General features: G+C 44.8%; 4 protein-coding genes across 4 annotated transcripts; 3 read left to right on the forward strand and 1 right to left on the reverse strand.

Annotated features, from left to right (window-relative positions):
- The first annotated feature begins 35,904 nt into the window (after window positions 1–35,904).
- On the forward strand, window positions 35,905–39,182 carry LOC147890341 (G-type lectin S-receptor-like serine/threonine-protein kinase SD2-5). Its single transcript, XM_087390824.1, has one exon. It carries the CDS (start codon window positions 36,021–36,023, stop codon window positions 38,790–38,792), a length of 2,772 nt encoding a protein of 923 aa, XP_087246950.1. The 5' UTR covers window positions 35,905–36,020; the 3' UTR covers window positions 38,793–39,182.
- Window positions 39,183–96,417: 57,235 nt separating this feature from the next.
- LOC147890342 (defensin-like protein) lies at window positions 96,418–219,771 on the forward strand. Its single transcript, XM_087390963.1, has 5 exons — window positions 96,418–96,678; window positions 142,523–142,576; window positions 147,354–147,457; window positions 188,339–188,377; window positions 219,234–219,771. The coding sequence occupies exons 1-5, from the start codon at window positions 96,612–96,614 to the stop codon at window positions 219,357–219,359; spliced, it is 390 nt and encodes a 129-aa protein (XP_087247089.1). The 5' UTR covers window positions 96,418–96,611; the 3' UTR covers window positions 219,360–219,771.
- LOC147890343 (uncharacterized) lies at window positions 163,534–165,053 on the reverse strand. Its single transcript, XM_087391082.1, has 3 exons — window positions 164,994–165,053; window positions 164,699–164,878; window positions 163,534–164,125 (listed from the first exon to the last, which is right to left on the reverse strand). Exons 1-3 carry the CDS (start codon window positions 165,044–165,046, stop codon window positions 163,591–163,593), a joined length of 768 nt encoding a protein of 255 aa, XP_087247208.1. The 5' UTR covers window positions 165,047–165,053; the 3' UTR covers window positions 163,534–163,590.
- A 54,419-nt stretch (window positions 219,772–274,190) lies between the features above and the next one.
- Window positions 274,191–276,398, forward strand: LOC147890344 (G-type lectin S-receptor-like serine/threonine-protein kinase SD2-5). The gene has a single exon (XM_087390264.1). The coding sequence runs from the start codon at window positions 274,206–274,208 to the stop codon at window positions 276,396–276,398; it is 2,193 nt and encodes a 730-aa protein (XP_087246390.1). The 5' UTR covers window positions 274,191–274,205.
- Window positions 276,399–288,358: the final 11,960 nt, after the last annotated feature.

Genomic DNA, 288,358 nt, shown 5'->3' on the forward strand with positions numbered 1-288,358 from the left:
GATGATCCGTCTGCACTACACATTTCCCTACTCACGTGGGACAATCCTAGGCACATTATTAACATGACGGTCCCTACTACACTAACGCATCTCTAACCCCCCTAACACATCTACATCACCATAAGCACTTGCAGAAGAGGCACCCGTTCCACCTCTCACCAAAATCTGCATGCAACTACGCTTCGACCAACACCTCCAACAACCATCTACCCTGAATTTCCCACCTGAAATTCATCCAATTCCTTTAACTGCTCCACGACACGACACGGCGGATCGCCATTGCAATGATGGTGACCTTGAACTCGAAGCAGATGGGAACAATTTCTTTAAACCTCGCAACAATTTTGGCTGCAACAATAATATACTGTATGCCCAGCTAGAGGAGATCAATCCAATGAAACCAAGGTCGCATGGTTCCCCATGGCCTTAACCGATGAAGCCTCAAAATGGTACCTAGACCTCCTAGTGGAAGAAAGAGCCACATGGGTGAGAGTGCTCTCAATGGAAGTGGAACGAAAGAGGGAGAGAGAAAACCAGAGAGCCACACAACTTTTTAGTGGGTGCAGAACACCCTAATCTTCTTTTTCATTCATTTATATATGTGTTTGAGTATTGTACATAACTGGGGTAAAGGCACAGTGACCTTTAACCCCCACAACCTCCCACTTAAAGGACAATGTGCCTTTAAGGGAGAACAACTTGTGAGCAAACTATCCAATGCCCATCAATACATGACAATACTCAAACCACTGACTAGGTAGACTCTTCGTCAGCATATCTACAAGGTTATCATCTGTATGAACCTTGACAAGCTCTATGCGCTTGTCCTCAAGTACCTCCCTGATGAAATGGTACCTGACCTCAATGTGTTTGGTCTTTGCATAAAAGACCAGATTTTGTGCTAGCTGAATAGCACTCATGGAATCACTATGCAATGTAGGTACACTTGTATGAATCCCCAAATCTCCCACTAGCCGATCAAGACATATAGCCTCCTTGCAACCCTCTGTGGCTGCAACATACTCAGCCTCTGTGGTAGACAAAGCAATGCACTTCTATGCACGAGTTATCCACGACACTGCACCACCTACAAAGGTGAATACATAACCAAAAGTGGATCTCCTACTATCCACATGCCCTGCATAGTCTTAATCTGTGTACCCAAGTACAAGCATGTCTCCTCTACCAAAGCAGATGCACATCTCCTTGGTACCCTTCATGTACCTCATGATGCACTTAACTACCTCCCAATGCCTTTTTCCTATAGATTAGCCATATATCGGCTAATAACTCCCACTGCAAATGCAATGTCTGGTCTAGTAGCTATCATAGCATACATAAGACTCCCAACTGCTGATGCATAAGGAACTTTGGCCATCATGGCCCTCTCCTCATCTGATTTGGGACTATCTGTATGACTCAGTTTCACATATGGAGGCAATGGAGTACTCACTGCCTTCCCCCCCTCCATATTGAAATGCTGCAATACTTTTGTAACATACTCCTTCTATGAAAGCCAAAGGAGTTTCCTACTCTGATCACGCGTGATGCGCATACCAAGAATATGACCTGCAAGTCCCAAATCCTTCATATCAAAGGCCTCATGCAACTTGGCCTTTAATGCATCTAGCTCATAAGTTTTCTTGGTAGTCAATAGCATATCATCCACATATAGTGCCAGGATTATCAAGCTATTATTCTTACCCTTTTAGTGTAGAGGCAGTAATCAATTTCACTCCTTCTAAAACCCTAGGACTGAATGAAAGCATCAAACTTTTGATACCATTCTCTAGGCACTTGCTTAAGACCATAGAGACTCTTCTTCAGCTTGCAAACTAAATGCTCTTTGCCCTTTCTTCAAAGCCTTCCAGCTGCACCATGTAAATTTCCTCATGTAGATCCCCATGCAAGAAAGCTGTCTTGACATCCATCTGCATAAGCTCCATATCTTCCGCTGCCACTAGTCCAAGCATGCATCTAAGTGTGGTCATCTTCACAACCGAAGAGAATATCTCATCAAAGTCCACACCCTTCTCTTGCTTGAACCCTTTAGCGACCAAATAGGCCTTGTACCTAGGCACATCATCACCTGTGACCTTGAGCTTGTAGACCCATTTACATGGCAATGCTTTCTTTCCATGTGGCAAAGAAACCAAGTCCCAAGTCTTATTCTTCATAAGTGAACTCATCTCTGATTGCATAGCATACTCCCACTTGTGTTGATCCTCATGCATCATAGCCTCTCTGTAGCAAGAAGGCTCCCCACAATCAGTAAGCATCACATAGTCTACCCCTAGAACAAACCTATCAGGCGGTCTAGACACTCTAAATGATCTTCTCAAGGGCATTTTAGCTTGCTGTCCATCAACATATGCAGGTGGATTCACATCTTTATTGTTGATGATGACCACTTCTCTTATATGGTCTACCTTTGCCTCTGCTTCTATCTAAAGCTGTGAATGCTTGATCATTAGAATGACATTTGCATGCTTGGATGGCTTGAGTCCTGAGTTCTTCATCAAGGAGGACTGGCTAAAGTTCTTCCAGTGTCGAAATTTGCCGTTGGATGGCAATACTCTTGACTAGATTCTCGTATCCCTCTCCTAGTCCATTCAGGATGACTTGAACCATTTCTGTGGGGTTCATAGTCTCTCCTGCTACTGCAAGTTGATTGTTGTAGCCTTTTATGTGGAGTACATAAGCATGACTAGTTTCACTGCTATTGTGGAAACTCTGGTTGATTTGGTTTCTCAGGGTGAGAATCCTGGAGGTGTTCTTGGACTCGTAGAGAGTTGCAAACATATCCCATGTTTCTTTCGATGTCTTCACTATGTTGAGCTGTCCTAGCATGACATCTTGCACATTCTACTTGATTAGATGATAGGCATATTTGTCTTTCTTATCCCATTCTGCCTAAGCTCAGGCAATGGCAGGATCTGCTACTTGTGCGAAAACTACTTATGTAGCTGTAGATGCTGTTGTAGATCCCACTGCTAGTGCTATGATAATAGATGGAGTAGAGCTACTGGTGGCTGGATCATCCAATGGTCTAGGTGTAGACCCATTGACATACTCCCATTTGTCCTGAAGTGCAAGAATGGTCTCCATTCGGTATTTCCATGTACCGTAATTGGAGTTGTCTAACTTAGCAGATGCCTCCAGATTGAGGTTTCTAGTCATAGACATGGTGCAAGAAATGTACTCAAAAGTGTCGTGAAAATTTATGTATGAATCAACTGCAAAAAACACTATGACTGTGCCAAGTAAAATATCTGAACCGTCGGTGAAGATAGAACTGCAATATATAAAATTTGATCTACTTTCAATGCTGGTGCAATGTGTTTGCCAGTTGTGAGCTCTATGGATCATTGTGCTAGTGAGAGGAGGTTTGAGGAGCCATTTCATCAGAGGCACTGCTCGTTGGCGGCTACTCATTGATAGTTGAGCCCTTGGAGACGTTGGCATAGTGAGGCTCGCTACATGAGTTGAGTTGTGCTGGCTGTTGGAGGCACTTGGGGCTATCATTGAGATGGAGGAGCTATCGTGAGCTCGTAGTCAGAGGTGGGTCACTGGAGTGCTAGCAGAAGGTCTACTACCCATATCTTTAGAGTAGCAAGTCGTGGTAAGCATAGCACTGGGCATTGTTGGAGAGGCGACCTTTGGGCGCTGCTCGTTTGGTTGAGTTCGTGGCTATTGAAGGATAGTTGTAGGAGGCTTAGGTGTTGTAGGTCATTGAGAGCATGAAGGCAATGGCTACGCCTTTGCCCGTGGATGCTGGAGCACCTTTGATGCTGGAGCGATGGTGCAGAGCCGCCTTTGATGCTGGAGCAGCCATTGAAGGGACTCCTCCTAGTCGCTCGAGAGACTAGTTTGAAGAAGCACTAGCTCCAAAGTAGAAGATGGTCATTGCAAAAGCATTCAGGAGCTTAGTTGCTGTAGATAGGTCGTAGTAGTGTTGTTGGCTCTCTCTCTCTCAAACCTTAGAAAGAAACTGATCTCTCTCTCTCACTCAATGGAATGAACTTCTCTCACTTGCAACTGAGATCTTTGAAAGGAATGGTCTCTCAATGAACAGAAGTCTCTCTCTCTCAACCGGAATTCTATCAAGGATTTCAAAGAAAACATTCAATAAATCTAAAGAGATTAACGGAAACCTCTCTATCACTCAATGAACGGAACTTTCTTTTAAAGGACGGAAATCTTTCATCAATGGAATGAAATATAGAAACCTCTCAATCTCTCAATCTCTCTCACTCTCACAAGAAGGATGATGCCTCAGCAGAAGGCAGAACCATGCTCTGATACCATGACAAAATATGAAGAGGGGAGAGGAGAAGAGTGGAGATGAGGAGAGAGGGCACAGCTAGAGAGCACACCACAAATTACTAACTATACACTAGATTTAGTTGAAAAAATAGAATATATACAAACCCATTTAGGGTTAGGGTTAGGGGATCTAACCCTTTCCTTTATAGCACTCTATAAGGTTAGTGCTATGCACATATGATCACATGATGGTGCTATGCACACGTGATCACATGATGTTGAGCGTGAACTCTCAACACTACATAGTATAGGTTTTTGTTGCATTTGAATGTCTTTCCCATGGGTTTTTAAGAGATTGTTTACATATTTGTAATGTATTTGGTAATACTCCCTTATGTTTCTAACATTGCATCCTCTTAACTATAATTTAACAAGAAACATAGTCATTAATGTGAGAAAAATATAAAAAGTTCACGCATGTTTTTTGTGGAACACAAAATGCTCACATAAGACATTCTATGTCAAGTCGACACACCATATATTTTTGTTTCATATAAAGAAGTGAATTCCCAATCACTTTTTGCTTCATGAATCTATGGAATTTCAAGACATGAATTTTAATTATGCCACACCTTAAATGGTCAAATATAAGTTCTTGCACTCTCTATAGGGATACAAGGTTGATTGTAACCAAGTTTCTATTCTCTTAGCATTGCTTTCATTTTAGTCATAAAACTTATCGACCATATTATCTTTAATGTATCTATAGTTTCACTAGGGGGTTGTCTTTTTTGGGTATGCATATTTTCTTATTTCCCATCACGTCTCATACCTAAGTATAAAAAAATATGAATCAACATGCTCCTATTGCATGTGCCTTTATATGATGGGCGCCCATCCAATACCATTTTCATGGTTTGCCATGCATGTTTGTATTTTTTACAATGTCTCATACCTGAGTATCAAGAAATATGCATCAGCTTGCTCTTATCATATCTACCTCTGTCTAATGGGTGTCATACTTTGTAAATACCTTAATATTATTCACTTTTAAGGGCTGAGCAAAGTATCATGCATATCAAACACCGTTTGTATCATTGGGCATGCATCTTATCTTGTTTCCCACCACATCTCATATATGAGTATCAAAAAATACGCATCGATGCACTCCCATTGTATGTCTCTTTGTCTAATGGGTATGATACTTTGTACACACCTTCACTTATTCACTTTAATGCCCATGAAAAGTATCATTCCCATCAAGCATCGTTTCCATCATTAGGCATGCATATTTTCTTTTCTCCACCACATCTCATACCTGAGTATCAAAAAATATGCATCGGTGTGCTCCTATTACATGTGCCTTTGTTTGATGGGTACAATAATTTGCACACACCTTATCCTTATTTAATGTAGGGCCCATGAGAATTATCATGCCTATCACACACCATTTTCATCATTGGGCATGTGTCTTTTCTTGTTTTCCACCATGTTTCATACATGAGTATCAAAAAATACACATTGGCATGCTCCTACAGTATGTGCCTTTTTCTTATGGGTAATATATTTTGCATATGCATTAATTTTATTCACTATAAGTCATGTGCAAAGTATCCCACCCATCCAATACCATTTGCACCGTTAAGCATGCTTTTTTTTTTCCACCAAGTCTCATACATGAGTATAAAAAATTATGCATCGGCATGTTTCTATCATATGTGCCTATGTCCAATGGATATGATACTTTGCACATGCCTTAATCTTACTTACTTTAAGTCTTGTTCAAAGTATTATGCCTATCCCAATACCATTTTCATCATTGGGCATGGATATTTTCTTGTTTTCCACCACGTCTCATACTTGAGTATCAGAAAATATGAATTGGCATGCCCCTATCACACTTTCTTTGTCTGATGGGTACAATAAACAACAAAGGAAGCCCGTAGTAATCCTCATATTTTTCTAAGGTGTGATAATGTTTGGTGTGGAATACGGTATAGAAAATCACCCCATAGACGATTGTCCAATACCGCTTGCATCATTGGCATGTATATTTCCTTATTTTCCACCACGTCTCATACCTGAGTATTACAAAATACAAATTGGTATGTTCCTATCGCAACTTCCTTTTTTGAATGGGTACAATAACAACAAAGGAATCCCCCTAGTAATTCTCATCTATTTCTAATGTGTGATAATGTTTGGTGTGGAATTTGTATGGAAAATCTCCACATTAACGATTGCCCCTACCTTACAGTAAGGGCAGTGAGAGGGCAACACTCTATTGTGACCATTTTGCACGATGGGGGAATCATTAGACATCACAATGTTCATATCCTAAGACCATCCTTGCACCAACATGTACCAACCAAGGCCACCACTAACATTGTCAGTGCCTTCAAAATCAATCCAACTAGGGACAATTAGCAATAGGTTAGCAATACAAGGAGCCACTCTTGCCAACCAAGGGTAGTTGAGGGCTCCAAATATCTTGTTATTATTGCAACCTATATTGGGACTCAACCACCTCCATTGTAAATCACTCTATGAACCAAATATTAGTGGAGGAATTGCCTAGTGATTGGATCACATACTTAGTAGGAGTGATTATGCTCAATACGATAATACTATGAGTCAATCCAACTATATACGTCATTATGCTATGTAGGACGATATCCCCATCTACCAAATTGCTCCTATCTCCCAAACGGCAAGAGACATGATCACCTTGACAAGGAGACCACCGATTCAATGCTATATTGTATCAAGGTGCTCATAGGGCCAATGAGTGTCCATACAATCGCATGTTTTAAAATCTTGTCTAGGGTAGAGCCACAATGCCACCCTAAGGAATCAAGATGAATTTGATTTTGCAAGGTGAATCTAACAACACCAAGGAATCTAGGGTAGAGCCACAATGCCACCCCAAGGAATCAAGATGAATTCGATTTTCCAAGGTGAATCTGATGACACCAAAATGGATCTTAATGTGTTTCTTCTGATCCTCAAATCCTTTTTCCATCTTCTTTTACTAGCACCATCATCCATTAGCTAACTCCATATCTTTCTCTTCTTTTTATTTTTCTTATTGTCTTTCTTTTTACTAATTAACACTAGTACCCACTTAACCATTTGAGCATCCCAATGTAGCATCAGTTTTAACTTAAAGGACTTTCCTAGAATCCAAGATGCTATAACCTCTCAACCATAGTACTCATTTTATGAGTTTGTATCATGTATTATCAGACTCCTTTGAATTCGATGACTTTGACAAATAGAGCTGTAGATCATGCCTCAACATTTTTAGGCTAAAAGAAACTTAAAAGAAATGCCCTAGATGAACTGGAAAGAAGCTCTATGCAGAAAATCAAAAGGGAATGTCATGCACAACTCCAAACTTACAAACATGCCATCCCAACAGGTAGTCTAATGAGAATACAATATAAGTCCCACTTAAATCAAATATGAGACTTAAGGAGGAGCGTGATGATACATTGGTACTTACTTTGCTAGCACTAACACCATTATGATCTTACATCAACCACCACTAACATCTTCTTCCTACTAACTTACACCTTAGATTTTTCTTTTTCTTCTTCTTTATTTGAAAGGTCATCTCCAATCCATCCACCCAATGCATAGTCATTGCAAGTGTTGATGCCATGCAGTGCCAATTATAGTGGAATCAGATGCTAGAATCAACACATCACCAAACAAAATATCCATCCTACTAGCAACTATTCCACACAAAGGGTCAATTAAAGCCATATGAAGTAATGTAGCCACTGAAGGGTCACAACAAGGGCACAAAATGTTAACCACATTGTTTGGAAATATCATTTGATGGATGATGTCAAGTTTATAGAGTAGAATTGTGCCTTGGAGCCAAATGGGCCGAAGATGATTATGAAGAATGAAGAAAGAGAATGGTAGAGACAAAATAGGGTTGACCCTCCTTTCAAAAGGTGGCATGTATAAAAGGTCAAGTAGTTGATTTTTGCCCCCACTTGTTGTGTGCTCACATTGGAATACAAGCTTTCTTCTTCTCTTAAAGTCGCCCAATGCCTTCGTGAATATGTCAGCTACTTGATCATCTGTGCTGACATAAACTAGATCAATAAGACCTATTAAAGCCTTCTCCTGCACATAGTGATAATGCACCTCAATGTGCTTTGTTCTAGCATGATAGACTGGGCTATTTGCCAAGTGTATACTGCTCATGTTGTCACAATAAATGACAACTGGCCCATCTATAGACTAATGCATATCATAAAGTAGCTTATGCAACCAAGCTACCTTACATGCAGCCATTGCTACACCCTTATACTCAGCCTCTGTGCTCGACAAGGCCACTGTAGGCTATTTCTTACTGCTCCAAGTGACTGCAGCACTCCCAAAAGAGAACACATATCCACTGGTAGATCGTCTATCAGAAATACTACTAGCCCAATCAGCATCAGTGTATCCATGCAACTGTATCTGAACCCCAGTCTCATAAAATAGTCCATACTGCAATGTGGACTTCACATACCTGAGTATGCATCTAGCCGCATCCAAATGCGGTTTCCTTGGAGCGTGCATAAACTGACTTACCAATCCAACATCATAGCTCAAATCTGGCCTGGTAATAGTCATATAAATCAAACTTCCTACTATGCGCCTGTACATAGTAGGGTCTTTCAGAAGCTCACCTGCATCTGCGCTCAGCTTCACATTCTACTCCAAAGGAATTGAAATAGGCTTACATCCTGTCATCCCATATTTGGACATCATGTCCAATCCATACTACCTTTGCAAGAGCCGTATCCCACTTGGTGATCTAATCACCTCAATGCCCAAGAAATAATGCAGCTCTCCCAAATCCTTCATCTCAAACTTCTTATTTAATAGCATTTTCACATGAAGGATATCTTCATCACTATCACTTGTGATGATCAAATCATCAACATAAATGACAAGCAACATAATACCTTTCTCTGTTTTTCTCACATAAAGTGAGAAATCTGCCTTGGAAATCTGAAAGCCAATAGTGACAAGATACTATCCTATCTTGTCATACCATGCTCTAGGTGCTTGCTTCAAGCCATACAAGGCTTTCTTCAACCTGCAAACAAACTCAGGATGAACATCATGAACATAACCTGGTGGTTGCTCCATAAAGACCTCTTGTTGCAAATCACCATGCAAGAAGGCATTCTTTACATCCATCTGATGTAAAGACCATCCCTTTGATGCAGCCATAGCAATGACTACTCTTACGGTTGCCATCCTTGCAACTGAACTGAATGTTTCTTCATAATCAATGCCATATGTCTGTGCATACCCTTTGACAACTAATCTTGCCTTGTATCTGTTCACAGAACCATCTGCATTGTGCTTCACCTTATAAGCCCACTTACAGCCAATTGCATTCTTGTCTTTAGGCAAAGGCACCAATTACCATGTAGCATTTGCTTCCAAAGCATCCATTTCTTCATCCATGGCTTTCTCCCATTTTTCTTTTCCAATGGCTTGCTCAAAAGAAGTGGGTTCTGGTTCCTGTATCACTTTGACCATATAGGCATAGTGAATGGTTGTAAATCCATCATATTTCAGCCTATCCACTGGATAGCTAGCTCTAGTAGACCTGCACAAAATAGGCTCACTTCCAGGTGCTCTCAAAACATCCCTGGTCTTCCTTACTCCAGGTGTAGCAATAGAAGGAATACCAAACTCATCATCAATGCTCTGTTTTGAGCCACTGGATTCACCATCCACATAAGAGTGACCTGCATTCACATCAAACATGGGCTGATCTACCTTTGCTTTTCCTTTTCATGATACCTACATACCACTATCTGCATTGCTTTGAAGAGATTCTCTTGATCTCAATCTGCCTGTCCAAGGCGAAGTATGTGAACCACTGCTAGAGGACACTACAGGTCCACTAATATTTTGTGATTGCTGCTGTGAATTCTGTGTAGCATTACCATTTTGTGCATCTACATCATCAATCACATTTACTGGTTTACACCAGCTACTCATCTTATCAAAAACAACATCTCTACTCACTGTAAACTTACGAGTGCATGATGTATAGGACTTTATACATAGTGCACCCCCCAAGCTATATATTACAACTTTGTTTTCATTGTTTATGCAACTTTCTTGTGATTTTTGTTGTTTAGCTACATTCTTAAACTTGATTTTTGTGTATAATCTAACTTTATCTAAATTTATCCAAATGTATTATGTCTATAATATATTTAGCTATGTGTTTTGCATTTAAAAATTTTTCTATGCTTTTTCCATTTGCACAGTGGGATGCAATTGCTTCTTTTTAACTTTAATATTGATGCATCTATTATCAAGTGTAAATATTGTGTGTGTGTGTGTGTGTGGTAGTGACTCATGTATCATGGGGAACTAGCCTAAACAAAGATGAGGTACTCCCTCCAAGAGACTATGGGTCAAGAGCAATGCATGCAAATTTTGTTCGCTAGTGTCGCTCTAGCGGCTCCTAACTTGTTGCAATCATGAATCCATAAGAGAGGAAGAGGGACAGGTGAGGGGAATGGAGAAGGGAGAGGGAGTATGCAAGGAGATGGAGAACGGAGAGGGAGTATGCAAGGAGAAGGAGAAGGGGGAAAGAGAACATGGCATTCATGAAAGGCATGACTCAGGAAACAAGGGCTGGGGTTGGTGGGCACAAAATCCAAAAAATTAACTGCCTGTCAACTGGATGTAACTATTTGTTTTGGGGAGTTTTGGAAATTCTAAATTTAAAAAAGCAACGATTTTTAAAATGAACTCTTTACAAAGAAGTAGATAAAGCTATGCAAGTTCAGAGACATGCTTGGTGTGTAGGAATTGGGATTGAGCTCGAGGGGGAGTGTTGAGATATTGAGCTCCACTTGTTTTATGCCAGGGTGACCGTTGTGCATTTATGTCACCGACTTGTTAGCTGCAGATGCAGTTGGTACACCGCCCATGAATAATAGCTGGATGACAACTATCCTTATGTACTCTTGTTCGTGGCTCAGTTAGTATGCCACCTTAGTTAGCTGAGTTTGGTTTGAGACCCACATATAGGGTTCTTCTATTTCTTTGTACTAGAGTTCTTTTGGCTTTCACAACTGAGAAGAGGAAAATTGTTTTCACCCTCCACATTTGTGTGTATTCCCCCATTGTGTATGTGGGAAAGCCGCAAGTGAGACTCCTTCCTTCTCTCCCACTATCTTCATAGCCACATGTGTGGATGAAGCTCGATCAAGAGACTTCAGAAAAAGAAAGTCAAAAAGATCCTAACAATGTGGTAAATGAAACTATGCCACCTAGTACACATGGCATATGTCAGGCTAGTTCAATACCATTAGAGGCTGATCTTTGAGAAGTGCCATAGTACTTCAAGAATAACACAAGTGGTAGTGTCCCCATAGCAATTCCAAGACCACTAAGAGAATCTGAATTTCAAGAAACCGATAGCATTGGAGAAACTCCAATCTATGAGGGAACTTGCACAATAAACTTGCACAATAAACCTTGCCCTTGAAGGGGAGGAAGAAAAACTACATTTCATTGGGAAACAGCTTCGACAAGAAGATAAAACCAAACTCAAAGCACTCCTAATGTAATACCATGACTACCTAGTATCGTCATACAAGGAGATGAAAGGAATTTCACCAGACGTGGTAGTACACATTATACCTATAAGGGAAGGTGCCCACCCTAAGGTATGTGGACCTTATCACACAAATCCTAAGTATGGCACCATGGTTTATGTGATGAGTTGGGAAAACTCTTAGATGCCAGATTCATCTATGAGATAGAGCACACTGATTGGGTTTCACCCATTGTCATTGTGCCCAAATGCAACAAGAAGCTCAGAATATGTGTAAACTTAAAGACTGTGAATGCCGCCACAATTAGGGATCACTATTCCCTACCCTTAATAGAAAAATTGTTGGAAAAGGTGGCAGGTTCCAAAATATATAGCTTCTTGGATGGCTTTAGTGGCTATAACCAAGTGCAAATTGCTCCTTAAAACCAATCAAAAACAACATTTTCTATAGAATGGGGTATTTTGCATATAGAGTCATGCCATTCGGCCTTTGTAATGCCCTAGCCACATTCCAGCGAGTCATGTTCATAGCTTTCAAATCATTTCTGAATAAGTTTTTACATGTGTTCTTGGATGATTTGTGCATCCACTCGAACAAAAAAGACCACTTCAAATGTCTTGAAGCAGTACTAATCAAATGCAGGGAGTATGGCATCTCCCTAAATCCAATTGCTTTAATGAAAATTTATTTCTCGCATGTTGGATGAACAGATAGAGTTCTATCTTAATTTTATGGCTCAAAATTACCTTTTGATTGGGCAAATATATGCTAGCATATGGGCACAAGCCATGCTTAGTTCATGGTTACCCACAGAGTTGTTTTGGGACACATCGTTTCTCAACATGGGATTGCAATTGACATGGACAAAATCAAAATCATCATGGAATTTCCTCCTCGTACAAATTCCAAAGGTGTACACGTTTTTATGGGACATGTTGGCTATTATAGAAGATTTATATTGCGGTATGCCATGATAGCTAGACCACTTTATAAATTATTAGTGGAATTCTTATGGACAGAAGAGTGCGACCAAGCGTTTGAGCTTTTAAAGTGGCACCTAATCACAGCTCCCATCCTTATATCTCCCAATTGGGATATTGATTTTCATGTTCATACTAATGGATCCAAGTATGCAATTGGAAGTGTGCTTTGTCAACCTGGTGAACATAAGAAAGACTGCCCATTCTACTTCACCACCAGTCGACAACTCAATGATGCAGAGATCAACTATACCACCACAGAAAGAGAAGCCCTAGCAATGGTGTATAGTGTTAAGAAATTTCGGCACTATCTACTGGAAAACGATTTTATCTTCTACACCGACCATCAAGCGTTGCTTTATCTTGTGAACCATCCATGTACAACAAGAAGAATAACCACATGGCTCCTCTCGCTTCAAGAATTCAACTTCAAAATAGTGGTCCGCAAAGGTGCCCAACACTACATTGCCGATCGCATGTCTCGTGTCAAGTTGGGAGAAGAAGCCACTGGAATAGAAGACTACTTGCCAGATGCCACAATATTTCAAATAGATGCTATTCTAGAGTGGTGTGGAGATATCATTGGGTACTTAATGGTAGGAATACCACTCCCTGAAATGAAAGCAGTAGATGCCAGAAAACTAATTTTAAAGGCTACACCCTATCAACTCGTTGTAGGAGAATTGTACAAGATGGCAGGTATTAAGAAGATGTGTAATGCCTCATGAGATCATTCCAATCCTTAGTGAAGTCCATGAAGGCATTGCAGGAGGACACTTCCAAGGGGAAGTTACAGCAAGAAAAGTCCTCCTCGCAGGCTATTGGTGGCCAACACTTTGGGCAGATGCCTATGAATATGTAAAAGGTTGTGATGTATGCCAACGGACTACTAAACCACAACACAAAGACTTCAATCCCCTAACAACAACTGTTGCACAAAAACCATTTGAAAAATTGGGGATTGACTATGTGGGTCGCATCCATCCACCAGCAAAGGGAACATAGGCACGCTACATCATTGTAGCCATTGATTACTTTCCAAAATGGGCTGAAGCTAAAGCAATCAAAAAGGCAGATGCCAGAAGCATAGCAAGATTCTTATACGAGAATGTGATCACCCGGATTCGGATGCCCCATTGAAATTGTGTCGAATAGAGACACACATTTTGTCAATGAGGTAATCCAAGAACTCTTGTCTGGCTTTATGGTAATCCATAGAAAAAGCATACCCTGCTACCCCCAAGGGAATGGACAGGTTGAATCCACCAACAAAATGTTATGCACTATCCTCACCAAGGTAGTAGAACCACAATGTTCAGATTGGGCAGAAAAACTAAATGTAGCCTTATGGGCATATCGAACCACACTCAAGGACAGTATAGGGAACACACCTTGTTCAATTGGAGTATGGCCTTGAAGCTATGGTCCCACTAGAATTTGTAATACCAAGCCTATGCATAGCAGTACAGGAATGCATGGGAGATCATGAATCCTTGAAAGAAAGACTCTATTAGTTGGAGAAGCATACAGAGACAAGACTAGTTGCCTACCATGCCATGACAACATAAAAACACAGAAGAAAGGCATGCTTTGATAGAAATCTTAAATCTAAAGACATCAAGGAAGCTGACTTGGTCTTTTTATACAATGCCAAAGTACACAAGGGAAAACTGAAGTATCTAGGTCAAGGACCCCACTGAGTAAGAAAGATGAATCCCATCGGAGCTGTGCTGCTAGAAACATTGGATGGAGTCCAATTCAACACAACAATAAACGGGAGCCGACTGAAGCACTACTACTTCAACACGTAGGCCATCCCTGACAAAATCAAAGATTTGGGAAACCCAAGTCTTCCTTAGTTCAGATTAGATTGTATCACAAGCACTCACTTGCATATGTACATCATCGCACATATGGGTAGCATTAATTGATTTCAACCTAGGTCTCACAAGTCATGCATGAGTTCTAGCGACCCTATGAAATCCCAGCAACAAAAGAAAGCATATAGTTAGTCCCTACCTAGCTACTCTACTAGGTCATGTGCACTCACACATTAGGGGAGAATTGGGGTCTCCAAAGGGCCCCCAATTAGTGTTTCCTAATTTCAAGGGATTAGTGAGGTATTTGAGGTGTACCAATGGGAGTGCTCCTTTTTGTGGGGCAATGCCATGTTGAGGTGGAGGGGGGGCAGACCTGCAAATAGCCCCTATTGGCTACTCCTCTTACACTGGGGACCACTCAAACCATCCCCCCCCCTCAACCCATGTTTGACCCTTCTCCCATATGCACCTCCCCCAAACAAACCTACAAGTCATTCAAGAGGTGGTGGGCCCTTCTGGGCAAATTTTTCCCCCCTCTCAGCTTGTTACAAGCCTGTCCCCTCCTCTTCTCTAGTCCAGCTCCATTATCCCTCCATTTTTCAAATGTGGGAACTCATTTGGCATCTTCTATGTCCCCTCCTGCTCTGGTCCACTGTGTTTCTCCCTCTTCAGCACCTCCTGTAGCAACTACTCATTCTCTTTCCATTCCTAGCTATAGCACCTCCTACAGCAGTAGCTCCTCTGCTCTTTGTTCCTACATTCCTAGCTATAGTACCTCTTGTAGTGGTTGCTCATCCCCCTTTGCTCTTTCTCCCTCTATTCCTAGCTACAACACCTCCTGGAGTAGCTGCTCATCCCCCTCTACTCTTTCTCCCTCCATTCCTAGTTACAACACCTCTTGGAGCTTCTCTCAACCTTCAATTTTACCCTTTATACCTTCTCCCTCTCTCTCCCTCTATCGGAGCTTCTCTCTCCCTCCAAGCTGCACTTTCTAGTCCACTATTGCTGTTGTGACCTCTGTACAAGCATGGTGTGGAGACCATGCATGTACTTTGTGTCCCATAGGAGCAAAAATGCACTGGGTGAATGGGTGCATTGCACCTACAGCTTGAATGATTGGATAGTCATGAGAGGATCTGCCAAGGGTCCACATAAGCTTCCCAAGAGCAAAAGAGGTGATCTTTTGCATGAATGGAAGGGCTGCATCATGAAGTTCAAGCTTGGGAAGAAAGGATTGCTTGCAAAGGTGCAACACATCTACATGGGGAAGGACATGCGCCTTCCTCCGTCAAGCAATCAATCGACAGTACCATCGCATTGTAAGTCTGCATTTTGTGTAATATTTTGAAGTGTAATGAGTCAGCTTGAAATTGTATTTTGAAATAGAACCAGTGTAATGAGTCAGTTTGAAATTGTATCTTGAAATAGCACTTGTGCATAGCAGATGTATTTCCTTTAGACTTTGAGGAGTGGGAACCAATCGAGTGCTTCTTAGGTAAGTGTACTGCCATTCACGAGGATTTAGGAAGGCAAATGCATGCTAGAGAGAAGTCCTCTGCTTTGAAAGAGAGAAATATCTATTGGTATAATGCCAAGTACATTACTCCAAGGACGGCATCAGGCTATGGCCATCTTCAATGCATTGCAACACCACAACTTGAAGACATGGATTGCAGCATGGTGGACACAAGAACAATGCAATCATACAAGGAAAAGATTGCAAAGGATGTGGCATGGCCATGAAGTTTACATTTGGCTCTAAATGTGTAAGGTTGTCTTGGTTTATGCCTCTGCACATTTTTGCTTCTTGGTTTCAGAATATCCAGATGCACGGAACAAAAACCATGTGGTCATGCAAGTGCCTAGATGAGAATGCCCTTGAGGAATTGCTTGGGGTGAATTGGGGAAGCAGGTTAGGTGAACAAAAGGTGATCTGTTTCAATGCCATGTATGTAAGGACAATGTGGTTGTCAAGTACCACATCTCCTGCCAAATGTTATATTTTGCTTTCCAATATAGGCGTTGGAAGAAAACAGGTGGCAATTGGCTCCCCCTTGACTCTAACGATGATGATAATGCAGGGGTAAGTTTATATATTGGTTCTCATTTAGGAGATGTCGAGAATGTGACTATCACGTCACAGTGGACTCTTAGGGACTTGCAGGAATACCTATTGGTCATGGAGGATGGCATGTCTGAGTCCTTTCACTTTACCTTAAATGGTGAAAAGGTAGGAAAGCGTGCAGAGAAGCTCGTGCATAGTGCCACTTTTATCCCTCTTGCAATATTGAAGATTGTAAACAATGTGGGGTGGAACAACTGTGGATTTTGACATTTTCCAATTAATAGTGGTGCAATTAATTTTGATGTTTTGAATGGTTTTGTTTCATATCAATGTCAAGTCTTTCCCAAAAAATTTATAATTCTTTTTATTTGTTATATTTAAAACATTTGGGTATATATGTTAGATATCAATGCTCCACTCTCGTGTAACTATGCGGGAACCAGCTAACTCTACTTGTAAGCCCCCCATATGAGGAGAAGGCATTTGAGTAGCTCGATTATCTGGTAGGTCTTGGTTTGGACACCAGATGGGGGCCATGTGTGGCCTGATGGCTGGATGGCTTCAGATAGAGTTGGCACACTGCCAACTAGGCTACATGCAAGTGCGGGAAGGCATCCCTTGACTGATCGCACTGAGTGTAGATAGAGCATTTCTCAGGGCAACCCACTCTCGGGTTGCAGGGCCCGTTTGGAGCCTTAAATGATCCCGGATGGCTCTGGGCCGAACGGAGTCTATAGGTTAGTTGCTTTGTTTTGCACACCGGTTCTATCGTATGGTCGGTGGTCTATTTTACTGACCCCCAGTTGACTGTTTTGGGTGGACTGGGTCGGTCACCCAATTGAGCCTAACTGACTACGACTGGTGGCTATATAAGAGCAAGCTTGTGAAGCCCATTTCATCACTAGCTACAGCAACCCTGATTCCCTAGCATCCAGCCTCCGCCTTCTACGGTTTCCAGCATGCCATCGAAGCTTCTTTCATAGGAGCGCATGGTTGGGAGGTAGTGCCATCTATTGTATCAGTTCTACAGTAATCCAATTTTTGATTCTCCATACTATCTTGTTTTCTCTCTTGCGTACAAGATCCTATTATCTGTTGAGCACAGATGTATTATTTTCTTAAAATATATAGGTTATAAAGTTACTTTAGTTTCAAAGTTTCACTATCATAGCCATAGTTCTCCTAACTACCAAACTACCATGGATTCTACTAGGTCTGCCTTCCACGATTTCATCTCCTGTACTCCATTAATTGATAGAGAGGAGGAGTTATTTCCAATCTTTGATAAGAGCATAGATGTCCTAGGCACCTGCTTGGGAGCCCGAGATGATTTTGAAGACCTCATCAAGTACATGCAAGACTACATCGCGAGTTTTGCATATCAAGAACCCAGGTTCGTGAAGCATTTAGATCGCTTTCGAGCCTAGCTCACACCCCTAGGGTTTAGGGAGGTGGACACTGATGACCTCCTAGCATGTGGAGTCATCGAAAATACAGGAAATAGGTTCCTATCCTGGGAAATGACCTTTATTTTCCTTCTCCAGGAGGGACAAATGGAAGAGGAGGCCTCAACCTCAAGCCCTGACCCTGTCCCTACCCTTTCTGATCCTCTTATTTCTATAGATGAGCCCAACATCTACAATGAAGAGCCCATAGATGAAGAAGTTGAGGAGCGGGAAGCTGCATTGGCCCTGGTAGTGCTCCAGCGACCTCTTGAGCCCCACTCTACTTCTCAAATTCCATCTACCTCGGGCACCACCTCTGTTGACCCTGCAACAATGATGTGGTTTCTTGCTCTGCTTCTTGTCGATGGAGAATAATACCTCTTTCTACATGACATAGAGGTTATGTTTGGTCTCTAGGAGGATGAAGCACTTGGTGTCTTGTGGAGATATGAGGTGGACACGACTATGCAAGAACCTAGGTTTTTGGGAGCAGATGATTCAATAGAAGAGGTTCTTGCTTTAACACTGGCCCAAGTCAAAGATGCAGAGACATCAATCTACTCCGACCTACCTGATGTTCCAGAAGAAGCCTCCACATCTCACTCCAGATAGCAGGAGGCCTCTAGATTCATCCGGAGATTCGGTTTGATTTCCAACCGATGTGTCAACCGCCAAATCCATGCTATGATTCCTTGTCCTAATTAATGGAATTCTAATGTAATGTTGGACTGTTGCATGAGGCATTTGAGGTCGACCTATTCTCATCTTAGCAATGCCTTGTTCGCAGTAGCTTCAGCCGAGAGCACTCATTGGCACATTACCTTGGCCAAGCAAAAGGGTGCTTTGTGGTTATTTTACAAAAAGTTTTCTCCACATGGCACTAATGACCTCCTGAAGTGTAAGGCCTTATCAAGAGTGATTGGTCATGCTGACATCAATCGCAATGCTGACAAGGTTATTTTGGTGAACTGCATGGCTGCCCTCAATGCTTTTGGAACCAATTTTCAAGGTATGGCATTGACGGCAGCAGCCATGTCCCTGGCCAGCAACGACAATAGCATTAACTCTCTATCGACTAGGTTTAGAGCTAGGAGTGTATTTGGGAATTCAAAGCCCAATATTCTCAGTATTTTTGAGAAGAGAGAAAGGCTCTGAAGCCTTATTGTATAGAAAATTTATTTTATATGAATACAAATATACTTTTTATACAGTGCCCCATTTTGTGTTCTTTTACAAAATTTATTTTATACTATCATTGTATTTTGTAACTTTAATTATTGTTGGCATTATTATTTTCATTCACTATTCTGTTCAAAAGCATGCTATCAGATAAATATTTGTGCTATAATGGTCATTTCTAAGCAATCCAGTAAGAATCTCACCGCGCGGCAGAAGGCAAATGTGTTCGGCATCGCGCGAGGAGCCCAAAAATGCTAAAACTCGCTATGGCATGTATGGGGCCTATTTGACCCAACTGTGTTCGGCATCGCGCAGGGAGCCCAAAAATGCTAAAACCCTCTATGGTGCATATGGGGCCTATTTGATCGGGGCCTGTTTGACCAAACAGGCCCCATACGTGCCATAGTGGGTTTTAGCATTTTTGGGCTCCCCGCGCGATGCCGAACACATTTGCCTTTTGCACCATGGTGAAAAAAAATCATTTGGCCACTCAAATTCACACTGAACTTGCATAAACTGATGGAAAGCATCACGTAACATGTATAATAACATGGGAACAGTAATAGAACATAAAAATATCTTTTATTCATTGGCCTCAAAGGGTAGAAATTTAAAAAATGATTCAGGTTACACCAAATGAACCTAAACAACATCTAGGGCCTAAGGGAGGGATCGGAGTGGATGCACTTGGCGAGTGCAAGGTCCTTGTCCATCACTATTACTCTTTTAGCATGGATAGCACATAAGTTTGCATCTTCAAAAAGACCTACTATCATCTACTCCGTTGCCTCCTGAATTGCTCCCATAATGCCTGAAGTGAAATGCACATCACTCTTGTAATGCTGTGCTATTTCACATACAACATGCTAGAAGGGTGCACGGGGAATGAGATTGTCCACAGTGGTTTCGAACTTGTGGATCTCCTGAAGTGCCTTCACGCCTGATTTTTTGTGCCTCTTAATCTTTAGGGGACCCTACACTGGCCTTTGGACATGGCTCCATGGCCGCTTGTCGGCTTTGAACTTCTTTCACCTCTCCTCGCAACCACCTCTTCAGACTCCTCTTCCTGTGTTTGGTGGGTCCTTTGAGGTGGCTTGTTGCACCTAGGGGTCTGCTTTGTCCTTGGTCTCTCTTCCTTTTCATGAGGTTGTGAAACAGTAGGCTAAGGCTCTTTCTTAACTCGTACTAGAGGCTCCCCATATCTGATAATATCGAGGCACAGAGGGTTGATGCTCTTCCGTGCGGTCTGCTTGGTTGGAGGATTGGGGCCAAGGTTCATTATATCTACAAGCCCACCAAATACTTCCTCTTGTTGTGGCCCGTGTAATCTCTCCATCTCCTCTCTTTGCCTTTCTTGCTCCCCTTGTTGGTCTAGATGCTCCACGCCAGGACCCCACGGAGGAGGGAGGGGTAGTTGATCAGGATTGACTAGACTAATTTGCCCCTCTTGGGAGACCTCTCTACTTTCACAGTTAGTTGTGTGGAAGGACTGAGAGGACCCCTGATCGTGCTTGGATCCTTCATCGTGCTGGGATTCCTCATGGTGCTAAGATCCCTGGGATCCCCCATGAGAGTCGGATGGTGGGGACTCGCATTGCTTGGACTCCTGATAATGAGAACCGCCTTAAGATCCCTGCTGGTCATTGCCCTCTTGGCCACTAGGGCTTGCAGTGTGTTCGGAGGCCATGGCATTGTGAGGAGGACAATGGGTAGCATCTAAATGGCATCCAGTGGGTCTAGTAGTTTATTTAACTCGTGCCATAGAAATGAGGGATTTTAGGGTTTTGAAGTGCTTTATATAGTCTTTTTTAAAGCACTTTAGGGTTTTTCTTTTAAATTAGGGTTTTTTGAGTGCACCTCCTCCCCCCCAGTCTTTTGTCGCCAGTTCGATAATACATAATCTTCACCACCCTCCCTCCCAACCCACTCACCCCTCCGCCCTGCCATGTCGCACATGCAATTCTACAATTTCCAAACAAATTTATGAATTTTGAAATCTATAATTGACTCAAAATAGTGTTAACTTTATTCATCAAACATTTTACATTTGGGGCTCTCTTAGGAATCAATGCCTCCCCTGTCTGACTCTATGTTGCAACCAAAGCGCAACCCTTGGCTCCCTGTTGAGGACTTCCAAGCAGCACATCTCCTTGTCTTCTTGACATGTTGAACCGCTTTTGCGAGAGTTGAGACCTCTACCTTATCACGCTTGAGAGTCCTAGCCTCTAGACATCTATAAAACCAATCGAACATTTCATGTAGTGCATTGCTTTGTGCGATACTGCCCCCATGCCTTGTATTCTTGAAGTATGTTATCTTTGCTTTGTAGTGTGATTTCTCCATTCCTTGAGTATTCCAAATGGACAGAGGGCCCATTGCTCCACAAACCATGGTGCATGTGTGTAAAGAATATGCTGTAAAGAAAAACATTGTATTAGAAACATAAACTGACTCAAGTTTAAAGCACAAAATTTCAACCTAAGGAGGATTACCATGTAATGTGTAATATGTGACTCCCCCCATGCTTCTACCATCAATGATATGAATTCTCCCAATGCTGTCCTAAATCTCTCATAATAAAGCTCATCTGTTTGACCTTGTCTAAGCAACTTTATAAATGCATCAAGCTTTGTTCACAGTTTTGCTCTCAAAGTAGCAATTCGTGGATGTGAAGCTTGATTTGTGGTGCACTCACACAAATCTTTCCAGTACTCCCAACCTAGGGTGCTTTGAGCCAATGTATGTTTTTGTTTATTAGCATTGTGGTTGGACAAGAACCTCCTTGCCTTTCCTCCACCCATGGACACTTTAACAGGAAGATTTTGTGTCTTTCCTGATTATTTCTTGTCCTGCTTAAGCTTCACATTGCCTCCGTGAAGTCCCATTAGTGAGAGTAGTTCTTCAGCTTTTGCAATGCATTGTGCGAATACTTGCTGTGGCCTCAAATTCCAAGCATAAACTAGATAGAGATAGAGTAACTTATCAAGTATACACAGTTTATCATGCAAAGTACACACATGTAACCACTCCAATGGAATTGGTAGAATGGGGTCCCACTTAGAATCCTTTTTGTGATGATCAGGGGCTGCACTTTGGTTGCAAGAAAGGATGCCATTTTCCCACTGTAGGCTTCCCTTTTGCATCTTCTGAGAGTGGGTGCAATACAAGCATGTCCATTTTGCATCTGCACCTGTATCACAACCATACAAGCACTTGAGGGTCTTCAAATCACCAGCTAGATGCCATTCAACTTGAAATGTTCCATGCCCATCCACAATGGACGAGGCCCTTGAAATCCTTCATTACCTCTCTAGCAACTTGTTTACGCAGCCCTTTTTGTCTAGGGTCCTTCAACACTTCCATGACATCACTTGGCTTTATTAAACTTCTTAGAAGATATGAAGGATCGATATCATCCATTTCCATTGTTCCCATCACATCCTCCATGAAATTCCTAAAGTAGAGTACAAATGAGTCTTAGTGGAAAAAATGCAACACCACAAATATTTTGGAGTAAGAAATTTCATTGAAAATTTGGGGAACTAACCTTGCAGCCCATATTCTCCTCTTTCGGGCACCACTATTGGTTGACAATGCATCCATAGATTGCAATTGTCTTTTCCTCTCCTTCAGTCCCAAAGGTTTTCCCTTCAACTTTTGTACTCATTCTATCGACTTCTCTTGTTCCTTCTCCATAGCACGTTGAACTTGGCCATAGATAGACCTTTCCAAATCTTGTTTGCTTTCAACAAGCTTTTGGATTGATTCTTCCAATTCATGTCGCTCCAAGTCTAGTGCATGTGCTTTGTCACTAAGTTCTTTGTTTTGCAATTGGAGATCCTGCATACTATTATGCATTGCCACAATAGTAATATTTCCCAAATGTGCAAGTTCTTCTGCTTGGGCTCTCTGCACCTCACTTACTTGCATAGCCAATGTCTGAGAATGGTTCAATCGATTGCAATAACCAAGCAATCCAGCATGTCCCTTGCTAACAAACCAAACAACATCATGCACTGTATGAAAAGGAGGACTCTTTTGGGTGGCAGGGTCTAAAGGATACAAGTTTCCATCCACCCAAAGGTCAAGATGCTTCTTCCCTTGCAATCGAAGATTGTGGAGCACACTTTGAGGAGTTCCACTATATCCCAAAGAGCGTGTGCTTGCATATTCTACCTCTAGTTGTAGGTTCACATGGTACTTGTTGGATATTGGTGCCATGAGTACTCAAAGAGAGGTATCAGTGATGCAGGCTAAAATGTAGGGGAGAGCTGGCAAAGATGGAGCAGTGAGAGGGAGAGAGTAGCAAGGAAGAGGGAGGAGGAGAAGCAGATGAGGGCAAGAGGAAGAGGAGGAGGAGAGTAGGGCGACATGTGTAGAAGGGAGGGAAGGAGCTATTGTAGAAGGGAGGAGGAGGGGAGAGATGCTACAGGAGGGAGGAGGAGGGGAGAGATTTTGCAGGAGGGAGGAGCTGAGGAGGGGGATCTTGGGTGGCTGGAGAGGAAGGGGAGAGGAAGGAGGGAGGAGGAGCCAGGAGGAGGAGGAGGGGAGAGGGAGGAGGGAGGAGGAGGAGCAAGACAGAGGAGGGGAGAGGAGGAGGGAGGGGGAGGGAGGGAGAGGGAGAGGGAGGAGGAGGAGGGAGGGAGGGAGGGAGGGAGGGAGGGAGGGAGAGAGAGGGAGGGAGGGAGAGAGAGAAAGAGGGAGGGAGGGAGATTCGAAATTTGAAATTCAAATGTCAAAAAGTGGCCCCCTCCCCTCATTGATGGGGGGGAGAGGGGGCTCAAATGTGGCTTAACCCACCTAGGTTGGGCTGGTTAGGCCTCTTTGGGACCCTCCAAGCCCCTTGCATTAGCCCACTAAGCATTCCCTAATCCATTCCTTATGAGGCCCTTTTGAGACCCCAATTCTCCCCTAATACACTTTCGCTTAGACACATAGATGATTGCATGAATAATTGTGCCACACACTTTCATTCCACACTTTCAAAGCATGTATAAAAATAAGATCTCTCACAAACACACACAAAGGTCATCCTTGCATGCCAACTAGTCTAATGATCAATGGTACACCACATACACATGGATGCAAGTTCAGAAAAAATGCCGCCATGAAAGAGGATGCACATAAAGAGCCCACCGCCTCAACCACGAGACCCTCTCCAGAGTTCACAGCCATCTACATTCTCTCAACCACAGGCATTTGTGGTCCAAAGTGATAGCTCTGAGGAGGATTTAGTGCATGACCAAGAAGAGCAAATGCCACTCAAGTCACCACTGGCCTACACAACCATTAACGGGGCCCAATCATTGGAACTTGTGTGGCCACCTACATCGACTTATGCTCTTTCCAAAGAAACATCTTACTTAGAGCAAAGGGGTCTGGGCAGTTTGTATGAGAGCCTAAAATCCTTGGAGGAAAGTCCTACAATGACCACATACAGCAGGGAATTTCTCCATTCTTACCACTCCAGCAATGCACAGGTTGGCAAGTACAGTACCATCACTGTACATCAAAGCCCACTCGGCATTATCCTCAATAGTATAGTCATTCAAAGGGATTTCTCACTCCCAACACAAGGTGCCAAATACCCTACACAGCCTGTCGATGCTAAATTTCTCAAAGTACAGCCTCTCCTCACCAAGGGCACACTGATCCATAGGGATGGCATATTACTTCACACCATCCTTAACCCTCGCCTCAAGGAAGCAGCACATTTCCTATCCACAATCTTGGGGGTTAAGTGTGGCAAGAATAGATCCCTTCCACTCTGCACATTTGTTTTGCTGAGTAGGAAACTAAAGCAAGACTAGATCCATCACTTAGTCATCTTCTTCACAAAAAAACTAGATGGCTCATCAGGGCAAAAGTGTAAAATTCCACACTTATTGGCTATAATCATCAAAAAAGAGCTACAGGAATGAGAAATGACTCTACCCCAGTCACCAAAACCAATTGAGGAGTTGGACATTCCCTTCTCACTAGTATGGGAGCTGTTACCAACTTCTCCTACTATCACATTAGCAAATGCAGATACCTAAGAAGAAAAGCCTATTCTAGAGATCAGAATCCAGGAATTGCCCCACGAGATGCTATAGCTTGGTGCACAACTACAACCAATATATCTCCAATTATAGCAGCAACCAGAGCCTGAGGCAAGATCAACACCAGAGCTTGAGGAAATATCGGCACGTGAACCTGAGAACCTGAGGCTACATCAGCACCAGAACTGCCCATCGATGCCATGCCAATTTATGAGCCACAAGGGGAGCTAGTGCCAGATCAACAGTATGACTATTGTGCACAAGTGACTGAAATACCATTGGAACAACCTCCCACAAGTACTACAGAATCATTAGGATGGCTACATGGGCACCACTTGTATCAGTAGTATCACCAATCCTCATCACATTGTCTATCATTCTCCAACATCAAGCTAGCCAAATGATCCAAATGTCTGAACTATTCACTAGCTTGGCCAAGGAAGAATATGCAAGAGAATTGGACAGACAGACTGCAACAAAAATCAAAGACCAATTCCAGGCAATCACCATAGAGATCAAGGCACTTCAGGTGCATATAGATGAGAAGGACGTAGAAGAAGTGCACATGAACCAAGCTCTCCAAGCTCAAGAGAACGTAGTGAGGGATGTGAACTCCAACCTCCACCAAAGCCAAACACAGCTGATAGCAGTAGTACAAGCAATAGCAATCCTACAGACCCACTATAACTCCTTGACCTCCACACATGCTCAACAGACGGTGGCACTGGCACAAGCTTGAAGACATGAAACATTCTTTGGCAGTATGTGCATTCAGCACTGACAAGCTTACAAGGGAATACATAATCTTAAAGGACCAACTTGCTACCACTAAAAAGGCCAGCACTTCATAAGCACAAGTCTCAGACCAATGGTCTAATACCACTGAAGACATTCCTCAATAGGCGAAGGTCACCTTGCAAATGAGAAAGCTTAAGGAGGCATATACATCCATCTACAATAAATACAAATAAAAAATGGATGAGATGCAATCCCAAAAGATAATCATCTCCAAGCTTGAACTCTAATTGCTAGTGCACAACAATGAGGCAATGGAAGACAACACCAATGAAGCCCCACTATAATGCACAATGGTGGTGTACCAAGAGCTTGTGGCTACTCTACAAGTGGAAGATCACCTCAACGCACGAGTGCTTATCCAAAAGAAGCAACTTCAAATCAGGATCATATCTGCTCATCCGAAAATCAAATGAGAACGTTCCATAGAAACCAAAACTCTTCTCATAATTTGCCAAGACTTGTCCAAAGATGAGAAGAATGTCTTCTGCCTGCCTACACATGCCGTGTTTATAGCACTCAGGATGGATGCTTTCATTGCATATGTATGCCTCATGGGTAGTCCTCCCCTCAGGGTTATTGCTGATTTGTTGCCATTGCTACAAAGGCCATCACTATTATTTGCAAGGCATGACAAAACTTGCATCCCACCCATGCAGCTGATGATCCCATCGCACCAGCAAAAAGAAGCGTCGGAAGATGACAGGGCATATCTCACATCCAACTTTCCATATCTAACCACTCTCTCTGCCAACCTCATAATTTCACTACCCTTGTTGCTACCACCCTCTTAACCTTCCCTAAGCTCCATCCTAACATCTATTCCCTCCATTGTCTCTTTGCTCATGCCTCTCACCATTTTCAACTAACCCAACAGTCATAAACTTATGAGCCTCTCACACCTAGCTTCTTCCCTTCCCTTACTAATCCTACCCTCGAGGATTACCAAGCTGCTCAAACCATTTGCCTAGTTCTTCCCCCCCTCCCTTTGCTCCCCCTTCCATAACTAATACTCTTCCATATTTCTCCCCCATGTCCCCAGATTCTCTCCCTACCCTGTCATCACCTCTGATACTACTTGTGCTACCATCAGTAGAAAATGACATAGTATTTGATTTTGAATATCAGGATTCGGATAATCCAATTCATACTCCTATGCCAAGTTCTAATGATGGGTATGATTTTGATGAGATACCACTTCCCAGTAACCCCATCAAAGAAATTTGGAGCAAATATCCTGATATGAAAACTTGAGGTGGATGGACCCTAGACAACTTCCCTATATCCTTATATGAAAACTTGACGTGGATGTCAGCATCAAATTAGTGAAGATTGGATAAGCAAGTTGGATCCACAACCTGATTGGCACTGTCTGAAGCTCTTTGATGTAATCTTCTTGAAAGATTACCTACATGCAGCTCCATGTCTGAGAACCCATCCCAAGTTCTATGCAGTTCCACGATGTAAAAAATGGTAATCCAACATACACACTTTGGACGAAGATCGCACCATTAATTGGCCAATGATTGAACCATACTCTAGTGTAGAATGGAATATCCAAGGCACAATAATCCAAGCACTTCAATAGCATGAGCAAATAATGTGCGGCAACATTGATCGCTTCCTTCGCCTAAGTGATATCTTCTGCAAAACATTGGAATACCTTCTGGAGGTCCCATGTTACCTCGATAGCCATTTGCCTCCACTCAGTTTCAATCCCAATGAATGGGTCGATGCTCAAATTATAAGCCGACTCTATCAAAGAGTCATCGTCTTAGAAGCACACCATGTATCTCTGTTTGAACAAATGGTGGATACAGGCTACCTGGAAACTGAGAAAAAATTGTATGGTGCCAAGGCTTTATAGTAGGATTGACTGGCACAACACAAGTTCCACAACCACTGGACTACACGCATGGCAACCCAGCTACATGCTCACAATAAGCCATAACCCGAGACAAGTAATAAAATGGATCCGGGAGTATGTTGTCTCTATGCCAACATGGACTTAGGTAGTACAGAATGTGTGTGTAGAGTAGCGGCAAAGCTCCGCTTGTACTTGCATAAGGCTAGGAATAATCTCTCTTAGGAATCCTCAACATGCAAGTTCTACTTGCGATTCCATTCGTACATGCATGCTCTACTTGCAACTTCTACTTGCAACTCCTACATGCAAGTTCTACTTGCGATTTCTACATGCGAGTTCTACATGCAACTTCTACATGCAAGTCCTACATGCAATTCCTACATGCATGTTCTACTTGCAACTCCTGCATGCAAGCCCTACATGCAATTCCTACATGCATGTTCTACATGCGAGTTCTACATGCAACTCCTACATGCAACATGCAACATGCGAGTTCTACATGCAACATGGCAACTCCTACATGCAACTTCTATATGCAAGTTCTACATGTAGAAAGAGAATATCTTACAATTCCTACATGCAGAGAGAGAAGCTCTCCAACTTGGAGGCAGTCAATAGAGCGAGCAAGAAAAAGCGAGCAAGCCCAAAAAAGCGAGCGACAATTAGTTGAAGTGATTGGAAAATCAAGCAAGCAAAGAAAGAATCTAAGTTTTTTATAAAATAATTAATTGAAGTATAAAGTATTCAAAAGAGTGGTTATGTGTCGCATTTCTTGAAATTGAGTAGTCTAAAGTTAAGGACTATTGTAACATGACCCCATTTGGGTTTGGCAATTATCCTAGGGGGTCACTCATAAACATGTAACATGCCACTTTTGTGCATTGAGGGGTATTTTTTAGTGGGGGGACTTACATGTTGTTTGTGTGCATGAGGGGATTTATAAAATTGCAACTTAATGTAATTTATATATGTAGATATTTAAAAATGTAAACACATACATGGGTTCAACCATTTACATGACAAAATGTAAATTGCAAGAATAGGGGTAATTTTTAATACATGCTTGCTTGCACATGCTTTATGGGTTTATGAAGAGTGATCCCCAGAGTAGTGCAATTAAAAGGTAGAGGATTTTAACTTTTGGATTTTTTTTCCAAAATAGACAGTGTCTTCTCGCTCCCCATTATGGGAAACCTTGCTAATTTAAACTTGGTGCAAAAAATTGGACAGAATTTCACAAAATTCATATTCTGATGCACACAATTTTTTTAGATGGTGCGAAAAGGCATGACATTGATCTAAATTATGCCTTGTCATTTGATTTGATATGTAACATTATGCCATTTATATTTAACAATAAAAAGATGTAGGGATGTTAAAAACTCATCTTTTGGGCCAAAAAAATCATATGTTGACATCTTGCAAAAATACAGGGATGTGAAAATGTCCTCTTTTAGGCCAAAACAAGGAGCGCGTTAAGTAGGGATGTTAAAAACTCATCTTTTGGGCCAAAAAAATCATATGTTGACATCTTGCAAAAATACAGGGATGTGAAAATGTTCTCTTTTGGGCCAAAATAGGGAGCGTGTTAACGCGCTCCTTGTTTTGGCCCAAAAGAGGACATTTTCACATCCTTGTATCTTTTGATTTACAAGTCCAAATAGGGTCATGTTACATATCAAATCAAATGGCAAGGTGTACTTTAGATTATCATCATGTCTTTGTGCACCATCTAGTAAAATTTAATGCACCAACATATGAATTTGTGGTTAATTTGTTGCATTGGTTAGATTAGTGGGAGGTAAGAATAAATCATTAGGGAAGGATATTTTTCCAGTAACAAAGAAACATGGGTTTCATTCCAAGAGTGAATAGAGTTAAAAAAGCTAAGCATTTACATATGCATGGAATCTAGACTAATCCATGCAAGGAGTCCTTGGAAACACCCCACCTGTGTGGAAGGTTGCGCAAATTGATGATCTCAATTACTCTAGTGGAAAGAGAGAACTTGATTGCAGTTACTGTAGGGTTTGTCTTTAATACAAACAATGAATTGGAAATTGAACATACAAACTATCTCATGAATGATGTGAAATAAATGTTAGTGGCTCAGAAAGTTATATGCATATTTAACCTTCTAGCATTGAGGAAACATATGGACTTTTAAATAAGTTATTATTTTTTGCTACTAAAATGGGGGATTTATAAATCTTTTATTGTTTTTTATTGCTCGCTTTTTTTGGCTCGAGCGCTTTTTGTCGCTCACCTTTTGGTAATCCTCTCCAACTTGTATAGATACCCCATAATGGAATGAAGCCCGGACTCTTTGGGCCATTGTGTTGAGTTCTACTTTAGTATTCCAAACTTCTACTCTCGTCCTCCTCTGTCCTCCTCCTCCTCCTCCTCCTCCTCCCTCCTCCTCTGTTCTCCTCCTCCCTCCTCCTCTCCCTCTCCTCCTCCTCCTCCTCCTCCTCCTCCTGTCTTCTCCTCCCTCCTCCTCCTCCCTCCTCCCTCTTCTTTCCCCCCATGCTCTTACACCTTCTTCCTCTCCCACTTCTATGCTCCCCCTAAACCCTTAGTTCCTCAACCCTTAACAGCCTTCATGATCTACTAGGGAGACGAGTTCTCCACCGTGTACTCTACCCTGAACCTTAGATCCTTCTTCTAACCCTTGAACCTCTTCTAAACTCTGAAACCTCTTTCTAAACCTTGGAACCTCCTTCTAAACCCTGAACCTCCCTCTAACCCTTAAACTCCTCCTAAACCCTTCAACCCCCAATGAAGGCGAAAGCCTTCATTACCCCAACCATGATGATGCATGCCCCTTTCACACATGCATGCACTATGTTTGCTTGCCACACTTAAGCCTACGTCTCTCACCAAAATACGACTCAAGGTTCTAAGCTACACACATACTACAAATGACAACCTCGATATCTCTATAGGTGACAAAAAGCCTCGAAACCCTACATGCTGAGAATACCATGCTCTTCGTGCGAAAGTCATGGGAAAGAGCCAATAGTGATTAGACATGGTAATGAGAATTACTGCTCGGTGGTGGTGGCTCTCATTAGCCATGCCTGTCGTGGCTAAGATTCCACCGAGCTGGTAGTTAATTACTAGCCACCAGAGTGGCACCATATGGCACCTTCTTCATGATTACCAGCCCGTCTGGGGGATTCCACTGCGGTGGCGTGCAATTAATATGGATGGAACCCCGGGCTCGAACCACCGCGGTGGCTCAAACTTTATAATATATATAAGATCTGTGGCATTTGGCATTTTACTACATTGCTCTGATCCGCCCATGCTCTGCCTAACTCTACCTCTTTTCCATCCCTGCTCTACTTTGCTCCACACTCCCTCCTCCACCTCTTGTCACTGCATCTGCTCCCCTGCTTATCTTCTGCTCACCCACTCATCTTCAGCATGCCTAGTACCACCCCCCGTCGATGCTCTGTGATCCCAATAATATCTACCTTCTCATATAAGGTGATTGTGTTGCACTCACCTGCTAGGACTAGTGGAGACCCTTCATTCCCACAAGCAACTCCCCACACATCTGAATGTCATCACATTAGATAACATGCTCACAGAGGGCCTCTTTATGGGTGTGTTGTATGGGTTCCCCCTAGATGTCCACGAAGGCCTCAATATTTTCAGAGTAGAGTACTCTCGACTTGTTGGGGGGCCATAATCTGAGTCCTAGCAATGTGCATGTTCCATGGCCTCTCCATCGTATCCTCCTTTGGCTCCCTAAAACATTTTATTGTAACAAGCTAGATTGGTGGAAAACTGAGTTGTACAAATTCCCTCTTGCTTAAACGAGCCTCTCAGCAATGGCTGGATGTAATCCTTTGGGCTCTCAATGATCTTTTGGCTCACTGGATGCAATGTTTTGGTCTTTAAGGCATTTATGTAATCTCTTTTTGTTCAATTTGAGGCCCTCAATATGCACTATTGTTAACTTTTATATTTGTATTTGAATGCTTATGGTTGCTACCTATAATCTTTTCTTTAAGGCTCTTAGCAATTGCCGAGTTTTTATAAATGTAAGATCCTTTATTCAATTTTTGCTCAGTATAAGTTGATAGTTTTTATATAACCTATTATTGGATGTAAATGTACATTGTAATCTCTTTTTCTCAATTTTCACTCAATAAATTATACTTTTGCCATCATTTATATTTACTGCAACAAGGACTAAAATACCAGGAAAGGACTACAATTTCCTTGGTTTATGACCAAAATAGTGCTAAAATAACTCCAACGACCCCACTATTGTGGTTGCATGGAGATACATCTAGAAAAATATAATTAAATTTCAGAAAATGAAATTGACGATATGGCCCTTGAGGGGTTCCCTCTAGGGGCAAGGGCCATATCTACATGCATTATACAATATCCAGGATGCCACTGGACAGAAATTGCATGTTGATATGACCCTTGTCCCTAAAGGGGACCCCTCCAGGGCCATATCGTCAATTGCATTTTACTTGGTCGCACAGTGTAATAGATTTTCTTTGGTACACAAATATATAACTCCAAGAACCAGCGCAGTGGCTTTGATAAATCTCCTCTTGTAATACGTAAAAATAGGTAATGGAGCTATAACTCCAAGAACCAACGTAGTGGTCTCTCCAAGACAACCTTGAATTTTGGGCGATGACAAGTGGTTAGGCTAGAGACTGCACTAAGGCGATGCTCAGAATGATTGATTGCATCTCATTATTACACCAAAAACTAGTGCAGTGGTCTCTCTAAGCCAACCTAGGCTACAAGCAAAGAAGTGACAAAAGGTTGCATGATGACAGGTGGTTAGGCCAGAGACTCTATACTGCGGCGGTGTTCAGAAAGATAGATTGCGTCTAATTATTACGCAGCAAGAACCAGTGCAGTGGTCTCTCCAAGCCAGCATTCAATTTTAATTATCTGCATGGGTGTGTGCTTAGTGACAGGTGGCAAAGCTGTAGAGCAAAAGGCTGCGCGATGATAAGTGATCATGTGGCGTAGGCTAGAGACTGCACTACGCGAAGCAATGTAGAGATGCCACGTGTTGAGCTATGCGGTGTTCTAAACAAATAGATTGCATCTCATTATTACGCCAGTGCGCCTTCATGAAGATGGAACAATTTTCGACGAGAGCCCGGGTCTGCATAAAATTCAAATATTCACCCAGAAGCGCATCACGTCGCGGCTCCAAAATGGCCCCGAAAATAGTTTCGCAATTGGCTACACCCAAGCTAACGTTGACCCGATTAGGATTGCAAAAGATGCCACATAAGTACTAGAGGAAAAATCTCCAAGAAGGGCCCCACAAGCTAGAAACATGAGGCATGCTTGTTTTGGACAAATTTCTAGAAGCACCAATGACCCAAGTCAAGATGAGGCTTTTCATGGATGCCCACATGGCCTGGTGTGGATTAATGAAAGCTAAGGGTTGCAAATGATTCCACATAGTGAACTAGGACCCAAGAGATGTCTCTCATACTAGAAATATGAGGCGTGCTTGGTTGCAACAACTTTTAAGAAGCATAAATGATCAAGCTAAGTCAAGGTACGGCTTTTCTTGGATGTGCCCCATGTGACCAAAGAGCTCAAGATGGGAAAGGATTCCACATAGCTTAGGTGGGGGGGGTAGGAAATTCCTAAGAAGGTCCCACAAGCTTGAAGTATGACGTTTACAGAAGCAAAACCAAGTCACTTAACTCTTGTCGCTAATGTTGTACAAAGCATTATTGATGACTAGCTCATGTTGTACATTCGCTTATTCTCCCTAGCCAAACCTCTCTCTCTCTCTCTCAATTAATATGGCTGCCTCTCTCAACATACATACACATACATACTAGAATTTACAGATGAAGCGCCATGGCCCATAATGCAAAAGTGGCAACGTAAATGATGCATACAATGTGAAGGAAAGCAAGCTCAATTTGTAATATCCAAGTTCATATCTTGAGCCATGTGCTTGTGTTGAACACATATCTTGAGTCCTTTTTTTGTATTTAAAAACCCAAGAATGCAACCCTTCCAATGCTTCTCTTTCATTGCTCTGTCCTTTCTTGAAAATTTGAATTGAATGGACCTATAATAGAAGGGTGCATTGTAACCCATTACATTAGCATAAACTCTTGAGCAATCCAAGCATCATTGTTGGTCCATGGGAAGGGGAGTGCTTCACCATTGTAGAAAGAATGGGAGCAAGCAAAGAGAGAGGTCGAGAGGAGGGAGAGGTTGAGAGGAGGAGCGTGAGAGGAGGTTGAGAGGAAGGTCATGATAGTTTGGGGAGGACTCTTGATAGGCATTTGTGGTGGGGGCAATTTTGGAAAATTTTGACTTTTTGGAAGAGAAAAAGAATCCATGAGATTTGAGGCCCACCAAGAGAGGGAGGAGGGTAGGGGGGACGAGTAAATGCCCAAAGTAGTGGTGGGGTCAAGAAGGAGCCAAAAGTCAAGGGGTGAGTAAATGCCCAAAGTAGTGGTGGGGTCAAGAAGGAGGCAGGTGGGAGGGAGTGGAAACTACTCCACCAATGAGAGGCCAATATGGAATAATGCCCCATTGGCTAGTTTGCTAGTCTTGAGATTAGAGAAATCTTAAGGGCTAATGCAAGAGGTCCTTTATGAGTCTGAAATTCCCCCAATGTAAGATGGGGCTTTTCATTGATGTGCAAGTGGCCCAACGTGGACGAATGAGAGCCTCAAGATATGAATTTCTTGTGTTAGAAATATGAGGCTTGCTTGGTTTCCAGAACTATTAAGAAGCACAATCCTCAAAACCAAGTCAAGATAGGACTCTTTCATGGACACCTAACATGGATTAGTGAGAGCCAAGGATTGCAAAGCATTCCACATCGCTAACTGATCCTACAAGCTAGAGATAAGATGTGTGCTTGGTTTTGAACATTCAAATTAAAGCATCGATGATCAAAGCAAGTCAAGATGGGGCTTTTCTTGGATGCTATGCACCCAATTCCATGCGAAGCTGAGAGTTCAAGATGGGAAAAGATTCCACAAAGCTAATTGCTACGGGAGGGAATCTCCATGAAGGTAGTGGAAGCTTGAAATATGAGGCATAGAAGAACTTTTATTTATTTATTTGTTTGTTTGTTTGTTTACATTTTATTTTATTTATATATTTATATATTTATATATATATTTGCAATGCCCCTTAGCTGTCCATATATATGGCTACGCTAGCCAAGACTTACCGACGTTAGGCCAAGTCTTGGGTGATCGAGAACTAATGACTAGAACTCACCTACGAGAGTAGGATGGCCCTCGATAATAACTAACATGGAGTCTTCATCTCGCACGACTCCAAGTATCACTTCACAAATTGGCGCCTTTGAAAGCATGAAATCACGTGGGCATGAGATAAGCATGCGGACTAAGGCTGTCATGGACAAAAACATTATTGTCCATGGCTGAAAGGTCACTCAACTCTTGTCCTATATATTAAGTTTCGACGAACCATTTGAATCTTTGATCAGCTAATGTTACTGCTTGTCACATTTGATATAACTACTCTGTAGGCCATTAATCTAACGTGAGATAATTGTATCAGGTCATGTGTAGCTTGCAAGACAGCAAATTATCAGTGACAGGCTCAATGACGAATCACGATAGTATCGTCGTCTATTTTAGTCCTTGCATGATGATGATTCATTCAATTACGTCAATTACCTGACCTTTCCGGCAGGCCAATCCATCGTGGTCCGTCATCAGCGTGATTATTAATTCAGGATTCTGCGTGCACTCCCGACGATTAAACAACAGCATGAGCAGCCAATGGCTACAATGCTGTCTTGCCTGCACGACACTGTTCGTCTTTCGTACACAGCCATTTAGGTGCCAACCCTTCTCAACATGGCATAACTGATACAAATTTCCGATTGAGCGGCTGCAAGGCTTAATTGCATGACTCAATTTCGTTTATGATGTGCAATAGAATCTAACAGAATCATGCCCAACCCTTCCTCCATTTTGTCGCTGGTATGTTTGCGACTCACTATCATCCTGTTCTTTGGATTCATCGTTGCATCTTCGGCCCAGGACATGTTCCTCCCCGGCTCTGATGGATCGTTCGTCCGCTCCTCTCTCCCTCCTAATTACTCCACTGTCAACGATGACTCGTCCGGGTTTTATATCACCGACCTCAATGTCGCCAGTAAATTGTTCGGCCGATCGGCCGGCATCGACAGTAACCATAGTACCACCATTGTTTTCGGACTCTTTTTCGTCACAGCATTAGAGCAGCTCGACGAGGACAATCCTGTTTTCTGGCTCTCTCTTCTGGCTTACGATAACCGCAAGACCAGGCCCTACGGGGGCGAGGTGATTTGGACTGCCAATCCCCATAATCCAGTGCACTCTAATGCATCGCTTGAATTTACCCTCGACGGAGATCTACAGCTGAAAGAGGCCAACGGTACTGTGGTTTGGCACACAGATACGTCCAACCAGAACATCGCCGCATTGCAAATACTCTACGAGGGTGATGTTGCTCTCGTAGACAGTGGCGGTGAAATCAAATGGCACTCTTACCAGCATCCTACAAACACGATGATGGTTCTTCAGATTCTCCGACCCAATCAGACACTGTTCAACTGGGACTGGCGGACCAATTCTTCGACAGGCAATTATTCCATGGTCATGGAGCCAGGCGGCCTTGTGCTGTATTCTACGTCCGGGCTAGCTCGTGTTCCCTCGCCATACTGGGTGTGGGGCTTCTCCAAATCGACTGACTATGAGTCCGTCATCCGCAACGATTCGGCTCAACAAGCCCCCTTCTCCGTTCTGTGCTGGGATTCGAGTGGAACTCTTAGCTTTGATCTTCGATCAAACGTATCTGCCATTCCTTCGTATCAGCAGGTCTTAGTGTCTGAATGCGCTGACGGAAAGTCGGTTTCTCGCAATGTCATCGTTAACCCTAAAGTTCAACCAATGAACCTCACATATGCAACTTTTATCAGGCTGGAAGGGGACGGAGATCTTCATGTTTACACTGTCGATGACACGAACTGGGATACCGGCACCAGTTGGTCTCTTACATACACCCTCTTCCAGGAAAATCGCTGTGCCTTGCCAAGTTATTGTGGCTCTTACGGTACCTGTAACGCCACACACAATTGCACGGGATGTATTAAAGTTCCGTATATTGAACCTGTGAATTCCTCACATCCCGAACAGGGTTGCCAGTTAGCGGACTCAGAGACACTGACTTGCTCTGCAACAATCGACACCGTTATGTCTTCAATGATCTCCGAGGTTGGGTACTTCTCCAACAAGTTCTTGCCTGCTGACCGTGTTAATACAACGTCCGATGAATGTCAAGCATTGTGTATGCATAACTGCTCTTGTGCTGCGGCATTTTTCCAAAACGAAGATAATTCCTGCTTTCTAATCACAGAACCTGTAGGCACCCTCCAGGTTGGTTTCAACAAGAGCAGTATCGGTTTCTTCAAGACCTTAACGATAACGAAAGCAGCCTCCCGTACAAGAATTGCAGTTGGTGCAACCTTTGGCGTCTTGGCAGTGTTATTAATTTTGGGGTTGATCTTCTTCATGTCGAGGAAACGGAAAATGACAGACGACGAGATCGAAAATGAGCTTTTGGCGAGTTCCTTAGCTGGTGTCAATCCCAGACGCTTTTCATGGAAAGAACTGCACGATTACACGGAGGGTTTCAGTGATTCTCTTGGAAGCGGGGGCTTCGGCACGGTGTTTAGGGGAGCCTTACCCGATGGAACAGAGCTTGCTGTCAAGCAGCTACTGCAGGAATCTCATCAGGGTAAAAAGGAGTTTTATGCCGAGGTCTCAATTCTCAGCAGAATCCACCACATGAACCTCGTTCAGCTGCTAGGATTTTGTGTGGAAGGAACTCACAGGCTTCTGGTGTATGAGTACATGATCAACGGATCTCTAGACGCGTGGCTATTCGGGGATCCAAAGGAGAAGGCAAAGCAAGTCTTGCCGTGGCAAGTGAGATTCGACATCGCTGTGGGAACAGCCCGAGGTTTGGCATACTTGCACGAAGAATGCAAAGATCGGGTGATCCACATGGATCTCAAGCCCCCGAACATCCTTGTGGATATCAACTTCACTCCAAAGATCGCTGACTTTGGGATGTCTAGGCTGATGAACAGAGATCAAAGCTTCGTAATGACGACAATGAGGGGCACGCCGGGATATCTAGCACCGGAGTGGCTGGTAGATGCAGCTATCACAGAGAAGAGCGACGTGTACAGCTTCGGCGTAGTGCTACTGGAGATAGTAAGTGGGCGAAAAGTGAAGGATATGAGGAAATGGAAGCTGGAAAGCAGGAAAGTGAGGGGCAATAACAGCTATGATGATGTGATGAGCTTGGTGGATGCACAGCTGGATAGGGATAGAGTGAACAAAGAGGAAGCAAGGAGGATGATAATGGTGGCAATGCTGTGTGTGCAGAGAGAGCCCGAAGCGAGGCCGAGGATGACAGGGGTGGTAAAGATGCTGGAAGGGGAGGTGAAAGTGTCGGAGGTAGTGGAGGATGAACAGGGTGATAGCACGATGCAACCTCTAGAGATGAGTGGGTCGATGATGAGCAGTATAAGGGAGATGGAGTTGGTAAGCTCTTCATTTTCGTCAGGGGTGAGCAATTTGTGGCCGTCGACAGATGAGCCTTCATCATCCTCATTCAGCAACGTATACAGTTCAAGTGCCATCGGCAGCGGCTTTGGAAGACGGAAATATTAACATTACTTTTATAGAGGAGATGGAGCTAATAAGTTCTTCACTATCTTCCCTGTACTATAGTTTTGCTGAGTGTTTTCTCTTTCACATTAACTTCCCTCTGCTATAGTTTCGCTAGAGGAGCTGGAGGTGATATGTTCTTCGTTATCGTTAGGGATGAGGAGTTTGTGGCCTTCCGCAGATGGGCCTTCATCATCCTCATCCAGCAATGCAGTCAGCAGCAGCTTTGGAGGACGGAAATATTAAGATTAACGTCCTTGTACACACACACACTCTCTCTCCTGTACTATAGTTTACTCAATGTCCGTGTATTATAATTTTTCTGGGGTTCTCTCTCTCTCTCTCACACACACACACACACAATGACACACACACGATAAAATGTGGGCAGCTCTTGTAAGTGAGATAGATAGATTGGCAGTAATTTTGGATGATTGGTTCTACATTCACTCTCATGTTCATTGTCCTCATACAAGCGACATCCTGAGCAGCATGGCGAACCACAACAAAACTATCATCACATAACGTAATTTTCCCAAAAATTTTATTTAAGACATCCATGCAAGCACAATGTCATGTTATACATACTTTTATTACCGCAGGCAATCTATAAGGGGGAACTCGGGTTTTATTGAGCCATGTGGCATGGAATACCATGTGTACCTAATTTTTCGTTTTGATAATACTTAGCATTTCTCTTCTTTGTCTTGTACGTGGCATGTAGAGGCACATGTTGAGAGGCCTTGTGTTTGATTACATTGTCTGGCATCAAATGTGGCTCACAAAAACACTATCTTTTACTTGTTGTATTCTTATTTGTATAGAATGTATGTCTCCTTGGATCTTGGAATTTGGTTCATTCTTTGTCGAGAGCAATGCTTGTAGGAAAATAAGATGTGGTTATCGATGATGAGGCTTAGAACTTGCATGTAAAGTGAATTTTTGGTATTGATCATGTCAATACCAATTTGCATTAATATTATATGCTGTGCTCATATTAACTTCCTATTGTCATCTAAGGACTGTGAAAGTGCATGCTTGAAGCTTGTCGGGTGTCTTATGCTACCTAAAGCAAATATTCAATATGAACACCTAGTCACCTAAGAACTCTTGAGTATTGGGCCTTGATTTTTGAGATTTAGTGCTTGACATTTTGGTGTCCCTCCTATTCAATGGGGTTTTATTTGTGCATCTACTGTGTCTAAAGTGAAAAAGCTTTTGTATGTGTTTGTGGACCCAACCTATGTGCCTCGACGTTCAAACTAAGAAAGTTGTAGGATTTCAAGGAATCAACTTTGCAATTTTAGACACTAGAGAACACGGTTGTGAAACCATGTTGTTATTTGTGGTTTGGTACCCAAATGGAGATTTACCACATGCCACTTCTTTATTTATTTTATCCTTGTTTTTTTTAAAGACCAAGATCACCAATCTTTCATAGAGAATGTTCTTTCATACCCAAATGGAGATTTACCACATGCCACTTCTTTATTTATTTTATCCTTGTTTTTTTTAAAGACCAATTAGATCACCAATCTTTCATAGAGAAAGTTCTTTCATGTTATCCTCTAGATTTTGTTGAAGTTTTTCTAGTCTATACTTGAGTCGATAGGCATCTTGGCGAGCTGGACTAGTATAGAGAGTTGACGCTTGAGTTCATATGTGGATATGCATCTTGCAAAAGTGAAACCGCTTCATTTTGTATGATGGATGGATGGATTGTATTCCGTCCTTTGATGATGCATGCCTCTGTTGATTTATCTATCTTTGTTGATGCATGTAGCCCTGTATCTTTTGTACTTTGGATCTCGTGGGCTTGATTCTTTTCTTGCATTAAAAGTATTCCATTGTTGATCGAGATGATATGTAGCTCTTTTTGTTGAGAAATGTGTAATTGATGACTTCATGCTTGATGTGTATTCCATTTTTAAGGACACAGAGTCAATCTTTGTAGGCTTTGCACACTGTCATCAAGGTACCCATATTTCTTGTATCCCATAGCATGGTCTATTAATAATTGCAAGTTTTGTTGGAACATGGGGATCCTTGGCTTTCTTGATGCATATTCTAGGGATCCATGCCCATCTTAATTATCTTCTATCCAAGTGTTGATGTTTATTCGGTACAAAGAAAGTGCACATCTTTCTTTTGTATCTAGAGAGATTTTGTCCATGGTTGTTGCCATTGCACCCACTTATATGGAATGGAATGCTCGGTGTGGCTGAATGACTCCTTCCTTTTTCATTGATGGGTCCATGTTGACATCTTCTTGTTTTGCAATCTTTCTGTGTGATTTTCTTTGGAATCATCTTTGATCTTTATTGTGGAGCATATATTGAAGTGAGATTCTTGTTGTTGTCTTGATATTGTTGGCTCCTCCTTTTGAATTTTGATAATTGGTGTAGATATTCGATAGGGGCCGGTGTCAATTGCCAACATTTGTTGGAGTTGAGTGAGGTCCTCTTTCAAGTCTTGGATCTCCTTGTTTTGCTTTGCGCGGCATATTGAAGCAAGTTCTTTCTTTTGGTCTTGTTCCTCTTGTAGTTATTGCTTGAGTTGTGTCAACCATTGTTGACAAGTATTCTAAAATTCATGCATTATTTAAACATGCTCTTGGAAAACAATCTTGAGTTGTTACAGATCTTGTGGTACTGGGCCTATTCCCTCTTGTTCTCCCCTCTTGAATGTGTCAAGAATAGGTCTTCGATGGTTTTGATAAGAGAGTGGATCTGACTGTTGTACCTTTATAGTTGTCTTTGGGGAATTCTCTGCTGCATGGCCAACATCTAATTCTTCTTCCTTGGTTGGCCTCCATAACTGAGATTCATCACAGAGGATGCTTTGTACGCTCTTTTCATGCAGAAGTGTTGCACTCACAACAACACAAAGCAACTATAGATGTGCTTGATAGACGCGCAAAATAGCGGGTGCGTCTATAGGCATTGCTTGAATAGAGAAATTACGGGCGCATCTAATAGTGCGTCTAACAACTCGTCTATTTGCGCATGTATTGACACATCTATTAGCGCATCTACACTGAGAAAATACGAGCCCGTCTAACACTGCATCTCTCAGTGCGTCTATTTGCACGTGTATTAGCGCATCTACACTGAGAATTAGACGCGTATTTAGACGCAAAACAGAGAATACAAAAAGTGAGATTTTGGTGTACATCACTGCTTTCCAAACATTGCCCATGATTACCAAAGCACATAATTTTAACAAAAACATCAATCCTTTTTTGCTAGCCCACATATACAAGAATTAAGTGAGGTGAGGAGAATGAGACAATATGTAAAATAGTTTTGCCAATATCAATGATGGGCTACAGTTCAATCTCATCCTCAATGAGATCAACCTTTGCCAAACTATCTACTTCAAAATCCAAACAAGTGTTTAGATCTACAAATACATTCAACCCACTACTACTTGTGCTACTCATGTGCTCATCGAAATCAGCATCACCAATGGTAGGCTCGTCCTCACGGGTAATGGCCTCAATATCTGTATCTCCTATCTCATGATCATCCTCTTCTCTCGTATCACGGTCATCATCACCTCCATGGCCATGATTATCCTCCATACGCTCCATATTAGTAAATGTACTATACATCGCTTTGGAACATGGCATAATAGGTATGACATGCCACCATCTATTATAATCCACCATTGGTTGATAGACAACCTAATTCAAACAAAAATACAATCATGTTATTTTCCTTGCATCGAAGGTATCAAATATTTAAAAGCGAGTATTTTTATATGTGTGCACAGTACCTGTTCACATTGTTGCGGTAGTACTAGTGTGTCCTTCCTACTTTGCCAAAACTTTGTGGAGTCAATAGTTACTAAGCCACTTGCATGGCATTTGATTGTTGCATTAGGGCCTCTTTCCACCACGTCCTTAAACCACTTTACATCCAAAACATACACAAAGAAGCGTCGAAAGTCAAGCTTAATAATATCTTGAATTATGCCACAATAATCATCCATGGCTCCATTGGCTCCCTCAAAGCTAGCAATGATGCCGCAATCTTATGTGTTTCTCTTATCATCAATCCGTTGTGTTTGAAAATGCTTGCCCTCACACCATATAGCATTGAACATAGTGCACTACACCAATAAAAAATCAATTAAATAAGCAATCTAAATTATTGAAAGCTCCTAACTTATGCATAACATTCTATATACCGACCTTGCTCATGCATCCCCTAGCATACTCCCATTCTTCCATTGTGATATGCATCCCCTCGTCTTTCTCTGCTTTCTCCATTTCGTCAAGTAGCCAATCCACATGTATATCCTTTGGAAGTGCTCTTAGATACTGAGGGTATGGCACACGAGATCCGTGGTGTGTACGAAAGAGGGCCCTTTCTTCTTGTCTTCTTGCCTTTGCATCCTCGTATCTTGTCACCCATCTTTTCATCACATCACTATTAAGCACGCAATAGAGGTTGATATTATTAAGCAACTGTGTGTCTATTACTTTGTTGCGTCCATTCCCTTGAGGCACAATAGAGGTCATCCTTAGGTCTTCATCATCTCTCCATAGTCGTGGGAGAGAGCTATCCACATCAACAAGAAACTCAGAAATATATACAAGTGACTCTTGTACCAACCAACCCTTGGCCATGCTACCTTCGGGTCTTGCATTTTGCCTCACGAAGCCCTTCAAGGTCTTCATGAAGCGCTCGAGGAAGAACAACCATCGTGCATGTATAGTACTGCATATAGCAATCTCATCCACCAAATGCACTATGAGATGTAGTTGGCTTGTGAGAATAGAACGTGGAAATGTCTCCTCCACTAAACAAACCACCTCCACTGACATAACTCAAGCATTCTCAAGCATGGTGGGATCTATTTCCTTTGAGCTCACATATCTAGAATTAGAAGGGATAACATAACATGTCCTTTCTTAATCGCCATAGAGGGTGGAAGATTATAATTCACCAATATCACTGGCCATACATTGTAAGAGGTGCTTTTGAGACCAAATGGGCTCACACTGTCCATACCCAATCCAAGTCTCAAGCTCCTAGGTTCTTCCTTGAAGCTTGGCCATGTGTCTTCAATATGCTTCCGTGCAGGAGTGTCTGCGGGAGTTCTCCACTTGCCATCAGTTGATCGATGGGAGGAATGCCATGACATGAGCTCTGCAATGGATTTGCACTTGAACATATGTTGGATGTGAGGGATTATGGGAAAATGTCACAGAATCTTATGAGGCACGTCCAAAGTTTTGAAATCTGCTCTATATATTGCCTCTCCACAAGTAGGACACTCTCTTGCATCCTTATGTAGTCCACGAAACAAAATGCAATCGTTGACGCATGCATGGATGCGCTTGTAATCTACTCCTCCAAGCGAGGTCACATGCTGCCTTGCCATATCTCTTGAGGTCAGTAATTTATTCTCCCTTGGAAGCATTTTACACAATAGCCTACACGTGAAGACCATAAATGAGGAAAAGCATTCGAGTAATTGACCCACTAGCATAATTCACCATGTTTGCGAAATAGACTTTAAAGCTTACTTGAGTAATGCATTCAAACTTGCATTGCTCCATCCATAGATGGTTTGCAAGTTTAGTAACTCAAGGGAGGAACGTAGAACAGAGAATGTGCACCCCTCAAACACTGGAGTCGATGCTGCGGTAAAAAGATCGTCCTGCTCCATGCTATCATCCCTCCCTTTGGATTGATGGACATATAAATCCCGCACCATATCATCAAACACCTCCTCCTCCATGGCTTCATAAGGTAATGGTGGAGGGCTACTATCACCATCACTCCATGCATCCGTAACGGTCCCTCCTAAAGATCCCACCTCATATCGTCGACGCTTCGCCTCCTCACGACGAGCATAGGGCAACATATGCGGGTGTGGCACTGCATCCTGTATCAAATTAAAATAGGATCATAACTCTAACATATGAACACCCATAGGTATCTCAATCAACCTTATTTCTTTAACACTTATCATGTTTACGGTCGCATCCCATTCTCCATACTTTGAGATGTGACTGAGTGTAATCCTACGTGCACGATACATGTTTCCTCGACATCGATCACACATGCATTTGATTTTTTGCTCCAACCACATTTCACGATGGTGGATACGGAGGGATTCATCCTCACTGGAGCTACTTGTTGAAGATGAAGACATCCTACAAATAAACAATCCAAAAAATTTGCTCTTGTATCAAATATTTAATCTTAAAACTCTATAGCATGTCTAATGCCACGTCTAAAACCGCATCTATCTGTTCTGTGGTGCGCATCTATAGGCACATCTAAAACCACGTTTGCTTTGTGTAATAGACGCGCAATTACACGCGTGTATAGGCGTGCAATTAGGCACACGTATAGATGCAGTTTTCAAATCTACTTTTAGCGTGCTTGCTTTGCTTTTCTTCACATACTTTAAGCTTCGCGTGGCTTGCTTTGCTTTTCTTCACATACTTTAAGCTTCGCGTGGCTTGCTTTGCTATTAACAAACACAGTTCCGAGCACCCACACTTATCTCCAGGCACCCACACTTACTTCCAGGCTTACACAATCATCTCCAAGCACAAAGAGAAGAGGGTGAACAAGGAAGAGAAGAAAGAGAAGCAAAGGGTGAACAAGGAAGAGAAGGAAGAGAAGCAACTTTGAAAAAGGACAAGAAGCTTTCATACCTCTATCCAAGGTAAGTCTCTTTATGGTTAATCTTCTTTAAAAGTTGCTCTCTTTGGATTCATCCTTTGTTGTATCCAAGAAACAAATGTTTTTGGTACTAGTGTTATGCTTTTGTGTCGGTTGCATGTCCTTTTTGAGTTTTTAGAATAGTCTGTCTGTCGGAGCACGTCTATAGACGCATCTGAGAGTGCGTCTAAAACCGCATCTAAGAGCACATCTATAGATGCGTCTACTATGTTTTTAGAAACATATAGCCGCATCTATAGACGCGCTGTCATACGCAAAAATAGACGTGCTTCTCAGACGCGTCTATAGACGCGCTCCGATAGTTTTAGACCCTTCCCTTTTCTTCCCTTCCCTTCTCTTCCCTTCCCTTTCCTTTCCTTTCTCTTTCCTCTTTCCTTTCCCTTTCCACTTCCACTTCTAAGAAAAGGATTGCATATTGAATGATGGAAATAAGGATTCCTCTTTCGTCTCTCTTTTTCTCTCTTATCTCCTCTCTTTTTCTCTCTTTTTTTCTCCTCTCTTTTCCTATATTTGCCTTTCTTTTCTTCTCTCTTTTATCCTCTCTTTCCCTCTCTTTTCGTGGTAATTTTTCTCTTTTATCTCCTCTCTTTTTTTCTCCTCTCTTTTCCTCTCCTTTCTCCTCTCTTTTATCCCACTTTTTCTCTCTTTTTCTCCTCTCTTTTCCTCTCCTTTCTCCTCTCTTTTCCTCTCCTTTCTCCTCTCTTTTCCTCTCTTTTCTACTCTCTTTCCTTCTCTCTTTTTCTCTCTTTTTCTCTTCTTTTTCTCTTCTCAGCTCATCAGTAATCTTCTTTTTTTCTTTTTTCCAGTTCATCATGTGGCCAGGAAGCTCTTCAGGCTCACTTGATCTTCGGGAGACCATCTTTCGGGAGTTATATAACCTTTTGGGGCACCCTCCTAGTCCTAGGGAGTTATACGGCTACATGATGGGTACTCTAAACACCCCCCAAGAGTCGGCACTTTGTAATGTATACTTAAGATGGTGAGCATCTTTGGATGCCTAACGTTAGGACTGTAATATTAAGATTAAAAAATAGAGCCCGAAGTTGAAAGCTTCAAGAAGATGTATGTAGCGGTGGGGGATGCATGGCACAGTGCTTTGGGAGGGGTGGTGGTGGGGACGAGGATGATTCAGATGAAATAGACGTGCCTCCGGGTGATGGTACGATCTTCTATGACATCACTCAGATAGGAGGCATCTTGATGGATGCACGGGGGAAGGACATCATGGCCTTCATGCACTTTGTAATTGCTAATAATTATAGAGATTGATTTATCAACTACAAAGACCATCCAAAGAGGTTGGCTAATGAGACCCTCGCTGTTGTTCGCTCTAGGTATCCTAACCCCCCCAATGTTCAGTTCACAAATAAATGGGCCAAGTCAAAGTTTGTTACGATACTTGGCAATAAAAGATTTTCGCTTAAGAGGCAGGCACTAGCGGAGCTTGCCATGCTCGAGGGAGGTCAACCACCAAGGGGCCCGCCCCACACCGCTCACAAGAGTGAGTGGAAGAAAGCAATGAAGTCAGCAAGGGAGGAACCCAGTCTGCAGCATGTGGAGGCACGAAGGATCCAAAAGGAGCAATATGGAAGCAAGCATTTTGGAGCAGGGGGTGTTAAATCATGGGAGGCCCAATTTGTAAGTATCGATCTCAAATTATATTATTTATGTAGTTTATTAGGAGGTTGTTTCTTTGTACTAACCCCTCCACAAATTGTGTCATCTTGCAGCTTGATATCATGGGCAGGTACCCTACTCCTGTCGAGACAGCCTACCATCGCCACCATCACAGAGGAGATACATGGAAGCACTTCTATAATGATGGGTTGATTACTGAGGAGCAGTATATCCGGGCTACTGGAGTGCCCCTCGAGGTATTTGAAAGTAATTAAATAATGTCAATATTATAAGTAAAGATTTGATTTTGCATACATTGATATATGTTGTCCCTTGTTTACAGGCCCCTACACAAGAAGACGAGGAAGAAGACGAGGAAGGAGGCAAAGAAGGGAGCACAGAAGGGAGCGTAGAAGGAAGCGAGGACGTGGAGAACTTAGATTAGTCGTGGAAGTAGTGCTAGCTACTCTTTTTTGTACTTAAAGCCACTGGCTTGGCTTCGTGCCTCTCGTATATACAGTCATCTTATTTTTGGTACTTGAAGGCACAGGACGTGGCTTAGCTTCGTGCTATATGTACATACAAGCACTTTTTCAGCTATGAATTTATATACTCTTTTTATTTTTTTGGCTTTCAATTTTCTTGTGCAACGTTTTATCAATTAATGCCTTATGAACTAAACGTTTTGGAGTTGTAATGTTTTATTTGGAATTGTAATTATCAGCTATAGACATGCTTGCAAGAGTGCTAATTAAAATGCGGTTGGTTGTAAGAATTGAATCACACAATGTGGAAATGGGATTCCTGTAACTACATAGCATACACAACATACGCAGCATTCTGTTCAAGCACACAAAATTTAAAAAATATTATGTAGCGCGTCTATCAACGCATCTATATATGCATCTATCTGTTCGAGGGACATCTATTTGCGCGTCTATAAATGCATCTATAAGACCGTCTATAAATGTGTCTATAAACACGTTTAAGGATGCGTCTGTCTGTTTTTTAAATTTTCTAGCAGAGCATCTATTTACGCGTCTATATGCATGTCTATAGATGCGCCTGTCTGCTATATAGACATGCCTTTAGACGCGGGTCTCTAGACGTGCAAATAGACATGCCCGTAAGTTTTTTTTTAGTTGAGTAAATGCGTCTGTGTGCACGTCTGTAGGTGCTTTGTCTTGTTGTGACTTGAAGAGCCTTGGTGATTGAGATGTTCTAGAATGCCACATTGGGTTTGCGATGTGCATCACCTGAGAGACATGCGGTACAACCTTCCCGTGCAATGCTTTAAATTTCTTCCTCTTTTAGGCAATCTTCTTTTGTGAGGGTTGATTCTGAGTCATTAGTTGATTGCACATTCACATTACATTTTTTCAATCCTTTCTTCTTTTGCTTGTTGATTGACTTTTCATTTTCCACCTATTAGTGGTAGTGTTGAGAGAAGCAAACTTTGGTTGGGTCGTTTAGCATAGGTTGAGTCAAGTAGGTAGAGCTAGACACATGGCCACTTGCATGCATGGAATAGGGGGGCTATGAGAGAAAAAAATCCATTAATTTGTTGTGAGAAAATGAGAAGGGTGGAAAAGAATGGCTCATATCCTAAGGTACAATCAAAGAATTAAAGAGGTTTCTAGATGGAGGTTGAGAACTCCTTAAAATCCAAAACTCCCACTCCTTTTGATGCTGCCATCGATGCAAGCTCCTGCTCCTCGCATGTGCTGAGCTTCTACCTCTCGAACTCCCTCTTGCCATTGCCATAGGCATTCCCTCCTCCTATTGTTGCTTCCCTCCCTCTGCCATGCATGCCTCGACCACGCATCCACCTGCCCAAAACGAAAGTCCACTGCACATATCTACCCGCCCAAAATATCTTCTTAAGGTCACTGTCGAGGTTGCGGAAGAGGACGGAGGGGGGGCTCTCCATCAGGAGAGCTTAGGCTGTATAGAAAAAGAGGGGCGATTCACATCTTGCCGTTGATCAGCTGGTGGATTGCTGGAGGATTCTCAGATTAACAATTCCCTCAAAGAAGCAGGTGTTAGCACAGCCAGGGTGAAGACCGAGATAGAGAAAATGAGAGGCGAAGGAAAGAAGGTCGACAGCGCGAGCAGGGATACCAATTTTCAAGCTCTGAAGACATATGGATCGACCTGGTGGAACAAGCTGAGAACTTTGATCTCATCATTGGAAGGGACGATGAATTTTTACAAGTACTCTGTTCTTGCAATAGCCTTTCCGATGTAATATTGGTAGCATTGGGCATGGGAGCATTGATGGCAAGTGCGAAATACTGTGACGATTTGAACGACTGACGGCCGTTTTGAAGGAAGTGGAGAAGGGCGAAGGGAGAGGCATTCTGTTCATCGACGAGATTCATCTTGTGCTCAGAGCAGGCAAGTTGGGCATCCGTAATCGATATTGGTATTGTTTAATTCAAGAAGAGTCTGTTCAGACTCACATTGTGATGTGTTTGCACTTTTATGTTCGCATTGCCACAAGGCACATAGAAGGGTCTATGGATGTAGCCAACCTGCTTCTACAGGTGTGCATGAGCTCTAGGAAGTGTATGAGTTACGCTAACTATGTGGATGAGTAGATGTACTCGCGCTAACTTTCCTCTACCTTCTGGCATACAATTGCCATTTGCAGGTTGCAACAACTTTGTGTGTTCATGGCCGGGCGATGCAAGGGGGAGGGCATTGAGCGTGGGCTTGAGAGACGCAATGAGGCAGAGGGGAGCGAGTCAGAGAGGGCCTAGGCAAGGCATAGGGACAGGGGTGGGAGAGGGGCAGGGGAAGGTTGGAGGTTAATTAGGTTAGATTGATTTAAATTAATTTAGATTAGGGGATTTAGCTTAGGTTAATATTTTAATTAAATCACCAAAGAATTTTTTCAATGAATCATGCAAATTTCCCAACTTTTGTTCATCCAATCCAAATTCTGAATGCGATCACAATTATAATAGAAAATTACAAACGCAATGCAAACAGTTTAACTCAAATCTGATGCTTGAGCAAAAAGTTAGAGAATTTTTAGAGTTAGTAGACCCAAAAGCAAGTTAGAGAATTTTTAGAGTTAGTAGACCCAATAGTTGGTGGACGTCAACTATAAGGGTGATGGATGATCTCTGCTATAATCACGACTTGATTTGTTGAATTCCTCTCTCGGTTGCTCTTGGTCATTTGTGGCGACAATTGCTATATCTACTCATGGCGAGATGTAATGGAGTGTATTGCTTATTCAAGATGTAGTGTTCTACTTTATGAGCAATACAGTTGTCTCTGTCTTTGTTATTTCATGCAACTCGCAATTCTTTGTCTTTTGAGAATAGTTTCTCTATTTCATGCATAGTTAGCTACTCCTATTCCTTCAATTGATATGAGAGCATTCATTCAGGATTTGTGGAGAGAAAGTCGATTGCATGCCATATTTTCTACTGATATTTGCTAGGCATCCACGTAGAGGTCAGGAAATGGAATCGAAGGCAAAAGCCATGAAACTCGTCACTTTTATAGGCACCAATCTCCCTTCATGGCAACTCATGGTAAACTCCATCTTATGGAGAAGGGGCTATGGCCCATGGTTTCTAGAGAAGAGAAGGAAGAATCGAATAGCAGCAACTTGCAATTGAAAGTCGTAATAAAAAAGCTCTTGGAATCATCAGTAGGGCAGTGGGTGCTCGATATGACCACAACCTCAACTTGCTAGCAACTAGTGTGGCAGAGAATTGGATAGACATAGAGACACTATTCGATGCACGATTGAGAATCTTTAAGGTATTACTAAAGCAAGAATTTTTTGGTGGAATAGAACATGACTTGCGGAGAACACATGAGTAGGATGATAGCCATCTTGAGGCAATTGCTTGACCTTTGTGTTAAAGTCAAAGATGATGATATAAAAGCAGTGCTCTTATCTAGTCTTCCCTCTTCCTATGATGGTATCATAGAGATCCTTTGTATGAACGGTGCAATGATAGTGAATGAGATCATCATAGCTACCCTTTTGGACGGTGAGCGACACTAAGGTTTGGAGAGAGCACATATATGGATGAGAAAGCAAAGGCAATGAAGAATGTGTACTTGAAATGCAGCTACTGTGGGAAACCAAGGCACAAGGAGCAGTTCTGCTTCAAAAAGCAAGACGACATGGAGAAAAAGAACAAGGAAGCTTCCCATGTTGTGACAGAGGAATTTGAAGGGGTGTTCATCATTGATGATGTAGAGTACAAGGAGTATGCTTTCTAAAAGCACATGCTACTCTAGCAACCAATAAACTAGCTAAATAAAACAAGTTTGTATTGCTAAAAATACCCTGTAGGGTTGAGGAAAAATGTCGTTTGTTATTTTTTGGTGTCGCTATTCTAGTTTGTTTGTTCCTATTTGATTAGCTGTGAACATTTTGAGCAAGATGTCCTGTCGATTGGTATCCTCTCAGTTCAATTATGCATTTAGTATCCTCTCGGTTCAATTTTGCATCAACTTTCGACCAAGGCTCTTTGTTTAGGGCACTTGTTAGTTTGTTGATAGCCCAATCTTCTCATAGCTGATCACCATCCTCAGTTTGAGTGGGGTTTTGAGAGGAGCAAACTTCGGTTGGGTCGTTTAGCATAGGTTGAGTCAAGTACGTGAAACTAGACATGTGGCCACATGTATGCATGGAATAGTTGGTGGACATCCACTATGAGGATGATAATGATCTCTGCTATGATCATGCCTTGATTTGTTGAATTCATCTCTCAGCTGCTCCTGGTTCTTTGGGGCGACACTTGCTATATCTACTCATGGTGAGATGTAATGGGATGTACTGCTTATTCAAGATGTAGTGTTCTACTTTATGAACAATACAATTGTCTTTGTCTTTTTATTTCATGCAACTCGTAATTCTTCATCTTCTTACAATAGTTTCTCTATTTCATGCATAGTTAGCTACTCCTATTCCTTCAGGTAGGGGTTTCACTTGAAACCATTGTTAAATTGCCCTCATTAATTATTGAATAGTGAGTTTGATGATTCTATAGGCTTGGTGCTATGTGTATCAGTGGAGTTAGAAACAACTTCACTTGCATCATTATTCAATTTGGAAACCTGTCTTTCTAATATTGCTTCAATCATTTCTCGATCCTGCTCAATTGATTCTTCGATCATCATTGCAGCATCATGTACTTCTATTATAGTTGTGCAGTTATAGTGATCTAATTGCTCTTTAATTTTCTCATGCAAACCCTTGAGAAAATTTTGAATAATTGGTGCTCTGTTAGTGACAAATTTCTCTCAGTGATAGTGTTCTTTAGCTTGAAGAAATAATCCATCACAATATCCTGATTTTTTGAACTACCCTGGGCAATGCCACTTTCTAAATTCTGTTATCTGATCTTTTATGATTGCCCAAATTTGTGGATGATGCATTTTGATGGAGATCCAGCATTACTCCATCAATGATTGTAGATTGTAGCATAAAATATTGTCGCAGTGTGGACCATGAGCTTTGTATCTCCACATTCAATTTGAGGTACCAATCATATGGTCCTTTGATGGGATCTTCATGTGGGAACACATTTAAATAATATTCCTCATGCCTTGAGGTGCCTCCTATCCATTTTTTCTCAAATAAAGCAATGAATTCTTTGGGGTTACCTCTACATGAGAACATAGGCATGTAAGCAAATGGATCATTTTGCATGTCAAGATCTTGTGGGATTGAATCCAATTGATCCATTGTATTATCAATACACATGTTGAGGTATCAGGGTTTGTCCTTTGGAAGCTGATCCCATATAGGTTCCATTGTGGGATATTGAAATCCTTTTAGTGATGATGCCCTTTCTGAACAGTAGTAGTTTGTTGATCAAGTGGTGACCCTTGAGTTTTACCTTGAAAATTTTGCCCAATAATCTTCAAAATCACTATAGGAATGTTGCATTTGAATGGCTAAACCTATTGGTGAAGACCGCAAACAATTCTGGTGTGGTTTACTGAAGTTATGGTGATGTTTTCTTCAAAAGGAACCTTAAGTTGGTGCAACAATTGTCCTTTGAAATTATGTCCAAAATCAAGTCAAATATAGTCAAAATCCACACAAAAAGTACTCTTTCAATGTGTGAAATTTGGGCTTGAACAGGGTCGAATTTGGCCTTCAAATGACCAAGAAAAAGGGCCTTAAATTAAAGAAAAAATTGGTCAATTTATTAATAAGGGCCTCTCTTTTTTTTAGAGCCCTAACCAAACCTCATGTACTATGGTTAGTTTGACTCACAAAAGGGTTAGTTAGTCCTACCCTAATCTCTTCTCTCTTCCTCTCTCTCTATCTCACTCTCTCTCTCTCCCCCCTCTCTTTACCTCTTACCTCTCTCTTTTCTCTCTCTACCTCTCCTCTCTCTTTTCTCTCTCTACCTCTCTCCACTCTCTTCTCTCTCTACCTCTCCTCTGTTCTCTCTCTATCTCTCTCCTCCTCTCCTCTCTCTTTACTCTCTCCCTCTCCCCCTACACACACTCTCTCTACCTCTCTTCACTCTCTAGAAAAGGGCCGGGTAGGCGGCAAAATTCAAGGGGCAACGGGATGAAAATTGAGAAATGGGGGGTGCATTTTTCATGTGCAGAGCGGGCACAAAGGCACGTGTGGTGGGTATGCAGTCATGATGGGTGGAGCATTGATGAAGGCAGTTTCAAACGAGCAGCAATGGGTTCGGACAAAGGCAAAAGCACCCTAGGGCGTTGAGCGTACGGACGCACATACGATGGGCACGAATGCACCATCTCACGAGCGCATGCGCCTCGAGCATGTTGTGCCTTGGGTAGTATGTCACCGTGATAGGCATGCCTCAGGCGCTATTGGGCCTTGGGCATGGCAGCATCGACAAGTTGCACTATGCTTGGGGGCAGTGAGAGGGGAGTGAATGGGGGAAGGGGAGTGATAGGGGTTTAGAGAGAGTTTTCTAGAAAGAGAAAGATCTGAAGGGGGAGAGCAAGATTGAAGAGACTTAGAGAGAGTGTGTGTGTGTGGAGTGACGGGTCATGGGGTGGTGGAGAGAGAATGGAGGAGGAGGGGGAATGGAAGAGGGGTGGTGGAGAGGGGATGGAATGGGGGAAATTGGTGAGGGGTGAGGAAAGGGGGTGGGGGGGTGGAGAGATGAGAGGAGAGAGAGGTGTGTGGTGGGGGGAGTAGAGAGAGGTGAGGAAGTAGAGAGGTGGGTATTGGTGGTGGAGAGGGGGGGAATGGAAGAGGAATGGTGAAGTAGGGAAGCAGTTGTAGAGAGAGGAAGGGGAGGTGGGGTGGAGAGAGATGGTGGAGGGGTAGAGAGAAAGCTGGGTTGGAGAGAGGTAGGGGGATGGTGGGGTGGAGAGAGAAAGAGGGTGTACAGAGAGATAGGGGGATGGTGGAGGTGTAGAGAGAGGAAAGAGGTGGTGGGGTGGAGAGAGGTAGGGGGATTACCTTAAGTGGTGGAGGTGGAAGTGATGGAGATGGGGGGTGGGGGAGTTTTGATGAAAAAGTGTGGTGGAGGGGATGGATGACGGAAAGTGGTGGTGGAGGAACGGATTGGATGGAAAAAGTGGAGGTGGTGGGGAGAGAGATGATGGGAGGTGAAGATGGAGGTGGTGGAGGTGGAAGGGGGGACCTTGATGGAAAAAGTGGTGGTGGTGGTGGTGATGGAGATGGTGGGAGATGGAGGGGGTGGAGATGGAGATGGAGGGGGGGACCTTGACAGAAAAAGTGGTGGTTGGAGATGGTGGACGGAAGGTGGAGGATGAAAAATGGAGGTAGATAGAAAATATGGACGCTTGACAGAACTTGGAGATGGAGGAGAGATGGAAGTGGCTTGCAAAAGTAAGGGGAAAGAAGTGAGGAGGGGGGCTGGTGTTGCTTTTATAGGATGTGGGGTGTTTAAGTGTTCATTTTTTAAATTAGTGTATTAATGTGCTTATGTAAGTCAACCTTGTTAAGGATGTAAGTCTCATTCTTTTGCACCAATTCACTCCTTTGCCTTGAGGGATGTGTCTTGAATGGTTTTTCGAAGGGGGTTCTTTTTCACACATGTAAACACATGCTCTGCTTTCACTTAAGGCACCAACCTCCTTGACAACGGCCCCAAAATGTTGTCACTCTCTCTCCCAAGTCCAGGTTCATCAATGCATGTTGCTCACCTACAATTGTGTTGTTGCTCATTGCAACATAGAGCTTCACAAGTGTAGCATAGGTCCTCGGTTTATATTCAAGTGAGGGGTGTAGGCTAAAGCATGGAAAGCAATCTCATGCATGCATGGGTGAGAAAGAACACCCTTGGTTGTTACAGAGTGAACAAATTTAAAAAAAGATCAACACATCTACAAAAAGCTGAAACTGGTTTTTTGGACTAGAAAACCATGATGTTTAAAACCAAATTAGGGTTACTAGTTTATGGATATGTATTCCATCATATAGCAAATTATCACCCAAGATTTCAAATTTTTTTGTAGTATAATGTTTCACTATATACTATTTTGCCTTCTTGCATGATAATTGATCTTAAAGTCCATACATATGTCAATGATGATTTTAATTAGAACATAACATTTTCCCTACATTGCATGCTTCTTTTTAAAGTTTGATTTTTAAAGTTTGCATATATTCTCAAATAAATTTGAAAGATACGTAATTTGCACATGCAACATGAATTAATGAATTAGTAATTTTTTGGAAGCATGTGATATTAGATTTTCTTTGTGTATTTTATGGTAATGCCCCAAGCTATTGTACCCATCTAGCTAGTAGGAGGAGTGGTACGAGAACTTAGCCCAACGAGTCTCCATTGAGCCTATAAGTCAAGTTGTGCACCCTTGTACCTGTTGCTGAGTGACTGGGAACCTAGGTCCTGCTCTCTAAGCCTCTCAATGGATGCCAAATCCCTTCACAATCCTCTCTCCCTCTTCTATGGAGAGCATGCCTCTGCTATTGAAGGACCTAGGATTGCAACTCTTGCCTACTCCGTGGAGTGTATCAGCTACCCATGATGCCCAACCCTCTCTAAGGCCCCCCTCTGGCTACCTCCAAATCTCAGCTACTACTTGCTAAACCTTTGCCTCTTGTAAGAGATCGTTTGGAATGTGAAGCCACTTTTGGGGGAGTCCTCGACAAGGCTGCTCTATGGGGAGTATAATCGAAGAGCGATTTGACATAGTAGTGCTTGCTAAGATGCTCGTGGAGCCTCCCCTATGCAACGCCGAGTCCCCAACATAAAATCTATCGTTGTACTCCAACAAGTTGTCATGTCTCCTTTGTCTAAAAGAAAATTGAAGGCTGCTAGGAAGTCTAGTAAAATCTGCCTCCCTACAGAGTTCTCTGCCATTGACCGCACTAAATTGCTCTCAAATGCTCCTCTCAGCTGCCTGCATCTCAGCAAAGAAGGCTCCACCTTGCTTGTCCTCTATAAAAATGAACTACTCCCAAGTGCTCCTCTCTATTGCTTGCATCTCATAAAAGGAGGCTCCACCATTCTTATCCTCCGTAAGGAGTCAACATCTAGAAGACATTCCATCAGCCGTCTCCAAAAAGTAGGCACATATACATCCAAGATCCCGACACTACTCGAAGACCCATCCAAACTACCGGCCTGCTATTAGCTCACCCTAATCATAGACCTCTGGAGCTACTGCCTAAGAGACTAAAATGCAAAAACCACCACTTCTACCTACAGTTGGGGACTAAATCTCTGGCCCCCTCCCTAGGAGGTGGATGGTGACATACAATGTCTGCTACTGAGAACATTTGCTCCTGAATTAGAAGAAAATCCACTGCCCATCCAACCACTACTCTTTGCAACTCTTGTCAAACTATCAGATACTGCGGCGGCTCAGTACATGCATGATCATGAAGCCATTGGACATTCCAACTAACCATAGTCCAACTCATGAGGAGCGATAGTGGAGAACAAGGCTCCCTTGTGGCTGGGAGCATGCTCTTGAGAGACAGATCTCTATGATTTCAAAGGGGGTTTGGAAGGAGAGTAATCTCTTTATGTGCACCTATGTAGCAAGATCGCGACCGACTCTATGTCAACCTTCTGTGCCCATTACAACATGAAAGAGATATCTAGCCCAAAAGCTCATTGCACTACTGCAGTGTCCAGTAATGTAGTTTTGTGCACACTACCTGGGGTGACAGGGGAATCACTCCAAGTGCCAAACCAAATCCTGGTCTCTTTGGAGTAAAGTTGAGCTATAAGTGAGCAGAAGTCCCATACTTGATCCATAAATCCACCCCATATGGGGCCCATCCAAACATCCATCATCCGACATAGCTGATCATCCAGCATGGCATCAAAAATCATCAGTATCCACTTCTCATACCTGTGGAGGCAAACAGATGAACCAAAAAGGATGTGTACAGGAGCCAACCACACTAATTGAGCACCCCTTGCGAGGCTATAGTATCAAGACCATCAACTCTAGAAGCATGGAATATAGGTCTAGAACATCAAGGTAGTTCCATGGCCCAAGCCTTTAGACGTCCCTCAGCAGAGGGAGGCCAACAGATGGACTCGAAGAAGAAGACGGAGAGGATGGATCTCCTTCCTCTGACCCTCGTGAAGAGGTTGACTCCTGCAAAGGAGGGAAAGGAGGATGCTAAATTAAGGAAGAATTAGGGGGGAGATGGTATGGCCTTGGGGGCTGGGAACTATGTTTGGGGCCAGTAGTACGAGAGGTGTGAAGAACGGGTAAGCCTACTTTGGTGGATGGGGTGGGGGCACTCGGGGAGTGGGGATGGGTGACTAGGGTGATGAGACAGGGGGAGGGGAGAGGGGGGGCAGAGGAGAGACTAGAGGAGGAGCGAGAGGTGGGAAGGACTAGGGGGAGGAGGGGTCCGACAAGGACAAGGAGGATGTCCACCAGTCACACCACTAATGAGGAGGAGGCTTGATGTTGCATGGGTGCCTGGGAACTCTGGGCCTTCTCCTCTCCAATGGTGGAAGGAAGGATGGGAGAAGCGGTAGCCTCAAAGTCCTCAACCACTCCTGTGAAATGCTACTGTGATGGGGGGATCTGGATGCTCGGGCCCCCTACTCTAAAGGGAGCTATTGGTGGGGCAGACGTTGCACCCTTCAGGGAAGATGGGCCACATTCTCTAAAGGGATTCTTATCTACTGCTCGTGGGAGCAAAAGGCTGAGGCTGTGCTATCCTCTTATGGTGGGCTCGCTGCCTATGGCTCTTTGTGGACAAACAGCTCAGTTTCTTTTTTGTATTTTCCACCTTAGTCCATCTTCCCTCTAATCCACCCAAGGGGTGTGGGACTCCTGCTACTACTACTATCGGTATGGGCACTGGGTGCTATCTAGCTAAGGCTACCTCTGCTATCTCTGCCCATCCTACTAAGGGAGAGGAGGGGCCTAACCATGACTCTGACCTCTGGTGCAATCTTTGGCTAGGTGGCCCATCTGCCTGCAATGTAGACACTGTCCTGGTATCCCAAATATATCTAGTGTTTGTTGAAGCATTTCCCCTTCAAGGGTCTTAAGGAGAATCACCTCCAAAAGAGACTACAGGCCCTCTACAACCATCTTGAGCAAGGGGACACCATCATCTGCCACTACTAAATCTGTAGTCTCCATGGTGGGGGACTCCAACACTATACCAAAGGCCCGATCGATGGAGGGAAGGATGGCTTTGTACTATTGTGGAGGCCTAGGAATCAAATCATCACTGGAAAATGAGGGATATGATGGATCGAGTCCATGTCCTCCACCATGAAACCATGGTACCAAGAAAATACCTATACCAATGGGGACCAAATAGGAGGGGACTCCACTCCACAAGTGCCAAGGTGGTGGATGGGAGCTGAGCTAGAGGAGGAAGACACCTCTCCCATAGATGGTGACCTCTTGTATGTGGTCCCCTTCTAGTGCCATGCTCACTTGAATCAAGTCATGCACCTGTCTCCTCATGGGTGGTGTGATGCTGACTCTTCTACCCACTATCGCCCTATCTTGGAGTGACTGCACTACTTGCTTCACATGTTTTTTATCATCTAGAGTGAGGAAAACCTTAAGGGTTGGAGGATTCAAGGGTGCTACCATCTGGAGTGAGGAAAACCTTAAGGGTTGGGGGATTCAAGCCCCTCTCAGTAGACCAAAGGTCACCACCAAAGTTCTCTTCCCCCAAAGTTCTCTTACCCCAAGACAAGCAAAAAAATGCACCCACAACTAGGTTGGTGACATGAAGAGTTCCCTTAATTTTCCAACATCCAAGAAGCTAACTCTTAGAGGAGGATATGCATCAAAACAATCCCCAAAAGACCATTATTTGCCATTTCTTTCAAGCAACAAAGTAAGAGATCCCCAAATATCAAAATGTATCTACCCAATGCAAGTGCAATAGCCTCAAGGCTATGTCTGCAAAAACCATTGCACCAAATGCAAGTGTGACAACCTCAAGGCTATGTTTGCATAAATCACTACACCAAATGCATTTATGCCCATTGTGTATGATTGAATGTACTTGAAATAAAAATCCCCATAGGCACAAGGACCAAATGCAAGCAAGAGCCCCAAGTTTGCAAGGGGGAAATTTGCTAAAACAAAGGGAAAATAGAATTCAAGTCTTACTAAAGATATCTCACATCAAGTTGTGCAAGAAATACACTTGGATGCTTTCTAAACCAAAAGTGGCGATGAACTTGATGTAGCAGGTTGACCAAGTTTGCAAAGCACAGGCATCTAACATTCCACTGACAAGATTATGAATTTGTGATGTTTAAAGGTGTCTTCTTGAAGTGCCATTGAGAAATCATTCCCATATTTGTCACTACTCCAAACTAGAATCTGACTTCAAAACATTGTAGATTACATATATCATATACATATCTTTTTTTATTACACTAGCATCAAGCACTCCAATCAAATGTTATGGCATCTCGACCAAATTACATTTAACCTTTGAAATTGTAGATACGAGTGCCTTACAGCCCTTTTTTTAATTACCACGTGTCAAAACCAAAATATGTCTATTTTTGGGACTACCATGTGCCTATCTATGGAACTACCATGTGTCAAGGAAGAAGCTAGCCACATGATAGAGGGCACCACATGAACTTTCATGGCACTACCACATGTCAAAATTTGAAGGGTGGATAGGGAAGATAAAATGAGATCTAAGGGAAAGGCTACTTACCCTTACCCAAGGTTTATTCATATGATGAGAAATAAAAGTAGTACATTGCACTATTGTTGCTACAAGAGAAACCCACAAGTGGGAGTAGAATCCCTTGGCAATCTATGAATTGTTCACCTATCCTTGAGTGGCTGGACCTATGTATGCTGTCCGTGAGACCAATATGATTGGATGACTAAGGAGAGATAAGAGAAGCTAGTCTTACAATAGCATAGAATCTAGTGAGGACTAGAATGGAGAGAGAAAATCAATGATAGAACGTTGTTGCCACTCAGCCTATCTAGGTCCATCCCTCATCCTCCAGTATCTATGACATGCCTCATTGATTGTCTGACAAGTGCTATCATCACACTAGTGGTCTATCTCCCCACGTTGAAAAGAGAGGATATGTCTATAGCCCTCATGTGAGTGTCCACTTGAGGGTCAAATCTTATTGAAAGCTTATTGATCCTCTATCTCAATCTCCTACATATCACATAAGTGCAAATGCATCCCTCATGTGGATGAGACCTCTGCTCATCCTATCTCAACCTATAGCTTGTTTTAAGTACTCAAAATTGACCCATCAACATCCTTAATGTGTGTGGGATGTTCCATCCCCCTTTTTCACCTACACCTATTGCATATGCAACAAAATTAAGGGAGGAAGAGAAAGGGGATGGGGAATAGAAAAAGTGGGGAGGTGGGGTAGTGGAAGTGAGGGGGAAGAGGTTTGCTCCTCCCCACCACCTCCCCCTCCCAACCCATTCATGAGCAACATGGGCAAGGGAGAATGGGTTAGAGAAGGGCAGGAGGAGAGAGGAAGAGGGGAAGGTTTGGGGCATGCGGGGGGGAGTTCTCTTCCATAAATTGTTTCATATGCTAGGCTAGGGGAGGGGGAGAGACAAAGAGGCCCCACCCTCCTCTACTTGCCCTTGCTACTGAGAGGAGGTTGGAGTCTCATTCTTATCGATCCTTTGGATCTTTTGGAGGTTAATTGAGCTTACAGAGCTTGCAGGCTTGTGGCCTTGAGTTTCAATGAAGCTAGACCTTCTTCAAGATCTAGGTTAATGTCATCTACATGTACTGTCAAGATGTTAAGAAGCTAGCAGTAAAGGACCATGCCCAAGGAGACACGTGATATAATAAATATGAGCATTCATATCCTCCATGTATCAAGTGCATCCATGAGTGGGGGACGATTGGTAGAGTAAAGAAGGCACAACGTATTGAGGAAAAAAAACCACTAGGAGTTTAGGAAGACCTATGTGGAAATCAATAGAGGGAATTCCATGGATGTCATTGGAAGGGGGAGGGAAGGAGGTCTCTCCCATAATTTGTTTCATGTGCTAGCCTAGGGGAGGGGGAGAGACAAAGAGGCCCCACCCTCCTCTACTTGCCCTTGCTACCAAGACGAGGTTGAAGTCCCACTCTTATAGATCCTTTGAATCTTTTGGAGGATAATTGATCTTATGGATCTTGACATAGGCTTGTGACCTTGAATTCCAATGTGGCTAGACCTTCTTCAAGATCCAGGCTAGTGTCATCAACATGTAACATCAAGATGCCAAGAAGCTAGTAGTAAGACCATGTCCAAGGAGACACATGTGGTCAGAATACATATTCATAGCCTCCATGCATCAAGTGAATCTACGAGTGGGGAATGATTGGTGGAGCAAAGAAGGCACAACTCATTGAGGAAAAAACTCCGATAGGAGTTTAGGAAAACCTAGGTGGAAATCAATAGAGGGGGTGCTAAGGATGTGATGGAGGCAATGTGGCTTGGATATAGGACAAGGTGGATGGAATGAGGGTGAAAAACACGTAAGCATGGAGTTTACTACTACACAACCTGAAGGATACTATAAGAACGGCCTTCCATTGACAAAGGATGGAAGTTTTTGGCTACCATAGCATAGCTTTGCAAGGAGACAAAGCACCTACAGTGGGAGCATAAGCTAGAGGGTGGATATGCAAATTGGGAAGATGCTTGGTGGTGTTTGGGCCTTAGAGGAGGTAGGCATGTGGTAGGTAGTAGGGATGAGGAGGAAAAGGGATTGAGGAAGCTTCTCTAAAGGGCAAACTTTCTCTATACATGAGGGATAACTTTGGTGAAGAGCAACAAACAATGAGTGCATGGTGGAAGGTTTCAAAGGGATGCCCACCTTGTGAAAAATTGCTACCTTTGTGAGCATTAGATTACAGGAGGCTTGGTAGGTAGGCAACATAGTAGGTCATGTGGAAGGAAGTTATGGGAGCCCCTTGCCCTTCATGTTTGGATGTACATCCTACTAACCATATTTAATGTCCTCACATATATGTCTATGGTGCATGGAAGGTGCATGGAGAGCTGCATACATCTCTATAGCCCTCAAGGATGATTCTCTTTTCCATAAAGTATGGACTATAAATTATTCTTTCACTCCTAAATTAAATAGTCTTGCCTCTTGGTGATAATATGTCAAGTGAGTGACAACATTGGGAGTGAAATCTAGTGAAAGTGGCCTAACAAGTGTGAATATGTTAAAATAATATCTATATAAATATGAATAGACAAGCACAATATAATGAGGATGCAACACTTGCAATTTTAGATCATACTACCTTGATCAAGGAGAAACCTTTAAGCACCACCACTCCACTATCTCCTCTTCTTAGACCAATGGATCTTCACTAAGAGGATCCTTGCTCATCTTGCTCACTCTCCCACTGGCCTCCCCCTTAAAAGATGATGAGGATGAGGATAAGTGTTAAGGTCGCCAGAGTCCATCACTGCATGCATTGATTCTCCCATAGTTCTTTACTAATAGCTATCTAGTATCTTCCAGACTAGGGCTGTGGGGGTTAAAGGTCACTGTGCCTTTACCCCGGTTATGTACAATACTCAAACACATATATAAATGAATGAAAAAGAAGATTAGGGTGGTTCTGCACCCACCAAAACTTGTGTGGCTCTCTGTCTCTCTCTCTCCTTCTTCCTTCTTGCTTCTATTAAGAGCACTCTCAACTGGTATCAGAGCCTGGGTGATCTAGCTGAGCATGCATGAATGCTTGAAGCTCAGCAGCTCTGTGGAAGGAAGGAGAAGCTCTGTGGGAAGCTTTGTGGGTGACTTTACTTGCATTCGAGTGTGTAGAGACCTTGGAGGAACCTTTGGAAAAGTCACTTTGGTTTTGCGAAGTGGTTTTGAGAGCCTGTTAAGTGTTTTCAAAGAAAAAGTCCTTTTTTGAGCTTTTCCATGTTCCGTTCGATGACAGAGACTTCGTATTGACTTGTAGAGGCAACTATTGCTTGCTTTTGGTGTCCACTTCACTTCAGGAGCTTGGAAACACCTTCATTCTTGAATCTGGGATCATTTCATTGGATTTCTGACTCACTGTGTCAGTTTCTGCGTTTTTTGCCCGAGTGTTGGAACTCAAGTTTGGAGCAACCATTTGCAGATCTGTCAGTTCCGGTGGACTCAAGAGGTCCTAAAACTTCTATGTTACTCATCATTCGCACTCCGGTGGAGTTTACAAACAGCTCTGTTTCCAAAAACGTTTTTCAATCCGTGTGTTGGACCTAGTGATTGAGACCACGGTTTCCAAAACTGTCTATCCCATTGCGTTTCGGACGCCCAAAAACCCCTACCTGTTAGTTCTTGCGCAATTCGGTGGAGGATTTTCAGAGTTATAGATCTTTGTGTATTCGATTTTGTCTCTCTGTTATGCATTTTTCATTCTAAGGTTTTGAAACCTTAGTTTTATACCACATGGTAGTGGATAAGTGTTAAGTCCCATTTCTGACTCATCACTTGGGATTTTGGAGTTCCGACAGAAGAGAGATATTTGCAGATTTTCTTGCTGAGTCCGATTATGCAGTGGCACCCATGTTTTGAGGCATCTCAGGTTCTATTTTCAGTAGCGGTCATTACCGTGGGACTATGATTTCTTGAGCATACCTTATGCAAATCACTCTGGTCATGAAATAAATACTATCGGCTGCTGCTCCCCGCTCCCCTCTCCTCGCTCCTTGCTGCTCCCCCGTTCCCCTCCTCGCTGCCCCCTCCCTGCTGCTGCTGCTTCTCTCTTCGCTCCCTGCTGCCTCTCCTACCTGCCCTCTCACTGCCCCTCCGACCTGCCCTTTCCCCCGCACTGCCCCTTCCCTCGCACTGCCCTCCCCCGCACTACAGCCTCCCCCCTCCCCCGCACTGCAGCCTCCCCCCCTGCGCTGCAGCCTCTTCTCCTCGCTGCCCCTCCTTCCCCTGTGCTGCAGCCTCAGCTACTGCTCCCCCCCTTCCCCGCGCTGTAGCCTCCCCCCCTGCGGTGCAGCCCCTTCCCCTGCGCTGCCCCCTCCCCTGCGCTACTGCTCCCCCCCCGCACCCGCTGCTGCTCTCCCCCAGCTGCAGCCTGCTGCTCCCCCCCCGCTCCTGCTGCTGCTTTCCCCCCCCTCTCCTTCCCCTCTCCTCTACTCCTCTTCTCCCCTTCTCCTACACTCCTCCTCTCTCTTCCCCTCCTCTTCCCTCCTTCCTTCTTCTTCACCCTATCCTTATTCTGGATTACCCCTATAGGGGTCTCCTGGGGTTTAGGAAAGCGGACGGAGCTTTAATTTTTGTGTTTGAATCGGCCAACACACCTCGATTGACGAATGGGTTCCCATTCAATCAATCCGTCTCCGCTTACACCGGCCGCGAGAACCGTCACTTTCTCAAAAGACGAGCTACAGCAGTTGCAAAAGGATTTCGAACATGAGTGTTCCACGACTCTCTTCCCACGCATTCATGGCTCACACCCCTCTAGGTTACAAGCTAGAGATTGGATGCTGTCGGCGCTTCCACAGGACCTCGCCCCCCACCTCAAGGATGTTCGTTTGTTGGGACGGGGTTTCTTTCAGGTGTGCCTAGATTTCCCAGACGTCACGAGAGACTTGTTACAGGTTGGGTTTCTACTTCTAGGCTACAGGAGGATCTTTTTATTTCCTTTCCAACTGGGATTTGACTCAATTGAAGAGGACAAGCAGGGAGTCTCTGTTTTTATCAGGTTCCCTGGTCTTCCCTCAGTTTATCACCGGCTTCTTTCAGTTATTGGCGAGAGGTTTGGCGTGGTGGCAGAGATCCCCCCTCTCCCTGGCGAGCCCTCCTCGGCTGCCGAGGCGGTCAGGATGGACGGGGTTCCCAGGGTTAGGGTCATTGTCCAGGACCCCAATATTTCAGATGACCACATCATGCTACAGCGACCCGATGGGTCTTTCTTCTGCCAAAGATTTGAGGTTGCAGGTCGGCAGGACCAGTGCAGGATTTGGAGATCCTCGGGGCATTTCGCCAGAGATTGCCCAAAGAAGAAAAAGAGGCCCTCAAAGCAACCAGCTCGTACTAGCCTACGACAGAGAGCTGGAGCAGGACATAACGCTCCACAGACACGACCTCAGACACGGGCTCCCCCCTCTCCTAGGGCTACTCGAGTCCCTTCGGCACCTCGAGCTACCTCTGGCCCACGGTGGGCTCCGGTCATGGCTAGGCCCTCTACTCTAGTTCACTCCTCCACCTCTTCGGAGGCTACCCCCTTGGAGCCTCAAAAGGAGACTACTGTTTAGGAGCCTTGTTCGTCTCCACCTTTGGATCAGGCTGTACCTTCCTTAGCAGCGCAGGTTGTTGGCACCTCGTCTGCTCCACCTTTTGATCAGGATCCAGTACAGGTGCCTCCCTCTTTGGACAGAGGGAAGGGGGTTTTACATTCTCTTCCTACTTCGGTAGGAATCCTTCGTACCCCCTCCCTAGGACTGGCTCAGCGGAACTCTTTTTCCGCTTTGGAGGACCTCTCTAGCCTCCCAGATGGTGATTTTGTACCCTCTACTTTTGGAGAGCCAGTTATCGGCTTCCCTCTTGAGAGATCCTTCTCTCTCTCACCTATGGACTTTCCTCCCCTCGGACCTCGTGTGTATGGCAGGAGGTCTGCTCCGGAAGGGGCTTCTGTTTTCGCCACCAGGTCGGGTAAGGTATTCCAACCCACTTCCTCCCACCGATGAGGATAGCCAGTTGGAATATATAGGGATTGGGCGGCATCCCTCATCGCCATCGCAGACAGCTGATCAGGAATCACAGCTCCATCCAGGTGTTTCAGGTGGTTCCCTAGACATTCTTTTTCTTCAGGAACACAAATTGGATTTCAGAGATTGCTCCAAGTCAGGTAAGCTGCTCTCAGGCAGAACTTTTTGGCTTCCTGCCTTGGGAACCAGAGGAGGTACATGCATTTCAGTTTCAGACTCTGTTCTCCCTCTGGTCATTGGACACGGTACCATAACCCCCTCCAGGGCCCAGTGGGTTTTACTTCTGATTGATGGACGTAAGGTTGGTTTCCTCAACCTTTATGCTCCGAACAACAGAGGAGACCGTGTTTTGTTTTGGAAAGAGTTGCTCTCGTGGGCTGACATTGCGGATTCATGGATTATTGGAGGTGACTTCAACATGGTTGAGGCACCTTCTGATAAGAAAGGAGGTAGAGAAGGTGGTATCCACTCCCTTGAGAGAGCACCTTGGGATGCCTTCTTGTTCAGGTTCAGTGGCAGAGATGTTTGGTCAGATGATGCATTTCTTGTTCAGTCTCAATCACTTTTGTTTTCATGGTCGAACCATAGGGTGCAGATGCCTATCCATGCTCGGATTGATAGATTCTATGTGGGTGATTGGGCTCTTGATAGAGGGGGGACAGTTTGCATTGCACCCGGTGTTTCCACTTCAGACCATTTTCCGGTAATTTTGTCCATTTCAGAGCCTCATTTGAGAGGACGGTCTCACAGTATCAGGATCCCAGACGCATTATACAGGGATGAGACTCTCACAGAGGCAGTGTTGGAGATATGGGTTTCTCATATGCAGGGGGGGTGGCCAGTCCTTCACATGTGGCCACAGCACTTGACAGTATCAGCAACTTCTATCACTCAGTTGCTAGTGCTTGGCGAGGTGAGGTACTCAGGCGAGAGATCGGTATCCGCCGGCAGTTGGCAGCCCTTCAGAGGGAGGAGCAGAAATGACCTTCAGACGCCTGGATACAGGAGCGCTTAGCTGCGGCAAGGGTTCACTTGCAGACATTGCTAGATTAGAGAGCAGAGTATGGCTTCCATGCACGGGAGTCTTTTTGGGTACAGATGGGAGGGAGAGTCAATAAACACTTTTTCTCTACACTTGGCCCCAGACATAGTAGAGAGAGTGTCAGGCAGCTTATTGACTCCGACGGCGTTTTGCAGTCCCATGCATTTAGCGACAGATTTTTATACCTCCCTTCTTTCTGTAGATCCGAACTCACAGGCCAGAGAGGTGGCTAGAGATGAAGTTTGGCAAATTTTACCTGTGTTGGTCACTCCAGAGATGTTATTCTCACTTGATGCACGCTTTACCAACACAGAATTCAAGACTGCTCTTTCTGCCCTTCATAAGGGCAAGTGCCCTGGTTCCGATGGTCTTACCCCCTCTTTTTTCATAGCCTTTTGGGATATGATAGGTGATCATATTACTTCAGCCCTGCAGGGCATTTGGGACTCAGGCGAGATGCCTGACTCACTGACCGAGGGACTCATTCACCTTATCCCGAAAGGTGGCAGTAGGAATTTTGTATCCCATTGGAGACCCATCACTCTTTTGGGCACTCTTTACAAAATCCTTGCCAAGGCGATCAGCATTCGACTATAGCCTCTTCTTCCAGATCTCATCCATGATACTCAGACAGGCTTTGTGCATGGCAGGAGCATTTTTGATAATATCTTTTCCTTTTGGGAAGCCACAGAGTGGGCTATGCAGAGTGGATAGAGGCTAGCAGTCTTACTCTTGGATTTCGAGAAAGCCTATGACAGAGTAGATTGGGGTTTTCTTGAGGGCACTCTTCTACGGTTTGGATTTTCAGATGCCTGGATCAGAGGGGTGGCCTCCCTTTACAGATCAGCCCACAACCAGGTTTTGATTGGAGGGGTAACGGGTGATAGGTTTCAGATTTCCAGATCAGTTCGTCAGGGATGCTCTATATCCCCCTTCCTCTTTCTTTTTGTGGCAGAAGCTATGAGTATCTTCCTTAGATCTCAGGCTGAGCTTTTTGGGCTGAGACTTCCCTTGAGACAGGAGCAAGAGCTTTTTGACTGTGAGTTGGCTAATGACACTGCTATTTTTATTCAGGCCTGCTTGCAGTCACTTGATTCTTTCCGGACAGCCTTGGATATTTTTTGCTCAGCTGTAGGGGCACTCATTAACTGGCATAAATCCTTTGGCTTTTGGATCAGTGATGAGGACACTCTAGGCTGGGGAATTGACATTGGTTCTTCCTGTATTCAGAGGGGTGTTCCTATCAGGTATTTGGGATGCTAGGTAGGATTGGACATCTCTCTAGCACAGCAGTTTGCCCCAGTACTAGAAAGTATAAGGAAAAAGCTCCTTTTCTGGAGCTCTGCCAAACTCGACCTTGCATCTAGAGTTGTGGTAGTGAACCAGGTTCTCTTGGCCACCTCCTGGTTCGTGTGTTCTTGCTAATGCCGGTCTAGGGATTGCATCACTCAGCTCATCAGACCAGTCAGGAATTTTTTATGGAGTGGACTTGATGGCACAGCAGATGTTGCAGCAAGGGTGGCCTGGGAGACTATTATTCTCCCTACTTGTGAAGGGGGCCTTAATGTCATTGACCCGGACTTGCAGTGTAGGGCATTTCTTTGTAAGGTGGTGGTGAGGGGACTCATGCTTGGGCAGGAACCTTGGAAAGATTTCTTTTTTGGATGCATTCAGGCTTGCACACCAACCTTGGAAGATGATTGGGTGGACAGCCCGCGATGGATTTTCACATCAGCCCCTCTCAGATCTCCTGCCTCTCCTCTCATGACTGCCATCCTAAAAGCTTGGGGGAGCTTCAGGAACACTCTTCGAAGGATTCCACCTTCTACCCTCGAAGAGATTGATAGGCAGCCGATCATTTGGAATGATAGTATTCATGATGAGCATGCCAGACCACTGGGCACTTCCCATTACATGCAGTGGTCTAAATGGGAGAGAGGCCCCGCCTACACCAGTAGGCACTTGGAAATCTTTTATCAGGCTACCTGTGGATCAGAGACTGCAGTCCGTGAGTCACCTCAGAGGGGTAGCACACAGGATTCAGCATATAGATGCAGCCATCCCGACGGAATGGACAGTTGAGCTGCCTATTACTTCCACCACTTGGATGGGGGCTTTTTCGAGGACATTAGTTCCTTTACAGGTGATCGCTCTCTGAGGTCTCGGGGAAGACACACTGGTCTTTGATGTTAGGGATGGAGGTTTACTTTCTACATCCAGGGATGGCATTCTTCTTGAGGTTGCCTTTCAGCCTGTCAGGATTGCTGGTTTTGCGGACCTAGCAGTGGTACTTAGACCCCGACCCTCTGCTCTTGGCCTTGGGATCTTGGAGGTTGTGGTTATATGGAGGTGCACCTATCAGGTGCTTGCAGTGGGACCCAGGAGAGTGGGAATGGATAGATCATGGGCATCGAGAGAGGGGGATTCCCTTCTTTCGTTTCACGGTTTGTAATGCCAGGAGGTTTCAGCTGAACAGTAGGGGTTGGATTCCCTCCAGAGCCCCCCATTGGGAAAGCTTCTTCATCACCGCAAACTTGCGTAGAAATTTCTGGAGGAGGCTCTGGAAATCCCTCAGAAATAGAAAGATTACTCTTTTCTTTTGGCTTTCTATTCATGGAGGGATTGCAGTGAACCTATGGAGATCACGATTTGGGGCTGATCCCACTTGTCCTCGATGCCATTCTACAGAGGAGTCAGTGCAACATTGCCTTTGGGACTGCAGTCAGGCGAGGACTGTTTGGAAAGGGGTTGCTCGGATACTCAGCATCTTTCACACTTCCCCTTTCTTCATGACTTGGGGCTCGGTCGCTTGGTTATCTCTTACCGGGCCCCAAGTGTTTTATGAGAGTGAGCCTTCTTCTTGGGCACTCTCAGTCCGCCGGCAGGTGATAGAGCCCTGCTCTTTACAGGATGTACCATTTACTCCCTTCAGAGCTTCTCATGTTTCAGTGGACACCTCTTGGGAGATTTTGGCTAGCATTTCCTCTTGGCACATTTGGAGAGCCAGATGTACTGAGGCCTTGGATGGCACCCAGATACACCCATTACAGGTGTTCACGGGTATTTGGTCTGACATGGTTCACACTCTGATAGCCATATGGGCTAGCATGCAGGGCCCTTCACGGGCAGCCTCTTCTAGAAGGACTATATTTCTTCGAGTTTGGAAAGGTTCTCCCTTTTTCTCAGAGGTTTCTATAGGATTGAGATGGCACTATCAGCCTCAATCCTTTCTTTTTGGCTCTTGAGCTTTTCGTGCATTGCATGATGTATCCCGTATGGAGCTTGCTCTAACGGTTTTTCTTTAATACTTAATAGAAGTCACTTTTTGCAAAAAAAAAAAAAAAAATCCACTCTGGTTGCAGTTTGAGCAGTGTGCGCTCATTGGTGGTGTGCATTGGGTTGCAGTGGATGATTTATAGGCCATTTGGATGCATTGCAGTCCTTATTGGATGCATTGCGGTCCTTATTGGATGCACTGATAGGCCCAAATTGCCTTGTGGGATGCTATTTTTATGAACGCTTTGCACATGGATGCTATTTTATGCTGAGGGACAGCTTTGACACATTGCAGGTGATGCACTGATAGTGCTATGCTCTCTTGGATGAGATATTATTAATGCATATGCCAGTGGACGGTGTTTATGCTTGAGTCATTTGGCACTTATTGGCATTTTGGATTGCCATTGCACTTGGCATTTTCTTTTGGGCCAGATTTGCTCATATGGATGCATAGTATATGCACATGAGTCAGATGCTTTGAGCCTTGAGTTTTGGTGATATTTCAGTCTATTGTGGCATACACATTTGGGTGCACCTGGTATTTGGTGTGATTCTCTCTTGAGGCACTAGCATTTGGGATTTTGCTTTATTTGCATCATGGCATCCTCTTCCATGTCTGAAAAGGAGTATTTTAGCATTAAAAAGTTTGATGGGACAAACTTTTCTTTGTGGAAAGAACAAATAAGGGATGTGCTTATTCAAAAGAAGCAGATTAAACCCTTGGCAGGGATTGAAGCTAAGCCTGCAAATATGTCTGAGGATGATTGGAATGAGTTGGATGCATTAGCAAAGTCTACTATTAGACTTCATCTTGCAGAGTTAGTTTATTTCACAGTAGTAAATGAGCAGACTACAGAAGATTTGTGGAAGAAACTGTGTGCCACTTATGAAAAGGAAACTGCCTCTAATAAAGTTTACCTCATGAAGAGGTTGTTTGAGCTGCAGATGAAGGAAGGGGTCTCCATTGCTTCTCACTTGAATGAATTCAATATTATTTTCAGCTAGCTTCAGGCTCAGAAGATGAATTTTGATGTGGAGACTAAGGCAATATTTCTCTTATGTTCATTGCCATCCTCATGGGATACCTTCCGTACAGCTGTCAGTAACTCTGCACCTGGTGAAGTACTAAAATTTGATGATGTTGTGGGTAGCTTGTTGGCCGAGGAGATTAGACAGAAGTCTATGGATGGCAACAAGTAGGATGCAGCCTTAAATGTGCAAAGGGGCAGATCACAGTTCAGGGGGAAGTCCCAAGAAAGAGGGAAGTCTCGTAGCAAATCCAGGGCACGGAACATTGAGTGTTACCACTGTGGCAAGAAGGGCCATATGAAAAAGGATTGCTACAAGCTGAAAAGAGAGCAAAAGGATAAGAAAAAGAATGCAAATTGGGGTGCAAATCAAAAGGAAGAGAGTCCAAGGGAGGACAAAGGAAAAGTGAAGATCGAGGAGATCAATGCAGTCACACATGATAGTGACAATGACATTCTCTTCATGTCTAGTTTATCTGTAGAGTTGCTTACCACTTCAGATGATGCATATTCCCAGAATTGGATTTTGGATTCTGGTGCTTCATTCCATGTTACTCCCCATAGGGAATGGTTCTCCACTTATGACAGTGGAAAGACAGGTTGTGTGCATCTTGGAAATGACTATGCATGTGACATAGTGGGAGCAGGTGACATAAATTTTTCTTTTGCAAATGGGTCTACATTTGTGTTGAAACATGTGAGACATGTGCCTGAGCTGACCAAGAGTCTTATTTCAGTGGGTCAGCTAGATGATGCTAGTTTTCACACCACTTTTGGCTTTCAGAGTTGGAAAATTCAGAAGGGCTCTACGCTTTTGGCCAGGGGTGCCAAGTGTGGGACTTTGTATCCCTTACATGTATCAGGGGTATTTGATCGTGTTGTTGCAATAACCGAGCAGCCAAGCACTTCTTTGTGGCATTGCAGGTTGGGGCACATGAGCCAGAATGGAATGAAACTCTTATGCCATTTGGGTTATGTACTACATTTGAGTTTCTCTGATTTTGAATTTTGTGAGCACTGTCTCTATGGGAAGCAGACTAAATCAGCCCATAAAAGAAGGGGAAAGAAAGAGTTTGAAAAGCTTGATTTGGTGCATTCAGACGTATGTGGTCCCATGCCTACACGGTCATTAGGTAGGGCTGAATACTATGTGACATTCATTGATGATGCAACTAGGAAAGTGTGGGCTTATGCTATAGCTCGGAAGAGTGATATGTTCCAGGTATTTCAAAAATGGCTGGCCTTGGTTGAGAATCAGTCAGGTAGAACGCTTAAATGCCTACAGACTGACAATGGTGGAGAGTATCTCTCTCATGACTTTCAGCATTTCTGTGATACACGTGGGATTAAGAGGGAGCTCACATCCCCTCGTACTCCAGAGCAAAATCTAGTTGCAGAAAAGATGAACCACACCATTCAAGAAAGGTTGCAATGCATGCTTTCCAACGCAAGTCTTTCTGGTGGTTTTTGGGCTGAGGCAATGAAGACTGCAGTACATATGATCAATAGATCACCTAGTAAGAGTTTGGATGGTGGTATTCCTGAAGAGGCATGGACAGGCAAGAAGCCCTCTTACTCTCATTTGCGTATATTTGGGTGTGAGGCATATGCACATGTTCCAAAAGAGCTTCGAAAGAAGCTAGATCCTAAGTCTAGGAAATGCATCTTTCTGGGTTATGGTGAAAGTGGAGAGATGGGCTATCATCTCTGGGATCCAGAAGCAAAGAAGATCATACGCAGCCATGATGTGGTCTTCAATGAGAAGAAGATGCATAAGGCACCCATGAGGGATGTGGAAATGAGGAGAATCACTTTCCCAGATGTGAATCCACCTGCATATGTTGATAGACAGCAAGCTGTCCATGCACCAAATGTGCAAGAAATGGTACCACCAAGTACTCCCACAGGTATACAATCAAGGGTAGATGATGGATCATCTATTGGTGGAAATGATGAGCCAAATGTGGATGATATGCAGGTGGGACAGCAAGCTGAAATGCCCTTGAGAAGATCTTCTAGAGTGTCTAGACCGCCTGATAAGTTTATTCCATGGGTAGACTATGTGATGCTTACTGATTGCGGGGAGCCTTCTTGCTACAGAGAGGCTATGATGCGTGAGGATCAACGCAAGTGGGAGTATGCTATGCAATCAGAGATGAGTTCACTTATGAAGAATAAGACTTGGGACTTGGTTTCTTTGCCACATGGAAAGAAAGCATTGCCATGTAAATGGGTCTACAAAATGAAGGTCACAGGTGATGATGTGCCTAGGTACAAGGCCCGTTTGGTTGCTAAAGGGTTCAAGCAAGAGAAGGGTGTGGACTTTGATGAGATATTCTCTCCAGTTGTGAAGATGACTACACTTAGATGCATGCTTGGACTAGTGGCATCAGAGGATATGGAGCTTATGTAGATGGATGTCAAGACAGCTTTCTTGCATGGGGATTTGCATGAGGAAATTTACATGGTGCAGCCGGAAGGCTTTGAAGAAAAGGGCAAAGAGAATTTAGTTTGCAAGCTGAAGAAGAGTCTCTATGGTCTTAAGCAAGCGCCTAGAGAATGGTATCAGAAGTTTGATGCTTTCATTCGGTCTGAGGGTTTTAGAAGGAGTGAAACTGATCACTGCCTCTACACTAAAAGGGCTAAGGATAATAGCCTGATAATCTTGGCACTATATGTGGATGATATGCTATTGGCTAGCAAGAATACTTATGAGCTAGATGCATTAAAGGCCAAGTTGCATCAGGCCTTTGATATGAAGGATTTGGGACTTGCAGATCATATTCTTGGTATGCGCATCACACGTGATCGGAGTAGGAAACTCCTTTGGCTTTCACAGAAGGAGTATGTTACAAAAGTATTACAGCGTTTCAATATGGAGGGGGGGAAGGCAGTGAGTACTCCATTGCCTCCATATGTGAAACTGAGTCACACAGATAGTCCCAAATCAGATGAGGAGAGGGCCATGATGGCCAAGGTTCCTTATGCATCAGCGGTTGGGAGTCTTATGTATGCTATGATAGCTACTAGACCAGACATTGCATTTGCAGTGGGAGTTGTTAGCCGGTATATGGCTAATCCAGGAAAGAGGCATTGGGAGGCAGTTAAGTGCATCATGAGGTACATGAAGGGTACTAAGGAGATGTGCATCTGCTTTGGTAGAGGAGACATGCGTGTACTTGGGTACACAGATTCAGACTATGCAGGGCATGTGGATAGTAGGAGATCCACTTTTGGTTATGTGTTCACCTTTGCAGGTGGTGCAGTGTCGTGGATGTCTCGCGCACAGAAGTGCATTGCTTTGTCTACCACAGAGGCTGAGTATGTTGCAGCCACAGAGGGTTGCAAGGAGGCTATATGGCTTGATCGACTAGTGGGAGATTTGGGGAATCATACAGGTGTACCGACATTGCATAGTGATTCCATGAGTGCTATTCTACTAGCACGGAATCCGGTCTTTCATGCAAAGACCAAACACATTGAGGTCAGGTACCATTTCATCAGGGAGGTACTTGAGGACAAGTGCATAGAGCTTGTCAAGGTTCATACAGATGATAACCCTACAGATATGCTGACGAAGAGTCTACGTAGTCAGCGGTTTGAGTATTGTCGTGTATTGATGGGCATTGGATAGTATGCTCACTGGTTGTTCTCCCTTAAAGGCACATTGTCCTTTAAGTGGGAGGTTATGGGGGTTAAAGGTCACTATGCCTTTACCCCGGTTATGTACAATACTCAAACACATATATAAATGAATGAAAAAGAAGATTAGGGTGGTTCTGCACCCACCAAAACTTGTGTGGCTCTTTGTCTCTCTCTCTCCTTCTTCCGTTCTTGCTTCCGTTGAGAGCACTCTCAAGGGTCCCTAATCTATGTCTATGCAATGCTCACCAAGGTCAGTTCCCTACAACTTCCAATAATGTGACGGTCACTACGATTTCAATACTCAATTGGTCTTGTTATTTGTGCTACTAATTGAAGGAGTTTTATGGTTTCTTGGGTTGCTTAAAGATAGATCTAGCTATTTCTGTAAAGTTAACAATAGTGAGAAAGCTTATGTTCTTGAAAAAAGTAGCATTCTCCTACATGGTGTCTAACACTCCTTATCGTACACTCCTTATCATCATCATGGTAGTGGGTAGGGGGTGCTACCTAGGAGGTCTTTAGAAAAGGGGAAATGGGGTGAGAGAAGGGATGCTCTAGAGGAGGGAAAGAGGGCACTGATGATGAGGTTGTAGGCTCACATGTGCCATGCTACTCCTAAAACAATATTTTGAACACTACGGAGCCTCTAGGGCTCACTCCATGTGTTAGGATTCCATGTAGGGAGTGTGAGTCAAGGTATCCTCCAAGTAGGCACAAAATCTCCTTCATAAACTTGTTAAGGATTAACATATCCCTTCGTTGCAAGGAGAGAAGAGGTGTCAAGCTAGATAAAGGGCATAGGTGTAGGACCCAAGGCAATGTGGTGGCAAATAGTATTCTAAGGTATAAGAGATAGTTTGCCAAAACATCTAGGGAAATAAAAAGGGAAGTAGGATGGTACAAAAGAATTAGGGGGAGGAAGAAATCCAAAGAGAGGACTCTAAGAGACACATGGGAGGACCGATTCAGACTATCAACCCCCATAACAATGTCTAAATTGGTCCTCCAATTTAGACTATCAACCCCCATAACAATGTCTTGGAGTGTACCATGCACAGATTGGCTTTCTTGGATCAACGTACCATGCACAGATTGGCCTTATTGGATCAACCTATCTAAGTGACATGGACATTGTTATGGGGGTAAGAGTAGAGCCATTAGTCCAATACTTTGGCTAAGGCCTTGTGTTTAGTGTCTAGTAGCACAATCAAGGGAGGAAACAAGGACGAAGCAGTACATGTAGGAGAGGGGGAGAGCAAGGAGTGGGATGGGAACTAGGGAGGAGTTGATTAGGGAGAGGATGGATGTACATGGGAGGGAGGAGGAGAGAATAGGAAGAAAGGAGGAGAATGTGCAAAAGGACAAGCATAAGAAGAAGAAGGAGGAGAACATGAGAAAGGACAAGATTAGGAGGAAGAATGAGCTAAAAAAGGTAGGCCTACTTTGAAATGAGCCTCATTTTATTTAAGAAAAGAATGGAAGCTTCTTACTACTTTGAAAGCCTATATCTTCCAAATGAATCTCCATCTTGTAAACCCCCATAAGCTAACTTTTTCTCATTTTGAAAGATCTACAAAGCTTTTCCTCATGTCTTTGGACCAAATCCCCATCATCTTCATTGTGAAAAATGTGCTACAATGAGAAGTCCAGGATTGGGAATTAATCACGTATCTCATCCCTAATATATTGAAGGAGAAAATCACCCGATCCATCAGGGAACCTTGATACCCCTACCTCCTTGCTTTCCTCCTCCTGATTCACATTCTAGCCCCTAGCCCCCTGCTCACCCTCGACATTCTAACCATTGCCTCTCTGCCCTTCCCCACCATTCCTACCTCCATTATCTACCTAGGTACTCACTAACCCTATAATTCTCTACTGCCTCAACTTGTTTCTTATCATTGACTCTGCCTGCTCTACCCCCTTATCTTGCTTTTTGGACCCTTGTTTGATTTTGTCCCACAAACCTCGTCATTTACCTCTTTTCCCACACCTCCTACCTGGAACTTAGATTTTGTCCCTCCCTACTCACCACTCTAGCAAACCTTGTTCCCCCACTTCCCTTCTGACCTATTTTCCCCCACTCGTCACTCTACCCAACCTTGTTCCCCCACCTATTTTCCACCCTTTCAACCCTTGATCTAAGCCACATGCACACATGTGCACAGTCACACACTCACACACCCAAGCCTATCCCCCTCACCCGTTAACCTCAATAAGAGTCAAAAACAATTTGGTTGGATCTTTTTTTCTGTGTGTTGTTCTTTGAAGCTCACCTTTGGCATTGAACTTGCCTTTAGGAACTGTACTAGAGATTGTGTATGCACTGCTACCTTGTGTAAAACTGGTGGCCTAATATAGTATCATTGTAATTTGTGGAAATAAGTTGCAACCCTTAGAAGTGGTTGTTGGTTGTATTCTTTGAGGTCATTCTTTGCTGTTTTTGCTGAAGCAACATTGTATGTTGCCTGAGCCCTGATATTTCAATGGCTGGAGTAAGGTTGTCTGTAGCAGAGTCGGACTTCTGTCTGAGTCTGTTGTACACAAATCCTTCAACCTGAATTGCTGAAACACAAACATCATCTTGATTGATGTCAATAGAGAGCTGCAGAGAGATTGTATTTATCTTTGCTTGAGTGGGGTCAGACCCATTATAAGGTTTTAGGCTGAAACCATTCACTGCTCTGTCAAATGCATTGCCATGAAGGTCAGCCAATTGGAAGGTGCCTTGATCAATAGCCTCAAGTACCTTGAATGGGCCATCATATCTCAACTTAAACTTCCTTGGCATTTTTTCCAACTTTGTGTTGAACATCAAGACTAAATCACCCTTATTGGACAACTTGAACTTTATGTTTCTATTAATCCATGCTGCCCTCCTTTTCTGAATAATATCAGCAGTATATGAGCTTGTGATCCTGTCCTCATCCAATTGTAGAAGTTGTTCTAATCTGGCATTGATGGAATCTTCTTGGGATATTCTATTATCTATTGCCACTCTCAAGCTACCTGCAAGAAATTCCATAGGCGATATTGCCTCACAACCATACACTAATGTGAATTGTTGATGAAATGGTTCCCTTTGTTAGACACTATTTCAATAGGTACATCAAATCTAGTGACAATGTTATGATAAAGGAAATGTGCCACAGTCCTAGCCTTGCATGTTTTGAGTGCTACAGCTTCAACCCATTTTGTACAATAGTCAGTAGCACCCAAAATATATTGATTACCTAAAAACTTTGCTGGAGGTTTGATGGGTCCAATAAAATCTAGTCCCCATTTTTGGAATGGTCCCAAAGGGAGAATTGGTTGATGGGGCATCCTATCACTATCAAGTGGCCTATCATCTCTCTAACATGCTTTGGCCCAATTATGAGCATCTTTTAAAATTGTAGGCCACTGCAAACTAGCTTGCAAAATATTTTTACCTATAATATCTCCAGAGAAATGTCCTCCTACTGGTCCTCCATGGGCTTTAGCTAGGACAGCCTTCTGCTCATGATCTTGCACACATCTTCTGATCACCTAGTCAATTCCTCTTCTATACAAAACACTAGCAATTACTAGGAAAGGTCTGTTCTATAAAACAAGTTTCTTTCTCTCATCCCTAGTTAATGTTTTAGGGATCAAACCATCAGTAAGAAAGAACTGCATTTTATCATACCAATTTGGTGGTTCTTCAATTCTTACCATAGAAATGCCTGCATTAGGAAGTTCATCTGGTATACCTATATAAACTTCCCCTGATTGTAGCCTGCTCAAGTAATTAGCGATGCCATGCTGCTTTCCAGGCCTATGCACAATGCTATAGTCAAACTCCTGCAACAAGAGCATCCATTTGGCCAATCTTCCTGTTAATTGTTGTTTATTCACCAAGTAAATGAGATCTTGATAGTGGTCTACATGAAAATTCACTTTGTTACCCAACAAATGATGCCTAAATTTGTGCAATTCAAGATCATTCCAAGTGCTTCCCTCTCTGTGAGACTGTATAGTTCTTTTCATGCTTTGTTAAGATTTAGCTGGCATAGTAAACTAGTCTGAACCACTTAGGTGTTTTTTGCTGCATAAGCACTGCACCTACTGCTGCATCAGAAGCGTCAACAAAAACCTCAAATGGAAGAGTCTAGTCAGGGGGTTGTAGTATAGGTGCTACCATCAACATTTTCTTTAGGATATTAAAAGCATATTGTTGTGGATCACCCCAGATGTATGGCTCAGTCTCCCTTATGAGTTTTGTGAGTGGATAGCATATATCAGCAAGGTATCTAAGAAATCTGCAGTGCCATTTAATCTAGCCTATAAATCTGTGAAGTTGCTTTATGTTTTTGGGTGGTTTGGCATGTTCTATGGCTGACACTTTGTTGGTATCTTTCTCCATTCCCTCTTGTGAGATAATATGCCCTAGGAGAATTCCTCTACTCACAGCAAATGCACATTTGGCTGGGTTTCAACCACTCTACATTTTGCAAAACATAAACCCAAATGTTGCAGATGTTCCATTCTTTTCCCAAATGCTGAAAAATCATCAAGGAAGACTTTCATAAAAGATGTAAGATACTCAGCAAATACCTCCTAGATGTACTTTTGAAAGGTTGGCGGAGCATTCTTAAGACCAAAGGTCATGACATTACAAGCAAATACTCCCCACTCAGTGACAAATGTTGTAGATATCATCCCAAGTGGCTTGCTGCCAGACTATTGTTGTTCAATGATCCTACAAAAGAAAAGCCATGTAACATGGGTGAGAGGATATATAAAACCAACTCTCAACAAATTATCATTCTCTTCTTTGACTTGCTTTGCATAGTTGGGATTCATTCTATATCTTCCTTGCACCACTGGGATAGCATCTTGCTTTAAATTGATGCTGTGTTGACATAACTTAGGGTCTACTCCCTTCATATCAGTATAATGCCAAGCAAATATGTCTTTATACTTTATCAATAAGTCCTTTTTTGAAAGGTGGAGGAAGACCTGTACTTAGCAAAATTGTCTTGGGGTTGGCATGGTCTCCAAGGTTCATCTCTTCCAAGTCATCCTGTCGGACTCCGACACTCTTTTGCATATGCTCCTCAAATTGAGTTTCAGCTTCTAGGATGGCCTATGCGGCTGATTTTTTATTGTTCTCTTGTAGGGCGTCATCTGTGTCTGCATGATTGTCATTTCTCATTTTGTGGTTGGTAGAATCTACCTCTGACTGCTTTCTGATAGCGTTCTGTTCTGCAATGGCCGGCTATAGGTCAGGCTATTGTATTTGTTGATTTGAGCATGTATACTAATCAATGATTTTGATTACATCAATTTCAAATATGGGGAAAACAATAGAATTTCTCCTAATGAAAATCTCGTCCTCATCTTCCTCAAATTCTGCTATCATGTTGATGCCCTCTACTTGTAGTGGATGAACTTGTCTTGGGAAACTTCTCTTTGAAGAGAGATTGATCTTAAACTTCTTGTTGCCTTACCTAATGGTTATTCTTTATGATCCTCAGTCTTGTTTCACTTTGGCAGCTCTTAGCCATGGCCTACCCAATAACATGGATAGGCACAATCTCTTTCCTCCATTCTGAGTACCACAAATGTGACTGTAAAGGATAATCCCATTATGCTAATTTCATGTCCTCTTAGTATGCCAAGAGGTTGCATTCTTCTTTGATCAGCCATTCTGACCTAAAATGGGGCTGGTGCAAGTTCATTGCAACAAAATTATGGCTACTAGTGCCTGTATGTTCCTTTGATTTCTTTGATTTTGTTGATTGTAATCCTCATTGATAGGAACCAAGTACACCATATGAACGCCTGGTGGTGGTTGCTACTGCTGATTTTGGTGACCTCTTGCATTATAATTGATTATAGGTATTCCTCTTTCTCCTCTGTGTTTGCACCAAAGCTCACATTGAGGTCCTTGTCTGTGGCCTTCCATGCCACAGTTTGTGCATGCTTGATCTTGGTTTTGTCCTTGTTGATTTCCCCAATTTTGTTAATTGGGTCTTCTTAGTGCTGCATTGTGGAATCTTTGTTGTACTTGCCTGCCTACTACAACTTGATTAGCTGCCACGGGTGGGGCTTGATTGTTTGAATTTTGAACATGAGGAGGAACTCTCCCCCTAAAACTTGGATTATACCAGCATCTCTCTTTCTCATGATTGTCCTTCCCACAAAATGCACAACCAACTTTAGGGTGGGGTGGGGATGTTTTTAAAGTTTCCAATTGCCCTTTAATCATTTTCTCTAACTTAGAAAGCTTGTCTGTCTTCTTCTTGGCTTTTGAATTCTCTTTGTTCTTTGTCTATTTTTTCTTTTTCTTTGATTGCTCTTCTTCTTCATTCTCTTCATCTAATGTATCATCTTCTATATCATCACCATCCTCGTCTTCTACATCAGTGTTTGTCTCTGTTTCAGCGTCTGTATCAGAGTCGAAATGCCTTTTCTTCTTTTGTTTTTTAGACCTTGACTTTGTGCCTAGTCTTCTTTTTGCTCTTTGTGCTACATCAACCTTGACTTTGTGCCTAGTCTTCTTTCTGCTCTTTGTGCTGCATCAACTATGTTGTTGAAGTCATTTACTCCTCCAAGCTGGTCTCTACCAGCTACTGCTATCCTCAACTCCTTGTTTAGTCCTTTATAGAAATAATCTCCCAACTGCTCATTAGTGGGTTGTTGATTGGTTGTCAGTTTTCTATTCAGATTTTTGAACATTTGAGCATAGTCTTCAACTAAGAGATGCTTATGCTTCATATTTCGAAGCTTCTTGAGTATGTCTTCTAGAGTTTTTTCTTTATGAAAATGGCTTTAAAATGCAGTTTTCAATTCATCATAAGTTGCAAAATGAGCTACACCATATTGCATAAGCCAAGGCATTGCCTTACCATTAAAAGTTGCTGCAAACTACTCTTTCTTGGTGATGTTTGGAAGTTGTCCGAATACGCTTGCAGCCCACCTTGTTCTCACCTTGTTTCAAATTGTCCAACATGACTGTCTGGATCTTGCCCTTTCTTGCCTGTGAATTTGGCTGACTTTACCAAAGGTTTCTGCATTCTTGGCCGGCGTTGTAGTTGTCTTTGAGCTTGAGCTTGTAATTTCTTTTTTGGAGGTGGAGGCAATGGATTGAAGTCAAGTTTTCTTTGAGTTTGAACAGATAGGCATGCTGTGAAATTTGTTGCGATACTCCTTTTGAGCAATTCTTCAATAGGTGATTGCACCATCAATTTGCTAAGTTCAATTTGAACCTTGCTTATTTCTGTGCTATGCACTAAATTATCAAAAGAGCTTGCTCCACTGGGTGTCAGGGTCATTGAAAATGTCATCTTGATCTTCTATTTGTGTGCTTGCTTCCAATCTAGCACGATTTCTTGTAAAATAGGCATAGCCAATTCGATGAGGTGACGTTTTCTCCTTAAAGTTATTTGACATGGACCAAGATACTCGCCATGTAAGAAAGGAATGGAGAATTGCGGTCACTGGCTATTGTCAGGTTGCTTGTAGTGCAGTTTGATGAGTAATCTGGCTTGCAATTTGCTAGGGCTTGTTGCCTTGAATATTTTATAGTGTTGTTGCTATCAATATATTTGTGGTCGAAATGGAGTTTGATTATAATCCACTTCCTGCTGAATGCTCAATCTGAGACACAGCTTTGTAGACACCTCACTCATCGTCGTAGTATGTTCACTTGTCCAGAGTGTTATGGCAGCTATCCAACTAGTTCTTGTCATGAGGAAGTCGCTTACAGAAGTCGTGAAGGATTTTCGAAAGTGGTCTGCCTTCAAGCGATCTCCGAATGATGTCACTCATTGAATTGGCTTGTATGCCATCTTGTGCTTTGCTAGAAGTCGCGTCTTTGCGACAATACGTTGTTATTTTAATTTTCTTGCGAGCTGTTGCCTCTGCTGGTCGATTTGTGTTGTAGTCGTTGTAGATCATATGGTTTTCACTCTTGTATAGAATTGCTATGTAGCAGCAACCGCGGCTGGGAGTTGGAACAGAGTAGAGGATCACCAATAGTGTTAGTGCTTTCTCCAAAAGACTAATAAACACCTACACACATCCACTCCTGGCAATGGGAATGCCAAGGTCGGCTGATTAATCTGATTAATGCCAAAAAAAAAGAGACAATACAAAGCATACAAATAGCCGATATATATTGTATAGTTTGTATTACAACTGACAGCAATAACTCTCCATGTAAGAGGTGATGACCAGCTTATAACAACATCCGATGGTATTCTGACCTCAGTCAGATAACAGTCAAAAAATAGAAATAGTCCTAGAAATGATGTGGTGGATAAGGTTCCATATAACAGTCGGATAATAGTAAAAAAACAGACATAGTCCCATAAATGATGTGGTGGATAAGGCCACTACTACATGCTGTTAGGGACAGTCATAACTGTCCCTATAGTTACAAAAGTATCTACTACTTGCTATTGTAACCCCCTCTTACTAGAGGTGTACTAACCCTCCTCGGTTCAGGTCCACGTGTGTGGAGGAGTCAACCTCAACATCTGGGTTGTGGGAGACGAATTGGCTTTGTTGAAGAATGCATGTTGCTCATCAATAATTTATTGATGGTGTATGTACATGTCTTTCCAAGTGTGAAATTTTTCGTTGAGGTTGTGTTCTTCAAAATGGAAGGGTAGGTATAACAAACACATTTCCCTATAATGGTTTTATGGTTCTTTTTGTCTGCTGTAGTTGTTAAATCGTATTATTCTTCCTTGTTTTCTTTTCTTTGTTGTCCCTACTTTGATAGTGAAGTTTGCTATGAAGGATGCAAGGCAATGGGTTTGCAACTCTTGTTGTCTGCGAGTGTACTTTGCGATTATGTCATCAAAGAAGATGTCAGTGCTTTTTGGATGGAGTTCCTCAAGTTGCGCTCTCCATTTCAAAAGCAATGTTCTTTGTTCAGAAGGGCTTGTGTTTATGTAAATGAATTCCCTTGTTGCCTTTGTGAGGGGTAGTGAAAGGCATAGGTAGATAGCTTGTTGTGCATTGATGTGCTGTGTATTGAGTATTGCATTGCCTACCGCGCTCATCTCCTGGTGCATTTTGTTGGAAGGTTTGGATAATTGCATCCTTCACGGCATTGTTAGTCTCTTTGTCTATTTTTATGTATGACATGTAGTAAGAGGCCACACCTTGAGGGTTGAGGATGAATTGGATGTCAGTGTTTGCTCCCCAAAGTTCCATCAAGGTTGCATTGAAGTTGGTGGTGTAAATGTCCTTCAAGTCTCTTCTCATGAAGATTTTTGGTTGCGATATGCTACTTCTCAATGCGAGCTTGTACTCGTCATTAGTCATAGAGATCATATCAAGGAATGCTTGGAATGAGGAAGTTGAAATGTCTTTGTCCCACATTGTCTCTGTTACTTTGTTGTAGTTCTCTTGATGTTTTTTTGTGTTGACATCGTCTGTAAGTGGTGTCAGAATGCATGTGGCTCGTAGGTAGCCTGGGGAATCCAAATCGGCATTGTTTCTTTTGTCTCCTACATGTTTGTCTGTGCCTGTGGCTCTGCAAATCTTCTTTGCTATGGCATAGCTTTGTGCTATCAATTGTCATGTACTTGTCAATGAATTTTTCAATGGAATTGTCGCATGGGGTATTGTAAATAGGTGCTTCATTTATCCAAATCAGGCCATGATCGTGTTGGCTTCCTCTGTTTTGAAATTCAGTGGTAGAGAAAAAGTCTTTGACCATGCTGAGAATAGTTTCATCTTATCGTAGGAAGGTTTTCAGGGCTATGAACTTGTGGACATAGTATTGAGCCGTAGTTACACGGTCTGATCTGATGAGTTCTTGGATAGCAGATTGACTCTGTTCATCATTCTCGTTTGCACCTTTTTTTAAAAGCCTACAAAGGCATGTGACCAATGGCTCCCATCTTTTCTCTGCTGCAGATAACGTGATGAAGAATGTCGGGGGGCCAAGTTGTCTGGTCATTGCGAATATGTTTCTTTTCAAACGCGCTACTTGTAATCTACTGATGTTTGTAGGCAAACGAAGTCACAAAATTCAATTTTGGATTGCAAAAGTTTTTCAATGTTGGTGTCCAAAGTCACTGTTTTTGTTACAAGGGTTGTCCTTGTTGAGAGATATGGTGCCATGAGCACATAGATTAAAGGCTAAGGTATGGTATAGGAAAGAATTAAAGTAGCCACCCTAGGATGTGGACTACATGATGTGGAGATGTGGATTGAGGATATCCACAAGGAGAGATGTGGATGAGAGGATCCCACATGGTTTGACTATTCAAAGGGCACTCTCTATATAAGAGGCCTATCATGTATTGTTGATATCACACATTGCAATAGATTGAGTATCGCCTACCATTATGTCTCTCATGGAGTTTCTTCTATGGTTTGATCCCCCTTGATCTTTTGCTAATTTCACGTTGCACTAGGAGAGCACGATTCGCACTTTCACATGGTATCAGAGCTTAGGTCTAGCTCTCCTTGATTAGTTATAGACATGTTTTCTCATGCTTTCTCTTGAGTGATATTCTTGACATTTTCATCTCCTCATTCACTTTCTCTTACGATAATAGAGAGATTTTCATTGTTATATACTTGTGTATGAGAGAGCTTCTTATAAGGGAAAGAGGGAGATTTGAGTGACTTCTTCAAGAGAGAGGAGATCTATTTGTAGATGAGGAGTAAGGAAAGATGAAGTTGAAGGTTTCAATCACGACAACAGCAACCTCAATTGACTCAGCCACAAAGCTATAGCCAAGGGCGCCTCGAGTCTCTGCTTCAAGCTGCCTTCACGTAGAGACCTCTTGCATCGATCATAAGCTCACGGATTTCAAGATTTCAATTGTTGAAATAGAGATTGCACAAGAGCGGACAGCAAGCTCACGGATCGTTCCTGGTCCTTCATATAAGTGCAGTCTTCCTCACAAACCTTGTTGGGAGAAGAAGAATTCCTAGTGTCTGCAGTAACAAGGTTCGCTCGCATCTTTGCATCTACAACTGCAAACATCTTGATTAGTCATCGTTGTCAACCCTCCACCCTCAGAACCTGCTCCAAACAACCCAGTCGGTGAACCAGAATGCCAAACTGTGAGGCCCAGCAATGCTCAGCCGGCCAACAACACCAGCCGACAACATCTATAGGCAACTAATTTGGGAGCCTCCTCCATTGGCGCTACTCCTCCAAGTTCCAAGCTTCAATCTTCAGTGCTCCTGGATGACAGCCACGCCTCCAAAGAGTGCAAGCTGCCATAGTAGCAGTCGCCTTCATCAACTGAATCCTCTCTCGAAGCGCAATGCTCAGACCCCTCCAAGGACCTCCCATCAAAATGACGCATTATCCTTGATCGTTACTCCCAAGGGCTCCTCCAATGACTAGTAATAGACGACGGTTCAGCCTGCTGAGCAAAATTGTGGCAAACACAAAAATCATCCCTTCCTCAATTCTTCTTCTTCTGCTGCTCCATTCCTTCCTTGCATCCATCTAAGCAACTAACAGAAGTCTACGCCTTGTGCTTCTTGACTCGCAATTGCGCTGAACGGCGGGCCTGATATGTCAATTCTGCTGGGAAGGCTAGATGACTTTCGAGCCAATTCATCTACATCTGATGCAAGTTTGCCACCTGCGAGCACTGCTCCTTCACTCCAAAGCCTTAGCCCAAAGCTCCTCACACTTCATGCCAAGCCTCTTCGTTGAGCCAGCGACCACTTCATTCAGGACAGAAATTCGAACAAGCATACCTCAGAAATCCTAAGGTTTCTCATTGCTTGACACATGGCAGATAAGCCACTCAAGCTAAGCCTAGGTGACCTTAGGTTAGCCTATGGTTAGGAGTTTGACATGTGTCAAGATTAAAAATTGATCATGGTTAGGTTTGTTTAAACATTTGGTTAAAAGGTTGCCACATGGCATAGTGCCACCCAAGCACAGTCCCTTTCTAAGCACAGTCTTGCAAGCAGCATGTGAACAGCCAAGCCACATCATGAAGGCCCCCTCTTCTTCAAAAAATTTCAACAAGCCGTAACTTGCAATCCAAGAAGAATTTGTACATGCTCCAAAAGGGAAAAGTGATTGTCTTTTCGAGCTCTATGTGCCTGTCAAGTCATAATCATTGTATGCAATTAGACATAGCCAATATTGAAAGAAATCAATTGGTAAGACCTTTGCAACAAATGGAAAAGCAAAGCATGAATGCACACATCATTGTCATAAGCATGCCAAAAGCACAAGTGCATGAGATGACCATAGCATGAAGCATGGCATCCACACATAAAGCATCAAGGCACATGGAGGAACAAAGCATCATGCATGAAGCTACACAAGGAAGAAGATTGCAGATTGAAGAACCTGCAGGTCAACTACATAGCATCATCAATAAGCCATGAGCCAAAAGGTGACATCAATGAAATGTATTGAGAAACAAAAACCTTGCCAACCTTGCCTATATTTTATAAATCAAGCCTGACCACCTGAGAATAGCTATGAAAGCACCCAGGGGAGGTATTGACATGTAAACCACACTTTACCACATTAAGTAGCAATGCAAGCACTAAGGGGAGGTGATGGAATGTAACTCACATGTGACCACCTGGTAGTAGCCAAAGGATTATGGCACCAAGGGGAGGTGCTGAGAGATATGGTGCCATGAGCACATAGATTAAAGGCTAAGGTATGGTATAGGAAAGAATTAAAGTAGCCACCCTAGGATGTGGACTACATGATGTGGAGATGTGGATTTAGGATATCCACAAGGAGAGATGTGGATGAGAGGATCACACATGGTTTGACTATTCAAAGGGCACTCTCTATATAAGAGGCCTATCATGTATTGTTGATATCACACATTGCAATAGATTGAGTATTGCCTACCGTTTGTCTCTCATGGAGTTTCTTCTATGGTTTGATCCCCCTTGATCTTTTGCTAATTCCACGTTGCACTAGGAGAGCACGATTCGCACTTTCAAAGTCCTTGCAGTTTGCCTTTCCGCATGCTCACCCAAGTTGACGACAGTACTTGGCATACCAAGATTTTCATTGTTTTGAAGAATAAATTATCCATGGAAAATGCAAATCTTCGGTCTTCATTTCATAGTTTCCATTTCACAATCTCTTGGTAGCTAGAATGATTTGGGAGTCAGTACATGCAAGCATGGCCATAAAATAAGGTTGGGAATGCCAGCTCTTTGCATTGTTTATCTTTGAAAAGACCGAGGGGTAAAAAAACCTTTGGAAGGTGCAACGACTATGGGATTACTCTCAAAATCTACCATTTGTTGGCTTGTGTAAAGACCATGAACCAATATGTCTGTGTCAAGGTCATTTTGAGGTTGATTTTGTTCTGGTGTTGTCAATGTTCGCTGTGGCTCTTGCTCGTCGTGAAGCAGTCCACAGATGTGTTGGTGCCAATCATGGTTTATCTTGATGTGGTTATCTAGGTAAAGAGGTGTGCTCAATAGTTCGTGCAGTGCATGCATTGTCAAAGTGGGACGAACCAACCACTGATGTAATTGTGGTTATATTGCATTCATCTCTTAATTGCAACCATGATGGTTGCACTGTCATTGATAAATCTTGGAAGTAATTGTTGTGCTCCGTCAAGGTCTGCAAAAACATTGATCACGCTACCATGGAGTCCAAGTTGTCCTTGGTATGTTAATTGTATGCTTTGTGCAAAGGGGATTCTTATTGAAACCAGGCGTTCTTCAATTCTGTTGAGGGCGGATGTGTTTTCCAAGGTTTTGGACATCTTCATGTGTGTCTTAGAGAACCTCGGTATTTTGTTGGCTCAAATTTGGGCATGGCACAATGTGCAAACATAGGTCTTGTGTTCTGCTTCAGTTGCAGTCATGGTTGCATCTATCTCTAGATCGTGCGAGCTAGCATCTACTCGGGGAGTTCACCTCCACAAATTTTAGTGTACCACATGCATTCAAGAGGAGGGGTATCTTAATCCCAGTTTTGGGAAAATTTTAACAGGATTACAATAATAGGAGGGGTTTTTAAATTCAACTTTAGGAGAAAATCCGTTAGTTCATAAGTAAATAGGGGTGGTTTTATTGGGGGAAATTTTTAGTTGAGGGGTTTTTTAAATACCCCTTGATTGCATGTGATACCTAGGATTTCTTACTAGTGCACCCCCCGAGAGCATCTACTTTTTTTAGTTTTGATTTGAACATGAGGCACCCGCAAGAAGAGCAAGCATAGTTTGGCACTTCTTTGATTTTTGCTAGGTAGATATCCCTTGTTTTCACTTTAAGTGGTTCTCGCTAACGACGACTCATGTTGTTGTGTTTGCTCTATGGTGTTACAGTCATGGAGACAATGTTCCCTTGTTGAAGTAATTTCAGGTTGGGTTGTATTTGAATTCTTTGGCCGGTAGCTTGCCAATCACATTTTGTAAATTTTATTGCATATTGTTGCGAGAGTGTGGTTATTGGCTCTATATTTATTATGATAGGCCTTGGCTATAGCTCTCACTGGGAATTCTAAGTTCTGTTGTGAGACTTCTCTCAGTTGTGCTTCGTCTTGTCCTGCCCAAACATTATGTGTCCTTTTCTTTTTTTTGGGGAGGAGTGGCCAAATTGTTGCAGGACAAGGTTGTTTGATTTATCAAGAGCACGTTTTTTTGTTTTTCCGACATGTTCCCGACTTCCATTACTTGCAATACTGAGTGCCCATCATTTAACAAGATGGAGAAGGGGGCATGTAGGGCGTTGTGGATGGCTTTGACACAATCAAAGACAAGTGGTGGGCATTCGACGGAATGTTGGATTGCCCGCAAAAAGTGAAGATCTGTCATTGCCTCCTTGTTGGTTCTTTCTTGCCTTTCCATGGTTGTGATGGGCAAACCTTCGCAAATTGAAATCGAAGGTTGTTGTTGCATTTGGAGTAAACTGAAGATCATGTTGTAATTATATGTTGGATAGAGAGAAAGCAAGCAAGGGATCAAGTCAGTGTTTTGTGGGTTTGCCCTACTGAATGCATCATTCCATGAGGCATGAAAGGGCTCCAAATCAATTCTTAGGTCCATTTATATTCAAATAAAATTTCTTTGTTGCTTCGTGATATATTTAAAGAGTTTCATATAATGGCAATTTGTTGTTGATATCCACAATGTATTGGGCGCAAATGTTTTTTGTTTTGTGCAAGAAAGTGTTGAACTTGATATAATGATGTTTGAAGCCTGGCCTCTATGGTTTATAGGCGAGTTGTTGTATGCATGAGCAAGTAATGGTGTGCAAAAGGTGTGTTGAGGAAATGAGAACTTGTGAACGCAAACACGTTCTTTGGACTTGCTAAATATGGACAAAGCCACTATACTCAAAGCCAATGTACGGGGATGAAAGTACACGCAACAACCAGTGTGGCATAAAATGTATAAGCTAAATGTTTTCAAAGATGGTATTTCTAACAACGGATGGAAGAATGTAGAACTATACCTTTTTGTATAATGTGTTCGTCAAGATGAGGACAATCACATAGTGTATTGACAAAATGCTTTCAAACATGGAATGTTTTACAATGGATGGAAATATGTAGGACTATACATTTGAAGCCAATGTACGGGAATGAAAGTGCATGCAACAACCAATGTGGAACAGAATGTATCGAGAAAATACTTTCAAAGATGGACCATCCTTGTCTATACAATGTGTTTGTTTGGATGAAGACATTCACAAAATGTATCGACAAAAAACTTTCAAATATGGAATTGTTTACAATGGGCAAAAGTATGTAGGACTATCCCTGTCTGTATAGTGTGTCAGTGAGGACAAGGACATACATATGAAAATGAGGGAACAAAGCATGAACTGAAGGCAAGAGAAACACAATGAAAAAAGCGGTATAGGCGAAGACCAGAGCGCATATTTACAGTCATCGATAATGAACTAGAAGCATCACCTCTAGACACTCTCAGTGAAGTTTGTCACAAATTGTTCACTAGTAAAATCCCCTGTGGGCCTTTTCTCTAGCAACATTGAACATGTTGCAGCAATGCTCCAATAGTGAAACTCCAGGAAAGGACAACGTAGCCCTAGAACCTCATCAACATGGGCACCGTGAACTTGCACAGCAACTTGATTAGCATTGTGTAAAATGACACAGCCTTTAAGAGAAGGGATCTGAGAAATGATCTAAACACCATCACAAGTGTAACAATATGGATGCAAAGGATCTCTGATGACTCGAGAGCTACCACATGTGTCACAATGGAATTCAATGAGGGGGTTGTTGAGATTGATGCAGTGCAAGACACCAACTACCTGCGAAGCAAATTGTGGTCAAATTGATGTAAAAAAACATTTTGAGCAGGAATGCAAACAAGCCCCCAATGGTTGCATACCTTCTTCCCGTAGCTCAATTGGGATACTTGCTGTATGAAAGCCTGATGTAGTGTTGTTCCAAGGCTTCCTTCGGGGACTGCACTAAGAATAGTGAAGTCCAAAACCCCAATTGCATGCCTTGCGCATGTAAGAAATGTTCTTCGCAATGTACATGACAATTCCTTCATCTACAAATTCCTCCACCAAACGCACAAGTGTTTTTCTCCTATCTGCAACAAAGGAAAGCTATTAGCAAAGAAGAGAAAATAGTCAAGGGATAGGTTTATAGGAAAAAAAGCATGAAGCACAAAGGAAAAAGTGGGTGGTTTGTTGGTCTTCTGGATTGGGTCCATCGGCAATAGTGATCTGGTCAGTTGGTGGGCCATCTAGATTCACTTTGACAATCACAAAGGCAACTGTGTCGATAAAATAGACATGAAGGACGCTCGCCGGTTCTCCATCTGTTTGGCCGCCCGTGGTGCGTAATTACGTATGATATTATCTGAAACAAAAGAAAAATTGCCCTCAAAAGGTTTAGCTTTCAAAGCTATCGTGGTTGAATCCACACGCAGGGAGAAAGAGGACGTGCCTCCCTCACCAGAGCCTCTTTTGATAATTGTTGGACCCTCAACCCGAAAAAACTCGTCAACTTGAGAGACATCTTTGAAGTCCAAAACATAGGCGTGCGGAATAGGTAAAGTGATTGTTTTTGAACACGCATGATCTGTCAAGTCGATACGCATGTAGACAAGGTAAGGCACATCCTTTGCTTTGAATGTTTTGTATTTTGCCGGTGCTTTCCCCTCGAAAGCGAAGCGGTATAGGACAAACTCTGATAGTGTGCTAATTGGTAATATGGGAAGAGTGTTTGTATTTGATGTGGTTATGTTTGTACCTACATTTACTCCACTAGGTCCACTCCCGTCATTCATTCCAGTTGGAATGTGTGCTTCATGCAGGTAGCTCAAATTTTCATCAGGAATACTCTTTGGAGGATGTACTCCAACGCTTGAGCTTGCTGGGAAAAAAAGCGTGTGGACATTATGAGTGAGATTGGTTTTCAATAAGTAATGAAAATATTTACATTATTTGCCAGCAAGTCAATGTATATGTTTCAAAGTATCCAATTTGATTGAGTTCGTGTTTGATATTTACATATCACCTCCCCCCAAAAAAGAGAGGAATGTTGCTATGTTTGATTTTGAATACATTCCAATGGACTTATTCTTCATTTATATGTTTTTTTAATTAGCTAAAATCCACGTAGAAAATATGTACGGAATTAGGACTTCTCCAAAACATGAAAGCAAGAAAGAAGATTATACTCTATTTTGATAATTACTTCCTTCATAAACCCAATGGCTTACATACATATTCCAATCCGATATGTTTAGAAACAATCTAATTATCCACATTAACAATTTGTTACTACATACAGTCTTTTGCAAATAAACAGAGTAGGCCATCCCATTTTCTTGCATGTGAATGATTGAACTAAATGCATGGCCATTTACTAAATATGTAACTAGTTTGAAGGAGACGACCAAAAGTGAGTATGTTTGATGTTTATTGTAATGAAATAAAAAGCAAGAACCATATACTTTGGTTGGAATTATATATATATATATATATATATATATAATAAATAAGGTCTAAATATGTTTGTAAACATCAAAGAAGTCATTTGAAAGGCATATTCGAAGACATAAGCCAATAAAAAAATAACAAAACAAATTCTAAGCGTCTAGTACTTCCGAAGCACTTTCTTCCTCAGGGATCGGAGGCCTTACATCAATAACTATTAGGCACTTTAATTTAATCTCACAGCCTTTGTTGCGTAAGATTTGTCAAACTGAACAACAAACACCAATTGTAAAGATCTTTGTATTAGAAAAGCAAAAGATTAAAAAATGGAGTCTTCAATGTCGGCTTCGTGTTTTTCCGGATACCAGCTTCCTTCCTTAGAGCCAGAACCAAAGGCAAACTTGTAATCGATGATGGTTTTGGAAGAGAAGTCTTTATCAAGCACGTGCCCGAAGCAAAGACCACACCGTGATGCGTAAGAGCTCGTACTGCATCTCTCATTGCAAGAGGTAGTCCTACATAGAATATGAAAATGAAAACAAACCCTTGCAGAGAAGGAGATCTCATACTACGAGAAATTATGCAAAAGGTACAAAGATTTCGTTGTACCTTCCATTGGATTAAAAGGCTCATTTAAGTGCGTTGGATTTCCAATGGAGGTTTTGAACACTTTGGTGTGTATAAAATCCTCTATCATATTGTTCCATAACATTATAATCAAAATAAAATGAATGGGGAGGACTTAAGAAAAGCACTTAAATTAGTTATTGATGAATATAGATTTTGCACATAACGTTATAACAATCCGTGTAAGTAAATACGAAGAAAGGCATTGTTGCAAGACTATGGTATTGGGTTAAGGAGGCGGGAAGTAATAATGCAAAGACGCAAGTGATAGGAGCGAGCTTGGATGAGAAGATGGAGAGAGAAGCCATGGAAAAGATGGTGGACAACAGAGGTGGGTGGACTTATTACAAAGTGCGGGTAAGGAAAGACAAAGTGGTTTCTTTGACACTCTGAAAGTGTTAGTTTGTAAATTATGACTGGTTCGTGAAGATGCATTCGAAATTCCATACATTGTGACCGGTTCATGAAGATGCTTCTCTATCAAATCTTTCCTAGCGTCAAGAAGCCGAACGATATTTAATTGCACGTCTTAACTGCCATCAAAGAATACGTTGTAGCAAACACAAAAGGCATACCTTCATTTGATTGTATGTCTTTAGGATATTGTTCTACTGTCGCAGACATGCGCTTCTTCTAATCCGGACGCATATCAAAATAGTCTTGCTCCTCTGGCGCACATAGAGGTTGATGTTTTTCATCGTTTGATTCATTTAGGTTCTCTACGATGGAACAACGACATCATAGAAATTTATGTCACGCCCAAGACGCTTCTTTGAAAACACATAATCCAACCAAATACAAATGATAGAGCCTTCGGATTGGTTCGAATGCTTACCTCCACCTTGCATGGTTTCTTTGATTCTGCCATGTTCATAAGGCCTACAAAGGTAATCAAAGTTTTACAATGGAATCACAAGCTCGTTGGAAAATTAGAAAAGAATCTAGAAAACAAAACCAATCGATGCCACTTTCAAACTCGCCACTGCTAGTATCCATTGAGTCTCCCAATCCCTGCGATTCGTTTTTAGAAGCTGACTTTTGTGTACTTGACATGACGAACAATTACTACTTGGAGGCCCAAAAAGAAAGGCACGGATAGAGACAGCAAGCAGGAAAGAACAGAGAGACGCGGAGAAACAAGGAAAAACGGCAAAGCACGTATAATGACGGTCCATCAAATGATAGTTTTATAAGACAATCTCATGATTACTGTTTTAGAAATGAAATGGGGTGCCCATCAACATGATCTAGTGCCTGCCTTATTGAGCAACCAACACTCTATCGTCCACGAAAATCTCCGACGAGTAACTCAGACAATTTTCAATGCATGAAGGTAAGAAAACCTACCAAAAATGTCGAATCCAAAACAGAGACTTGGTCCACAAACAAAACCAGGTCCTTCCTCTTCCTTTGAAACCAACATTGACTACGGAGTTCGAACCATTATTTGAAGGACCCTTTATTTGCTCAACATTCAGTCAAACCTTCCACCTCGTACCTTACACAATACCAAACAAATATACAACCCTTCACCTTTTTGGCCTAACGCATCCTCAACGATATAGCTTCCTGAACTTGTCGGCCACTAGTTGTCTCCAAGTCATCAAAACAACGAAAACAATTTAGGAGGCAAGATTCTGAAGTAAACGAAGGTGATGCGGAAGCATCCAGAGGATAGAACTTTGGTGAGGGGCATGCAGTTGTTGATGTGGGCGAGGCCAGGGCCAGGAACAAAAAAGGAATACGATAAACAAGCCCATGCGACTCTAGTGCCTTTTGTGCAATGAAAACTATTCAATCCATGTGCATGGGTTGCCCCTTGTATTCTCACGTTATTCCTTTCTTGCATAGCGCCACAGCATCAGTCTCATCATTGCGCATAAGTGCTCTCCCCAAAAGGATTTCATTGCTCAAGCTCCACCGTCAATGTTTGTAGTGAATGCATGGCACAAATGAAGCATCTAGAGAGCAAAACTTTGCTGACGAGCAGTGCCACAGTATCAGTCCCAGCATCGCACAAGAGTGCTCTCCCTGGATGGGATTTCATTGCTAAAGCTCCACCATCAACGTTTGCAGTGAATGCAGCAAAGAACGGCGACCCAATGCACGTGGAAAACCAAAGGCAATGTGCCACGTGCAAGCATACTAAACAACCACGACTAAATTGGCCAAACGTTATCAAAAATTACAAATAAATTATTTTTCGCTTTCACTGGTCTCATCTTCACTTAAGCCTCCCCGTGGCAGGCCAATAATGTAGACCTGGTTGTTTTTGGCCTGCCACTTTTAAAGTGGAAGCCTAAGTAATGGTGTTTCACCTCATGAAAGCGAAAATGGTTGTTTTATTCATTTCATGAAAATTAAAATTGCACGTGTTGTCCCTTCTATGTAGTCCAGGTGCCACCCACGTGTCTTCTCGTTCTCTCTCTCTCTCAACTTGAAGCTAAAATTTCTATTTATGCCCCCATCATTTTCTCCCCCTTTCTCTCTTTGTTGTTCTTCTTCTTCTTCTTCTGCTTCTTCTTCTTCTCACCTTCCCCCGCAGGCCTCTTGAATGTATTCAACTTGTTTATTAAAGAAACATCATATTTAAAATTTAGATTATTTACATAAAGAAGCTTTCTACTAAATAAAAAGATATTACGAAAGTGCAGTGTGAACTTTCTACGAAATTCTGATAAATCTAAGAAAGACAGATTGAAGTAACGGACATGAATTCGAAAATTTCAGGAGTTACTCTCACAGCTCCCAATTCTAAACGACTCGATCTGCGTTGCTAAATTGCATTCCGAGAGCTACCCACCTTGCTCTTCCGCCTACTTTGTTGGAGGCATTGGTAGTCTCATGCTGGGACGATGCAGAGCTCTCTTAAACCCTGCAACGAGCTCTGCAATGACCGCTACGGCGTTTTTGATATTCCTTGTACGTGGCTGTACCATTTGCATCTTTTGCTGTACCTTAAAATCCTCGTCCTAGCAAGCTATGCAAATTAGAATATACCGGTTGGCAAAAACAAACCACCGAGGTGGTTTGGATAATAAATTAACTTTATTTAGTCGCTTTGAGTGCTTGCTGCCGTTGACTGTCGTTTTCATGCTTTATGGGTCGAAAATATGACATGCATATATGAAATAGGTACCGTCCTTATTTTGTGCATTCTCTTTGGCCTGATTGCAACATGTTTTGAGGATCTGTGCTGCCTTGCTGGGTACATGTTTTAATTATCTGCATTCTCTTTGGCCTGATTGCCACAATTTTTGAGGATCTGTGCTCCTCGAACTGCTTTGCTGGGCATCCCTTGATCGTAGTTCTACCACTCTCTAAAGCAAATTGCTTCACTATAGATACTGGTATGCCAATGCTGTTGGGTTCCGTCTCCTACGCTTGAGCCACAAAATAGTGCCTGTAAAGACATTTATCATGCCTATGAGGGATCAATATTCAGTCCCTTGCATAAACAGCAGCTAGCTTCATCTAGATAAGCTCAGTGGTTTTCTGGTTTATACAGTATATTAATCCAGGCTTCAAAATAGTAAAGGAGATTTCGGAAACCAAACCAAAGATATCTTCGAAGGTCAGGTAAGTAGACTTGGAGCAATAGGTTATGAAGTGGATTTGTGCAAGACCAACACGAAAGAAGAAGAATGAATAGTCTCCTCAATTGCTAGCCTTTTGTCATGGAGCCCTCCAGAATTCTCAGAGAAACTATATGAAGATCTTTGTAGAAATGGATGCTCTTGTCTGTGGGGATGTGTAGAACTGTGTGCATGTGTTAGAGCATATGCATATAATGATATCCACCCAACATTCAGCGCTCATGATGTGGGGGGGATGTCAAAGGTGCTGGTTCGTGCTAGAGGTGTGATTTCAACATTGTGGGTGACTAGCAGGAGGTCAAACTGGCCCTGTATGTTTTAGCATGTTCCCTGACTCATCTAGATATGCGTATTTCGGCTCAATTTCTAAAAACGGACCGCACACTACTTAATGCAGGCTGCCAAGATTATCATCTTTCAATTATGTTATATGGCAACTCGTGAGGTTTACTGTAAATTTTATTTCCCCACAAGCACCAATGGCACCAGGTAACATGAGTCTAAAGAGGGGGACCTCCACATGAATTTGTACTGTTTGGGACCTCATAGACTGTTTATTTGGTCTTTTGGTTTTTGTGAGATGGATCATTTCTCTGCATTTTGCACTGAGTCTTAAGCATCTGGCTTATCAAGACCTCAGAGGAATTCTGTGTTTGATCTCAAGGCGGTCGGGCCTTTGAGGGACCCAGGCTGCCAATGATTATGCAATGTATTATTACACATTGCACAGCTTCACAATAGGAAGTCGCAGGACTGTGTAGGCATAGGCACAAATTTCAAAGCACTTCGTTGCCTGAACCTGCAGCCCAGTTTTTGAAGCAGCTCAAACAGGCTTGATGACCTTCTCATAGAAAATATGCATTTGCACCTGCTTCACAGCTGTTTGTGTAGGGACAAGTACTCTTTTAGTAAATCCCAAGCTGTTTTACCCATGTTAAGTTATTAATGCTCCTCTGTCTGTATCTGCAGAGTTACAGTTTATAGTGGGCTCATGTGAGAGTTGCTGAGTTGTGCAAACAGCTTTTGCAGCAGTTTGGGCTGGTGGATCCGCTATTCTGGGTACTACGGCCATATTTCAACGTTCACACCTGCTTGGAAGCTGTTCTTGCAGGGGCAAAAAATATTCTAGCAAGTTTAAGGCTGTGCAAGGGTACTAAAGTATACAGATCTCAATTTCAATATTTACACGTGCTTTGAAGCTGTTCCTGCAGAGGGCGAAACCATTCCAGCAAATTTAAGGCTGTTCAGGATGCATAAAGCACATTTAAGCTGGCTTTATGCCTGTGTGCAGAGTCAACAGCATTACCAGCTTGAAGCTGATTTTACAATGGAACTGCATTATTCAAGTTTGATGTGTCAGAATTTCAAGTGCTAAAGCGTGCACCTGTGCACAGCGGATAATATAGACCAACTCTTTCCAAGACACACTCAACAATACCCTGAATATGAACTGACATATAACAATAAATTGCAGTAGAGAGAACAGCAGGTAAGAACCTCAAAAAAGAAGTCTGTATTGTCATCCACAGATGTGGGTAGGTAGAGCTTCAAACAGAACTCAGAACCCTATCGAAGGGCTGGGCAAAACAGCAGCAAGGAAGGCTGCACCAAAACAGACAGGGAGAGGGGCTGATGCTACTCACTGTTCACTCCTGGGTGCCTCTGTGAAGGAGGTCTTCAGTTGGACAGGAAATGTGACGAATGGCCTCACCCCCAAATCTGCGGCCGGATTGGCCTACCAGCCGACCTGATCTAGCTGACCAGATCAGCCACGGAGGACCCAGCCAACCTGGTCAGCTGGTTGATCCGACCATCATGTCACTCTTTCATGGGATTTACTGGCCTTTGTCTGTGCCTGTCCAGGCACCTTTATCTGGAGCAAAACTGCTCCTACTTTTGGTTGCAGACGACAGCTACCCCGAACATCCTCAATGCGAGGTCGGTAACAGCTCTAACCTACTCTGCCTACCCTGCCCCATCCTATAGATCTACTGCCCGTATGTCCTCATATGGTGGCTCACACATCAGTGATCTTTAACTGGTCTACCTTCCATGTGACTCATGAGACTCTTGCAGCACACTCAACTATATTCTGCATTTCTGCAGCAACATACAACTGCAACAAATGCCAGACTACCCAATATTTTGTAGAAATAATTGCACATATTGATGTTCAAGTACAGTCGCAGTGTTACAAAGTTACAGTGGGCTGAAGGTGTGCCATTAGCAAATTTGCGACTTGCATGAGTGTTATGTGACTACATAGAAAACACATCCGGAGTAAAACATTAGAAGTTGTGAAGTCAATTGGAAATTCTTAAGTTGGACCCGTTTTTTTAATTTGCTTTTTTGAATGCTTGGAAAGTAGCTTCAGGTGAGGAATGGGCATTTTCACAATGCACACATACATTTTTGCCCTTGCTTGCTTGTATGTGTGACGCGCTTTCCAACCATTTGGGACCCTTAAATGACAATGTAAAAATTATAGATATTTGGGCTTGCAGGATATGAATGTCCTATTGAACTTCGAGGATCTGCCAAGAGTTTGGAGGAAATTATTGTCTGTTGGCTTCTGAGACTGCCTAGTTTGTATTGGTATGACATTTTGAGAAGATAGTGGCACTGTGTCGTGATGAGAGAAATTTGTCCTACCTATGAGAAATTTAACCTACCAAATGGGCGCGATGGACATGATGAATGGAATAGATGAGCACAAGCATCGAACACACAATCAAAATCAAAACTGAAGAAATAATACAACATAATTTCCACAAAGTTATTAATTAATTTATTCATGTTGCATGTGCTAATTACCTACCTTTTTAAATTTATGATGAGAGTGTTTGCTCTGTAGTTTACTTGGTTTGGTATGCTATATAACCTAAGGGCACTAGAACAAAATGCCGTGTCTGTGGAGTGGGCATGATGTACGAGTTGTGCTTATGTGGAATTGTGGTGTCCAACGATGCCCTTTATTAATACTTTAAAATAGTTAAATAGCCATCATCTGGATTAGCTTAAAGAAGAAAAATTGTAAACTTTTCAGTAGGGTATAAGCAGATGGAGTAAAGAAACAGCAACACCCATCGGGTGTGAATGAGGACCACTCCTTGTAGAGGTAAACCTGGTTTGAAATACAACTAAGAAACTGGAGCAATCTTTCCATGTAGGCACTGCCGCAGTCACCTCAAGCTGCATATTGAGATAGCATATCAGCTAGGAGCAAGTTTCAATAACCAATATCCAAAACTAAAGTCCTATCAACCAAAAATCCTCCAAATTCCAAAGCATTGATAAAGATCTACCAGATGAAGAAGAGTGCCCGCTGAATTAAAATATAGTTCCTTCTTCTACCTAAACTGAGGCTTATCTTCCATACCAGTAACCAGACCAATCTCCAGCATTCCTCTTCTTCCCAATCCTTAAAAGCCAATGGAATCAAATTTTCTAGATCCTTAATTTTGAAACATCTAATCTCAGCCTGAATACTCCAAAATAAACAACCCAAAGATTTCCATAAACTATTCTTCACAACTCAGTGTGGCCCCAAAGGCGACTGGTGTTTTCTCAAACCGACTCTCTTGTAACTGGTCTAATGCCATCCCATTCCACAGGGACCTATGTTTCAAACTAAAATATAGTTCCTTCTTCCACCTAAACTCAGGCCATCTCTTTTTGTACTAGACCGATCTCCAGCATTCCTCTTCTTTCTAATGCGTAAAAGCCAATGGAATCAATTTTTTTCAATCTTTAACTTTGAAACATCTAACCTCAGCCTGAATACTCTAAAACAAACTTGGACTTTCTTCACAACCCTTGGAAGAAAAAGTCTATATGTTCAGAAGTGTGGCCCAAAAGTCATCAGTGTGAAATTCCTCATTCGAACGCTCTTGTAACCGGTTTAAATGTATAATTCTAGGTTCCATTTTAACAAGGAAAATCCATGTTGTGTCTTCTACTGGTAGGGAATTAAAAATAGGGTTTAGGATCTAGGAAGCAAAACCCAACAAATTTTTTTAATGTTAAACCTAGGTTATCTTGCAGGTATACCTGATAGGTATATGCACTATCAGCCCAAAATATGCCCTGTAAGCCCTAAATCTGACATCATGCAACTAGGGCCTAGTTTTGCAAAAAGTAGACCTTGGTCGCACAATGTCAGATATCATGCTTCCATGTCACATTTTGGGCTGAAAATTCATACACGTACCTGGTACAACTGCAGGATAACCTGGGTTTAAAACGAAAAAAATTTGTTCGGTTTTGCTTCCTAGATCCTAAATCCTATTTTTTATTCCCTACCAATTGAAATTGAATGTCTTTGGACCTTGAAAAAAAATAAAATTAAGCCACATCATTCATTCAGGATAGATTATAAACGCAGATTGGGAGTGGTTTACAAGGACAAGTTAATCTCTTCATACGGCAGAAATATGACTAGGGAGCTTTCTATACCTGTTAAATTTTGTTGTGGTATATGTTAGTTTATTTGCCCTTGGTATTTGAGGTTTTTGAGATTGTAGGAGTTTCCCTAGTATAGGGAAAAGTGGTTTTGCTTGCAGTTGATATATGCCTGGTTAGCTTTAAATTTGGGAGTTGGGCTTTCGATTCTGGATACAATTTAGGTGTGTTATTAAAAAAAAAAACACACACACACACACACCCATTGACCTAAGAAGCTTCTAGGGTGGATCCTGTAGAGTCGGGAGTCCGGCTGACCCCGCAGGTATCGCGCCCAGCAGGCCATACACTGTCTGATAGAATTGCCTTATTGGAGGATGCCTTGCAACAGATTTTAGCGCAGCAGCTACAAGCAAATGTAGGGCAATCGGAGCTCAGGAAAATGGTTCATAGTATGTCTGCTAGACCATCTCGTGAAGAGAAAGGTAAATCTCCAATGGAACGTGAAACCAGTGTTCATACGATCGAGCCTAGGAGGACTAAGGTGCTTAATATTGCCAATTATAGGCCAGAAAAGTATTCTGGTTGGATGTTTTGACTGTAGTTCTGATATCATAGAGACTTGGTTACACAAATGGGAAGAGGCTTTCGCCATTTGTGAAATCAGGAATGATATGAAGAAAATCCGTGAGGCCACCCATATGTTTAACCCCATATGTTTAATGAGGCAGCGGATAGGTGGTGGATAAAACAGCAGAAAGATGGAGTGGCATCCACTACTTGGGAGGGGTTTAAAAAAGAATTTAGAAAACACTTCTTACCTCCTGACGAAGCATCCCGAGCTTGGGATCAGTATCGAAACCTTCGTCAGAGAAATTTATCAGTGGCGGAATACACTGATAAGTTCAGAGAAAGTGTAATGAAAGATATGAACCCCTACCTCAGTCAATCCAGGTAAAAGATTTTATCTTTGGACCGAATGATCGAATCAAGATGGAAGCTCGGGCTAAGTATGCGAACACGCTAGATGAAGCAATTGCCATAGCCCTGAACTATGAAGATGCCAAAGGGAACAGACCAAGTGGGTTTGTGCAGGTTGGGACTCGGTATGAGTACCCGAAGAAAACTGGGTTTAAGAAGAAGTGGATTAGCAAAGGGTGTGCCTCACAGCCTAGTGGTCAAGCCAAGCAGGCGAAGCTAGTTGAGACTCCTAAACCAAGTACCACCATTGAAATGAAAAGAAAAGTAACACCAATGGCAGCCCGGGCTTGATCGAAGTCTTCTTTGAACCTAGAACAAAGAGAAAAAGCGAGGAGAGAAGGCTTGTGTTTTGGATGCCTTCAGCCTCATTAGTGGAAAGATTGTCCACGAAACAAGGATTGTCGGATGGTTGAGATGGTGATCTCAGAATGCGACGTGGAAATGGAGGGAAGTCCCAGAGCAGAACAAATGCAGATTCAGCTAGCGGGATCTTCTCAAAGGTCAGGTCCTGTTTTGTTATGTGTGTCTGTTGCTAAGTTAGTAACTAGTGCACCTGATAATGTCTTGTCAAAGCCCGCAGCAACGGGGTATACAGCCTTTAACGATACGGAGTTAATTAAGATGAAAGGACAAGTAGCCAATCATGATGTCATTGTGTTGTTTGACTCAGCGTCAACGCACATGTAATTAACTCCAAGCTTGTAAAGAGGCTGAAATTAAAGACTAGTCCATCTTACTATGCATATACAGTCAGAATGACACGGAAGTTCAACTGAATAGGTGGGCAGAACTCATGCAGGATTTTAACTTGACGATTCGGTACCGAAGAGGGAAGGATAATAAAGTTGCTGATGTGTATTATATTTGTTTGGTATTCAGCATGAAGGTACTTCTTACGTGAGAGAGTGTGACGAGCTTGCTGAACAAGAGAATGGCTGGGTGGTTATTCATTGTGCCATCACCTGTTAATTTGTATCCGTCCAATTAGTGGTCTTGATTGAGCTGTAGTTTTTAGTCATTATACTTCATCTACATTGTCATCTTCCTCATCCTTCTCCTCTCGAGCATCTCCTTTGTTCTTGGGCTGGATGGTTTCCATCTTCCTGTAGGCTTCTCTTTCCGCTTCATCCTCTCCTTTCTTCTCAGCTAGCTTCTTCTTGGCTTTATTCCGAACTGGTTGTTCCCAAGCATTCTAAGGGATTGTGTACATGCAGTCAATCAAAGAGATGCTCCATCAGCTCCTGTTTAGAAGCTCTTCAAGCATCTTCTAACATGGTCCATGAATTTGCTTCTCTAGATCCTCGTGGTACAGATCCTTATAGAGATATAGTATTTAAATGGCTAGGTTGTAGGGATAATCCTAGGCCTAGGTAGTGTGTGTGGTGGCCATGCAGTGGGCCGGAATGAGGGATTTGCATTTCAGTTTCCCAGGCAATGGCCTCAGAGGTCTTTTGATTAGCGCGAGCTCAATTGCAAGATGGGCAGTTTGGATGGGTTTCCTCATGTGTGAGTCCGAGATTGGGGTTCTGAACTTGTATGCATTTGTAGACAACACCGCCGTGCTTTTTAGAGGAAGTTGATAGAGTGCCTCCTTGACGTTGACTCTTGGATTGTTGGAGGTGACTTCAACAACCTAGACTTTATGGAGGACAAGCAAGGTGATGTTCTTTCTCTGAGATGCCGGCAGTGGAGAGGAGTACCTGGGAGTAGTTCATTTTCGCGAGCCTAGTGTCTTTGCAAGAAAGCTGAGTTGGTAGACAGTTGAAGCACCATAGTTGAGCCACAAGTTTATCCCTTGCGGGCCATAGTTGCCAGCCGAAACAAAAATGGGAGAAACAGAAACGAAAACGTTGGAAACAGAGTTTCCGGCCCGGAGCCAAAATGGCGAAACGAGAAACGGCAATATAGTACAATTTATGTGTAAAAATATTTTTTTAATACATAGTACAATTATAAATATAGCACTTAAAGTGACAAATTATACTACAAAGTGAGGAGAGTGTGAGAGTAGAGGACTCAAGGAGGGAGTAGGAGGAGGAGGAGAGTGGAGAGGAGGTAGAGGAGAGGAGAGTGGAGGGTAGAGGAGAGTTGGAGAGTGGAGGGTAGAGGCGAGTAGGAGAGTGGAGGATAGAGGAGAGTAGGGGAGAGTAGGAGAGTGGAGGGTAGAGGCAACAGGCGGCGAAAACAGGAACATCGCGGGTAGCAGGCCTGAGGCAATTGAAAAGACCCTAGTTAAGGTTTTGAAAAAAACAGGGAAACAAAAACAACATTTCGATCGTTTCCATTTCTTTTGTGTTTCCGGATGTTTCTTGCCACCATGCTACGGGCCCCTCCAACATGCGGTACAACTGCTCTCCCATCATACAATCAAACAGAGACAAGGTTCACTGCACTCTCCCGTGGAGACAAAATGGAAACCATGAAAAGAATGAGCGTTAGAACCAACCACACTGATGGAACCCCTTTTTTGGGGCTGCAAAATCAACACTGTCACCTCTAGAGCCAAAGGATGTGCATCTGGGATCTCAAAATAGGTCTAGGGTCCCAGCCTTCAAAACTCGCTCGGGAGGGGTTGCCTTGGGCAGGGTGTTGGACCTGGAAGCTGGGAGAACAATCCACCTAACCTTGGCGCCTTCAAGGAGGATGTGTCCTGGGGGAAACTGGGCTATGGGTGAGAGGAGGAGGCCGCGGTCTAGGTGGGAGAAGGCTCGGTCACCCCCTTCTCTGAAGATTAGGGAACCGGGTCAGGCTGGGGGACAAACGAGGGACAAAGGGAATGGAAGAAACCTTCAAACCTAGTGGGAGAGGGAGATGGCGGAGAGGAGGGCAGGGGACGTGTAGTGATGGTGGCTAAAGCATGGGGGGAGGGGGGAGGAGGCGGGGAGTGGGGGGGAGGGAAATTGGACACTGCAGTAGCGGAAGGCTCTAGACCTTTGTCCCAGAGACTGAGAGAGTGTGATAGTGGGGCCAGCAGTTTCTTGATCAGTCGGGATCTCCTGCCACTTGCTTGCTAAGCAGGTGCCTGTGAATGTTGGGCCCGTGTCATTGAGGGATTTGTCGGAAGATCAAAGAAGGTCTCATCCTTCGATGTCTGAGGGCGACCTAAGGGGGTGCTCCTTGATTGCTCTCCATGAGTTCAGGAAGCTGCCTCATGTTGTGCTCGCACCTTCTCTTTGAGCCTGGCGTGCCTCCTGCGATTCTTCGCCGCTTGCTTGCTTGGTTTTTTTATTTTTTTCCAACCTTGGTCCACTTCCCCTCGGAGGGCTCTACCCAAGGGGTCTTGGACTCTTGCCTCTTTGCTATTGCTGCCTGTGGAGACCTATCTGCCTGAGGCTCTCTCTATTGTCTCGATCGAGCCTGTCGAGGGGAAGGGGCCCTCCTTTGTCCCTTAGGGTAGTCAAGTGCTAGGTGACCCATTTGTCTACACTGAAGGCACTGTTGTGGGAGACCTAAGACATCAATCCTTTGACAGAGCTTTCCCCCATCCAATGTCTCAAGGTGCATCTCCTCAGGGAGGGACTCCGGACTCTCCACAAGCAACTTGAGTCTAGGAACCCCGTCGTCCACCACAACCAAAGCTGTTGTGCCTAGTGGAGACCCTAGCATTGTGCCAAAAGTGCGACCAATGGATGGAAGGATCCTTGGGCAAAGAAGGGGCTCCAGGGAGCAACCGTTCTAGTAGAGGGCCTAAAGTCCCCAGCTCGTCCGAGTAGAAAAGCCGCCCAAGACTCTTGCACGACGTTGCTTGGTCTCCTTGTGGAATGCTAGAGAGATATACCTTGACTAGAATACATCCAATCGTACAAATTCAGAAATTCTTTTCTAAAGTTTTTAGCTGTTGGGGCTTCTGCACTCGTGTAAGATATTTCGATTTAGTTGAACAACTGATCACCGCTTGGATGTTGGAGAGAGGCTTGAAGACTGCGAATTGGAGATGTGAGGTGGGCTGAAGGGGCTAACCAAACCAGCAGAGGTAGATAGGGGCCAAGCGCAGTCGCTGTCGCAAAAGATGCAAAAGAGAGGCCTCATGTAAAGAAGGGGCTCCAGGGAGCAGTTCGAGCTGCAAAGCGGCTTGCCACCAAGGGACCCAAAACTGGCGTGAAGTGCTTGCAGGGTGCATGAGCTTGAGTGGTGCTGCAATGAACTTGCACGATTAGGTAGCCGGCTGAAGGGAGCTGATAGGGAAGCACATTCTCCATGAGCTACTCTAAGGGGCCAGGAAGCACTTGACTTGCTTGACGTGTTGCTGGAGGCAAGCTACTGGCGCACAAAAGCAAGCTGGAAACACCTAGCGAAAAAGGAAAGGGGCAAAGGCACAAGGGAAGGTGAAGAGGGGGAGAGGTGGAAGCAAGGTGGAAGGGAAGGAATCGAGGAAGGAAAGCACAACGCGCGGGAGGGAACTAGGGAGCTGCTTAGTTTGCTCTTTTCAACCGCTGCATTCTTTGTGACTTATGTCTCACTAAGAGAGACAATCTTCTATTGAGGATCGGTTGACCAAATGTCTCAATTTATTCCAACCAATGGTAAAACTTCCTAATTAGCAAAGCTAATTGTGAAGCATATTACCGGTTATATGAGCTACCAGCCGGTATTATTAGTGAATGAGATAGCAAATTTAAGTTATTTTTTGAGAGTTGTTTTGGAAAGTACCTTGAATATGAGCATTGCAGATCATTCACAAAGTCATGGTCAAACTGAAAAGGTCAATTAGGTCATTGAGGATATGTTTTGGGCATATGTAAGTAAGAGGAAAGCTAATTGGGAGAGTATTTATTAGAAATTTCATACAAAAGTGCCAAACATTCAACAACATGTTTGAGTCCACCCATGATGATGTATGGATTTCAATCTACAGCCCCAGTTGCAGTGGGACTCGAAAAAGAGAAGATTTAAGGAGCCAAAGACTTTCTTGAAGATATGAATCAAATGCTTAAGTTGTATGAATAGCATTAGAAAGGCTCAAGGTAGAACAAAAACTTATGCAAACCCCCACTGTAAAAAGTCGGAGTTTGAAGAAAAAAAGAAAGTCTACCTTAGGGTACTAGAATCTTTAGAAACCCTAAAAATAGATAAACGTCCAAAGTTATCTCCACAATCACCTCCTAATACTTAAGAGAATTGGAGAACTTGGTTACAAATTTGCTTTACAAGAAGGAGGCAGAGTACATTAAGTTCTTCATGTAAGTAAGCTCAAAAGGAATTAGGAAGTGAAATACTAGACTATCCACTATCTCGGAAAGCCCATCCTGGTCTAGAGTCCCCTCAAGAAACTCCCAGTCCACCTATCATAAGCCTTCTCAAAATCAAGAAGCAAGGCTGATAAATCCTCTTGGTGGAGCCGTAACCAACGCCGTGGCCTCTCAAAACGTAAAAATGGTATCTAAAAGGCTCAGTCCTTCAGAAAGCCTATCTGGGTTGGCTGAATAATGTCCAGTAAGAAAGGGGCAGTTCTTAGGCGTATGGCCTTTAGCTAGGATCTTGTAAGCAGATCCCAGCAAGGTAATTGCCTTCCTTTTGAAATCTCGACCTTGTCTCTGTTTACCCTTAGGAATATATAGATCAGCCCCTCTGAAAGTCTGTCAAGCGTATCCTTGGTCTCCATGACTTCTTGAAAAGTTGTGAGAGAATGGGTGAACACCCGGTTCCACCCTCGGCTACCCTAGTTGCCATCTGGTAGGATATCATATACACTCTACGGTCCACCTGGGAGCGTGGGACTCCAGGCTCTAGGGCGACTATCGAGAGGCGTGCTGGTTTCTGCAAGGCTTGGCCTGCAGGAGTTTTCTACATCTACACCCCGTGAGGGATTCACTGGCTGCATAGTCTCCCCACTTGGCTGTTAGCTCTAATTCCAGAGATCCCCTAGGCAGTGAGCTGGGTTTCTCTAGAACAGGCCGGTTCTTTCTTTCAGCCTTTTCCGGGTTTTTCCATACTCAGCACCTTCGGGGCTGCTGTCTTGTATGAAATCTTTCAAGCATTAATAGAAGGTTCCTTTCTTTGGGGAAAAAAAAAAAAGGTGTGAGAATGCTAGAGCTCGTAAAAGGATTGGCGGTAAACCATCCTCTCTTGGACACTTGCCTTTCGGCAAAGCTATAATCGCTCTCTCGAGCTTATTGGTAGTGAGCCTCGTAAGATTAGTACTCATCTCCTCCGTGAGCACTCTCCTCATGCTGTTCCATAACTCCTATCTGGCTGCAAGGTATCTTGGAGGTCGTGTCAAGCAATGGCCTATAAAAGTCCATAGCCACGTGTCCCACATCCTATAGGCTAGCTGCAATGGAGTCATCTGGCCTCCTTAATCTCTTGATGCCCTCTGGGGCTTGTAGTTTGAAAGACATCTCTGGTAATTTGATCTCCGCTCTGCCAAAAGGCAGCCCTAGCTTGAAACTTGTACTCTGATCTGGCCTCTTGCATTGCCTATATCTCTGCTCTAGCAATTTGCATCCTCTCTGCCACCCAAGGACTCCTGGCATGCTCTCCTCCAATCTCTGTAGAGCTACCAAGCTCGTCCGTGAGGCCCTCTCTTTGCCCATAATTGTTCCTCTCCTGGCCTCAGCCTTCCGGCGGAGGATTGCACTGATCTCTTGTAAGTAATGGTCTAGGCCCTGAGTTGCTGATCTCCTGCAAGTAATGGTCTAGGTCTTGAGCTGCTGATCCCCTCTGAAAGGACCTCGATCTCCATATCTCGGCAATGGGTTTGTTTACTGAGAGAGAAACCTCTTGCAATAAGTGGTCAGGAATTATGCTAGCTGAAGGCTCCCCTCTTGCTGATCCAAAAGAGTGATCTGTGTGCGAGTGATCAAAAAGAGTAGTACCCAAAACAATGCTGGTCATCCATCCTCTGTCCCACTCATCCACATTGAACCGATCTAGCCTCGACAATGATATGAAAAAGTAGTACTCGGAACAATGCCAGTCATCCCTCATACAACCAGTTTAGCCTCAAGAACCTACGGGAATCCACCTGTTTGTCCCATCTAAAGAAGAGGATAGTTCCTGGTGAGTTTCCAAGCTCAGCTAGGTGACAGGATCTTGTCCTTTGACATGGAAAATGAGCTGCTCCCAAGCTACCCGCTCCTCCTCTAAGAATGTCTACCTTTCCTCCTCCACTCATGTCGCCTGGAGTCTGTAGCATATTGAAGTTGCCTCCAATATGAATGTCTACCTTTCCTCCTCCACTCATGTCGCCTGGAGTTTGTAGCATATTGAAGTCGCCTCCAATATACTAGTGATAAGTGTCTGGAAGAGTTTGTTGGATGGTGGTCCAAAAGTCCATCCTACTTCTTGCCCCATTAAGGGCATAAATGGACAAAAGTCCTATTGTAACCTTAGCAATTGTCACTGTAACCCATAGTGCTCTGCCTGGCACAAGTGCCCCAGTCCTGCATGGCATGTGTCCAAGGCTCCGCAACACAGATGCAAACTCCTCCCTGCCGTGTTTATTCTCCTACTGCGGGAGCCCAGAAGGCCCTACTCTATCCTTGAAGAATCCTCCCCCACCTAGCTATATGGGACTACGAAAGACTGTGCTCCTACATGAATAGGAATCAATGTCCCTGCCAACCAAAACTCTGTGAAGCTCTTGTTTGATGATGCTCCTCCCCTGGCAAAAAATGAGCACCACTTAGGCCACGAACATTTCAAGAGACAATCCTTGTGGATAGGGAGTGAGTCTAATAGATCTATATGGCTCAAGGGTGACCAGAGAAGGCCTCTCTCTCTCTCTCTCTCTCCATTTGACGTGCCATGGTCCTCACTGTTGCAAAGCTAGGAGTGTAAACTGAGTCCCTCTCGGCATTTGGGCTTTGATCACATGCCTCCTCATTATCCCACTCCTCCTTATGAGCACCTTGCTAGGGGATTTTCCAACAAAAGAATCTAGTTGAGCCGACAACGATCCCTCTTCTTGAATGTGTGCATGGCTCCTTGTGCCGTGGGCTCTCTCTTGCAAGTCTAAGCCTCTCTCTCCTGCTGTTGTGGCTGCCCAACCATCTTTTGGACTTGTGCCTCAATAGTCTACTATACATGGTGCCACTTTATTCTAACACTCCTATGCTAAGCCTTGCAACATCTCCTCTTTGCATCTCTCCTCTTGGCCTTCTCTCTCTCTGTGACCTCCTGTGTGCGTTCTCCCATCCCCCTCCCTCATATGGGGTCTCTGGTCCCTAGCCTACTACTATTAGATCCTTTGTTGTGCTGTCCCCTTTGCTGAGGGCCCTCCTAAGGAGCACCTTCTTGTCTCTTCTGCTGTATTTGTGCAAGACAAGTCTGTCTACTCGTAGGGCCATTGCTACAAGATGTCTCAATTGTCTACAAGCAAAGCATTGGCCAGGCGACCAAGATATTGCACTTGGAGTAGGATCCCTCCACCACAGATGTGGAGAAGCAAAATGAAGCGTACTAGGTCCTCTACTTTAGTAACATATGTGACTACTTGGAGGGAAGGAACAAGGGGATTGTAAACTACTCGGTGCTTTCTATCAATTCAGACAACGGATTTCGCAGAGGCGTTTAAATGAGATGATTGCGAGTTGCCAAACACATATACTTGAACTTAAGAATTTGCAATTAAGCTGGAATTAAGACTTATACAGCTTAAACACAAAGTGACATCATTGGAAAATGCAATATCATTGAGGGGCCAAGACGGCCCCCCCCCCTTATCCAGGCTCACTTTATTCTTGAAAATGGAGATACAAGACCAAGGTGCAATGCACCTTCCAAACTGATGAACTCAGTGAAAACCTAGGACCTAGATACAAGACTCAAGAGCATATGTGCAACGTAGACAACAAAAAGGAGGACTTCAAGCTCAGGTTTCAACTCTTGGCTTGCCCAATCCACAAGGAAGAAGCCTGCAACAATCACCACTTACATCCAACATTAGAGACAAGCACTAGTTTTTAGAAAGATAGTAGAAACAACATGAAATAGTGCTGTAAATGAGATAAACTTGACAATACAGGCTCCCTTCGTGACTTGACCCTTTGTAGATGAAGTCCTTGATGCCTCTGAAGCTACCTTGGGTGAGGAGAGTGTGGAAATGGGGCTGGAATGAGAACAGCTTAGAAAAACAGCCGGTAGGCTAGAGAGAGAAAGCTTTTATGGAGTGATAGCTGTAGAGAGAGAGTGCCAATGCTGATCCCAAGGGAGGGGATGTAAGAGAGGAGCTGCTGCTGTTCCAGAGGTGCACAGAAAGGCAGATTTCTGCAAGGGGAATGGGCTGGAACAGTAGAGAGAGAGATTCTGCAGTAGAGAGAGAAAGACTGCAGCAGGAGAGAGAAAGGGGCTGTGGCTGCTCCAAGCTAGGAGAAGGAGAGAGGATGCTGCTGTTGTTCCAGAAGAGCTGAGAGGGGGCGGATTTCTGGAGAGGAGGGGCTGGAACTGTAGAGAGAGAATGTGCTGTTGTAGAGAGAGAAAGTTTTGCTGAGGTGAGAGAATGACCTGGGGAGAAGCTGGCTGCACCCAAGGAGCTGGAGAGGTTCTGCTGCATCATCCAAAAAGGAGGGAGAAGAAAAGTGACGAATTTTTCATGTGAGGAATGAAGGGGAGAGGCCTTCTTTTATAGGCTCAGCCCCCCCCCCCCCAGGCCTAGAGTGGAAGGTGGACACTTGTCCCAGATTTTTGGTGGGCTGCAGTCCCAAAGAGGACAGCCCACAACTTGCCCCAAATCTACTAGATTTGGGAGCCAGACACTTGGCCTGCATGCCCTGCCACTTGCCATGCATGCTGCCACATGTGTGGGATAGGTGAACTGACCTGCCAGCTAAGATTCCATGTGGCAGTCTGCCACGTGTCAGCTGCCATGTGTCACTCCCAAAAACCCTAGAATTTCGAAGTTGTCAGAATGATCGTTGGAGGAGCTCCCTAGCTACTGCTGCCCGCCATTGCCATCGCCCAGCCCTTGTTCCCTAGCGCTTGGCCGCTCAGGCCCCCCCTTGGCAGCCCCGCTCCCTAGCAGACTGGTCGCGCAGACCCCCTAGGCAGCCCCGCTCCTTACCTGCCGGCCGCGCAGGCTCCCTGGCAGCCCCGCTCCCAATCAGTCTGGCCGTGCAGGCCCCCTGGCAGCCTCTCGCTCTCTAGCTGCCAGGCCGTGCAGGCCCCTTGGCAGCGCACAGGCCACAGGTAGCCTTGCGCCCTGCTGCCTCGGTCGCGCTCCATCTTCAGCCTGCTTCTTCAGCCTGCTGTCCCTCTTCAGCCTGCTGTCTTGGCCCTCTCCCTTGCTGATTGCCCGCTCTCCCTTGCTTCAGGTTAGGCAGTTTCAGGGCCCTCTCCGGGACTGTTTGACTCGTGTTCCGGGGAGCTGAGATCCTGGGCTGTTTCCATGCATTGGCGGAGCTGTCTGCTTCAGCACTGAGCGACCTGTTTGCATCTCACGCAGGCTGAAGATCGAAGCATTCTTTTTACAGGTTTCTTTGGGGTTTTACTTGTGGTTGGTTGCGAGTTCTTGGTGGGTATTTTCAGCAGAGGTAGCTCCTCCCTTCAGGACAGCGTAAGTTGAGACAATGGAGGACACTAATGCCACTCCCGTCGCCGAACCTGAGGAGATTGAAGTCACAGTTTCTTTTCCTCCCGACATTGTGCAGATGATTGAGGTAGCAGAGGAGGGTTTTCGTTCGACACACATCATTGGCTTTCTACCCGGTAGAGGCCAACAGTTACGTGACTGGGTGTACACCAGCATGGCTTCTTTGGGTGTCTCAGTTACGGTTTTCCGATTGCTTGGCAGAGGGTACTTTTCTTTTGGCCTTCAGTCTGCAGAGCAGGCTCAAAGAGTACTTATGAGCTCACCGATTCAGTTTCAGTGCAGAGTCATCCATTTGTGGCCTTGGCGGAAGCACTTCAGTTCTACTTCTCCTGGACCGCGACAGGTCTCCTTTTGGATCCTTTTCCCTGGACTTCCTGATGAGGTCAGCTCTTGTCGCAGAGCTGTGGAGCATATGGCTAGTGTGGCAGGTACAGTTATCTCTTCAGGTGCTAGACTTTCCTATGCTCAGTCACTTAACTGGCACAGGTGTTACGAGGGTCAGACTCATTTCAGATTTCCCCCCTCCTCGACCTTTGCCTACTTAGATTTCGTACTCCACTGGAGATGGGGTCCAGATGCAGTAGAGGGTTTTGTACGAGGGTCTTCCTGATCAATGTCTTTTCTGTTGGAAGAGAGGTCACTTTATTAGGGATTGCCCCAGTCGTCGGCATCGATCAGAGACTCCGGATACATCTCATCCTCCGAGTGACCGAAAACCTACAGCTCAGCCTCCAGGGGTCTCTGAGCCTGCTCCGACTCATTCAGCAGAGCGAGAGGAGATTCCTTTGGGGGAGCCTCCAGTGAACTCAGAGGATTTGGAGGTGCCTCCAGCGGAACAAATTTCAAGGAGAGCTCGGAGGAGACGGAGACAGAGGGAGAGTCAGCAGTACGAGCAGCCTCCAAGGGTCTCTGAGCCTACTTCGACTCATTCAGCAGAGCGAGAGGAGACTTTTTTGGGGGAGCCTCCACTGAACTCAGAGGACTTGGAGATGCGTCCAGCACGGAGAGCTCGGAGGAGACGGAGACAGAGGGAGAGTCAGCAGTACAAGCAGCCCCAGGTACGAGCTCACAGTTGGCAGAGAGTTCAGACACATGTGCAGGAGACCCTTGAAAAGGGAAATACAGAGGACCATCCGCAGGCAGGTCTTGACACTATGTAGGAGATGGTAGCTCAGGGAGTTGAGACACACGTGCAGGAGACCCCGGAAAGGGGAGATACGGAGGACTATCCGCAGGCAGGTCTTGACACTGTGTAGGAGATGGTAGCTCAGGGAGTTGAGACACACGTGCAGGAGACCCCAGAAAGGGGAGATGGAGAGGACCATCTGCAGGCAGGGCCTCACACTGTGCAGGAGACAGTAGCTCAGGATTTGATGACTCTTGACACTTCTACCCCGGAGGTTCATATATTGGTTTCTGAGATAGTTATCCAGCTGGAGGCTGCTCAGGCTGCGGACACGGTGATGGATGCCTCTTCACAGCAGTCCAGTGAGAGAGAGGTATTTCATGACACAGGTCAGAGCCAGAGCCCGTCCTAGGATCTCATGCGCCTGTTGAGGTTCCCTCGAGACCTCTCTCTCTTCCCTGTCGCACAATACCTTCTTTTGTTGCTATGCGGAGCGTCCTCTCAGACACCCCTCCCAGTACAGCCTCGTCCTCACAACTTTTCACTCCTGGCTTATCCAGATCTTTTGCGAGTGCGGTCACAGATTTCGCTCAGTACCCAGACAGGCGTGAGGGTTGGGAGATCCTAGCAGATGAGATTGAGCGAGATTTTCAGTCACCCTTGCGTACAGGCACCTCGTCGCAAATTCTTCCTCTCCCTCTCACCTATTCCAGGTGTAGAGTTAGGATGGCTCAGCCTTTTTCAGCTCTTCTGACTCCTAGACCTGACCCCAGGATGGTTGACATAGATCTGCCCGTTGAGTTTTGGTCCTTTTTGGCTCGAGGGGTCTCCACAGACTCCCTCACTAGATTGGAACTTGTCCCGGTATTTTGTCGATGGTCAGAGGAGGTAGAGGAATACTTGGGATCTGTTACTCTATCCAGAGAGGGGCACATTCTTCGTTTCTCCGTAGGCAGCTTTCGTTCTCGGGGGAGCGAATGCTGGTCAGCTGAGTTACTCGACAGCAAGATTGATAGACAGCTTTTGAGCATGACTCAGTTTTCATCGGTTCACCGTATTGTCGGCTCGCAGATTCATTCTTGCCCTAGGACTCTTCGACCTGGCTTCGGTGGCAGGGCCTTTCTGTTTCTGTTCTTTGAGGTTCAGGGAGACTTCGATTTGCCCAGGAGTGCCGGTTGGTTTGACTTTCAGCTCCTCAGTTCGCGACAGAGTATTATTCCATTGGATGGAGCCATTTTACATGAGTTGGGGCAGATTTGGAGCTTGATCAGAGATCGACTTTGGATAGTGCCGTCAGAGAGAGTCATTTGTGCCGTTGCCACTGGCATCCCATCACTTCCATCCGATGTCTAGGCTGTCCATCATTTCTTGGAGTGTGAGAGGACTGAACGGCCGCAAATTTATTTCAGATGCAGATGGTCGTAGATCCGGAGTTCCTAGATTGCAATTGCTTAGGGACTCCCTTCGATTTATTTTCTCAAGGTCCCCTCCAGACATTGTACTTATCCAAGAGCATAAGCTCTCCCAGGACATGATTGACAGATGCAGATCCTTACTCAGAGGACAGAGCCGGACTTATTGGAGCCCAACGGATGGTACGAGGGGTGGAGTCTGCATTTCAGTTTCAGCCAAGTGGGCCCCAGAGATCACCCAAGAGGGTACACTAGTGGAGAGCAGGGCTTGCTATGTTATTCTTCAGATTGAGAGCACAGCAGTTGGTGTTCTCAATGTGTACGCTCCCACGGATCCAACCCACAGATGTGCATTTTGGAGACAGCTCAGAGAGTCCCTTCCTCAGGCAGACACCTGGATTGTCGGAGGAGATTTCAACATGGTTGAATTCTCTGAAGACAAGTCGGGCCAGACAGAGAGTGGACTTTCTGATAGGGAGAGAGTGGAGTGGGATAGTTTTGTTTTGCATGCTGGACTTCATGATGCAGCTCGATTGGATGACTTTCGTCACTTGGCTGATAGTCTTCAGTTCTCTTGGTCTGGGGTTTGCCATGGCTCCCTCTCTTTGGCTAGGCTTGACAGGTTTTATATTGGCCATTGGGGCCAGGCCAGAGGAGGACAGAGATTGGGATCCGCCCGGGTTATGTTTTATCTAACCATGCTCCAGTCCTATTACAGATTCTCCCTACCTCTCGATTGGAGAGCACAGGCTTTGTGAGAGTTCCGGACTTTGTTTTTCAGGGCACAGAGTTCGTGGAACAGCTGAGAGAGGCTTGGTTGACAGAGGACACTCCTGAGGATCAGGGCTGGTTGATGTGGGTAGAAGGGGCTTTGGCTAGAGTCAGTATGGCCTGCCAATTGAGGGCAAAAGAGGAGAAGGAAAAGCTCAGAATCAGAGATCGGAACGCTAGAGCGGAGGTATCCAGACTTCAGAGATTGATTCAGAGCTTTCCTCATTCTCTTTTCATCAGAGGGCAGCTTTCAGAGGCTCAGGAGAGACTAGAGGAGATTCAGGGCAGGAGGGCCCAGTTCAGGTTTTACTCCCAGTAGACCTTCTGGATCCAGAAGGGGGATAGATGCTCTAGAGAGTTCTTCAGGGCAGTGGGTCAGAGATACTCTTCGGACAGCCTTCGCAGATTTGTGGATGAGGCCGGGTATCTTCAAACGGATCCTCATCGTCTTGTTGAGATCACTTCTAATTTCTATTCCACTCTTTACACCGCAGATCCAGTCACCGAGGAGATGATCAGAGCCAGAGAGGAGATTTGGAGTCATGTCCCCCAGATGGTCTCAGACAAGATGAGTCATATTTTGGATAGCCCGCTATCACTCCTGGAGATCACAGATGCGTTACATGAGCTGCCCAGAGACAGATGCCCGGGGGAGGATGGTCTGTCGCCTCTTCTTTTTAGAGCTCTCTAGGATACGATTGGGCCTCATCTACTTTCTGCGTTTTCAGAGGCTCTTGATACAGGATCTTTGGGCGAGGCTTTATGCACCGGTATGATTTGTCTCATCCCGAAAGGGGGAGACAAGACAGTCCTACATAATTGGAGACCCATTACACTTTTAGGGACAGCCTATAAGATCCTAGCAAAGACCTTGGCCCTTCGTTTAAAGCCTATGCTGCTAGATATCATCAGAGCTACTCAGACAGGATTTGTCCAAGATAGGAGTATCTTGGACAATATCTTCACTTTTTGGGAGGCCACTCACTGGGCGAAGGAGAGTCAGCAGGAGATTGCAGTTCTCCTTCTCGATTTTGAGAAGGCCTATGACAGGGTGGACTGGGGTTTCTTGGAGGGCACTATGAGGAGGCTAGGCTTCAGTGATAGATGGATTTTATGGGTCTCCTCACTTTACTCTCACTCTTCTAGTAGGATGGTGGTCTGTGGAGGCAGAGGACCAGCTTTTCAGCTATCCAGATCGGTACGACAGGGATGCCCGCTTGCACCTTACCTTTTCCTTTTCGTAGCCGAAGCTATGGGATACTTTATGCAGGCTACCAGTCATGGCACTTTGGGCCTTCATCTACCTATCCGGCAGGAGCTTCTGGACACTGAGTTTGCTGATGATACGGCACTGACAGTCAGAGGAGATGCATATAGTCTTGCTACTGCTATGGATGCAATTGACAAGTTCTGCCTAGCCTCAGGGGGACTTGTCAATTGGAACAAATCAAAAGGCATCTGGACTGGAGCTCAGCAGGATACACCAGCATGGGGAGGAGAGAGAGGCTTTGTATGGATACCCAGAGGCACCTCCACGAGATATCTAGGCTTCCAGGTTGGCATTGAGGTGTCCCCGATGCAACAGTTTGCCCCAGTTCTTGAGAGTATCCGGAGAAAGCTAGCCTACTGGAGTACAGCTAGACTCTCTTTGGCCGGAAGAGCGCTGGTACTCAACGAGGTTCTACTAGCGACTATGTGGTACGTTGCGTCATGTTGGTGCTTTCATGCTGACTCGATCCGTTAGGTGAGGAGATTGCTCCGGAACTTCCTGTGGAGTGGTGGTGATGGTTCTGAGGACACTAGGGCCAGGGTTTCATGGGATACTATCATTTTACCCGCCTCGCAGGGAGGACTTGGAGTTCTTGATCCTGAGATGCAGAGCAGAACCCTTTTAGTCAAACTTCTTGTTAGAGGTTTGACTCCAGGAGATTAGCCGTGGAAGCAGTTCCTACTGCATGGGATTCACCAGTGCACCCCCAGAGCAGCAGGCCAGTGGGCAGGTAGAGTCAGTTGGATCTTCCTGACGGACCAGCATTCTCAGCCTTCCTCACCACTAGTGAAGAGGCTTATTCAGATATGGGATCATTTTCGACAACACCTTATCAGAGCAGTTCCCTCCTCCAGAGAGGAAATTGCCCGACAGCCACTATATCATAACCCCCTAGTTCGGTATCAGGGATCTTCCCCTGGTACAGAACTTAGGACTCCTTTGGCCAGATGGCATGCTCAGGGGGTTGTGACAGTCAGAGATTGGTTTAGGGGAGGTGTGGAGATGTCAGAGGAGGTGATCAGAGATAGACACGGGCCACTTGGACAGATTGCTGCCACCAGATTATTGATCATGAGAGCTATTCCTCAGAGGTGGAGGAATATGCTTATAGATCTAGACTATGTTCATCCCATCTCTACTTGGTCAGGTTGTTTTAGTGAGTCTGGGCTATGCATTGGAGTTCGTTTAGGACCAACACCGTTTACTTATTTTGAGACGGATTCCTCTCACAGATTGTATCCCACTCAGCCCCTGGATCGACAGGAGCTCCTTTGGCAGAGAGTCAGGGTCATTGGCTGCCTGGGTAAGGAATGGGCCACAGATCCGTCCAGGTTGACCATTGCAGAGGATCCTAGATGGAGACTTTGGATTTTTCAGGGTCAACCTCTTGCGGAGCTTGACTGGGACCCAGGTGAGTGGGCGTGGCCTGCTGCGGTGGCAGGCGCTCGTCCTCTTCCTTTTTTCCAGTACTCGACGAGGGTAGGTTACAGGCTTCAGCAGAGAGACTCTCATCACCTACCATCTGCCTCACAGCATTGGCACGCACAGGGACTTACTGCAAAGCTCTTGCAGAGCTACTGGACTCGCTTTTGGGGCATCAGTAGAGCCAGGAAAGTCTCCTACTTTCTTTGGCTCACTATTCATAGGGGTATACCTGTGGGTACTTGGCTTCAGCAGATGGGTAGACCCTCCTTGTGTATGCGTTGTCAGCTTGCAGAGGAATCTAGTAAGCATTGTTTATGGAGCTGCCCCAGCTCTAGATTGGTATGGACAGGTATCTTCAGGTTGTTCTCATATGTTACATCCGAGTCCTTTTTAATGACATGGGGTGCTGCCCTTTGGGGGAGAGGATCTGGAGCCTTTGCCCTCTATGAGTGAGAGCCAGGAGACCATGGTTTCTTCATGCAGTGTCGCCAGAGACGGGGTCCCACAGATGTTAGCATCATGGAGCCGCAGGACTTACTTTTGGTACCAGTACCAGCTCAGGATTCTAGGCCTACTCCACCTGCAGGTTCAGCCTGGGAGGTGATTTCTAGCATTACCCTATGGCGGATATGGTGTTCGCGATGTTCTTTTGTCCTTGGCGGTCATTTATGTACGGAGGCTGACATTCTTGCTTCCATTTGGGCGGAGATTATCTTCACTCTCAAGAGTCAGTGGGAGCGGTGTATAGGCATCTCTTTGGCAGCTCGTGGGAGACTTTTATCCTTCATGAGGACATGGAACTGCTCATTATTTTTTCATTTGACCCCTTTTGGGATGTTGTGGCATTTTAGACCACCACCATGGCTTTTTTGCCACATTATTGAGGCTAGGGATAGAGTACTTTCTCTCCCACCTGTTGTATGATTCGTTTTGAATGGAATATATCACTTTCTTGTTTAAAAAGTTGTCAGAATTCAATTTTGATCGCACCCACGGGTTCCTAACAGCTTAGACTATCTATTGACGTACTCTAAGGTCATAATTGAGCCATACTGAGCTCATTTGTTTGTCGTCTTATCTTGTATCTCCATTACTCTTGGCATGCTGCCAGGCCCACACCCAAAGCTCAGGGAACATTCTCTTGAATGGTTCCTAGGTCGGTATGCAATCTGTGCATTTGATTGGTCCCATGTTTGGGTACTCAGGTGGGGTGTGGTTTCCAGATTTCCCTCTCAAAGAGAGGCCATCACTCTTGTGGGTCACTAATGCCCATAACCCCAAGCAAGGGGGTCCACCCTCAAATGCTAGACCTAGTCCCCATTGTTCGTAACTGAACAGTAGGAAAACATTTCATTTCTTAATAAGCATACTATTGAAAAACAAAAAGAAATAGTACCAAGCAAGTGGATACATGTTGAAGCAGGATGACAGGGATGGTCGAGACTCTAATTGCATGTGCAAAAGATTTGTCCCTCTCGACCACACGACCGAAGCTCCACCCTATCTCATGGATGTGTGGTAAATATATGAAGCCTAGGAAAGGATAGTGGCCACTAGGCTGGCCCTCGAAGTTCAGAAGTCGTATCCCTCTATCCACTTGGGAAAAAGCCCAATCGCCGTGTGTAGGTCAATAGGGCTCTGTATAAAAACCTCCTTTGAATGCTCTGGTTTGCCAAACAAAATGCGATAGCATCTTTCCCAAGGGGATCTCCTTAGGTACTGTGGGCAGTGGAGCCTGTCAAAGCTGCTTGAGTATCATTCTTCAAAAGATTAAGAGCCTTTCGATCATCGACCAGCTACATGCCAATAAAGAAGCCTCCATGGAAGATCCTATGCCCCCAATGGATAAAAGGGTGGCAGGGAAAGAAGAATACCAAGAACCGAATTGGCTGGGTAAGGCTGAGTGAAATGCTCTCGTTAGAAGGCCATCTTGGTTGCGAGTGCTGCAAGGAAGAGATCCATGTCCAATGGATCTTCCATAGATTTTCCCAATCTCTCTCTCTCTCTCTCTCGCTCTCTCTCTCCCCCCTCCCCCTGTGTGTGTGTGTGTGTGTGTGTGTCTCTCTCTCTCTCACCCGCCTGCCCCCCCTCACCCGCTCAGCCCCCCCCTCTCACCCGCCTGCCCCTCTCTCTCTCTCTCTCACCCGCTCAGCCCCCCCCTCACCCGCTCAGCCCCTCCGCTCAGCCCCCCCCTCACCCGCTCAGCCCCTCCGCTCAGCCTCCCGCTCAGCCCCCCCCCTCACCCGCTCAGCCCCTCCCTCACGCGCTCAGCCCCCTCCGCTCAGCCTCTCCGCCCCCCCCTGCCCCTCCCTCTCCCGCTCAGCCCCTCCCTCACCCGCTCAGCCCCCCGCTCAGCCCCCCTCCCTCACCCGCTCAGCCCCCCCCTCTCACCCGCTCACCCCCTCCGCTCAGCCTCCTCCCTCTCTCTCTCTCTCTCTCTCTCTCTCTCTCTCTCTCTCTCTCATCGCGCATTGGCAGCGCTCGCCATCTCCCGCTTTTCAATGTTGCCGGTTTCCCGTAACTAAACATGGCCGACACCGTCGAGCATGTTACAGAAGCAGCAACATCAATGGCCGCCACGACCGATATGCTGCACTATAGTAGAAGAGGACTTGCATCTTCTTCAAGGGACAGCGCAGTGCCCGCACTTGCCGCACTCCCAGTCGCAGGTACACCGGTCTCAGCTCCATTATATCATCTTCCGCCCAGCGCAGTGCCCGCACTTGCCGCACTCCCAGTCGCAGGTACACCGGTTTCAGCTCCATTATCTCATCTTCCGCCCATAGCTACTTTGTACCCGCAGTTTTTTTCACCCCTCCCCTCTCAGGTTCCTTCTTCTCCTACCCCTTCTCCACCCTTTTTGCTCTCCCTCTCACAGCCCTCTGTCACCTCTTCCCCTTTGTTGCCTATTTTATCTACTTTGCCAGAGGCTCCCTCCTCCTCATCCTCTCTACAGACTTTACCCATCCCCTCCTCTCCATCCCCGATACCCGCTTTCTCTCCCCCTTTCCAGCCTTCTCCTTCATCCCCGCTACCCACCTTACCGGTTTCCCCCCTTTCTCCCTCTCTTTCTCCTTCCATGCCTTGCACTGTTTGTCCTTGCCGCCACATCCTACCAGAGCTTCAGCACTTTGAGACCCACCTCCAAGCTGCCCTTCAGATGCTTCACAGGAAGGACGAGACCATTGCTCTACTTACAGCTCAGGTTGCATCTCTTGCTGATCGAGTGACACAGCAGGATCGGGAGATCTTGTCTATTAGGACAGATCTTCAGGTCTTACAAGCGACTCATAGGACTCTTGCTGGAGAGATTCATGGACACACAGAGCGAGTGCAGCAGATCGAGACTCGCGTTCAGCACATAGACACATCTCCCACTACAGCAATAGCAGCGGTTGAGGAGCGTTTGACCTCCCTTCAGACAGAGGTCTAGAGAGCCACAGAGTGGGTGGATGTCGTCCGCCGTCAGCCATCACAGCCTCAGAGATCGACTGTATCAGCTACATTGGCCGAGTCACAGCAGAGGGCCACAAAGGCCCTCAACATTCGCATTCGTGGTATCTTGCCCTCGGAGACAGAGTCCACGATGATAGAGGCTGTGACCTTTGTCTCTCAGACATTGGGAGTACAGGATCATGGCATAGTAGGAGCATATAGAGTCGGGAGGGATCGTACTAGAGAGCAGCCCCTCATTATCAGATTCAGAGATGCCCAGGCACGTCTAGCTGCCCTCAGGAGGAGAGGGACACTCAGAGACCACCCACAGATTTCCATGGACGAGGATCTGACTCAGATACAGGTTGAGGAGCGCAAGGCGCTCATGCCTCAGAGAGATGCAGCCAGAGCTCAGGGCAAGTGGGCAGTGATCAAGGATGGCAGACTCATCACAGGCACCTTGAGGCGTGCTCCCACAGTGCTTAGAGATGGCAGACCAGCAGATATAGCCCCACCTTCACCTCCTGCTCCGACCGCTTGACGGGACAGGGCCCATGGGACACACCACCCGTCAGATAGTCTACGCATCGCTGTATGGAACTGCAATGGTTCTTTTACAGCACAACCAGGCAATCTACGGGGGGCATTCTTTGGGAGAGATATCATCTTTTTCACGGAGACACACGAGAGTCCAGAGAGACCTTTACCACGAGTGACAGGGTATACATGGAGATCTACCTTCAGGCAGCACACTCGGACATTTGGAGTGAGAGGATCTGGAGGAGTGGCCATTTTGTACAGAGAGCATCTCGATCGGATCATTACAGTGGAGAGAGCGGATTCACATGCCCGATTCTTGTGGGTACGCATTCGCCGCAGAGCCCCTCAGCGAGATCTTTTTATTGCAGTTTGCTACTTCCCCCCGGCGCAGTCGATCTATTCTTCCACTGGACCAGGCCAGTCCATATTTGAGGATCTCTCAGCGGACATTGCAGATTTTTCACATCGCGGAGAAGTCATGCTTTTAGGAGACTTCAACGCGAGTACCTCAGACAGACAGGCCCTCACTTATGACTTCATGGAGGATCCGGTCATACTCCCAGCATTTCACGATGATAGCCTCTGTCGGACTTCATCAGACTGCACAGTACAGCCCACAGATCAGGGACGTCAGTTACTGGAGCTCCTCACCTCGCACAGTATGGTCATTTATAACGGCTTGTCCAGGTGGCCACAGTTTTCCATGCCTACATTCTCTTCTGCTTCTGGGCGTGGTACTAGCGTGATCGACTACATCATAGGTCCCCCGACTCTAGTCCCTTCCATCCATAGCCTTACTGTTAGCCCCTTCATGCCCTCTGCCGACCATGCACTCATCCACTTTACTTTGACTCATGTCTCCCATGACCCACCCACCCCTCGTTATCACGACCGCCAACCCTACTATGAGGTTCATTTCGACCACCAGTTCGATGATGTATATAGCCAGAACCTCAGCCGCCTACTCCGTCCTCATCTATTAGATGCTCTACCATCCACGCAGGACCGGTGGGAACTTGTACATACTTCACTCGTTTCTGCCGCTCACATGTCGTTCCCTGCCACATGTCATTCGTCTAATCCCCCACCGGTTAGTCTTGTTCCTTGCAACGGTTGGTACGACGAGGAGTGTAAGGAACTCCGCAGGAAACTTCACCTTGAGTCTCCCCTCCCTGCCGAAACCAAGAGAGACTACAAGTGGTTGGTTAGGCGCAAGAAACGCCAATTTCTAGCCTGGAATGAGGAGGAGCTGAGAAGCTTGCTTTTCAGCTGTGACTCCAAGGAATTCTGGAGAAAATTCCTCCGCTCGAAGTCTCAGAGCCCCCTCACAGATCCACGTGTCTGGTCTGCATATACTTCAGCTCTATACGATGTTCCAGATCAGCCAGCCATCGATTTATCCCATTCCCCTAGGCCAGCTTCATCTAGTCTCTTCACACCAGAGAGTGTCCGGGCAGCAGTCCACCGATTGAAGAACGGGAGAGCTAAGGATCATGATGGATTGCAAGCGGAGTATGTAATCCATGGGATTGATGCCTTAGATTTTGTTCTTTCCCGTCTCTTCAATGAGTCTGTTTGTACAGGCCTACCACAGTCCTGGTTAGGCAATATCATAGTACCTATCCACAAGTCGGGGGACCCTATGGAGCCGTCGAATTACAGGACCATCATGATTGGCCACGTTATGGCCAAGATCTATGCATCAGTTTTGGAAAGCCGTATAAATGACCATGCCGAGACGACAGGACTCAGAGCCAAAGGACAGGCTGGATTTCGCAGGGATCATTCGACACTTGACCACATCCTCACACTCAGGGCACTGGTAGAGGAGGCGAAGTCACGAAGGCAATGGCTTTATTGTTGCTTCGTGGACTTCAGGAAGGCATTTTACACAGTTCCGCGATTCAGATTGTTTCAGAGGATTCGCCAGATGGGCTTCAGTGGAGAGATACAGTGGGCTATCATGGCTTTGTATGAGAGGGTCACTGGTCGGGTTCGGACACGTGAGGGGCTCTCAGAGGAGGTATGCAGCACGATTGGGGTGAAGCAGGGTTACCCGCTCTCTCCTACTCTCTTTGGATTATATATTGATGAGCTAGAGATGTTTGTGCAGACGACAGGCGGTGTGGGCTCTACTCTCTCAGGATCCTCCATTCCTATCCTCCTATATGCGGACGATGTGGTTCTCATTTCCTCTACTGCTCAGGGCCTCCAAGCACATATTGAGGCACTCCACAGGTTTTGCCAGGACAGGGGGTTGACCGTAAACCTTGGCAAGACCAAGGTTATGGTTTTCAACACCTCTGATCGTATTTACAACACGGATGAGTTTTGCTTCACTTATGACGGACAGCCCATTGAGCTTGTTAGAGAGTTACACTTATTTGGGGGCAGTTTTCAAGGGACCGGTCTTCACCATGACATATGCAGCACGAGATAGGATTAGTAAAGGGTATGCTTCGTTGGCTCATCTTGAGCGTCAGTGTTTTCAGTCCCACTTTCAGCATCCCGATACGAAATCCTTGCTTTTTGATACATTGGTGAGACCAGCTGCTATGTATGCAGCTCCTTTCTGGGCAGGAGACCTCGGCGCTGCAGATTGGGGACGAGTAGAGAGGTTACAGATCATCATGTTCTCTCGGCTCATTAGGGCCAAGGCTACAGTTCCGCACGAGATCATGCTAGCAGAGTTTGGAGCTACTCCCCTTGCATTGGATGCAGCGTTTCAGTCGGTCATGTATTTGCACAGGGTTAGGGAGTTTTGAGACTCAGCACAGCAGGCAGAGCTCGGTTGCCATGGTTAGCACTTGCATCTTCTATGGAGTTGGCACGATCTGGGGCCCGATACTGCTGGTACTTCAGACTCACTAGGTGGCTCACATCTCTTGGACTAGACATGGATAGACTGCCTCCCTTCCGATACAGCATAGATGCCCCTCATCTCGAGTTGACTCACCACGAGCTTAGCCAGGTCACGAGAGCAGACTTGCTGCAGCTTCATACGTATCGCACTTGGATTTATCCCACGCAGCTTCCGACGAAGATGGCCACATATCGTGACCACTTCCTTCGGATCTCAGAGGATGGATTTGTCATTCCACCAGGCTATACAGGTATCCACATGTCCCACTCACTGAGGATTGCCCTTGGCCAGCTTAGAGTCTCTTCGCATCAGCTCGAGATAGAGGCTGGTAGGATGCGACGCATGGAGGATGGACGGCGACCAGGCCGAGAGACCAGGATCTGCCCTTGTTGCACCATGGGAGAGGTGGAGTCAGAGGAGCACTTCATTTGCAGATGCCCGCTATATTATGAGCTCAGAGGTAGATTCCACTGTCTCTTCACGGATGGCTTTGGACCTCTCTCACGAGTGATGGACTACGAGGATCAGCATTGCCTAGCTCTTTATGTCAGGGAGGCCACTATGCTTCGACGAGACTACCTCAGAGACCATCAGCACAGACCGGAGCGTGATAGAGCCCAGCCTGATAGAGCTCAGGCACACGCTATACCAGAGGACAGAGACCAGGAGGAGCACGAGGAGGTCAGAGCTCACACACAGGACACATGCCTCCACCCTGTGGATGTACATATGAGATGGTTTGTAGACGCCGCAGGATCTTGTTACATAGGGGACGTACTCGCCGCTTCATCTCCAAACGATCCAGGATGATGGCAGCTTTTCGGAGGAGACTTAGTCATGGAGATCTCGCCCCACCAGCCGCTCAACTCACCTTTGCTCAGATTTGTACTCTCATAGCAGGAGGCAGAGTCGATGGACAGGATTTCCAGTATTATTTTGGTTCCCAGACTCCGTGACACCTGGACTTGTATCTTTGCATTGGCATATTGTACTCATCCCCCCACCAGGGGCGGTTTCCTTGCATCTAGTTTACTTTGTATTTAGGCTCAGATTCGACATTATGTACTTTCACTTGCATTGTATTGCGTAGCACTTAGATGATATTCGACGATGCCTCTTCCTTGTGGCACGTTGATTTTGTGCTATCTTGTATGCAGAGTTCTTGATGTCCCATGGGCCCATTCTGGCCTTTAGTGGACAATAATACACTTTCTTTCTCTCTCTCTCTCTCTCTCTCTCTCTCTCTCTCCGCCCTCACCCGCTCGTTGCTTCACCCTCACCTGCTCTGCTCTGCCCTCACCCGCTCCGCCCTCACCCGCTCGCTGCTCCGCCCTCACCCGCTCTGCTGCTCCGCCCTCACCCGCTCGCTCCCTTCCTACCCGCCTAGCCTCCCTCCCTACCTGAAGCCCATGCCGCTCACCACAGCCTCGACCACTATGATTACCACCACCACTTCGCCACCATCATCCGCATCCGCCTCATCATCTACGTCACCTCTCCCCTCCCCCTCTCCTGCATCATCATCACAAGCCTCCTGGCACAGATAGCCATGATACAGTCGGCTATAGCAGAGACGACTAGATGGGTGGACGTGGCAAAACGGGAGCCCGTAAAGGCAACCGTTTCAGCCGCCATACAGGAGCAGCAGCAGAGGGCTTCGAAGGCCCTCAACATCCGGATACGAGGGATCACACGAGACAGCACCAGCACCATGACGACGCCCATGGAGGTGGCAATCGCCTTTGTGACCACCACCATGGGGGTCCTCGACCACGGCATAAATGGAGCATGGCGTGTTGGGAGAGACCCCAACTGAGAGCAGCCCCTAGTCATCTGCTTCAGAGATTCACATGCTCGACTAGTGACACTCCGACATCGAGTCGCTCTACAAGAGCATCCCACCCTGTGCATGGATGAGGATTTGACACCACTATAGATTGAGGAGCGACGAGTTCTTCTCCAGCAACGGGATGTTGCCCGCAAGGAGGGGAAATGGGCCATGGTCCGAGATGGTAGGTTGTTGACCGGCACCCGTCGCGCTCCCACCTGTGCCCCTTAGAGGGACAGGGCCTATGAGACTCAGGTTTTCGAGACCCTAGCCTGCACCATTTGGAACTGTAATAGTATCTTATGGTCAGACCCATGGAACTTCTCGGAATCTTACACAGGACGAGACATAGTCTTTTACACGGAGACACACCAGAGCCTAGAGTGTCCACTACCGATAGTAAGTGGCTACACATCGGAGTCAGCCTTCAGGGATGAGACGAGGGATACAAGAGGAGTTTGAGGAACAGGCGGGGTCGCAGTATTGTACAGGTCTTCCCTCGTTGGAGCCATCTCCGTTGAGAGGAAGGATGCACACTCCCGATTCATGTGGATCCGGATTCGAGACGCACGGCCACTCGTGACCTTTTCATTGCAGTATGCTACTTCCCGCCAGACACATCCCACTTCACCAGAGTTGCGCGAGAGGAGGGTGAGACATGGCCATATGCACCCTTACATCCAGATATCCTAGACCTTTCAGCTTGCGGGGAAGTTCTCCTTGTTGGGGACTTCAACGCCAGGACGAGCACGCCCCAGGCACCACTCCTGGACTTCCGAGACGACTCTATCATGCTCTACCAGACATGGACCTAGACGGAGCAGGTATGACCAGGATCTCATCGGACCAGCACGGGCCTGTTACACCATATGGACACGTGCTCCTTGACCTGGGCAGGATGCATGATCTCATCATCTACAACGGGCTTGACCTATGGCCCTCCTCAGGTGGTTTTACTTGCTTCCCACATGGGGGAGGCACTAGTGTAGTAGATTACATCATGGGATCCCCTACCTTCACCTCACGTATCATCGACTTCATCGTAGCACCACTCCCTCCAGGAGCTGATCACACATACCTATTCTTCACTATCACCTCCTCACGCTTAGCCACACCACACACACCACATATGACGCACGACACCTACCACGACATACACTTTGATCACAGCCTCTCCCTTGCCTACTCTGGATGCCTAAATAGACTCCTAACCTACATCGATCACATACCACTCATAGAGGACCGTGCTGCCCTGATTAGTCGCAGACTCCACGAGGTTGCCCTCCAAGTCTTTCCCCACACCACACGGTCCACTAGACCACCACCTCTTGGTTCTGTACCATGCAACAACTGGTACGATGCGGAGTGCAAGGCTTCTCGCCGACAACTCCAACTTGAAACCAGGTGTCACCTCCCAAACACACCAGACACGGTACGCAAGTACCGACGTCTTGTTCGCCGGAAGAAGCAGGCATTTCTTCATCAAAATGAGGAGGAGCTGCTGAACGTTTTGTACATCAGCAACTCTAAGGAATTTTGGCGGAGATTCCTTGAGCGTAGGTCTCCATCACCCCTCACCGACCCGAGAGTTTGGCACACATGCACGCCATCTTTATGATGTCCCACACTAGCCTACTCCAGATCTCATACACACACCTCGCCCCACCACTTGCACGTTGTTCACCAGAGGGGGAGTCAAGGACACAACATTGAAACTGCACAATGGCCGAGCTAAGGACCACGAGGGGCTATGCACTGAGTTTATTGCATATGGGACCGACACGTTAGCCCCGATCCTAGGAAAGCTATTCAATGACGCTGTTTGCCTTGGCTTCCCCTGCACGTGGACACTCAACACCATCACCCCCATCCACAAGGCAGGGGATCCCATGGATCCGAGTAACTACAGGACTATCATGATTGGACATGTGATGTCCAAGATCTATGCAGCAGTATTGGATGTGTCGGTCAGCCTGTCCGCAGAGATGAGAGGGCTCAGAGCAGAGGGTCAGGCCGGTTTCAGGTGAGACCATGGGACTATGGATCACATACTCACACTCAGGAGTATCATAGAGGAGGCTAGATCACGGAAGGAGAGGGTATATTGCTGCTTTGTGGATTTTCACAAAGCCTTTGACACAGTACCTCGAGCTCGACTCATCACATGCCTACAGGCACTGGGATTTGACCAAGAGATCATCTGGGCAGTCATGGCACTTTATGAGAGCTCAGGCCGAGTTTGGACAGGCGCAGGTTGGACAGATGAGATCTTGAGCACCATAGGGGTCAAACAGGGTTGTCCCTTATCACCAACCCTGTTTGGCCTCTACATCGACGAGCTTGAGACTTTCATGGGGGCTTCTGGAGGGACCGGTTGCTCATTTGCCGGGATCATCATCAAGATTCTTCTTTATGCAGATGACGTGGCACTCTTGTCATCCACACCCGAGGGGCTCCAACGACACCTGGATGCACTGCAGGCTTTTTGTTTATCCCATGATTTGGAGGTCAAACTTGGCAAGACCAAGGTCATGATCTTTAACACCTCTCGAGCAAACATGCACTGGAAGCAATTCACTTTCGGTGGGTCACCAGTTGAGATCGTATCCTCATACACTTACTTGGGGGTCATCTTCTCCGGCCCAATCTTCACAATGAGAACAGTGATGCAAGCCAGACTGAGCAGGGGATACGCCTCACTGGCTCGGCTAGAGAGACAATGCTTCCACTCCCACTTCCAAGACCCTCGGACTAAGGCTCTTCTCTTCGACTCCTTGGTCCGACGAGCCGGTATGTATGGCAGCCCTTGTTGGGGACCTGACATGTCAGATATAGAGTGGACACGGCTGGAGCGCTTGCAAATCCTTATGCTCTCACGGATGATCCAGGGGAAACCATCTGCACCACATCATATCATTCAGGCCAAGTTTGGTGCCTCTCCACTCCAGCTAGATGCAGCCTTTCAGACCATCACATATCTACACCGGGTTAGATCATATGGGGACTGCACATCAGGGAGACAGAGGTTGCCATGGTTGTCTCTCGATTCCTCCATGACGTTGGCAGCAGAGGGAGATGAGCGAGGTTGGTATGCACGGACTCACAGATGGTTTGTGAGACTAGGGTTTCACATCGATAGGATACCTCCTTTTCAGTACAGTTTGGATGCCCCCCTGGTACTCCCATCCACCATCCCGATCGGGCCACACACCAACCAGGTCATTCGAGAGGATCTCCTACAGCTACACACCTTTAGGACCTGGTTGGAGCCGAGGGAGCTTCCAGTGAAGCTGAGCTTCTACAGAGATCACTGTCTTCATATTTTGGAGGAGGATTCATCACACCACCGGGGTACATTGAGCTACACATGCCTCACTCACTACGGCGGATCGGACAGTTTCGGGTACTACGAGATTTGAGGTCACTACCACTATCTCTTCAGAGACGGCCTCGGGTCCCTTTCCAGATTCCTCGCCTACCCAGATCAGAGATGCCTCGCGGCCTTCATTCACGAGGGGGTCTGACACAGAGAGTACTTACTCAGGCGACGGGGCTTGGCGACACCACTAGACACCTCTTAGAGCAGGATCACAGAGTTCTTCCCATCGAGTGATATTGATCGACCAGTCTCTAGCTGCAAACGTGACAGAGACCCTGACCTGATGACTGCAGCACAACACATGAGGCATCAAGGGGTCACACAGATCACCTTTTTTTTTTTTTTCAAAAAATAGATTTCTATTAAGAAAGAAAGAAACTCGCTAGAGCAAGCTCTGAGCGAAAATACAACATCATGAAATCATGAGGATAAATAAAACCCCCTCAAAGTGAGGTGGAAAACAACCAAGGCTGAGGCTGAAAGTGCCACCTCAACCTTGTAGGAGTCTCAGAGAAGAAAGGAGAGTCCTTCCATTCCCTGAAGAAAGAAGCCCTCCTAGCTGAGGCTGCACGGGAGTCTCCCTGTATACTCATCCATACGGCCATCAAAGTATGTACAGTGTCTGTCCAGATACTAGCCAAAGTGTGCAAGGGATGAACCTAAGTACCCTCCATGGCCTCTGTACATCTGGCCCTCCAAATATGCCAGGATGCTATGCTCTCTAAAATCTCTCAAGAAGTATCCACCGAGGCATGTACATCTGTAAAAGGAAGGTGTGGTACCACATCCAACGAACAGGACTCAATCTGATGACGTCGAACCAAAATGGCTTGAGAGGAGTCAAGTCTCTCATAGAATACCTGAGGCCGTGTAAGAGAAAGCCAAGCCACTGAGCCCCATGTCATAAAGAATGGGGAGTGGGCAAAGTGACTGAAAATCCTGGCTACCCCCATCCAAATCATCCTCGCCTGTCTGCAGTCCCATAAACAATGCTGAATAGTCTCTGAAGCAGAGAGGCAACGAGGGTCGGCTCCGAACCTGGATCTCCAAAGGTTCAGTGCAATCCCACCATGGATAGAAAGCCAAAAGAAAAGAGTGATCTTTCTATTCCTGTGGGATTTTGAGAGTCTTCTCCAAAAGCACGTTTGTAGATCCGCAGTGATATCAAATGTCTCCCAATGAGGAACTCTGGAAGGTCTCCAACCTCTACCACTGAGCTGAAATCTCCTGGCATTACTGACCGTGTAACGAAAGAAGGGATGCTCTTCTCTCGATGCCCTACGTCAATCCACTCCCACTCTCCAGGGTCCCACTGCAAATACCTAATGGGAACTCCCTCGTAAAGCCAAAGCCTCCAAGACCCGGTGGAGAGAAGCCGGGGGTCTGGGTCGAGGAACCACTCTGAATCTGATCCCTGCACCAAAAGACCTACAACCCTGATAGGCTGAAAAGCAGACTCAAGCAAGATGTCCTCTGTGGATCTGAGCAATCTGCCACCATCTTGCACAGTAAAAACTAAAGCATCCTCCTGTGCATCTCGAAAGGCCAAAACCTGAAGCGGAACACTGCCTCTCGTAAAAGTACTTGCCCAAGTGGAGCAAGTGAGTGGCATATCATTTGTGTCTACTCACTCCTCTGGAAGGGCTGCCTCAATCTTCAAGATCCTCCCTGCACTCCCTCTGAGATGTCCTGTCAACTGAGACTTGGTCTCCTCTGGAAGCCTCTGGAAAGCTTTCCAAGACCCCAAAGATGATGCAGGTCCCCTCTGCCACCTGGACCACTGCATGTAGAGTGAGGCACCAAGTGGTCTGCCATGATCATCTAAAATACTGTCATTCCACATGATGGGTTGCCTATCAATCTCTTCACGAGAGGAAGGAGGAATCCTCCGAAGAGTGCTCCTAAAACTGGCCCATGCTTTCAGAATGGCAACCATGAGAGGGGACGAAGGTGATCTAAGGTGTGCTGTGGTGAAGATCCACCTAATACTGCTCATCCAGTCTCCTCTTGAAGAAGGTGTGCACCTCTGTATGTTGCTAATAAGAAAGGCCTTCCACGGTTCTTGCCCTGGCATAAGTCCCCGCACCACCATCTTGCAAAGTAAAGCTCTGCACTGCAAATCTGGATCAATAATATTGAGACCCCTGTAGGGAGGATGAGGGTCTCCCAAGCCACCCTGGCTAAGGTATCTGCTGTGCCATCAAGCCCACTCCAAAGAAAATTTCTGATCGGTCTCCTGAGCTAAGTGATGCAGTCCCTAGAATAGCACCAGCAAGAACAAACAAACCAGGCCTTGGCCAAGAGGACCTGGTTGACCACCACAACTCTAGAGGCAAGATCCAGCTTGGCTGAGCTTCAAAAAAGGAGCTTCCTCCTGATGCTCTCCAACACGGGAGCAAACTGCCGCGTGGAAGAAATATTAAAGCCGACCTGGCAGCCCAATGGATTTATGCCAATTTATTTGCGCCCCCGCCACCAAGCAAAATAAATCCAATGCTGTCCTGAAAGAAGTGAGCGTCTGTGGAGTGGCATCCAGGTAAACTGCTGTGTCATCTGCCAACTCACTGTCAAGTAACTCCTCTTCCCTTCTAATGGGAAGTCTCAGCCCAAAGATGTCAGATTGAGATCGAACATAGATACTCATAGCTTCGGCCACGAACAAAAAAAAGGAAAGGAGCAAGGGGGCATCCGTGATGGACTGATCTGGAAATCTGAAATCTCTCACCCTTTACCCCACCAATAAGTACCTGGCTGTGGGCTGATCTGTACAAGGAGGAAACACCTTTGATCCAAGCATCAGTAAAGCCAAAACGTAGAAGGGTGCCCTCCAAAAAACTCCAATCTACTCTGTGATAAGCTTTCTCAAAATCCAAAAGTAGAATGGCTAGATTCTGGCCGCTCTACATGGCCTACTCTGAAGCTTCCCAGAAAGAGAAAATGTTATAAAAAATGCTTCCGCCATGCACAAATCCTGTCTGAGTGTCATGAATAAGATTTGGGAGAAGGGGCTGCAATCGGAGGCTGATTGCCTTGACCAGAATCTTGTAACAAGTCCCCAGAAGTGTGATAGGCCTCCACTGGGACACTAGATTTCGGCAACCTCCTTTTGGGATAAGGTGGATGAGACCTTCTGTAAGTGACCCGGGCATCTCACCAGAGTCCCAAATGCCCTGCAGGGCTGAAGTAATGTAGTTTCCAATCAAATCCCAAAATGCAATGAAAAAAGAGGAGGTAAGGCCATCCGAACCTGGGCACTTGCCCTTGTGAAGGGCTGAAAGTGCAGTCCAAAACTCTGTGTTGGTGAAAGGTACATCAAGCAAAACATGCATATCCGCCGGTTTCACCAACAAAGGGATGCTCTGCTAAATAACCTGTCTAGCATCCTCTCTATCCTGTGTCTTAGGATCAGCAGTAAGAAGGGCGGCATAGAAATCTGAAGCTATGCGCAAGACATCATCAGGATCTGTCTGTAAAACCCCATGTGAGTCAATAAGTTGGGATACACTCTCTCTACTATGTCTAGGGCCAAGAGTAGAGAAAAAGTGTTTCTTGACTCTACCACCCATCTGAATATAGAAGGACTCTCGTGCATGAAAGGCATACTCTGCTCTCTGATCAAGCAATACCTGCTGATGAGCCCCTGCTGCAGCAAGGCGCTCCTGAATCCAAGCATCTGAAGGCCATTTTTGCTCTTCCCTCTGCAAAGCTGCCAACTCACGTATGAGAATATCTCGTCTCTTGGTACGACCAACTGAGAGGTAGAAGTCGCTAATACCAGAAAGGGCAGCAGCTACTTGTGATGGCAATGGTTGCCCACCCTGGACATGAGAAATCCATATCTGCAGGGCTGCCTCTGTAAGGTCCTCCTCTGTGTACAAGGCATCTGGAATCCTGATGCTGGCAGATCGGCCTCTCAAGTGAGGCTCTGAGATAGCCAGCACAACAGGAAAGTGGTCTGAAGTGAAAACCCCAGCAGCAATGCATACCAATCCACCTCTGTCAAGTGCCCAATCATCTAGATAGAATCTGTCAATACGTGCATGAATAGGCATTTGCTGCCTCGTGTTCGACCAAGAGAACAGGAGGGACTGTGGCTGAATAAGAAAGGCATCGTCCAACCAAGTATCTCTGCCACAATAGTGAAAAAGGAAGGCATCCCAAGTTGCTCTCTCCAAAGAGTGAAGTTCTCCTTCTCTACCCCCTTTTTTGTCTGAAGGTAACTCAACCATATTAAAGTCACCTCCAATCACCCATGAATCCGCAATGGGGGCCCAGGAGAGCAAATCCTTCCACATAAAGACACGTTCCCCTCTAATGTTGGAGGCATATAGGTTAAGGAAACTAACCTTGCACCCTCCAATCAAGAGAATAATCCACTGAGCTCTAGAGGGAATAATGACTCCGTGCCCAACAACCAAGGGGAGAACCGACTACGAAACTGAAATAAAAGTGCCCCCTCTGGTGCCCAAGGCCGGGGACCAAAAAGTATGACTAGAAAGCAGTTTGCCAGACTCAGAGCAATCACTGGCGTGCAATTTGTGTTCCTAGATAAAAAGGATATCAATAGCGCCTCCAGTGACACCTGGATGAAGCTGATTCCGGATCAGCTGCCCACGGCGACGGTGTGGAACTCCGCCTAGGCCCTGTATGTTCTAGCTGACTATCCTCATCGACAGGAGGATGCTGGATGGAAAGGCTTACCCGACCTAGTAGAGGAGACCAGCTTTCCCTGGGCCGAAACACTCCTACTGAGGGCAGGAAACTCAACAGGTGAAAGGATCCCTACACCTGCTGAGGGGGAGGCCTTGTCAAAAGGAATCCCAATGACCGGGACCCCTAAGGTGGAGGGCACAAACTCCTCATCATCCATGAAAGTCGCCGACTCAGCCAGTGTCAAAAAAGAGTTCCTCAGAAGCAAGTCTGGCCGAGGAGTGCGAAAAAGACCTGCACTCGTGGAGGAAGGAGGAGAGGGACCTGCCAGGCCTCTATCAGCAAATCTGGAACTAGGAGCTGAGGAGGCCTGTAGCTAGGCTGAAGAAGGATCTGTAGTCCTCATCTGTGCACACACTCCCTCAGCTGTGACATGAACAGTCTGAGGGGGAGAAGTATCGGTAGCCCCCTCGTGATCAGAAACGAAAATGGTTGGGGCTGGTGCATCTGAAGGCCCCTCTTGATGAGGAACTGTAGTATCTGGGGCTGCAGCAGCATCCACCTCTGGAGTCTGGATGGCATTTGTATGAACCGGACCAAGGGTCTCCTCCTGAGGTAAAAGAGCCACTCTGACCGCTCTCTAGCGTGGTATTGGGAGTGCTGCAGGCTTTGGGCGCCCTGCTGCCCCTGGTGGTCCTAGGGTGCGCGAAGCAGGGCGCCCTGTTGCTCCTGGTAGTCCTGGAGTGCGTGGTACAGGCCGCAGGGGAGGTGCAGACGGGGTAGTACGTGGAGGAGCCGCACCAGAAGACCTCTTGGATCTTTTTCTCTTCCTTGGGCAATCTCTAGCAAAGTGCCCAAGGGTTCTGCAGATCCTGCACTGATCCTGTCTTCCTGCAATCTTGATTCTCTATCGAAAGAGAGAGCCATCTGGACACTGAATCATGATGTGGTCATCTGAGATGTTAGGGTCAGAGACAATGACCCTAACTCGAGGCACCCCATCCGCTTTGATTGCCTCTGCCGAGGAAGAAGGCATGCCAGGAAGGGGGGGAATCTCAGTGACCACTCCAAAAGTGGCTCCGATAGTAGCAAGAAGTCGATGGTAAACCTGAGGAAGACCAGGAAACCTAATGAACAGTGATGTGACCTGACTGTCCTCCTCGACCAGATCGAAGCCCAGGGTGTAGGGCAAAAGAAAAATCCTCCTCGAACCCAAAGCCAGGGGGTTAGCTTTGAGAACAAGGACTATGGACTTGTGGGAGTCGAAAATCACTTGGAGGAATCCACGTCCCAGAAGTCGAATATCCCTGAGGTGTGGGGCGAGATCTCCTGGTAACGCCGCCAGCATCCAGTCTCTAGCCTGTGATCTGGAAGGATGTGACCCAAAGATGCGGGCGAAAAGTGATGTGGAGCCCTCTAATTCCACATCTTTCTTGAGCTGCTGCAACTCGTCTTTTGAAAAAATGACGGTTCTCGCGGCCGGTGGAAGTGGACGGAGATTGGCTGAATGGGGATCCATTCACCAATCGAAGTGAAAAGGCCAATTCCAACATTGTTAAAGCTCCGTCCGTGAAACTACTACCCAGGACGCCCTGAAACGGGCGTAGGAAGGAGGAGAAATGAGAGGGTAGGAGAGAGGGGAAGAGACGGAGAGAAGAAGCGGAGGGGAGCTGAGATAGGAAAGAAGGGAGAGGGCTGACGGGGAAGGAGAGGGTAGGCAACAGAGAGGAAAAGAGGGGGGTTAGGAGGGAGGGAGGGGGCAGGCTAGGAGGGAGGAAGGGGGCTGAAGGGGGGGGAGGGAGAAGGTGGGCGGGGGAGAGGAAGGGAGGGGGCAGGTTAGGAAGGGAGGGGGCAGGGGGGTTAGAGAAAGGGTGGGGGAAGGGGCGGGGGAGGGAGGGGGCGAGGGAGGGGAAAGAGGGGGCGGGGGGGGAGAGGGAGGGCGGGGGAGGGAAAGGGGAGGAAAGGGGCGGGGGAGGAGTAGGGGGCGGGGGGGCAGCGGGAGAGGGAGGGTGGGGGAGAAAGGGGGCGGGAGAGGGAGGGGGCGGGGGGGCAGCGGGTGGGGGAGAGGGGACGGGGGAGGGGGAGGGTGCGGGGGAGGTGGGCAGCAGGTGGGGAGAGGGAGAGCGAGGAGGGAGAGGGAGGGGGCGGGTGGGCTGGCAGGGGGGGAGAGGGAGAGCGGGGAGGAGGAAGGGAAAGAGGAGGGAGAAGGGAGGGGGCTGGCGAAGGGGAGGGAGAGGAGGAGTAGCGAGGGGAGGGAGAGGGCAGGGGAGAGAGAGGGAGAGGGGGCTGGCTGAGAGGGAGAGGGGGGAGGGGGCAGCAGCTCACGGGGAGGAGCAGCAGCAGATCACATAGATCACTTTGGGGGACCTCTCGTCTCATTATTTAGACCCGGGACACGTCCCATGGGAGTCACGGTGGCTCTGGTCTTGCGTGAGCCTCCTCCAAGAGACCGAGATGCACGGCACCCCATGACAGACGCCAGCGTCCCATCACTGGCTATGCACCAGCCAAGGCGACATGACATACGGAGGATTCCGCTCCACTCTAGTCTTTTTCCTTTTCATTCACACCTAGATGTATTTAACTATGCATGATCAAACTTAGACTCAGCACGGGTGATGATGCTCGTTTAGTAGCTCCACCCTTACTGTGGTTTGTATCAGGTTTTCTTTCAGTCTCATAGACCCATCGGTCTTCCGAAGACTCTAATAAAATTTCTTTCTTTCTTTCTTTCTTTCTTTCTTTCTTTCTTTCTAGAGAGGCAGTGCTTCCGCTCGCACTTTCAGGATCCATGGACCAAGGGGTTGCTTTTTGACTCCTTGGTCCGTCTAACGGGGATGTACGGCAGCCCATGTTGGGAGCCAGACTTGTCGGATACAGAGTGGGCCCGTGTGGAGCGGCTATAGGTTCTCATGTTATCATGGATGATTTGTGGTAAGCCATCCGTTCCTCACCAGATCATTCAGGCTGAGTTTGGGTCACCCCCATTGGAGCTAGATGCTGCATTTCAGGTCATCATGTATCTGTACCGAGTTAGGGAGTATGGGGATTACACCTTTGGGCGTAGTAGGCTACCATGGCTAGCATTGTCCTCTTCTATGGCACTTGCAGCAGGAGGGGACTAGAGGTGCTGGTATGCACTCACAGAGAGATGGTTTGAGTGACAGGGGCTCCACATGGATAGACTACCTCCCTTCTAGTACAGCATGGATGCTCCTTTTTCTCCCCTCCTATCACATGAGGTCAACCAGGTTATCCATGAGGATCTCTTACATCTACATACATTTCAGACCTGGTTGGGACCGAGTGAACTCCCAGCTTAGCTTCTACAGAGCTCACTCATTACATATCACAGAGGAGGGTTTCATTGACCCCCAAGGATACACACAGATCTACTTACCCCACTCACTGAGGATCTCTATTGGGCAGTTTTGGGTCTCTTCACATAGACTTCATATCGAGAGCGGCAGAGCAGAGCGACTACCCAGGGAGAGGCGCATATGCACATTATGTGACATGCAGGAGGTTGAGACAGAGGAGAACTTTATCTTCAGGTGTCTTATTTACTATATGAGATCCAAGGGCGTTTCTATTGCCTCTTTAAAGATAGCTCTGGGATTTTGGCCCAATTCCTCTCCTACCCAGACCAGCAATGTTTGGCAAGTTTCATTCATGAGGTACTCAGACATCACGAGAGGATACTTCGAGTACGGAGACAGGAGCAGACTTTTTCCTTGGTTGATCCCTCTCAGAGCTCTTCAGTCAGATTACATGGACCCTCATGAGACGAGGCCTCGACATGACTGTGACCCGGAGCCAATGACCCGATAGTTCAGACAGAGGGTTGACACACAGATCACACTTGGGGACATCCCCTCCCGGTTTAGAGTCGGAGCCCGACTGACAGGGGTCACGGGAGCCCTAGTTAGACGCAAAGCTATGACCAGGAGATGGGCCAGGGCTGCACCCGTGAGTGGCCGACAACACTCTATCGCCGATTTCATGCCTCCATTGCCTCATCCACCCTGATGTCCTGATGATGATGATGAGATTGATATATAGTCGACCACCGACATGACTATGTTGTACTTAGGACTTAGTCCTACCATTCTGCAGTTTTGGCATTTTGCATCGGTGTGGATGCTCGTTTAGTAGCTCTACCACCACAGGTCGTTTGTACCAGGTTTTCATAGTCTCATAGACCCATCGGTCTTCCGAAGACTTTAATAAACTTTCTTTCTTTCTTTCTTTCTTCCACTCTCGCTCTCTCTTTTTCTCTCTCTCTCTCTCTCTCTCCCTCTCTCCCTCTCCATACATGTGTCTCTCTATAATATTTATCTATACTTACTCTCTCCCTCTCTCTCTCTCTCTCACTCCCCCCCCTCTCCATACATGTGTGTGTGTTGAGTCATTGCTATATCATTAACGCAACGACTGACAACTCAGTGAATTCCTAAGTCGCTGCTTTATGGTTAACGCTACGACGAAGTCTTCGGGCTGATGTAGACTTGGGTTGGGATGGTTCTCTCTCTCCTACAAACTGCCGGTACGTACTAGAGGTGTAGTTGAAGAAGAGGGAAGGCTGACATGACAGGATCTGCAGTGCGAGTAGTCGTCACCTTCTTTGGAAGACACCAGCAAACTTGAGACACTGTGCGATAGCTAAAATATGCCTGGACGTCTTTTTGTCCCTTTTTTTCCCAATAGATAGATGTTGACAAGCGGAAGGGGTTGAATGGGTCTATTGTGGACCAGCCAACATCCCTTCGTAAGAGTCAACTGAGCACCCTACTTGGTCGAGCTAGATAAGCTGGTGACTGAGCATCCTACCTTGCCGATCTAGATAGGTTGGCCAGGCCTAGTTGCCCCTTTCTGCTAGTTTTTTACCGTTTGGGCAACATCATGTCAGCCCCACGTGGACGAATCTGCTGTGCAGGCTGGGTCTAATCAACCCTAAGAAGGATATATGCGACTCACTATCGTGTGCCATCTCTTGTCACTGTCTACGGTCATCCCGAATAGTCACTAAAAGACTGCCATAGGTTCTGAGCTGTCCATCTAAGGGACAAGGAAAGTTCTTTTTTGTTCTTGCACTCTAGAACTGATCAAGAATTTTTGGAGTTGTGCGTCTTTGCAAACAGGGGAAATCCTTCTTCCTATTCTTCCATTATCTTGACATACTGGTGCTTTTTATATTTTCATTGCTTGATTAGTGGATGCATGGCTGGAACTTTGTAGGAGGATACCTAAAACTAGCCTATGTCTTGGGTGCGCTAGCATCTATAGAAACTTCCTTAGAAAATATGCAGTGCAAGTAAAAGATGCATGGCATCCTTCCGAACAAGGGTCCTGAGATTGTCAAAGTATCTAGGGACTTATGTTTGATCATAGAGGCTTCTCATTGCTGGTATGACTAGCCTTGCCTCTTTTTAGAGAATCTTAGGCTAGGCTACTATCTTGAAAGGCTCCTTGGTCCTTGACTTCAGGATGGCATGGAATTACAGCTTGTGCTTGTGGATCTGTGGCTTTGGTAGATGAAGTGCTTCCTCATTCAGCTTTGTGGCCATTGGGGGTGGCTGATCTATCGCAATGCTGCTTTGCAGAGGGGTTGAGTGTCATGAAGTTGAGACACCCAAGCACTTTCTGGTTGGTCAATATACGAAAACTCAATTGCTCTTGCTGGTAGAGCACCTAGCTGGAGTGCAGTGATAGAAAACTGCATTGGCTATTGTTTGTAAAAAACCTTGTGGCAGGAGAGGTCTTTGTGGGCTGCCATCTCCTACGTCACATACTATTTGCTAAAATATCAGGACTGGGAGGGTGCATAGATACTTGCATGACCTGCTGCTGTCTGGTATGTCATATACTATTTGCTAAAATATGGGAACCGGGAGGGAATATAGATGCTTTCATGACCTGCTGCTCTAGAGATTAGGAAGTTTGGGAGTTTTGTGGGCGTTGTCTATTATCAGAACACAGTCAGGAAGGCATGCTCATTGTAGTCAAATGACTTGATTAAATGTACACATTAAAGCGTTAGCAGTTCTCACTGCTGTTTGAGTTGTTACTAAAATCAAACATGTTCTAGACTGGGAGACATGAGTATTTCAAAGAGATTTCTTGACAGATGGACCTGATCTTGTTCATTATGAAGCTTGCTATGTCCAAATATGGACATCATCTTGTACATTATGAAGCTTGTTATGTCCAAATATGGCCTGTGTCGACAGATCCATAGTCATCACACTAGCTGCACGAGCAAGCCAATAAGTCAGTTCATTGATAAAAGTTTGCAAAATAAGTAACTTCATTATGCGTTTTTATGTTGAAATAAGATGAGCATTCACTGTCATGTAAAAAGACCCCATATTTGACTTCATATGGAAGATTTTCCTGGAGGTGCTGTTTGGGACAGCAAATATTAATGGTTTTTTCATCATTGAATTGTAATCTCTGTACTTTTCTTCTCTTTTGGTCCATGCTATCCTGAGACTTTATTAGAGTTGTAGTTGTGAGACTCCTTTGTTAAAGAAACAAGCTAATTTGCAATTTCTTTCCCAGGGAGGGTATATTGTAAAAAAGCTTGCAACAACGACAGCGACAGCTGGGATGACTGTGAGTATTTCTTGTAAGAAAAGCAGTCTTCCAGTAATGACAGCTTTGTCAGCAAAAAAGCGCTGCTGGGTTCTACGATTTATGTATTTTTTGGGCTGCTAACATTTTCAGAAGATAATTTTATGAGGGAATCTTTCCTCTTCGCTTGTTTTTGTGTTCTCCTGGATAAATGATCAATTTCTGTGAAAATCATGATGACACATATTTTATAGTGTATCTACCTTGATGGAAACACATTGTCTACATGCTGAGAATGATCCTGTCGGACTACATACTTGTTGTCTAGAGCTTCCTGTTGAGCTTGATTTGTATTCAAAGCTACTCAAAAGCAAGGACTGGACTGCAAAGGTGGTGTACCTGAAATTTCTTGCAAATGAAGGGTGTATGCATCCATGCTGTCTTTTTTCTTTCTACTGCTTAATTTCGGTAGAGATTTGAGGCACATCTCTAATTTGTGAAACGTAGTAGACAAGGAAATGACAAAGCTTTGGCATAGAAGCCAAAGGAGACCAGATCTCTTTTGTGGGAACCTTTTTTTATTTGTGAAAGAAAAGTAGACAAGGACTACAAAACCTTGGCATAGAATCCAAAGGATTCTAAAGATGATTACTGGAGATATCATTCTTTGCTTGCACAAAATTTGGCCATATAAGATTTACCAACCTAAAGAGTTGGGGAAAGATAGTCCAGATGAAGATTTAAACTGGGACAGAAGTGTTGACTTGAAGAGAAGTTTTCTGGATTTCTTTTCAAGGAGGTAAATATCTGAAGGGGAGAAGAATGTTGCATCCCTCCTCATCCATGGCACTGGCGGCCGAGGGTGACTAGAGTTGTTGGTATGCACATACATGCAAATGGTTTGAGAGCTTGGGGCTCCACACAGATAGGGTACCTCCCTTCCAATACAATGTTGAGGCCCCCTCCATCTTGCTCACATATCACAAGGTGAACCAGGTCATGCGAAAGGATCTATTACACATTCAGGACTTGGTTTGCACCTCATGAGCTCCTTGTGAAGCTCAGCTTCTACAGGGACCTTTGCCTACAGATTTCAGCAGAGGACTTTATCGATCCGCCAGGATACACACGGATCCACCTCCTGGCGCACTTCGCTTTTAGATGCCCTATGTACTATGAGATCAGAGATCGCTATCACTGCCTCTTCAAGGATGGTTTCGGACCTCTATTTGGTTTCTTGTCCTTCCCATATCAGAGATGCTTGGCCCTTCATCCATGAGGCTGTCCGACATAGGGAGCGGGTGCTCAGGCCACGTAAGGTATATAGCCAGACTCCACTCAGAGCTTGATTACTGAGTTCTTCTAGCCAGAAAACACCGATTAATAGGACTCACGGAGACGACAACTACAAGGACCTGAGCCAGAGATACGTTAGACTCGCTATCGGATGAGGCACATATCACATTAGTGAACCTGCCCTCCATGCTCATCGGATTGAAGACATGACCTACAGGAGCAACAGTGGCACTTGTTTGCCGCGTGCAAGGCCATATCCAGGAGACCACAATGGACCACACATGTTGACAGCCAGTGCCCCGTCACAAGCTTTATGCCACCACACCAGCCTCGTACATCGTCGATCCCCCTCTTAGGGTTGATGCCCCTGACAACTGCCATCCTCTTCATGAGCTCGGAGAGAGTTTTCTCCCTATCTATCGATGCCGTTATGATAACGATTTTTGGGTGCATGACTCGATAGACCCGTGGGATTTCACATGGGGACCACAGATATATCCTTTCTCTTATTTGATATGGGGAGATAGACCATTGGAGTGACGGTAACACTTATCATATGGCAAGCTACCTCCTGGAGATTACAGAGGAGAGGGAGGGACCCAAACAGACTGATCATGCGGATCACGAACAACATTCCATTACTGCTTTTCTTCCTTGACGATGACATCACTCACCAGGTCTAGTGCCATTGACAGACGAGCTCATCTTGTCTATCCTCAGTCAACCAATGGAGTTAGACCCATAGACAACATACATAGGTCCCGTCACTCGTATGGATTGTTGATCGAGGGCCAAGGACCTCCTCTTTGTCCTTTGCTTTTGGGTCCTCTCTCTCACAAGCGACAATAGCTATTCTCTACTATGCATATGGAGGTCATGTTTTTAACGACACTCATCAGATTTAAACTGCACTATTTGTTATGTTTGTAGAGGATGAGTGTCAGCATGTTCCTGGATTCGTCTTGGAAGGCTTTGGAGAGGATTGTGATGCGGTGGTTGCAACTGGTACCTGATAACTCGGCTTTAGCATGCATTCTAGCTTGAGAGAATGACAATGATGGTCCTTGTGTATGGGTGTAACCCTTCTGCATATAGATCTGTGCTGGGCAAGCTGGGCCTATTATTGCCATTGTGTTGTGCTTCGCTATAGGTTAGGTCTGAAGATGTAATAGATGAAATTCCTGATATTATGGGAGATTTATATGTATGTAGATGAGAAACCAAAGAACATAATAAGGCTCGCAGTCCTATGTATGAAGGCAGCTCACAGCCCTAGGATGCAACACAGTTTTGGTTTTCAGATTTGAAGAAGATGAATTTGGGAGGCCAGAGTTAACATCTAGATATTGGAGGCTGGACTCATAAGAAGGAAGGTGTGATGGCAGTGGACATAGGGAAAAGGGAGGCCCCAAATGGCAAACTAAGAGTGAATCTAATTCAGAAAGTGATTTACTACATTTTTGCAAATGGCCAATTTAGATTCGGACCAAGGTAAACTGCGATTCCTAGTGACGAGGTCAAGGATTTCACAAGACATCTGCTTGGATTGCTTAATAAATGAAAAGATTGTTCCATGGGTGACAATTTGGTATGGTTTGACAGCCCTTGATTTTTTCAAAAAAGGAAAAAACATCACGTGCCATGGTGCGGTAATTTGGTATATTTGGCAGCCCTTGATACAACATATCCTATAGCACTGAAAAGTCTTTTTAGTATGTGCACAATGGTCCATGCATATTTTTGTGTGCTGCTTGGACATGTTGAAACAGCCAAAACCCCTCGACTAACAAAAGCTCAAATAATGCTTTAGATGATGGACGTCTCACTCCTTATACACAATCATGCATGGCAATGCACGAACATATATCCAATGAAATAGATATGTTTTTCTAAGTGATTGCTACTAATCAACATTCCATACAGTCGCATGCAATCCCAGTGGATAAGGAACGTTACAATGTATTCATACAGAAAGGAACATTATAATGTACATATTCATATTGTAAAGAAAAAGTTGCATAAAAAGCTTGGAAGGATCGCTACGATCACAAACAATGGGACACTAGGTCTGGCTATGATGGCCTGGTGGTTGGTCCCTGCATATGAGCAACTTTGTCTTCAATAGAGTTTATCACACCATATTTTGTGTGGAATTCAGCATTTGACAATGTCACAATGAAATCCCTGGTTAGTCTGTGTCGCTTATTGTAAACTTAGCCTTCTGGCCTCAAACCATCACGGTTATGGGGAAGTCATGGCTTCAAGTTAAATATACGCTCTTATTCTGGTGTCTCTGCTGTCTTATATTCTCTCGGATGTGCTTATCTAAGTGATTGGGCATGAATTCAGTTTAGTTCCACATAGGGGACAATTCTAACAATCAATGGCCTGATTCTCTGTAACTTTGAGTGAGGTTGATTTCACAATATCTAATGAACAGATCTGGACAGATACTTGATAGCAGAAATGCCCTCCCTAGTGCAAGAGAGTATAGGACTGGGCTGAGTGCTTTGTGTGACTTGATACTCTTTGGATAGAAAGCTGCAGTAGATAGTTCTGGTTTGCTGGAATTGGATGGATGCAACAAAGATCTAGACAAACCATTGCAATGGAAAGGATGACGAATCGGAGTGATGCGTTTCTGGCTTGACTTGTTCTCTCAGCATCTGCATCCACTTCCCAAATGCTAATCAGATGGGATTGTGTCGTGATATTTGTAGTGGATAAATCCTTAGCTTCCTAAAGGCTCATCAGATGGGATTGTGTCTTAGTAAATAGTCCTTAGCTTGTGAAACTTTCAAAAGACTTGTGGGATGGGTGGTTAACAATTTCAAGCCAGTTTGGGAAAAGGTTGATCTATTGATCTTATATGTAGAGACCCTGTGCTTCTCAGATGCTTCTCAGATCAGGAGTATTGTTCTTTGACCAGAGACAAGGGAGAGATGATTATTTTGTTTCAGACAGTTATGATCGATAGTGTTATTTAGAGATCTAGAGAGCCAAGGTTGCATAAAGGCTTATTCTGAAAATGTTTTCAAAAGAATTGTATTATGGCAAAATGGTGTTCTTGAAATGTGACATGCTTATCTAATCTCATTTCATTCATTCTTTGCGTTAGAGGATGAAGTATTCAGACTTAAAACAAAGTCAAGAGGAGCAGATTTATTGCTATGGAACTTGTAAGGCTTTCAAACTGCAAAAGTTATTGGTAGTTACTATGCAGGAAAGCATCACCTCTAGCTTTATTACTGCAATATATGTCCGTTGTCTCATTGTCTATGGCATTTCCCCTCTGTGTACTTATGTAGAAACATGGCTTTACTAATGAATATATGTCCATCATCTCATATTGTATAGGTTTTTATTTCAGCCATTTGATAATAATTTTAAGTTTATCATTTTTTGTGGTGGGATGTCAAGTCCCATTTTTCTTGTTTTTGTTTCTATTTCCTTTTTTCAGGAAACTTGGTTGATCATTTTCATTGACAGTGGGAATGGGCTTTATTTTGATGTTTTGTTGTAGGTAAAACTGATTGTAAGAGTATGTGCCACAAAGCTCCTGTGATTAAAGAGTATGAGTGGTCTGCACATTTGGATCGATCTCCAGGAACCCCAACAAAGTCACGGGTCCTCCCACATTTTCTCTCTCTTTTTTTACCCCTCTGTTTTTGTGTCTAATAAACAGGCACGTGTATGTTCATAGATAGACCGACAAAACAACAACGTAGCTTACATGATCCATAAAAAATAATTCCTGGATTGTGAGATTATTTATGTGATGAAAAATTAGGTCTAAGCTGACTTAATGGCTCAAAGAATTATGTTGTCTGCAGAATCCTCTGTCCCCATAAGATCATTCACATTCCTTTTAGGACTTTGAAAACCTGTATACACAATCATTGCATTTTCTTACTCTAAAACCATTTTGTAGTGCTCCACTGCTTTTGTCATAGAGATCTCGTGGTATATTGCCAATAATACTTTGACATGACATGGGTGCAGTTGTCATTTGCTATGTGTGGTTCATAGTTTTCAAGTTTTAGATGGCAAAATGAGTTGAAGCTGCATAGTTTTTTTTCCTTGTTAAAAGATTACTTTGAGCATTCTTTTGGAATCACACAGGCACACACATACCCTTTCAGTACAGCTTGGAGCCCCCATTGGTCTTGTACACCTATCATGAGGCAAACTAGGTCATCAAGGAGGATCTCCTACGGCTCCACACATATGGGACCTGGATAGCACTCCGTGAGCCGTTGGTAAAGCTCAGATTCTACAAAGATCATTGCTTGCAGATCTTAGAAAAGGGGCTCATTGATCCTGCTGGCTATACTCGGATCCATCTCCCAAATGTCTTGAGGATCTCGATTGGGCAATTTGGGGTATCCTCACATCAACTGCGTATTGAGTCAAGATGCTCAGAGGGCATTCCCTATGACGAATAGTTCATCAAGGAGGATCTCCTACGACTCCACACACATGGGACCTGGATAGCACTCTGTGAGCTGTTAATAAAGCTCAGATCCTACAAAGATCATTGCTTGCAGATCTTAGAGAAGGGTTTCATTGATCCTGCTGGCTATACTCGGATTCATCTCCCAAATGCCTTGAGGATCTTGATTGGGCAATTCGGGGTATTCTCACACCAACTATGTATTGAGTCAAGATGCTCAGAGGGAATTCCCTATGAGGGATAGTGCTTGAGGAAGGGGGGGGGGGGGGGGGGGTTGTTCCTACCACTTCCGGAAGTGTTACCGGAGGCCTAGGGCCACTGGTGCGAGGAGCAAGTAGAAATGTGCCAATGTATCATCAATGGTGCGTGGTGCGAGTGCTAGACAATGGTGTCAACGATGACGCGAGTGCAAGCGTGATGCAAACGAAGCTAAACGAGATCACAAGAGCCCTCCTTCAACATGAATGGAACAGAACTCAAGCCACATAACGCAGGGTCCGTTGTACCAAGTGAAGGGTGATGAAGAGGGGAACACACGAGGTGAAGGGGAGCTAGAGTTGCGAACAGAGGTGGAGGGAAGCATAGTATTGAGAGAAGAAGAGAAGTACACCAAAAGGACACCACAATGATACACTAGGCGAGCTCTTGACTCAAGTCTTCGTGTCACTCTCCTGTTTCCCCTTACAAACATCGAATGTCCCTCCCCCTCGTTTCCCCACACATTCCATCCTCTCCGCTACCAATGGAGGGTCCCTTCTTCAGCTGAGAGCCTTCTCCCCTTCTTCCCATTGGTGGTGTCTTGATCTCCCTTAGCCGTTCCACTTAGCCCATGTGCACCTCCCTATGGTCCACTGCACTATTCCATGTGCGCCGCTAAGCCCTCTGACTACTGGTCGGTGCAGACTTATCTTTTCATGTGCAGCTCCTAGCTGCCCCTCTGCACCACCATTTACATAGTTATGACATGATTGCTTAGGTGGACTTGTGAGATCTTGTTGTCGTACACAAGTGACCATGGTTATCTCAAGTTGACATAGTTGTCACCATGGTTGTCACCTTGTGAGATCGCTGACATAGTTGTCACATGGTCGACATGTTGACATAGTTGTCACATGGTTGTCACCATGTTACGTAGCCGACATAGTTGCACATGGTTGGAATGGCTTGAACTTCAACAGTTCTCCCGCCACTATCATTCACTATCCCGGTGAATGGGTGAATTAGAATACAAGGCTAGTGGCATAGCGGAGTTAAAAGGGCGTGACCTTTTAAAAATTAGAAGGGCTCGTGGCCCCATAACACGAAACAAATTAAACCAATGGCTCACGGCCTTACATCGGAAACGAGTAACTGAAATAAAAGAGTATGTAAGAGTATGCTCATGGCCTTACAATGGATGAAAGTGACCCAAGATGAAGAGAGCAACACTATGCTATATACACTTGCTATGTAGAACTGTAAGTCCCCAGATACATCACCGAAAAAGAAAAAGACCTTGCTATGTAGAAAAGTAAGTCACTAGATACATCACCAAAGAAGAAAAAGACGGCTACGTCCATGTTCAGGAGCAAATGCTTGCTGGATCACATGAAAAAAAGTAAACCAAAAACTCCCACATACAGAAGTGAGAGATCCTTGATCATAGGGAAGGAAAACCAAGTCTGATGCTGAGAGAGCAACATGGAGATGTAGATCCTCCTGATCGTGTATCTTCCTGCTGCTCCTCCTCAATTGTGTCCACGATATTGCGTGAAGTTCTCATGCTTGCCCTTATATACATGATAGGCGGACTTGTAGTGATCATGGCGTGATTGGAGAAGGGCGAGCTCATCTTACAGAGAGGAAAGTTGTTGCTGCAAGGATTAATGGGATGCCTCGAGAGTGGTAGTCGTATGGCACTTTGTCATGGCTGCAAGCTCTGTTTGGACCTCGCTAATTCGAGTTTTAGGCGGCATCATGCTCCGATGTATGGCGGTCCTGGAGCATAGTAAGGTCCCCCTGCAATGCTGCCTGCTGAAGTGTGAGTGTCTGCTTTTCATTCCCCATTCCTCCTGCTCAAGGCAGTGCTTCTTTTGAAGCTCTTCCTGTTCTTTGTGCCAGAGTGCCTCCTTTGCTTCAAGCTGTGACTGCCATTCCTGCTATTGTGTGTGCGTGAGACACTTGTACTCCAGTCGTAGGTGCTGCTTCTGCGACAACATGCGCTAGGTATGTGTGGAGTTGAGAAGCACTGCACCAAGTTGAGTAAATGTGTCTGTGAAAAACTAGACTCTTCGAGAATGCAAATGTGTGCAATGCATGCAGAATTTAAATGCCAATTGGCCTTCCAATGGGAAAGAGCGCCCTCGTGAGAGTACTTGTTTCTATTTCGACCTACATGCAAGGAGTAGAGAGAATGCTACGTGAGATTCACAATGAAAGGGTGATAGCCTATTAATGTCCCTTGAGATCACTCAAGTTCCATCTTCCCATTTACACCTACTCTTATCCTATGACCCATGCACCTACCATTCAATGCACTCTAATGCACCCTTTTCCTTTCCTCTTGCCCCTAGGACCTAGACACGTGTGTGCACATCTTTATTACTAATCATTGGCCAATGTTACATAGTTTTTGCGGTACTATTTACACCGCTTGATCGATCATAATTACAAACATATAACCGCACCATCAAATTGGCGCCTAACAATAATAAGGTTCTAATGACTATTAATTAACTAAATAATCATTTCTCTTGTCATGACACTCCCTCCTGCTTGAATGAGCATAAGTCCTCTTTTGGATTATTGCTTGTCTCTTCCTCTTACGTGCACTTTCTCTTGTTACTTCTGCAATTGCATCGCCTCTTTATAATTTGCGAGTATCTGTGGAAAATCTGTAAAGAACTCTTCTTCCATCCATTGTGCATCACTAGCTGGCTGGTTTTTAAACTTCAGTAAATACATATATCTCTTCTTTCCACGAGTACTCTTCTCTTTATGGTACACGATCTGTTCCGGAGTAAGAACTTCAGTCCCATCTTCAAGTTCAGGTTCTTCTTGATGCTGAGTATCCAAAAACGCAGAAGTATCGCCATGGTATCTCTTCAAATTGCTCACATGAAAAATATTCTTCATATGCCAGTGGGCTGGTAATTTCAGCTCATACGCTATGGATCTTTCTCCCGGATATAAAGCTGCTGAAATCTGAAATGGACCATAAAACTTTGGTGCTAACTTGACATGTTTTGTACTTCCTCTCACTGACTTGATTCTTCTTTTATCAATCTTCAGTAAAACCCAATCATCCTCCTCGTAATAAACTTCTTTTATTTTTTTATTGGCTGCCTTGGATTGTTGAACCTGGACCTTCTTAATATGTTCTTTTACTTGCTCAATAACCTGTGACATATCCTCAGCAAACTGGTCAGCAGCAAAAATTCGCTCCCCCAAGTGTGTTATTGGAGTGGGTAAACATTGCCCATAGATGATTTCTTGGTGGAAGTATGATTGGCATTCTCACTTTGTCCATCTCCTTGAGAATGGAAGGCTGTAGTAAATTTCAGTTTGGTTTTGAGATTCTCTAATAGGGCTGTCCAAAAGTTGCTAATGAAACGGCCATCATTATTGGATACAATAGATTTTGGTAACCCATGTAACCTAAAGATTTCCGTCTTGAATAACCTTGCTGTTTCAGGAGCAGACAACTCCTTTTTACAGGGAATAAAATGAGCTTGTTTGCTCAGCCTATCTATAACAGTGAAAATTTGCTCAAACTGACCAACCTTGGGGAAACCTGACACAAAATCCATTGTAATATGCTCCCACCTTTCCGAGGGAATAGGCAAAGGCTGCAAACTCTCAATATTGTCAATGGTCCCTCTAATGCCTCTATGTCCAGAATATGGACTCGCATGTAACTCACTCATGACAATGTCCCTTGAGATCACTCAAGTTTCATCTTCCCATTTACACCTATCCTTATCCTACGACCCATGCACCTACCATTCAATGCACTCTAATGCACGCTTTCCCTTTCCTATTGCCCCTAGGACCTAGACACGTGTGTGTGCACATCTTTATTACTAATCATTGGCCAATGTTACATAGTTTTAGCGGTATTATTTACACCGCTTGATCGATCATAATTACAAACATATAACCGCACCATCAAATTGGCGCCTAATAGTAATAAGGTTCTAATGACTATTAATTAACTAAATAATCATTTCTCTTGTCATGACGGTGTCATCGAGGATCCGCTGCGCCACGTGCATAGATCGCTTCGCCCACGCATAGCGGTCCCTGTAACTCAACCTGTCTGCCTTGTCAAGGATCTGACCAAACTCCTCAAAAACACTTGCCATGGACCGATCTTCCAATTTGTCCTAATCCTCCATAGGTGCGAGGGCATCCATACTAAGAAAAAATGCAGGAGCTGTGGACCTGATAGAGCCAACTGTAAAGGCATTGCTCAAGGGAACTATCACTATCTGGTCGATGTCCTCAATATCCACGGGAGACCGTCTGCGCTTGAGCTCACTAAGGAGTTTTTGATAATCCCGTGTCTGCGCCTGCCACTGTGCCTCAATGGAGAAAGACTTCCGAGAGGATGATGCGATGTAGTGGTCCAACATATTGTTCTTCTGGAGAGGAGGACAATCAGCCTGAAGAGACAAGGTTGCAACTGCAAAAACAGTGGGACCTGCTCAAGGTGCAACTGTGTTAGGTAGTCTTGTCCGGTGTCGCCGAGGGGGTATAACTATAGTGACAGGAGTTGAAGACCATACTAGGAGAGGCGAGGAGCCTGCTATCCTGATGAAGGAGTGACAGTGGTAGCAGTCACTTTCAAATCTGTACTGAGAGGAGACTAGAGACCCAACCCGAAGATAAGATCAAAACCACTAGATTCGTGAGTTTGTTTTTGAATCACTATCAGAAGCAAGCATAGGTGGTCTATTCCTGGGCGTACTACATGCCTTGGAGGGGGAGAATGACCTTGGGGGGGAAACACTTGTCGAACTGATTGGTGTTGAGGTCTCCGGTGCTGACTCAGAGTCGTCCTTACATTTGGCACCTTTTGTTTGTGATCGTGTCACAGCGCCCAACACAACGCCAATCAAATGGGGGCTGTCGTCCTCCCCCACCACTACTACATCAACTATATTCACTTGGGATGCGGGTTCCACTCTTCCATTGGGACAATCTCTGGTGTAGTGGTCGTTTGTGTTGCACTGTGTACAAGAGGGTCCCTCGAACGGCTGTGTACAATCATCTTGGTAGTGGCCATACTCGCCACATCTGTAACACATGATGGGTCTTCTAAAGTTTATACCTCTGCCTGCACCTCCACGTCCACCTCAAGAATTACCCCTTCGACCATGTTGATAAGGGGGTCCATAGCCACCTCCCGACATAGGTGGTTGGTACTGTGCATAGTAAGGTTGAGGATAGAAATAAGTGGAACCAATTGAATTGGGCGCAAGAGCTTGGAGCAAAGGGGGAGTCGGAAGCAATGGAGGCAGCATGACAGGCAGAGGAGGTGGCTCAGATGCTCGTGCGAGAGGGAGAGTAGGAGGTACTCCTGCTGGGCCAGAAGTTATGGGTACCGTTCTATTGAGTGCAGCAACTAGAGGTTCCCCCGAGGTATACTCTGGAAGAAGCTTCCTTAATCCTTTGAGGTACCTACACTCATAGGCATCCTGTCCATGGATCTCACAAAATGTACAAAATGAGGTAGAAGTAGGTATCTTTCGCTTGGAGGGGCACTCAAAACCATGGTTAGAACCCTTGCATTGTGTGCACCAAAGACCACTTCGAATTTGGGCCTCAAAGGACGACTGGCCATCCACCTTTATTCTATCTTTCAGGCCTTCTTTGATTTCTTCTAACTCCTTCTTGAGTTGCTGCCATGCAGATGATCCCTTCTCTCTTGGGAGTTGGGTGGTCGTAGTCGTTGGTGAGGCAAAACTTAGCTGCGACCGTTTCATCTTGATAGCTTCTTTTAGGAAGTCTTGAAGTGAGGCATGTTCAGGGAGTTTATCAACCAACCTTATAGCAATGGTAGGGGGTAATGCTTTGAAAAACCATCCCTTCATGACAGCATCATTAGGTGGCACAGACATCTTTGCCGCCCAGACCCTCATCCTTGTGTACATCTCAGAGATGCTTTCTCCAGGCTTCATGGTGTCAGTGGATAACTCTTGGACAATCATGTGTTCGAATTTTTCCAACTTGAAAGTGCTTAAGAATTCCTCCCTTAGGTTTGTCCACGTCTCGAAGTGGTCAGGGGGAAATTGACTGTACCATACATCTGCGGCATCCTCCAATGAAGAGGGGAAGATGTGAAGGAACGCATGCTCATTCTCCACGCCTTTAGCTCTACATGCTGTGAGGAATTTCCTCACATGAGCTTCCACATCCTCATGGAGGTGGCCTTTGAACTTTTGAGTCTTCACGTGGACCTTGTTGAGTAGCTCGAGAAGTGTAGCTCTGTCCGCAGGACTGAGAACGGCCATCCCCACCTGAGAGGTTGGAGAAGATGCAAGAGTTGGAGGGAGTCTCGATGGGGCTGTAATGAGTGTTGGTGCTCCAGAGGAGGAGGCCACACCCACGACACCTCCTGTGGAGGACCACAATGGGGAAGTCACGACTAATGTAGCCATAGAGGAAGTGTACCCAGATGGTAGCGCATACGCGGAGGGTCTCAGTGTTGCAGAGGGAAAGGGTGAGAACATAGAAGATGTGGGGGTTAAAGAGGGTGGGAGAGCATTTGGGAAGGAGAGGGACGGAGTTGAAGTCATGGATGAGTAGGCAGTAGGGAAGGAAGGAGGTGGTGGAAAAGGCAGCACCGGTTTGGATGGAAAGGGAGATGAACCCATCATGGCAAGTAAAGGCATGGCCGGAGCAAAAGTACCCCCAAGTGGGATAGATGTAGAAGAAAGATTAGCTAGCAGCCCAGAGCTATGTCCAGCAGAGGTCGAGGCGGAAGCAGATGGAGCCACCACTCCAGCAGAAGAGGTGGTTGATGAAGACATCGTTGCAAGAGGAGGAGAGGGGCTGCCTCGACCTTGATGAGTCCTTGAGGAGCCCTCGTCCTTAGTACCCTCTTCTTTCACCTGTTCTCCGCTTTGCACTTCTTCTCCAGAGTCCGGATTTGACCACCAGGGTTCCTGTTGATCCAAGTCAATGAGAGTGTCGATGAAGTTACTTGCTCTGGCTACTGCTCCAATGGGCTCACTTTGTGCTCGAGTTGAGGACTTCGCTAACTTAGGTCGCACGTAATGCTTTTTGTACTGAGTTTGGTCTGCCGGAAGTCTCTTCTCCACTCTCCTCAAGTACCTCCTAGTTCTCTCACTCGCTCCTTCAAATGTTTCAGAACTACTCGGCATAAGACCTCTCTCTAGGACCCTAGATCACCACTTCACTTGTGCTACTCACCACCAGCAGTGTCCCACCGTGATCGCCATAAACTGTTTGAGGGGAGGGGTTCCTATCCTTCGGGAGGTGTTACCGGAGGCCAAAGGCCGTTGGCGTGAGAAGCATGAGTGTTGCAATGCTCTAATGCAATGGATCTCGAAGAGTGCATCGTGCAGTGGTGTGCGAGTGCCGTATGCTATACTACAGTGAACGACGACGTACGAGTGTACTATGCTGAATGACAATCACTTGAGAACTCCACAACATAAGCAAAATAAGAAAATCTCGTCATACACTAGTGAACAATCCCCATATCAGAAAGAGACAAGAAGAATGAGGGAGTGACCAAGATGGCCAAAGTACATATCACTGGACCAATGTCTCCAGGTGACAAGTCGCCAGTCACAAGAACACACAGTCTATCCCCATAGTAGGCAGAGGTTCACACAAGTCTCTCCACACTCTCTCCTTCACACTCTCTCCTTGGCGAGCTCGTAGCTCCAGCCTCTATCTCTCCTCTCACTCTCCTTTTTCCTGCTCCAGTGCTGAATGCTGAATGCTCAATGTCCCCTCCCCTTCTCCACCTTCACCTTCATCCTCATCCTCCGCCTTGGAGTGTCCCTTCTTCGCTGAGAATCTCCCCCTTTCTTCCCATTGGTCATCCTCTTATCTCCTTAGCTGTTGAAGATAGCCGTTGCACCGTTGGCTCTCTTGATGGCTACGGCGACTTCCTGACCAAGTTATCATCTATCTCTGCCATGACCCTAGTAGTCTCCATGTGAAACTCATAGGGCATAACCGCTGATAGGACAAAATCTGTATCAAGTTTTTTAGCACTATATATAGCTGTGGCCAGGCACATAGTTGTACACATCCAGGATAGGTGTGGGCTTTTGGCATTTGTGGATTTTTCTTTCACAAGCATGATGGACTTATGTATATTTTTTTGAGATAATAAAGTATGTTTTGCAAGGACTTCATGGAAAATGATGAAATGCAATGTGGTTGTACCAAACTTCCAGAGCAAGGGTGTCCTGTGTGTGGTCAAGTGAAATGTTTTTGGGGTCATGTAAATCAAGTCATGAAGGGTTTTTTAATATTTTCCTGAGTCAATGTGGTCTTGCATGTTACGGGAATTTGATATGTTTTGGTGCCCATGTCAAGGGGCTTTTCATGTGTGTGTACGGGCTTGCATGCAAGCTTTAATGTGCATGCTAATGTGTGTGGAATTGTGTGACTAAAGGTCCAAAATGTGCATTTAATGTGATTTGGGGGAAATGTCTTGAGAGTGGTAAAATGTCACTGATGAGGTGGCAAATTAGGCTGAGGTGGCTGGACTGATTGGGAAGGCATCGTGCTCTTGCATGTGGCTACGTGATAGAAGAGGGAAGCTTCTGGTCGATGAGAATCATGGTACGTGGAGCTTGGGCTTGCAGAGAGAGAGAAGTGGCAGGAGAGAGCGAGATGGTACGGGCAGCGAAGAGCTTGTGCGGGCTGGCTAGAGGCCATTGCGATGGTGGGAGGCTCGTAGGGTGAAGAGGAGAGAGCAGCTGAAGGAGCGCAACTGTTAGCTGGTTGAAGGGCTACACTGTAGGAGGGGGGTTCCGTAGATGAAAGAGGGTGTGTGTGTGTGTGTAAGCGAAGGGCTGAGTGCCTATGAAGAAAACGGGCTGGTATGTGATGAGACGGGTGTAGGTTTCCGACTGCAGGAAGTTTGAGTATATGAGCTCTGAGAACAAGCGTAGCCTTGCATCGGATGGCGTTCGTTGATTGAAGGCTGGAAAGAACTGTACGGGCTGGTACGGAATCTGAAGCGTGGGCTTTGTACGGGCTGCAGTACGAGGTTGTACGGGGTGTACTTGTTGATTGGTATGGGCTGGTAGTATGGTGCCTTGATTGCAGGCTGAACAGGCACGTACGGATCATTAAAGATATCTTCTACGAGCTGTACGGAGGATGGTCGTCATTAAATGCAGACTGTACGGATTACTGTGTATGATTGGTACGGGGTGTAAGTACCTGCTGTCGTACGTACGATTATACGGCTGCTGGTACGGTGAATGTACTTGCAGGTTTACAGATGATTGTTCCCGCCAGTTCTTCTTATGAACAGCATGTGGGCTTGGGGGTCTTGCTGGCCAATGAGCAGTGGGCTGTGGGTTCATGGTATTCTGAGGCTGACTGTTTTCTGAGTTTTTTTTTGGGGGGAAGTTCAGTCTGTTTCGGGCTGTGTAGTCTTTCCCCTTTGAAATGTAGTCTTTCCCCTCTTTCAAAGAGTCTGTGTGTGTTCTAGTCAGGTTGTGTGGGAGATTGACTTGTTATTTGTGTGCTCTGGATATCTGCTCTGGAATCTGGTTCATAAGCTCATCATCTACGAGCCCATGTTGCAGCTGATCCCTGTGAAGTCTCGACTATCTTATGTGGTGAAGTGCATATTTCCGGGTTGTCTTTCTTTTTTTTCTTATCACCGCCTCCACAGATCGTAAACTAGCTGAAATGGTGAGTACCCAGTGCTTGCCTTATATGCTATCCTATAGGCAAAAAGAGCGGTTGGTAGTAGAATATCCCAATCCGCCAAGGAATTAAGAAACAAACGAGTCAAGATATGACACATGGTCTGATTAGAGCTCAGCCAAGCCATTTTCTCGAGGGTAGTATGAACTAGATGCTTTATGAATGATTTGGAGTTGGGTGATGAGGTCAACAATGTCATCATTGAGAAAATGGGTGCCTTTGTCACTCATCAATTCCACAGGACATCCAAACCTAGAGATGATCTAATCATAAGGGATGAGGCTACGACTTGGAACTATGCACGTCTTCACGGCCTTAGCCTCAACCCCACTTGGTGCCATAGTCTGTAGCAACCAGGGCGTACTTGTTTCCTTGTTGAGTGGTAGGAGAAGTGGGTCCAACAAAATCCAATCCCCATCTATAGAAGGGTGGTACAGTGCTGAATGGCTTAGGGGGAAGGTACTCTCGTCGGGTAGGCTTCAGGTCCGGCTCTTTGACATGAGTCGTAGTGACATACATGAGCATAGTAGTCTTGGAACAACTTTGGCCACCACAACCCCGCGCGCATTATCCTTCTAGTAGTGGCCTATGGCACCATATGGCCACCCACCATGTCCGAATGACCCTCTTCAAGGATGGCTTGTGTTTCATGAGGGAGCACGCTCCACCTCAAGATGTGGTCTTTCCCCAACTTGTATAACTGCCCCACAATCATTTTGAAGGGAGCAACCTGAACAATTTGTCTCTGCTTTTGTGCTGGGGTTAGCCCTTTAGGGAACTCACCCTTGGACAACAAATGTACAATATTTGCATACCATGGTCGAAAGTAATCGACAACAAACAAGCTGTCATCTCTTAGCACTGTGACACCCAAGAGGCCCGCATCCGGCAAGTCATCCTCAACCCCGGGTGGCTGCTTCACCCAAAGAGATCCATTACAAATGATCTGCAGGTTGATGCAACTGGCCTTCTTTCACTACAATGTCAAAGTCAAATTTTTTTAAAATAAGTATCCACCTACTCAGTCTACCCCCAAGCATTGGTTTGTTCAACAAATATTTGAGAGCCTGATGATTAGTAATGATAATAAAATTACTGCCCAAGAGATAGTGTCGGTACTTTGTCATGGCATAAACCATGCCCAGGCCCTCGCGTTCATTGGTGCCATAGTTTCTTTCTGCTCCATTGAGTTGTCTGCTCGCGAAGTACATAGGCATGTCCAAATTGTACTTTCATCCGGTTGGGCCAATATCGCACCAATGGCCAGCCCACTTGCATCTACATGCACGTGGAATATGACATCCCATTAGGGTTGCCGTAATATGGGCGCCTTCACTAGATGGTCCTTGAGATTGTCTAACGCTGGTTGTTGAGGTGTGGACCAAACGAAGGACTATTCCTGGCGAAGGAGTTTTGTCAACGTCACCCACATGTCCCAAAAAGGACGTGACTTCTTGGGGCGTGCGAGGAATAGGCAAGGTGAGTATCACCTCCACCTTCGCTCGGTCCATGGTCATTTCCTCAGCCGACACAATGTGGCAAAGGAGAACTCCTCGCAAGGTGAGGAAGAAGTATTTGTCGAGATTTAAGCACAACCTGGCTTCTCCGCACTTGTCAAAAACCCACCTCAACTTTTGATGTGATTAGTTTATACAGTAGGTTCGAGGTGAGACTCGAGAGGCATTCTTATCATTGAAAGCCGAGAAGTCATCCAAGAATACCTCAAGAAACTTCCTGATATTCTTCTGAAAAAGTTTGGTGACAAGGCGTTGGAATGTTGCCGGTGCATTGCACAGACCAAAGGGCATCATCCGGTAAGCATACGTCTCCCACTAGGTGACAAAGGTGGTCTTCAGTTGATCTTGCTCTCTGGGGGTTGTACCCACTGTATCCGTCCATGAAGGAGTATAGAGCATGACCAGCTACTACTGTTTCCAGCACCCTCAGTGAAGGGAAGAGGAAACCTATCTCGGCGTGTGGCAACATTCAAACTTCTATAGTCGACACAAACACGGAGTTTGCCAGTCTCTCTTTTGGGCACAACTACAACTCCATTGACCCAATAAGAGTAGTCATAGGGTAGACCAACCCCGATTGCTCCATCTTTTGAATATCAGCTTGGACAGCCTTGCCATAGTTAGGATTAGTGCGATATGCTCCTTTGATCACCGGGTTTGCAAAAAGTCAGACAATGGAGCAAGAAAATAATCATGCTCCCAGACCCAACTGGCTACCTTGAGAAATCGCGGTTGGTCCTCTGTTCCAATGGTGAGGTACCTCCAGTCCCGGGCATGGTCAACCTGAGGTATGCTTGTTGATGTGGAGTTGTTTGGTTCCTCTGCTCCCACTGCCTAGTGTTTTAGTGTTTCATCCAAAGGAAATCCCCTGCTACTTCTTCCATCCAAGACCTTGGAAAGGATGGTTGGGTGTCCTCTTGAACTGGTTGAGATGTGGAGGCAGCACTTGGAGCCAGCTTCTTTTTGCCTCTTTGTGCTTGCTTGAGCATTCCTCTATACGGTAATCCTTCCACCTCATATGTAGTTCCGGAAACCTCTTGTGTCAGTGGAAGGCCAGCTTCTGACAGGTACATGTCGAGTAGGGCAAGGTTTGCGACATCTTCTTCTCCATGTGTGTTGTGGGCTTGCCCATTGCTCCCGCAGTTCAAGACTCCAATGTGAATGTGTACGGTTTCTCCAAGTTCTCCAATCTCCTGGTCCCTCCTAGGTTCCTCCAAGTGAATGTGTACGGTTCCTCCAAGTTGTCCAGTCTCCTAGTCCCTCCTAGGTTCATTAGTCAATTATCCTTCCAGGAGTCATCTTTGGCACTACCCGCCTTCGGGTAACATTAGTCAACATGTGGTCATTCCCTTCTTCGGTATCACAGGGATCCCATGGCTTGGCGGCCTCTGTAGATCCACCAGTGTCTCTTGTAGTGCTCCGCCAGATCATCATTTACCTGTGTAGTACTATTAGTCTCATCAGATTCCTCTTCCTTTGTTGTTGCCGCATGGTCCTCGTTTTGGTATGAGGTATCCATGTCTTGTGTCTCGAATGCCAAGTTATGGTATTGTCCATGAGTCACCAACACCACCTCGTCTGGTACTTGTAGTCACCATCTGCTGATACATGTTGGGATTATTACAAAGACCAAAAGGCATCCGTTCATATACTAGATCAACCAAACCAAGTGCAGATGCTTCTTGGCTTACCTCTTGCACCAACCACGATGGGCTTCAGGATCCTCTTGTGGGAATAACTCCACCATATCGACTGCTAAGGATCCCAGGGCTCCCATCCAATCCAAGATGACAGCTTCTTCCTCGTCTGGTCCATCATGTTCCAACAAGTACATCAGGCTCTCACCATCATCTCGAGCTACCGTTGCATAGGTTTCATCTTGAAAGGGTGAGTCCTCAACGTAGGCCAACTCTTCTTTCCGACTAGGCCAATTCCCAAGTGCCCATCGTTGCTCTTGTACCCTTGCCGCCGCCTCAAAATCCTCTTCCTCAAGTTCCACAGGTCGGTGACGAGCCCTTCTAGTAACCATATCTATTTCTAGGGATGTGGATTCCAAGGGCAACCGAACTTCATCAGTTGACCAATCTTGAATGGCCCTTGCTGACTGCAACCATGGTCTACCGAGAAGGAGAGGATACGTTTGCTCACCCTCGGTCATATCAAGTACAATAAAATTGGACAGGAATGTAACTCCCCCAATCTTCACATGAACACCTTTGACCGCTCCCATAGGCTTCACTTTGCGTTGATCAGCCATGCGCAGTCGAAAAGGAACACCACTTGTCAACTTTCAACCCAGTTGTTGGAGTGTACCTTTCGGCATGATGTTCGCGGCTGCCCCACCACTCTAAGAAGACATCTTTCAGCTCCGCCCTGTTGGTTTCCACCGTGAGCTTGGGACTTTGTTCACGCATGAGGGCAGCATAGGCTAAGCAGTGGTCTGGCGTCAGCCCGTCGTGAACCGGTACTGTCTTTGGTGTGGGCCCTCCGCCTTGAACTGATCCCTTTTGTCGACCCCCTGGCATCCGATTCAGGAATGTAATAGTCTGATGCTTGATATGTGGAGACGATTAACCAAATCTGTCGTAGGGTGATGTTGGGCCTAAAATCCTTCCATCAAAGAATAAGGCTAGGCAGTAGCAGTAGCCTGTTGTATCCTCATCCGCCGAGCTTCTAGCTGAGGGTCGAAGCTCACGTGAGGAAGAGAATGTAACTCTAAATTCTAAATCATTGTCTCTTGTGGTGTCTCTTCCATTACCCGCTTCCCCTTTTCCTGGGTACTACTAGGCCTGGGAGAAAGTGGATGGTGGGCCTGCGTGTGCCTCCTCCTCACGTTTCTGTCCTAGAGTTGTCACTTCCATTGCAAACCTCACTTTTCGGACTTGCGGGAAGGAAACTGAGGTGTGCTGCCTTTATCTTCAGAGCTGGATTGAAGATTTTTGGTGACGCTCTTAACCACCTCCTGGTACCTTAAAGGCATAGATTAATCTCCTAAAGGTGAAGCACTTTTAGAGGGTCCCCAAATGGTTGTGTACACACATCTTAGTAGTGGCTGTACTCGCCACATCTGTAGCACATGATGGGTCTTCGAAAGTTGGTACCTCTTCTTGCACCTCCATGTCCGCCTCGGAAACCACCCCATTAACCCCGTTGATAAGGGGATCCATATCCACCTTTTGACATAGGTGGTTGATACTATGCATAGTAGGGGGGAGGATAGAAGTATGGAGCCCCAAATCTTATTGGGAGCAGGGGCTTGGAGAAAAGGAGGATTAGGAAGTAATGGAGGTGGAAGGGTAGGAGGAGCAAGTGGTCCAGATCATAGTCACAAGAAACGATTTGTCCGTTTCATTGTTTCGAGGTTTCGACAGGTTTTGTTTCGTTTCGTTTCGAATCTTCGGACGAAACGGATAGGTTTCGAAGTGATACTTGATAAATACAAGGATAGGGGCAGATAAGACATGTTATATTCAAGTTTAGAGTGAACAAAGAGAAATACAAGTGTCAAGTGACAAGTCCTTAGTCAAGACACCCAGTGTCTAGCCTCTAGGTAATCCAAAACACAAACACATTTAGAATTCAAGTCTCCTTTCTCAAGTTTCAAATTTAGACCAATTAATATTTATGGAGGCAAACTTAAAAGCATATTGACATTGGACATTGGATTCTAGCATCTAGACTCTAGAGATATGAACATCATTGATTCATTGAAATTTGAATCTAGATATATGAGTCATTACTTTTCAAAATGTCAAGTAAATATAAGTTCCCAAAATAGACATATGAAATAATAAGTTCCCAAAGTAACGAGTTGTAAGCTCAAACTTCAAAGTTCCAAAAATGAGTAGCATGAGTGATAACAAATCATAATTTGAAACTACTCAGTGCTCACTACTCTCTCTACCAAGTTCACTATCACTATCTGCATCTTCATCTGTGGATTCTGTGCCATCGGAACTCTCTTCCTCCTCTACCCTTGCTACCATCTCCTCAAAGGAATCACTACTATGACCACTAGTAGCAAGGGTACGACCACGATCTCGTCGGCGTCTATAACAGCGTGGTGAAGATGAAGTGCCAATGCTTGCAATCAAGGGTGGTGCACTAGTAGATGCTTGTGCAATAACCCTTGATTGCGAACGTGTGACGCGTCGAAAGCGTGCCTCATCCTCTCGAAGGAAATCATATGCTATATCCTCATCGCTGCGCCTTTGGATGAATGATATATCAATATTCTCCCCTCGAGCCAAGCCTTGCTCAAGCTTTCTTAGAACTTCAGGATCAACCTCTTTCACCTTCCAATGTAACACTTCAGCCCCTTCAGCCCCACTGGTACTTTCTTTGTCTTTGAACCGCTCCAAGAGACGAAGGTTGGCATTTACATAGACCAACCTATCAAGCTGTGATGTGCTCAATCTGTAACATGATACATCACATAAAACGTAAATATTTTGAACTAAAACAAGATTGAAAATGCATCTAGAATCTAGATTCTAATTAGTCATGATTCGTAAAATTGGAGAAGACTCAAGACTCAAGAAATGCATCCAACCATTCATAACTTATAAGTTGGATTACCTATTTCTTTTCTTAGTATGGATGTCCGCACATATGCTCCATATGCGCTCAGCTGATCCACTAGTACAATCCTGTGATAAAACTCGAAGAGCTAATCTTTGCAAAGTGGGAGTAAGTCGCCGATTTATCTCCCACCATGATACAACAATTTCCTTTGCTCTAGACTCATAGCCACATCTCGCCTGAATTGGCTACGGTCATGAACATAGAGGACAGACTCTCTTTCAATCCTATAAGATGAGTCATGGACATTGCTTTAGTGTTAGATAGGAATTAGGATAATGATTCATGAAGTAGACTTTAAAGGCATGCATGCTAGAGTCAAAAGAGGTTGCAAGTAAAAGCTAATTGATCGTACAATATACTAGAGTCTAGAATCAAGAATCAAGATACTTAGAAGTTAGTACTCACATTCCTTGCTCTTCAGAGGGGATAACTGTATCCACATAGGATGTCCATCCATTCATAAGAACAATATCGGACCAATGACTTTCCTGCTTGTACAATGGATGCATCATGTAGGAAACAATATGGATTGGTTTATGAAACCAGTTCCATCTTTTTGTCCATATGGCACGAAGATCATCCACCCTGTAAATTGCAATATATTAAATTTCAATACTATGTATAAATTAACATTCTCTAAATTCTATGTAGCAGGCTGCAGCTCATGAGTCATGATAGAATCACTAAAGAGTTTGCATACCTATGACTTGAGAGAGATCTACAATTGAGCATACTCTCTTTAAGCTTTTGCATGTAGTGATAAAGATGACTCATTGTACTTCCCTCATGGTCAAATAATCTTAAAATAAAGTACAAAGGTGCAATGGCAGCCTTTATGGCTGCAGCTTCTTCCCAAAACATACTGTCCAAGATGTATGAAGTGATTGTACATGCCTCCGCTTTGCGGCTTCCTCTCCAAGCTTCCCACTCTTCACTACAAACGAGACGCCTAAGCGCATCTTTCGTTTGTGTCATCCTACAAGTTTAGGACAAGTTAAGAATCAAGATTTGAATACATAAGTATTAAGAATTGAAAATTGAAATTAACTCTCAATTGGCTAGCTAAAAAACGATGTTGACTTACCTTTGAAGAACAAGAAAGAGAGAGCCAAATCTTATCTTAGATGGCTTCACAAGATCATACTTGCATACTGCTCTGAAAAGAGCTAATGCAATGCTCTTTCTTGTTATGAACTTGATGATTTGGCTTGCTTTATTAAGAGTAGATTGCACCCAATCCAACTTGGCAATGTCCTCCACCATCAAGTCCATCGAGTGAGAAGCACATGGAGTCCAAACAATGCTTTTATAATCTCTCTCAACCAATTCTCCCATCTTGGCACAATTGGAGCCATTGTCAGTAATAATTTGGACCACATTTTGTGGCCCAACCTCCTCAATGGCATTTTTAATGTGTCCATAAATCCATTCCCCAGTGATACTCAAGCCAGGGGTGGAGGCATCAACTACACGAAGTAATGTAGTGCCAGCACAAGATGAGACCAAGATATTTATCATGTGGCGCCGCCGCTGGCCACATATGGCAAGTCACAAGAATCAAGATCCATAAGTAAATCATACATTTGTTGTTAATACTAAAATCAGCCACCACAAATCTTACCAAAGACTCAAGAGTCAAGAGTGAAGGGTTGTACTTATAACTTACAGTGTCACTCCATCCATCTAACACGATGCTACAACCATATCGCTCCCAACAAGCTCTCAAACCCACAAGCTCCTCTTGAATCTGCCTCACTTGGTTTGTCAAGTGGGTAGTTCTCAAGGACTCAGAATTTGCTGGTTGTAGACCTGTAGCTCCTGCTGCGGCTGCTGCCACAAGTGCACGATGGAACTTTTGGTATGCTGGACATCGAGCTATGTTGAAAGCAAGGTTGCATTGATAGAAGAAACGATGCTCAGCTATTTGAGCCTCTTGCTTCAACTTTGGAGCAAAGCTAGCATCAAGGGTGATTTGGCGCCTTGGCAGGTCTCTTCCCCTCTTTCTTGTTGTTGCAGCCTTGAGATGAATATGGGAGGATGTTGGGATCCTCTCATGACCCACAGCAACACTAACAAAGCTTGATGAATGTGGAGAAGCCACAACATGCGAGGGAGCTTCATCTGCATTGACATTGGGTAAAGACTCACCAATGTTAGAAGACTCCGGGGTGATATGAACTTGGGAAGAAGCCCCAGTATTACTTTGAGAAGACACTTGAACTGAGGTTCTTGTTGAAGTAGAGGCCCCTCTTTTCAGTGCTTCACTTTCCTTGGCTTCTTGCACCTTCCCATCAATTATCTTCGAAGGCAAAGGTAGAAGGAGCAATGACCGGACCTCTTCAAACTTTGATGGCAATCCACCATGGGCCAAAAAAATACCTTCTGGAACATGAGTGCAGCCATGTGTTCCTTGTGCTCTCTCCCAAATGTAATGTGCCTTCACCCGGTTTGATGCTCCTCGCGAATTGTTTCCCCACAATACTTGCAAACCTCACATTTTGTGCCAGAAGTACCATATTTGCTAATGAGAACTGAATCTTGCCAAACATCACGCTGAGTGGGAGACTTGCGAGGAGGCATGATGGAGAAGGCCTTGAAATTTGGGAAGAAACAGAGAATTGGGGCAAAATTCAAATTGGGCTGTTGCTCCTTGATCCAGGTGCTGCTCCTTGAGCAGAACCAAGAAACAGCAGCAACAAAGGGGATGGTGGGCAGGACTGTCGATGGCAGCAAGCTGCAGGCCCTAGGCGTGGACGGTCACCGGTGGGAGTTGAATCTTGATTCTCGATTGCAGCCTGCAGGTCGTTGATGGCGTCAGAGCGTGGGAGTCGATTGCAGGCCTTGTGTTAGTGGTGGCTAGCAGCAGCTAGCTTGAGCCTTGCAAGCAGCCTGCAGGTCAACGGAGCAGCGGCAGTGCTAGGCTGCTGGTCAACGGAGCAGCGTCACCAGCGGCCAGCCACAAGCTCACGTGAGCGCTCAGCGTAGGAAGCATAGGGAGCAGAAGCGGGCTGCGGGACTAGCAACGAAATCAGGCGGGAGGATCGCAATCGATTCGTGAAGGGCAGAAACGAAAAAACGGGCAAAAACGCCTTTTGAGATTTGGGCGAAACATGCGCTTCGTTGGGAGCGTTTCGTATTGTTTCGAAACCTTTCGTGACGAAACGTTTCGTCCTGTTTCGACAGGACGAAACGCGTTTTCATGTGACTATGGTCCAGATGCATGCACAAGGGCAGGAGGTAGGATACCGGTGTCGAAGTGGTCGATGCAGCTTTGTTGACCGTAGCCACCAGGGGTTCCCCAATAGGATGCTTTGGTAGAAGCTTCCTCAACCCTTAAGATACCTACACTCAGAGGCATCATGTCCATGAATTTCACAAAATGTGCAAAAGGAGGTCGAAGTGTGTACCTTACGCTTTGAGGGACATTCCTAGTAACCATGGCCGGAACACTTGCACTAAGTGCACTAGAGACCACTTGTTATCTGAGCTTCATTGTCTATCCATCCTTGTTCTATCTTTCAAGCCTTCTTTGATTTCCTCTAACTCTTTCTTGACTTGCTGTCATGCCGGTGAGCCCTCTTCTCTTGGAAGCTGGGTGGTCGAAGTGTGTGATGAGTCAAAACTTAACTGAGACCGTTCCATCTTCACTGCTTCCCTCAGGAAGTCTTGTAGTGAGGTCTGCTCAGGGAGTTTATCAACCAGCCTTATAGCAATGGTGGAAGGTAACACTTTCAAAAGCCACCCCTTCATGACAACATCGTTGGGTGGCACAGACATCTTCGGGGCCAGGACCCTCATCCTTGTGTACATCTTTGAGATGCTTTTGCCAAGCTTCATGGTATCAGTGGGTAACTCCTGGACAATCATATGTTCGAACTTTTTCAACTTGAAACTGCGTAAGAATTTCTCCCTTAGGTCTGTCTAAGTCTAGAAATGGTCAGAGGGAAACCGACTATTCCATACATCAGCGGCATCCTCCAACGACAAGGGAAAGATGTTGGAATATGAAGCCAAAGTGAGTCAAAATGAGTGTTCTAGGTGTCTAGGGGGTGTTTTATAGTCTAGTGAGTCCTAGACATGCCACGTGTCATATTGGGAGCTATCCCATATACACTATGGCTTTCTAGAGTCTAGTGTCACACTATATAGTGTTGTACTTGTCTTGAGTCTTCTTACATCAGTCAACATCAAGCTCTTTGGTATCATGTGAGTACTTGTCCATTGCTTTCATTTTCTTTCCATTTCATTTCCATTATACTTGTTATCTTTCCTTTCCATTCCTAGTATTAGCTTGCTTCTCTCCCTACCACTATGATCTTTCATGTGGTATCAGAGCCATGTTTGTAGCCCTGCTCTCTCTTTCCCTTTCCCTTTCCCTTTCCCTTTCCCTTCCTAGAGGTTGAGGTGAGGGAGGCCAATGAAGCTACTCTACCTCATCCTCCTTGGAAGGCTGCCCTCTTCTCTCCTTCCTTGAGCTCTCTTCTCCTCATACCTTGAATGAAAAAGCTCTTTCTCTCATTGGTTTGGGGTTGGGTGATGACGTTATTCATCATTTTGATTTTGACTCCACTGCTCACGACTTATGGGCTAAGTTTGAAGAATTGTTCGGCAACAAAATCATCAATTCAAAGGTATTCCTCAGACAGGAATTCTTCAAGCTACAAATGAAGCATAAAGACTCTCTTCTTGCTCACTTGAATCATATGGAATCCTTTGTCACTCAGCGTGCTAGTCTGAAGGCCCCTGTAGGGGAAGATGATCAAGTTGTTGTGCTCCTCTTGAGCATTAAGGAAAATTCTAAGTACCGGGAGATCATACCAGCATTGCGTGTGACACAAATGGGTTATCATGATATGGTTGCTATGCACATTGATCATGAAAGACGGTATGCAGACACTCCGGACTCCACTGTACTGTACTCCAAGGGCAAAGGCAAAGGCAAATTCAAGCCTTTCAAATGCAATCACTATGGGAAGCTTGGTCACACCGAGGATCGCTGCTTCCAGAAGCTTGCCAAGCAATAACACAAGGATCATGTCAACTTGGTTGGGGCTGCAACAAGCGAAGACGAAGAAGAAGATGATGCTTCGACACCGACTCATGCTCTTACTGACGACATCAAAGATCTCTCTCTCTATTCTGAGGTCTATGTACTTGATGATTGGGACTTTTGTTTCTAATCTATTGGGTACTCTGCCCTGGGTACTTCCCCAAAAATGCTTGTAATAATGAGTCTTGTGTCCTCAGTCAATAAAGGTTCTCAGCCTTGGATAGTCCTCCTCAAATGATGTGTTATTTCCTTTATGAGTGTGTGGCTTCCTACCTAGTCCTATTATGAAGCCAAGGGGGGATGTATTGTGGAGCCTTTCTATTGGCTTTGATGGGTCTCTCTATCAAGCATGGCCGAGTTCCAAGATGTTGGTGCATTTCCCAAGACCGATTTGTTGGGTCAAGTAGCCATGCTTCATTTGAGCCTCTGAGCTACTTGGGGTGCACAGAGCAGTAGACTCCATCATTGTCATGTTCTGTTCTTGGTTCCATTCCAGTAGTCTCTCACCTTGCCTTCATGGGGGGGTGTTGGAATATGAAGCCAAAGTGAGTCAAAATGAGTGTTCTAGGTGTCTAGGGGGTGTTTTATAGTCTAGTGAGTCCTAGACATGCCACGTGTCATATTGGGAGCTATCCCATATACACTATGGCTTTCTAGAGTCTAGTGTCACACTATATAGTGTTGTACTTGTCTTGAGTCTTCTTACATCAGTCAACATCAAGCTCTTTGGTATATGAGTACTTGTCCATTGCTTTCATTTTCTTTCCATTTCATTTCCATTATGCTTGTTATCTTTCCTTTCCATTCCTAGTCTTAGCTTGCTTCTCTCCCTACCACTATGATCTTTCAAAAGATGTGAAGGAAGGCATGCTTGTTCTCCCACACCTTTAGCTCTACATGCCGTGAGAAATTTTCTCACATGAGCTTCCGCATCCTCATGGAGATGGCCTTTGAACTTTGGAGTCTTCGCATGGACTTTGTTGAGTAACTCAAGAAGTCTGGCCTTTTCTGGAGGACTGAGAACTGCCATCCCTACCCCAGAGGTGGAAGCCGGTGCAAGAGTCGAAGGGCCTCCCAATGGAGCAGTAATGAATGTGGGTGCTATGGAGGATGAGACAACACCTCCTACAAAGGACCACAATGGGGACGTCAATACTGATGTAGCCATAGAGGAAGTGTACACAGATGGTACTGCATATGCCAAGGGCCTCGGTGTTACAGAGGGAAAAAGTGAGAACACAGATGTGGGGGTTAAAGAGGATGGGAGAGCAGTTGGGAGAGAGAGGGAGGGAGTTGAAGTCATGTTGGATGAGTAGGCAGTAGGGAAAGAAGGAGAGAGTGGAAAAGGCAGCATTGTTGTAGATGGAAAGAGAGGTGAAACATTCACGGTAGGTAAGGGCATGGCCATTGTAAAAGTATCCACAAGTGGGATGGATGTGGAAGTAAGACCTGCCAGAAACCCGGAGCTATGCATAACAGATGAGATAGCAGCTTGACCAATAGATGCTGAGGTCGAAACAGAAGAAGTCACCACTCTCGTAGAAGTGGTTGTTGATGAAGACATCGTTGCAAGAGGAGAAGAGGGGCCGTCTTGACCTAGATGAGCTCCTGAGAAGCCCTCGTCCTTCGTACTTTCCTCTTTCACCCGCTCTCCGCTTTGTACTTCTTCTCTGGGTCCTGATCTGCTGACCACCAGGGTCCCAGTCAATGAGAGTTTCGATGAAGTTGCTTGCTCGGGCTACTACTCCAATGGGTTCACTTTGTCCTCACCCTAAGGACTTCACGAACCTGCGTCGCACGTAAAGCTTCTTGTATTGGGTTTGGTTTGTTGGAATTCATTTCTCCACTCTCGTTGAGTACCTCCTAGTTCTCTCAGTAGCTCCTTCAAAGGTATCACAACTACTCGGCATAAGACCTCTCTCTCTAAAACCTAAAATACCACTCCACTCGTGCTACTCAACACCAGCAGTGTCCCATCATGATCACCATAAACTGTCTAAGAGGGGGGGTTCCTACCACTTTTGGAAGTGTTACTGGAGGCCTAGGGCCCCTAATGCGAGGAGCAAGTAGGGATGTGCCAATGGTGTCACCGATGGTACGTGGTGCGAGTGCTGGACGATGGTGTCAACGATGGAACGGGCCAGGACAATGGTGCGAGCAATACGGTGCAAGTGCAATGCAAGCAAAGCGAAACGAGATCACAAGCGCCATCCATTATACCAAGTGAAGGGGGATGAAGAGGGGAACACATGAGGTGAAGGGGAGCTAGAGTTGCAAACAGAGGTGGAGGGAAGCATAGTATTGAGAGCCGGTGATATAATTAGCCCATGTGCACCTCCCTATGGTCCACTGCACTATTCCATGTGCGCCGCTTAGCCATCTGACTACTGGTCGGTGTGGACTTATCTTTTCCATGTGCAGCCCCTTTGCACCACCATTTACATAGTTATGACATGATCATTTAGGTGGACTTGTGAGATCTTCCTATCGTACACAAGTGACCATGGCTATCTCAAGTTGACATAGTTGTCACCATGGTTGTCACCTTGTCAGCTCGCTGACATAGTTGTCACTTGGTCGACATGGCGACATAGTTGAGTTGTCACCATGGTTGTCACCTTGTCAGCTCGCTGACATAGTTGTCACTTGGTCGACATGGCAACATAGTTGTCACATGGTTGTCACCATGTTACCTGGCCAACATACTTGCACATGGTTGGAATGGCTTGAACTTGAATATCTGCAACAGATAGCTTTGCAACTTATGCGACACGTAGGAGGTTGATTATGAGGAGCACTTCGTCTTTAGACGGACTTCCTACACAAGGCCTAGTAATATGGATATCGACTACTCTTAGTGCATAAACGAGAGCAGAAGGCTTTGATGGATCCCAAGTAGAGGACGATCAGTGATTTCTTCCACTGGGGTTGATAGGGACTAACGGTCATGTGGGGAGATGACGCAGTCAAGACCTAGACAATATGACATGATAGACCTGCCAGTGTGTTGACACACACATCAAGACCGGAGGTATCTCCTCACTACTCTTGACTTGGGGGGACAAAGTCTAGTCCTTGGCCAAGCAACCTATTGACCCTCTGCCACTCGAGCGAATGAAAAACCTCGTCAGCCTTAAGGTTCCTCATGGTCTCGGCTGAAGAAGGCCCCCAAGCCCCACTTTGTAAGGGTTGCATGGTTATGCGTCCCAGATGCCATGAGCATCACGGTTGGGTGGTGAGCATACCTGTGCCTCTCTTTGTGGTTCTATGATCGGTGGTTTGTGCTTGTGTGCAGGCCCGGATTTTCAAGAGTGATCGTGATCGTGTCAGTTGGTATTAGAGCCTCTCCTGGATGACAAATTTTTGAAGGTAATTGCGAATTCTATTTGGATCTTCCGGGTAAGTGCAGATTTCGTTTTTTGCATTGGGTGGCTTGAAATCCAACTGTTTCGTCAGCTGGTAGGGAAGTTGTGATTTCCATGTGAGGGAGGATGAGTTTGGTTGGATTAGTGCCTGATTGGGAGGTAGAATAGCAATTCGATGGAGAGAGAGATGCGAGTAGAAGAAGGGCATGTGAATTTAGTTGGGAGCATTTGGAAGACGATTTCTCCTGGTAGGAGATGCATTGATAGGGAGAAGAGCATCAGGGTGAGGATTTCTTTTAGGAAATCCCAGAGATGCGTGGGCATGCTTGCACCTACCCTAAGAGATGAGGGAAATCTCCGTCAGTTGATGGAGAAGGCAAAAAAAGCAACTTTGCTTTTCTGCCAAGAAAACCCTAAAAGCAAGCCACTACTTCGCATTGCATTGACTACATTCGAAGATATGGTGTCTCTTTTGCTTGAAAAGGATCGCCGCAACAAAGAACCTCCATCGTATTCAGCGGATACTACACATGCACTTGCCTCCACCAGCAAATGGAGACCTAGGCCATTGACTCCACCAGCACGAGGAAAGACATTTAAGCCATTCAAGTGCACTTACTGCAACAAGCTCGGTCATACGGAGGACAGGTGTTACCAGAAGGTTGCTCAACAACAATCGAAGAATCATGCCAGTTGGGTGGCATCCACCACTAGTGATGATGCAGACGAAGATGACCCGCCAACACAGGATCATGCTCTTACACAGTCTGTCTCCCACATCTAGAGGATGATGGAGATCATGATTTTGCTTTCTAAAGCATAATATATTTGGGTACTCTTCCCTGAGGGTGTTTCCCAAAAATGAATGCAATAAATCATGTGGGTTGAGTCGATAAAGGTCCTCTGCCTTGGATAGTCCTCCTAAAATGATGTATTTCTTTTATATTTTTGGTGTGTAGTCTTTGGAGCCAGGTGGGGATGTACAGTGGGAGCCATGTGTTTTTGGCTTTGATAGGTCTATTTGTTGGTGCATTGGTCTCCTAGACCTGTGAATTGATCATGCATCCATGCATGATGAGCCTCTGAGCCATGCTAGATGAGATTTCTATGTTATGCTCACTAGCCTCTGAGCCATGCCTCTGAGCCATGCTCACTTGCCTCTGAGATTGTGTGGGAGCCATGTCTAGTTCTAGACCGGCATGTATAGTTTTGATGACCATCATTGTCATGTTCTGTTCTTGGTTCCATTCCAGTAGTCCCTCACCTTTCCTCCATGGGGGGGTGTTAGGAAATGGATTCAATTTGAGTGACTTTTAGTGTGTTCTAGAGTAGTACTATACTACTTTATATCCTAGAGTGCCATGTGTCACTATGGGACTTATCCCATATACATTTGACACTTAGAGTGTGTGTGCCTATCCTATAAAGGCATTGTACTTTCATTGTCATTTTCATCAAGCCTCATGCCTTTCTTGATCATGTAAGTACTTTGCTTAGTTGTATATTTCTTTCTCGCATTATTTCATTTCCATTATGCTTTCCTAGTCTTGATTTTCCTTTCCATTCCATTCCATGTCTTGCATCTTCAACTTCGCCATATTTTCTACATTTTGTTGCTGCTCACTGGCCGTACAAGTCGCGGTTGATTGCCTGTATAGTTTGCTGCTGATTGGCCATATGCTTCACTGTTTGGCTGGGGTCTTGGCGTTCGTCAGATCCTAGGCTGGTTCGTCTGCAGAGAGCGGGACTTGGCGCAGTTATTCCAGTGTGCTTTCCAAGGATTTGACCAGCCTGGTGATTGTTCAGCAGTTCGCCTTCACTTTGTATGCCAGAACAGCTCTCCTTGTTCCGAATTTCTGCCAGGTCTTGCAGTTCACAGCCTTTTTTCCTTTTGGGTATTCCTTTATTGGTTTCTCTCATGGCTGATACAAGCAACCTCCCTAAGGCAGATCAGAACGTAACTAATTCTAATCAACCCTCCTCTATGTCTGAACGGGATATGGGAGGGGACAACTATGATGTTTATGAGGATCTGGTTACAAAAAGATGACTTCAACCAATTCCTCACATGATTGGATGAAAAGTTTGCACTCCTAAATTCGAACCATGACCAGTTATTCTAGCAAATTGTTGCCATGCAGTCCCAGCTTCAAACCTTGACCCACATGGATGCAATGGCTTCTGTTCTCGGGCCGAATATTACCCCAGCACAATTCTGAGGGGAACAAAAGGATCGGAAGAAAGAGGTTGTGGATACTTGGCTGCATAAATGGCAGGTCCACTTCAATTTTTACCCCTACCCTTAGGACAAGCGCATACAGTTAATAGTTGGATACACTTTGGTGGAAGGAATTGAGGCACCTGAGAAGAGTTCGAAGAAGCCTTTAGAACTGAGTTTCTAGAAAAGGAAGATGATTGTGACCTAAGGCCTTGGATATGACCAAACAGAGCCTAACTTTCGAGACCTATTTCCAGAAATTCCGTGACCTTCAGACCCGCACTACAACGATGGATACTGTGACCCTTTTGGGTTTCTTTGTGGCCGGCTTGCCCGATTCATACAGGTTGCAGGTTAAGAACAATAAGAGCTCAACCCTGAAGGAGGCCATACATTTCGCACGCATTTATGATGATACGATGGCCTCGACCAAGAAGTTGACTACACTCGAGACCTAGGGGAAGAACAAGAGAAAGTTCTTCAATGCAGCTACTAGCACCGGAGAAGTGAGATCTTCTGATCATCCTTCTTAGAAGCAGCAGAAATCCGCTAAGGGCAGTAAGGAGTGTTTCCTCCGTTTGCTTCGGCTTCGGAAGGAAGGGCGATGCTTCACTTGCAAGGAGCGAGGGCATACCCACGCTGATTGCTCGAAGAGGCCCGGAGCTTCACAGGGACCTACACTGAAGATCAAAGGACCACCTCCAAAGTCAAAGATAGCCACCTAGACTACTTTGACAGGTATTTGTGTCAATGTCCTCACATGCCCTCATTCTTGTGATTGTTCTTTTAATAATTGATTGTTTGGCCCCCATGGTCTCTATCGGGCTTTTGGTGAGATCCAAGGGACACGGATTCACATTCTTTTTGACCCAGGTAGTTCTCATGACTTGTTAACCACAAACTTGTGCAAAAGCTACAGCTGATTACGACGCCTAGTGATCACACCTAGCTTTCAGTTGGGAAGCAGTATTACAAGGTGGATCAACTTCCTGTCTGGATTCAAGCCTTTGAGGATATTTTGGAGTGCTATGTTATGCTCTTGGATCATGTGGACTTGTTGTTGGGCATTGAATGGTTTAAAATCCATCATGTCCAATTTGATTGGGATGCTCATACCCTTTCTCTTTTGTACGGGGACACTTGACTTTTAATACAGTGTGATGATTTTTTTTTTTTGGCCGAAAAAACAGTGCTAATTATATTACTTCGAGAACAAGATACAAGAGGTCAGCTTATAGCTGACGGGCTGCGTTCACAAATCGGACGCAGCCCTAAAAGGTAGCAAAATAAACCATCCTCTCACGGAGGGATAAGACGAGTATGAATGAACAGCCATCGGGGTGGTGAGTAATGCCACCGAAGGCCCTGCGTAGTCTGCGCGAAGAAGAGGCCCTGTGTGTCCCAAGCCCGGAGGAAGCGTCTCCGCTTCTCCTGACCGGCCCGGGAGTCTCCCTGAATCTGGTCCCACTGGCCTCTGAGAGTATGAATAATCTCACTCCAAATCTCTGCCATGATCTGGGCAGTCGATAAGGAGGTGCCACCTAGGATCTGCGCGCAGCGCGAGGTCCAGATGTGCCACCCTGTGATGCTGCTAATAATCTCCCAGACTGGCTGCCTCTCCCGGACTCCTGTATCAGCCTCTGCTAGGTGCTGTGGGATACCCTCGAGCGGTCCCCACGTCCCCTGTGTAATAAGGAAAGTGGGGTCCTGCTGGCATGCCTCGAATAAGTGATGAAGACCAGGTGCGGTGCTGCACCAACAGAGCGCGCCCCAAGTGATCAATCCTAGCTCTGGTGCTGCGCGAGTAAGAATCCCAAAAGTCCACCTCCACACTTCCTGGGCGCGAGTGCAGCTCCACAGGCAGTGTTTTGGTGTCTCCTCATCCGCATGGCAAATTTGGCAGCAACCGTCCTGGCCTATCTGCCTCAACCAGCTCCCCACTGGAAGACCTTTGTGGGCAAGAAGCCACAGGAAGTATGAGATCTTCCGCGGCCGCCAGCTCTCCCACAAGGCCTTCCAGAATGCCTGCAAAAAGAACCTGGAAATACCATGTGCGTACCAGCTGGGTCGCTGGGTGGGGGGGCGGCTCTGCATCCTCCCGAGAACTCGCCTGCCCAGAGTCGTACTGTAGGCGAAGAAGGAGGTCGGCCCCTGTCCTGTCACAATCTCTGGCCACCACCACTCTCCTGGGTCCCACTCAAGCTCTGACAAGGCCCGCCCCTCCCAGAGCCAAAGACGCCAAAGCTGCACCTGGTCCTGCTCGATGCTAGGGTTGGTACGCCAGACCTTCCCCAAGAGGCCTACGACCCGAACCCTCTGCCACGGGAGTAGGGGGTCGATGAGCGCACCCTCTCTCCTGAGTCGTCCATCCCCAGAAACCGCGAAGAAGGAGATAGAGGAGTCATCCATACGTCCTGCGATCACCAGTGGAATGCCACGGGGGGTGAACTGTCCCAGCCAGCGGGTGTCACCAGGCATGAGGATCTGATTCTCAGGTGGAACCAACCAAGCAGCTGGGATCGCACCGTCGATCTCCGTGCGTCTCGCCTGGGCTCCACGTGCACCTCCTGTTGCGTCTGCAAGATCAGTCATCTCCAGATGTCTGTACGTATCCCTCCAAACACGAAGGGATCGGGCTGGCCCCCTCATCCAGCCGTCCCACCTGATATGTGATCTCTCCCCCAACTGAAGGCCCTCGGCATCTCTGACCTGACCATTCCAGATAAGCGGCTGGCGATCGATCTCCTCCTGACAGCTGGGAGGGGACTGAATGAGACTGAGGCGGAGCCGCCTCCAAACCATGAGGAGGCTACGAACGAGTGGGGAGCGGGGCTGAGTGAGCGGGGCGGAGGTGAAGATCCATCTGAGGGACGGTAGCCACTCTCCACCTCGGCGCGGGACACAAGAGCCAACTCCCTGCTGAAGTAACATCTTCCACGTCTGTCCCCCTGGGGTCAAACCGCGAATGATAAGCTTGCCTAACAAGGCCTGACTGTGAAGCTCTGGATCAATGACCCCCAGGCCACCCTCAGCCTGCGGAAGAATGACTGTCTGCCAAGCAACCCTGGCTCTGGTATCTCTATGCCCATCCTCCCCAGACCAAAGGAAGTTCCGAACCAACCTCCTGAGCTGTGCCACGCTGGATCTCGAGAAGCACCAACAGGAAGCCACATACCAAGCCGTGGCTAGGACCTGGTTAACTACCAAGGCACGACCTGCAAGGGAGAGCTTAGCAGTGCTCCAGAAAGCCAGCTTCCGTCGGATGGAGTCTAGCACCGGGAGAAACTGCTGAGCTGGCGTGATGTCTAGGCCAACCTGGAAGCCAAGGTATCTAGCTGTCTGTCCACGTGGAATCCATCTGAAACCCAGAAATCGCCCCCACTGAGAACACGCCCCCGGGTCTGTGAGAAAACCAACTGATTTGTTCCAGTTGATTTTCGCACCAGCGGCCGAGCAGAAAACCTCCAGGGCCATCCGCACCCTCTCTAGCATCCTCTCATCGTCCTGGACATAAAGGGCTGTATCATCTGCGTACTCCGAGTCCAAAAGCTCCGTGTCCTCCCGAAGTGGAAGGCGAACACCCCTGAGCCCTGTGGACCTCGCCCGAAGGTAGTAAGTCATGGCCTCGGCGAAGAAGAGAAACAGGTAAGGAGCCAGGGGGCAGCCCTGACGTACTGATCTCTCCAAGCTAAAGCGCTCACCCATCCTGCCTCCAATGATGACTCTGCTAGACGCTGTCCTGTACAAAGCTGAGATACCCTGAATCCAACCTGCCGGGAAACCTAGCCGCTCCAGAGTCCCCTCCAAAAAGGACCAGTCCACGCGATCGTAGGCCTTCTCGAAGTCGAGAAGTAAAATGGCAAGGTGTGATCCGCTGTACTGAGCCCACTCCGCCGCCTCTGAAAAGGTGAAGACATTATCTAGGATACTGCGATCCTGGACAAAGCCTGTCTGAGTGTCATGGACGAGGTCTGGGAGTAGAGGCCGAACTCTGGCACTGATCATCTTGGCGAGGATTTTGTAGGCAGTGGTAAGGAGAGTGATCGGACGCCACTGGCGGATCTCCTGTCTATCTCCTCCCTTCGGGATGAGGCAAATCAGTCCTGAGGAAAGGCTCTCTGGCATCTGACCGCTGCTGAAAATCCCCTGCAGAGCTGCAAGGAGGGGCTGATGGATCTGGTCCCAGAAGGAGGTGAAAAATGCTCGGGATAGCCCATCCTCACCTAGGCATTTCTGTCCGTCGATAGCCATCAAGGCCTCCAACATCTCATCCGAGGTGAACGGCGCCAACAACGTCGCCTGCATGCTAGGCTGGACCAGGGGTGGAATGTGCCTCCACACCTCCTCACGGGCACGACTAGCACGAGGGGCAAGCGGCTCCTGCTGGAAGAGGGTCCGGTAGAAGTCAGTGGCCAACCCCAGGACCTCCCCCGGATCCGTAACGATGTGACCATCCGCTGTCCTGAGACTCCGAAGCTGATCACCTGCAGCTCTCTGGCCATGCGTCCTGAAGAACTCCCTGCACATCCGGTCACCCTTCCGGGCCCAGAAGGAGAGAGAGGCGTGATAGGAAAACTCGGAGCGACGCTGGAGGGTCTCCTCCAGGAGGGCTCTGGCTCGAAGGGCCTGGATCCGAAGCTCCTCTGAGCCCGGGGAAGCCTGCTGGAGTCGCTGAATGGAGGCGAGGTCCCTCCGAAGAGCTCTCTCTCTGCCCCACCAATCCTGTCGAACCTGTAGGGCTGCGAGCTGGCAGATCTGGCTGGACTCCTGCAGAGCCTGCGCGACCGAGTCTACCAGATCCACGCCCTCCCCCCAGTCTCTGTCCCAAAGACTGCAAATGCTGCTGCGCACGTCCACCCTCGAGAAGATGGAGTCGGGAATCCTGCATGATCGGGGGGGGAGAGTCTGGGCTGCCGAATCTAATGATAGGAGCACAGGCGCATGGTCGGAGAGTGTCGTCCCTGGAACTATACCCGCCTGGCCGCCTCTACTGATGGCCCAATCACTGACATAAAATCTATCAAGCCTCTCCAGGAGTCTGCCTCCTTCCCTGCGGAAGCCCCAAGAGAAGTCCAGGCTCCCGTGCCAACGCCGGAAGGACGGGTCTCTCCAACTGTCCCTCCCTCCTGTCGCGAAGATGAAAGAGTCCCAAGCTGACTGCTCTGCCTGAGCCATACCTGTGAACTCCGAATCTCTGCCCTGCTGGTCCTCCAAGGTCTCCAGGTTGTTGAAGTCTCCTCCAACAATCCAGGAATCCATGTCTGGAAGAATCCCTGTAAGTGTCCTCCAGAAGGTGGCTCTGCATCGGAGGTCTGTGGGAGCATAAATGTTGAGGATTCCTATTTTGGATCCCTCCAAATTCAGGCCTACCCAAAGGGCTCGGCCTGGGATCAACGTGTCGTGACCGAAAACTTCCTGGGCTAACTGCTCGCACACGGAGGTACAGACACCCCCACTCCTCCCCTGTGCGCCGATCGAAGGCTCCCAATAAGTGTAGGAACGTCCAGGGAGAACCTTCCCGCAGCTACGGGAATGAGCCGCAGAAAGCTTGTGCTCCTGGAGCAAAAGTACATCCAATCGACCAATCACTGCAGGCTGAAGTTCCTGTCGCAAAATGAGCTTCCTGGGACCACGGGTGCCCGAAGAGTGAAACCCGTTCACATTCCAGGATACGAGGTGTAGGCTCATGGAGAGGGACGGGGGGCTGCGAACAACTGTCTGCTCGCGGTCGAAGTCGAAGAAGAATCAGACATATCGGAATGGAGGCGCTGCCGCTTATGAGAAGGTTTGGAGGGGGAGACGGGGTCGTCCTGCCCGTTCTTCAACACCTTCAGCAATGGCGAGAGGCCTCTGGTGCCATGGGCAAATGCTTTCTCGAGCCAGCTCGAGATCTCTGAAGTGGTCATCCCGTAGAAGGTTCGGAGTTTCTGTTGGGACCAAGCTCTGACATCCTGGGGGAGAGGCCATGACAGGGGGGGTCTGAGAATCACAATCAGTCGGAAGCGTTTGGCGGCGCAATGCCACCGCAGGCGCACATCGCCCTCGGACCACTGAGTCTCGAGAAGCTGCCCACCGGACAGGCCTATCCAGGAGCAAACCTGGGCGTGTGTCTGCTCTCTGAGAGCCTCCCAAACCGAGTCGTCTGTCCAGGTCTCGGTGCCATCGCTGAGGAACGTGAAGGCGAAGCTAGGGCCATCCCTGGGAGCCAAGGCAGCAATCTTCCCATCCGCCCCTTCGCGGAGCAGGAAGATACTAATGTCGAGACAAGCCGGGAAGGTCCCAAGGTCGGCCACATCCAGGTAGTCCCAGGGGCCAGATCTGTAAAAGTCTCGAGGAAGCTCTCTCTCCTGGAGCTGAGACCTTGCTGAGTCTGCCACTGAGGGGCTAGCGGGAAGGGAAGCCTGCTCCACTGGTGGTATAGACTCCGGGTGTCCTGCCAGCGGGGGGGGAGGGGGAGGAGGCTGCGGGATAGGCGACTCGGACTCCACGGAGGCGACTGGCGGAGAAGGTGGAGGAGGTGGAGCGGGGGCTGCACTCGGCTGGAAAGCCGACGGTGCAGCTAACTCTGTAGGAGAGACGAGGGGGACGGGGGGGGGGGGATGGGGATGCATCTGGAACTGGGGCTGAGGGGGAGGAGGAGGAGACTGAGGAAGAGGAGGCGGGGGCTGAAGCTGCGGGTCGGGCGAAGGGGGGGAAAACTGGGGAGAAGGCGGGGGAGCGGGAGAGAGGGGGATCTGAGGCTGTGGAGGGCGGGCTGCCGTCGAAGAAGAAGCTCTCCCAGGTCCCTGGGGCGTCTGCCTGTCAGGTCTCTGGAGTGCTGCTGCAGGAAGGGTAACCTCTGCCTCCTTGCCTTTATCCGAAATCTTCTTGTTCTTTCCTCTTTTCCTTCGAACCTCGGTCCAACCGCCCACTACCTCTGGACCAGACTCCGACTGCCTCGGCTCCTCCTGACGTGGCTGTCCGGGGGGGGGGTGGGGGCGGAGGGGGCGGGGGCGGGGGGGGTCGAGACGAGCTGGCGAAGCGTGGACAAGCAGCCACCAAGTGCCCAAAGCCGTGGCACCGCAGGCACTGACCTGGCTGTCCGGTGACTATCATGCTCTGGGTGATGCTGCCGGCACCTGTCACAATCTCGATCACTGCAGGGAGAGTCGCAGGATCCGCCACAGCCACACGGACTCAGGGAGCTCCTGCCGTGGTCACCGCGTCGGCAAAGGTGTCGTGCATAACCCAGCCAAAATGGGAACCCAAGTCCCTGACAATCGGCCGCAACTCAGTAGCAAGCCCTGGAAAAACTAGTGTCATTGGGTGGCGAGGTATACGGAACCGAACATCGAAATCCGCTTCGCTGAATCCACGGTACCACGGGACTATCATGATAATCTTCCCATCCACCGATGTGGGGGAACCGGCAATCAGGTTGCTCGCAGCTTTCTCATTGGAGAGTTTGAGCCAGAAGATGCCCCTTCCCATAAGGGCCACCTCCTCAATATGGCCATCCTCTAGCAGGAGAGTGGACTGGAGCCAGTCCCTGATGGTAGACCTGGAGGGGGAGTGTCCAATGACTCTACCGTAAACAGAGGTACGAGCAAAGTCAATGGCAACCTCCTGAACACGAGATGATTGTTGCTCTGTCAGGATAACGCGGTAGGCATCTGGAGAGGGAGGGTCCGATTGGGCCTCCGGATCCGGGCAGGGGGCCGCCATACCGCCAAGACTAACTGCAAGCTTCCGATGAGGAAAAAACAGGCTGCCACCCAAGAAGGGGGACGAAGCGGGAGGTGGAGCCTGGGGGTGAGGCGGGCGAGGCGAAGTGAGGGGGCGGGGGGGGTCGGAACGGAGGGCGGGGTGAAGGCTGCGGGGTGCGGGGAATACGGAAGGGCGAGGGGGGCAGGGTTGGAGTGGCGGGGGCGGAGAGGTGAAGCGGGGGGCGGGGAGAGCGGAATGGAGGCGGGGGGGCGGGTGAAGCGAGGGGGGTCGGCGGAGCGGCGAGAGGGGGGGGGGTGAGGTGAAGCGAGGGGGGGGGTTGGGTGAAGCGAGGTGAGGCGGAGGGGCGGGGTGGAAGAGAGCGGAGGGGGGGGGTGAGGGCGGCTGAGACGAGGGAGAGGGGGGGGGAGTGGAGGCGGGGGGGGGGGCGGCGATGGTGAGGTGAGATGGAGCGGAGGGGCGGGGCGAGAGAGCAGCGAGGGGGCGGGTTGGAGCGGGGCGGATGGCGAGGGAGCAGCGAGGGGGCGGGTTGGAGCGGAGGCGAGGCGAGGGCGAGGGCGGGTTGGAGCGGAGGGGGCGGGTTGGAGCGGAGGCGAGGGGGCGGGTTGGAGCGGAGGCGAGGGGGCGGGTTGGAGCGAGGGGGGCAGCGGGTGAGGGGGAGGGGGGACGGGGGTCGAGGGCGGAGGGGGAGGGGTGGGGGTGGTCGCGACGAGGGGAGGAGCTAGGGGGAGGTAGAGCTAACGGCGAGGGGGGGGAGGGGAAGCTCGCAGGAGCACAACAGCAAAGTGTACTTCTTTAACATCTCCCACAGTGTGATGATATACATCCCTCTAAGGGACCTTTTGTAAATGGGATTGAAGTTCAAAACATATTACAAACAACTTCTTATGATGTGTTTCAATGTGTTTTGATTCCATTTTCTTCAGTTGTTGGATTTGTGTCTGATGCAAATGATTTAAGTGTGGGTGAACATATTGAATTAAAGTTGTTGAATGATTTTAGTAATGTATTTCCTGAACAACTGCCTGTAGGCTTGCCTCTAGAATTGGCAGTATACCATCGCATAGATTTAGTCCCTGGTTCTCAGCCTGTAAGTATACCACCTTATAGGATGAGCCAGCTAGAGAAGGACGAGTTAGCTCATAACTTCAAGAATACTTGAAGTTGGTGTATATACGCCCGAGCAAATCACCTTGGGGTGCTCCCATTCTTCTGAGAAGAAGACGGATGGAACCTGGAGAATGTGTGTGGATTACAAAAGATTGAATAAAATCACGGTTAAGAATAAGTATCTTCTCCCTCGTGCTAATGACTTAATAGACAAATTGGCTGGAGTGAAGTATTTCACTAAGATTGACTTACGGACTGGCTACGACCATTTTCATATTTATGTTAAACATATAGAAAGGTTAGCCTTTCGGACTAGGCATGGTCATTACAAGTTTCTCGTATTACCTTTTGGATTGACTAATACTCCTGCGACTTTCCAACAGATGATGAATGACTCGTTTTGAGAGTTCTTGGGTAAGTTTGTTGTTGTGTTCTTGGATGATATCTTAGTTTACAGCAAGACTTTAGAGGATCATATTGTATCTTAGGATCGTCTTAATTCTATTAAGACAGAATAAGCTATATGCTAAGATTAGTAAGTGTGATTTCTTCATGAAACAGATCATTTACTTAGGACGCAAGATTACTCACAAATGTGTTAGCATTGATGATGACCGAATTCAAAAGGTTTTGACTTGGCCTATAACTCAGACAGTGAAACAACTTCGTTCTGTCCTAGGATTTACTGTCTATTTGAGAAAATCCGTTCGTGATTATTCCAAAATCACGGTCCCCTTGACCAACGTATTGAAGGGTCGTAGCCATATGGAATGAAGAGTTAAAAAAGGCTTTCGATACTTTGAAAATTTGTATCAGCGTTGCCTGATCCTACCTGGCCTTATGTGTTGGAGGCTGATGCGAGTGACTATGTCATCAGGGCAGCATTATTCCAAGAGGGCTGACCTGTAGCTTTTGAGAGTAAAAAGCTCGATGATACTCAATATCGTTGGCCTACCATGGAAAAGGAACTCTATGCAGTCGTATATGCTCTCAAGGTTTGAAGGCATTACCTGTATGGTTCTAGATTTGTCATGTTCACTGCTCATAGTCGATCCAATATGTTTATGAAGGGGATGATTTGAGAGGTAGGAAGGCTCGATGGGCTGAGTTGATGCCAGATTTTGATTGTAAGATTCGGTGTAGGAAAGATTCTTTGAATAGGGTTTGTTGATGCCCTACGTCAAATTAAGATGGTGAATGCTTTGTCATTTACCGAGATAGCCTCTAACCTATTTCAATCCTTGAGAGTGCTTTGCGTGACTGATAGTCATTATTGGCAGAAGGTCCAGGATGATACTGGTATGATTGAATAAGACTCGGGGATTGTGCCACCTATGGTTCAGGCGGCAGGAGGTTAGTGGATGATTCGAATGGCTTGCTGTTCTAAAATGAAAAAATTTGTGTACCTGATGTGCCGGATCTTCGATCCAGGATTCTTTGGGAGCGTCATGACGCACCTAGTGTGGGACATCCTGGAGTACACAAGACTCTCTCTCTTTTGAAACATAGTTTTTTCTAGCCTAAGATGAGAGAATTTTTCAGGACTATGTGGTAGGTTGCCGTACTCGTCAAGTGACCAAGGTAAAACGCCTTAGAATCGCGGGGTTGCTACAACCCTTGGACATTCTTGGTAATAAGTGGGAAAGTATTTCCATGGATTTTATTATGAGATTTTTACGAACGCGCAAGGGTCATGACTCCATATGGGTTATTGTGGACCGCTTGACAAACACAAAGATGGCTAGATTTATACCTACTAGATCCACGGCCACAGCGACTCAGTTGGCTCAACAATTAGTTGACCAATTGTTTCATTTGTATGGGTTACCGAGTGACATAGTTAGTGATCTGGACTATAAGTTTACTAGACGCTTGTCTTTGACAAGTTGAATACCACTCTTAGTTTGAACTCCTCTGAACATGCACAATCTAAAGGTCAAACGGAAGTTAAGAATCAACTTCTAGAGAATATGCTTCGCGCATAAGAGACAATCATCATGGGAAGATTACTTACCCATGGTTGAGTTTGCTTGTAACAGTGCAAAGCATTCTAGTACTGGTCTTAGTCCTTTTATGCTTATGTACGGGTTTCAGCCTAAATCTCCAGTAATGGTTGGATTCAAGGGAATCAAGGATGGTGCTGCGAAAACATTTTTGCAAGACATGCAAGAGATGTTGCAGTTTGCCAAGGAGTCTATTAGAAGTGCCCAAGACAGGGATAGATTCTATGCTAATGGACATTGTTTGCCTAGAGAGTTCTTTATTGGAACGATGGTATACTTGCATATTCCCAAGGAATCCAAGAGTCTTCGTACTGGATAGGTTAGGAAGCTATCCCCAAGATATTGTGGTCCATTCAAGGTTATCCGAAGAATTGGCCAAGTTGCGTATGAATTGGGTTTGCCTCCTAATGTAAGGATTCATCGAGTCTTTCATGTCAGTAGATTGAAAGAAGTGCCGGGTGCTGAGGATCAGGTAGTTACTTTTCAGAAACTTATAGAGACCACATCAGCCTGAGAGTATTCTTGGCTTTCGTGAACGTCAAGTTAGAAATAGGACGATCACGGAATACAAGATTATGTGGAAGGATCGTGTCGAGAAGGACTCTACATGGGAGACATTGACTAACCTTCAAAGAGAGTTTTCGGACTTTCTTTTGAAATCAAGAGTGAGTTCTTAGAGGAAGGGGAGTATGTCGTGTGCACAGATTGTATTTGACGTGTGCTTTTGTGCACAGGACTAGCTTTGATAGCCTAGTGAGGCTAGTGTCTAGGTAGGTGATTCTTAGGTTGGGTTGCAAGGGCAACGGACGAGTTAGGGTTCCAACTATTTGTAGCGGCACTGGGCAAGAGCCTGAATAAGGGGGCTGGTTTTCATTCACGTAAGTCAGAGCAAGTCTAGCTTTCTTACTGGTTTGGATCCTTGATCATGTTGGGGACACGCACCTGCTTCTAGCTTAGCCCGGATTCCTAGCGTAGTCCTGAGGCCCTATGGGCGCTTTCTAGTGGTATGGGACGCCAGCAGGTTGTGGACTTGTTGGATGCAGCTGATCGTGCCAGCAGCCTAGCCTATGGCTCGGGGGATGCTCAGACTCTACAGGTCCCGGACTCGTGAGCATCACGGTTGGGTGGTGAGCATGCCTGCACCTTTCTTTGTGATTCTATGATAAGTGGTTTGTGCTTATGTGCAGGTCATCGTATTTCTAGGAGGGATCGTGGTGGTGTCACCTCACTAGTTATGGGGGCTCGAGGCACTGCGCAATCCCTCCCACCATGCCTTTGGGGATCACCGCATTGATCTCTACCATCCGGGTGCCTGCCCCCTTAAATGAGAGAGTGCCCACTGCCTGCCTTGTGACTTTTCCTTTCATGGGAAGGCAGCTCCAAGCCCCAAAAGACTAGTTGGGCCACTATCTCAATATGCCCAACTGATGTGTGTCCATTGACCTAGCATGAGTCCCTCTTTGTCATGTATCTCCAGATGCCATATGAGTGGTTGCCTCTCAAACTCCTCCGGGCATGTGGGGCTGGCCCAAATGAGTCCTTCAGATAATCGCTGCCCAACCATGTGAAGGCTCCCCATTAGGGGCGAGCCCTTCCGTGTGAGGGGAGCTTTTGGGGCTGCTGCCACTTGACCTCCTGTATGGGAGGTGTTCGTGAGAAGTCCTTGCTGAAGTAAGAGCTTCCAGGGCTCAGAGCTTGGGGTGAGACCATGTACCACTAACTTGCCAAGAGGGCTCTGCTCTGCATCTTAGGGTTACCAATGCCAAGTCTTCTCTATGCCGGGGGCCGGATCACCATTTGTCAAGCATGTTGGCTCTAGTGTTCCTCGTACCATATGAAGCTGCCCATAAGAAATTGTGCATTAGGTGTGTGAGCTGACCCATGCAGCCTCTATGAAAGCACTAGCACAAGGCAACATACCAAGCCAGTAGCCAAGAGGACCTGATTGGCCACTAGGGCCCTGCCTGTTGCAGAGAGTTTGTCCGAGTTCTAGTATTTAAGCTTGCGCCTCACACTGTCCAGCACTGGGGCAATCTGCTGCTATATTTTCCAGATAGCATAGCTTTGTGTGGCAGAGGTAATGAAATCTTCTTGGTAAAATGCAAGTTTTGAGACTATAAATGCAGTGTTTGTGTTTTATCCTTGGACCCGAGGGAATATGATGCCACCTTAGGCATAAGTGCAGTTTCACCATGAAAGAAGTCTCAAGCTCTTAATGAGTAAAAAGCCTTGCAAGAAGAATGACAATGAATGTGGAGTGCCAACCTTAAAGAGCCTCAGTGGACTGTACATGTAATGTATTCCAGATATGCAACAACACGTAATATGGAGCACATTTAAATGGACCGCCTATGACTGAAATCATCTCCCCCCCCCCACCCCAAAAAAAAAAAAAGGGAAAGTAAAGAAAAGAAAAGAGCAAAAACAAACTTTATATCTGCCCAAGAACGGATGCATTAAAGGGCAGCTGTCATTGTACATTAACTGACAATTTTTCTGGATTTTGATTGTAAGTTCAATGAGTGTGTATTCTAGCATCCGCAAGTTTTTCCTTTGTGTTATTGACTGTATCTTCATTTGCTTTCCCTGGAACAGAAATGCGAAAAGGCTTGTATACGAGGCTGTGCTTTCAAGGTCCGTAGGTAACAAATTGGATGGTGGTAATAAAAAGCAAATGAAAATAATGACGCCTCAAAAGATTCATTTTTATGCTCTTGGAAACATGCTTCTATTGCTGCTCTTCTATGTATATTAATGTGCATTTCTCTATAGCAACTCCAAAGGTTCATGTTATCAGTTGTTTGTTGGGAGTATGACCAAGGTGCCCATAATAATCAGTGTTTCAAAGAAACATACTTGTCTCCTCTAAAGCTGGACTGCAAACATATGAAATCTCTTGATGACTTGCCTTTGGGGCTCAGGCAAGTGGTATGGTACCCTCTTGAGGAGCTGACATCCTGGAAAGGGATGTGTGGTGGCTCATGCCTGCATCGTAAGTGCTGATGGTTTATATAATCCTCATCCCGTGACAAAGGTGGTAGCAGGTCAGATCTGGTGTGCCCTCATCACCAAGTTGCATCATGTTACCCAGTTTTGTAGGTTGTAATGCAATACATTGTCCCCAGGAAAACTTGACGGGTCTTGTTTGGAAGGAGGGGTCACCTCATGAATGTCTTGCTTCACTCTTGCCTAAAATTGCAGCAACTTTAGGCAAGGTGGCTTGCCCACCGCGGCCTCTAATCGATTTTGCATTCTCTGGGGTACTGATAATCCCACACCGGAGTCATATTTAGTCACGGTGAACAATGTCAACATGGGAAGTGCATTTTATAAATTGAAATGAAGATTATTTGCAGGGGCAGGGGCTTGTTTTGAATGTAAAAAATTTGGGCACATGGCTTCGTAGTATCCAGTGAGTCAGCATAAAATGCCTCCTGCCACTTTGCTTGCTCAAATGCCCAATAAGGATGCTCCTACCTCTATTGGGAATAAAAATAAAGGTAATAGACAGCTTTTTGTGAATCAGGATAAAGGCAAAGCCCCAATCGTTTCAAATGGGTATGCTTCTTCCCCTTCACTTCCTGCTATTCAACTTTCAGCAAAAGGACCAATAACTCCAATTGATGGATGGCAAAGTCCAAGAAAAGTTATTTTTGTTTGACGACGTCCACCCCCTCGCACTTGGAATGGTGCATCTTCTGTGCAAATTCTCCAGAGGTCAACTCAGGAATTGGAATCACATGGGCTGCAGTGCAAGCTAGCAGAACCCTCTTCCCTGAAGAAGAGGTTGCTGCATTGCTGTCCAATCCTTAGGTGGATGTTTCTTCTCAGGGAAAAGGCCCTGACCCTGAGGTAGAAATGCAGGGTTGACATCCTGAAGGTTGCTGCAGTACATAACTGTTTTTTCCTATAAATATATGTAAATATGCTTGCTCATATCAAATGCCTTACCTTAAATGTTCAGGGGATGTGCGACAGTAGGAAATGGAATCTATGTGGCTGTATATCAATCGATTTCAGCCTGATATAGTGGCATTACAAGAACACAATCAGCATGTCTATGCAGGAAAGACGGTCATTACTGCAGCTATGATATCTTTTATGCTGGGGAGCACTCTTTCTCAGGTGTAGTCATTCTGATTAAGCTTCAACCAGTTATTGCTTTAAATGACAATCAAGGCAGATGGATTATTCTTCAATGCATCATTCAAGGGGAGGTGTTTGAATTTGCTTCTGTATATGCACCTCAATCTTCTCGGAATAGAAGTGCAATTTGGGATGCCATGCACCGATATATATGGAGATATCATGCCTTTATATGTGGGGATTTCAATAATGCTCTGCAACAAGGTGACAATACATTAGGAAATACTCATATGCTAAGCTCTGAAAGGCATGCATGGTCTCAATTACTGATTCATCTTGATTTGGTTGATCTTTGGAAGGAATTGCAACCTTTGTCACCTGGATATACTTTTCAACATAATGCCCTTTCTTCTTACCAAGCACGTCTGGATCGCTGGTATAGTGTAGCCCCACAACAAATTGATGATTTTACATGCAAAATGTGGGTTGACTATGCCTTTGTGCATTCAGATCATGCACCGTTATGGTTGAGGCTATCTTTTAATGATATGCCAGATGATAGACTGCCTCAAAGGAGACATCTGATTGTGAATAATAGCTATTTGCAGCATGTTACTTTCAAGGCAATGGTTACTAATGCCTATCAATCTCTGTCTTCTCAGAGCCACTTTGATATTGATAATGCATGGGATTCTTTTGTTTCCAAAATGCAAGTTGTAATTAGAGGTTATGGCAAGTCTTACATGAAGATTATGAGGGAAACTGTTGCTCAGGCTAAATTGACTTGCCAAGACCTCACCGAACTCAGTCACTTTCGTCCTTTGTTCTTGCATGAGCAAACAACACTATGCCAAGCTAAACATTGTCTCCAAATCAATGATCACAGGAAACTTGCCAAATGGGAGACTACCTTTTGGACACCGGCATGTTGCATGGATTGGAAATTCCTGGCAGCCGTAGCATGGTCACAGCTTGCTTCTATTTGTGTACATCATTTCTCTCAGCAGTTTGGTTATGCAGATCCTCCTTCACAGCACATTTTGTCTGCAAGAAATTTGCTTTTACAGCATGTTTCTCCTATTATCTCCACTACTCAGGCTTTGGAATTGGAGGAACCTTTTACTGAAAGGGAATTGTTAGATCCAATCAAATCCTGTGGTAGATGGAAATCTCTAGGATGGGATGGTCTTACAGTTGAGTTTTTTTTTTAAGAATATTGGCCTCTTTTGAAGCATATTTTGTTGCATATGGTGAATTCTGCTTGGCAAAATCAAAAAATGCAGGACACATGGAAGAGAGGTCTTGTTAAACTGCTTTCAAAAAAGCAAATGTGTGAATCTTTGGCTAATTGGAGACCTATCACGCTTATGTCAGTTATTTTAAAATTTACTACCAAAATGATTGTTGATCGGATAAAAGGCTATTTGCATGATGGGTTGCATCCTGCGCAATATGGTTTTGTTCCTCGTAGGCATATCACAGACAACATTACTAATGCCTATGTTGGAATAGAATATGCCAAATATATGCAGCAGGATGTTTTGCTATTGCAAGTTGATATTGCCAAAGCTTTTGATACTATTCAGTGGGACTTTATTTCACAAACAATGCAGGCCTTGGGATTTGGCACAAAAATGCAGCAAGTTATCAATTGGCTATATCAAGATAGTAAAGTTTCTTGCATACTTTCAAGGGATATTTCTACAACCTGGACTCTTGGTTGTTTTGTTCGGCAAGGCTGTCCTCTCAATGCTTTACTATTTGCCATAGCCACTCATCTAATGCTTCAATATATGGACTACCTTTTGGACACTGGCATGTTGCATGGATTGGAAATTCCTGGCAGCCGTAGCATGATCACTCAAGCATATGCTGATGATTCTTTCTTTATCCCCAAAAATACTCAGAGCGATCTCTCCTTGATTATGCAGGCTCTTTCCATATATGGCTTAGCTGCTGGTTTTCATGTGAATTTTCAGAAATCCAAGCTATTGCCGTTGCATGCTAAAGACTGGCATAGTCTTTTGTGGACTGGGGAAATTGTTCCACCTTCTCAATTGATTCGACATCTTGGCTATCCTCTAGGTTGGGGGCTCACTCATTCTCAACAAACTAACTAGGTGGTCATAAAGCTGAGGAAAAAACTTGAATATTGGAAGCTTGCAACTTGGCCATTACATGTTCGTTTGCGAATAATGCAATCCATTTGATGCATACATACAATTCTATCTACCCCTCATTATGTTTATTAAGGCATATCTGGTTTCCTTTATGTCTGCTATCATGGAGATTTTCGGGCGTTCAAAAAATGGCAAGAAAAGTCTCAGATTACTCTCTATGCATCGTCTGTGTTCTCCAAAGATGCACGGGGGTTTGAACATACTCAATATTCAAGTGCATATACTTGCTCACAGGGGGAAAATGATGTTGCAGTTTATGCAAGGGGATCAGCCTTCGGCTTTCATGATCCGCTCTCTTTTGTTGCATATTGATACTTCTACTTTTGGGCATTAGCAGCCTACACAGTGAGATTTTCTATTTGGCTCTATTCAAGGCAAGATCAGAGGCTACCCTTTTGTCGCTCGTTTGCTTCTTGATTGGAAGCATATTTTATCCCACTTGGAATGGAATGGCAGGGATTCTTTGTTGGGAAATTCCTTGAGGGCTGAGAATATTTATTGGTCCAAAGTATTCCACCCTCCTTTGGCTATACAAGAACCCATGCGTTCTTATTTTATATCTTTCAAAGGTATTGCTTCTATGGCAGATATACTTCAGGATGATGGCACTCTTTTATCTTTTTCTGCGGCTGCTAGCAAGTATGGTTTGGGAGCTCATTATCGTCCTTTATGGCACAAAATTTCAGAAATGCTTCAACCTTTCTTGCCGGTGATAGGGCAAAATCTGTATCAAGTTTTTTAGCATTGTATATAGCTGTGGGTAGGCACATAGTTCTACACATCTAGGGTAGGTGTGGGCTTTTGGCATTTGTGGATTTTTCTTTCACAAGCATGATGGACTGATGTATATTTTTTTGAGATAATAAAGTATGTTTTGCAGGGACTTCATGGGAAATGATGAAATGCAATGTGGTTGTACCAGACTTCCAGAGCAAGGGTGTCTAGTGTGTGGTCAAGTGAAATGTTTTTGGGGTCATGTAAATCAAGTCATGAAGGCTTTCTTTATTTTATTTTTCTGTGTCAATGTGCACTTGCATGCTACGGGAATTTGACATGTTTTGGTGCCCACGTCAAGGGGCTTTTCACGTGTGTGTACTGGGGTGCATGCAAGCTTTAATGTGCATGCTAATTACCTGGGAGTGAGCAAAGCAATGATTACAAAAGAATGCACACAGAGGTTATGCTTGGGGGTCTTGCTGGCCATTGAGCAGTGGGCTGTGGGTTCATAGTATTCTGAGGCTGACTGTTTTCTGAATTTTTATGGGGGAAGTTCAGTTCTAAGTTCAGTCTGTTTCGGGCTGTGTAGTCTTTCCCCTCTTTCAAAGAGTCTGTGTGTGTTCTAGTCAAATTGTGTGGGAGATTGACTTGTTATTTGTGTGCTCTGGATATCTGCTCTGGAACCTGGTTCATAAGCTTATCATCTACGAGCCCACATTGCAGTTGATCCCTATGAAGTCTCACCTATCGACGTGGTGAAGTACATAATTCCTGGTTGTCTTTCCATTTTTTCCTATCATCTTTTTGGCGATCTTGCTGGGGATAGGAGGAGTTTTGAATTGAGATTGGGTACTCAAGACAAAACGGCCCAGAAGAATTGGTTGGGGAATGTTGCTTGAATTTCTGTGTGGTTAGGGATTGAAACTATGAAGACAAAGCCTCGCATGAGAGTGATTCATTGTGAGTTATGTGGGGAGTGTGGACACAGGAGAGAGAGATGCCTTGATGTTGAACTTCGGGTGATACGTCTCCGTGCTAAGATTCAAAAGGCTTTGAAAGTGATTGCTCTTAGGAAGAAGAATGCCAGTCAGATGCAGGGTAAGCTTTCTTCAGTAGAGTGATTATTTTTTGCTTTCTTCCCAGAAGAGGTTGGGTGGTATTTCTGGTTGGAAGTGTGTTTGAGAGAAGTCAGTTAAGAGGAGAGATGGCTCATGAATTTCCTCGATTTCACGGGTTGCCCAATGAAGACCTAGAGAGATTTTTAGAGTGCTTGGAGTTCACAGCTCTTATTAAAGACAGGAATGCTCCAGAAGTCCTTCTTCAGATTCTATCCTTTTGTCTGTTGGGAGAAGCGAGAACTTGGCTGCAGACTTTCTCTGCAAGGATGCGTGATGATCAGGGTGCTCACAGAAACCTGACTTATCCAGAGGTGAGGACAGCTTTCCTGGACAGGTTTATGTGTGTTAGAGATCCTGATGGCATTTGGAGAGAGCTATGTTTATTGCAACAACAGCCGACTCAGTTAGTGGATAAGTATGTCGGTAAGTTCACTATGTTGTGGAATAAATGGCAGGTGGCCTTATTACCTGAAGTTCCTCCCAGAGTTATAAAAAAGGATAGGTTTGTTGCTGGTCTAAAGTCGGAGATTAGGATAAGGATAAAGATTGAGTATAAAGAGCTGGTCACTTATGAGGATGCTCTCAGGGTAGCAAAAGAGAAGGAGAGGAAGCAGATAAGATTGTCACAAATGATGCAAGAGATGCCAATGGTTCAGCATGTGCCTGAAATTATCTCTCATGTGAAGCCAGAAATATGGAAGCCTGAAGTCAAGAAGGAGGAGAATATGAAAGAAGAAATTCATGAAATGTCGGAGCTTATGAAGAGTTTGAGTTTGAACTTGATGAATGGTAGGGGAAGAGGTAGATCATCGGGTGGTTATGGTAGAGGCAGCATGCCTTCTTCAAATAATTCAGGCCCGTGGCAGGCAGGACGAGGTCAAGGGTCATTTGCACCTTGTGTCCAGTGCTTTAATTGTGGAGAGTGGGGACATTACAGCACACACTGTGATAAGCCTCCTCGTGCTGGAGGTGATGTTTATCCATTGCCAACAGGGTTAAATAATAGGATGAATGATCATAGTGTAGAAGTAAAAGATGAAGGTCTGCCTAGTACCTCTGGAATTTGTAAAGCCACTGCAGAAGAGAAAGGGAAAGGTAAGGCAGTTACATTTGGCTTGTTGGAGTTGTAGGAAGTTAAAGATGTCATGCCATTAGGGAAGAGAGATAGATAAGAGGAGGTTGGTCCAAGTGCAAAGAAGGGAAAGAAGTCTGAGGAGATGATGACCTACCAAAAGAAGAAGAGCAGGAAGCCCAGAAGGAAGTACAGAACTGCAGATTATTCCATGGGGAAGGAGCAGGGAGATTATGATTTGGTGGAAGATCTTTAAGCGAGGAAACCGGACATTACATTTGCTCAAATGATTGGTCTATGCCCAAAGCTTAAAAAAGAATGGAGGCGGGCTGTAAATCCAGCAAAGAAGAACTCTCATAAAGGTACAATTAAGTTGATGTCTGTCTCAGAGTTGCCGGATGTTTTACCTGCTGTAGAAGCCTGGCATAAAGGAAAGGGTTTTGGAGAGGCCTATATAGATGGAGGTGCACATATTTGTGTGATTACCCAGGCTTGTGTGGAAAGATTATGATTGAAGATATCCAGCTCCTCTAGTTATCACATCCGAATGGCAAACCACTCCAAGGTGAAGACTTTAGGGATAGTACCTGGTCTGGAAGTTGAGGCATTCAGTGTTTCATGTCGAGTGGATTGCCATGTAATGCCTGCAGGGTTGGGAGCCTATCCTTTGATTCTTGGAAGGCCGTGGTTGAGGAAGGTAGGTGCAATTCAGAATTGGCAGAAAGGAATCTTTTCAGTACATACGAATGGGAAGAAATTGAATTTTGATATGGTAAGCAGGGCTGAAGTTTCAGATTCAGCAAGTGAAGAGGAAGAGAGAAGTGACACCAACAGTGAGGATGCGAGTTTGGTGACTTCAGAAAGTGATGAAGGAACAATAGCATTGGTGGATTTGGCAGATGAGGAATCACAGGTGGATTTTGTGGGAGCAACAAGGTTCAGTGAGGAAGAAGTGGATAGGTTTGAGGTTATCGAGGATTTAATGCAGCCTAAATGTTCTCAAGAATCAACCCAGTTGTTGATCGAGCAATCATTGAATCCTGATCTCAATGTTGAGGAGAAAGAAGAACATTTGAAGATGTTGCAGAAATACCCCAATTTGTTTATCACTTCTTATGAGGAGATCAGGGGATTTAAAGGGAAGCCTCTGAGGATTGAGCTGAAGGAAGGTGCCAAACCTGTTTTTCAGAAAATAAGGAGATTAAGCCCGGAACAGAGAGATGTGCTGAAGGAAGAGGTGGATAAGCTTCTTAAGGCAGGAATAATTTATCATGTAGTTCACTCTGATTGGATAAGCCCTGTGGTCATAGTGCCAAAAGGTGTAGACAAATGGAGAGTCTGTGTTGATTACAAACCTCTGAATGCAGTGACAAAGAGAAACCACTATCCTCTGCCTTTTCTGGATGATATTCTTGATAAAGTGGCGGGTCATGAAATGTACAGCTTGTGTGACGGATATTCAGGGTACTTCCAGATAGCCATAGCCCAAGAAGATCAAATCAAGACTACCTTCATTCCCCCTGGGGCTGTTTTTGTTACAGGAAAATGCCTTTTGGAGTTACCAACGGCCCCTCGCACTATTAGGAGAATTCAGATCTGATTTTATCACCCTTCCTGGATAAATTTTGTAAAGTGTTTATTGATGACATCTATGTGTACAGTGGAAGAAGGGCGCACTGTGGAAAGCTGGATCAGGTATTCTATGAGATTGATAATAATGGTGGTCAATTAAATCCGAAGAAAACTCAGTTAGCTCGGACCAGCATTAAAATATTGGGGCATATTGTATCTGAGAATGGGATTGAGCTGGATCCAGGTAAAGTAAAAGCTTTAATTTTAGACCACCACCATGGCTTTTTTACCACATTGTTGAGGCTAGGGATAGAGTACTTTCTCTCCCACCTGTTGTATGATTCGTTTTGAATGGAATATATCACTTTCTCTTTAAAAAAAAGTAAAAGCTTTAGTTATGCTGTCCTCTCCTGAGAATACCAGGCAGTTGCATACCTTTCTCCAGAAGGTGAAGTATCTGTCGAGATTTATTCATATGTTATCTCAGATTTTGCATCCCCTTCAGCAGGTGGTAAAATCTGAATCTCTGAAATGGACGACAGAGAGTGAAGAGGTGTTTGAGGCAGTTAAGGAATCCTTGACTCATATTCCAGGAGTTTTTATGTGAATCCGTCTGTGGGACCAGATGCTATTGGTGCTATTCTTTTGCAATAGGGAGAGGGTTCCAGATATATGAGGCCAATCTACTATGCCAGTAGGGTGAAGAGTGAAGTAGAAAGAAAGTATTGAGCGGCTGAATTGGTCCTGGCTAGCCTCTTGTATGCCTGTAGGAGATTTCGGTCTTATCTATTGTCCAGGCCTTTTGTGGTTCTCACCTCATGTTCACCGTTGCCTCATATGTTGAATAGTACAAACATCTCGAGGAGCATGATTAAATGGATAGTAGACTTACAGGAGTACTCTTTTACCTTCTTGGTTGAGAACTCTACCAGAGCTTCCTTGGCTGATCTCCTAACCTATAAGGAAGGACCTATTTTAGTTGAAGATGTGGAGAAGAACACCGACATGAATGAAGAAAAAGTACTAGAGGATGCATTTATTTTACACTTTGATGGATCTTACAAAAAAAGTTTAAATAAAAGTACAGGAGGAATTGTCATTTATGATCTTGGAGGAAATGAGATTCGGAAAATGGGAATTCAGCTTGAAGCCAACAGTAATAATGAAGCTGAATATGCAGCCCTCTTCGAAGGTTTGAAAGTATGCATTAGTCTGGGTATTTTTAGCTGGAAAAAGTTTTCGAGAGCAGAGGCTAGAGACTAAGTATGGCGACGCTCAAAGGCCATAGAGAAAAGGAGATCACGAGAGCGAAGGGATGTCATAGGGGTGAAAAAGGAATTAGAAGAAGAGGGAAGGAAAAGGGAGACTAGGACACAAGGAGAAAGGGAGAGGGGGAAGAGAAGCATGTACATGATAGGAGGAGGAATGTTGAGATGTAGACATCAAGGGAAGTGAACCATACTTTGTTGGAAAGAAGGGATGAGAGGGAAATATCAAAATACTAGCTAGGTGGCTTTACAAGAATGAGCGTGTCCCATTAAGGAATTGCCCTTTCCTTTTATAGCCAAAAGAAGGGGTCTCTCCACATTAATGTATCCTCCCACATGTATGGTGTGTGTGGAAAAGTCTCCCATGTGGGCTAGGTGGGTACGCACTCTCAATTGTGTGCGACAACCCTTTGCCTCAATTTTCCACATAAATCAAGCCCCATATCTCAAGTCTATGATACTCCCTTGGTCTCTTTCCAATTTTATAATATGTTCAAACCTCTAGGAGGACAAGTGGAGGGTTGGCACAAGGAATCTTGCCACCTCATCCTACTTTCCCCATTATTTAACTAACTCTCTTTGTCCTTCTATACCTCCCCCACATGAGCCTATCTCATATGGAGAGTATAACTCAATATAATATCCATCTCCACCTATTATATATTGCTTCTCCCATGGACTTTGAGCCATATCTCACTAAATGCAGCCTAGGTGGAGGGGTGGCACATGGAGGAGCCATGCCACCTTGCATTTTATAATATTACTATTATGGATTATGTACAACACACCTTATAGGTCCTCTTACATGGAAGGGTGGCACATGGTCATGCCCTGCCACCTCAACCTTGGGCCCTATGCACACCATATTTTATTATACTATTGCCACATATACAAACACACATACATATTAATGCCTTTTTCCTTAGACAATTTTATCCATAACAGTTCCCCCCCCCAGGCAGGGAATGCACCGCATTTCCATGCCTGGGACCATCACGCACAAAGAAAGGCTTGAGGTAACGCTTGTTGATCACCTTCTTGCCATATGGTTCATGCAGCTCCTGAACTTGTACAGACCCATTGCTACGTTCTTTGATGACTTTGTATGGACCAGCCCACAGTGGCAGAAACTTCTTATCCATTTGGTGGTCCAATCTGTTGTCAAAGCATAGCACAACATCCCCCTCAGCAAAGTGTCTTTCCCATCCCTTGCGAATCTTAGCATCCAAACGGGCCTTTTGTCGATTCTTTTGGATCTCTGTTTGGTGTAGTGCAAGGCGTCGGGTCTCAGCAAAGTGTCTTACCCATCCCTTGCGAATCTTAGCATCCAAACGGGCCTTTTGTCGATTCTTTTGGATCTCTGTTTGGTGTAGTGCAAGGCGTCGGGTCTCATCTAACTTCTCAAGTTGTATCAATCTGGCCTCAACATGTTCATCTTCTGTCATCCTCTGTTCCTGTGCCAACCTCAAGGCCGGAATCTCTATCTCTAGTGGTAAAATTGCCTCAGTACCATACACCAATTCAAAAGGGGTGTGACCTGTAGATGTTTTATGAGTGATGTTGTAAGCCCACACTGCTTCAGTGACCTTCTGATCCCATTGGCTCCTATTCCCTGTGGCCATTTTTCCTATGGTTTTACAGAGGAGGCCATTGGTCCGCTCTGTTTGACCCATGGATGGTGGATAATAGATGCTAGAAGTGTGATGATCAATGCCCAGGCGATCCATGAGTAACTCCACTGCTTCATTTAAGAATGGACTCCCATGGTCAGAGACTATCTCCATGGGTGTCCCAAACCTTGTGCAGATACGTTCAAAGATGAAATTTGAAACTGCCTTGCCATTTGCAGCAGAGAGAGCGATAGCTTCAGCCCACTTAGTGACATACTGAGTGGCTACCAAAAGATACTTCTTTTTGCGGGCAGTCATGGGCAAGGGTCCGACAAAATCTATTCCCCACTTCTGAAACGGATGGATGGACATCAATGGGTGATGTTGCCCGGGACGCAAATCCTTCCTACCGAAGAATTGACATGGTTCACAGGTTTTGCAATACAAAGTGACATCCTTGAACAAGGTCGGCCAATAGTATCCAGCATGCAAAATCTTCTTAGCTGTATAGTCACTGGCATAGTGGCCTCCACAAAATCCATCATGATAATGCTTCAATACCTTAGGCACTTCATCTGCATCAATGGCCCGTCTGAGTACCCCATCCATGCCTTGACGATACAACACCCCATCAAGGAGGGTATAGCGCCTACTATCTCTGCGGATCTTCTTTCTCTCATAGCTAGTACTTTCTGAAGGAAAGGAGAAGGCGGTCAAAAACTTGTAGATACCACCATACCAAGGATCCCCAACTTCTATGGCTGCTACAAGGGTTACATCAAGGCACTCCTCTAAATCAATCAAAGCATTCTTCAAGTTGGAACAACCCCCTTTTACAATTTTGAAAGAAAAATCATATTCTTGTAGAACTGCCAACCATTTGGCCAACCGTCCCATGGGATTTGGTGATTGAAGAACCTGCTTTGCAAGACCAGTGCTAGTGAGTATAAAGAAGGACTTTCCAACAACATAATGCTTAAATTTCTCAATGCAAAACACCAAAGACAAGGCATGCTTGTCGGCCTCTGAATAGCGTCGCTCAGTGTCGAGCAATTGTCGAGAAGCAAATCGAACGGGATACATGAAGCGATCCTCCCCTTGCTGAAGAAGAATACCTGCCAGAGTGTGCTCACCAAACCCAGGATTGATATAGAAGGTCTTTGACCAGTCTGGATTGCGTAGAATGGGTTCTGAAGCCAGAGCATTCTTGATTTGTGCAAAACCATGATCACAATCCTCATCCCAAGAAAAATCAACTCCATCTTTTAATAGCATAGTCATGGGCCGTGTCAAAGCAGCATACTGATCAATGAAGCGGCGATAATATCCTGCTAGATTGACAAATGAGCGTACCTGACGTTTGGTTGTAGGTGGGGAGAGTTTGAGGATGGCTTCTACCTTCTCAGGGTCAGGCTTGATGCCCTCGGATGAGACAACATGTCCCAATAACCTCCCTTGAGTGGCTCCAATGGTGCATTTCTCAGGGTTGAGACTGCCATTTGCATCATTGACCCTTTGGAAGGCCAATCTAACCTTCATGATGTGCTTCTTACGTGATGAGAATATACAGAAATCATCTAAAAACACCTCCAAGAAATCCCCCAAATAAGGAGCAAACACCATCTGCATAAATCTTTGAAAGGTGGCAGGAGCATTGGTGAGGCCAAATGGCATTACTTTGAATGCAAATGTCCCCCAGGGTGTGGCAAATGTGGTTTTAAGCACATCTTCCTCGGCAATTCTGATTTGATAAAACCCAGAGTAACCATCACAGAAAGTATACATCTCATGACCACTCACCTTCTCAAGAATGAGGTCTTGAAAGGGTAGAGGATGATGATCCCTCTTGGTGGCAGCATTGAGCTTCTTATAGTCGATGCAGACCCGCCACTTGTTGTTTTTCTTTGGAATGACTACCACTGGTGAAACCCATTCAGTATTGTGAACCGGAACAATAAACTCAGCCTCTACTAGCTTCTGCAATTCGGAGCGCAAAGCGTCGGTCTGCAAGGGCCCTAATCTCCGATACTTCTGAGCCACAGGCTTTGCATCAGGCTTCAGCTCTATCTTGTGCTCTATGGCAGTCACATGGCGAAGGTGGTGGTAGCTAGTTGCAAAGAGGTCAGGGAAATCTTTGAACATTTCAAGAAACTCATCTTTCTCACCTGGAGTGAGGTCTGGAGAAAGCATTGATTCGAGCTGTTGAGGACTAGCTGTTATCTTTTCGGCAGGTGGCAGGGTCGGAGACACCCCCATCATGTAAACTTCCTCCTCTAAGAATTCCTCCCCCCCGTCTGATTCTTCCATGGACTCGGACACTGAGGATGAGAGGGTATCACTGTCATGCTCCTCTTCTTCTTCCGGTTCCATGGCACCAGGTTGCACTGGGATTTTCTCCTTGGAAGCACCAAAAGACATGTGTCCTGTCTTCCAATAGCTGACTGCATCACTCTTTCTCAACCATGGTCTCCCGAGTATGGCTGGGTAACTTCTGCCTGTATCTTCAATGTCCACTACATAGAAATTGACAGTGGTGGTCAACCCATTGACAGTGATGGGCAAATCTTCAATGACTCCCATGGTGGCGAGTCGTCGACCATCTGCTACCTTGATTCGAGTGGAGGAACGCCTTGTGCATTTCAAATTCAATTTCTTCATGGTTCGGGGCACCATGATATTACATGCAGCTCCCCCATCAACACACACATTTTTGACACGGCAATTATCTATGATGACATCTACTGTGTGTGGGTGCCGATCAATTTCTTCAGAGATAGAAGATACCTCTCGTACCTTTCCCTTCTTCTTGCTCTTCCTTGTTGAGAGACTTTGCTGCAGCTCACGTCTCACCTTAGGGCTTAATGCTATTAGTTGAGGGAGTGTGATGCTCAAAGACCGATGAGCAAGGTCCTGAACGACCGAATAGTCCTCTTGCCCTGAGCCGATGGGAAAATCCGAAGGTGACCACTTACTCCTGCGAGATCTTTTAGTCTTCTCTGTTGGTAGGTCTGCCATCTCAGCATCTGAGGGCTCTGAGAAAGACACCTTCTTCCTGGGGCGGCCCGGTCCACGGTTTGGAGAGGGGTCCGAGGAAGCACGAGTTCTTTTCCCGAGATCAAGGATCTCCACATCAGAATCCTCAGTGCCCGACTCACTTAGAAGATTCACCCTTGGAATATTGGGGCATTCTGTGCGATAATGACCCTTCTGGTGGCATTCGTAGCATACAACATTAGCACGATCTCTTGGAGGGCGGTTGGCTTGATTTCTGATGCCCACCATCTCAAGCCGAAGATCATTCAGGGCCTTGGCTAGGTCATTGACTCCAGGTTCTGTTGCTGGGGGGGCCTCTTTAGTTGGAGGGGCCACGGGAGTAGAGAGGAGGGGAGCTCGTGGGCGAGGCTGGGGAAATCTTCGAGGCGGAGGATGAGGATATCCACCTTGTTGAGGGTAAGCATCTAAGGGAGGACCATACATTTGAGGTGGAGGCGGTGGATACATCCCTGATGAGGGGTGGGGGTATGCCCCTGAGTTAGACCCCCCAGGTTGTTGTTGCAGGAATGGAGGGGGATGCGGAGGGACAATCGTCTTCTTTGAAGCGGGGTCAGACTGAACTTTGTCAAACTTTTGAGCAATCTCATGTGCTAGCACCATAGTTTCTGGATTCTCCCATTTAAGCTTGAGGCGGAATTCATCACTCGCTCCTGCTACAAGGTAGCCCAGCACATGCTGAGTCATTCCAGCTCGAAACCCGGCATTGTCCTCCTGTGTGGCAATCAAACGGTCCAGGAGCACGGCCGCTCGATCCACATATCGACGCGCCGTCTCACCTTCTGACTGCTTCAAATTTGCCACCTGCAGGTACACATTCTCCGGCTCTTCTTCTTTGCCGAAATAGTCAATCATTGCTGCTGTCAACCTTGGCCAGCTTTGGCGATTATCTTCGGCTTGCTTCTCATACCACACTTGAGCCAAACCTTCTAGAAATGTGGGAAGAACCAATAGCCATCTGTCTTCAGTAAGAAAGTTGAGAGAAACACAACGGCGCTTGAAAGCCACAAGATACTCATTGGGATTTTCTTCTACCCGTCCCCAAAACACGGGAATGTCAGCCATGCTGGGAAGATGGAAAAGAGGGGCTTATCTATGGACGAACAATAGTAAGAGGAAGCTTGAACTGAAAATCGGGTGAAGATACATCCAAAAAGCACACATAGGCAGGGTAGGGTGTGACTGGAGTAGTGTGAAATATTACACGACAAGAATCTTCAGCATAGAATAGCACATAGAAAATCTTAAAAGGACCAACCCTCATGATATCACATTGATCATTACACGCGAGGGTTAGAGGTGCGGCGTCGCATGAGGTTGTTCATCAAGGCAAACAAGAATGCCATGACAAATGTCAACAGTTGGAGAGCTTGCACATCACCTTCAGCTTCTTCCAGTTCTTGTAGTCGCCATTCTATTTCTTCAAGGGGTGTGCGGTCTGGCATCCTTCTTTTGAGCAATGTCCTTGAGAACCCTCCTGATGGTCTGCCGAAGTCGGTGAACTCGTATCAAGTATGCCCAACACTTAGTTTCATGATGACCACAACCTTTGCATTCCTTACAAATGATCACCCTCCTTCGTGGCTTGCGGCTTTGTTGGGGTGGCGCTTCCACTCGCGTCATGCGTGATTGAAATACAAGCTTCACGTGCCAAGAAATCAGCAACAAGATTTCGAGCTCGAGGGATATGCTGAATTTTTACCTCTTCAAATTGGTTGCAAAGTTCCAAAGCTTGTTGATGTCGTGGAACCAAGCCTTTGCTCCGCACCTTCCACCTTCCACTAACTTGTTCACACACTAGTTGAGAATCTCCTTGCACCTCCAATTGCTTGGCATGATGTTCTTGTGCCTTTTGTAGCCCAAAAATGAGCGCCGAGTACTCAGCTTGATTGCAAGTACTTGCGGGCGAAGACTTGCTGTAACAAAACTCTTCACCACCCGGTGAAGTGAGCTTCACATCCACGCCAGCCGCCTTGGTCGAAGGTTTGTAAGCTCCATCAAATTGAAGAATCCAAGATGTCATCACACCAAGACGAGAATTCGGACATCCCAAGTTTCTCGGTAGTCCAAGATAGGTAGGAGGAGAGGGTGGGGAGAATTCAACACTTGAGCCAAATGTTCAGCACCAAATAAACTTGCAATTCTTTGTTGATAGTTTATCTTAAGCCCAAAAAGAATTACAATTTGAAGCTCGAAATGAGGCACAAAAGGCTGATTAGGTACAAATGGATTCCTTGGTCGAAACATTACCAACCATAGCCAAGGCCTAGAAACCTTTGTAATGAGATTGTGAATAAACCATTCAGGACGAGCTTTTCCACAGGGATCAACAAGCAGATGCGCCAAATTTCCCCCCAAGCTTGGGGAGCATCCCACCCTTCGAAGAAGGAAACCGTTTTGATTACCTCTGAAGCAGCAAGTAGTTCGATCACCGCACAATGAGTAGAAGTAAAGTCAAAATCCTCCCAGCGTATCAGTAGTTCGTCACCATGAATCATCCACGGTGTGTCATTCCACCCGTCATCACCATCAATAATGCACTGGACAATCAGCCGTTGAAGGTCAACATGAAGATCAAGGAAGACATCTCGTGCATTGGTAGCCGTAAGGTGCGGAGGAACAGGCACCAATTCCTTAAATGCGTCGAGAAGTAACATAAATGTCCCCCCCTTCTCGTGAGGCGTGCGTCCGTGAAGTGAGCTTGGAGAAGTTCTGAATTGGCGATCTAGCAAGAGATGTGGATAGAGCACATAAAATGAAATATTTTTGCTTTTTACAGCAAGAGCAAACTCCTTACGGTTAGAGAGTTACAGCTCCCGCGATTTCAATATATGAACAAAAATCATTACATTTTTACCACTTCCAACTTGTTGGCCCAATAATAAGACTTTCTTTTGTGAAGGGGGAGGTCTTGGGTTCCAATCCTACTCTTTAATAAAAAGAGAGGAGAGGAGAGGAGAAGGAGAAGAGAAAGAGAAAGAGAAGAAGAAGAGAAGAGATAGGGGGGGCGCGGGATCTGCTGTTACTCTTTTGCAGGGGCTCAGAAAACAGTCTGCGATCAGAGCAGCAATCCAGAGAACTGTCGCGCAGAAAACAGTCCGCAACCAGAGAACTGTCGCGCAGTTTGCAGTCCGCAACCAGAGGTCGCAGCAGTCCAGCGAGCTGTCGCACAGAAACTGTCCGCAACCAGAAATCGCAGCAGTACACAAAACTGTCGCGCGGGTGAACGCAGAAAACTGAACTGTCGCGCGGGTGAACGCAGAAAACTGTGAGTAGAAGATTCGCCACTAGCCGTGGAGATTCGCATCCCAGCAGCCACACCAAAACTTTTAGCTGGAAAAAGTTTTCGAGAGCAGAGGCTAGAGACTAAGTATGGCGACGCTCAAAGGCCATAGAGAAAAGGAGATCACGAGGGCGAAGGGATGTCATAGGGGTGAAAAAGGAATTAGAAGAAGAGGGAAGGAAAAGGGAGACTATGACACAAGGAGAAAGGGAGAGGGGGAAGAGAAGCATGTACATGATAGGAGGAGGAATGTTGAGATGTAGACATCAAGGGAAGTGAACCATACTTTGTTGGAAAGAAGGGATGAGAGGGAAATATCAAAATACTAGCTAGGTGGCTTTACAAGAATGAGCGTGTCCCATCAAGGAATTGCCCCTTCCTTTTATAGCCAAAAGAAGGTCTCTCCACATTAATGTATCCTCCCACATGTATGGTGTGTGTGGAAAAGTCTCCCATGTGGGCTAGGCGGGTACGCACTCTCAATTGTGTGCGACAACCCTTTGCCTCAATTTTCCACATAAATCAAGCCCCATATCTCAAGTCTATGATACTCCCTTGGTCTCTTTCCAATTTTATAATATGTTCAAACCTCTAGGAGGACAAGTGGAGGGTTGGCACAAGGAATCTTGCCACCTCATCCTACTTTCCCCATTATTTAACTAACTCTCTTTGTCCTTCTATACCTCCCCCACATGAGCCTATCTCATATGGAGAGTATAACTCAATATAATATCCATCTCCACCTATTATATATTGCTTCTCCCATGGACTTTGAGCCATATCTCACTAAATGCAGCCTAGGTGGAGGGGTGGCACATGGAGGAGCCATGCCACCTTGCATTTTATAATATTACTATTATGGATTATGTACAACACACCTTATAGGTCCTCTTACATGGAAGGGTGGCACATGGTCATGCCCTGCCACCTCAACCTTAGGCCCTATGCACACCATATTTTATTATACTATTGCCACATATACAAACACACATACATATTAATGCCTTTTTCCTTAGACAATTTTATCCATAACAGTATTAAGAGAGTCATGATTAAGGGAGATGCTATGTTGGTTGTGAAGCAAATTTTAGATGTCTGGAAGGTTAAGCATGTTCATCTGAAGAGATGGATAAATGCAGTGAAAAAACTGTTAAATCAATTGGATGCCTGGACACTCCAGCATATTGAAAGAGGTAAGAATGTAAATGCACATGATGCTGCGCAGGAAATTACAGCAGCCTATGTTGATGCAGTAGGAGAACAGGAACCCTTATACAAAGGAAGGGAGACATTAGCTTGTGAGGAAAGCTTCCTGTTGACTGGTAAAGTGCCTGAAGAAGTTCCAAAACAAAGAAAAACAGATTTATTAAAAGCTGTACTTCTTATTGTCTAATAAATGATGTTCTTTACATGAAAGGGGCTGATCTCGTGGTCAGAAGAATTCCCTGGCATGAGGAAGTTTTTCATATTCTACAAGCTAATCATGAGGGAGTATGTGGAGGACATTTTTCTTTCAAAATCATGCTAAGGAAAATACTTACAGAAGGATATGTGTGACCATCCCTCCAGAGAGACATAAGACATTGGTGCAAGTCATGTCTACAGTGTCAGCAAATGAGCAAGAGGATCTTACATCCAGAACTCAGAAATATCATGCTTGCTTATAATATTTTCGAGAAATGGGGAATAGATGCCATCGGTCCTCTACCCATGACAGCCAGGGGAAATTGTTATATGCTGACAGCTGTGGATTATTTGATGAGATGGGCTGAAGCACGAGCAGTACGGGCTGTCAATGCAAAATCTGTATGTAAGTTTGTGTATGAGGATATCAGCTGTAGATGTGGTGTACCACTAGAGTTGCTTTCTGATAGAGGTCCAGGTGTCAGGAGTGAACTGATGGATTTATTATGTGGAAAACTGAAGATTAAACACATATATGCAAGTCCCTATTACCCTCAATGTAATGGGATGAATGAAAAATTTAATGGTTTGTGTACTAATATCATGGGAAAGATCATGAGAACCTATGAGAAGGAGTGGGATCTTGCTTTGCACTGGGCTTTATGGGCTTACACCCAGTTTTCACCATTTTATCTTGTTTATGGGAAAGAAGCTCTGTTGCCCTTGGAAGTAGAAATTCTTGCATTGCAGATGTTAATGAAGATAAATGAGGATTCAAATTCTACTTTCCAGAACCGGTTATTGGATTTGCAAGAAATACAACTAGATAGACAAAAGGTGGTGGAACATTATGCTTTAGTTCAAGAGGAGAATCAGAAGAGAGCAAACAGGAAATTCAGGGATAAGAAAATCAACGAGGGTGATCTAGTTTTGAGATACAACAGTAGTCTGGATTCTACCTTCAAGAAGAAATTTGTGACCAAATGGGATGGACCTTTTCGTGTGACGAAGAAATTCAAAAATGGATCATATCAACTTCAGGATTTGGATGGTCAGCAGCATCATAATAGAGTTAATGGCTTCAGACTAAAGAAATACTTTCATAGGATCATGAGTGTGGGCGGCTGTGGACTGATGTATATTTTTTTGAGATAATAAAGTATGTTTTGCAGGGACTTCATGGGAAATGATGAAATGCAATGTGGTTGTACCAGACTTCCAGAGCAAGGGTGTCTAGTGTGTGGTCAAGTGAAATGTTTTTGGGGTCATGTAAATCAAGTCATGAAGCCTTTCTTTATTTTATTTTTCTGAGTCAATGTGCACTTGCATGCTACAGGAATTTGACATGTTTTGGTGCCCACGTCAAGGGGCTTTTCACGTGTGTGTACAGGGGTGCATGCAAGCTTTAATGTGCATGCTAATGTGTGTGGGAATTGTGTGACTAAAGGTCCAAAATGTGCATTTAATGTGCCTTGGGGGGATATTTGCATTTTTTAAATGGGAGAGTGGTAAAATGTCACTGAGGAGGTGGCAAATTAGGCTGAGGTGGCTGGACTGATTGGGAAGGCATCCACAGCTCATGCAAAGGTGGCTACGTGACGGATGAAGGGATGCTTCTAGTCGACGAGCTGGACGTAGATGAAGGTGACAACTTGCAAAAGGAGATCGTGGGCACCTCGAGGATGATCGCGCAAAAAGGAAGCTCTGGAGACAGCGGGGGGTCTGAAAAAGGCGAGGAGAGGCTCATATTGGAGGTGAGGCTACTAGGCGGTGAGCAGAAGAGAGCTTGGTGACGGTAGAGGCATCGCCACAGAAGAAGCGGAAGGACCTTGGAAGAGAAGGGAGCTTCATGAGCTCTAAGAACAAGGGTAGCCTTGCATCGGGTGACGTGCGTGGGTTGAGGGCTGGAAAGAGCCATACAAACTTTGTACGGACTGCAAAGGAGCTTTGTACGGGCTGATGCATGGGATTGTGTACGGGAGGAGCAATTGAATGCCAGCTAATGCTGCTGATACGGCGACGTACAGACGGGCATTAAATTCTACGAACGGGCTGGTACAGAATCTCAAGCGTGGGCTTGTACGGGCTGCAATACGAGTTTGTACGGGCCTTAATTGCTGATTGGTACGGGCTGGTAGTATGGTGCCTTGATTGCAGGCTGTACGGGCACATACGGGTCATTAAAGATGTCTTCTACGAGCTGTATGGAGGATGGTCGTCATTAAATGCAGGCTGTACGGACTACTGTGCATTATTGTACGGGGTGTAAGTACCTGTTGTCGTACGTATGATTGTACGGCTGCTTGTACGGTGAACGTACCTGCAGGTTTACATATGATTGTACACGCTAGTTCTTCTTTTGGACAGCTTGTGGGCACGAGAGTTATAGGCTGGCCGTTGCCTCAAGTTGTGTACTCATGGTTGGGCAGTGTTAAATGCTAATTACTTGGGAGTGAGCAAAGCAATGATTACAAAAGAATGCACACAGAGGTTATGCTTGGGGGTCTTGCTGGCCATTGAGCAGTGGGCTGTGGGTTCATAGTATTCTGAGGCTGACTGTTTTCTGAGTTTTTTTGGGGGAAGCTCAGTTCTAAGTACAGTCTGTTTCGGGCTGTGTAGTCTTTCCCCTCTTTCAAAGAGTTTGTGTGTGTTCTAGTCAGATTGTGTGGGAGATTGACTTGTTATTTGTGTGCTCTGGATATCTGCTCTGGAACCTGGTTCATAAGCTCATCATCTATGAGCCCACATTGCAGCTGATCCCTATGAAGTCTCACCTATCTGACGTGGTGAAGTACATAATTCCTGGTTGTCTTTCCATTTTTTCCTTATCACCGGTACCTCGTTTGGAACTTCAGGATAGGCTTGAGGATTGGACTCTCCATTCTTCCTCTTCCTCAGCCCGTCCTTTGAAGCTGTCACATATCACATTGCCTTCTCTGTATAAAGTGTTGTTACCTCTGTCTTGGGTTTCTGACAGAGCCAATTCTGTTTGGCATATGGATTGCCCATCAAAAGAAAGCGGCTGCGTCTCCTTTGGCATTATAAAGTTCTTTCTTCGGCAATAGCTTTTCCTCTGGCGAGTCCTACTTGGCATTTTTCCATTTGAGCAGTTACTCGCGCATCGACATATTGCCCCGGCTGTTTGCCACCGATGTCTACATTCTGTTGAATCTGTGCCTCACATTTTCTGGCACTCTCCACATACTTGTGATTTCCTCGCTCTCATTCGTCAGGGACTTCGAGCGAGATTTTCTATTGTTACTTTTGGCAGGTTCTTCTGGTTATTTGGTTTTCATCCCGCTAGACAGGGTTTTGATTTTATTTTTTGTTTGGGTGTGCCACTAGGCACTTTGGACTCTATGGATGGACAGAAATCATAGTGTCTTTGATGATCCTACTTTGCCATCTTTTGTTTTTTTCAAACGATCTCTGCGGCAATCATTTTATGATTGCTTTCAGAGTCATTTGATTGATCATGATGTATATATGGCTTATACTGAGATTTTCAGTTGAGTAGTAGTTACTCCGTTTTTGGAGTACCTATGAATGTAATTATTTCACAGTAATAAAATATTTCTTCTCACCAAAAACAAAAAGTGTGTGTGTGTGTGTGGTACAGCTCCCTATCCACCCTGTTAGCACCTCTGCCTGTACAAAATCTGCCCCGTACACTTTCTATCAGGCCCGTATATGGTGTGTGTGTGTGTGTGTATTTGTAAGTGTGTGCCGTAGAGCTCCCTATCCACCCTGTTAGTATCTCTGCCTGTACGGAATCTTCCCCGTACACTTTTTGTCAGGCCCGTACTTTCTGTCAGGCTGTCCATACTTCTGTCTTTTCTATCAGGCCGTACTTCTATCAGGCTATCCGTACTTCTGTCAGGTCGTACTTCTGTCAGGCTATCTGTACTTTTGTCAGGTCCGTACTTTTTGCCAAGCTCGTACTTTTTACCAAGTCCGTACTTTTTGTCAGGTAGTACTTTCAGGTTGTCAGTACTGTGTGTCAAGCTGTACTATCCGTGCTTTCTGTCAGACCTATACTTTCTATCAGGCCGTACTTTCAGGTTGTCAGTACTGTGTGTCAGGCTGTACTATTCGTACTGTTAGGTTGTCTGTACAGTTTATGCTGCTGCTGCATCTGCTGTGCTTTCCTCTTTGTAAAGCCTTGCTGCTTTCAAGCCTTCCAGATTCAAATGGCAGATTATTCCTATGAGAAAACCTTTCACAAAGACAAGTCGATTTCCAACTAGAAACAAAAACAAGTGATGGATTCAGATGATTCCCTTCATGACTCTGCTGAGGCTCCGCTTGTTTATGAGGTTATGCATGAAGGGTTTGAAGACACCTGCAAAGGTTAGAAAGATCCACTTCCCACCACTGGCATTATGGTGGAAGTGGATGATATATTTGATCCAGTTAAGGAATATGCAAAGCATGCCATTATAATTTTCTTCCTAGGACAGATGCCTGCTGCAACAGATGTTGGGAATTGGTTGACTCAAACCCTGGGTGGTTCTTATGTCAAAAAAGTTCATTATGCAACGAGGGGATTTTTTGAGATCATCATGGCTGATGAGGAGTATCGTCAGGTTTTGCTAGAGCACTCTCCTGTCTTCTATGGCCAACAGATGGTCCATGTCCTGCCTTGGTCTCCCACTCGGGATCATCAGGCATGGATTCGGCATCGTTGCCCTGTTTGGGTAGAAGTTGTGGATTTTCCTCAATGCTTGTCTTCTCTTCTACCTAAAATTGCAGCTTCCCTCGGTAAGGTGGTATGTCCACCACGACCCAATGGAAATTTGAATCGCTTCTGCATTTTGTGGGATACGGATCATCCCACTCCAGCTTCATATTCGGTTACTGTGAATAATGTTTCCATGGGGAGTGCCTTTTACAAGCTCAAGTGGGGGTTGTTTGCAAGTGCTTGCTTTGAATGCAAGCAATTTGGGCACATGGCTTCACAATGCCCTTCCCGAGCTCCACGGATGCCAGTGCAAGCTGAAATGGTTCAGCCTTTGAATAAGAATGCAAATTCCTCTTCTGTGGTAAAAAACAAAGGGGTCAATTAGTTTTTCTCTGTTCAAGAAAAAGGCAAAGCCCCGGCTGTCTCAAATGGTAATGCTTCTTTCTGTGCCTTTGTCCTCTCCACCTCAGGGGAGGGGGGAAAAAGTTTTGACTGATGGATGGCAAACTCCTCGCAAAGTGATCTCCCCCAGGCGACCTTTGCCTTCTCGAACTTGGAGTGGTGCATCCTCTCATGGGAAAACACCTGCTGAAAACTCTGGTGTTGGCTTGACCTGGGCTGCTGTGACTGCGAATCGAACCTTGTTTCTTGAAGAAGAAGTTGCTGTACTTTTGTCCTCTCCTCAGGTTGATGCTTCATCCCAAGGCAGAGGCCCGGGCATTGAGGTGGAAATGCAAACGTAGACAGCCCGTTAGTTGATGTACATACTTGTCCCATAACTATAAATATGCTTGATCATCTAAAGTGTGTTACTCTCAATGTACAGGGAATGTGTGATGGTCGCAAATGGAAACTGGTCTGGATGTATATCAGGCAATTGCAGCTTGATATAGTTGCTTTGCAAGAGCATAATCAGCATATGTATGCTGGTCAAATAGGTAATTTTGTTGGTTATGATATCTTCTATACTGGAGAGCAGTCCTTTTCTGGTGTGGGTTTTTTGGTAAAGCACGACCTTCAACCTATTGTGGCTCTCAATGATCGCCATGGTAGATGGATTATTATTCAATGCCTTGTTCAAGGGGAAATTTTTGAATTTGCATCGGTTTATGCCCCCCAATCTTCTCGTGATAGAGATTTGATCTGGGCCGCCATGCATACTTATCCATGGTGACAACATGCCTTCATTTGTGGTGACTTTAATAATGCCCCTCAATCAGGTGACAACACCTCAGGTCACACTCATATGTTGGCTTCTAAAACACAAGCATGGTCTGATTTTTTGCTTCCGGGTTATACCTTTCAGCATAATGCTCAATCTTCTTATCAGGCACGCTTGGACAGATGGTATCAGATTGATCCACAGCACTGTGATGCCTTTACTTGTCAAATTTGGGTTGATCATACTTTCACACATTCGGATCATGCTCCTTTTTGGTTGAGGCTTTCCTTACATAAATTTCCCACTGACAGATTGCCTTGCCGAAGGCTTTTGCTGATTAATAATAGTTATCTGGAGCATGCTGACTTTAAAGCCTTGGTCTCTAATGCTATTTAGCCTCTCTCTCGTCAAATACGCATTGGTTTAGATTATGCTTGGCAGGCTTTTATTACTCGGATGCAAGCAGTTATTTGAGATTATGGCAAATCCTATATGCAAGCCACAAGGGAGACTGTAGCACATTCCAAATGTATTTGTCAGAGTTTGACTGAGCTTGCTCATCTTTGCGAGCTTTGGGGTTTGGACCAAAAATGCAGCAAGTTATTTACTGGCTTTACAGAGATAGCAATGCGGCTTGCATTCTTTTTGGGGATATCTCTGATGAGTGGACTCTTCGTTGTTCGGTCCGCCAGAGATGCCCTCTCAGTGCTTTATTGTACGCCATTGCTACTCATCCTATGCTGCAATATATTTATCATCTTGTGGCTACAGGATCATTTCATGGCTTGCAATTGGATGCTAATCGCAGCCTGGTTGCGCAAGCTTATGCTGATGATTCTTTCTTTACCCTGAAGAATACGCCCCATGATCTTGTTGCCTTGATGCAGGCTCTCTGTGTTTATGGTTTGGCAGCTGGTCTTCATGTTAATTTTCAGAAATCTAAGCTGCTCCCTTTGCATTCCTAAGACTGGCATAGTCTATTATGGCCCAGGGACATCATTCCACCCACTCAGTTTGTTCGTCATCTTGGTTACACTTTGGGGTGGGAACTCACTCGCCGACAACAAACTGATTGGGTTTTGGCTAAGCTTCGGAAAAAAACTTGAGTATTGGAAACTGGCAACCTCGCCTTTGCACGTTCATCTTCAAATAGCGTAGTCCATCCTTGTGGCATATATTCAATTTTACTTGCCATTGATCATGTTCACTAAGGCAGATCTTACATCTTTCATGTCTGTCTTTATGGAAATCTTCTGATGATCCAAACATGGCAGAAAAAGTCTCAGGCTGCTTTCGATGCATCACATTTGTTCTCCCAAGATGCATGGTGGATTGAACATCACAGATATTCATGTGCATATTCATGTTGCTGCAATTTTTGCAAGGTGATCAGCCTTTGGCTCTTATGATTAGGACTCTGGTCACTCGTATCAGTATTTCTGCGTTTGGTCATTGGCAACTTGATCACTGGGATTTCTTTTTTGGCTACACTGATGGCACTTTGCCTGGCTGCCCTTTTGTCTCCCACTTGCTTCTTGACTGGAAGCATGTTCTTTCTCATCTGGAATGGAATGGACGGCAATCTTTGCTTGGGAATTCTTTGAGAGCTGAAAGCATTCACTGGTCGAAAGTCTTTCAGCCTCCCTTGGCTTTACAGGAGCCTCGACATTCCTACTTTGTCTCGTTTAAAGGCATCACCTCGGTTGTTGATGTTATAGATGATGCTGGTATTGTGCTCCCCTTTTCTCTAGCAGCCACTACATATGGATTGGGCTCTCATTATCGTCCTTTGTGGCGATAAATTACTTCTATGCTTTCGCCTTTTGTTCCGATTCCTCCTTTGGAACTCCAGAATCGGCTGGAAGATTGGATTTTGACTTCTCCAAGATCCTCTTCTCGTCCTTTGAGGCTATCTCAGATTATTGTACCTGCATTGTATAAAATCCTTTTGCCTCAACCTTGGGTTTCAGAGAGAGGTGATTCTGTTTGGCGGATGCATCGCCCAGCCAAGTGGTGGAGGAAAAGATTACAGCAACTTTGGGCCTATAAAGTACCGCTTCGGCAACAGGTTTTCTTTTAGCGAGTTCTTTTGGGGTGTTTCCATCTGGACAGCTATTAGCTCATCAACACATTGCTTCTGCACTTTGCCATAGATGTTTTGCTTCATGGGAGACTGTGCCTCACTTGTTTTGGCATTGTCTGTGCTCTCGTGAAATTTTTGATCTGCTTCGACAGCGCCTGCAAGCGAGATTCCCATCTGTTCCGTTTGGGAAGTTCTTCTGGCTATGTGGGTTTCATCCATCCAGATTGGAGTTTCATATTTTCTTCATTTGGATTCGCTACTGGGCAGTATGGACTTTATGGACATATAGGAATTATAAAGTCTTTGGTGATCCTACTTTCTCTCTGTTTGGCTTTTTTAGGTGTTCTCTGCAGCAATCTTTCTTTGATTGCTTGCAGACCCGCTCCATAGATCATGAGATCTTTTTGGCATATACTGAAATTTTCAGTTGATGTAATTGTAGCACCTTGTTTTGAGGTTGCTACTCATATAATATAATCAATCAAAGATTCCACCCAAAAAAAGAGTGTGTGTGTGTGTGTGGGGGGGGGGGGGGGGTTGGGTGGGTGGATGGGTGTGGGGACATGTATGACAGGTACATTGTCAGTGGGGGTCACACTTGCTAAACGTCGCTCTGTGTGTGTGTGTGTGTGTGTGTGTGTATGTGTACAACGACTCTTTCTATGGAGATGTATTGTTGGTATTCTTCCAGTGGGAGTGAAATTGGCTCAAAGACGGATAGCTTCACCTCTTTGTCCAAGATGTCACCTTACATCTGAGAGTATTCCGCATTTATTGTGGTTTTGTTCATATTCCAGAGACCTTCTAGACAGAATCTCCTATTTCTTATCTCTCAGATTTCCAGCACATAGGTTCTACAGGTTTTTCTGGATGTATGGCAAACTATCAGCTTCTTTGTCACAGTTTTCTCTCTTCTTCCACTGGATCAGATACTGGGCCTTATGGACCCTCTGGCTGCAGCGCAATCAAGCATATCTGAATTCTCCCCTTCAGCATCCTTATGAGTTCTTCAGAGCCTCATTGCGGCAGTCTTTATATGATGCCTTACATGAGGAAGATTTGGATGTTTCTTGTATTCAACTTTTCTTTTACTGCTTCTGATGGATAGGGCTTTGGCTCTCTTTTGAGCACTGCCCGGATGTAAATGAATGTTTCATAATATAAGTATCTTGGTTTCAAAAAAAAAGTGTGTGTGTATGTGTGTGTGTGTGTGTGTGTGGATGGGGGGAGATGTATGACAGGTACATTGTCAGTGGGGGTCACACTTGCTAAACGTCACATTGCACCATCCACATGCTTAAGATGTCAGGCTCCTTCAGAGATTGTTATTCATTTGCTTTGGCACTGCTCGTCTACTAGGATCCTCCTCAGGAGAATTTCAGATTATCTTCGGATCCGTTTCCCAAGTCACACATTTGGGAAACATTTCTGGCTCTTTGGCAGATTTATGAAGCCTTTATCTCAATACTCACTATTTCTCTCTTGGGTGCGATATTGGGCTTTTTGGACGATCTGGGATGCCTGCCATGAGGGTGATATGGATGCTTCTTGCATAGAGCTTTTCTTTTTATGTTTCTGATCTTTGGGATACTCTCCATTTTGGAGACCTCCCATCATGTAAATTTATGATTATATAAATATATGCACTGGATATACAAAAAAAAAGTGTGTGTGTGTGTGTGTGTGTGAGAGAGAGAGAGAGAGAGAGAGAGAGTTTATATTAGTCTTCGGAAGACCGATGGGTCTATGAGACTGTGAAAAACCTGGTACAGACGAGCTGTGGTGGTGCATTGGGGTATCTACTTCTAAACACTATCCGGTTATTATTTCTGTTTTTGAGTCTCATACTCATGCTTGATTTGCTAGTATTAGGATTTGAGAGGCAACGGCGGATCGTTCAGTGGCAGTTATGAAGATTTGGGATTCCTATTTGCAGGATGATTTGTGTTTTCCTCCTGCTTTGGAAGCAATTCACTTTTGGGCACTGCATACAAAATATTAGCGAAGGCAATCAGCCTTTATTTACAGCCTCTATTCCCTAAATTGATACATGATACACAGATTGGCTTTGTGCAAGGGTGCAACATCTTTGATAAATATCATCTCATTGTGGGAGGCCTCGGAGGGCTAGACCAAGTAACCAGGACCTTGCTATTCTACTCTTGGAATTTGAGAATGCTTACAGCAAAGTAGAGTAGAGTTTCTTCTAGGGTACTTTGCTATGGTTTGGTTTCTCTCATTCATGGATCAAAGGTGTGCCCTCTCTTTACAGATCAGCCCATAGTCAAATTCTTATCACAGGTGCCAGAGGAAATAGATTTCAGATTACCATATCAGTCTGCCAGGGATGCCCTCTTGCTTCCATTTTATATTTGTTTTTAGTAGAGGCTATGAGTCTCTTCCTTAGATCTCACGCAGATATCCTTGATTTGAGACTCTCTTAGATGAGATGAGAAGCTTTTTGACAATGAACTTGCAAATTATACAGCAGTTTACTTAGATGCCTTTCCTCAGATTGTTACAGCATTAAGGACAGCTTTGGATTTTGCTTTGCCTTGCAACAGACTCATTGGCATAAATCTAATGGCGTTAGGATCAGTTGAGGACTCTCCTAGCTGGGTTTTGATTTTAGCTTCACTAGAGTCCAAAGAGGTCTCTCTATTAGATATTCGGGCTTTCAGGTTGGCATAGCATTTCTTCTTCACAATAGTTTGCTATCGTTTTAGAGAATACCAGGAGAAAACTCCCTTTTTGGAGTTCGGTTAGGTTGGATCTCGCCTCTAGAGTGGTAATTGTCAACCGGGTGTTGATGGCCACTACTTAGTTTGTTTTTCTTTGTTGGTTCCACTCTAGGGATTGTATTTCACGTCTCAAGAGGCCGATCATGAACTTCTTTGAAGCGGACTTGATGGGTCCACAGATGGGAGAGCCAAAGTGGTTTGGGAGACCTTTATTCATCCTACCTAAGAGGGAGGATTAAACATTATTGATCCATGATATTCAATGCAGCGATTTGCTTTGCAACAGGGAACTTATGCCAAGTCAAGGAACTTGGAAGGATTTGATGCATTGGGTCCTGCAGTGCCTCTTCACAAGATTGTAATAGGTATGGTGATTTCCACTAACTGTGACAATCACAATTGCATTGCCATTGCAAGGGTCTTCTGTTCGTGCATGCATGGATCACATTGAAAATCAGCATCATCATATATGGGGCTGCATCGAGAATGGTTTTATTGACCTCATCTATGCTCCATTTGTGGACAATGTGATGAACATTTCTTTACTAGGAGACTTTATATGATACATTCGTTTGAATTTGAGAAGGCTTGGGTATTAAGCTATGGGCTACTCCCTACTCCCTTAGGTTGTTGTATCCGTTTGGGATGAAATTATGCAACCATGATACTTCGGGTTTACTAGGTACTCCTGAGACATTTCCATGGGTATGTAAGCCATACCATTGAAGGGGGAATTGTAGGGACATTTAAAATAGTATGGTAAGTAGGTTAGTCAACTCTAGGTTTGACTTTTATGGGTTTCCTATATAACCCAACTCTCTTGTATTTCCAGTGGTGGTTGATTCATCATGGAATACATTCCTCGTATCTTGCTTCTCCAATCCTGCACTCCTTTTGCACTTTCAAAAGGAATGATGAAACAGAAGGTGAATGAAAAGGGCGGCAGCAAGAGAATCTAAAGAAGGAGATGGAGGCAGGGAGAAAAGGGGAGGCTGGGTGAAACCAGCTGGGGAGAGGCAGAAGTGGGTGAGGGAAGCTAGCAGTCACCGACCTTCGAGAGGAACCGGGAAGATGATACCAAAACAACAGTGCTAGGAAGGATCTGCTGTTTTTATGGGAAACGGGGGAGGGGGGGGGGTTGTTCTTCAAGCCGTAAAGGCAGTCTTGCAGGCTGTGTGCTAGCAGCTTCTAATGCATTTACAACCACATGGGTTAGTTATGTGGCAAAATGCTGTCCCTGGTCCTGTCGTCAGCTTGATGCTGAGATGATGGATCATGGGATGAAACAAATTGTAGAGCAACTTGCCAAAAAAAGCCAAAAAATTTTATTAAATGTTTTGAAACAATGTGGAACACAGGCAGCTTCTACAAGAGTCTGCTCACTCTGATTTTTTTTTCTAAATTTCATGTAAAGTAAAATGGGTATTTCCTAACGGGTCCTCCTGTTTGATGATCTTTACAGTTCAATGCCACAGCAGGAGAAGTTGCTTCTGCACTTCCCAAAAAACCTCTTCCACCTCCCAAGGACAAGAACCAACCAATGGCTGCACCTGTCCAGACTCCTGAGCAGCCATCAATTTCAGCATGATTACTTTTTTGCAGTTATAGTCTGTCGAACGAGTCAATACTGATTATCAAACCAGATTATAACATAAAGTGCACATGCTCTGCATGCTCCAACAGTATGGTATAAATTTGGGTATGGGGTAATGCAAGTATCTGTCCTTTGGTTAGACATTATACAGTAGGTATTGAACAGATGGGGGGAAAGGGGCAAAAAAGAAAGGAGGCTCCACCCAATTGAAGGAATTTGTCATCAAGGTTTTCGGTATCTACATCAGATAATTGACAAAGTAATTGCCTTCAATCAATTGAGGGTATATTCCCATGGAGAAGTTGAGAACAATGTAATTCTTCTGTGTCAATGGCCATTCTTTGCAATGTGCGTGTAAAACTAATGATGGTCTTCTAATGCTTGACACCCTAGGGCAGGTTGTGCGATGGAGTGCACGAGAATATTTTATTCAATGCAAGTCATACGGCTTCTGATGGCATCATTCTCCCACTCAAGGAATTTCAAAAAATTTCTAGTACGTATCCCCACAAAATCTTTTTTGAATTCCCATTTCTCTTTAGGCATTTGACTGTTTGTGCGAAATCATAAAACTACACGATCTGATGATTGGCTGTTGCTGATAATGAAATGGAGACAGTAGGAAATGTTGTGTTGGCTACAAATTGTGCCCAATATTGTGCTTCGTTTTGCTTAGACATGCATTTAGGTTGTCCATGTTCTGGGCTTCACGAAGGAAGTATGCCTATTTCTAGATGGTGTAACGGAAGCAGTTCTCGTGCTAGGATGGATTCGCTGCACCCATAACCCCCTTTGAAAATTGTACATTCGCAAGAGCGTACAACGACAACAAATTGGAAATTTACAGGAGTGTGCAGTGCATACATTGCAAATCGGCTTAGACTGAATTCGGGGAAGCAAAATACTTTTTAATTGCACTTTAATCTGCAAGATGCAGTACAAGCAGCATTGCCGTACTCGACACATGCATTGCTTTGCCTTCTCCCTACGCACCCATCTATCCTATCTCAACACTTGCTCATGAAAACAGATTGCAATCCATACGAATGTTACTGCTACTGCAAACACTCTCAACCCCCTCTCCTACTCATCTACAACCACTACGCAACTGCTCATCCACAACCACTATGCAACTACTACTCGTGCTACACAAATGTCACGCCTATCCTCTGCAGTCCACTATGTTTAACTCTTTTCAATTGACTCCTGACTCGTTCAGTAACTTTCCCCCATCAGGCTTGGCATATTCTCCACCGTGGGACTTTCACCTAAATTTCGTGGATGACGCTGAGCAGCTAGGAGAAACTGTTGAGGCTTCTGCATGAAGCTCTTGCTGAGACTGTTGGGAGAATCGCTTTGTATATTCCGTCTACCCTTCTCTATGGTTATTCAGTGTGCCTATGTATCTTCCGTCTCGTCCTTTGCTTCATTGTTGGACATCTTTGTTTTGGGGTTTCAAGTTTATCCCCAACTCTTACTGAAGGTGTGTCCTCCTGCTTTTCTCTCTTTTTGGGTTTTGTTATTCATCTTGGCGTAGCACAATTTTCCAATAGCCCTCCAACTCGATGGGCAAAATTCCGAATTTTTTTAAGTTTTTATTGTGAATTGTTGATTGGTCCACTTGTCTGTTTTTGGCTTGCCCAGGGGAAAGGCTATAGTAATCGTTTTCATTGGGCTGATATGATAAAGCTTCTAATTTTGGTTGGTCGGGTGTCCGCGTTCGAGGGGTAGTTGGGTCCTTTTTTGGACGCGTGTGGGCGGGGTATTGGCTATCCATGTTGCTATTTTTGTCCTCTAGTCTTGCTATTTTTGTCCCCCTTTCTCTCTCTCTTTCTTCTTTTTCTTCTTGCTTGCTATTTGTGTCCCCATTTTTTTCTCCCTCTCTCTCTCTCTCTCTCTCTCTCTCTCTCTATCCGCTCCTTCTTCTTCTTCTTGTTCTTCTCTCTCATTTCTATTTCAAGGCAAGCCCCCCCTCCCCCTCTCTCTCTCTCCCCCTCTTCTCCTTCATGCGCATTGAAGTCGTCTCTCTCTCTCTCTCTCTCTCTCTCTCTCTCTTTCTCTGCTCCTCCTCCTCCTTCTTCTTCTTCTTCTCTCTCTCAGCTTCCAGGGTAGGCCTCATGAATGATTTTGATCATTCATCTTGTTTGTTTTTTATGATTGATTATCTCCACCTATTCCTCCCTCTTTGTCTCTCTTTCTATTTCAAGGCAAGCCCCCCTCCCCCTCTCTCTCTCTCCCCCTCTTCTTCTTTATGTGCATTGAAGTCGTCTCTCTCTCTCTCTCTCTCTCTCTCTCTTTTCCAAGCTACGCATTGAGGCAAGCCTTTTGAATGCTTTATGAGCATTCATCTTGTTTGCTCAAGAGGAGCGGCTCAAGCAACAACCATTTGTTGCCAGTAGGGACAGGTTGGGTTGCAAACCCCCCTCTTGTGTGAACAAGCTCTTATAATATTGTTGTTTACGTAGATTTTGGAAAGCAATCTATCGTTGGTTTCATCATATTCATCATGGTATCATGCAGTTCTTGGCCTCTATCTTATTTGCCTTTTGGATTGTGCTTTATTGCTCTTGTCCATCTTTGTTTGGTGTTGAAGGGTACTTTGAGAGACATAGGGGACACAATCTCTCGTCTTCACTTAGTCTTTTCCCATTTTACAGGGAATTGATATGGTTGTCAAAGAGCCCGAGCAACAGACCTTGCCTATGTTGTGATGAGTTTTCAAAAGGAGTGGTGGGACCAAAAATAAATGTACCACCAAACAAGCTAAAAGCATGAACTAACCGATACACTTAGTCTCAAATTTATCGAATGAACTAAAATCATGAACTAATCAATTCACAATTTTCCATATCCTCCACATGCTTCCCTTCAACTTTTCTAAATGGAACTTAAAACCCAATAAATTTTAATATTAGGAAAATGATAGAACTGGTGGGATAATGTGAATGAACAAAATGAGTTTTACGCTCAATTCCAAATGACTTGCGAAATCCTTAAAAAGAAACTGTGAGCACAATGCTCCATATTCCAAATACAAATATCAATCATGATGTAGATTAAGAGAGAACTGAGCTACTGGATAAAGTAGTGAGGCATGGCTAAAGAAATGAAGAGATCGTTTTGATCGTATACTAATAGTGAGCTATTGAGTATAGTAGTAAGCCATGGCTAAAGAATTGAAGAGATCAGTTCGAGTATACAAGTAAGAATACTTATGTACCAAAAAGAACCTCTTATATAGGCAAGTGTATATTATTTTGCATCATCCATGAGATAAGCATAAGGATCTTACTCCATAAATCACTCCCATAATTTCTCAATTTTATCACATGATTTAAGTGGAGCTTGCTTTATCACGTATAAGGCTTTCTTTAACTTGCATGCATGCATCCTTGGTCTGATGCATATAAACTTCCTCATGAAGTGCACCATTCAAAAATGCATTTTTTACATCCATTTGATATAACTTCCACCCATGCATACTTGCCAAAGAAATCACGGTCTATATGGTGGTCATCTTTGCCACCCAGTTGAATGTCTCATCATAGTTCAAATCATATGTTTGGGCATACCCTTTTGCCACTAACCTTGCCTTGTATCCCTCCACACTTTATTAACCCATTTGTAGCCTATGGCATTCTTTCATTTTGGGAGTTTGACAAGTGCCCAAGTGTTTTTCTTATCTAAGGCATCCATTTCTTGATCCATGACATTCCTCCAATCTGAATTTTTTATAGCCTCTTCAAAACTTGAAGGGTCAACACGTTACATTTTGCTAACCATGTATGCATAGTGCATCCTCATATATCTATTGTAAGGCAATTTGTCGTCGAGGTGTTTCAGCCTTTTTTATCTCCTTAAGGGCTTTGTACTTGCCATTTGCTTTCTAGCATGTGGTGGCACATACTTTGAGGCATGATTTGTCTCTTGAGATTTAACAAGCTATAAATCACTCCCTTCATCACTACTTGCATCATCAACACTCTCTTTAACTTCAACTTATATTTTTTGCTTACCTTTGTCCACATGCTTGCTCCCCCTTAATCTACCACTCCATGGGCTCACACTATCAGTACTTTCCTCATGTTGTGATGGCCCTGATATCACTTTATGTAAGAGTCCAATTTGCTGTAATTTTATCTATTCACCCTTTTGGCATATGCTCATCCTCAACAACAATTGATTTGGGTTGATACCACACTTCATGCTCACTAAATTTCACATCCTGACTCTCATATACTTGCCTAGTGATGGGATCATAGCATTTATATCCCTTTCTCTCATATGGATATCCCAAAAGCACACATTTCACACCCCTTGGGCTCCAACTTCTTCCGTATCTCATTTGGCCCATGCACATTGAAAACGTAACCAAATAACTTCAAATATGCTAAGGTTGGCTTATACCCATCAAGCTTCTCAAAGGTGTCAATCCATGTATGGCATCTTGGGTTTTCTATTCATGATATACATGGCCGTATGTATCGCTTCAGCACAAAAAGTCAATAGCATATTCAGTTCATCTATCATGGCTCTATCCATGTCACCAATCACCCTATTTTTCCTTCTTGCAATGGAATTTTGTTGGGGAGTATATCTACAAGTGACCCATCTCTTATAAATAGGGCTTTCCTACATCAAATGTGACCTTCCTCTCTTTTGACCTTTGGCAACAATCTTGCCCACTTTGCCATTATGGAACTCCTCCACGAAGCATCCAAACTTATTGAAACTCACTTGATAATATTGGGCAGCCATTTGACCAATGGAAGCAAGATTTTTTGTGATCATGGGCACATATAAAACATCTCCCAATTTATTCTCTGTGCCATACTTATCCCTCAAGGGAATCTCACCAATATGAGTAATCTCGTGCATGGTATCATTTCCCGTAGTAACAAACCCCTCACCGGGCATCTCATCCTTGTGAATGAACCACTTATCACGATGTTTCATATGATTCGTGGATCCCAAATCTATGAACCAATCATCACTAAATGAAGTGCTCATAACATGCTTCATACTAAAGAGGTGAGTACCATATCCATGCTCATGCGCATTCTCTCTTCCACCAACATAATGATTGTATTGTGGTCTTCCATCATGCCCTATATGTTTGGCACTATGTTTTGCATAACAATCTTGCTCATAGTGCCCAAACTTACCACAAAAGTGGTAATTTTCAGCTTGTGAAGTATGAGTGGCCCTTCCTCTTCGACGGTTTAGGGTTCTCCCCCTTCCTCTTGGCACATAACCATGTCCTCTTTGGGCAAACTCATTTCTATCCATAGTGTTTTGATGGGCATATGAGGCTCTCCCACAACCTCTCGGGGGACCACTTCACCCTCTAAAATCACCTCTACCATCCCAATGGCAAAATAAATTGTCTCTTCCACCACTTGTGGAGGCTTTAAGCACAAGCTTTACCTCTTCCTTCATGCATAGTGTGACTAGCTCCTCAAGATCGGGCATAGTGCCTCACACAAAAATAGAAGTATCGAATTGATTTGTATTGAGGGCCCAAACCATTCAAGGTGATAGGCACCAAATAGTCATCTTCTAAATTGCAATTTATAGAGGCCAAATCTTCCGTCACTTTTCTTATCTTAGCCACATAGTCCATGATACTTCTATTTCCTTTCCACATTCTATGGAGCCTCTTCTTGAGCTAAATTTTCTTGCCACCGTGCTTGTACCAAATAATTTTTGAATGATGTCTCAAGCTTCTTTAGGCATACTATCCTGCTTAATGTGATGTAGGAGTGTATAAAAAATGCATAGAGATATCCAATGCAATGCTTTTCTTGAATTTTCCACCGGTCCCATGTTTTGTACTCCCATTTTTGTCCATCCGATGGTTCATCCCATGGCAACTCCCGACATTCATATTCGCCCATAATCAATTCCCAAACACCTTTTCCCATGAAAATATTATCCATGTATACGAACACACGCTATAATTATCCTTGCTCACCTTTCACCCACTATTTAAGTTACTTGTGAGGTCACAGCCATGCTTGACTCACAATACTTGCTTCCAAATGCAACTTAGTGCTTTTTGCATCTATTTTGTGCATCTAAGAGCTTCAATTTTGTGCACCAACCAATCCACTTTTGGACATCAATTCAAACATTTACTAATGCATTCATGGCATTTCCCACTTTATTTATATTTGGGCATCGAACGATGCTCAAATGCAATCCAAACTTGCTCTTGCAATATTTTACAAATTTGAAATTTATCCCACTCTTTTGAGCATTAAACACATCCAATTTCGGGCTTTCACACACTCATATGCATGCTCCAACTAAAATTTCCTAGAGAAACCTTATTTCAAGTGCTCTAGTGCATCAACACTATCACTAACCAGGCAGATGACCTCTGGTATCAACACTTTTTTGCCCCAAATGTGTAATTTTTTGATTTCGGCATATAATGCCTGCAACAAATGCTATCCCCGATCAAATCTCGTTCTACCCACGGTGGGCTATGCCAAACCTTTGTATTATGCCTCACTCAAAATTAGAAGCAGCTGATGTGACACTGCTCACAAGTTTGCATGGGACTACGACTGGGGCTCACTGAAACATGCGAGCGTCCTCGATGGATCATGAGAAGGAGCTGTGGCGACCTCGATTGGATTTGGCAAAGGATATCAACTGATCTATTCATTTTCCTCCTCTGCACAGCTTGAATGACGACTACAATGGAGGAGAAAGGCGGTGAGAGGGACGTGGAAGTCCTACCTACACCAACTCCCGCCAGCCTCTATTGGAGGAGCAGCACAAAAGAGTCCAAGTCCCTCTTACGCAGGCATTGTTTAGGAATTTAAGGGAGCATTATTATGCCTCCCTTCACACGCAGTCATACTGGCCCTGCCAGTGGAGAACAAAACAAAGGAGAAGGTCTCAGTTTCTCGCTTGCAAGAGGGTGGCTCTCCACAGACCAGCAAAGAACTCCCGACGGAGGAGATGAAACCCTCTCAGGATTCAAAGGAGCAGTTCGCCAACCAGAAGATGAAAGAGGACCAGGAGAGGGAGCTTTTTTGACTCCTTTGTACTCCCCAAGGAAGGAAAGCTCTCAAGTCCAGAAGGAAGCGGAAGTGCAGCAGACCCGTATCGATTCTTCCTCCTATTCCCAAAGAAATGGCGTCCCAGATGGAAGCTCAGTTGACCACACCAAAAAAGGAGGAGAGGAGATTGACAAAGATGTAGGAGGCAGCGCGAGCGCAGCAAGTCCAAGCTTCTCAGGGAATACTAGATCATCTGCAGTTCCACTCTCATCTCAGCAAGAGAGTTTCAAGTTTGAGAATGAGGAAAGCTCATATTTTAAAGGTAAAGTGGCTGCCTTTTTGGATGAGTACAGGCTAGATCAATCTATTGAGTGGTTATCTTCACATGCTCTTCCAGGTTTTCTTCTAGGCCCTAGGCCCCTAGCTCCCTTCCTTGAGAATTGGCTTAGAAATAATTGGATAAGAAAAGGACTTGTTGTTGATAGTGTGAGGTTTATGAGAAAGGGATACTATTTTTTTCTTTCTGAAAAAGATGACATGTCCTTCTATGGACCATTCGGCACCAGCCCATGTATCTAGAGTTCTGGTCTCAAGACTTCAACCCAGAGAGACCAAGATCTACTTTCCTACCTGTGTGGGTGGAACTCCCTGATCTCCTCTTTTCTTTAGTCAACGAGGCTCCAAATCTTTATAGGAGCTTGGGTCAAGTGATAGATGTTGAAAAAGAATAGTTCATCAATCCTAGAGGACACCCCAAGTCTGTGTCAAGCTTGACGAGCTCCTAGACACTCTAATGATACTCAATAGAAATGGTAGTATTTTCAAGGAACAACCGCCAGTGTACAAGAATCTACCAAATTATTTTTTCCTCTGTGGCCTGTCCTCTCATGTTGTAAAAAATTATCCTTTGAAGAGAGTAAAGCAAAGACTCCCCAAGAGACTCCCCAGAAACCTCCCAAGCCTAAATGGACTGCCAAAGAAAAACAAAACCCACAGGTACAAGAGGAGGCTAAGGTTAAAAGGGATAGCAATGTCCTAGGTAAAACTACAAAAGTAGTCTAAGACCTCAAAACTCAGTGTTTGAGAGAAACAGCCACTTTTCCTCTAGTTACAAACCATACTTATGATGTCTTGATAGAGCAGGAAACTGAGCAGTGGATACAAGAGGCTAAGATGGAAGAAGATGAGGTAAAATCTGGGTGGTCTAAGGAGTTTGAGAATGATGTGAATCGGCAGGATGCAAGCATGAGTGACACATATTTGGATGACTTAGAGGAAGAGCTACCACTGCCCAAACAGAGTGAAAAGAATAGAGCTATGCAAGCAAACCCTCAAGCTATGGTTCAAAATAAAAGAATAATTTCTCAGGTTGAAGGCCAGGGAGCGCCTCCTAAAAGCCCTGGCCCCAAGGCTAAAAAGGGAAAAAATAAGAATGGTAAGTAGTCCTTTCTCTTTCCTCACATTGAATGTGTGAGGAAAGAGAAAGGGAAAAAATAAGAATGGTAAGTAGTCCTTTCTCTTTACTCACATTGAATGTGTGTGGACATATTGACCCCTTGAGAAGTAAGGAATTGACTAAATGGTTGAAGGGAAACTCTATTTCCCCCACTTTTCTTACCCTACAAGAAGTTAAAGTTACAAATGATGTCCTGGAGAATAGACTCAGAGCTATTGATAAGAGAAGAGTGTGGTTTTTCTCCTCCCATGAAGAGGGTAGGGGAGGGATTGCAATAGGTGTCCTTTCTCATTATAAAGACTCTGTGTCCAATTTTCGACAAGACATTAGTCACAGATGGATCTCTATTAAATGCAAACTGAGGAGGGTGACTCTCACTGTTGCTTTAGTTTATGCCCTTACTGGTGCTATGGCCAGAAGAGCCACTTGGGAATCCTTATATGATCTTGGCAATGATTGTGTTAAGTTTAGGGGACTTCAATATAGTTGAGCAGAGTCTCAAGATAGATGGTTGCAGAAAGGCTTGCTCTGAACTTTAGATTTGGGAAGACCTCAAGGAGAACTTGCAACTCGTTGACATATGAAAAACTGGCATTTTTATTAGGTGTAACAAACAGATTGGTGAGCTCAGAAGGGAGCCAAGACTTGATAAGATGGACTTCCTATTGAATTCTATAAAACCTCATGGGACAGTGTAGTCCCTTTCTTTTTGAAAGTTTGGCAAGAAGGCTCTAGCTTGGATCCCCTCCACCTAAATGGAGGTGTCATCAAGCTTATCCCTAAGGAAAGTGACAGATCTGTGTTAAAAAAATGGAGACCTTTGACTATGCTCAACTGTTCCTATTAAAATTTTGCTAAAGCCCTTGCTCTTAGAATGAGGAACAAGATGGACAAATGGATTCTCTAGGAACAAAATGGTTTCATTAAGGGAAGACATCTTTTTGGAAGCAATAATAAACCTCTGGGAGGGATGTACTGTTATGGATAAATTTGACCAAAGTAAAAGGTATAAATATGTGTGTGTGCTTGTATGTGTGGCAATAGTATAATAAAATATGGTGTGCATAAGGCCCAGGGTTGAGGTAGCAGGGCATGACCATGTGCCACCCTTCCATGTAACAGGACCCACAAGGTGTGTTGTACATAATCCATGGTAGTAATAATATAAAATGATAAGGTGGCATGGGTCCTCCATGCACCACCCCTCCACCTAGGCGGTCCCACGCTTGTATTTAGTGAGATATGGCCCAAGGACCATGGGAGAAGTAATATAAAATAGGTGGAGATGGATATTATATTGGATTATTCCCTCCATGTAGGATAGGCCCATGTAGGGGGGGGGGTAGAAAGTCCAAGAATGCAAGTTAAATAATGGGAAAGTAGGATGAAGTGGCAAGATTCCTTGTGCCAACCCTCCACTTGTCCTCCTAGATGTTTGAACGTATTATAAAATTGGGAAGAGACCAAGGGAGTATCTTAGACTTGGGATATGGGGATTGATGTATGTGGAAAAATGAGGCAAAGGGTTGTCGCACATAATTGAGAGTGCGTAACCGCCTAGCCCACATGGGACACTCTTCCACACACACCATGCATGTGGGAGGATGCATTTATTGGGAGATACCTTCTCTCTTGGCTATAAAAGGAGGGGGCTATTCCTTGATGGAACACGCTCATTCTTGTAAAGCCACCTAGCTAGTACTTTGATTTTCCCCTCCCCATCTTTCCAATAAAGCATGACTCTCTTCCCTTGATGTCTCCATCTCTACATTCCACCTCCCATCATGTACATGCTCCTCTTCCCCCTCTTCCTTCCCCCTTGTGCCATAGTCCCCCTCTTCCTTCCCCCTTGTGCCATAGTCCCCCTCTTTATTCCCACCCCTCTTAATCTTTTTTTCCCCACCTATGTTAACGCTTCTTCCCTCATGTTTCCTTTTCCTTCATGGCCCTCGAGCGTCACCATGCCTAGCGTCTAGCCTCATGCATTGAATTCTTTTCTAGTTAATAGAACTGGTGTGGCTGCTGGGATCGAAATCCCCACAGCTAGTGGTGTAAAATTTGTTACTCCTACGGCTAGGTGTAGTTCTGCAGTACCTTTCGTGTGCGGTTCTTTGCTTCTGCACCTCCAATCCGTGTATCTTCTAATCGTAGTTCTCCGTCTCTACGGCTGCAGAAATTCTCAGTTTCTGTGCCTTTAGCCTGCAGTTCCTGCGCATCTTCTGGGTTCTTGCGCCTTCAGTGTGCGGTTCATGTGCATCTTTTGGGTTCCTGCGCATCTTTTGTGCGGCGCCACGCGTCTTTTGGTCGACCGCGTCTGTAAAATCACTCCTGTGCATCTCTAATACCCGCACGTCCCCTGGTCGTAGCTAGCGCATCTGCGCGTCGCGGATAGATCACGAATCGTGATTGATTTTTGAATTCTTGCGTCTTCTAGCGCATCTGCGCATCGCGAACAAATCGCGATTGTTTTCTTGGGTTCCTGCGTCTTCTGGCGCACTTGCGCGTCACGGACAACCTTTTCGGGCTCCTGCAAAAGATCTTGCGTCCCTCTCCTTCTCTTTCTCTTCTCTTCTCCTCTCCTCTCCCCTCTTTTTATTAAGGAGTGGAAATTGAACCCAAGACCTCCCCATTCACAAAAGGAAGACTTATTAATGGGCCAGCAAATAGGAAGTGATGAAAGTGTAATAATATTGCTTATATGGTAAAATCTCATGACTGTAACTCTCTAACCGTAGGAAGTTTCCTCTTGTTGTAAAAAGCAAAAGTACTTTATTTCATGTGCTCTATTCATATCTGATACTAGATCGTAGATTCTGAACTTTTTCAAGTTCACTCCTTGGACGCACGCCACACGAGGAGGGTGGATATTTATGTCACTTCTCGACGAGTTCAAGGATTTGGTGCTCGGGTCCTCCGCTCATTACAGCTACCAATTGGCGAGATCTCTTTCTTGATCTTCATGTCGATCTTCAATAATTGATTGTACAATGCATTGTTCAAGGAGACGATGGGTGGGATGATACACCACGGATGATTCAAGGTGAAGAACTAGTGATACACTGGGAGGACTTTGATTTTAATTCTACTCATTATGCGGTGATCGAGCTACTTGCTGCATCGGAGGTAATTAAAAGGGTAACATTCTTCGAAGGGTGGGATGCTCCCCAAGCTTAGGGGGAGATTTGGCGCATCTACTTATTAATTCATGTGGATAAGCTCATCTTGAATGATTTCTTCTCGATCTCACTACAAAGGTTTCTAGGGCTCGGCTAATGTTTCAATCAAGGAATCCCTTTATACCTAATCAACATTTTGTGCCTCATTTTGAGCTTCAAGTTGTAATTATTTTTTGTCTAAAGATAAACTATCAACAAAGGATTGCAAGTTTATTTGGTGCTGAACGTCTTGCTCAAGTATTGAATTCTCCCCACCCTTTCCTTCTACCTATCTTAGACTACCGAGAAACTGGGGATATCCGAATTTTAGTCTTGGTGTGATGACATCTTGGCTTCTCTAATTTAACGGCAGATACAAACCTTCGACCAAGGCTGCTGGTGTGGGTGTGAAGCTCACTTCACCAGGGGGTGAGGTGTATTGTTATAGCAAGTCTGCACCAGCAAGTACTTGCAACCAAGCTGAGTACTTGGCAGTTATTTTTGGGCTACAAAAGACGCAAGAACATCGCATCAAGCAACTTGAGGTGCAAGGAGATTCTTAACTCGTGTGTGAACAACAAGTTAGTGGAAGGTGGAAGGTGCGGAGCGAAGGCTTGGTTCCACGACATCAACAAGCATTGGAACTTTGCCAATAATTTGAAGAGGTAAAAATTCAGCATATCCCTCGAGCTCAAAATATAGTTGTTGATTTCTTGGCACGTGAAGCTTGTACTTCAATCACGCATGAAGCGAGTGGAAGCACCGCCCCAACAAAGCTGTAAGCCACGAAGGAGGGTGATCATTTGTAAGGAATGCAAAAATTATGGTCATCATGAAACTAAGTGTTGGGCATATATGATATGAGTTTACCGACTTCGGAAGATCATCAAAAAGGTCCTCAAGGACATTGCTCAAAAGAAGGATGCCAGACCGCACACCCCTTGAAGAAATAGCATGGCGACTAAAAGAACTGGAAGAAGCTGAAGGTGATGTGCAAGCTCTCCAACTGTTGATATTTGTCATGGCATTCTTGTTTGCCTTGATGAACAACCTCATGCGGTGATGTGTCTCTAACCCTCGCTTGTAAAGATGGATGCAATATCATGAGGATCGGTCCTTTTAAGATTGTCTACGAGCTATTCTATGTTGAAGATTCTTCCTGTGTAGTATTTCACAATATACTAGTCACACCCTATCCTGCCTACGTGTGCTTTGTGGATGTATCTTCACTTGATTTTCAGTTCAAGCTACCTCTTTCCATTGTTTGCCAATAGATAAGCCTCATTTTGACTCTCTTTTCCATTTTTCAAGCATGGCTGACATTCCCGTGTTTTGTGGACGGGTTGAAGAAAATCCAAATGAGTATCTTGTGGCCTTCAAGCACCGTTGTGTTTCTCTCAACTTTCTTACTAAAGATAGATGGTTGTTGGTTCTTCTCACATTTCTAGAGGGCTTGGCTCAAGTGTGGTATGAGAAGCAGGCCGACGACGTTCGCCAAAGCTGGCCAAGGTTAACAACAGCAATGATTGAGTATTTCAGTAAAGAAGAGGAGCCGAAGAATGTGTACCTACAGGTGGCAAACTTGAAGTAGTCAGAAGGTGAGACGGTGCGTCGATATGTGGATCGAGCGGTCGTGCTCTTGGACCGTTTAATTGCCACGCAGGAGGACAATGCTGGATTTTGATCTGGAATGACTCAGCATGTGCTAGGCTACCTTGTAGCAGGAGCAAGTGATAAATTTCACCTCAAGCTTAAATGGGAGAATCCAGAAACTATGGTGCTGGCACATGAGATTGCTCAAAAGTTTGATAAAGTTCAGTCTGACCCCGCTTTAAGGAAGACGATTGTTCCTCCGCAACCCCCTCAATTCTTGCAACAACCTAGGGGGTCTAACTCAGGGGCATACCCCCACCCCTCATCAAGGATGTATCCACTGCCTCCACCTCAAATGTATGGTCCTTCCTTAGATGCTTACCCTCAACAAGGAGTATATCCTCAACCTCCGCCTGGAAGATTTTCCCAGTGTTGCCCACGAGCCCGTCTCCTGGCCCCTCCTGCTAAAGAACCCGGAGTCAATGACCTAGCCAAGGCCCTGAATGATCTTCGGCTTGAGATGGTGGGCATCAGAAATCAAGCCAATCGCCTTCCAAGAGAACGTGCCAATGTTTTGTGCTACGAGTGCCACCAGAAGGGTCTTTATCGCACGGAATGTCCCCAATATTCCAAGGGTGAATCTTCTAAGTGAATCAGGCACCGAGGATTCTGACATAGAGATCCTTGACCTCGGAAAAAGAAGTCGTACCACCTCAGATCCCTCTCCAAACCATGGATCGGGCCACCCCAGGAAGAAGGTGTCCTTCTCAGAGCCCTCAGATGCTGAGATGGCAGACCCACCAATAGAGAAGACTAAAAGATCTCACATGAGTAAGTGGTCGCCCTCGTATTTTCCCATCGGCTCGGGACAAGAGGACTATTCGGTCGTTCAGGACCTTACTCATTGGTCTTTGAGCATCACGCTCCCTCAACTAATAGCATTAAGCCCTAAGGTGAGACGTGAGCTGCAGCAAGGGCTCTCAACAAGGAGGAGCAAGAAAAAGGAAAAGGTACGAGAGGTCTCTTCTATCTCTGAAGAAATTGATCGGCACCCACATACAATAGATGCATCATAGATAATTGCCGTGTCAAAAGTGTGTGTGTTGATGGGGGAGCTGCATGTAATATCACGGTGCCCTGAATCATGAAGAAATTGAATTTGAAATGCATAAGGCATTCCTCCACTCAAATCAAGGTAGCAGATGGCCGAAGACTCGCCACCCTGGGAGTCATTGAGGATTTGCCCATCACTATCAATGGGTTGACCACCACCATCAATTTCTATGTAGTGGACATCGAAGATACATGCAAGAGTTACCCAGCCATACTCTGGAGGCCATCGTTGAGAAAGAGTGATGCAATCAGCTATTGGAAGACATGACACATGTCTTTTGGTGCTTCTAAGGAGAAGATCCCGGTGCAACCAGGTGCCACTGAACCAGAAGAAGAAGAAGAGCAAGACAGTGATACTCTCTCATCCTCGGTGTCTGAATCAATGGAAGAATCAGACGGGGGGAAGGAGTTCTCAGAGGAGGAAGTTTACATGATGGGGGTGTCTCCGACTCCGCCACCTGCAGAAAAGGTAATAGCTAGTCCTCACAACAACTTGAATCTATGCTTTCCCCAAACCTCACTCCAAGTGAGGAAGACGAGTTCCTAGAAATGTTCAAAGATTTTCATGACCTCTTTGCAACTAGCTACCGCCACCTTCGCCATGTGACTGCCATAGAGCTGAAGCCTGATGTGAATCCTGTGGCTCAGAAGTATCGGAGATTAGGGCTCCTACAAACCGATGCTTTGCGCTCAAAGTTGCAAAAACTTGTAGAAGCTGGGTTTATTGTTCCGGCTCACGATACTGAATGGGTTTCACCAGTGGTAGTCACCCCAAAGAAAAACAACAAGTGGCGGGTCTGCATCGACTATCAGAAACTCAATGCAGCCACCAAGAGGGACCATCATCCTCTTTTCTTTCAAGACCTCATTCTTGAGAAGGTAAGTGGTCATGAGATGTATACTTTCCGTGATGGTTACTCCGGGTTTTATCAAATCAGAATTGTTGAGGAGGATGTGCTTAAAACCACATTTGCCACACCTTGGGGGACATTTGCATTCAAAGTAATGCCATTTGGCCTCACCAATGCTCTTGCTACCTTTCAAAGATTTATGCAGATGGTGTTTGCTCCTTACTTGGGGGTTTTCTTGGAGGTGTTTTTAGATGATTTCTGTATATTCTCGGCACGTAAGGAGCACGTTATGAAGGTTAGGTTGGCCTTCCAAAGGGTCAATGATGTGAATGGCAGCCTCAACCCTGATAAATGCACCATTGGAGCCACTCAAGGGAGGTTACTGGGACATATTGTCTCATCTGAGGGTGTCAAGCCTGACCCCGAGAAGATAGAAGCTATCCTCAAGCTCTCCCCGCCAACAACCAAATGTCAGGTACACTCATTTATCAATCTAGTAGGATACTATTGCCGCTTCATTGATCAATATGCTGCTTTGACGCGACCCATGACTATGCTATTAAAAGATGGAGTTGACTTCTCTTGGGATGAGGATTGTGATCATGGGTTTGTACAAATCAAGAGTGCTCTGGCTTCAGAACCCATTCTACGCAATCCTGATCGGTCAAAGACTTTCTATATCAATCCTAGGTTTGGTGAGCACACTCTGGCGGGTATTCTTCTCCAGCAAGGGGAGGATCTGTTCATGTATCCCGTTCGATTTGCTTCTCAACAATTGCTCGAAACTGAACGATGCTACTCTGAGGCTGACAAGCATGCTTTGTCTTTGGTGTTCTGCATTGAGAAATTTAAGCATTATGTTGCTAGAAAGTCCTTCATTATAATCTGTAGCAATGGTCTTGCAAAGTAGGTTCTTCAATCACCAAATCCCATGGGCCAGTTGGCCAAATGGTTGGCAGTTTTACAAGAATATGATTTTTCTTTCAAAATTATAAAAGGGGGTTGTTCCAACTTGAAGAATGCTTTGATTGATTTAGAGGAATGCCTCGATGTAACCCTTGTAGTGGCCATAGATGTTGGGGATCCATGGCATGGTGGAATCTATAGGTTTCTGACCGCTTTCTCCTTTCCTCCAAAAAGTACTAGCTATGAGAGAAAGAAAATCCATAGAGATAGTAGGCGCTACACTCTCTTTTATGGGTTGTTATACTATCAAGGCCTAGATGGGGTACCAAGACGGGCCATTGATGCAAATGAAGTATCTAAGGTATTGAAGCATTATCATGATGGATTTTGTGGAGGCCACTATGCCGGTGACTATACAGCTAAGAAGATTTTACATGCTGGGTACTATGGGCCGACCTTGTTCAAGGATGTCACTATGTATTGTAAAACTTGTGAACCATGCCAATTCTTTGGTAGGAAGGATTTGCGTCCTGGGCAACATCACCCAGTGATGTCCATCCATCCGTTCCAGAAGTGGGGAATAGATTTTGTTGGGCCCCTACCCATGACTATCTACAAAAAGAAGTATCTTTTGGTAGCCACTCAGTATGTCACTAAGTGGGCTGAAGCTATCACCCTTCCCACTGCAAATGGTAAGGCAGTTTCAAATTTCATATTTGAACGTATCTGCACAAGGTTTGGGACACCCATGGAAATAGTATTTGACCATGGGAGTCCATTCTTAAATGAAGCAGTGGAGTTGCTCATGGATCGCATGGGTATTGATCACCACACTTCTAGCATCTATCATCCAGCGTCCATTGGACAAACGGAGTGGACCAATGGCCTCCTTTGTAAATCCATGGGAAAAATGGCCATAGGGAACAGGAGCCAGTGGGATCAAAAGGTCACTGAAGCTATGTGGGCTTACAACATCACTCAAAACGTCTACAGGTCACACTCCTTTTCAGTTGGTGTACGGTACTGAGGCAGTTTTACCACTAGAGATAGAGATTCCGACCTTGAGATTGGCACGAGAACAGAGGATGACAGAAGATGAACATGTAGAGGCCAAGTTGGTATAACTTGAGAAGTTAGATGAAACCCGACGCCTTGCACTACATCAAACAGAGATCCAAAAGAATCGACAAAAGGCCCACTTGGATGCTAAAATTCGCAAGGGATGGGAAAGACACTTTACTGAGGGGGATGTTGTGCTATGCTTTGATAACAGATTGGACCACCAAATGGATAAGAACTGGTCCATACAAAGTCATCAAGGAACGTAGCAATGGGTCTGTACAAGTTCAAGAGCTGCATGAGCCATATGGCAAGAAGGTGATCAACAAGCGTTGTCTCAAGCCCTTCTTTGTGCGTGATGGTCCCAGGCATGGAAATGTTGTGCATTCCCTGCCTGGGGGGGGGAACTGTTATGGATAAATTTGACTAAAGCAAAAGGCATAAATATGTGTGTGTGCTTGTATGTGTGGCAATAGTATAATAAAATATGGTGTGCATAAGGCCCAAGGTTGAGGTGGCAGGGTATAACCATGTGCCACCCTTCCATAAAAGAGGACCCATAAGGTGTGTTGTACATAATCCATGGTAGTAATAATATAAAAGGATAAGGTGGCATGGGTCCTCCATGCACACCCCTCCACCTAGGTGGTCCCACGCCTGCATTTAGTGAGATATGGCCCAAGGACCATGGGAGAAGTAATATAAAATAGGTGGAGATGGATATTATATTGGATTATTCCCTCCATGTAGGATAGGCCCATGTGGGGGGGGGGTGTAGAAAGTCCAAGAATGCAAGTTAAATAATGGGAAAGTAGGATGAGGTGGCAAGATTCCTTGTGCCAACCCTCCACTTGTCCTCCTAGATATTTGAACGTATTATAAAATTGGGAAGAGACCAAGGAAGTAACTTAGACTTGGGATATGGGGATTGATGTATGTGGAAAAATGAGGCAAAGGGTTGTCGCACACAATTGAGAGTGTGTAACTACCTATCCCACATGGGACACTCTTCCACACACACCATGCATGTGGGAGGATGCATTTATTGCGAGAGACCCTCTCTCTTGGCTATAAAAGGAGGGGGCTATTCCTTGATGGAACACGCTCATTCTTGTAAAGCCCCCTAGCTAGTACTTTGATTTCCCCCTCCCCATCTTTCCAATAAAGCATGACTCTCTTCCTTTGATGTCTCCATCTCTACATTCCACCTCCCATCATGTACATGCTCCTCTTCCCCCTCTTCCTTCCCCCTTGTGCCATAGTCCCTCTCTTCATTTCCACCCCTCTTAATCTTTTTTTCCCCACCTATGTTCATGCTTCTTCCCTCACGTTCCCTTTTCCTCCATGGCCCTCGAGCGTCGCCATGCCTAGCGTCTAGCCTCATGCATTGAATTCTTTTCTAGTTAATAGTACTCATACAGAGTAAACTCACCAAGATGTTTGCTTTATTAAAATTGACTTTGACAAGGCATGTGACAGGTTAAACATGGATTTTTTGCTTCAATCCCTTAAGGGCCTAGGATTAGGTGAGAAATTCACTTCTTTTGTAGCCTTTCTTCTCTCTAATGCCTTAGCTAGATTTTGTGTGAATGGGTAAATGAGTTAAGCTTTTTAACTAAAGAGATCTATAAGGCAAGGATGTCCTTTGGCCCCTTTCTCTTTGCCATTGCAGTAGATGCTCTGGGATGGTTGATAAAGGATCAGGTTTCTAAGAATTCAATCAAGGGAATTAAACTCCCTTCAAGTAAGCATCTGGTCAACCAACAGTTTGCAGATGATACCAATTTAACTATCAGGAACTCTGATCATTACATTCAGAATGCCATGGAATGTATAGATCAATTATGTCTTGCTTCAGGGTCCAAGAAAAACCATCCCAAAATAGGGTATGCCTTACTCTTAGGAAGAAACCAGGGGCACTTAAACTAGTTGGGCTGTAAACAAATTCAACATGGACAAATTTTTAGATTATTAGGCATTCCTATGGGCTTTAAAGTAAGTATGAAGGACATGAGAATGGTTTCTAAACAAACTTAAAAACCAGTTGGATAGATCAAGACGTTTCTAGGCAAATTTGGTAGACAAAAGGGTTGTCCTTACTATCTTCTACCTGTCATGTTGGTGCCCCTCTAAATCAGGGTAGATGGTGCTACTGTACCAGACCCAAAAGTGAAGGGGGACTAGGAATAGTCAATATTCAACAAGTTGCTTTTAAGCTTAATGCTACTTGGATATTAAAAGCCCTTTCCTCTGCTGATAGTGATTGGGCTAACTTACTACTCAGAAATTTCAAAACCGTGAATTATTGTTGTGAACCTGTTCTTTAAACCTGTGAAAATCTCATGCCACATTGAGATGAAAATTTGCACTTTGGAATGGTTAGACTCAACAACCATGCTAATTTAGCCATAGGGCAATGTCTTCTAGGAAAAATACCCTTTGACTGACCCAAATAGTGAGCTCTAATGTTGAAACTCTTCCTTTAACATATTGGTAGCTTTTTAATTACTCAAAATTTGTATCCGGCATAATGGGTTATCTTGGCAAACCTCCACGTTGACTTAGACATAAGTCAACGTCCTATGTGGTAGTCCATTTCGAATTCAAGTACATAGTAAATTCTAACTTCAAAGTCATCTACCTTAGCACCAATTGCTATAAATGTATGGAGGATTCAGAGGTACAACAACACTTGGAGACCTTGGATCTAAGTTCCATGGACACAAAGCTTTTTTGTCACTTGGATCTCAAGGTGCTATCGTAGCTTATCACCAACTATAGCGTTATATGAACACCACACACATTGAAGGCTCCAATGGCTAAGAGAGATTACCTTAAGCATTGACACAGTCCAAAGTGCATTTCGATTCTCGATAGTCCACGAGCCGTTCAAAACCTTTGCAATCTCAATGAAAAGCTACAAAGATTGGTCAATTATACACTCCAAAAGTCTAAAGGTGGGATAACCTTTAGTGATCTACAAAAGCTGGAATTGATCAAGCCCGCTAGAGTACTTTGGCTATTCACCAAGGTAGATCTCTTCGACCATCACAATTTCATTATCCCCACTCAACTTGCATGCCTACACCAACCTCCACAAACCAATTGGTGTAATTACTTCTTCAAGAATTGAAGTTGGCTTGCACACAGCATAGTCACAAAATTGGAAATCCAATGTGATTCATGCCGATTATATATCATCTTGAGCATTGGTCACTGCCACGAAATGATTTTGGATTCACAACAAAGAACATGTTTATGACCCAGGCACCCATTCCGCTGGGACTACAACTTTCAATTCCTACCTTAGGAGCCTATAGCCAGTAGGTTGAGGTAGAATTGTCTTTTGTGTGCACAAAAAATGCTCAATTGGAGCAACAATGCTAGGAAGCCCAAGCCAATGCCCAAAGAGAGATTCAAACTTACATGACCGTAGTTGAGTAGAATTACACGGAGATCTTCCATGCTGCCAAAAAAGAACAACATTCCAATATGCAATACATCACACAAATGCACAATATATTAGATAGTTACAAGAAATAGATTAGAGATCTCTAGCTGGAGCTGCAACATGCACAACAAGGTTTGCAAATGCCTATAGAAATGGGTTCCCAACAAGAGGAAGAGTTTGATCGGCTCCTCATGGCATCCACCCATCTAATCAAATAGGCTCTTCACCCACACACTATAGAAGACACCTTCCATTTCCACTTTAACAGATTAAGTGCTACCTACGTCCAACATCACATAGATCTCACCCACCCACTTCTCCCACACACTACACTCACATTATTAGAAACGCACTCCCCGTGCATGCATCCTATCCTAGCTATCATTTTTTACCAGGGACCTCATTTTAGAGGACGATTCTGACATTTTTTAGTAGGGACCTCCTTTTAGAAGACATTCAACATTTTTTACTTTCTCCTACACCCTATCATTCTTAATTTTTGGGGTTGGTGTTGCATTATCCAGGAATCATCTATCTTTCCCTCTAACAAAGCCATTTTGGAGGTTTCTAAACTAGAGGCCCTTGTGGGCAAGCCTTGCAATCTACATTTCTTACAAGTGTGTGGATGTCAAGAGGACATTTAGACTCAGGATTATTTTCTCCACAAGAATATAACCCAATATAATCCTTCTGACATAATTACTTTATACAATAGAGTCCTTCAAGATATCACCAATATGGTCCAGAGTGGTATCAGTGCTTTCAAAATCCTCCACCTTGCATACCCTAAACATCTTTTGGTGGAGGAAGCACGATAGAACACTATTTTTGATTCCACTAAACCACAAGATCTGGAACCGCCTAGAAGTTTCAAACTTGGATCCTACAAAATCATGCACTTACCTAGGTAACCCCACCCAAACAATACACACACAACACACTCTTGCTAACCCCCAACGCTTAGTCCTTCACTATCCACCACCCCACCCATGTCCACTTCCACCATGCACACCATTCCACACACCACCACCAAAGAGCCTGGGACATCAAAATTACTTGCTGAGACATTGTCATCTCAACCTACTTTGAAAATCTATGACACAATGCTACACAACATCCTTCGATTGGCCTCACTTACAAAACTGCAATAACAACCACCAAATGACCTTGCACATCAATATGATGAGGCTAAGAGCAAGAGGTATCCTTGCCTGCTGACTCACATTAGCACCAAGTGATCACCTTATATCAAATCTTCTATGACATTACTAACCTAAGTCACTAGAAAGGTAAGATTCAAGCTACAGCTTGAGAAGTTAGCCATCATGGAGGTTTGATCCTTAATAGAATTTATTCAAAGAATTTATAGGCCATGGAGACAATAACATCCTATGTGACTCCACAGTGATTACAAACAACCCTTGATACCCCATGTGCCAGTAACGGGTTAAGACGCAAGACTCCAACCTAAGTGGTGAATTACATTCCTCAAAATCCAAAACCACTGGCACAATTGTTGTTGCATGCCCCAACCACACCCGATCCACCTAACATGTATGCCCATCCATCACCAGTGGACATTGCCACAATTATGACAGCTACAGTACACTTTTAAGAAAGGACTCCCAATAGACATCAATGAAAAATGCACAAGCCTCAAACAGATCTTGCAATAATATAAGAGACGTTACTAGATGCATTGGTGGGGAGCATGAGAGACGATGAAGGAGGAAGTGGAGAAGCTTCATGATGATGAAAATGAAGCTCATTTTCAAAAGATCCAATATTTTCAAAGCACAATGCATGGAATACTATCATAGGTCTATAGAAAAAGTTGAGAAGCTTGAACAACATGAACATGTGCTTAAGGCAAGGGTGCATGGAGCAAAGATCCGCATTGCAAGGGGCATAAGTAGAGGACATAGACTAGGGTCCTTCACACCAACCTATTCCAATGGATCCGAGGGTAGTGATGATGCGCTCATATGTCTTGTTTGTCAGGAAAATTTGGATGCATTATCAAATTTAATACTGTTACAAGTTTTTATTTATTTACTTGATACAAACCATGCAAGCAAGTAGGATGTGCCCACTTTGTCATTGTGAGTTTTTACCATCATTGTATATGATTTTTGAAGTTAGGGATATCTTTCCATACTAGGTCTAAGCCAACAAGTCATGTAAAGTAAACGTCTATAAATAGGCCCTATATATTTTTGAAGAATTAGCATAATGTGTCTTTGACCCTTGAGTTGTTAATATTGAATTGTCCATATAATGTATTCTAAGTTTAATATAATTCTGCATCAAAGAAACCCATTGAAGTAACCCATCATAGCAAACCCATTGCAGTAACGAATTAAAGAAATCTTATAGACATTAGAGAAAAACTAACACATTTATGCTGACGTTGGATACAGCAACAGGGGGTTTTAGGACTTTATGGACAAAGTTTAACATGGGAAGAGGCTTTTCTCCTCTGACTTTTCTCTCAAATTGTACATTCAACATTACTCTCACAACTTATTATGCTATGGCATATAAGGTTGTTTGAGGGCTGTATATGGCTTGGGTAAGACTTGGAGGAGAAAAGTCACTTGTACTTAACATCTAGGTGAATAAGTGGCATATGTTAATCAAGTAGCCCCATTTCAAATCAATCTAAGGCTTCTAAATTCTTAAAGGAAGAGGTTTGGATACCTCACAATCTTTATAGGATCAATGGTGGAGAGATTTGTGGCTTGACCTTCTAGAGATAATAGCTTGCTTACTTAAAATAAGGGAGCAACAATTTTTGACAATTACATTTGCTTGGTTGAGCCATTCCTACTTTTAGAGGGACTTAAGGGCTAGTTTATGAGATCAGAGGAGTAGATGTCCAAAATATAGCTGCAACACTTAACAATCTCATGCCTAATGGATGTGCCTCATTTGGCTCAAAGTGTTTAGAAGAAATGCGCATTAGGTGCTGCATGGCCAACATGTAGTAAGTAAAATATCACATAGTATTTTTTAGTTATAGTGCGGTATTCTAGGGAATCAACGGGCGGCACATGTCCAAACAAAGCCTATCAGTTGGTTGATTTGAGTGGAAATTTTATTGGATTCTCATCAGACTCTGTCTTTGACCTGCCATGCTTGTAAGTCTGAAGTTTGGCATGGCATGTTTCCTTGCTTTTTAGCATTTAAGTTCCTCACTAGTTAGGTAGAAGGACATAAAAACACCCTAGCACTACAAGGTATGGACCGTTTTTCGACACTAATATCGACTATTTTTACACTAAAAAGTTTTATTTAAACGGGTGCAAAGGTCGGTATTTACATCACTATTAGCATCGAAAAACATGCATCGCTATATAAGCGTCGGTATATACCGATGCTGGTAAAGGTTGGTCTATACCGATACTAGTAAGGCGTCGATATACACCGACTCTTAACAAAACTTTTAAAAAAATTTAGTGGGGCAAAACAGGGCTTGCTGTGGCCCCATTTTGCCCCACTAATGTTTATTTTTTTACATTACAAAAGAACATTTACAAGCAAACAGGTGAGATTAAACTCTTAAACCTTGTTTGTTGCAAAATTTCCCTTGTAAAAAGGGTGATACAAAATTGCTCAAATGAGTTGACAGACAAAAGAATATAGATGCCAAAGTATATACAACCTTGTTTTTAATAAAATTTCCCTAGGGTGATACAAAATCACTCAAACGATCCGACAGACAAAAGCATATACATGCTGAAGTATATACACCCCGCCTGATCCCAGGCCCTCATCGAAGCCGTCTAAGCCAAATCCCCCAAGAATTGCCTCCTCGTTCATCACGGCTTGCCTCTGCTAATGGGACGTTTGAGCTTGCACCCTAAGAGTGAAACCATTTTAATTTGAAATTAGATTGAAACTTAAAGAATAAAACAATTTAAAAAGTGAGATTACAAGTTGGAGTAGACTTATATCGAGCGAGCAGCCATCGTAGTCCAATCAATTGCCACTCCCTATGCCTCCATCTCAATAAACCACGACTTTGCTCCTATACAGAATGTGTGTCTCATCTCTTCATTTGTGGGAAAGCGACCAATCGCAAATTGCTATGGACCCAAATTATGAGAGTTAGATAAAGTGCATGCAATATGTAATAAAACAAATAGAACAATAAATTAAATGAGAAGAAGTAGACTTACCACCCATGCCTCAAACGCTCATGTTCTGCCACTATCAAGGTGTAAAGCACCTACGGTGTCCAGCGTCTCCTCGTAGCCCTCCTCTGATGCCAAACTTTCTGGGGTTGTCCCTATACTCCTTATTCAAAAACTTCCAGTCAGCTTTATCTGCCTAGCTGGGTTTAGGCTTCTTTGCTGCTGCGATGGCATCTCGCAAGATTGACCTGTGATGCTTCAAGACAACATACATGCACTTTCGCATGTAATTGTCTTTGAAGTCCCAATTGGAGGGGTTAGGGTATTGTCTTTTAAATTCCTCGATGACTGCCTTCTTCTTTTCGTCATCCTGGTGCTGCCAGTCAATTGTTATGCCGCTCTTGAAATGGTGGCTCATCAACCCCCTCATGGTGCCTAGCACTTCTTTGCCCTTTTTGTTTTCTATGATCTCTTCACCCCTAATGAGACCATACTACAGGTCCTCGGGTGGGGGCGGGGGAGTGGGAGTGGCAGCAGTAGAGCTAGAGCAAGGGGTGGTACTGTGAGCGCTTATGGAGCAAGGAGTAGCAGAGGGAGTGGGAGTGGGAGAGGGCAAGGGACTTGATAAGTACTGGGTCTCATGACCAAGTGGAGATCTATAGGTATGTGAGTGTGCTGACTCGTCTACATCCCTCAAGTCACCACAATAGCTTCCTACTCTTCCTAGACTTATGATGGGTATGCCCACGTGATGACCCCTCAGTCAAAGGGGCTACAGGGGATGGTTGTCGAGTAGGCCCAGTCGTCGATGGCCCTGATCTACCTCCGAGGGATGTAGGAGAGGGAATAGCTGAGGTCCTCTCGGACAGTAAAGAGAAGTATCTCGGTGCTTTTGCATTGCTCATGGATGTGACAAACTCGTTGGGACTCCCGAGGATGCCATGGGTTACTAGTAGCAAAGGAGTCCCCCGAGGGGTAGTTTTAGTGCTAGGAGCGAGAGGAGTTGGCCCAGGGATAGTTGCAGGGGTAGGCCCCTGAGGAGTCGGCTGAAGGGAATCAAAGTCCTCTGGAGAGTACAGATCATGACATCTCCTCATACGAGGGGTTCTGTACTCAGAGGACGTGCGACGTGATGCCTTGTCTAATTTGCGAGGATTGGACAAACACAGACACAAACATGAAAAAATAAACAAACACAAGATTGGGTAAGAAGCGGAAAGATAATTTACTTTAAAGACAATTAATTCTTCAAACTCAAATCCAATTTAATAAAACTATGAAAATATAATTATTTACTTAAGACAATTATGAAAAGACAATTATGAAAGACAATTATTTACTTAAGGCAAGTGGAATCCGCGAGAGTTTTCATATACAAAAAATATCACCAAATATAGTTTTGTTAAACAAGAGCTCATATACAAAAAATATCACAAAAATAGTATTGTTAAGGTCTCCAAAAGAGACATTCTCCAAAAATGCCAAAATTGAGGAGGAGCTCTACTGCTCTGCATTACTATTCGAGGTACTTTCCTTCTCCTCACCACTAGACAGGTCACTCGGGACCACATCTTCCACTTCTTCTAATATATAATTGTACTCTTCATGGATTATGAACTTGTAGTCCATGAAGACCTCTACACAATCCATTATGTCCTTTATAGTGTCATCCTTGCTTGCTAGTTAGTTGTAGCAGTCTCTCTAAAGATTACATAGATCTCGTAGGTTGTTTTGTGCATTCCTCAGTCTTCCCCGCTCCATGCGCGATCGGTCAGGGCCTGTTGTACTCTAAGTCTCCGAGACTCCCACCAAGAGTCACACCTGGGTCACATCATGGTCACCTCAGCAACATGCCAAGTTGTTAGACCTTGGTCATACCTAGTCGCATCGTGTTCACATATGTTCACATCTCGGTCACTCTGGAACAAACATGGACATGACTTGACATGACTTGGACATGACTTGACATGGACATGACATGACTTGGACATGACTTGACATAGACATGACTTGATAGTACATGACTTGTAGAGGACTTGGACATGACTTGGATATGACGGAAGCAATACATGACTGAAGAGTGCCAAACCTCAACCTCAACCCACCATGGTCAAAGTTGATCACTGGGGAAGTAGAGGGAAGTACTGGCGCAATGGTGCACTGGGTACACCTATTTGTGCACATGGGAAGTAGTCTAGCAGAGTGCATAGGCGCACAGGTGGTACTCATTGGTGCAAATGGGAAGCAATCCAATAGTTAAGAGGTATAGGTGGCGCACCAACCCTCACAACCAACTAGTGTCAGGAGCGCATGGAATAGATAGGAGAACACATGGAGCATGGGATTCACTGACCCAGAACAGGCTGGAGTGTTGCTGAAGCCATCAAGGGTGAAGCGGCCCACAAACGATGGAATGGCTAAGGATGCAAGAAGACATCCAATAGGAAGAAGGAAAGGAGATTTGTAGTAGGGGGAGCAGAGGAGGAGAAGGTGAAGAGGGGGAAACGGGGAAAAGGGGGGACATTCTAGTAGGGGAGGGAGGCATGAGTAAAGGAGTGAGAGGCTAGAGTCAAGAGCTCGCCTTGTGTGTATCTTCTCCTGGTGTATCTGTCATCTTGCTTTCTAATGAACTATGCTACTCCCCATCTCTGCTCACTTCTCTAAGATCTCTTCCCATTGTGTTGTCCTCCCTTCCTCTCCCTTCACCTGGTACAATGGACCCTGTGTCATGTGGTTGATTCCGTTCACGTCGAGGGTTGGCTTTTATGATGTTGTTCCATTTGGTCTTCTTCTTGCTCACATCACTTCAGCACTTGTACCGCTTACACATAGTTGATACCATCGACTAGCACTCGCCTACGTACCATCAGTGACACCTATGGCATGTCTTACTTGCTTCTCACACCAGTGGCCCTAGGCCTCTGGTAATACTTCCAGAAGTGTTGGGAACCCCCCCCCCCCCAGACAGTTTATGGCAATCACGGTGGGACACTGCTAGTGATGAGTAGCACAAGTGAAGTGGTGATCTAGGGTCCTAGAGAGAGGTCTTATGCCGAGTAGTTCTGAAACATTTGAAGGAGCTAGCGAGAGAACTAGGAGGTACTTGAGGAGAGTGGAGAAAAGACTTCTAGCAGACCAAACACAGTACAAGAAGCATTACGTGCGAGTAAGTTTACGAAGTCCTCAACTCAAGCACAAAGTGAGCCCATTGGAGCAGTGGCCAGAGCAAGTAACTTCATTGACACTCTCATTGACTTGGATCAAGAGGAACCCTGGTGGTCAGATCCAGACTCTAGAAAAGAAGAAGTGCAAAGAGGAGAACAGGTGAAAGAAGAGGTTATGAAGGACGAGGGCTCCTCAAGGACTCATCAAGGTCAAGGCAGCCCCTCTCCTCCTCTTGCAACGATGTCTTCATCAACCACCTCTTCTGCCGAAGTGGTGACTCCATCTGCTCCATCTGCTCCTGCCTCATCTGGACAAGTTGCTACCTCATCTGTTATGCATAGCTCCAGGCTCCTAGCTAATCTTTCTTCCACACCTATCCCACTCGGGGGTACTTTTACTCCGGCCATGCCTTTATCTGCCATGATGGTTTCATCTCCCTTTCCATCCACACTGGTACTGCCTTTTCCACCACCCCCTCCCTTCCCTACTGCCTACTCATCCATGAATTCAACTCCGTCCCTCTCTTTCCCAAATGCTCTCCCATCCTCTTTAACCCCCACATCTTCTATGTTCGCACCCTTTCCCTCTGCAACACCGAGACCCTCCGCATATGCAGGACCATCTGTGTACACTTCCTCTATGGCTACATCAGTAGTGACTTCCCCATTGTGGTCCTCCACAGGAGGTGTTGTCGGTGTAGTCTCCTCCTCTAGAGCACCCTGCTTCAGCCTCTCGGGTAGGGATGGACCTTCTCAGTCCTACAAACAGAGCTAGACTTCTCGAGCTACTCAACAAGGTCCACGTGAAGACTCAAAAGTTCAAATGCCACCTCCATGAGGATGTGGAAGCTCATGTGAGGAAATTCCTCATAGCATGTAGAGCTAAAGGTGTGGAGAATGAGCATGCATTCCTTCACATCTTCCCCTTGTCATTGGAGGATGCCGCCAATGTATGGTACAATCAATTTCCCCCTGACCACTTCCAGACGTGGATAGAACTAAGGCTTACGCACTTTCAAGTTGGAAACATTCGAACACATGATTGTCCAAGAGTTATCCACTGATACCATGAAGCCTGGCGAAAGTATCTCAGAGATGTACACAAGGATGAGGGTCCTGGCTGCAAAGATGTCTGTGCCACCCAATGACGCCATCATGAAGGGGTGGTTTTTGAAGGCTTTACCCTCCACCATTACTATAAGGCTGGTTGACAAACTCCCTGAGCATGCCTCACTACAAGACTTCCTGAGGGAAGTGGTGAAGATGGAATGGTCCCAGTTAAGTTTTGCCTCAACACTCGCCCAGACCACACCCTTGGAAGCTCAAATAAGAAGTAGTCTCTGGTGCACTGACCGCAAGGGTTCTGGCCATGGCTACTAGGAATGTCCATCGAAGTGTAAGGTACCCACCTCGACCTCCTTTTGCACATTTTGTGAAATTCATGGACATGATGCCCCTAAGTGTAGGTATCTTAAGGGGTTGAGGAAGCTTCTACCAGAGTTTCCCATTGGAGAACCACTAGTGGCTACAGTCAACAAAGCTGCACCGACCACTTCGGGGCTAGTACCCCTAGCTTCATCCCCTGTGAAGGCACTTGAACCACCCACCCATCCTATCATTCCACCTCCACTACTTCCTAATCCTCCTTTGCTCCAAGCTCCTACTCCCAGTGAGATTGGGGCTCCATACTTCTATCCTCTGCCCTACTATGCACAGTATCAACCACCTATGTCAAGGGGTGGATATGGATCCCCTTATAACCGCAGTCGACGGGGTGGGTTCCGAGGTGGATGTGGAGGTGGAGGCAGAGATAGCAACTTTCGCAATCCCATCATGTGCTACAGATGTGGCGAGTATGGCCATTACCAAGATGATTATACACAACCATTCGGGGGACCCTCTTGTACACAGTGCAACACAAATGACCACTACACCAGAGATTGTCCCAATGGCAGAAGGGAATCAACATCGCAAGTCAACATGGTTGATGTAGTAGTGGCAGGGGAGGGTGACAAGCCCCATTTGATTGGTGCAGTGTTGGGAGCTGTGACAAGGTCACAAAAAAAGGGTGACAGTAGTAAGGATGAATCAACATCAATATTGGAGGCCTCATCACCAACTAATACCAGCTCAATCACTAGAGGAGCATCCCCACCTCCTTCCCCCACCAAGGTGGACAATGGGCACATGAATGCATCACCCTTGTCCTCTCCTGTAACTAGATCAGAAAGACCCCAAAGGGCTTCACAACCATCAAGACCTATCAATAGCTCTAGAACTACCTCAACTCCAAGTTAGCAATCTATGCCTTCAAGATACCAGGAGGTGGTCAGGAGTGTCATCAAAGATCTTCAATCTAGTTCTGAAGATGAAGGCGTCACACCTCAGTTCCCTTCCCGCAAGTCCAGAATAGTGAGGTTTGCAATGGAAGTGATAACTTTAAGGCAAAAATGTGAGGAGTCACAGGCAGGCCCATCCACTTTCCACTCAGGGAGCACAATGAAGAATGAGAAGGAAAAAGGGGTGAAGCCCAGTAGTGCCCAAGAAAAGGGGAAATGGGTGATGGAAGAGTCACCACATGAAACATTGATTGAGAATCCAGAGGCACCTTCTCTCCCTCGCGTGAGCTTCGACCCTTGGCCAGAAGCTCGGCGGATGAAGGCACAAAAGGCTACTGCTACTACTATCCAGCCTTATTCTTTGATGGATGACTTGATGGATTTTAGGCCCAATATCAACCTATGACAACTCTGTCAATTGTCTCCACATATCAAGCATCAGACTATTGCATTCTTGAATCGCATGCCAGGAGGTCGCCAAAGGGGATCTATTCAGGGCGGGCCTACACCAGAGATGGTAACAGTTCAAGATGGAGTAACACTAGACAATTGCTCAGCCTATGCTGCCCTCACATGTGAACAAAGTCCCAAGCTCGTAGTGGAAATCAACGGGGTGGAGCTGAAAGATTTTTCCTTGGATGGTGGGGCAGCAGTGAACATCATGCCAAGAGGTACTCTTCAACAACTGGGTTTGAAATTGACAACTGACATACATTTTCAAGTGTGCATGGTGGATCAATGCAAGGTGAAGCCTATGGGGGCTGTCAAAGGTGTTCACATGAAGATTGGGGGAGTTACATTCCTGTCCAATTTTATCGTACTTAAGATGATGGAGGGTGAGCAGACTTATCCTCTAGTTCTCGGTAGACCATGGTTACGCTCAGTAAGGGTGGTCAAGTGATAAAGTTCGACTGCCTTTGGGATACACATCCTTAGAAATAGACATGGTTACTAGAAGGGCTCATCACCGACCTGTGGAACTTGGGGAAGAGGATTTTGAAGAAGAAGAAGGGGTGGAAGAGGAGTGATGGGCACTTGGGGATTGGTCCCTACATAAAGAAGAGCTAGCCTATGTGGAGGACTCACCCTTCCAAGATGAAACCTATGCAATAGCAGCACGAGATGATGGTGAGAGCTTGACATACTTGTTGGAACATGCTGGACCGAATGAGGAAGAAGCTCATCATCTTGGATTGGATGGGGGCCCTAGGATCCTTAGCCATCAACATGGTGGAGTTGTGTCCAGAAGAGGATCCTGAAGCCCATCTTGGTACTTCACGGAATGCGCAAGAGGTGAGCCAGGAAGCCTCTCCACCACCTGGTTTGGCTGACCTCATGTATGAATAGATGCCTTTTGGTCTTTTTAATAATCCCCACATGTATTAGCAAATGATGACCACAAGTACCAGACCAAGTGGTGGAGACGTCAATAGGGTGACTCAAAGACAAGACCATGAAGCAGCAATGGAAGCACACGACATGGATGCCTCACACCAAGAAAAAGACCATGGGGTCACAACTGAGGAGGAAGAGGATGCTATACAAGAAGATGATGAGCTGGCTAAGCATAGTGATGGTACTGAAGAGGACACTCATGAATCTATGGAAGAAGAGGATGACCACATAAATGATGGACTGGCTGAGCACAATGATGGTACTGGAGAAGACACTCATGGATCTACAGAAGAAGAGGATGACCACCTACTTATTGATGTCACTCAAAGGCAAGTGGTGCCAAAAATGACTCTTGGAAGGGTTATTGAACCCATTGTGCATCCTGACCAACCTAGGAGGGGCCAAGAGACTAGACAATTTGAAGGAACCATCCACATTCACACTAGAGTCTAGAACTTCAGACCTGCAAGGCAAGCCCACAGCATACAGGGAGAAGAAGATGTCGCGAACCTTGCTCTACTCGACTTATACATGTTAGAATCTGACCACCCAACGACACAGAAGGTTTCCTAAAACTACATACAAGGTGGTTGGACTACCATACAGAGGAATGCTCAAGCAAGCACAAAAGGGCAAAAAAAGAATGGGCCCAAGTGCTGCCTCTACATCTCAACCATTTCTAGAAGACACCCAACCATCCTTTCCAAGCTCTTGGATGGAAGAAGTAGTGGGGGATTTTTCTTTGGATGATACTCCTGCGCACCCAGCAGTGGGAGCAGAAGAACCGAACAACTCCACATCAAGAAGCATCCTAAGGTTGACCATGCTAGGGATTGGAGGTATCTTAACATTGGGACAGAGGACCAACCACGACATCTTAAGGTAGCCAGTTGGGTCTGGGAATATGACTATCTCCTTGCTGCATTTTTTAGTTTTTTTCAAGAGTATGTCGATGTCTTTGCCTGGTCATATAAGGATTTAAAGGGAGTACCCATTGAGTTCATGGAACATCGCATCAATCTATATCCAAAAGCAGACCCGGTGATCAAGGGACCATATCGCATGAATCCTAACTATGCCAAGGCTCTCCATGCTGATATTCAAAAGATGGAGCAAGCAGGGTTGATCTACCCTGTTGACTACTCCGAATGGCTTAGTGGCATTGTAGTGGTGCCCAAAAGAGAGACTAGCAAACTCCGAGTTTGTGTTAACTTTAGGAGTTTGAATACCACCACACGTCGGGATAGGTTTCCTCTCCCCTTCACTGACAGGGTGCTAGAAACCATAGCTGGTCATGCTCTCTACTCCTTCATGGATGGATAGAGTGGGTATAACCAGGTTTGGGTGCGAGAGCAAGATCAATTAAAGACTACCTTCGTCACCCAATGGGGAACTTATGCTTACCAGATGATGCCTTTTGGTCTATGTAATGCACCAGCTTGTCACCAAACTCTTCCAGGAGAACATTAGAAAGTTTCTTGAGGTATTCTTGGATGACCTTTTTGTGTTCAATGGTAAGAATGCTTCTCACCTTGAACCTACTATTCAAACTGATCACATGAGTAAGTTGAGGTGGGTTTTTGATAAGTGCAAAGAAGCTAGGTTGTGCTTGAATCCAGACAAATGTTTCTTCCTCGCCTTGTGAGGGGTTCTCCTTGGCCACGTCATCTCGGCTGAGGGAATGACCATAGATCCAGCAAAGGTGGAAGTGATATTGACCTTGCCTATTCCTCACACACCCAGAGAAGTCAAGTCTTTTTTGGGACATGTGGGTTATTATAGAAGATTCATCAGGTTCTATGCCAACATAGCAGTGGCGTTGACGAAACTCCTTCACCAAGAGTAGTCCTTCAACTGGTCGACACCTCAACAACTGGCATTTGACAACCTCAAGGATCGTCTAGTAAAGGCACCCATCTTGCGGCAACCTCAATGGGATGTCATTTTTCATGTGCATGTAGATGCAAGTGGGCTGGCCATCGGGGCGATATTGGCCCAACCAGATGAAGAGCACAAACTCGACCTACTTGTGTACTTCCCAAGCAGACAACTCAACGGAGCAGAAAGAAACTATAGCACCACTGAACACGAGGGCTTGGGCATGGTCTATGCCATGACAAATTGTCTGCACTATCTCTTGGGCAGTTTGTCATCATTACTGATCATCAAGCTCTCAAATACTTACTGAACAAACCAACGCTTGGGGGGAGACTGAGCAGGTGGATTCTTCTATTTCAAGAGTTTGACTTTGACATCCTAGTGAGAGTAGGCCGATTGCATCAACCAGTAGACCACTTGTCAAGGATCTCTTCAGGAGAAGCAGCCATAGGAGTTGATGATGACCTTCCAGATGCGGGCCTCTTCCATGTCGGTGTCACAGTACCAAAAGATGACTGCCGGTTTGCTGTGGACTTCTTTCCCCCATGGTATGCAAACATTGTACACTTGTTGTCTACAGGTGAGTTCCCCAAAGGATTAACTCCAGCACAAAAGCAGAGGTAGATTGTTTAGGCTTCTCCTTTCAAACTGATTGCGGGTCAGCTTTACAAGTTGGGGAAGGACCACATTTGAAGGAGGAGCGTGCTCCCTCATGAAACACAAGCCAATTTTTAGGAGGCTCACTCAAGAATGGGGGGAGGTCATATGGCACCAGAGGCCACTACTAGAAAGATAATGCACTCTGGGTTGTGGTGGCCAAAGCTATTCCAAGACTGCTATGCTTATGTGCGCCACTGTGACTCATGTCAAAGAGGGGGGCCGAAGCCTACCCGACGGGAGTACCTTCCCCTTCAGCCATCCAACCTTGTACCACCCTTCTATAGATGGGGATTGGATTTTTGGACCCATCTCTCGTGCAACTCGAAGAGGGAACAAGTATGCTATGATTGCTACTGATTATGGCACTAAATGGGTGGAGGCGAAGCCTGCGAAGACCTGCCTTGCTCAAGTTGTGGCCTCATTCTTATATGATCAAATCATTTCTATATTTGGATGTCTTGTGGAATTGATGAGTGACAGAGGTACCCACTTTCTCAATGATGTCATTACTAACCTCATCACTCAACTGCAAATTGTTCACAAGACCTCTAATTTATACTACCCTCGAGCCGATGGTTTGGCCGAGAGCTCCAATTGGACCATGTCTCATATTGTGGCTCGGTTATGCCTTCATTCCTTGGCAGATTGGGATATTCTACTACCAACCGCTCTTTTTGCATATAGAATAGCATACAAGGCTAGCACTGGATATTCACCATTCTAGCTAGTTTACGGCCTGGAGGCGATTATGCCCTATGAGTTCCATATGAAGACCACTAGGGTCATGGCAGAGATGGATGATAACTTGGAGGCATGCACACTTGAGAGATTATGGGATCTTGAAGCCTTGGATGAACATCGTCGTGAAGTAATCCTTGCTCAGGAAGTCTGGCAAAGAAGGCAAAAAGCATGGCATGACAGAAATCTCATGAAGAGGTAATCCCAAGTTGGCAACTTGGTCTTGTTATATTCCAGTAAGTTCCTAAAGCATAAACCCAAATTTGTCAGTGGCTGGACAGGGCCCCTTTTTATCACAAGGATTATTCCCAGTGGACAGGTTTATTTGGCCACCTTGGAGGGCAAGAAGTTACTAGCACCCGTAAATGGCTCATGGGTAAAGAAGTATCATCCACATTGACTCTCTCTGTTTGGATAAGCATTTCTATTCCTATTATTTGAATTTTTATTCATTCAAAAAAAAAAAACAATGTATTCCTTTTCTAACCTTGTCAAGGTTCTACTCTCTGCCCAGTTGCGCTCTTTTGGTGGGAGATTAATAAAAACTGAGTTTTTTTTCCTCCTTCTCTAGCAAGATGGAAATAGCCCTTGCCTTCTCTGGCACACACTTCTCCTTAATACCTCTTCACCCCTCTGTCACCCAGGTTCACCCTCCGTTCACCCATGTTCACCTCATGTTCACCTCCAAATCACCCATGTTCACCTCTAGGTCACCCATGTTCACTCCTAGGTCACCTCCCCATGTTAATCTCTCTGTCACCCTTATTCACCTCTAAGTCACCCCTGTTCACTTCTAGGTCACCCCTGTTCACTCCTAGGTCACCTCCCCATGTTCACCTCTCTGTCACCCATGTCCACCTCTAGGTCACCCCTGTTCACTCCTAGGTCACCCCTGTTCACTCCTAGGTCACCCCTCTTCACTCCTATGTCACCTCCCCATGTTTACCTCTCTGTCACCCTTGTTCACCACTAGGTCACCCCTATCTAGTCCTAGGTCACCCCTGTTCACTCCTATGTCACCTCCCCATGTTCACCTCTCTATCACCCATGTTCACCTCTAGGTCACCCCTGTTCACTCCTAGGTCACCCATGTTCACTCCCATGTCACCCCTTGTTCATCCATGTTTACCCCTATGTCACCCCTTTTGTTCACCCATGTTCACCTCCTTGTCACCTTGTTTCCCTCTCTTGTCACCCTAGTTCACACCTATTTCACCCCATATTCACCCTTTGTTCACCCTGTCACCACTTGTCACCCCATTCCATCCTTCCATCTTTTCTCTCTCTTTTGGAGTGGGACATGTAAATTTTAATTTTTGAACTTGGTAAGATTTCAAAAATTCATGTCTAGTGCTTCCTGCCACCTAGCTATTTTTGGTGAAAACTTGCTATTTTTGGCAGCTCTTGGCGATCCTACTCCAGGCATCCATCTCGCATCCATTTGGCACCTCCACCTTCCAAAGCTACATAGGGCTTATAGCTCTTCTTCCAAAAGGATATTTGTGGCTTAACTGCTATTATTAGCCATCCCTCTAAATAAAGTCTGTGTTTCTTGCTGCGTTGAACACTCCACATCAGCTTGCTGCATTGAACTCTCCACAAGTCGTCATCTTCTCCAAGCGTAAACACTCCCTCTGCATCTGCCATCTGCTCCCAATGATTGCTCTTGAGTGGCGCCATTTGGGATTGTGTCATCTCCCTCTAGCCCCTCACTGTGCCACACTTTGCACCATCTTCTTCCTCTTCCTCCCCACCCTGCGCCATCTTCTTTCTCTACCGCCACACCTCCATCTAGTTCTTCCTATGCTATCTTCTCTCCCTGTGCTACGTCCAGTTCTTCCTGTGCTATCTTCTCTCCCTGCACCACTCACAGTGCCTTGGGCCATCTCTACTCCTAGGCAATCCCTGTGGGAGCAATTCCTTGCAATCCCTACGCCATCTCCATCCTTCTCCACAAAATTCTACGCCATCTCCAGTCCTGTTCCAAGTAGCCATCTTGGCTATCTCTAGTTTCAATTCTTGCTCCTTCTAATATCTGCTCCATCTTTGCTCACCTCCTCCTTGCGCATCTCCACTGCATGCACCACCCCTACACCACTCCATCTCCCTTCTCCTACATTCAAGGTCTCCTTGTACCTGCATCAGCTTCCCCTCTCACTATCACCTCGTCAAGTCCCCTTCCTGCTTCGTCAACATCTCCCCTTTTTGCTCCATCATCAAGTCACCTTCCTGCTTCAGCTCACCTTCCTGCTTCATCATCAGCTCCCCTTCCTTCCCTGCGTCCCTTTCCTGCTTTGTCATCAGCTCACTTCTGCTTCCCTTTCCTGGTTCCCTTCTTGCCTCGTCCTCAGCTCACCTTCCTACTTCAGCTCATCTTCTTGTCATCAGCTCACTTCCTGCTTCATCATCAGCTCCCCTTAGTTTCCTGCTTCCCTTCTTGCCTCGTCATCAGCTCCCCTTCCTTTCCTACCTTCCTTTGTTGCCTCATCATCAGCTCACCTTCTTGCTTCAGCTCACCTTCCTGTCATCAGCTCACTTCCTGCTTTGTCATCAGCTCCCCTTCCTTTCCCGCTTCCCTTCTTGCCTTGTCATCAGCTCACCTTCCTACGTCATCAGCTCCCCTTTCTTCCTTGCCTTCCTTTCCTGCTTCCTCATCAGCTCACTTATGCTTCCCTTCTTGCCTCGTCATCAGCTCACCTTCCTGCTTCGTCATCACTCACCTTCCTGCTTCATCATTAGCTCTCCTTTCTTTCCCGATTTCCTTTCTTGCCTCGTCATCAGCTCACCTTCCTGCTTTAGCTCACCTTCTTGCTTCGTCATCAGCTCCCCTTCCTTCCTTGCCTTCCTTTCCTGCTTCATCGTCAGCTCACTTCTACTTCCCTTTCCTGCTTCCCTTCTTGCCTCGTCATCAGCTCACAATCCTGCTTCAGCTCATCTTCCTGTCATCAGCTCACTTCCTGCTTCCCTTCTTGCCTCGTCATTAGCTCCCCTTCCTTCCCTGCCCTCCTTTCATGCTTTGTCTCATCAGCTCACTTTTTCTTTCCTTTCCTGCTTCCCTTCTTGCCTCGTCATCAACTCACCTTCCTGCTTCATCATCACTCACATTCTTGCTTCATCATCAGCTCTCCTTCCTTTCCTAATTTCCTTTTTTGCTTCATCATCAGCTCATCTTCCCGCTTCATCATCAGCTTCTACTTCACATCTTGTTCCTTCTTCATGCTCGAGATGAAGCCCAAGTATAAGCCATGGTTGCCTAGAGATAAGCTCTTCACCGCTTTCTATACCGCCATGACGTCCCAGGCAGCCTTTACATTGCACATGACCTCATCCATGCCTACAGCCTCTACAGTAGTGCCGACTACATCAGCCAGGCCGACTTCATCAACAAGGCCGACTTCATCAGCAAGGCCAACTTCAACAACAAGACCGACTTCATCAGCAGGGCCGACTTCATCAGTGATGTGTTCAACCCTACATCCCCATCTTGGTCCGGACATCACTATCATCTCGAATGGAGAGCCACCACAATGAAGAGAGCACGGGAGGTTCTTTCCCACTCTCAGAGCTCTAGTGCCTCTTCTTCCGACCATGGGGGCTCAGATTACATGCCCTCTGCATAGAGACCACATTCAGAAGGGTCGGGTGGGCCAACAGAGATATAGAGCCCTTCGATAACCACCCCTCCTCTCTCCCACATTCGGGTTATGTTTAAACCTCTTCTGGATCCAAACCTCAAACTATCCTCGACGTTGACATCTTCAAAGATCTAGACCCTCTGTCTAACTGAGTTCGACAAGGTCATCTTCCCTCCTGTGTTGTGTACAGAATTCATCAGATCTTATGACTCTGTCACCGACACTTTTGAGTTCATGGGCTCCAGGCAGCTTCTCACACCCAATTTGGTCTCACAGTACATGGGGCTCCCTGCTCTCCCTATTCAGCCTCCTTCTGACGATTCACCACATCTCCTTTGATTCCTTTCACAGTGCAAACCCAACAGGAGGGGATATGATTGCAAAAAGGTTTTGGAAGGTGGAAGCAGAGAAGCAGTGATCACTCGCTACTTCTTCAATCGCTTCTATTCAGCACCCGGGCATTACTACATCACAAAAGGTATCCGTCCTATTCTCAATGTTCTCTTCACCATCACTCAGTATGATTTTGCATCCCTCTTCTAATCAACATTCCGGGCCACTGTTCGAAATCGCACACGCAGAGGCACACACACATGTTCTTGTGGACCTCACCTCACCTACCTCTTGCGCCAGTGGCAGGTTGCAACACCTGCACTTTTTTCTCCACCTTCACATACTTCATCTTCTCCTCACCGTCCACCTTCCGCCCCTATGGTTCCCCCCTTGAGATCAACTCCACTGGCTCTTAGTGTAGCCCCAACATCCTCGGCCTCTGCTGCATCCAGTCTCTATCCCCTCTTCCTCTCCCGTCTCCACACCCACTCTTGCTCCACCCACATCTACAGCACATGTTTCTGAGCCATCCCCTCTTGGGCCAGCCTCTGGAGCTTTGTCATCCATTGCTCATGCAGGAGTTGCATCCATCCCCTTCGAGGCAGATTTTGATTTCCCTGATGATGTTCTTCCGATCACTCTTCTGCCCTCCTCAGGTCTCACCCACCACAACATGAAATTACCACTTACCTCCCTTGTAGTCATGACCATCCCCCCTCCAATCATCTCATCAAGGTCAGTAGGGTCAGTAGGGTGCACAGATATAGACATTGGCCCCACAGCTCAGGGGGGTCCATTGACAGTATTATGGTAGCAGGGACCTCTGCCTTGGGATCTCATGGTGGAGAGGCATCAAAGCGACAGGTTATTGAACTTGAATCTTACTTTGGGAGCCACTGGTGACGCGAAGACACCACCCCGGGTGTCTCGATGACTAACCCCTGATCCGAATATGGAGGCTAGTGAATAGGACCCATTGGAAACTCGACCTGGCGAGATTATTTTTGCTGGGGCCGGTAAGATACCTTTTCAAGCCGATTGTCCTCTACTACCTCAGAATGATATGTTGGATATCTACTTCGCATCCTCCTCAGGAGATCTATTCACCCATGAGGCCTAGATATAGGAACAAAGCCAGCAACACAAACCGCGCTTGTATGCATTAAAGCAAAAGCGGTCTCTTGTTTGCATGGAGGAGGAGGACCTGGACCAAAATTTCACACTTCCCTTACAAGAGACGATCACTTCCAACAAGAAAGCATCTCGAGCTCCAAGTTGCTACCTAGACATTGACACACTGGCTCCGGTGGTAGCTCTCGAGGACCCAGAGCAGGAAGGGATGAAAGCAACCTTTGAGGAATATGGCAAACTCATAGACATGGCTGACCGAATGACCTATCGGGATAGGTATGCATGGGCTAAAAGATCCCTTCATATGGCTCAACGCATTATAGATGATAGCTTCATTCAGATGGGTGCCTCCCTCTTTAATACTACCGATCAGGTTTGCAAGCTTCTATTACAGAAGCAACACCTATGCTTGGAACATGAGAAGCAGGTAGCCATCATGCATAATGAATGGGATACAACATTACAGGCAAAGGAAGCGGAGTGGGGAGCAGCTCTACAGGCAAGGGAGGCTGCATGGAAAACTCAGCAGGATGAGTTTTAGTAGTGTCTTGCAGTCTTGCAGTCAAGGAGTAGAGTGGACAGCCATCAAGAAAGTTTTGGAGGACAATCATTCAACCCAACAGACTAAGATCCAAAGCGAGCTTGCAGCCCTATAGGACAGATACACCTCATTGGCAGAGGACAAGCATACTGTGGATCAACAGGTGGAGGTGGTGTAGAGTCAGATGAAGCAGATTCTCGAGGAGAAGGACCATCTCCAAGTTTCACATTCCAAGTTGCAGGATGACTTCCATGGGCTGCAAACTGAAAATGCTGCTCTCAAATCTCAATGTGATCATTATAGGTCTAGCTACCACATATATAAATCCAAATACGAGGACATCCGCAACCTCATGGACACAGTTGAGGAAGAGGCAAAGACCACCCCTAGAACATCAGCACACCCACCACACCCTCCCCCTCCCTGACCTTCATCCAGCAAGCAGTAGCTCCTAGATCTTTCATTTCGGCATTTGTTTTTGCGAGCTCTATACATTTGGATTCTGCAGTTCTCATGTAAATAAAGGAATTTTGGAGTTGTATGGCCATGAGCCAGTTTTATTTCAGTTTTAGAGTTGTAAGGCCATGAGCCCTTTCTTTTTAGTTTTGGGGATGTCAGCCACAAGGTCACTTTCTTATTTGCAATTTATACTTAACTTTCTCTCACATAGACCCACAGTCATTCACCGGGACGGTGAATGATAGTGGCGAGGGATCTATTGTACTCTAAGTCTCTCCCACTAAGAGTCACACCTGGGTCACATCATGGTCACCTCAGCAACATGCCAAGTTGTTAGACCTTGGTCATACCTAGTCGCATCGTGTTCACATATGTTCACATCTTGGTCACTCTGGAGCAAACATGGACATGACTTGACATGGACATGACATGACTTGACATGGACATGGACATGACATGACTTGACTTCGACATGACTTGACATGACTTGACATGGACATGATAGTACATGACTTATAGAGGACCTAGACATGACTTGGATATGATGGAAGCAATACATGGCTAAAGAGTGCCAAACCTCAACCTCGACCCACCCTAGTCAAAGTTGATCAGAGGGAACTAGAGGAAATTACTGGTGCAATGGTGCACCTGGTACACCTATTGGTGCACATGGGAAGCAGTCCAACAGAGTGCACAGGCGCACAAGCGGTACTCATTGGTGCAAATGGGAAGCAGTCCAATAGTTAAGAGGTATAGGTGGCGCACCAACCCTCACAACCAACTAGTGTTAGGAGCGCATATAATAGACATGAGAACACATGGAGCACGGGGTTCACTGACCCAGAGCAGGCTGGAGTGTTGCAGAAGCCATCAAGGGCGAAGTGGCCCACAAACGGTGGAATGGCTAAGGATGCAGGAAGACATCCAATAGGAAGAAGGAAATGAGATTTGCAGTGAGGGGAGAAGAGGAGGAGAAGGTCAAGAGGGGGAAACGGGAAAAAGGGGGGACATTCTAGTAGGGGTGGGAGGCATGAGTAAAGGAGTTAGGCTAGAGTCAAGAGCTCGCCTCGTGTGTATCTTCTCCTGGTGTATCAATCATCTTGCTTTCTAATGAACTATGCTACTCCCCATCTGTGCTCACTTCTCTAAGATCTCTTCCCGTTGTGTTCTCCTCCCCTCCTCTCCCTTCACCTGGTACAACGTACCCTATGTCATGTGGTTGAAGTTCTTTTCCGTTCATGTCAAGGGTTGGATTTTATGATGTTTCGCTTTGGTCTTCTTTTGCTCACATCACTTCAACACTTGTACCGCTTACACATAGTTGACACCATCAACTAGCACTCGCCTACGTACCATCAGTAACATCTATGGCATGTCTTATTTGCCTCTTGCACCAGTGGTCCTAGGCCTCTGGTAATACTTTCGGAAGTGTTAGGAACCCCCCCCTCAGACAGGGCCCCACCCAAGCGCACGCACTTCGACATTATACTTCACCCAGTGTGTCGTGCATAATCTTCTCTACTACATGTGATAGTAGAGTTTGGATGTCCCGAATCACTCCAATGTGGGGAACCAGGTTGCGGTTTTGGGAAGAGACTCGTGGGTGAGGGCGTTCCATTTAGAATCTCTTAAAAAAAAAGAACCAAATACGGCTAAGGAGCAAAAAAAAAAAGAGGTGGAGGATAAAAAGAAGAAGAGAGATGACAAAAAGATAAAGAGAATGAAAGAGAGGAAAAGAGAGGGGAAAAGAGAGAAAGAAAGAGAGGAAAAGAGAGAACGAAAGAGAGGAAAAGAGAGGGGGAAAGAGAGGAAGAAGGGGATGAAAGGGAGGAAAAGAGAGGAAAAAAAAGAGGGGAAAAGCTGAGGAAAGAGAGGAAAAGAGAGAAGGAAAGAGAGGAAAAGAGAGAAGGAAAGAGAGGAGGAAAAGAGAGAATGAAAGAGAGGAAAAGAGAGGGGAAAAGGGAGGAAAGGAGAGAAGGAAAAGAGAGAAAAAAAGAGGGGAAAGGATGAAAGAGAGAAGGAAAGAGAGGAGGAAAGAGAGAAGCAAAGAGAGGGGAAAAGAGAGGAAAAAAGAGATGGGAAAAGAGAGGATGAAAGAGAGGAAAAGAGACGAAAAAAGAGAGGAGACAGGAGAAAAGAGAAGATGAAGGCTTAAAGGAAAGAGAGGAAAGGAGAGAAGGAAAAGAGAGAAGGAAAAGAGAGGGGAAAAGAGAGAAAGCATATGATTATGCTTATGTATGAGCATATGAGCATATGAGCATATGCTCATGCATAAGCATATAAGCATAAGCATACACAAATGCATATGAAGAGGAGAAAAGAGAGGGGAAAAGAGAGGAAATAAGAAAAGAGGAGAAAAGAGCAAATAAGAAGAAAAGGGAGAAGAGAGGAAAAGAAGAGGAGAAGAGGTGAGAAGAGCCAAAAAAAAAGGAGAGAAGAGAGGGGAAGACAGGAAATAAGAGAAAACATGGGAGAAAAGAGAAGAGAGGAAATAAGAGAAGAGAGGGAAGAAGAGGAAATAAGAGAGGGGAGGAAAAAGAGAGGAGAAGAGAGAAGGAAAAGAGAGGAAAAGAGAGGAGAAAAGAGAGAAAAAGAGAGAAAAAGAGAGAAGTAAAGAGAGGAAAAGAGAGAAGGAAAAGAGAGGGGAAAAGAGTGAAAGCATATGACTATGCATATGCATGAACATATGAGCATATGCTCATGCATAAGCTTATAAGCATAAGCATACACAAATGCATATGCTTATGAAAAGAGAGAAGGAAAGAGAGGAAAAGAGAGGAGACAAGAGAGGGGAAAAAAGAGGAAATAAGAAAAAAGGAGAAGAGAGCAAATAAGAGAGAAGGAAAAGAGAGGGAAAGAGAGAAAAAGAAAGGGGAGGAAGAGGGAGGGAAAGAGGGGGAAAAGAGGGAGGAAAAAAAGAGAGCAGAAGAGAGGGAAAGAAGAGGAAATAAGAGAGGGGGAAGAGAGGAAAAGAGAGAAGAGAAGAGAGGTGAAGAGAGGATAAGAGTTCGCTAATGCTTATGCATGAGCATAAGAGAAAGAGACATATGCTCATGCTTATGCTTATGCTTATGCATGAGCATAAGAGCCTCATAAGAGCACGAGCATGAAAGAGGGGGGAAAAGAGGGGGGAAAAGAGGGAGGAAAAGAGGAAGAAGAGGGAAATGAAAAGAGTTTGGAAGAGGGGAAAGAGAGAAGAAGAGGGAAAGGAAAGAGAGAAAAAGAGACATATGCTCATGCATAAGCATAAGCATGAGCATGAGCATATGTCTCCTTCTCTTATGCTTATGCTTATGCATAAGCATAAGCATAAGAGAAGGAGACATATGCTCATGCTCATGCTTATGCTTATGCTTATGCTTATAAGCATAAGAGAAGGAGACATATGCTCATGCTTATGCTTATGCTTATGCATGAGTATAAGAGAAAGAGACATATGCTCATGCTTATGCTTATGCTTATGTATGAGCATAAGAGCATGAGCATGAAAGAGGGGAAAGAGGGGGGAAAAGAGGGAGGAAAAGAGGAAGAAGAGGGAAAGGAAAGAGAGAAAAAGAGACATATGCTCATGCACTCCTCATGCATAAGCATAAGCATAAGCATGAGCATATGTCTCCTTCTCTTATGCTTATGCTTATGCTTATGCATGAGCATATATCCTCTTATGCATAAACATAAGCATAAGCATAAGAGAAGGAGACATATGCTCATGCTTATGCTTATGCATGAGCATAAGAGAAAGAAACATATGCTCATGCTTATGCTTATGCATGAGCATAAGAGCATGAGCATGAAAGAGGGGAAAGAGGGGGGAAAAGAGGGAGGAAAAGAGGAAGAAGAGGGAAAGGAAAAGAGATTGGAAGAGGGGAAAGAGAGAAGAAGAGGAAAAAGAAAGAGGGAAAGGAAAGAGAGAAAAAGAGACATATGCTCATGCATAAGCATAAGCATGAGCATATGTCTCCTTCTCTTATGCTTATGCTTATGCTTACGCATGATGCTAAGAGAAGGAGACATATGCTCATGCTTATGCTTAGGCATGAGCATAAGAGAAAGAGACATATGCTCATGCTCATGCTTATGCTGATGCTTATGCATGAGCATAAGAGCATGAGCATGAAAGAGGGGAAAGAGGGGGAAAAGAGGGAGGAAAAGAGGAAGAAGAGGGAAAGGAAAAGAGATTGGAAGAGGGGAAAGAGAGAAGAAGAGGGAAAGGAAACAGAGAAAAAGAGACAATATATGCTCATGCATACGCATAGGCATAAGCATGAGCATATGTCTCCTTCTCTTATGCTTATGCATGAGCATATGTCTCCTCTTATGCATAAGCATAAGCATAAGCATAAGAGAAGGAGACATATGCATGAGCATAAGAGAAAGAGACATATGCTCATGCTTATGCTTATGCTTATGCATGAGCATAAGAGCATGAGCATAAAAGAGGGAAAAGAGGGAGGAATTAGAAGAGGGAAAGGAAAAGAGATTGGAAGAGAGGAAAGAGAGAAGAAAAGGGAAAGGAAAGAGGGAAAGGAAAGAGAGAAAAAGAGACATATGCTCATGCATACGCATAGGCATAAGCATGAGCATATGTCTCCTTCTCTTATGCTTATGCTTATGCTTATGCATGAGCATATGTCTCCTCTTATGCATAAGCATAAAAGAAGGAGACATATGCATGAGCATAAGAGAAAGAGACATATGCTCATGCTTATGCTTATGCTTATGCATGAGCATAAGAGCATGAGCATAAAAGAGGGGAAAGAGGGGGGAAAAGAGGGAGGAAAAGAGGAAGAAGATGCAAAGGAAAAGAGATTGGAAGAGGGAAAAGAGAGAAGAAGAGGGAAAGGAAAGAGGGAAAGAAAAGAGAGAAAAAGAGACATATGCTGATGCATAAGCATAAGAGCATGAGCATAAAAGAGGGGAAAGAGGGGGGAAAAGAGGGAGGAAAAGAGGAAGAAGATGCAAAGGAAAAGAGATTGGAAGAGGGAAAAGAGAGAAGAAGAGGGAAAGGAAAGAGGGAAAGAAAAGAGAGAAAAAGAGACATATGCTGATGCATAAGCATAAGCATGAGCATATGTCTCTTTCTCTTATGCTCATGCATAAGCATAAGCATAAGCATAAGCATGAGCATATGTCTCTTTCTCTTATGCTCATGCATAAGCATAAGCATAAGCATAAGAGAAGGAGACATATGCTCATGCTCATGATCATGCTTATGCTTATGCATGAGCATAAGAGAAGGAGACATAAGCGAGGGAAAGAGGGGGGAAAAGAGATTAAAAGATGAAAAAAAGAAGAGAAAAGGAGGGAAAAAGAGATTGAAAGAGGAGGAAAAAGAAGAGGGGAAAAAGAAGAGGGAAAAAGAAGAGACGGAAGAGGAGAGGAGGGAAAGAAGAGGGAAGAGAGGGGAAGAGAGGGTTCCTACGCCCATCACTGCAGCTAGCACCTTAAGCGCTAGCTGCAGGCCAATGCAAATAACAAAAATAACAAATGGAAAAAAGAGGAAGCACTTACCTGAAATAGTACATCCCGCTCGGTGTTTTGTGGACTGGCCCTACAAAAGAGAGGAAACATACCATTTTTCAAATAACTAGGTTGCTCCAGAAGATGTTGCCTGCACCAAATACCATGCCCACATCAAGAGATGAAGCAAAAAAGATGCTAACAACGGTGGGTATGGATTATGATACCATCCATGCTTGTCGTAATGATTGTATTCTCTTTCGTCGTGAGCATGGAGATTTGGCTAGTTGTCTGAAGTGTGGGGAACAACGATATAGAGATGACTTGCAGGGTGAGCAGATACCGGTAAAGGTCTTGAGACACTTTCCCATCATTGCAAGAATACAGCACATGTTCCGATGCAAATCCATAGCGGAGTTGATGACATGGCATGTATCTCATCGGTCCACTGATGACACATTGAGGATTCCCGCAGATTGTGCAGCTTGGAAGCACATAGACAATCAGTGGTCAGACTTTGCGAGGGAGCCACGTAACTTACATCTTGGGCTCGGCATGGACGGCGTGAATCCTTTCGGATTACGCTCGACATCTTGGTCGACATGGCCCATAGTCATGGTGAATTACAATATCCCACCATGGCTAATAATAAAAAAGGGACACCTCATGCTTGCACTTCTTGTGCCATGGAAGTACAAGGCAAAAAATATGGACGTGTACATGGCACCTTTGATAGAGGAGTTACAGATATTATGGAGAGGAGTGCGGGTCTTTGATATTTCCAGAGCTCCTAGACATACCAATGATATTTTGGTCAAGGGTATCTTCATGTGGACCATGCATGACTACCTAGGATATGGAGAGTGCGCAGGTACGTGGTTGTGTCTCTACAAGTATAATATAAGATTCTGCTTTTATGACTCTCTTTCGCACGCATGTCTTATACTAACACATTCATGCACGCGTGCAGGACTTGTTACAAGTGGGTACCATGCTTGTCCTATTTGTGGACCGGGTTTGAAATCGCTTGCACGATACTCCAAACATATGCGAAAAAATGTTTATGAAGGTCATGCTCGATACCTTCCGCTGGACCATCTCGCACATGGAGGTCAGCTTGATCCACCACCATCATATTTGAAGGCAAGTGACTGGATTCAAGCTTGGAGGGTGAATGGAGAGGAACATCCTCCTGGTATGAAGAGGCTATCAATCTTTCACGAGCTTCCTTATTGGGGTCAGTTACAAATCAATCATCTCTTGGATCCCATGCATATCTTCAAGAATGTGGGGGCTACTATTTGGGCACACTTGGTTGGTTCCAAAGACTTGAGAGGAGTGTGAGAAGACTTGCGTGCTATGAATAGGATGTCTCGTTTGTGGCCCCAAGTGCATGCTTCGGGAAAAGTTATCCTCCCGAAAGCAACGTGGATCCTCTCCACAAGGGAGAAGGAAATGGTCAAGGCTGCTATGAATAGGATGTCTCGTTTGTGGCCCCAAGTGCATGCTTCGGGAAAAGTTATCCTCCCGAAAGCAACGTGGATCCTCTCCACAAGGGAGAAGGAAATGGTCAAGGCGGACATTGCCTCTTTTCAAACACCGACAAGGTACATGCGTTGCTTAAAAGGAGCATTTTCAAAGGATAATAAGCTTAGTGGGCTCAAGTCCCATGATTGGCACAAGGTCTTACAGGTATTCTAAGCTGTAGAATTAGTGTATCGATAATCGTGATGCGTTAGCATAATTATGATTATGTTATATTATTGACATGACTTCTTTGTTGCTTTGATAGTTCATCCTCCCAATTACAATAAAAGGGTGCTTATAAGAAGATGTTAGAAATGCTATATTCAAGATCAGTGGTATTGTGAGGTATGCTTACTATCAAATCGCATTGATTGCATTTTCTTCAATTTAAGCTGATTAATCTGTAGACTGATTATGAAAATATCTTACATGGACATGTGAAATAGGTGGATATCTCAAAAAGAGATCTCCATATCGAGCATCGAGAAGGCTAGGGTGGAATCCATCGAAGCCGTATGCTTGCTTGAGAAGCACTTTCCCTCGAGCATTATGACAACTCAAGTCCACTTGCTTGTGCACATAGTTGATGAGGTGGCTATTGCAAGTACCATTCATAGTCGATGGATGTTTTTTCTCAAGCGGTTTATGAAAACTTTGAAGGGATTTGTAAGACAAAGAGCAAGACCAAAAGCAAGCATGGCAGAGGGATGGCTTGTGCAAGAGTCATTAGTATATATCACGGAGTTTCTTGCATCCACGGATCCCGATATGCCGCAAGCTTGGCATAACAAGGATGATGATCGCATCGTTGGCGAGGTTCCCCAAGGAAAAGGGATTGAAAGAAAGATGAGCGAAGAGCAAATGGAGAAATTCAATAAGTTTTGTATCCTCAATAGCTCTGAGATGCAGAAGTGGATTGAGAGATATGAAGTGGCCAAAGCAAAAAGAATAAATGCAAGGACAAGATTTAGAGTAATGTATAGGCGATCGCAACCATATCCACGGGATCTAGCTCTTCTCCCTACTCACATGTCACTTGATTGGCTACAACTGGCTCAACGTAAAGCCGAACGTGATGGAGAGATAATAAATGAGCGCGAGCACGAGAGTTATCATCTGGATGTATGATGCATGTAAGTTTCTTACCTCTTGACGTAATTAAGTAATTATTTGTGGTAATATACGCTATAAAATAAATGCATCTTCATTGTTTTAATGATGCTCTTTTACAGTACAAAAAGTGCAGTGCATTATGGTCATATGGACGACATTTTCACGTGGAATGCATCGATTCGAAGAGAGTCACGTATGATTGTGGAGTCATGGCTAACTTCACACAAGATAGCTGAGCAAGTGCTTCGGATACCAATCTTCTCTCCTCACAGTTGGATTATTGTGGAACCATACGCGAAATCTATGAAGTTGATTTCAGACGATTTAGTATTTTCATTCTTGATGTAAAATGGTTTAGAACTATTTACAAAGGTCCCCATGCGACAATGAGGAAAGATAGTAGAGGTTTCTTTGCAATAGACTCCACCAAACATTGGACCGATGAAAGTGATACTGAGCACTGTGAGCAGGTGCATACTAATGATTTAATTAATCGAAGCTTTTGTTTTTAAAGATCATTGATACATGTACTTAAGCATAATTTCATATATATAATTGATGACATTTGGCACCCTTCTTCAATATAGGTTGTTTTTCATCCGGATCGTTCTAATCCAAGATGGTAGTATGTGATCCAAGTTGCACCACGAAGTAAGCAAATTTTTGAAGATAGAGATGTGGATATGGAGATGCCACTACCAATGCCGGATCCAATTGATCCCAATGAATCTAGCGAAGAAGATGAAGATCACAATATGAGCCAAGAGGAAGATGCGCATAATGACATCGCACGGGAGGAAGATGGAGATCACGATATTGAGGAAGAAGACAACGATCATCAAGAATCACCACACTTTATTGAAGAAGATGATCAAGTACTTTTAGATGAACATACAATGCTAGAGTACGATGATGATATAGGAGATCAACTCGGTATAGAGTTAGAGATAGACTTGTTTGGCGCGTTAGACTTGGCTCAAGATGAAACAGTTGATGTAAATGCTCTTCATTGATTTTTTTCATCTCAAACTTGGACATGAATATATGAGCTTCAAAGGCTTGATGTACATGCTCTTATACTTTTATTCTCTCAAAAGATCAAACATGTATGAAAATTTAAAAAATTTTGTCATTGGAAAAAACTAACTTTTAAGGCCTATATGAGTAAAAAAGCTCTATGAAAAATGTCGCTATAAAATAGTATCTCTTGTTGCTATATAGCGACACTTACAATTCTGATAAACATTGCTATGTAGCGACTTTAGAAATCATCACTATATAGCGACGTTTGCTTAAAGTCGCTATATAGCGACGTTTTACGAGATGCGCTTTCCATACCGACGATTAGCACCCCGCGCGCGCTAAACGTCGGTACTTAAATGTCGCAATAGGATCCGTGTGTAGTAGTGTATAACATTTTGGGACACCCTCCCACTCCTAGGGAGTTATACACATACATGACGGGTACTCTAAACACCCCCCAAGAGTCGGCAATACAGACTCCAAACCACCCCAACCCCACATTAGCTGAGATTACTCCAGTGGAGTCGAGATAGCCCAGCAGGCTACATCAGGAGTCCCTTCTCCCTTGCGGTCTAGTGTCCCTTCTCCCTGATCATTAGCACTCCCTTCTCCCCTACAGCGGTCTAGAGCTCCTTCTCCCCCCTTGCGGTCAGGAGTCCCTTCTTCCTCGCAGTCGCCAGCGTACTCCCATGCAGTCGAGAGTCGCTTCTCCAGATACAAGTGGCCACTATACTAGCTCGACACGACAGGGCAGTAAGCTTAGTAGCAGGGAGAGTGGTGGGGGATGCATGGAACAATGCTTTGGGGGGGGGTAATGGTGGGGGCGGGGATGATTCAGATGATGTAGAGGTATCACAGGATGACGGTACGATCTTCTATGGCATCACTCAGACAGGAGGCATCTTGATGGATGCACAGGGAAAGGACATCATGCCCTTCATGCGCTCTATAATTGCTAACAACTATAGAGATTGCTTTATTCACTATAAAGAGCAGCCAAAAAAGTTGGCTAATGAGACCATCACTCCTGTTCACTCTAGGTATCCCAATCCCCCCAATGTTCAGTTCACAAATAAATGGGCAAAGTCAAAGATTGTTATTATACTTGCCAATAAAAGATCTTCGCTTAAGAGACAGGCACTAGCCGAGATTGCCAGAAGAGAGGGAGGACAAACACCAAGGGACCAACCCCACACCACTCACAAGCGTGAGTGGAAGAAAACAATGAAGGCAGTGAAGGCGGACCCTAGTCTGCAGCACATGGAGACACGAAGGATAACAATATGGAAACGTGCATTTTGGAGCAGGGGGTGTTGAATCATGGGAGGCCCAATTTGTAAAAATCAATCTTAAATTATATTGTGTTTATGTGCTTTATTAGGAGGTTGTTTCTTTGTACTAACCCCTCTGCAAATTGTGTCATCTTGCAGCTTGTGTCTCATTCTCCGCACCTCACTTAATTTTTGTATATGTGGGTTTGCCAAAAAGCATTGATATTTTTATTAAAATTATGTGCTTTGGTGATCATGGGCAATGTTTGGAAAGCACTGATGCACATTTATTAGCCTGCACCAAAATATCACTTTCTGTATTCTTTGTTCTACGTTTATAAAGGCATCTAAATGCGTGTCTAATTCACAATGCAGACACGCTAAATCCATGTCTAATTCACAATGCAGACGCGCTATTAGACGCGCTAATAGACGCGCCCATATTTTCACTATTCTAGCTACACCTATAGACGTGCTCGCTATTTTGCGCGTCTATCAAGCGCGTCTAAAGTTGCTTTGTCTTGTTGTGTACCAAGCATGTATATTTCCATGGAGCTAATATTTTAGTTGAATCTTGCATGATAATTAATCTTGCACTCCATGCATATGTAAATATCAAGTAATCTTAATTAGAATACCACCTTTTTCTACGCATTCCATGTTGTCTTTTTATTTTTGACTTTTCAAGATTGCATGTATTCTTATCATAAATTTAAAACATAGGTAATTAGCACATGCAACATGAATGCATGAATTAATAACTTTATGAAAAATATGTTATGTTATTTTTTAAAATTTGATTTTGACAATGTGTTCAATGCTTGTGCTCATCTATTCCATTCATCATGTCCATTGCATCCATTTGGTAGGTTAGATTTCACATCGTTAGGAAAAAATTCTCTCATCATGACACACTCCCATGATGGAAGATTCTATGCACAGAGACACTTTATGATGTATCACAAGGTTGAATGAGGAAGATGTTGTGAATATTGTGTGCATTCAAGCATTGCTAAATCAAATAAAAGACAAGATCTTTCAAGTAGTGTGCCAAGATTTCATAGTATCCTAGAAGTATCAAATTCTAAAAAGTAAGAAGCAATATATTCTTCTTATCCCCACTTGCTCAAGGATACCATTTGGGACCTCGCTCATCTACAATTCAAGGAAAGGGGGCAATTGGGAAGCCTGATAGCCAATGCACTCAAGCGTCTTTCTACATCCTCTTACTACAAGTGAATATAATCTTGGGTTCATAGGAAGAGGACGTCCAACTATATCTTTGTACCAATCATGCATTTGCATGTGGCTAGAGTAGTCCATTTTCTTCTCAAAGATAGAAAAGTGGAAGGAAAGGCACCTTGGGTCTAGGTCATAGGTGTGCATTTGACTTCCTATGTTTGGCCCTCTCATTTTTATATTGATATTTTGTACATTTGTATGTTAAGTTCACTATCAATCTATGAGTGTTTTGATCTCAATTTCGGTGTACGGACTCTTCTATTTTTTATCTTTCAAATGATCAAACTTGTGGTCAAAAATTAGTTTGGGTCCCTTGGAAACGATGTTCTATAAAAAGGTCAGTATGGAAATTTTAACCCAGAATTCAGTGGAAGCATCAATGGAAGCATTGCTAGTTCGGTATGTACGTTGATATAGGTGTTGGTATATATCGACACGTATACCGACGTGCATATCGACTAAAATTTTATCATCTACACCGACACTTTTCCCGCCCGCTAACGCTACCAATGATTTTCGTGCCCGTGCCCGCGAAGCGTTAGTAGACAATGTTGGAAAGAGACCCGTGTCTTGTAGTGAGTTCCCACATTTTTTGGCACGGCCCTAGGGGGGAAGGGCCTAGTAATCATTCCGATGCTACATGGATTATGTGGTGGAGAATTTTCATGGTTTGACTGAAATTAACATTAAACTTCAAGAGCTGAATGAATGTGTAATTAATGTTGTTTACTTTCCTTTTTAAATATTTGGTAAAAATAAAAAATAAAATCTTTCTTTTTGTTTGCACAAACGTGCCTCATCATCTTTGAAGTTATCCAAAGTTCCAATGCGGGGCATCTGAGAATTTGGTCTTCATACACCATAGACTTGCATTGTGTGTTATCATCGCGCGCAGCAAGATCGTAGCGGCAAAAGACTCCATGCACGTATAGCTCAGTCTAGAATCGAGACTTGTTCAATGTAGGCAGCAAAGGTTTCCACTTTTGATCCTGCTTGTTTCATCACTACTTTTGAAATTACACTTTTGATTCCACAGTCTTGGATTATATTCTTTCTTTGTTTCTTTCGAAGATGCTGCATTCTGAAGACTTGTTCAATGTCGGCGGCAAAGGTTTTCTTGGCTAGCTTTTCAGACGTCGTGAGCTAGCCGCCTACTCTGCTTCTTGCCAGCTTCGTGCACGGCATAGCTTCGTCGTTCATCAGCGTGACAATTCAGGCTTCTGCATGCATGAAGGATTACAGGCTTCTCAAGCATGCATGCGTGAACGATAACCTGCTCATTCAGATAAATTGATTGCCTGAGCGATAAGCTTCTCCCATCCTCATTCCTCACTGTTAAACAACAGCAGGAGCAGCTGTATTCGGTCACAGCACGCATGATCATTTTCTCCGGGACTGATCGTTTTCATCGTTCGTACACACATATTGGGCGGCTCTTCCGTGGCTTCCATGTAGGTATCAATTGCTTGAATTCCTTCTCAGCATTGGATAATTGATACATATTTCAGATTCAACGCTTACAACACTGATTTGCAAGATGCAGGCCAAGTCTTATCCCTTTCTGCTGTGCTGCACCACAATCAGCTACCAGAATCATGTCCAACGCTTCCTCCATTTTGTCGCTGCTACGTTTGCGACTCACTGTCGTCCTGTTCTTCGCAATCATCCTTGCATCTTCCGCTGATGACATGGTCCTCCCCGGCTCTGATAGTTTGTTCGTCCCCAGCTCTTACACTCCTCCTTACTCCATTGGCAACAATGATTCGTCCGGATTCTATATCACTGGCCTCAATGTCGCCCGTAAATTGTTCGGCCGATCGACCGGCATCGACAGCAACCATAGTACTACCATTGTTTTCGGACTCTTTTTCATCACCGCATTAGACCAGCTCGACGACGACAATCCTGTTTTTTGGCTCTCTCTTCTGGCTTACGATAACCGCAAGACAAAGCCCTACATGGGCGAGGTGATTTGGACTGCCAATCCCCATAATCCAGTGCACTCTGATGCATCGCTTGAATTTACCCTCGACGGAGATCTGCAGCTGAAAGAGGCCAACGGTACTGTGGTTTGGCACACAGATACGTCCAACCAGAAAATCACCGCATTGCAAATACTCTACGAGGGTGATATTGCTCTCGTAGACAGTGGCGGTGAAATCAAATGGCACTCTTACCAGCATCCTACAAACACGATCATGGTTCTTCAGATTCTCCGACCCAATCAGAAACTGTTCAACTGGGACTGGGGGACCAATTCTTCGACAGGCAATTATTCCATGGTCATGGAGCCAGGCGGCCTTGTGCTGTATTCTACGTCCGGGCTAGCTCGTGTTCCCTCGCCATACTGGGTGTGGGGCTTCTCCAAATCGACTGACTATGAGTCCGTCATCCGCAACGATCCGGCTCAACAAGCCCCCTTCTCCGTTCTGTGCTGGGATTCGAGTGGAACTCTTAGCTTTGATCTTCGATCAAACGTATCTGCCATTCCTTCGTATCAGCACGTCTTAGTGTCTGAATGCGCTGACGGAAAGTCGGTTTCTCGCAATGTCATCGTTAACCCTAAAGTTCAACCAATGAACCTCACATATGCAACTTTTATCAGGCTGGAAGGGGACGGAGATCTTCATGTTTACACTGTCAATGACACGAACTGGGATACCGGCACTAGTTGGTCTCTTACATACACCCTCTTCCATGAAAATCTATGTGGCTTGCCAAATTATTGTGGCTCTTACAGTACCTGTGATAACGCCACACAAAATTGCACAGGATGCCCTAACATTCCGTATATTGGACCTGTGAACTCCTCACAACCCAAACAGGGTTGCCAGATAGCAGACGGAGAGACACTGACTTGCTCTGCAACAATCGACACCGTTATGTCTTCAATGATCTCCGAGGTTGGGTACTTCTCCAACAAGTTCTTGCCTCCTGACCGTGTTAGTACAACGTCCGATGAATGTCAAGCATTGTGTATGCATAACTGCTCTTGTGCTGCGGCATTTTTCCAAAAGGAAGATAATTCCTGCTTTCTAATCACAGAACCTGTAGGCACCCTCCAGGTTGGTTTCAACGGGAGCAGTATCGGTTTCTTCAAGACCTTAACGATAACGAAAGCAGCCTCCCGGACAAGAATTGCAGTTGGTGCAACCTTTGGCGTCTTGGCAGTGTTATTAATTTTGGGTTTGATCTTCTTCATGTCAAGGAAACGGAAAATGACAGACGACGAGATCGAAAATGAGCTTTTGGCGAGTTCCTTAGCTGGTGTCAATCCCAGACGCTTTTCATGGAAAGAACTGCACGATTACACGGAGGGTTTCAGTGATTCTCTTGGAAGCGGGGGCTTCGGCACGGTATTCAGGGGAGTCGCACCGGATGGAACAGAGCTTGCTGTCAAGCAGCTACTGGAGGAATCACATCAGGGTAAAAAGGAGTTTTATGCTGAGGTCTCAATTCTGAGCAGAATCCACCACATGAACCTCGTTCAGCTGCTAGGATTTTGTGTGGAAGGAACTCAGAGGCTTCTGGTGTATGAGTACATGGTCAATGGATCTCTAGATGCGTGGCTGTTCGGGGACGCAAAGGAGAAGGCAAAGCAAGTCTTGCCGTGGCAAGTAAGATTTGATATCGCTGTTGGAACAGCCCGAGGTTTGGCATACTTGCACGAAGAATGCAAAGATCCGGTGATCCACATGGATCTCAAGCCCCCGAACATCCTTGTGGATATCAACTTCTCTCCGAAGATCGCTGACTTTGGGATGTCTAGGCGGATGACCAGGGATCAAAGCTTCGTAATGACGACAATGAGGGGCACGCCAGGGTATCTAGCACCGGAGTGGCTGGTAGATGCGGTCATCACAGAGAAGAGCGACGTGTACAGTTTCGGCGTCGTGCTACTGGAGATAGCAAGTGGGCGAAAGGTGAAGGATTTGAGGAAATGGAAGTTGGAAAGCAGGAAGGTGAGGGGCAATAATAATAATTGTTGTGACAAGGTGATGAGCTTGGTGGATGCAAAGCTGGATAGGGATAGAGTGAACGAAGAGGAAGCAAGGAGGATGATAATGGTGGCAATGTTGTGTGTGCAGAGAGAGCCTGAGGCGAGGCCAACGATGACGGGGGTGGTGAAGATGCTGAAAGGGGAGGTGAAAGTATCAGAGGTAGTGGAGGATGAAGAGGTTGATAGTAGGATGCAACCTCTACTGATGAGTGGGTCGATCTTGAGAAGTAGAGAGGAGATGGAGCTCATGGTAAGCTCTTCATTCTCCTCAGGAGTGAGCAGTTTGTGGCCTTCTACAGATGGGCCTTCATCATCTTCATTCAGCAATGTATGCAGTTCAGTAGCAGCTGATTTGGAGGACAGAAATATTAACATCAACTTCCCTGTATAAGCTGGTACGCTCTTCATTCTCTTCGAGGGATGATCATTTTGCGGCGGCCTTCGACAGAATGCCTTCATCCTCCTCACCCAGCAGCAGCAATGCATACACTTCAATCAATGCCATCAGCAGCAGCTTTGGAGGACGGAAATATTAACATTAATGTCCACATTGCATACAGTTCAATACATCCAGCATAGCATACAGATCAGCAGCAGCTTTGGAGAATGCAAATATTAACATCAACGTCCAGCAATGCATACAGGTCAATGCATCAAGCAGTGCATACAGTTCAACTGCCATCAGTAGGAGCTTTGGAGGACGGAAATAACAATATTAATAACGCCCTTGTACTATACTTTGGCTAGAGGTTCTCTCTCTCTCTCTCACGTGGCATTAGGCGGTGTGATGTGTCCGCTGACATCAGAGATAAGATCCTATGGGATTACCACGTGTCATGATAAGGTGACGTGTCTTTGATGCTGACATGGCATGTGTGAGGTGGAGGATGATGTGGTAGGTGGCTGCCATGTGGAGGATAAGGTGCCAGTGAGGTGCCATGTGTCAAATGGGTGTGGTGGCAGTTGATGTGGTAGACTGATCTGCCACATGGCAAATTATTAACCATAGCTCTATGTGGTGATTACAAGGATAGATGAAAGTTGTGAAGATCTCTTTTGGAATCAACGTGATTTTGTCACCGTAGCATGTGATGCATCATTGTGCTCGTGAGTCGTTTGACGTCGATGCCTTCTAAGCTACTTGTGTGCATCGCTCATAGATTTTGAAGTTATCGTTGCTAGGCATCTTTGGAGGTCGGATCTACAAGGTAGTCGTGTGACCCGCTGTGGGCTCTGTGTTGACAAAGCAGTGGCGTTGCTGGCTAGTCAACCGTAGCATTGATGTGTAGATGGAGCCGTGGTGTTGCTAGATGGTTGCTTAGAGGCCATGCAGATGAAGCGTTTTAGAGATGGCATTGCAGTTGTAGTCTACACTTGGTGGGGGTTGTCCCTTGGAGTATGGTGGTATTTGTGGAGGCTTGTCTCTATGTTTGTTGTAGCCTGTTGAAGTGTGTACCGCCTCGTTCTTTGCTAGGAGTTGGCTAGCTGCAAAGTCACTTTGACCTAGAATAGAGCTACTGGTCATTTGGTGTTTATTCCATGCTTGTGGGTCAGTGAAGTCGTATGTGGGTGCTGATGGCATTTGTAGACTCATTGTAGGGTGCAGTTGGCTCGCTATAGCTGAGTTGCTTGGATCATTGATGAGTAGCTACTCGCCTTGACACCACCTATTGAAAGTCGCTGCTAGTAGAGTCGCCTTTGCTTATAGATTAGCTTGTTGAGAGTATCTGCAAGACTTAGTGCTATAGTTGTAGATAGTAGCTTAAAGTCACTGACTCAGAGGCCACCTTATGTTTGCTGCTATCAAAACCGATTAGCTACTTAGCCGTTGAGTAGAGGAGGAGTCAACCACCTCTCTTGATAGTTTAGAAGAGGGCCTTTTTGAGAAAAACTAGATGTATGTCTCTCCCAAGATTCAGAAACTCTCAACAAACTGATTAAGGAACACTCAAATAACTCTCTTGAATAAAGATGAACTTCTCTCAACTCGCTTAGATCTCTCACTATATAAAGAAGAAGAACTTTCAATGAAATCTCCCAAAGAAGACACTCAAGGAATGAACTCACAATGAATGGATATTTTCTCTCAACGGAAGACAATAAAATCTTTCATCAATGGAAAGAAAGAACAATGGCTCGCTCTCAATCTCTCAATCACTCTCATGCCCTCAAGGATTGCAATTCCTCAACGGAAGGCAGGGATGATACCATGAATAAACATGGACAGAGGAAAGGAGAAGAGTGGAGATGAGGAGAGAGGCCACAGCTAGAGAGCACATCACAAATGACTAACTGTACCCTATATTAGTTGTAAAGAATCAATATATACATCCCTTTTAGGATCAGGGTTAGGGCTTCTAACCCTTGTGCCTTTTTTGCACTCAATGTGTTAGTGCTATGCACAATATAGAACACATGATGTTGAGATGGTTTCTCAACACTAGCCAACACACTCCAACATCTTGCTACATTCTCCAGCTCCTACCATGCAAATAGAATCTTGGGCTCATAGGAAGATGAATCAGAATGATGTCTAGCTATAGTTGTGTACCAAGCATGTATATTTCCATGCGGCTAATCTTTTAGTTGAATCTTGCATGATAATTAATCTCGCACTCCATGCATATGTAAATATCAAGTAATCTTAATTAGAATACCACCTTTTTCTATGCATTCCATGTTGTCTTTTTATGTTTGACTTTTCAAGATTGCATGTATTCTTATCATAAATTTAAAAGGTAGGTAATTAGCACATGCAACATGAATGCATGCAGAATTAATAACTTTATGAAAAATATGTTGTCATTTTTTAATTTTTGATTTTGACAATGTGTTCAATGCTTATGCTCAAATTTGACATAGTTAGGACCAAATTCTCTCATCGTGACACACTCCCATGATGGAAGATTCTATGCACAGAGACACTTTATGATGTATCACAAGCTTGAATGAGGAAGAAGTTGTGAATATTGTGTGCATTAAAGCATTGCTAAATCGAATAAAAGACAAGATCTTTCAAGTAGTGTGCCAAGATTCCATAGTATTCTAGAAGTATCAAATTCTAAAAAGTAAGAAGCAATATATTCTTATTATCCCCACTTGCTCAAGGATAGCATTTGAGACCTGAATCATCTACAATACAATGAGTCTACATGTCTTCTAGTTGGTTGTGTGTAAAGGTTCAAAAATGGACAGTAAAGTGAAAATTCATGAGAGAAAACCTTGTTAATAAGTATATCAAAGAAAAGGGGCAATTAGGAAGCCTGATAGACAATGCACTCAAGCATCTTTCAGCATCCTCTTACTACAACTGAATATAACCTTGGGTTCATAGGAAAAGGACATCCAACTATATCTTTGTACCAATCATGCATTTGCATGTGGCTAGAGTAGTCCATTTTCTTCGCAAAGATAGAAAAGTGGAAGGAAAGGTATCTTGGGTCTAGGTCATAGTTGTGCCTTCAACTCCCCTATAACTACACAATGGATGTGAAAATTCATTCAAAATGTTGTATCTCTATGCAAGTTTGATTACTAATTGGAGAAAATCATAGGAGGTCACTCAATCTAGGATCCTCCCCATTCGCATTGGTACATGACCTTCAAAGTAAGTCTAGAGGAGGTCACTGTGTAAAAACCCCATATAGCATGTGCAGAGCACGTGCGATTAAGGGGATTTTTAAAAACCCCTTCCTACAAACTTTTACAACCTTTATACAACTGTTTAGTGAATACTGACATGATATTAGTATCTCTTATGTATTGTAGTTTATGTATGTATATTTATGCAACTCCATAGAAATATAAATCCTTTGTTGATTGCACGTGCTATCTTACGTAATGCTTAGTGACCTCAATCTGAAAGTAATTTTGCTAAGATGAGCTCCAAATGGAAGATACAAGGGTGATGAAGGAGATGGTAGATGATTTAGAGGAGTACAATATGGAATGACTATGGAATTTGGAAGAAGCTTAGAAGAATTGAAGAGCTAGATGAGGAAGCCATCTTTGCAAAGAATTCTACTAAAATAGATATTTTATAGATATATTGGCACAACAAGAATAGATATTTTATAGATATATTGGCAATGAGAATTCAAGGATGATGACTTGCATGCAAGCCCAAGTTTGTGAGTTGTGAACATTGCCCTTCTTCATTTACAAGATCATTTTGATTGATGGGGTCTACTTAGCACATTAGAAGGAAGAACCTACCTAAGAACACCCATGAATGGATCATGAGGTGATAAATACTATTCTTAAGGAAGCTGTTGTTAAGTGTGGTTTTGTACATATTCGTGGTTTCTTTCTTCTTCTTTTTTGAACAAAAAAAGAAAGGTTTCATGATTCCTAATGATGATTCTCACCTCCTAACTCCACAAATTGTGGGGTTTAAATTGCTGCTTGAAGATGAGTCATCTTCCCAGTGTTATGTTGTCTCATGTATGAACATTGGATTTTCTTCCCATATTATCTCATTTCATGTATAAAGTTGAGACCATCCTATTCAATTTAGTGCACAAAGATGGTCATCTTCCCAACCTCATTTGTTAAGTGCATGAATAGGGTTTTGCCTTCTTGGCTTATTTTTTTTGGGGCACAAAGATGAGTCATCTTCATGAACTATTTTGTTTGATGCAAGAAGATAGGTCATCTTCTCAAATTATTATGACAGGTCATCCAGTCATCTTAATTATCTTGTTTCATAAAGGAAGAAGCACGAAGATGCATTGCCCTTTTTGGATTTTTCTATATGGCACATAAAGGCTTGCATTACCAACTTTATTTCTCTAGTACTTGAAGATGAGATGGCCTTTTTGGCACATGTTGTGGTTTCCTTCCTAACCTTTGGTATTTGCTGCTTAAAGACATGTTGGTATTCTCAATTTTTGCAGGTGTCTTATAGTGCATGATCTTAAGCTTTTCTTCTTTACCTTTGTCATTTGGTGCTTGAAGACAAGACTTACAAGATCTCTAAAAATGGTGCTAGTACCAAACTTAGCTATTTATTCCGTGCTTTGGGTTCCATGTAGCCTTGTTATCATTCATTAATAAATCCCCTTCTCCCTCCTTTTCCCACTTCATTCCCTCTTGATGAAACCCTCTCCTTCCCCTATGATGATACCTCCCTTTTCCTTTGTTTTTACTAGCCAACCTCTTAGCAAATCATACAGGCATTCTTCCTCTTCTATCTTGCAACCCTCCCTACTAACTCCATGTCCCTTACTTTTCCACCAACTCCATCTTAACTGCCACCTCATTGCCTACCATGTCACCTCTATGCCAATGCATGATTGGGTGCAACCATTTTTTGGTAAAGTTTAGGGAATATATTCATGCATATGATTAATTTGCTTGATTCGTAACTTGTGTGTTTCTCAAGGGAATTTGACAAACTTGGTATCTAAACTAATCTACACATTTTGAAATTGAATTTGAGATCAAAAAATTACACAATTGCATATTAAATGAAATCATTAAAGTGTTACAAATGCTATAATACCTATGAAGCATGCAAGTTGGATTGTATAGGATATACCAAAAATAATAATAATGTCAAATAGTTGTTCTATAAATATATGGATTTTATTGTTTATTTGAAAATGCACCACTTGAGCTTCCCACAAACCAAAGGAGGAAACCAATTGAGAACCTTTGCTATGGTTTAGGAGGCATTTAGGGAGTCTCCAATATTGTGCTACAATTGTGTGCATACATTTGAGGGCAAGTTCAGTAAATTTTTCTCATTTTGTTGGAAAGCCTAAACTTTTTGAAAAAGTGTACTCCAGATTTATAGAGCTAGTGCATGGTGGTATTAAAACTTAGATATTTGGTGAAATTTGTAGCTTAGTTCACCCATAAATGGATGGCTACGAGATAGGAAAGTTGATATACCCGATCAAGGTACGAGGGGGAGGTTGAAGGCCATGGAAATTGATGATACAATATTCAAACAGCAACGAAAGACACATTTGCAACGAATGCGCAGGGAGAGACAACACCTGGAAAAATGCCTCCTTACTGACTCGGAGGCGGCGGATGCACCCATTCGAGCAATGCCATCAAAACAAAGAACACACGTTGTGGTTTCAAAACTGGTGGGAGCATTTGAGGTAGCAACATCAAGTCATTTGGGAGACTTTCAGGATGGTGTCTTCAAGGGAGATATTAGTTATGTTGTCCATTGGAAGGGCCAACATGTCCATTGGAAGGGCCAACATGGTCATCGAGTGGAAACGATGCAGCCCAATGTGAGAAGCCTATGGGCATCAACTAATTGCAAGAAAAGGAGAGATTGCCTAAGTGAAATTTTCATCACTATAGAGGCATTGTTCTAGCATAACCACACGAGAGCTTCTCCAAACAAAGACATCCATAAGCTATGGATTTGATGCAAGTAGCAAGAGGAGCACATCATACAAATGCTTGACACAACGCAGGTCAGTCAGACTTCAAATGTTGTCTTTGTCCATCTTTCTTCCTTAGGAAGCATTATGTTGGTACATTTTCATTTGCATTTGAGAGAGAGAGAGAGAGAGAGAGAGAGAGAGACAGAGAGAGAGAGAGAGAGAGAGAGAGAGAGAGAGAGAATATTCTTTTCCAAGCCTGGTGGTTGAAGTAAAAACTACCGTGCTAGTTTTAGTTGCCATTTTTTGTGAAGTTTGTGGTGATGATGGAGACCCAATATTCGTTTTCTAATTTCAACCACCATGCTAGGTGTGCCAGTTTGTAGAAAAAGATTGTTTATTGAATCCATGAGGCTGCAGCTTGTTGGGAAGAGAGGGAGTTGCTTGTCGGGGAGGGGAGAAATAGCAATGGTTATAGCCACTATGGTGGTTCTCTGATGATATTATGCTGGTTAACTTTCATTTGCATTTTATGAAATGTGGTAGGTGGAGATGGTTGATATTCATGCTATGCCGATTGAGCACTTTTTAATCATGTTCAACAGTTTCACTTTTAAGCATAGCCACTTGTTTTGGTCACATTCCAAGCAATGTAATACCGCTTCTTGAACACATATTAGCACTTTTTGAACACATATTCGCACATTTTAAAGCCCTTGTCTTATGATGTGTGTGGTGTGTGTGTGTGTGTGTGTGTGTGTGTGTTTGTGTGTGTGCATGCGTGTGTGTGTGTGTGTGTGTGTGTGTGTGTGTGTGTGTGTGTGTGTGTGTGTGTGTGTGTGTGTGTGTGTGTGCACATGCAAGAGAGAGAGAGAGAGAGAGAGAGAGAGAGAGAGAGAGAGGCAATATCTTTTAGCAAGTGAAAACCACCGTGCTAGTTGGAGAGAGATATATATATATATATAGAGAGAGAGAGAGAGAGAGAGAACTATTTTGAAATAATAAAATCCACCATGTTGGTTGAAGCCACCATTCTAGTCGAAGACAGCATGTTGGTCGAAGCCAGCATGTTGGTTGTGAGAGAGTATTAAAGTTATTTGGAGACATTCAGGATCTATGGGACTTGTGACCACTACCAAAATGAGAGAGAGAGAGAGAGAGAGAGAGAGAGCACATATAGTACAATTGTATTTGTGTTTGTAGTTGGGTGTTTCTCTCTCTTCTCAATCTGATACTTTATTCCACATTTTGTACTTTCGTTCATTATTATGTACATGGTCTTGATAATGCAATGCATTTACTATCCCAGAATTGGATATTACTTAATCGTCATTGAAAGGTGGCAAGGCATTGCATTGCTTGTCACTCATTCCTTTTACTATGAAATTTTCTTCGCTCTTGAAATTTTGAACAAGTGCCATACCATCACTTAGACACTCCATACAGCTTTTATCTCTCATCGACTGCACATCATTCTTCTACACAATATTTGCGAAGGTGGATAGAATCCTCCTTGGATCTAGAGGTGAATATTCACTTATAGGAGCTATCATTCTCCATTGCCATGGTTGGAGTTTCATGTGAGTTTTGTTAAGCTTTGAGAGTTTGTTTATGATGAAAAGTGCACTAATTGGTTGCAATCTTGGGAGAGTTAGTAGTGGTGAGTTTTCTTCTCCCTTTTTGGCCCTGCAAGGGTCTTAGGATTGTTTTGAATTTTTGGCCCTGTGTTAGGAATTGGTGGTTGTGTGTGGAGATTGTCAATATTGACCGGGTTAGTGGGACTGTAAGGTTAGCCTGAAGGTTAGGTTAGTTTAGGGTTCATATTTTTAGGGTTGTGAGGGGCATCATTTGTGAGGTGTTTGTGGATTGTGGAGATCATTCGCACTGCCCATTTCTTGTGGTCACTTCTATTTGCGGTCTCTTGCTAGCATTCCCCACACACTCCGAGGTGTTTGTGTTGCTTCATGAATCTTCTCTCTTGTGGACACTTCTATTCGCGATCTCTTGCTAGTACTCCCCAAACACTCCGACATGTGAGTTGCTAATCTTGCATGTCGGTGTGGAGGGGAAGAGAAAAAGGGCCTTCCAGATGATTTGGTGTATTTGTGTGTTCTCTTGTGAATTGTGTCACGAATTCAGTTCTTGGCTTCAGCATGTGCTATTTTTTTATTTCATTAATCTTCCAGCAAATCACATGTCGGCGTGGAGTGGAAGAGAAAAAGGGCCTTCCAAAGGGTTTGGTGTCTCTGTTTGTGTGGTCTCTTGTGAATCATGTCACGAATTCAATTCTTGGCTTCAGCATGTGCTATTTTCGTATTTCATTGATCTTCGTTTGCGTATAAAAGATCGCATGCGTGCACTAGATTCGTCACTATGTCCTGCAATTGCAATAGTGTGAAATTGTGTGTGTACAGTTGGAGCATACGTAGTTCGAAAGAAAGTGCTTGGAATGGTATGGGAAGCACTTGTGAGATGGACATGGTAGAATATGTGGGAGGTGTTCCTTTTATTTTGATAGGTGATGTTCATGTAAATTTTATATCAACTATGTGCATGTTGTAGATTATCTTCGATACAGATGCTGGTAGTGACGGTGAGTTTGGTGTAAGGGGATGGAGCAGGCTCAGCTTGAACAGGAGCAGGCATCGTTTTATACTTGCTCGGTATTTCTGTGTAGAGCTATTGTAATACTCGGGTGTTTGTAGAGTGGGTGTAATAAACTTCCGTTGAACGTGGATGGTGTTCACGAAATTTTTGATGAGATCTTCATGTGTGATGCACTAGAGCTCATGAAGCATTACTTTTACAGAGGTTAGAACTACTACTGCGACAAGTGCTGAGCTGGTATAGTCTCTCTCTCTCTCTCTCTCTCTCTCTCTCTCAAAGTTTCTGGATATGGTGGTCCAGATTGTTGATTGTCGCAGATAGATTGCTAGGTCTTTGGAGGGTCAGTTTAGGCTTTGTGGAAGGTTGGAAAAGGCATTCACCAGTGGCCTATTGACGCTTAGATAAGCATGCAGACCAGAGGGAGTGCACGAAGAGAATTGGAGCAGCACTTGAGGGGAAGGGAAAGAGAAGGAAAAGGAAAGGGGAAAGGGAAGAACACATAAGACTATCGGAGCGCATCTATAGACGTGTCTAACAGTGCGTCTATAGGCACGGCTATCTATTTTCCCAAAAGACAAATGCATCTATAGACGCACTCCGACAGACACCTTTTCCCATTTCACATTGAGATATTTCTATTGTTTTATTGTTTTCTTTTCCTTTCATATCTGTGTTTTTATTGTAGATGCAAACGGTGAGGAAGGTAAGAAATTGCGGGAGCTTTGGAAATGCAAGGTGGTCACAAGAAATCTCGAGATGGTTGGCTCCTCATTACTGTACATTTGTTTTGAGGTTAGCTTCTTGGCTAGTGCTTGCAGGCTTGACAGGAACGGAATGCCTATTCTCAAAGTCTACTTTCATCTTCATGCCTGCAGATTCATACATGCTTCACTCCTTGGCATATGAGTTCTAGCAAGGCATCAATGTATTAGGGTACATGCCTAGATTTTCGAATATATAGCTTGCTCATCTCTTACATGTTTTGGCTATGTAACAGGACAAATGCTAAGCTACAAACTCCCTACTCCCCACTTCAGCGAAAAAATCCACCCCGGTCACAGTCATTTGGCTTTTGTAGTCTTTTGTCTCGGTTGTTTGTCATGGTAACCTGTGTCTTTTCATTAATGTGCAGCTTCTTTGTACTTTTTAGAGTAGATGAGTGACTCGCTGTTCTGAAATATGTCCTACTTTTCTAGCGGCCGTCTGAAGTTGACTGTTTTGAAATTGTAAGGGAAAATAGTGGTTTGCTATGATGATCCTCTCTACTTCATCCACCCTCACCTCATCAAACACTTTGCACACTAAGCTATTGTTGAGGCTCTATTTACTGTATGTTAGCTCTAACCCTATGGATAGGTTAGATGCAAGTCATGTTGTTGCATTGTGGGCATCCTACAAATTATCTTCAGGGCATGTTAACTCATGTCAAATAAAAGGCGCGCTTAATAACAACTTCACCTAGAATGCCCCCCCTTACCATGGTTGGATTCAAAGAAATTCCACAGTATGTTTAGACTAGCGAGGGATCTAAACCTTGCAACAAAGTAGAATCCATGGGATGATTTAAATTGAGAGAATGCACCATTTGACCACACCCAATGTTTTTTTACTGGTTCTTTACTTGGGGATCATCTTTGATAAGCCAATCTCACTACAATAGAAAAGCATACTGGACAAACAATGTGTCATGTTTTCTGTCATCTGAAATGTAGAAATGGTATGTGTGCTATACTTCCATGAACTTCATAGAGCCTATTGAAAGATTGGTATCAAATCATAGAATTCGATAGATGGTTTTAGGTGATATGTGCCAAAATTCTTATCTGCTTGTTGTAAAAGTGTGCACTTTGTATCTCATCTTGTTCTTGAGAAGAGTAATTTTCAGCAAAATCAATCACAGAGAAAATTGTGTCCTTCGGGAAATCGGCAAGGCATTCTTGAATTCCTTGTCTTGCCAATGTGCTTCAAAATTGCGAAGCATATATTTTCGGATGGATGTTACTATGTAGTCGATAAGCTCCCAAGGAGGAGTGGTTTTGTATGACAATAGCCATCTGTTCTTGTCAAATCCTTTGACCTATGACATTTTAAATTTGCTTTATTTTCCACAGGGTTGTCTTTCCTGAATTCATTTGGGGGTCTAATTACTTCTCCTTCACACCATCTTTCACACTACACTATGGACATTTACCACAAATGCACTAAATCTAGTGCCACTTAGAATCTCTCTTTGGACAAACCACTAGCTCCCACATAAAATGTAGTGTGTCAAACTTGCATCCCCTTGCAACACACGCTGAGGATCCAAGTGGTCGACATACTGGACATTTGTGTAGGAGACATAGGCATCTATCTCCATGCAAAAATGCACCAGTATGACATCTCAGGTCATTCAAAGCTTGCCAGACTACAATGCAATTTTTGACTAAAAATACACTTATTTTTTTGCTATGAGAAAATTGTCGGTATTGCCATTAAAAAATTTCGTCGATATTCTTATTGGAGTTTTCATCGGGGAATAATAGTACCAACGTCAGTATATCCATTGACACTCCATGGAAAAATTGATGCTGTGGAATTTTGATCCACACAAGCCATTATGTCCTTCATGTGAAACTCTTTGGATATGTCAGGCGTGTCTTGGTCTCTCCAAAGCTTCCTGAGGTCCCTCAAGTTGGTGCTTGCCGATTTCAATGCACGTTGCTCCACGTACTCTTTCTCTCGATCCCAACCATGCACACACACTTCCATATTAAACTTAATGCACTTAACATCGTGTTTAATTTTAATGGGACAAAAGGGTGCCCACATGCCATACGGTGGCAACATGGAGGAGAGAGGTCGGGTTCAGTAAAGACTACCGAGGGTTTGGGCGATCCATTAATCTGGTGGAAAACATGCAAGTAGGGGGCACATAAGACACATTACCAACCTCTTTTAATTTAACATGAGAAAGAATTTAGTGTTTTCAAAACCCTAAAGGGAGCCAATCATGAACTTGAAACTTTGGAAAGGGTTTTTCTTATGTGCACATAAACAAGTCATGGCACTTCAACGAACCAAGAATGCAAAAAATAAACCACTCATTGCATATAATCATACTCGCATTAAAAAATATAGAGAAGAACGCAATTGTAATCACAAGTATGATGTAAAGAATAAGGGAGAGAGATAGGAGACTCAAGTTCAGCTTTCTTCACAACACACAAAAGAGAGAGGACACACGGTTGGAGGGTGAAGCCTTTCTTCACTTTTGCACACAACACAATACAATAGAAGAGGGAAATACCCTATATGTCAAAACCTAGAATACGTGGTTCATATGTGAACCCAAACCAAAAACATACGTGGTAGTCTAACTACACCACGAGTACAACTAACATAGGCGGTGACATAA

The sequence above is a fragment of the Dipteris shenzhenensis genome, chromosome 19, assembly GCF_047967505.1.
Source record: "Dipteris shenzhenensis isolate YYH24624 ecotype China chromosome 19, Dip_SZ_1.0, whole genome shotgun sequence".
NCBI lineage: Eukaryota > Viridiplantae > Streptophyta > Polypodiopsida > Gleicheniales > Dipteridaceae > Dipteris > Dipteris shenzhenensis.

Bases quoted from the DNA above. Each gene is read 5' to 3' on its own strand.
- LOC147890343 (XM_087391082.1), bottom strand. From the start codon at position 165,046: ATGCAAAAGCTTAAAGAGAGTATGCTCAATTGTAGATCTCTCTCAAGT. The intron at 164,879-164,993 runs GTATGCAAACTC...TGCAATTTACAG, and splicing joins AGATCTCTCTCAAGTCATAG to GGTGGATGATCTTCGTGCCA. The intron at 164,126-164,698 runs GTGAGTACTAAC...ATCATGTTACAG, and splicing joins CCCTCTGAAGAGCAAGGAAT to ATTGAGCACATCACAGCTTG.
- LOC147890341 (XM_087390824.1), top strand. From the start codon at position 36,021: ATGCCCAACCCTTCCTCCATTTTGTCGCTGGTATGTTTGCGACTCACT.
- LOC147890344 (XM_087390264.1), top strand. From the start codon at position 274,206: ATGGTTCTTCAGATTCTCCGACCCAATCAGAAACTGTTCAACTGGGAC.
- LOC147890342 (XM_087390963.1), top strand. From the start codon at position 96,612: ATGCAGAGCTCTCTTAAACCCTGCAACGAGCTCTGCAATGACCGCTAC. The intron at 96,679-142,522 runs GTACGTGGCTGT...TTTCTTTCCCAG, and splicing joins CGGCGTTTTTGATATTCCTT to GGAGGGTATATTGTAAAAAA. The intron at 147,458-188,338 runs GTCCTCCCACAT...TCCCTGGAACAG, and splicing joins GAACCCCAACAAAGTCACGG to AAATGCGAAAAGGCTTGTAT.